Raw genomic sequence first — 281325 nt, forward strand, 5'->3', positions numbered from 1 at the left:
GAAATTCCAGGGTCCTGAGTGAGCTGTTGTCCGGGCTCCAGCATTTCTAGCAGTATCCAGGAAGTTAACTACAATAAACTCTTGTTGGTCCTGCTGAACGAACTCATAGCAGACACCCTGTAAATCAAAAACAGAAACATACGCGTCACAAATGGAATATTGATCCAAGGTGACAGTTTGATATATCAGTGAAATGTGTGATATTAACAACATTAGCGCTGGTGTGTACGGCAGCGAGCACAAAAAGACCCTGAAACTGAAGCAGCTAAATGTTTACATGTGTGTTTTCTTGTTCCTACACAGAAAATGTCTCGGGCATTTTATTGTGCACAGTTGTGTAGCTCTTACTGTGTGTAGGTTTTTGATGGCTGTTAATGTGTAACCAGTCCGTTGCTCTGTGTGAGCATCCGTGACCCGGAGCCACTGTGCCTCTCCTGTCACTGTAAAGAACTCAGTGTGAGTCTTCAGAGTGGCCGGAGGTGACCGTCTCTCTCTCTCTCTCTCTCTCTCTCTCTCTCTCTCTCTCTCTCTCTCTCTCTCTCTCTCTCTCTCTCTCTCTCTCTCTCTCTCTCTCTCTCTCTCTCTCTCTCTCTCTCTCTCTCTCTCTCTCTCTCTCTCTCTCTCTCTCTCTCTCTCTCTCTCTCTCTCTCTCTCTCTCTCTCTCTCTCTCTCTCTCTCTCTCTCTCTCTCTCTCTCGGCTGATGATGTGCATGTGTGAGTGGATCTAGTATTTTCATTTTCAGAGACTGTTTCCATCTGATCAGGAGGAAGAGGAGGAGGAGGAGGAGGAGGGGGAGGAGGAGGGGGAGGAGGAGGCAGCCTCTCCGGTTGTCTGTAGTCTGTGAAAATATAATTACATTACTCCTGCTCTCAATCTTCTCCACAGGGAACAAACACAGCCAAGACAGTTTTCTCTGGAGACGTTACTACACTAAAATATTTATGCTGCTGATCTTTTGCATCATGCAGCGTCATTCTACGGGAGATTGCGGAACTATGCGCCTGGAGAGGTATAGTTCGCCCCGGTGGAGGTTGGCTGCATGGATGTTATTGCAACATCCACTATCGGAAGGCTCAGAATCCACAGATGAGCTCTGAGCCCGACCATAAAAGAAACTGGGCCCTAAGATGTTTGAGACATACCTGTCTCAAACGTCCTGTTGACGCTAAGGTAATTGAACATGTGTCCGTAACAACCGCTGGTGGTCGCCAACATCCGTTTACTGGTGGTCTCATGTAAGATAAGCTAAGATAAGATGAGATGAGATGAGATGAGATGAGATGAGATGAGATGAGATGAGATGAGATGAGATGAGATGAGATGAGATGAGATGAGATGAGATGAGATGAGATGAGAGAGATGAGCCAACAATGGAGAAATTAGCAATATTACAGCAGCAAGAATTTAAAAAAGGCATAAGTGAGTAATAATAGGTAACATGCAATACTCAAGTGTAAGTATAATAATACTGAAGTGTAAGTATAATAATACTTAAGTGTAAGGAATTTAAAAAATATAGAAGAACCCTGGAATAAAAACTAATATATACAGTGAAAACAAAAGACAAATGTGTGCAGTGTTAAAATATGTACAGTGAATGGACACTAAATTAGATAGATAGATAGATAGATAGATAGATAGATAGATAGATAGATAGATAGATAGACAGATAGACAGATAGACAGATAGACAGATAGGTAGATAAATATGTACAGTGAATGGACACTAAATTAGATAGATAGATAGATAGATAGATAGATAGATAGATAGATAGATAGGTAGATAAATATGTACAGTGAATGGACACTAAATTAGATAGATAGATAGATAGATAGATAGATAGATAGATAGATAGATAGATAGATAGATAGATACTTTATTGATCCCGATGGAAATGTAGGGTACCTAACTATATTATATCAATAGCAATTATGTATCCGTTTTAAAATCAAATTGTTTTGGTCATCACATATATTAATCAAGCCATATTTTGTGTGAAAATGGTCAACACAGAAAATTACATAACTGCTGTGGGTGGAGGTGCTTTGGGAGCATCCATCCATCTGTTCCACTTACCTCCAGCAGGAGCCGCTGGTCCGCGCGTGAACCGGCTTTGAGCGCCCACAGTCGGCTTCTCATTAGTGGGAGACTGGGATGCTCCGCCGCTGCTGGAAATGCTTCAGGACCTGAAGGAGCCTGGGAGCCGCCTTTGTACCAGACACCAGCTCCGTCTCTGGAAGTTTATACCAGCAGGAACGTTTCTGGATCCGCTCTGCGAGGAGCCGGAGTGAAGAGCAAGTTGTTTTGAGCCGCTTCGGAGCCGGAGGTTGTTCGTCTTTGACGCTCACAAGTTAAGACAGCTAATGCTAACGCTAAGCTAATAATATTAGCCTCGCTCGCTAGGTAAATACGTTGCCCCTTTTCGGACTTTCCTGCCTCGGCGAACCACGCCGTCCACCTCGGACCCGCGCCGGCAGGAGACACTTTGCACTACATCTGATTCAGGTTCGACGGGGAGGCTCACTCCTCGGAGATGGGTGGATTTTGGTGGCGCTGTACATAAAGCTAAGTGGCTGTTAGCATACTAGCTAGCTGGCGGTTGCTACCGCCGCCGAGCCGGCCAGCCAGCAACTTCCACCGCGGAGTTTCGGCGAGCTAACCACGGCTTTATTGTCGCCGACGGGCCGCCTCTGTTGCTGGAAGCAGCCAGCCTGCACCCATGTTTGAAATGGAGACGCATATCTCGTGCCTTTTCCCAGAGATCCTGGCCATTATTTTCAGTTATCTGGACGTAAAAGACAAAGGGAGAGTAGCCCAAGTGTGCGCGGCCTGGAGGGACGCGTCCTACCACAAGTCGGTGTGGAGGGGGGTGGAAGCCAAGCTCCATCTGCGGCGGGCGAACCCGTCTCTGTTCCCCAGCCTGCAGACCAGGGGGATCAAGAAGGTCCAGATCCTCAGCCTGAGGAGAAGCCTGAGCTACGTGATTCAGGGGATGCCGCACATCGAAAGCCTTAACCTATGTGGATGCTTCAACCTCACAGACAACGGACTCGGACATGCCTTTGTGCAGGACATCCCGTCTCTGCGGGTGTTGAACCTCAGCCTCTGCAAACAGATCACAGACTCCAGCCTGGGCAGGATTGCCCAGTACCTCAAAAACCTGGAGGTGCTTGAACTCGGCGGCTGCAGCAACATCACAAACACCGGCCTGTTGCTCATCGCCTGGGGTTTGCACAGGCTCAAGAGTCTTAACCTGCGCAGCTGCAGGCATGTGTCCGATGTTGGCATCGGGCACCTGTCCGGCATGACCCGCAGTGCTGCAGAGGGCTGCCTGTCTCTGGAGAAGTTAACCTTGCAGGACTGCCAGAAGCTGACTGATCTGTCCCTCAAACACGTTTCTAAGGGCCTAAACAAACTCAAAGTGCTCAACCTCAGCTTCTGTGGAGGAATATCAGACGCTGGGATGATCCACCTGTCACACATGACCCACCTGTGCAGCCTGAACCTGCGCTCCTGCGATAACATCAGCGACACAGGGATCATGCATCTGGCCATGGGCTCCCTCCGGCTGTCTGGACTCGATGTTTCTTTCTGTGATAAGATCGGGGACCAGAGCCTGGCATACATTGCCCAGGGCTTGTACCAGCTCAAGTCCCTCTCTCTTTGCTCCTGCCACATCAGTGATGATGGCATCAACAGGATGGTGCGGCAGATGCACGAACTCAAAACTCTCAACATTGGACAGTGTGTGAGAATCACAGACAAAGGGTTGGAGTTGATAGCCGACCACCTGACCCAGTTGACAGGAATTGATCTGTACGGTTGTACTAAGATAACCAAGAGGGGTCTGGAGAGGATAACGCAGCTCCCGTGCCTTAAAGTGTTAAACCTGGGACTGTGGCAGATGACCGAGAGTGAGAGAGTGAGGTGAAAAGTAATCTAATTTAGTAATCATGTGTTTTCATTTTGCATAGCGCTCAGTTTCTTAATTTTGATTTCTAAACTGTGACTAAAAACAAGGAGAGGGACTCATTGATCACTGGAATATTGTTCACCTCTGCTGCAATATCCACCTTTACTCTGACTTTCTCAGATTTGTTCTCTCTCTCTCTCTTTCTCTCTGGAGGTGCATCGTATAATCTCAGCCGGTGTTCAGTTCTTACTATCTAGCTACCTCACCCATCTAACACAGGAGTGCCTACGATTGCTGAACACCAGAGTACATCGCTTATTTTTGTGACTCACCCACCAGTGGAGATTTTGATATTTCAGAAAAGTGTCATTTCAGAATATTAGGTAGATGTTAAACTCTTAACAGAAAGGCTGGAGAACCTTGGATTGAAGTTTTGATAGATTTTTTTTTTTGTCTGACGTATTTTTTTACTTGTAACCAGTATTTTTTTGTAATGAACGACTGTTGTTGACAAAATTGTACTTCAAATTGAAGTGGGTGGATCACTCCTGTTTGTCATTGTTTACGTATGTATAGTTGGCTATGTTTCGTATTCCTGAGGAAACAAGTATGTATCAGATGTTCCGCTATGCTTCTCTGTCTAAGGTTCATCAACACGACTCCAATAACGCATAGTAATTAACATGCTGCCAAGGCTTTATGCAATACCTTAAACTGATCACCAGTGGGTTTTCTCCTGAGGAGCTTCCAACGATAGTGTCAGAGTATTTGTTTAAAAAAAGCAGTAATTTAAGATTGTTTTATATTCATACAGTAGTGATATTTATGAATAAAGATGGCAAATACGTTTCAATCCTGTCGGTTATTTGAAATTGTTTCACCCCCCCCCCCCCCCCCCCCCCCCCACACACTATTTCATTCATGATGATAATGTTGTCAGAACAGGGTCTTTTGATTTCTTATGTTTAGTAGCTCAGAGAAAGCGACCACTAAATATAACCCGAGTGAACCATGTAAATGAGAGGAAGGTTATTAATTATTTCACAGGAGACATACAAATTATTAATACCTGGTATTTGACGAGCCTCTACAGCTGAGGGGAGGTCACACCTCACAATCATTTAACAAATTGACATCGCATCTTTGGTTAATGTCCGAATCGGTATTTTTAACAAGTGGTAACGTCACACAGTATTTATTAAATCCCAGTGGCACAAGTAAAACATCAAATAATACAAAGTGTGTTTCAGCAACAGTTCAAAGCCCCATTTGAGGAAATTTGTATCCTTCATAGCTTTACCAGAGAAAGACCTCAGCTCTCACATTACAATGCATGTTCTCAGTAAGTCTATGAGGACTCAAGGGCCTGTCTATAATACAGATGAATGCTTTTTGGTCTGTCACAGACACTTAGTAAATGCACCTTTATGATGTCAACAATCCTGCATTATTTGCTTAAAGGAAACAACCCACGTTTCATTTCAGTGACATGTTCACGACGAAACATCACAAAGTAGGCGTGACAACAAGCAGCGTTCACATTTTGAGAAGTGAGGACACGTTTTGACCAAAGGGTCCATTTAGTAGCAGTAAATACGTTTGTACCAAATTCATTTTATATTCATGTAGCATTATGATCTACAGTGTAGATTCTACACTGAACACAAATGAATGTAAGTATTTGATACTTGTTTGTTCACTGACTCGTTTCGGTCACGACGGATGCTTGTGACTGGGTTAACAAAAAAAATCTGACATTTCTTAGGGAGTTTAATAGATAAATATTGCAGAAGTGCAAGTCTGTGGCCATTTAATTTGGCATCTATTGCACTTCTGACCCGTCCTGCGAGTGGGATCCTTCACATGTGGCCCCCTGAGGTTTCTACCTTCTTTTTCCCCTGATAAATTGTCTTTTTTTTTGTAGTTTTTCCTTACTCTTGTTGAAGGTTAGGAACAGAGGTTGTCACACCTTGTTAAAACCCTTTGATACAATTTGTGATTTGTGAATATGGGCTATACAAATGCAATTTGATTGAATCAGGGCAGAGATTAATTTCCCCAATAACTAATGTTATATATGGAAGAACATGAATATTTTTTCAGGATAAACATGAGCTAGAAGACTTTGAAACCCAGAACTATTTAAGATGCATTCTATTGCCTTTGAATCACATTCTTAATAACAATTGTCACAATGAGAATTTGCCAAACAAACTCATTGGGTGAAATTTATAGTATAAGAAGCGGGATTATTTATATTTTGGTCAAAAAAAAACAAACAGACAAGACACCAAGGCTTATAATTTATTTATTTACATACATACAAAATCCAAGTAACTCACACACGTCTGTTTTGCTTTCTTTTAACAGTTTGATTCTTAACACAAACAGAAGGCAGTACATTTCTTATCCAAACGCCAATGAAAACAGATACCATGAGTTTGACTGAAGCCCCTTAATCGGCTCTGTGTTCCTCAATAAGGAGTAAAAAGAAGTGACGACACATTAAGGCAAGGGCAGCGACACACAGGCCATAGTGAGGAAAAGGAAAAAAACGGTTGAAACAAACGCCGCCATTCTTTCTCCGAACCCAGCGGTGGTCGGTACGAGGGTTGGTTAGGAGCCGAAAGAAATAAACCATCACTCGAAGAAGTTTTACAGACGAATGTACAAAAACAAGCATCCAACCCCTGGCCTCCAAAACAAGAGATGTGCTTTGTTTTCAGTGGGTGTCTGAATATCCAGACACCCAAATTGATCACCCACATAAAAGGGAGTTTGTTAGAAAACCTATTATTTTTTTTAGACGTATACTGACGCAGTGTTTTACCGTGTGTTCTGTAACATTATGTAACACCAGAAGATGGTTGGAGAAAACGAAAGACAACACTGTAAATCTCAGGATAATACATTTACATCTCATGTGGTGGGAATCTATATATATTTAAAAAAAAAAGATAACTAGAAATAAATGCAAAGAAACGTACTCTCCCATCACACAGTCACGGTTTGAAAAACGTTTGTAGTTCACACATTATTTTTGACACAACTTTTTTTGGACACTTCTTCCCTCAAGTTTCCGCTGAGGACGACACGAACTCGACTGTCGTCCTGTTCAGAGCAGCTCGCTCCTCAAGATTCTGTGCAAACATTCAATGCATATCCAGACAGTAAACATTTTTTATATATGTATTATTTTTTATATATATCTCTATAGAACATGACTTTCCGCAAGTTATGGCAGTACTGTCACACACACGCACACACACACACACACACATTTTGTCCTGGTGACAAAAATTAGACACAAAAGACAAACTGCACTGCTTGTAACTTCTGATTATTATTATTATTTTTTTTTTAAGAATACACAACACCCTCCACTTAATTACCTGTATTCAGTCACTGTACGTGTTAAATCTCACGTTATTTACAAACTGATCTAAAAAGTCAAAATCTGCTGAAAAGTGACTTTCATTTCTTGTAAATGTAGATGCACTTGGTAATTAAAAACCTCAGCCCTGAAGAATTCCAAACACGGATAATAAAAAGGAGGCGTCACTTGCATTTTGAAGTGATCAGACAAACACAAGAACAAAAGGGGCATCACCCGTTTCCTTTCGGGGAAACTGAAGATCAGGTGGGCTTTAAGTAAAAACTATGGGAACTTTGGATGCGACTGAATGATCAGTGGAACAGATGAAAACAAAGAAAATCCATACATCATGCCTTAGCACCAATATTACAGAGGAACAAATCTCCCTGCGTTAGGTCCAGTACTGATCTCTGTGCATGCTCCAAGGCCACTAAAACGTTCTCAAACGAAACATTGCATACCTCATAAACAACTGGACGCTGTGTGCAAAACCCATCAAAAAAAAAATATATATATATATATACACATCACCAACATTTAAAGCTTTATTCCCCCCCTCCCCCCCCCCTCTCTCTCTCTCTCTCTCTCTCTCGTCCATTGAAAACTGAAGTGTAACTCGGTTCCGATCTGTGATGTGTGTCAGGCCATCTTCGACACAGTCAAATGTACCTGCGACCTCGTCCTGACTGCATGGACAGATCCACAGCTCTGAGCTGAAGAAACATTTGGACAACAGCTGCGTTTATTTGGTTAAAAAAAAAAAGTGATGATCAGCCTCCAGCAGCTGTTTCTTAAACTAGTGACTGGGTTCCAACCTGATACTCGGGGAACACAGACCGAAATACAAAGCAAGCATCTACAAGGCTCCGTGATTTCCACACTGAGCTCGGCTCCTCTCTGATCCCCTCTAGATGTAGCAGCTCCCCAGATCTCCCAGGACATAATGTGCTTCCCTGCCCCATATGAGGAATAAATTCCATCCCCTTTTAAAGGTTTGTGAAAGGAATCCAAGCAGTAAAAGACTGAGACAGAAGTGGGTGAGGTAACTGTGCTTGATCTGGCGGTTCCTGCAGTGAATGGCGCCGTCGGGGGAGAGGAAGGTCGGCAGTGTGCTCCAAGACTTTGTGCAGAAAGTTTGCTCCTTTCATCTGAAATCCTCTCTCTCCCAACGCACCTGTCCCAGACTCACAGGTGTGCAATGATATTTTTGCAAGTATCCTACTGGCAAAAATCAAACATGGCGTGTTCACAAGTGGAAAAACGGGATGTGCTTAACTTCTGGAATGACGCTGTTGCCCGTCTGACATATGTTCGGCTGTCTAGGTTAGTTGTCCCACTATGAGCCCACCATCTGCCATGGTCATCATTAATTGATCAGACCTCAGATTGCAATGGGTAATACGAGTGGGTGACATGATATTTGCTCAAAGCGGCACATTTATCCACCATTTGATAAGACTGTGAACGTCCCTAATTTGATTTTTGCAGGCCTGACAGTACAGACACATGAGACAGGGAAGCACTCAGGGGTCATGGGAGTTTGTTCCAGGGTGGACAAAGGGAACAAAGAGTTAGAGCTCAGTGGGTTTGAGATAATGCCCCCCACCTCTTCCTTTCTTTCTACCAGGAGCCTCATTGTGTGGAGGTAGGGGCACCTGGGCTCAGCTACAGGCTTTACAAAGACCACGAGTCAGCCGGGATGGGTCCGAGGTCAGAGTTGTCAGCACGACTCCTCCAGAGCATTGACAACCTGCTCCAGGATGTCAGGGCAGTAGTCCGCGATCTGCTGGAGGACAGAGTTGGCGTACTCCTGCAGGTCCCCGCTCTCCTTCTCACACACCTCCAGCTCGTGCTCCAACTGGACAATAGAGAGCAAGAGTTAGTCCAATGAGAATCAGTGCATCTCAATACAACCAATCAGCAAAGTTCTGCATCCATCTAAATAATAATTCCACAAATCTGTCCGTCTGTATGTGGAATGCGTATCTTGAGATCCATTCCTCTTATTGGCGTCACACACTTATCGTGATTATTGTTGGGGGTCAAGGGAAGTGCAGTTCTGAATTTGGACATCAGATACATTCAATAATAATAATAAACAGGCGCTCTGTAGCAGCAGCGGCTAGGCCTTATCAACTTTGAACATGACATTCTCCAGTTCGAGGTTCTGCCTTAATGAGTCCAGCTTCACTGAACTATTAATAAACAGTTGGAACGTTTTTTGTGTAGTGGTGGTAGCAGAGCTTCAAGGTTCTATGGACTGAATTCTACAGCGGGTCTTTACCGACAGCAGCAAAAAGAGAAATCGCCAATAGAACGAGAGCGAGAGTTTCTCCACTACCTGTTGGACACTCATCTTCTGGAGCTCCTCCTCCCAGTCTTCGGGGTCGCCGTGGTGGTAGTGAGAGGGTGGCGTGAGCTGGCTGAGGATGCTGGGGTCCCGGTCGTGGCAGAGGTCTGTCAGGTGGGCGATGTAGAGCTTGAGCTTACTGCGGTTCTGGGACAGGGCTAGAAGAGGGGGTATCATCTGCAGGGGGGTGGGGAAGGAGGTGAAGAGGCGCGACAGGTAAAGATCAGTATCAAAGGATAGGGTTATCCTTTTGCTCTCATTTCAATGGTTGAACACACAATGACAGAACCAAGCACAAGACACAAGAAAGGTTTTTCATGAGACAAAAACAGAACATAGTCATCCACATGCATGCTCACAAACTCATCACCACCAACAACAATCAACCTCCCTGGGTACATTAACAAATGTGTGCTTGTTATTTATTTATATGTACGGCTCAAGATGGGGTCTTACAAAAAGGGGACTTACTCCCCCACTGATTATGTCGAGATTAAACCCATTATCCAACACAACACCTGTTTGTGTGAGTCAAAATTCATCACTATTCATTAGTGTCAGAGCAGTTACATGCAAAGCTAAGATGCTTTTGTTTGAGGCAAGCGAGCCAGGATCAAACTCATCTCCTCCTCTTAGCCCGTGCATGCAAAAAACACACAGCACTGATCCCACGAGCAACAAACAGAGAGTGTGAAGTCACAGGGGTGAGTGGTGAGAAATCACAGAGCAATGACGACAACGATCACCAACATTAAGAAGGAAGGACAAATGAATGGAAGACATGTAGACATGCCGCAACAGCAACGACGATGGAGGGTGTGACAGGTCTGGCTTTTCACACAAGCTCACCCTTTCTGAACAAAAATGCTGAGAGAGAGAGAGATAGAGGGGGAGGGCAAAAGGTCGGCTACGCCCAAATACCCTCCTCGTCATCCTGTTAGCCAGAGCGTAAGCCAATTGCAGCGTTAGAAAAGAACATTTGGTTAGTGTGTTTAAAAACCAGAAATGTAAAAAAAGGACAAAGGAAACATTTCATATCATAACAGTATTTCTCTTCAGAAGGCAGATTTCAGTTCAACCGGCTTGACAATACCCATGTTAAGCGCTAGAAATGTAAAAAAAAAAAAAAGAAGCATTTGTTGATGAATTTCGGACATGATCCGGCTAACTGGTGGTTCGGTAAGTTACCTGATCTGGAGAGGGCTTGTGGTTTGTGTGGTCAGGGACCGTCTTCAGATGGTCATCTTCATAGTTGTCTGCCATCAGCTTCATCCGGTTCTGAGTCTGTTAATTAAAAAAACAGTGAGGATTAAAAATATAGAATAGACTTCTTCTGACATGAAGACGAGAGGGAAGAAAGAGGATGGGGTGGGGGCATTTAAAGCTTTGTTATTTTAACAATTTTTTGACCCTGGTTTTGATGAATTTACAAAATTCACTACAAATATGCTCATAGTTGTAGTTGTCTTTTATTTACTTCATGAGGTTTATCTATGCTCAACATTAAGATACGGAAACAAACTGAGCCTCCTGTCCATACTCTGCGCTCATGTAAATCTGCATAACTTGTGAATGTAAAATGATAACTTTCGACAGATATTAGGAGGGAAACGTAAGGGGGATATCTAGGGAATTTCTGTAGAAAAAGTTCCCATTGGTACAGATAACCCTTGGGGATTTATGCAGAAGACATATTTAACTGGTATTTGACATGCAGGGGGCCAGGTGGTTACACAAACTATTGTCAGTAAAGTCACACTGGCAGCGAGAGTCAGTTCTCTCTTAAACTTCCTCTAGCAGGACACTAAATCCATGCACCCTGTCCTGAACTCATGAACATGTATCCCCTCCTCCATATTGACCTGCTGTTTGAGCTGTTGCACCAGTCTGTCCTTCTCCCGCTTCAGCAGGGCCACCTCGTCCTGCGTCTTCTTCTTCTTAGATGAGGATAACTCCAGGAGAGCGATGTTGGCGTCCTTTTCGCTGATAGCAGCCAACAGTGCCTCCTGCCTGTTGGGTGGAGGAGGAAACAATGTGGCATTTAACCACACAAGTAAATAGCCCAATTATCATTTATAATTCATTGCACACAATCATCGTGCCAGCTGGAGAAGGCCCGAATCGGATGACATTATACAAGATGACTGTAGCAATCAATAATATTCCAGTCTGCTCGTGTGTGTGTGTGTGTGTGTGTGAGTGTGTGTGTGTGTCTTACTTCATCTCGAGCACCTCCTCCAGGTGTTTCCGGCGCTCGGCTCGCAGGGTTGTGAGGTGTGACTCTTTCTCACACAGAGACTGCTGGGTGGAGGACAGTTTGGCTCTCATGGACTCCAGCTCCTGTTTCACCTTCTCCATGGCCCCCAGCAGCTCCTCCATCTAGGTACACACACACACACACACACACACAGACACAACAATTCAATCAGAAAAAGAGTAAGAACGGATTATCTAAATCCTTCAGTGAAAGCACAGGGCTTTTTACCTGAAGACTTTTTAAATGATTTTCCGGATAAACTGCTCTAATAAGATGCAGGGCGGAATTTGAGGGCTTAAATAGAAAGTCTGGAGATCAACTATAACACAGGTACTACAGCACTTCATTTATTTACCTGCTATTTACTTAAAATGTGTACACAATTTAATCTGCAGAGTGAATACTTCAATCATTCCAAATCGTCTAATTTAAATGGATATTTAATGTTTGAACAGATTAAGCATGTTTTTTATAAGCAAACAACGGGTAAACAAAATGGCTATTTTTTTTTACATGAGCTGGAAACATCAGCAACACTTTGTTAAGACATGCAGTCCAACAACATTCAAACTCGAAAGAACGACCCAACTTCACAAACATGTTCATGGCAGGGCTGTTGTATGGGACTGCATGAATTGTAGCGGTGTTTCTGCTGCTGTATCCACCCCATGTAAAGCAGTGTTGCTCACTGATAGAGGTCACACATACTGGGCTCATACCTTGGACCACTTAATTTGGGCGAGGTTCGACTCATGCATTGGTTTGAGTGAGTGCTTCTGAGGGGCGGTGTGTAGCAGAGAGAAAACAAGAGAAAACCACAAGCAAAGATAAAAGAACTGAGAAAGAAGGGGAGGCCAGAGGAGAGGAGGGAGGTGAAACAAGGGATGAGAAACACCACCATGACAGCAAAAGGTATGGAGGAAAGAATCTCAATATATCTGAAGGCGTTTGTTTTATCTCTATATAGATGTGTTTAGATATGCATGTACTGCAAGACGTGATCCTGTGGCTTGAATAATATTGCTCTGTCCTGATCCTGTGTGATTGGTGGGGGGGGGGGGGGATTCATGTACCTGTCTCTCCTGCAGCGACCTGGCAGACTCCTCCTGAGCAAGCACCATCTCTCGCTCAGCAGTAATCTGGACGCTCTCTCTCAGGGCCTCCTCCAGCTCCTCTATACGATCCGACTTCTGACGCAGAGTGTCCTTCGGTGCGGGAGAGCGAAAAGAGGTCACATTAAGGTTCGTCAGTGTGAGAGGAAATGCAAACCCTGCTGCAGGGTACGCACAGTCCCAACGAGCCACGCATTAAGCTTTACCTTCACATGCTGGGAGTTCTCGGACAGGTTGTCCTCCCTTTTTCGAGCCTCATCCATGAGTCGAGCGTTCCTGCTTTTCTCCACCTGCTCCTTGTGCTTCAGAGAGGCCACCTTCTTCGTCTGGTCCTGCTTCTGCCTATGGGTGCACGATGGGATAAACAGGAGGAGTTATGTACATGTCAGTCCATGGCTCCCCATGACAAATATATGCAAGTTTATAACGTGAAGGGGGTGGGGGGGGGAGGTGCAAATTAATCATGTTTTAAGAGATGTGACTTTGAAAAGCTATGGCAGTCACAATCGTAGCGATACAGACTTGCGTCGGCCAAATCTTTGACGGCCCTCAAAGAGTCAATCACAGATTTGTCTCAGGGTGGGAGACAGAGCAATAAGAAAGCGAGAAAGGAAAAGTGAGAATGAGCAGGGCTAATCAAAAAGACAGAGTTCAATATGTCAGAACAAGGCAGCACCACAGGCTGAGGGGAAGCGAGATGTGAGGAGGTGCAAATGGAGAGAAATGTGGGAAGAAGACAGTCAAAAGAAGTCAGGGGAGAGAACGAGCAGAACAAATACTAACCTGGAGGCCAAACTGGTGGGGTGAGAGATTTCCGGTGTAAAGACAGGAAAGCAGTTAAGAGAAAAACAAACTCAGACTCAGAGCAAATACGGTGGGAAAAGGAGAGGGGAGATCAGTAACAGGATCATTAAGGGTCTTGATGTAACAAGGTCACACAAAGACAACACTTCATGAAAGAGGGCTTCTCTATGTCGATTTCTGGAGCTGTAACTACCACTGTCAAAATATGGAAGTAGCCACTTCAGCTTTTAAAACTATACTACAAAAATTCCAAATGGCAATAAAATCCACCATTAGCAGTGCCAGGGGCAACAGTCTCCAGGACCGCATGAAGTCACTGAAGGGAAATTTGCTGCAATTAAGAGGGAGAGTGGTCACAAGTACTCGCTAACAGGGAGGAAATCACATGTCAGGGACCTCAGGGGCTGAACAAAACTAATACCACACGTAAAAGACTCGACCACTAAAAACGTCTATGACACAGACACAACATGTTACAGACAAGATTATTTCTGTGCCAACAAGCGTGACCCCTGTCTACTTCAAATCCATGTTTCCACCCACCTCTCCAGCTCATTGATCTTTTTATCTTTGTCATTCTTCTCATTCTCCATTTCCCGGAGGATCTCCAGCAAGCGGTCCACCTCAGCCTGTGCCTTCCCAGAATCCTCTTTGTGGCGAGCCACTTCCTGCTCCAGGTTCTTAATGCGCTCAGCGACCTCGGTGTTAGCCTCAGCCTCCAGGGCTGCGTTTTTAGCCTGACAAGAAGACGAGATGCTGGAAATCAGCTGTTGTTCTCTTTCAGGGTTAGTGGACAGAGGTGATTGATCTATTATCTTACTCTCTTGAGATGGTTCTCCAGTTTGAGGCACTCCTCCCTCTTCTGCTCCATTGTGATCTCCAGGCTCTTGAGTTTGGAATCCTTCTTCAGCCCAGAGGAGGCCAGGGATGATGCATGCTCCTTCAGGTCCAACAGTGAAGTCTTCACACAAACACAAATATAGCACAAGTTTAACGTTTCACAGATTTTCATCTATGGGACTAAGGAGGCTTGAAACACATCGTATCTGACATCCATGACTCATCATCCAACTGTTTTCTTGTTTAAGTGAGAGTTTGTTTTTTTGAATCCATTTCTCACCTCTCTGTCTGACAGGTCTCCCTGCAGTAAACTCAGTCGCTCCTTCAACTCTTTCAGTTCCTTCTTGTTAGAGTCAATCTCCTCTGTCTTCTCCCCATTGTCTCTGTCTCGCTGCTCCTTTAGACGCTCAATGATGCGTTCCTGGGTAACAAACACATGTTGTGTTCACAATTGCAATGCTACACATGAATACAAAGAAGTCTAATCTGCTAAGGCACCAGTCACGGGGGTTTGTGCAGACATCAATTCACCTTTTCTGCGAGAGACTCCTCCAGCGTGGTGAGAGCAGTGTCAGTGTTGGAAGTGTCTGCTTGCAAAGACTTAACTCTCTCCTTCAGGCTGCTCATCTGCTTCTCCTTGTCCCTCAGCTGCTCCTGCAGGTTCTCAATCTGCACAACAAACCATCAGTCAAAATAAACATCCCGACAGGAAACATACTGCGACATGATGGATGCATCTTTGTAGCCATTTCACACACGAGACTCAACAAAAAGATCTTTTAAATGAGTCTCAGTCCAAATCACCTTCTTCTGCAGCACATTCACTTTGCGCTCCTTAACCTCCAGCATGTCTTTGAGGTCATGGATTTCTCCGTTGAGTGTGCCCTTCTCTTCAGACATTTCTTGTATCTGCTTGCTCTTCTTATTCAGAGTTGTCTCTTTTTCTTCCAGGCGCAGACGCAAGGCATCCACCTGAACAGGAAACGGCAGACAAACTGTAACTGTGTCCAAATCTCAAGTTCAAAATAAAAGGCAGAAACACATTGTTACTTGTGCTTTTGTTTGAAGTATCATCAGTCATAAGTGGCACAAACTCATCCCTTACTGTACAAAGTACTACCTTTAAAGAGCACTTGCTATGTACCTATTCTTCTGGGCACTCAAAGCATTAAGACGTGTATATTTGCCGTACCTCTGTCTGTAAAATGGCAGCCCGCTGCTCCTTGGCAGTGAGAGACTCCTTGAGGACTTCAATGTGCTGCTTGCTATCTGAGAACTGGTTGGTGAGCGTCTCAAGCTTGGTCTGCAAACCAAGCAGCTCAGAGTCCTTCCTGGAGAGGTCCTGCTTCACCTGCTCCATCTGAAGGACAAAGAGAAGACATGTTTAGGTTTAGATGTGAGGTGAGATGGAATCACAGCAGTCCGTTCAAACTAAATATCCTGTTGTCTCCGACCTTGTTTTTCATGAACTTGGTGTGGCTGCGGTAAACTTCCATCTGCTTCATCTCCTCCTGACGCTCCTCGCAGCTCAGAAGTCCATTGGATTTCAGCATCAGCATCTCCTCCTCCATGTCCCGCAGGTTCCGATCCATTGCATTGATTTTTGCATCCTGGAGGTGGATGAAGAGGAGTCAACACACATGGCATGCACTTCTGTGACACACCACACCACACATCATCACACAGTCCCTCTGGTCAATATCCCCCACCTTCATGTCGATGACAGTCTGCAGAGCCTTCGTTTTGGTGGACTCGGGAGTTCCCTCATACCGACGGTGCAGCTCCTGTTGGGTCAAATGAGGTTGTATGTTGCTTGTATGTTTAAACGACAGTACAGATTTGCTTGTATGTTTAAACGACAGTACAGATGTGAGCTTTCAGATGCATGTACCCGTTACATCTCCCGTGTTTGCACTAGACATTACCTCTCTCAGCACCGTGACCTCTCTCTCTCTCTGGTCCAGTAAACTCTCGAGGTGATGCCGGTGCATCTCAGCGTCAGCCAGTCTCCTGGTCCGCTCCTGGTCCTCCTCTGATGCCTTGGCAGACTGACCTGACACAGGAAACACGACAAGCCTGGTAAACACGATGAAGTCTGTATTGGAAAAATTAACTAAGAATGGTTTAAAACCTATTTTGTAGTTGATGAGTAACCTTATGCATCCCTGTCTAATGACTTTATGACCTGAGCTGTAACTGTTTATGACATGACATGAGAACTGCCAGAGCCTTTTGCGACTTAATAACCCATCAAAGGAAGGTGTGGATGTCTTCTTATCAACTCAGGGAACACATGTGAATCAGCTGTTGTGTTTAGATTTCTCTCCTTCCCCCACCTTTGGAACCTGTCTGGATTGGCTCAGAGGGACAGCACTAAATCCTGCTATATAAGATGTGTGATTTGGACTGTTCTTCATCTTCACTCTGAGATCTTTAGGACTCTTGGTGTGTTGATCCTTTCTGCAGAAAGCCCCTTATTAAATACATGTTGATAACTTTGTTGTTTCCAGCCTCTTTTATTTCCAGATTTCTATAACAAGTCGCTAAAAAAGGCATTTCGGTAGTTGAAAATTAAGTCATTTTAAGTTGAGCATCATAAGTCACGTGATTAACTTACACAGACTGTTATTTCATATTTTGCAGGAAATTATAGCCATTTTCTAGGTTTCTTTTTTATAGTGTACCGCTTGTTCCACTTTGTCAACTGTGACATTTTGAATATTTTGTGCCCCTAAGACCATAACATGCAATTGCTCGGAGAGACAGCCCTCAAATGTTCTAACCCTTAGAACCACGGGCTGGGTTTGTAAAGCAAGCGTTGTGGTCAATTTGAAGAGAAGAGAAAAGAAAAGAAACCCATATCTGGCCAAAGGGGGAAATGGTTTGGATTGAGATGAGGGGGGAAAGGAAGCAGCAACAACACTTTGAAGCAGCAGCTTGGGACCAACATCTTTTGAGACCCAAAAATATTTGTGGAAGAGAAATCCAAACAAACTCTTATTTTTATAATTTTTCGAAGAATCTGAATCTATTTGCCTACAGAGGAGAACTTGTAAACCTGCTGCTGTGCTTCTCTCCTGAGGCTCAAAAATACCTTTGCTCTGCAGCATCTCCAGAAGCTTCTTGATGGATTCGTCTCGGGCCCCCAGGGTTTGCTTCTGTGTGTCAATCCTCAGCTCCATCTCCTCCAGGGTCTTTCTCAGGAGGAAGAGCTCTTTGGCCTGCCGCTCGTGCTCGGCCTGCAGCCGCCGGTAGTTCTCCTCTGTGGGTTCAGATGTCAGGGCCAGGTCCCGGCCGTGGCTGGAGGGGTCTTGTTGAAACAGCTGGTTCAGGTCCCTCTGGATCCTCAGCTCATCCTGGAGAGCCTGGACAGTCATCTGGAGATGCTAAACACAAATAAGAGACACGCGCCTTTGTAATCATTCATCCGTTTTACATTTTGTGCGCCAGCCTTTATTACAAAAATGATTGATGATTTAAATGGTACAGGGTGTGCACATGCCACTTATGGAACGGAAGATAATATTGTGTTACAGCCAGTTTAAAATCAGCCTCTAATCGTGACTGAAAATTTAGCAGTGTCCTGACAGATGCACCCCCAACAGTCAGCGACAGTGTTACCTTTCATGCCCAGACAAATAAAAGTGGTGAAACACTATCAGCCCAGTATAGTATTGCATTGTTTGTGGCATCTGACGCCACGGCCTCTTGGCAGTGCTGCCACGGGACAGTAACACAAGGCCGTGTTACACTCTGGTCTGAACCAGCTGTGACCGTTTTCAGATGACAGAACAAAGAGACAAGTCAGCGTCTTCGTTTCTCTCTCTCCCCCCCCCCCCCTTTGTCATTCGCTCCTTCTACCAGCACACACTATTCATCTACCTTGCCTGCTCTCACCCCGTCTCTTCCCTCCAACACTCTCACCTCCCTCCAACCCTCCCTTTCCGTCAACCTCTCCATCCCCTGACTAAGGCTGACTCACTGCTGTGACTGCTACGATCCACCATCAGAAACACACACACACAGTAAGAGGCATGCACAGACAAGCACGACAACACACACTCACAGACACCTTCTCCCCTCCCCTCCCATATTCTCGCTCTCTCTGCCTGAGGAGAGATAACAGTCGGGCGTTTGAAAGAGCACAAAGCATACGATATGTGATGCACTAACTAAAAAGTAAGTCACAGCTCGCGGTGACACAGTGCACACAAAACCAATCCCCTGCTATAAAAACCATCCACACCACAGGAAGGTTCCAATTAAAATGCTCAGTGGGTGACACATGCTTCCTTAGTCTGTATTCTCTTCATCGTACCATTATAATCTTATATCTGACGTCACCAATATGGTCTTTTGGTCGATAAATATAATTGGAAATTTCACAACATCCTATGATAAATGTGATTATTAGTTATTAGCAAGACAACGGATGACAATTAAGTGAGCATTTTATCTTTTTATTTTATTGGAAAAAGGAAGGTGATAGCACTATCAAACACTACTACCCCCTCACAGGAAATGGCAGAGAAAAATATTGTTTAGAAGAGATTTGGAAAAACGTATCAGTATATCAGTACAAAAAGCATAGAATGCTTCAAAACTACACATAGACATGAACCTGCAGCTGTAGGCAGAGCCAGCTGGGCCGATGTTCAATGAGGCCATGCAGTTTAACTGAGGCTATAATTAATCAGATGCCTTTCAGTGTGCATGTGTGTGTGTGTACGCGTGCATGTGCAAGTGCATGTTTTCCGCTGCATGTGTGCAAGCATGGGAGGTGGAGACTTGATACACGAAAGCAGGAATCTTTAAATTACAGCACCCACTAATTTGCCCTGTGTAGTCGGACATTACTGGGAATTAGTCCTCTGTGTGATTCTGTGACTCAGCAGGAGTTAAAACAGCACATTACACAGGTCGGCCCCCCCATTAGGAATCACAAAGACTATTTCCCCTCATTACTGAAACTTAATTTAGACGGCTCACACAACATACTATAGGCTTTAAAAATAGATCTTGTGATTATTTTGATTGTGCGCATACAGGGTCTAAATGTGTATGTAAGGTGACACAGGCTGATGGTGCTAGAATGTGTCTCAACACTTTCAGATCCAGAGCCAAGGATGAGAAGAATGGGAGAAAGTTGACACATAGATGACATGACAGAAAATACAAAGTGTTCAAAGGGCCTGTGTTTTTTCATTTGAAATCAGTAATTAAAAAGGCCAGTTAGATGAATGGCAACACGTATTTCAACTCTACAGGTTCAGAAGACTACTACATCATTTTGACAGGTAATGAAAGGATGGAATTTTTTACACATCTTTAAAAAAAAGATGGAATGAAAGAGGAACTTTAGAAAAGCCTATAATCTTATGAAAGCATTAAAAGCAGTCAACAACAAGTCACGCACACAGAGGGAGAACTTTCCTTCCATCTCAAGCCAGTTTGCCTGACATGCATTTACCTCAGTGTTTGTCATTTGTTTTTTAATGTAAAAAACAAATGTGCAAAAAGTATATGATAAACCACAAGAGTAGTTTAGGTTGAATATTCTTTACAAGGCCAAAATATAACCTCAAAAGTGCTATTTGCAAGTGCTGTGTTATAACTGACCACATTCCTTAGTTGATGCATTTCTTCTTTTTTTAAATCTTTAGTCTACTACATATTTACCTTCTTTTAAAATAAGTTTTAAATCTTGACATTTGTTATCCTGTTCACCAAATCCAGCAATTCATGAAACCTATAGAGAAGATAATGCAGCCATTAGACTAATGGCCTCTTTCATCTATTAAGCGTGAGCATATAGCTGCGTATAAGAGGATTAACAAGAGGTTCAGAAAATGCCTATAACCTATGCAGTGAGAGGAGAAAGAGGGAGAGCAACACACTTGCACTAAAGCTGACACACTGTGTGAAATCAATTTGCCACAAGCAGATTGATGACTCTGTTCCAAGTTGAGGCAATCTATTAAACAAACAAGAGGCGAACACTCACCTGTGCTTCATCTTGAATCACGCGGTACTGTTCCTTCCAGACGGTGATCTTAGAAACCTCGTCTTTCCTGAGCGCTCGCTCCTTCTTCAGCTCTGGGCTCCAGAAGGTCTTGATAGAATTCATAGAGGAACTGAGTTTGCTCTCCTTGACCTCGACGTCCCGCCGAAGCATCTCGTTCTCACGCAGAACCTGAGAGAGCGGGACAGAGGGTTAGCACGTGTACATACTGAGTGTGTGTCGGCTCAAACGTCCTTACTGGAGACATTTAGTGAATTACCTCTTTCAGTTGTGCCTGCAGGTCCAGTATGGTGTTGTCTCTGGCCTGCCTCAGAGAGTGGGGCACGGTGGAGGCCATGTGGTGGTCCCCAAAAGCTAGAGCATCCCCTGCCATCATGCTAACAGGCAACATAGAGTTGCCAGTCACTGAGGTGGAGATGTTGGGAGTGCTGGCAGCCACCACTCCACAGCTGTTGCCCCTTGACCCATACGTGACCCTCTGTCTCCCCATGGTCGTCATTGTCCCACCACTTTTTGGAATGTGCTCCCCGGTCATGCCGACCTCATTGTCACTCAGGTACATCGGCCCCGAGGTGGCGTACGCGGCGTTGAGGGACTGGATGTTCTCCATCGAGAGCGTCTTGCCTCCTGCCCCTCCAGGGCCCCCTCCACTGCCTCCGGTGCTGTTGGTGCGGCGGTGTCCCATCCGAGGGGAGCGGGGGAGGCGGGGAGAACGGCTCGACCCCTGATTACCGGTACCGCCTGCATCTCTTCCTGCACTATGGTTGGCCTCCCCTCTGCCGACAGAGCGGGCGCTGCTGTACATCTTCAGCGGAACGGGAGAACGGGGCTAAACGCTGAACTGTGACCACGAGCGTTTGTTATGATCTCACGGATTCTGTGGTGGAGACTGGAAACAAACGTGCGAGGACGTGGAGGTGACCCGGCTTCAACTGGAGATGGTCTCGACGAGGTTCATGATAAGACTGACTTCCCTCTTCCAATAGCAGCTGTCCAAGGCAACTGGATAAGACACCGATCTGCAAAGAAAACAACACAGTTGTCCCCATCACCTTTCACAGCGACAACAAAGCAGTCAATGTCAAACCTAAAAACCTTTCTCAAACACAGTGGTGTCATCGTGCAGTCTGGAGTTCACTGTGGGTCATGTGAGGCCTTGTCTCTCTCCACCACCAGCAAATGAGCGATATGACATTTCAGTCTCTGGTCCCAGTTTTTAATATCTAGCCTTAAACAACACAAATAGGATCTGTGCTTTTCTTTCATCGTCTTGACCGGGTTCCTTCCTGCTGTACAGACGGTTATGCAACTGTGTATAAGTCATGTCTAAGAACAATAATTCTTCTCAGATGGGATCCGTTAGCACAGACCGGACCAGATGTGCTTGGAGACACAGATGTGGAGTCTGAGGGGTTTTCCCCCCAATGGATCCAGTTGAATGCGTCGAGGCTGTTGCTCTACATGTTCACTTCAGGTGGCTTTGTGTTACGGACGTGTATGCGTCCGACAACATTTCCCACTATAGCCATTTAACTGGGCAGCCCTGCGTGGCCTTGCTAGCGGCTAACACACCGGCTAACGGTAAAACGCAGACATCCCCACCTTTAAACCCCCGTTATCCTCAAACCTCTGTCGTCTAAGCCTCACGCGGATGCAAACACATATTCTCTGGAGAACTCAATCCTCCATCAGAGTCATTTTTCTTCCTGCTGACGCGGTGGATTAAAAACTAGCCAGGGAGGCACAGGGGATCGACCTCGGTGGACATTGTAAGAGGGACTTGAAAAAGCCATTAAAACCACAGCTTGTGGAAATGAACGCAGACACACTCACAGCTACACAACCTGTGCATTAAATACAGGGTGAAGCTGTGGCACATTCGAGCCGATCTGAGGCGCGTTGCTCAATCCTGTCGACAGCCTCTGCTCTGGAGACACCCAGAATCCAACCAGGTCCATTTTCCTGCTCCTCTGCTCGGCGGCGGCTCGCGCTCAGCTCCCGGTTTTCAGGACCGGGAGTCGGCTTCGGGTCAGAGCCACAACATAACGGTTAGCTTGAGCTTTAGCGACATATGGAGGCTAGCCCGTCCAGTTGGATATGTGTGTGTGTGTGTGTGTGTGTGTGTGTGTGTGTGTGTGTGTGTGTGTGTTTCTCCCCCCCTCCTCCTCCTCTCCTCGCTAACACAACAGCCACTGGAGGAAGAAAAAAAACACTCCACGCACAACTACCTCTCCTGGTGTCGGGTGGAGCTCAGGCCGGTGCCGGCGGTGGGTCCTCGGTGAAGCGGGTGGAGGTCGGCTGCAGCAGCGGTCATGTTACGTTAATCGCGCCGTGGACGTGTATCAGATTTTACCATCTTCTCTCTCCAGCGGCTCAGCTCAGAGCCAGGACGCCTCGGTGACGTCAAGCCTGCTGCGCGCGCCCACGACAGCCCTCCTCGCCACGCGTGAATTTTAAACGCGCGGTCACGAGGCTGTGTGGTGTGGAGGGACAATAAGGGAGCGCGCCTGCGAGCATTTACTCACAAATACACAATTATATATATAATATTTTATTCGGGTTTTAATTTCCTCCCTTGAAAATAACTGTAAATTATTTTGAAATACTGGATACATTTGTCCCCAGCCGAGGAATACCACCCACTACCACCAGGTGGCATGACTTGCGTGTAGGAAAATTACCACCCACGAAATGGTTGACGCAAATAACACATAATGAGAAAAATACTATTTAAATAATTTTGATTTTAATATTTATTGCTTCTTTGAGTTCTCCAAACAGGAAAAAATAGCCCATACCTGTATTTGTTAAGGATTTCATTACGACAGATTATAATGTCCTTGCTTGTTTATTTGTAGTGTTAGGGTATCTCTAGATTCACAAAAATTCTGCTTTTGATCTATATCTTCTATAATTTATATAAAAGGTTTTCAGCCCAAACATATGTGATTAGATGTATATGGTCATATCATGTATTCCTCAAAAATTATTTTTAATTCAAATATGTTTCAGCATCAGAATCAGATTTATTGCAGAGTAGGTTTTTAAAATATAAGGATTTGCTTTGGTGCATAACAAAAGTTATTAAAGAAAATAGTTGGAAAACAAACTAAGAGGTAAGTATTGTAGTTCAAGGAGAAATACAAGGACAGAAACAAAGTGATAGTACAAGAGTGATTTCCATTTTCTTTTCAACATATCAGTATATAATGATAAAATAATGATATCTTATTCTATATTTATCTTATTTTGTTCTATGCTGGTCTATGCTATTTCCTTTTGTTCTTGTATTGCGCACTGTGTCTTCTCTTATTCTGCAGCGCTTTGGTTAACCTGGGTTGTTTTTAAATGTGCTATATAAATAGACTTGACTTGACAAATCGAACATTTGCAGTGACGCTGCAACCGTGAAAGAGAAATGTGAGTGATTCAGCTTCACCTGAGGTTCATTTCCACAAAAAGACACTGACTGGAAGTGTCTTATAATAAAAACAATAATAAATAAAAAAACACAGTAGGATATTTTCAACTTATATATTTATTTTTGTTAACAAACTAACTAAAATTATCAATTTGAATAAATAAATGAATGACAGGCAAAAACAGACAAAACAAGGACATATTGAATAACCAAATAATATGTTAATGTTAGGGTTGGTGATGTGATGGGCTCCTCTGGACCAGGTAGGGTTACTGATTCTCCCTCATCTGTTTTACAAGTTGATGGCCTGATCCAAGATAAAAGAGAACTGCTACCCTGAGCTGCTTGCTGCAGTTCCCTGTCCTTCTGCTCTTGGAGTCTCTCTTTTCTTGGCATTATGCTGCAAATTTTGTAAATGAGATAAATCAATGTTGTGCATAATTATCAAGAGTGACTTACATAATCTCCATAAAGCTGACAACACAGTACACACATTTTTTTTTTACTGATTTCTGACAGAGTGGAAGCATAAGCAGCATTACACTAGTAATATACCACAATTTACCTCTCCAGACTGTCATAATTTGATGTTCAACCAGCAATTATCAATTGATGACAGAGAGAGTAATTTTTATTCTTAAATATTGATGAATGAAGAAAAAATTGGGCTCCAGCAGAAGGGCACTTTTCTCATCCAGGGCTCAGGCAGTGCTTGAGCACCACTAGGGGTCTATCTGTGCACGTGCCGAATTTTAATAAATGTCTCATTATACTCATGCCACTGCACTTTACTTTATAAAATTTCTTTACAAACCACTACAGTCAACTGTATGTATTAGGTGCATTCTCAGCCTTTTTTATTTTAGCCTATTGCCTATTTTTTTATATATATATATATATATATATTTGTATTATCTTGTCTACCTCATTCTGACCTGCGTGCTGCTGTAATAACTGTGGATCAATAAAGTGTTATCTTCTCTTATCTTATAGCGGAAGTTCTATATTAAATGTTGTTGTTGTTGAATTCATTTAAGACTTAACTTTAAACCCCTGGAATAGGGCCATAAAAAAGCACTGATATCATGACTGTGTGTGCGCTGATGATGTCATCCCTCCGCGGCGCATGCGCTTTGAGGAAGAACCAGTTTCTTGGTTCAATATGTAGCAACAGCCCCGCTTGTTAGAGAACGAGCTCCCAAATCTCAACTCTGACATCCGCCGGCGAACGTGTCCCATCCCTGCGGGACGATTATACACATGTGTGTCTCCCCTTCATCTACACCGAGACGGATTCACGCTGTGCGGAGGATTTCATCGCCGCCGTCGGTCAGCTGTGTTGTGGATACGTTACGGAGGTAGGTCGCTGTCTGTCTGCCGACAGGTGTCGTGCCGAGGAGTGATCGTCTGCCAGAAAGTGATTACCGTCCGCGGGAGCCTGTTCAATTGTGTCTCCCTGTTTACCTGCGTCTACATGTGAATCTGGCTCATTACAAATACACAGGGGTTTTATTTATTTACGTGGCAGGTGTAGCAGCCGGATATGCCCAGCTGTTATAAAATATAATGTCACACTGCGTAATAACAGACAAATCAAGCGTTAGCGTTGTGATCCTTCAGACACATTTAATGGGGGGTAGCTGGGAGGTGGGCCTGGCTCGGTAGGCCATCGGTCAGACCCGCCTAGCTAACGTTAGCTCGCCGTGTAGCTCTGGCGCTATCTCTCGCTGCCTGGTTGCTTTCCAACCGGCGTCACACTGGGCCAACGCATCCGGTTGTTTCAGCTCGGCGTGTACTGCTGGGCCAGCCAGACACGGCGAGCTCAGAACGTGGCAGCGGCAGCTCGTGGAGGCACTTCCGGTGAAACTGCCACTGACTCGTTAAGGTAGTTGCTGCGATTTGTGGCAGTTAACTCTGCTGACACCCTGTTTGGGGCAACTACCGCTGAAACTTTAAACCTTTGTCTTAAATGATGATGGCGTGAAGCTTTTATTAATGAAGTTTTAACCAATTCATGTGCATGCGTTGTAAACTACAAAGTTTTTGTTTGAATATTAAAGGCTCTGCCGCTCTGTATCCCATTTTAAAATTCCATTACGTTTACCATATATCATTACAATAGACAATGCTATAACTTAATGCTTTAATTTAGTTATTATGATCTGCGGTTGCGCAAATTACTGAAATATTATTATTTACACATTTTGAATGTCTATCTGCCATCAAAAGTAGAAAAGGTTATATATTTCAAGTTGTATTTGGTAACCTCGGTGGGGGATGAACTTGAAATGACTGGTTAGCCAGGAAAGTAAAAATAACAGTTTGATTCAATATCCGTACTTTTCACTTTTTCTACCGGATAAACCTGCCTGAATCCATATTGCTGTCTATGGAGTCACTGTCAGTTAACTCAATTCATATAAATACTGAAGTCATTCAACTTGGTTAAAAAGTAGTAGGTCATTAGCTGTTGGTTGATAACAGCTTACCCTTTTTGCCATTTATCTAGGATATGCACTGATGCTTTTACACAATAGAAATCCATAACTCTTGAGTCCTTGGAGATTGCCTACGAGATCCCATCATCAGGTAAACATTGCTACATGAGCCGTGGCATTTTTATATACGCAGGCACAGTATCAGTCACACAGTTACTGATACGGGGGAATACAGTCTTTGAGTTCTTGCATATCCAAAGACACCAAGATCATGCATACGAGTCCAACCCTCCGAGAGCAAAGAAACTATATACTGGCTTATGACAGTTTATTAGATACACAGCTTTAGTTGCTCTCAGACAGTGTGGCAACAAAGGCCACTGCCTCCAAACAGACTGGTACCAAAAGCAGCTTCCTTCAAACAGCAGCTGCCTTTACATATTCGTGGCAGTTTTTACTGAAACAGGAAGTTCCTCTACGAGCTGCCGCTGCCACTGTCTGATCTTGCCCCTACTGACTCAAGGGGCGGAAGCTTGGACGTGACACGGTACACACGTCAGTACACCACAAACGCTCAATTTTAACTTTTTTAAAAACGTGTTAAACGTGATAACACACCGTGAAATAAACACACCTCGGATTTCTAAACACAGCCAGGGATGTGGTGTTGAAAAAACGTGACGTGGGAATCATTCATGGCTGGTTAAGGATTAGCTAACGACAGCTAACTCGCTGTGTGTGCTAGCTGTGGCCGTTAGCAGGCTAACAAAGAGCCATTGCTCCTCCTCGCTTTGTATGCTCGATGTTGCCGTATTAGATGGTCCCGGTGTCCCGTAGGAGACGGTGAGGAATGGGGTTCGTTCGGGGAAGAGGTGTGTGTGTGTGCTCAGATTAAAATATGAAGCTAGCGAATACGCGGTGTGTGTCCGTTTTTGTGTATCGACATGTTCTGGCCGCTAACGTCGCCTCGGTTTGGCTTTGACATTGTGGCTGCCTGCGCTGGAAATGGCTGCATCCGTGTCAGGCTATCGATGTGTAATAAGTAATAAGGTTGTCATTGCAGACCTTCTAACGATCCCGGTTACACGTGTCTTCTGCTGCTTCAGCTTAAATGCTGTGGTGGGCTTGTGCTGCTTTAACACGAAATGTACAGGAGCCGTTCAGATAATGGGACTTAATCTCAGTTAATCGTGTTCATTAACTTAATAAGTGTCTCTGAGAGTGTGATGTCGTCCTTGTTCCACAGACTGAGAACAAATCGGCTGTCATCTGTGCTCGGTTAGTTATTTCTGCGCTTGAACAAACGTGGGGCTGAGAGGGGTTACTGTGTCACTGCAAAGGGCTGCTAGATGCACTAAGTATTGGTCCCACCTAACTTCCTTTGGTGCTTACTTTAACACTTGATACAGATATAAAACATGTCATGCTTGATCATCAGTTTTCATGTTTTCTTTTAATCGATTTGGGCTCAGCAGGGAAATATTGTCCAGTGTGTAATGTGATTAAAGTTGAGGACCTGCAGTGGAGTCACGGTGACGGGAAACATGTGCCCTCACTGTGCATGACATGTCCTTCGGCAAGACACCAAATCTTATCAGAGAGGGAGTGTGTCACTAGATGGTGATGCTTCAGTGCAGCACACGATTAATGCTCATGTAGACAAGCAGTAGACTGAAGTATGGTCTGAGGCACTGGTTATATTGTTTGTGTCAGCTGTGCTTACGTGTAAAGCAGTGTTATTGAACTTGATGTATACTGTAAATTCTGCTCGCGAACACTCAGGCGGGTTTCTTACTAATCTTGTTGACACTTGACATAACGCTGGTTACTTCACAAAACACATCACTGAACTTTTGTTTTTCTCTGTTCTCTTGCAGTGAAACTCGACTGGAATATATGTCTGGAGTGTCCCGACATTCTGCCTTGGCTTGCAGTAGGACGTCCCTGTCGTAGGTCGTGCATTCGTTCCTCACCAGTGATCCCCTATGCTTGAGAGAACCTGGAGCCTGAGTCTGACAGGATGGATGGTGTGGACCTAAAGAGACTCGCAAATCAAGATCAGCCCTCTGTCTCTTGCTACGGTGTTCAATCCTTTTCTATCTACGAGAGAACACCTCCCATTCTACACCTCCAGTCTCTGTGCTTTATGTGTAAAGACTGATCAATAAAAAGACAGAAAGAGATAGAAGTTGGAAGACTTTCTATCTTGTGCCTTTTTTAAAGCAGAGATACATAAAGAAAATATACAAGGCTATATCACGGACATGGAAATATCCTTGTTTTAATTTTACAGTAGTTGTACCCCCTTACTCTTGGTGTGGGTGGTGGGATGTCGGAAAAGCCAGATGACAAAATGGTGAAGTTCCTGGCCCCCCCCCAGAAGAGTGGAGAAGGCCCCAGTTCTGATTCAATGATTAGTGACAGCCGCCAACCGTCAGAAGTGAGACGGCGGCATCACACCATGGAGCGTGATCGATGTAACCCTGAACACCGTTTCTTGCGTCGGAGTGTGATCAGTGATTCCAATGCTACAGCGTTGGCCCTCCCTTTACCCAGCAAGATCCCCATCCCTGCTCCCCAACGGGTTCATTTACGTGAATCCGTCCCTCAGCGGCAGCAGGCTGCTGCTGCTTATTTGCCCCGGACTGAAACAATCTTAGCTCAAAATGAAAAGTCTGATGATAGTGGCAGAGGAGTAGTGGAAGGAAAAGACATAGAAATAGCTAAGGTGGAAGTAGTGCCTTTAGAACAGGAGCCTGCCAATGTACAAGATGTCTGTGACGTAGAGGTGGTGGTAGTGTCCGACTCCATACCATGCTTGGAAAGAGATTTGCCAAGTCGAACAGAAACTGAAAGCACCACTGAAGTGAAGTTGCATCCTGGAGAAGGGGAGGAAGGAGAAGATAAGGACTCTGCTAAGGCACGGGCAGAGGCAGAGCAGAGAGAAGCTGAGAAAAAAGTGCAGGATGACATCGAAGAGGCAGAGTCAGTGGCAGTGGGAACATCTCCAGATGGGCGTTTCCTAAAGTTTGACATTGAACTTGGTCGTGGCTCCTTCAAGACCGTCTACAAGGGCTTGGACACTGAGACCACAGTGGAGGTGGCTTGGTGTGAGCTTCAGGTATGAAATTGGGATAACTAGTTCCTACTGTTGACCTTCACTTATTTCCATCACTCTCATATCAGTTTTTTTTTCACTCTAACTCTTTGCATGCATCTACAAATTAACAGCTATGAGGACTATGGTCAGTTACTCATGGTCTTTGATTGAGCCACCTTTGATGTTGCAGTCTCCTGAGAGTGTCCATGTTCAGGCCTGCTTTTACTAGGCCTGCTTTTACCAGGCCTGAACATGGTGGAGCGGAGCTAATGCAATTTTCCTCCACAATGTTACCTGAAATATAGCCTCTGTCATTTCCCTTCTGAGAAACATGTCAATCCTTTCCCATGTCTGCCGTTGTCTGCAAATTTAATTTTTTGGGTATAACTCAGTCAACAGCGGTCGTAAAGACTGCACATGAAGTAAAACATTTCGCCATTAAGATGCACTATCAAGGCTTGTATAATAAATGTTTATAACTCTGACCAATGAATAACCAACACAGGACAATACCCTTGAATAGATATCAAGGTAGATTTTTTTAATTGCACTGGTAGTTTTTAGAATTGAGTAATAATGATAATGATTTCCTGTATTCCGTTTCCACAGTAGCGAATTACTTTAAAGGCCCCTTTGAAATTAATTATTATAACTTTCCTCCACACATGCAGAATTATCTTAGCAATACATGATGCTGTTACTGCAAATTCTGGTCTGCAGAAAGGGGAGATTCATTATTTAGGTTAGGATGGAAATCTATCCAAAATGCAGTTAGAAGCTTAAAAATATCATTGTAATAATTATAGTCTGCAAACATTTCCAGGAACTGTTGTACAAAGTGTATCCGGTTATGTTTTATTCCACTTTGTAAACATGTCTCTATTGAACGACATATATTTATATCATAGGTTTTTCCTAAAAATGCTTGTCCAAAATTTTTGCAGATGTGCTGTCTGTTCTGCCAAAGCAGCTCCAGCTACATGGCCCATAGCAAAGTTTGACCTCATTCGCCAGATGAATGTTTGCTTTTACTGTCACGCTTTCCCCCTGTCATGAGAGACACAGGCCTCACACAGCAGCACATACAGCCACAGCTCATGCACACTGGGTTCAGAACAATGTGAAGATTGAAGGCACGTGCCCCTCCCCCCTCACACAGAGCGAATCACGCGCATGCGCAGTTTGTTTGGCTCCGACCGCTTGTCTGAATGTAAAATGGGTCACATTCCTGATAGAGGAATCTCCTGTGTGAAGCAGTGCAGGCTGGTCTGCCTGCTAAGGCCTGTTTCTTGGGTCAACCCCCCGACCTTCTATTTTTTCTTTAATCTTTTTGTTTCAAATTCCGACTACAACAATTAGTTAAGATTACACTGTAGGTCGTTTTTATTTGTTTTTCTTGTCTAAATGTAACAATCATTATATTCCTCTCTTTCCTTCTCTTTGATCTAAAAACAACTTATCGTCCTACTGCTGTAGCACACATGTGAAATTTGATATTCTGTTCCTTAACCGCAGTGATTGCTCCAATTTATCTTCTTTGTTAGCTCTTCGATTTCTTCTATGGCAAAGTGATATTTAGATGAGAGGTTCAGGTTAGTGTTAGGGCTACAGCTAAGGATAAGTAGACATCACTAGGCAAAAGACTTGAGTGATTCATAAGTTATTGTTTCTTGAGTCAATGATTTATTCATTTACTTGAGATTGGGGCTTGAATCAGTATGTGAGCAGACAGAAAACAATCTCTGTGATATCCTGTGAAATTGTCTGGACCAGTTTGAAAAGGCAAGCGGAAATCAAATTGTCCTCATCCATCTGTTTGTTCCCTCGGTTTGTAGAAAATGATCCCCCTCACTGCAGAACTCAGCTGGATCTTTGTCAGGTTCTACTTGTATTTAGGGTCCGATCCAGTGGAAAGGGGGGATTTACTGCAATTCTTAGAATGGAATGAGAACCAGCTTTGTTTAAGGCTTGTGGTCTGTTCTGAAATATGAACTTGTAACCTGACACTCTCGTTCCCCCTTCGTTCCTCTGTCAACTCAAGAGTTTCAGCACTGCAAATGGTTCAACTACACACACACTGGCTGAAATCCCCTAACATGTGGTCCTTAAAGCTGTCCCATGATCTCTCAACTGTTGTTACATTCCACATACATCCTGAGGGCAAGTCTCTAGAACATAATGTTAAAATACATACAGTATGTATTTGGGTTTTCTCCCTCAACTCTCAATTGTTCAGTGCCTCTTCAAACAAGCATGCAATTAGAACCATTTCTTCTTGGCTGCTTTTTGACATACATAAAAGTATTTTTTACTATTTTCATAAAAATGCCAATATTTTTCGACAAAGAAAATATATTCGGAGAGAGTTTGTAAGATTGCACCAATTCAGAATGGAGCGTGGGCTCATTCTGTAATACAATTCTTGCTTTGCTTCCCATTGATGCTAGATTCAGTGAGTAATCGGTCTTGCACCTTGTTTGTTCATTGGGAATTTGGTGTCAGCAAAAGCAGGACTCTACACTTGAATGTTGATAAAACCTGTCCAGCAAGTTTTCCCTTCTTTTCTCTTTAAATCTTCCTCAAACATTGCAAAAAATGTCCAGGCTAACACTTGCAGTCCCGTCCGGATGTAATGCAGTGTTGCTGCAGATCCCTACACTGGTGTTAAGTTTTACGTGTAGGTGATCAAGCAAATGTTTTTTTTCTTTGTACTTTTTAATTGATCACATTTATTTTTGGGACAAGGGATCATGTAGGAAAGGATTTTTCATAAACACGTATATCTGTTATACCTTATGTCACACCAAGGTTTTAAGTAGTTAGAGCTACTTCCCTCTGAAAGCAGAGAATTCCACTGATGGACGATCCAGTCAACTTTCCCTCAAGCCATGTTGCAACCACGGCTAAAAACGTTAGTGTTTTAAGTCTAAAGGAAATGCCCCTGGTTTAGTGTGAGGGACCATCTGTCCACAGTCTTCCAAGAATTTTTAGGCCTCCACCCTTTTTCACCCACCCATGAACCCACCCTTTTGTTTCGGATCTCACATTGCAGGCATGTCTACTCAATAAGTAGGTCACCACGGAGAGGAAGCTGAGGAATACATTAATGCGCCTCCCTTTTCTTACTCACTCATCCATCTTCGACCATGTCATCTTCCACTTATCTACATCTCCCTCCCAGGTATCCTTTGGTAGTTCTAGGAGCTGCCTGTCCAACTGGCTGATGGTATCTGCTGAGATTGACATGCTATATTTAAACAGTGGAATAGTGACTCATCTGTAATTATTCTTCATCATTGCTAGTCTTTAAGTTGAATGTACGAGTTTGAATTTTAGTTGTTTATTTCTGAGTTGTATATAAACAGAATTAGGAACAAATATCCTATTCAGTAAAGTGATTGCATATACATATGTTATCTGTTGAGTTATCCACAAGTGCAGGCTGTTTTCAGTTGGAGGAGCCTTGCCTATGAAAAAAAAATGTTAAGCCGATGATTCACACAAATCAACAAAGTCACACTCAGCGAAACGTGATTTAGTGGCTTTCATCAACAATGAGAATACTTTGACGATTCATGGTGTCTTGCTCGATGTAATTAAGCTCAGATGATGAGTCATGCAGGCAGACGTGAAATAGCTTGGATCCATTCTCTTGTCTTTTGCTGACAGTCACAGTGATCTCTGACCTCATTTCCATGTGTCAGAGTTTCTCTGTAAAACAAAACAGTTATTTCCAAACAGACCTCAGATCTCAAACAGTGTCTCCTAAAGGGCTGCATCGAGCCCTCAGTGTCAACCTCAGAGCAGGGACCTGACAGAGCCAGCCTTTGGCATGATCACGTGCCTTTTACACTCACTCTATTTTTAGTATTGTTTGGTTATTTATGATGGCCATTGCCTAGAAGCAGTATTTTCTGCTCTACTTTGGTCAAACTGTAGTTAACTGGCTTTAGGTGTTGGCTGGAAACCCTTAGGTCATAATATGTCCAGATAGTATTGGGGCTCAATGATTATTGTTAAAATAATACAATGATAGGTATAGCAGTATGTTTCTGATGGCAGGGTCGAATCCTTAAATAATGAATTGATTTCATAAGTTGTGTTCCACTGTTTTGCTTTATTGTAGAGGAAATTAACATGGGTAGAATAAAAAGTTTGAGTTATAATTGAAATGAACTAATTTGGATGATATTGTCACAGTCAGACGATGATGTTGTCTAAAAACAACATAATTTGGTCTAAGCAAACAGAAATGAAGCAAGTGTGTGTTTGCATATAGAGCAGGGAAGTATGATCAGATCACAAGTGATCCCTTGAGACACATGTGGAGACACATCCTACTGTCAGGTGTAACGTGATGAACTTTGAGCTCTCCACTTGTGATCAGATCCCTTGTGACACATGGTGATTAATACCACATCTGACTAGAGCCTCATTCACCGTTTAATTTTCCTCCCAGTGCAGCAAGTGATTTCACACTGAGGTTGGCTTACTGGTAGCTGATAGGCGAGGTCAATCTTGTCTAAACCTGAGAGCAAGGTGTTGCAAAAGTCTGTGTGTCATCATTTAAAATGGATAAAACGTTTTGTAGCCTTCATAATTTGTTTACATTTATATCTCTCAGTCAAAGAAAAAGCCTGCGTGGTGATGATTTTTGCCCGCTGTAACAGAATGACCCAGGTCATCCTCTGGGTGACGCATACCCAGATGATGACATTTTTTAACAAACACTCCGCAGTTAACCAATCAGAAAAAAGAGCATTTTGGGCAAAACACATCATTCCAAACTGAGGCTGAAAAGAGGCACAGCAGAATCCTACTCTCTCAACCGTACACTGGGTTTATATCATATCTTCTGTGCGAAATGGGTTAATGCTTTGACCTTGGTTGCTATGGCTGCCATTGGGGGGGAACTGGGCCAGCTGGATCCTTCCAGTGTCTGAACAGATATCCTTGATACAGGGAGTGAACTATTCTTTTTAGGGCCAAGTTGGAAGTGATCTGTGGAAACACTGTGTAACACTACCCCAACAACTAAAAAAGGAAGAATTACTTCAGTCATATAAAGCTGCTCTGGTTTAACTGCAGCTGCTGGTGCCTCTCCCTCAAAGGGGCGTGCAGAGTATGACCACACTACCAGGTGTAGAAAAATAAAGACACAGTCTGATTTTTGGTTTTACTAATGGTGATCATCATGGTGAGGTTTTGAGCGTCACAATCTATATTACGTCAATTATGGGAGATTCTAAGAGGAAGAGGGATAACCAAGCCACACCCATCTCGGCTGATGGGTTGACTCACCTGTCAGTCAAGAAAATCTGTACAAATCATTACTTTGCTATTACACTTAAGTAAATAGCCTAAAGTGACGACACACAGTATTTGTCAAAACGCATCGTAAGCAGGGATGTTAGTTATCCTATGAATGTGATAGGTCTGGATAGGTTACCTTTGGCCTTGCTGCTTAGGGCTCTTGGATGAGATAGGAACTGTCACCAGTGACAGTAAGCAGGTCACATGCTTCAGAGCTTTCAAGTCTTTCAAGTTACAGTTAATAGGGGGTGAGATGTCTATCTCATGATTTAAAGATTTTAAATTCCTGGAGAGATTTTACTTGTCCGGGGCCTCTTAAAAAATGCTCCACAGTTCTTACATTCTTTTAAGGATTGATGGCCCCATACTAAATAACGCCTACATATCTACAAGTGACATATTTCTCTGTTTTCTTCTTTTTTGTGTTGGTCACTTCAGCACAAATTATATACAGAATGTCATCATTCATAAGCCATATAAAGAAATGGAAAACAGTCTAGAGTTATTCTTAGATCTTTGACAAGTACAATCTGCTTCTTGTCTCTGTACAGAAAAACGTTGAAGCCGCCTGTTAAGTAGAGATCCTGAAATGTGCTTTAAGTCACAGCAGTGTGTTAGCATGTGACTTCACAAATCACTACAAATTCCTCTGTTTTTTATGCAGAGGTTAAGGTAGATGTGAGTTAAGCAAGTGAATTATAATATATCTGGTAATGCTGTTCTTACTGGTTTGCACTTGTAAAGGGAAGTATTGGCAGTGATTGTATGTGGAAATGCTTTCATTGATACAGCAGTTCAGTGTGTGTGTGGGGGGGTTGTGGTGCTACACACCCAAGGCCTGGAACTCTGTGACTGCTGCTGTGCATATTCTGCATGACTTTTTCACATGGGGCACAGAAAGACAAATGGGAGCCACTGCCCCACTAGATAAATACTCTAGAAAATAGGTCAGTTGATCCAAGTCCATGGAGCCTCCACTACTTGTCTGTCCTCTCTAAACCTCTGGTTTCTTGACATTCTTTGTGAATTAGTGTCATCTCCTTTGCTCCTAATTCTTTAAAGGTTTGTCATCAACTTTTCATTTTGTGTTTCCTGCCCTGTCTCAGACAAGATAAATATTCACCCTGAAACCTCCAGAACGCCTCCAGCAACGGCCACAGCACTCTCAAATATTTTTTTCATTGCGTGTTGTCACTCACTGGAAAGTTCGCAGTCTGGTGCTGACACACCCACAAAGTCAAACATGCATTCGCCACAGGGCTCCAATGGGCTGAATTCCCTGGACAGCCTGGTCTATTGCCAGGTCTCTGGGGTTTTCAAGGAAACTCTTTAGCTGTGGGGTTTCACACCCTAACTGTAACTCGCGCATGTTGGGTATACAGGCCATACCAGGAATTGCTCAGGAAACATGAGACTGGTTTTACACATTCCAGATTTTTGTGAAGACGCCAAACCTACAAAAGGCATTTCTGCCTTATCCATCTTTATTTTCTAGTCAATTTTAAATCCATCAGGGCATATTGCTATCAGGTTTATATACATTTCCCCACGATTAATTGACAAACGCTTAAGCTGCCACACATTTGTCGATTCGTATCATCCTTATCTTTATTCAGAATATAAGACCAGTTGAGCACAACATTTACTTCATACCAGTTACATATGTAATAATCATTAACATCTATCAATTTGGCTAAAGTGAACAATGCTAAACAGTCTTATTTACCAGAATTAATCAAACAAGAACGCTCCTAATAAATAATAAATTTACATGCGTTACACCAGGTGTTTTTCCAGATGTTTACCAATGACGTAATATAATATCTATTTATAATATCCTCTGATTATGGTGATTTATAATTTATTTCCCTCGCATTGCTTAAACCTACTTTAGAGGAGAGTGTGTTTGTTTTTTTTGTTGTTTATTTTTGACTTAGTCTGCACTGTACCAAATTTTTTTTTTTTTAAATACTCTGGCTCTTAACTTGTTTTGGTTTTCCTCCAATCCGGGACAAAGCTAGACACGCTCCTTTTGTTACATAGTCGTCTGCCAGAGAAAACAGAGACGCATCCCTGTGTCTCTCAACTGTGTATGTGCTTGAGTCATATGACCAAGTGCTGAAAGAAAACTTTGTGTTCTAATACCTTTTTTATTAACCTTTCAAATACATTTTTAACCCTTTAACCTGGAATGTCTTGATGACTGACTTATGATACATGATTGCATTCAGATGCTGCATAGGAAAAACATTCTTTGATGGCCATTAATACTGATAATCTTTATCATTTCAGATATTTGTACCTCATCTTTTCATAACTCTTAATAAACCCATACACATCTGTAAAAAGCATGGCCCTCTGAGTTGTGGGACATTTTCAAACGTCTCCTATTCTCCTTTTTGCCCCCTGCAGGATCGTAAGCTGTCGAAGACAGAGCGGCAGCGCTTCAAGGAGGAAGCGGGGATGTTAAAAGGACTGCAGCATCCCAACATTGTCCGTTTTTACGACTCGTGGGAGGGACCCTCCAAAGGCAGGAAGTGTATTGTTCTGGTCACGGAACTCATGACATCTGGCACACTCAAAACGTGAGTCTCCAACTGGGCTGAAATAAACCACAAATCAGGACTTGTATCATTTTGATAAAGCAGATTATTGATTATGATTTTTTTGTATTATCTCATGTTTTAGATTTAACAAAGTAGTAATGCATTGATACTAAAATATAGTAATAGTTGAATGATTATTTAATACAATGATTTTATTTTGAAGTCTCCAGGAAAGACTAGCCTAATTTGTTCTGTGTTACATTTGATAACATGATGATCCATTTTCTTGCAGATATCTGAAGCGTTTCAAAGTGATGAAAATTAAAGTGCTGCGGAGCTGGTGTAGACAAATCCTGAAGGGTCTTCACTTCCTCCATACTCGGACTCCCCCGATCATCCACAGGGACCTTAAGTGTGACAACATTTTCATCACAGGCCCAACAGGGTCTGTCAAGATTGGAGACCTGGGACTGGCCACCCTCAAGCGTTCATCCTTTGCCAAGAGTGTTATAGGTACGACCCCAAAGTCATTTTTATCTCCTTGTCTTTATCCTGCTTTGGGACAACACCTGTTCTGAGGTCATGATGTTCTGTTTGTATTGACAGTGATGGTGTTAGAAGAATATGTTTTCCATTGTCTTGTTTTCGGACGATGTGGTTAAAAAACAGACCACAGCGTTTCAGGTGTCTCTCAAACCACAGCTCAAATGGAGGCCAAATAATGTGGTAATCTTAGGCAGATAACCACAAGGCTTTCGCTCTTTGCACTCCAACAAGTTTGGTCACTGTACAGAATATTCTGTTCCATGTTTCTCCAAAAAAAGAGAGTTTCTTTTCCAGGCAACTACTGAATGTAAGTAGAGCCAAACATTTCTCATCCTGTTAAATATTAATACCAGTATTATAATGGTTGTCATGCCTTCTTGCAGGCTAACCTGGCCATGGCTGAAGGTATGGCCATTGCGTCTGTTGTAGACTGGTCTTTGTCCTGTGGTTTGGAAATATGTGGTCTGTTTACCGGTAACACTGATAATGTTTAACATCTCTTTCTATGGATTTGCCTCGACAGGTTTTTTGCCTCTAGTGTTTGTCTCTTACTGTCTTTTAAAATATTGCAGGACTGCAGAATGTTTTTGCTCCTTCTTTGTGTCCAGGGAGCTCTCCACATTTTCTCTCTGTCAGCCTCTTGCCTTTTTTTCCTTTATATTTTTATTTAATTTTTTTACCTTCACATTCTTGGGTATGTTTTTTAAAATGTAGGCTCTAGCCTCAGCTGTGCCCCATTCTGCTGTTTGGAATGAATAGGGTACTGCTGGTCATTGAGTAAGTATGAACTTAAATGGGCCTGGTAAGTCTGACAGTGTGCTGTAACATACATCAATATCAAAATCAATTACATTCAAATAATCAATCAGTTTTTCTGTGTAAGACCTGAGATTTAATGTAAAATAATTAATTAATAGAACAAGACTGATATGCATGAACACACTGCTCAACACAGTAACTAGCTATGGAACCTGCTTCTCTCAGCCTTAGCCCTAACGTTTGCTCCTGCAGGACAGGAAGAGACGGTAAGTCAGACTACCAAAGGTAGGTGTAATATAAGAGGCTATGTTGATTTGGTTGTAAGGTAAGGTCTTGACAAGTTATTTCCATAGCTGGTCATATTTTCCTACCCAGATCATTGGCATCCTTTTGAAATTTCACTATATATTGGCCTGGATATAAAATTCCTAATTTTAAAGCTAATCTTTGAATGTAAAGAACATTCATTTTGGCTAGCGAGTGTGTTCTGCATATCGGTAACCTCAGTCACATTATGTTGCACCGTGTTAAGGTCTTACACAGACAAACACGTGCCTTCTTCTCTACAGTCTAACTGAGCCCAGCTTCTCCCTCCTTTTTTGTTTTCTGTCTCTTTTTTTGCTTTCCTTCCCCTTTTTCTTTTTTTCTCTCTCTCTCTCTTCCAACTTTCACCTCACAGGTTCTACCCCCGAGATGTCAGCAGGCTGGTCACTCTCCTCAACCTCCTCTTCCTCAACCCCTCACGGGTTAGAGGAGCAGAGGGTCAATGGGTTGTGAGAACCCCAGTCAATCAGTAAGGGAGTTCGCGAGTTCTGAAAAGTTGTTCTGATTTAAGGTACCCCTGAGTTCATGGCGCCTGAGATGTATGAGGAGAAGTACGACGAGTCAGTGGATGTGTATGCCTTTGGAATGTGCATGCTGGAGATGGCCACCTCAGAGTACCCTTACTCAGAGTGCCAGAATGCTGCACAGATCTACCGCAGAGTTACCAGCGTAAGTCCTCTTTTCAACCATCCACATCACCCCTATGCCCCTTCCTTCACCTCTTCCTATGTGCCAAGAAGGCTAGTGTCCCATTCTGGAATTGTTTTATACTTCTCACTTCTTTACGCAGCTTATATTACATTCCTGTCCTCTAGTCTTGTATTTCAGCTCTTAACTTGATTGTATCCCTGTATCTCCTATATAACCTCCCCTTGCCCTTATTGAGTGACCTTCAAATTTAGAAAACCGTCAATAGAAAACATTTTACAAGCCACACAACAAGCCTCTCAGATTCACCTCATATTGTTTTAGTTTTTCTCTTCCTCTGCGGTGTGGTGTATGTTGGTTAATCATGTAGATATGAGGTGTGGATGATTGAACAAGTACAGCCCTGCTGTTTCTCTAAGGGCTAATGGTTCAGTATTGTCATCATTGCAGAAGGGGCAGTAGCTGTCATAGGAAAAGCAACATATTTTCAGTGTTGTTCATACAGGTTACCTTTGAAATGCATGGGTCACTGATATGATACATGCATATGATTCATACAGTTATGAGTCTCATAGATAAAAAAAAATGTTCAACCTGTTCCCAGGCTGTTATCTAGAAAGTATGTCAGTTTATCATTAACTGCTTAAGCACACTGAAGTCTTTGCCACGTGATTTAAAAGCGCATTTTCATTCCACCCAGAGCAAAGTAGTTATTTTGTTCTTTAATGAGCTGCTAGTAGCCCATACTGTAGCTCAGCAGACACACCGGCCTCACTTTAGAAGCAAACTGCTATTGTGTTGTTGGGCCTACATATAGTTAGGGAGACATCCTCTGTTTTTACAGTTGTACTCCTTGGGGATATAGGTTGTTCTTCCTATTTTCTTATTTCAGCGCAGCTGTGCAGTTCTCATCCATTCATCGTCGCCCTTCTTCCTGTAGAAACAGGCAGTTTCCTGTTGCTTATTGCCTCAATTCGTCATCTCTCATCAGCTGTCCTCTATCGACTCATGCCCTCCTTTTCCCATCGCTTGACATTCCACAATCTCTAAATGCCGGCAGACAGAATGCATAACATCCCTTTAACATTATTTGAATGGAGATTGTTTCTTGGGCGCAACCTTCACCAATTCATTCAGCAGAATAAATTCCTAAACAAATTTAAAGGATAAAGTTAGTATAAGGTGGTCATTATTTCAGATATTAACGACTTTTGTAATGCTAATGTTGAGTCTGAACTAAAAACGACAGCGAGATACGGGATGATTTCCAACATAAACAAAAAGGTCAAGTGAGAATGAAAACTATTCTCATTCTGGGTTCTGTGTTTCCCATAGGGGGTGAAGCCGGCCAGCTTCGACAAGGTGGCCATTCCTGAGGTGAAAGAGATCATCGAGGGATGTATTCGCCAGAACAAGGATGAGAGGTCTTTAACTCAACAAGACAACATTTTATAAGTTGAGCGCCGTCAAGGTCTCCAGAAAATCCTCTTAACTCACTGCCTGTCTCCTCTATATAGGTATTCAATCAAGGACCTTCTGAACCATGCGTTCTTCCAGGAGGACACAGGGCTGCGCGTGGAGTTGGCAGAAGAGGATGATGGAGAGATTGAGGCCATGAAGTTGTGGCTGAGAATTGAGGATGTAAAGAAACTCAAGGGAAAATATAAAGAAAACGAAGCTATTGAGTTTTCTTTTGACCTCGTCAAAGATGTCCCAGAAGATGTGGCTCAGGAAATGGTGAATTAAACTATAAAATCTTTAAAAAAACGCATTAACCCGTATAAACAATGCGCAACAAAAAAAAAGCTCAAGATTAGTTTTTGTTGTCATCAGCATCTTCTACTTTGTCTTTGCTTTGTAGGTTGAGTCTGGGTATGTGGCTGAAGGTGACCACAAGACCATTGCGAAGGCCATAAAGGACAGGGTGTCTCTAATCAATCGGAAGAGAGCACAGAGGCAGCAGGTGTGTCCATACTAGCCAAAGACTATCATATGTTATCATATCTGTCATAGATTGTGTGTAATTGTGCCATGATGTATTCGTGTGACTCGCCTTGTAATGGCCTCTTTGGAGATTTTAATACTTTTGGTGCCAACTGTGTTAAAGGTCAGAGAAAATCAAGAGAAGAGACGTCTTGAAGAGGAGCAGCAGAATCCGGTGCTGCCTGCACAGCAACCAGTCCAACTAACCAGCATGGAGGTGCCTCCCCCCCAGCCGGTGCCTCAGACTGTGTCTTTTATACCTCCACAACTAAACCAACACAATCCACAAATGTGTGCTCAACCTGCATCTCAGAACCTTCCCATTTCGAACTACAACACTACTCAATCAAACCAAATGACTGGCATGGGTCAAGTGATCCCTTTTGTGCCCCAGTCAACTGGGCAAGTCCAAGTTCATGGTCAGATCATGGCCACCATCCAGCCGGAGTCGGAGGAACCTGAAGCCGACCATCACAAACAGCTGCAGCACAGTGGAGGAGGTTTGTATCAAAGAAGATTTATGGTCAAATACACCTACAGCCAGATCAGTGCATTTAGAGTTTAATAACTTAACGTTCATGTGCTCCTCAGTTGGTCACATTGGAGACAGACTACCTAGTTCCACCATCATGCCTGAGGCCCAGCCTCAGCCTGGAATATCCTACAGCTCCACTCCCAGTCAGCACCCACAGCCCCCAGTGTCGGGCCTGCAGACACAAAATGAACAAATGCAACAGCAGCAGTTGTCACTGGTGAGTCATTATGAAAGTAGGACATGAAGATTATGTGTGTGTGTGCGTGTGTTAAGATGCATTTCCAGTCGTTGCTTATAGTTAAGTTTATATTTATAAAAAACATACAGACTGGTTTTCTGTGTTTTTGATTTAGCTTGTTTGGCCCCCTGTTCTTTGTTTTCCAAAGCCCGGTTATACAGTCAGCAGTCCTTGTCAACAGTATCAGTTGCGTGTGATTTGACCAAAATGAACATAATCCTCTCACCCCCGAAAACATGACCCAACGTAACTTGCAACTTTAACCTGTACATTGACACATGCTCCGTGTTTACTTTCTGGTGTTCAAGGTTCAACCCCAGATTCAAGGTGTCCAGGAAGTTGTTCCTCTCGCACCTACAAACCAGTCTGTTCCCGGGGGACCTCAACAGGTACATGTTGTCCTTTTTGTCTCTTAACAACCTTTAAAGAGCAACTTAACACCAACTGGCTTTTTCACTGCCCTCAAGTTAAAGTTCAAAGCTTGTGCCCTAAACAACACATCTAGCAGTAATGACAGTGTTACCTGAACAAACACCTAGCGCACTCTCCTATATCACTGCAGCGAATGTGAACTTCAACCAGTCTGTGTCAGCACAAAAATGATTGTCAGGTGGTGTTAAGTTAAACTTTAAAGCCAATAGCTTCTGGCAGCTGCATTAAAAGTAGATGAGTGTTCCAAGTCCTAGTTTTTCCCTTATTATTTTTCTTTGGATTCTCAACTTTCCTACTCTTACCCTGTGTTATGTTTTGTTTCTTATAGTATGGAGTGTACTACCAACCATCGCTCCCCCCTCAGGTAGATAAAATGTCCCATTTTCCTGCTGCCACACCCACAGACTTACGGACATCATGTCCTGGCTGCAGGGGGGGGGGGATAAACTCCATGTCCCTATTGTTCTGCTGGGCAGTCTTTGTGGTTTCAAGCTTTACCCTCATTGCCACTGTTATAATGTGTCTGTCTTATTCTTGTTTATACCACTCAATCTTTATCACTTCTATTCTTTTAGATTCCCAACCAGCAAGGGATGATCCCCCCATCATCTCAGTCATCTGCTCCACAACAGCAGCAGCAACAACAACTGCAGCAGCAGCAGCAGCAGCAACAACACCCAGAGAGCAGCTCTTCTCTTCAGAGCTCCACTCTACCACAGGCTCAGTCTGGAGGTCAACCGCTACAGGTGCCGCACACTCCTCTGCTTTTGAAACTTATTATGCATAAATCTTTTAACTTGTCTCTCCTTAATTCATCATTTGCTACCATATGAATTTCCTACTGTCCTTTTTTATTTTTTCTAAATCTTTTCTTCTCCTCCTTTTCTCGGACATTATTTCTGCGGCCATCCACTTTCTTCTTCCACTCTTGCGTCTGCATGCTACTCAATCCTTCATGACTTTTAGTCTTGGGCCAATGATCCAAGTACGCCCATCATGTCTCCTCCAATCAACGCTGAGCATCTATATTTCCTGTATCAGGCCTCATGCCTCTCTGTTTTGCAGGTAGTCTATAGAGCACAAAAATCACTTGTGTTTGTGTGGGTGTGTTTGGGTCAGGTGTATAGCATGTGTCACTTCCTGATACAGTTTCTCCTCCCTGTAGCATTTTCCTGGTTTCTCATTTGGCATATTTTGTATACATTTACATAAATTCAATAAATACAGTCATGTAAATTATATTATAGCACATTATAGAGCCTTAGTAAACACAATAGGAAGTTAAAGATTCCTTTTCCATCTTCTGCATTAACACCACCACAGACCAAAATGTCTACTAATTTATCAGAGCATTGCACAGTATTTGTCTTTATGATTCGGATTTGAGCAATGCCCCAGTTCATACAAGCTAGGTGCATGTAATAAATAAATTACATTTTATCACAGTTACAATTCAATGATAGTATTATAAAAAAAAAAATAAGGCAGGAGCTATAACCTGTGTCACTTATATTCAGATAACACAGCAGTGGAAATGAAATGAATTATTTACAAGCTACGGTTGCAGCCGTGTTCCAGGGCAAGAGCATGTTGAGTCAATCCAGCTAGTATGAACAATATCAGAATGGGATGAACACAGTATGTTGTGTCTGGTTATCGAGGGATAGCTCCTGTGGGAATTCAGCAACAAAACCGACTTGTTTTTGGGCCTAAACCTTCTTAATTTGTAATTGTGAAAAAATGAGAATAACAGAGTAAAAAGGAGAATTACAAGCCAATCAAATTCAAGAAATAAAAAGGAGTTCAAACTCCAGTCTGGGGTGAAAGTCATCCACCTCAACTTCATCTGTATGTACTTGGTGGCTCTTTACACTCTACTCTGACCTCATCCTAAAGTCTGTATGGCATAAAAAAACAGGCAGCACTTTGACACAAGTATCGCACCAATATTTTCTGTTCATGTTCTCTGCCTCACATTTACACTCTGAGGGCTGAATAATGGAGTCTGGAGCCCAATACAACTCATTTCACCAGGTGTAAAGGCTCCATCTGGTGGAGGAACTCGTTTAATCATTACATTTGCTTTCAGTAGTAGGTCAGCATTAATTATACAAATTAAATTGAATGAATGAGTAGTACCCTTATAAACGATCATTGGTTTACTGTTTTAAACCCCTTAAATGTTTTTAAAATATATGAATGCAATAATAAAGGATTTGAAATCTGATTTTAAGTCTTTTTGTTTCAGGCCTCTGTGAGTGTTCCTCGGTCAACATCAGGCGAGCTGCTAGCTGGATCTTCAGTTCTGATTCTACCATCTGTAGAAAGGTGAGGTCGTCTTTTTCATTTTTAATGGAGGTTTCATGAGCCCCACACAACCTGCCCGATCTGACTCTCATGGACTCATGTGTTTCACAGCTGCCTGTCGGATACAGCTTCTGGTCTTAGTGACGGCAACGACGGAAGTTCAGGAGGTCGCCATGAGGGCCGGTCACTGAAGCGTCACCAGAGACGATCCGTGCGCAGCCGCTCCCGCCATGAGAAGAGTGCAAAGGCCAAGCTGAACGTGCTCAGTGTAAGGAACTGAGCTGATCATGTCCTTCCATTTTTATAATCCAGCTCTCGGTCACTTATCATTTAAATGAATTCAAATGATTGTTTTGCAGATCTCTAATGTGGGTGACAGAGTTGCAGAGTGTCAGCTGGAAACCCACAACAGGAAGATGGTCACCTTCAAATTTGACCTTGATGGTGATAATCCAGAGGAGATCGCACAGATCATGGTAGTACTGGTTGATTGATCAATAAACGTTTATACAAATATTAACTGTCATTAACAGAATGACGATAATCTCATTCAATATATTTATATAGCTCTGCATGGCTACCACTCACAAAATCCTATTTAAATGACAGCTGATGATGACAATTCCCTGTGAAATGCACATTCAAATATTGTTCTTCCTCTTTAATATCAGCTGCCTCAACCATTGACCATAACAAACATGCAGCCATTCTGAGGATCACTCTCACAGTACATGTAATGGTAGTTGCTCATTTTTGTTTTCTGTTCCAGGTTGAGAGTGAGTTCATCTTGGAGTCTGAGCGGGAGTCTTTCATCGAGCAGGTCCGTGAGGTCATAGAAATGGCTGACGAGAATGGAGAAGGGATGAAGGAAGCTTTTCCCCAGGTAATTCTTAACTACACATCATCTTCTTCACCCTCCATGACAGTTTGGATCTGCGCTGTCTGAACCTATAGATCTTTGCCAACTACATGTTGTCTCTTTGCAGATGAGTGACCTCCAACAACAGCCTGCGCTGTCTGTTCCCATGCTGCCAGGTAAACGAACTGTATCCAAATATACAGTGTTTAATGTCCAGTTATTGATTTTCCTCCTGCCTCATATCTCACTTTTCTGTTTTGGCCCTCCCATCAGGTATTTCCCCCAGCACGATAGCGCAGGTAGTTCACTCAGCAGGACGGAGGTTCATCGTCAGCCCGGTGCCAGAGTCTCGTCTCAAAGAGCAGTTCTTTGGAGTTTCTTCTGCTAACACATCATTTGGAGACGAACCTAACTCTGGTGAGATTAAAGTTTTTATTCAGTTTGGAAATCAGATGTAGAAGATGTCTGTGTTCTATTATCGTATTTAATATTAGTGAGTGGTCAAGGATTAATATTGAAGCACATATACATCTTTATTGTTGGCTATTCTAAAAAAGGTTGCTCCTAAAATATTACATTGTAGAAAAAAGAATCGCCATGTTTATCATCTGGTTTTCATTATTTCACAACTGTTTGCACAAGCAGTCCCTGCTTATTTCTCTTCATTTGTAAGTATGCCTTTTATATAGTTTTCATATATAGTAATTACTCCCCTGTCTTTCCCTAGCTCCCCTTTTGGCACTGGGCCTTTCTCTGTCTGCTCCATCCGGGATCCTCCAGCAGGCCTTCAATAACATTAGGCAGTCTCGTTTAGAGAGGGGCAAAACGGTTGACACCCCTTCTTCTGAGCAAGAGCCAGCCACCATTCCGTCCACTGAGGCTGGTCTCGGCCCGAGTTCTACCAATATCCTGGCTCCTCCGGAAGCTGTAGCTTCCACCACCAGCACTACTTTCCCTCCTGTGTCTCCCCCATCTACTGTGACATCCTCACTGCCTCCCTCCACTGGGAGGGTTTCCCCTCAACCCATAACCACGCATACCCAATCTCCCGTTCCTGTGGCCAGTGATCCCAGTCCACCCCCTCAGTCTTCTAGTGAAACACCCTCCTCACAAGTCCCAGCACCAGCTCCCAACATCCCTCCCTCATCTTCTACCATTTCTCCTCCATCAGCACAGACCTCCGTCCCTGCAGTCCCTGGGCCTCAGACAAGTAGTAGTTATGTGTCTGTCTCTTCTGTTGCTGGAGTTCCATCTACCGGTACTAGTACCCCCCCTGCTTCAGAGCAGCAGCCTTTTAAGAATCCGGTCCAAGCACAGCCAGTTGAGGCAGAGGGGGCTGAGCTCCAGTCAAAGGCCGCCGGTGGAGATGACATCCAAGCTCTAGATAAGAAGCTCCGGTCCCTCTTTAAAGACCAGAGCGCCGCCTCAGCATCATTAGATCCTAGTCAGAACACGGGGACCTCCTCTCCTCCCACTGGGACTACTTCCCCTCCACCTGGAGCCGTCATGGTGCCTCCATCAAACCTTCCTCTCACTTCTGGGTTGCAAGGGGTTCTTGGCTCCATCACCACCCCAGGACAGAGTTTGACCCCGGGAGGACATTCCCATACCCCCCCAACAAAAGCCAGGGCACAGGTTAGTAAAACTGCTGCATCCTATAACGAATCCAACATGCAGTCTATAGCAATAATGAATGAATTAACTCTGCTCTTTGTTTGTATTTTTTTAGACTCTACCCACTGGTTTTGATCCAGCTGCTACACCTTCCTCTGACATCCTACCCCCGTTTCCTGGACCAAATCAGGTGAGATCTACATGATCCCTGCGAAACTCCCTGCCCCAGGGTTTTTAGAGCACACAGTTCCAAGTATACCATGTGCACTACTTATTGAACCACTTATCCTGTTCCTAATTTCCTATTTGGAATATCCACAGTCGCATCAACCTATGGGTAACTTGGATGCGCAGTTGAGGAGAGCTCTGAGCCCGGAGACAGTCCAGGAGGGTAACAGCGCACCGCTTCCAGCAGCAGGTTTCACTCTGGGACGATTCCAAGTAAGTTTGACGCAAAGATTCAGAAAAAATGTTGGTGAATTCTGACTTAAAGTTTGGGATAATTTGTAAAATAATTACCTCCCTCCGCTTTCTCAGGTATCCATTCCAGATCCCCATAGCGCTGTTTCCTCTTCCTCCCTCACACCGTCATCTACCACATCCTCCTCCTCCTCCACTTCTTCCTCTTCCTCCCCCTCAAGTCCAGAAAATACCCTCCACCGGTCATCCAGTCTGTGTAAAGTAGTTTCTGAAACTGATGGAGTTAGTGGAGCCTCATCCCTCTCTGCCGTTCAGGCCGGTCAGCCCACCACCATCGGACGCTTCCAAGTGTCCCCGAGCAGCAATGCCACATCCGGACCCAGCAACGGCTCTCAAGTGGGACGATTTTCAGTCACAGGTGTGTGCCAGGTTCACAGCACATTCATTAGACCTTACTAAAGAGACTGGTTTGATCAAGCAGCTTAAAACCCTCCTCACACTGGACTAATGTGTCACATAGGGTCCTACTATATCACACACTGACGAGTACCACACAAAACTGATGCTTCGCGGTTTTATCGGTTAAATCACAGCCATCATCGTAACTGAACTGATAAAAGGAAAGATGCTGAAAGTAGTTTTATCACAGCCGTGCGTTTTTCTTCTGCCTCCTTCATTATTTCTAAATATATTCTGTTGGCAGACCCTGCAGTAGGAATTATTAATGAGAGCTTTGATCGAATCTCGAAGTTTAGTGAACCAATCTATCTCCTCAGCTTAAAATGCATTTGGTTTTCCTCCTATCAGAAGATAGTCTTTGGATCAGTGTATTTGCAAGAAACACATTTTTTCTTAACCCCTCGCACACAGAACATAAATTTATGTCAATAGTACATTTCTATCCGTTCTGTGAGGCAGTGACCTCATGTGTTTTATTTCCCTCAGTGACTGCAGCGACAGGCTCCAGCCCATCACACGGCTCCAGCCGGCAGAACGGCCCCTCGTCTTCCACCTCTGACCCACATAACACACATTACAGTAGTGACAATGACGACTCGGAGACTGAGGACGATGCTTTGCAGAAGGAAATTGGCAATCTTAGAGAGAAGTATGTCACAAATTCATCCTATTTTACACTACTCTTATTATATGTTACTCCAGAGCTCTGAAGTATTCATGTTTTCTTTCTTTCATGTCCCGCTCACAGACATATGAGCGAGATTCAGGCCTTACAGTCGCGTCAGAAAGAGGAGATTGAGGCTCTGTTTACGCGAATGGGGAAAAATGCTCCTTCCTCTGTCTGCTCCCCTGCTGCGGCCATGGCGGGAGGTCGGCGTAGGCTGAAAAGCAAAACCTACAAATCCGGTCGCAGCAGTGGACAGCCCAGTCCCCTCCACTCAGGTGAGTTCACTGAACAGGCTGTTGTGTTTTTGTGATTCTCAAGACAAATTTAATATCAACTGTGGGGTCAATACCTAGGTTTGTGTTCTGTTTATGCTTTACCAAAGATCCAAGTTGTTCATGTGTTTATCTGAACCTCAGTCTGTGCTTTGGTTCCCCAGGATCCCCTCCAAAGCAAAGACCTCCCTCATCAGAGGTCTCCCAAATGACCACAGAGGCATCCCAAGCAGATGGGAGCTCGTCCATACAGCAGCTCCGATCCTCTCCGTCCATGCCCAGCCTCGGTAGCTACTCCGCAGGTTTGTGCAAAGAGTTAATCTCATCTCAGTGACTTGTTGAAATTATTTCCTAAATTAATTGTCTCATTCACATCTCACCTCTCTTCTCATTTGCCAGGATTGAGTGGGACCAGCTCCTTAAACGGTTCAGGCCACTGTCGGAACCATTCAGCTTCGATGACCCAGGGGACTGGAACCGCTCCTGCTTCCTCTCACACCCAGAAGGCTCAAGTCACCTTCACTCAAGACCTGCACCTACTGGTGGATAACTGGGTCAGCCTCTGCAAGAAAGGTCCTAAAGCTGGAGCACAGGCTGCACCGGGACAAGATGTAAGCCTTCACTCAAAATTATCCTTAGCATTTTATGATCACGTCTGATATTTATGTTTACCTCTTACTTTATATAATTATGCAGCGTTATGAGTAGTAAGATTTTGTTTTCCGTCTATAACAGATAATTCCCCCAGCCAACATGGGCCGAAAATTCTCAGCTCCAGGTTACCTCTGCCCATCGCTGCCCACGGCTTCTAACGCCACATCCACCACCACTACCCAGCTCCCAACCCCCGCCAATCACCCTGTCGCTATGGGGCCCCGCAAAGGCTCCCTGGGCCCAGCTGCTCCGGGGTTTGGATATCCCTCTCCCCAGTACAGTGCTCCCCAGTGGGCAGGACCCACAACCACGTGCCAGGTCGGCATGCTTAATCCTGCGCAGCCACTACCTACGACAGCCTCGGTGACCACAATGCAACAAGGCTACCACATGGGAACCACACCAGCACCCCAGAATCCAGTCAGCCATGGAGGGGCCAACCTTAGGCCGACGTAGCCCAGTCAGAGCCCCGGTCCAGGAGGAGACTGCAGGGCCACACGGGGCCGAGAGCCAGACAGTCGCTGATTGAGAACCACTAGCTCTCTTTGCTGGTCAGCTGGCTGTGCTTTTTTTTATTTTTATTTCTTTTATCATTTTGTGTTATGAGTCGACCTGTGTCCTCTCAGGCAGAACAAAAACCTGTTATCGGAGGGAGCGTGCAATACACACCCACAGCACATGAGTCCCACACTAAGCCTGCCATTAGCTGTGGAAATGAGCCGTGAGGAGTGAGGTGGTAGTGTCTGGTGATGTAACGACCCAGAGGCACAGCCGACAGCAGCCAAAGATGTCTTTCTGCGAGCAGAGGCTGTAACGTCGTGATTTCTTTATGAAGAGGAGGGATTCTGGTGGACATCCTAACTGGTCCTGTCTTCACTGAGGACAGTTTGCACCACAACACAACACACACACACACACACACACACCTGACTAAACATTGACCTGGTTGAGGGACTCGGGTGGTAGGTTATGTCGTCTCAGAGAGTGAGGGGCGAATGTGAGTGTACAGGAAGTGGAAGATACGAGTGGGACAGTTGGTTTTGTTCCAGTCGAAGCAGTAATGAGAAGCGAGGAGGAGAAGAAAGACATAGTACGTCAGGCTGGAGTGTAACGGAGAGGTTCGGAGTATGAACGCCTCCCAGATTAAGTAAACGCAATAATGGCAAAGACTAGATGAACTGTCCCTCGTAACTGTGGCCTTAATCCCCAAACACATGAAAACTTTGTACATAGATATTTCTTCACTGGGTTATGATTCCATGTTTAGCATATTTATGTCCCTGTGAGAGTCTTTGTGATTTGAGTTGTCTCTCATCAGATACATTTATTATACTGATTTATTCTTCAAGTCTGTCTGGTAGGCCAGTGGGTCTGCCACATGGAAAAGCGTTGTCCTGGTGTTGACCGCCACTCGAAGCTGAAGAGGTGATGCTGCTGTAGATCACAGACTGGGTAGTGGGTGTTTGCAGGGTGATACGTTATTTTTATTTACACAGGAATGAAACCTTTTTTCGAGAATCTTAAGTTGACACATAGAACCGCTTCATTTAGTGTTTAGCTCTGCGATACATCATGTAGAACGATACAGTTTTGGTTTTATTAATAGTAATATTTGTAAATTTCTGAGTAAGGGGTGGGGTGGGGGACTCAACCTCCCCGCTCCACCCAGGTGTTTACAAAGATCATGCACATCTCTAGATTAACAGGTCGTCACATTTAATATATTTAGCCGCCACCTCTCAAATCACAAGTGTCTGGGGTTCTCTTCCTGTTGTCTGTTTTTGTATGCGTTATTTAATAAATCCAGCAAATGTTCTTTATGGACCTGTATTCAGCCATCAGATGTTGATGTTTCACTGTAATTATTATTAAAGGTTGTTAAACAACACGTAGATAAAGGAATATAAAAAGTGCAATTGCAGGGTTGTTGTTATTGGTATTCTACTCGCCACGCAGGAGTAAATCCTGGGGTTTATTAAGCTCATCTATAACTGCCCTGCCCCCCCCCCCACCCTTTTCTATTTTATTGTATATACGTTCATGTGAGGAAAGTGCTTTCACGTAACGCTCGACCCACTCTACATGCACACGCACTCAAACCTGTAAACATGAGGGACACTTTAGTGCCTTGCATCCTCACTAATGACAAGTTCCAGATTCATTTAGTCCTGTTGTATCTGTGACTGTGCTGCAGAAAAACTTAACCTGTAAACACAACCCGACACACAACTCAAGAGGATGTAACACTCTGAAACGGTGGACCAGACACACACGCAGAACAAAGAGCACACTGACTAATGTGGAAACCAATTTTCTTTTCTCTCTCTACAGTTACATTTTGTGTTGGTTGTGTAATCAGCTGTGAATTTCTATTAGGCTCATGCGTACATGGTTTTTGGCCGGCATTTATTTCTGTGGATTTATCATAAAAACTGTTTTGTGGAAGCACTTGTTCAGGCAGCGAGTGAGTGCGCTGTACAAAGGCTCGGAAGTCTTCATGCTCTTTTCGTCTCCTCACCTCACGGTTGCCATGCTGTCATTGTGACTCCTTTGCCTGCTTGTAGATTGGATGAATAGTAAAACTTCTCTAGAGAAAAAATAAGTTACTGCAATGCAGAATATGCAATGTTTAAAGTTTTATAAGGGCCGAGGGGGTAATGGAAACATTTGCATGCTGATGAGGGTTGTTACTGACTTCAGTGTTTTTGATATTGGAATATTAGTGATCTTTTTATTATTATTTGCCTTCCTGAGAGTCATCACAAAGTGTTGACACCTTAAATTGCCATTCACCAATATCACAGACACATTATCAGACGATCCGCATATGAGTTCTGCATGCTGGCTTCACTGGTGTGTTCTCTTACATCTGGCCACTGTACAGCACAAGCTCACAACAAAGCTTTAGGTCCATATGCTACTATGTAACAGTCACAGAGCTCCATCAGTACTGTGTGAAGCTGCTGACACAGTGATGTTGGTCAAATTCTTATCTCTGGTCCCTCCCTACAGACGTCCCGTGATTCAGTGTCTGTTTTGTGTATGTTTTTCCACGTTGTACAAAATGTAAAAACAAATAAAAATATCAGTGAAAGCACTTGTCATGTTAATATTGCTGTCATTAAAATGTTCTAAACCAGAATGTTATGTAGTAATTTGTCACTGACTGAACATTTATCCAGGGTAAATTGGGTTGTCTTACTATCACCCTATAGTTTAAAATACTAAAATGATATCCAAAGAACCTGAAACATTTCTTTAACTTGAAATATTTGACTCGATCAGCAGCAGCTTATTAAAGTTTAGTATCTTTTGATCAGATATCTTCTAGCATTCCTCCAAATATTACAACTGACTGACCTCTATGGTATTTATTTATTTTTTAACAAACCTAGGTAACAGCAGCAAAATTGGCTTCATTTCGAACATTAAAATGAATATGAACACATTATATACGGCTTCATTCTATACAGTGCAGAGGACGTAAACTCTCAGGTGTCCAGCCTGCGTTTCTTTATGTGCTCTCCTTGTCTGTACGGACTGAAGCCTTCGCCTGTAAAGTGAAAACAGAAGAAATAAATGATGCTGCATTGAATTCATTTAACAGCTCATTTACAAAAAAGCGACTCTGCTCCCGAAGCTTCACCTGGTCTCCCCGGATACTGGTTCTGGTATTGAGGTGTGATCTGAGCCCGGTCTTGACCTCTGCCGTGCGACGGGCCCTCGACTGGTGGTCTGCCCAGGGATCTCTGCGGGGTCCTACTGCGGGTCTGCATCTGGTGATTCCCGGGCGTGCCGGGCCTGAGCCCATTGGACGGCGGCGCACCTGTGGGGACATCCAGCTCCTCGATCCCGTCCAGATTGAGGTCCCAGACTTCAGGGTCATCTGCAGGGGGACGGTAACAGCTGAACAAAGGCAGGTTTCCTCACGTCATAAACTTTCTAGGTAAATTGAGCCCTCTGGTGGTGAGATTCAAGAGTTGGACAAATAAATGAAAAAGTAAAAAGTCACAGATTCCAGCAATAAAAGCTCAAACTGTTTTAAAGACGGTTCACAGAAGAAATGTATTGTTTGAGAGAAAGAGAGAGAAAGATCTGTCCAGTATGAGGTAATCTGAGTTTGAGGCAGCAGTTTGCAACGATTAATTATTTACACGTGAAACCCTTACCTCCACTGGTTCCTCGACCAATGGGAACCTCCGCCTCCTCAGACTTGGCCCGGTCCTGGTTTTGATGCTGCATCTTTTCCTCCATCTCTTTCCTGAACTTCTGCTGCAGCTGCTGCTGTCGAAGCTTCCTCAGCTGTTTGGGGTCGGTGTGCATCTCGGCCCCATCAGCGTCCACCGGGTCCATGGGACGGCTGAGAGGAGGACAGGGAGAAGTTATATCAAATGTGACAGCTACAGAGGAGATGAGGAGGTGTAAAGTGGCATTAAAAGGTCAGTGTGGACATGGACCAACTGAAAAGTCAGAATACACATCAAAAAAATTGTCCTCAAAGATGGTTTCTTATCACACTGATTTATGCTCAAGTGTTATTTTGGTTTTAATTAATTATTTGATGCTATTAAAAACGGGTGAAACATAATGATCGATGGCTGAGTTCGAGGGAATTCCACAGTTTATAACCCTGATCACTACAAAACAGTCTCTGGCTCCACAAGCGCAGGATATTATCATCTAAATGAATCAATTGATTGTTCTTAATACAACATATGAACCCTTAAAACAAGAGCTGTTCACCTGGTGCTGAGGTTCTCACTCTTCATTTCAGGAGCGGAGCCTGGTTTAGGAGTATGAACATCTGAACAGCTCTGGTTCTGGTGGAGGATTCTGGGCTCCAGCGGCCCCCTGGCAGGACCGGGCGCAGGTACATGCTTTTCCTCTCGGACCAGACTCGAGACCCGGGCCTTCTCCGCTAAAGGTTCCCCCGGGGTGCGTTTGGTCTGTGCTGGGTCGAGAGGAGGAGGAGGCTGCGTGTGGAGGAGAAGTGAGAAGTGTCAGCTGCCACACATTTTCTGAATGATAATAAAAACGTTAAATGCTAAAAGTTGAAATGACTGTGTCTGACCTTTTTGGGGATCTTGTTTATGGCGAGGAGATATTCTTTATCCAGGATGCAGTTTCCGAGGGAATTACCAAAGCATCTCAACAGAAAAGCCAATATATTTTAGGTTTTAAAGAAAATCGAGATATATATATTCGAGTATGAAAATGAAAACGTCCTCAGTACCTCAGTGCTCTCTTCATGCCGTCAGTCACAGCTTCCTTTCTGGCTTTTTCCAGTGCCAGAGCTTTCGACTTCAGTCCCTCGCTGACTCCGTAGCCGACATCCTCGTGAAACGCCCCGTCCTACAGGAGAAGTGCACGTTACACACATAGGATGAGGGGGGGGGAGGATGGAGAACATTTCTGCTGAACTCCGTTTTGATGAGACGATCTGATCATGTAACTATTTTAGCTAGAATCACAATGAAGAAAAATGCGTGATCTCTCACCTTCAGCTGCACTTTGATAAACGCACTGACTCCAACATAGAACTTCCCGTTGATGAGGTCGATGAAGTCTGTAAAACACAAACAGATCCTGTTACCCTGGCCGTACGGCTGGTCTGATGGGAAACAGCATCCTTCAGAGAAGAGAAGCTCAGAGTCGTACCGACGTTCTGCTGAGAGATGGAGTGAGACCATCCGTTGTATCCAAACATTTCGTTGGCCAGGCCGATGACACGATGTCCTTCAACATAGCAGACCTGTTCAAACCAGAGCGACACAGAGTTAAAGCCAAGGGATCTAAAGCAACTGTTGGTTGTAAAGTTTTTATTCCTGCCTGATATTTTAATCAACCCATCTGTTGTGTTGCTACTTCGACACATTTCTAGAGTTCACATAAACTGTGTGAATTTGTTTCACCGCTGGAGCGAAACAGTCAAGACACTGACAGAAAGAAAAACAAAGACTTGCCTTCTGTCCTCCTCCAGCCACCCTGGTGCTGATGTACTCCGGACCCAGCCTCTGCCGCAGAGCGTTTTGCACCGCCTGGTACTCATCGGCCGTGTAGGTGCACTGTCAACACAGCACAGATAAGAGAGAAAACACACAAACGCCCACACATACACACACTACAGACTAAAATCTCAAAACTTTGTATTTACTCTGCTAAGGAGCTGACGTTTTTGTCCCCGTCCGTTGGAATATTTGCAAAATAACTATTAAATAAAACGATGGGACGTGGGCCAGGAAAGAACTCATTAACTTTAGGTGTGGATCCACAAGTTCTTTATTTGTCTTGGCCTAACCTTCACCTAATTTTGGGGCCAAAAGGCAAGTCCCAATAATGCAACTGTGTAAACACACACATGGAAAGAGAGCAAGATGGGTGTGAACGTGCACTATTTGTAATGTGTGTGTATGTTTGTGTTGAACAACTGAATCTGAACTTGTGTATCCATCAGGGATGTGTGATGAAAGATGTGAGGAGACGCTCTCTGCTGTGAATCTGCTGCTCGGTTGTGTGAGTGGGATCCAGACTTTAACAGCAGACCCCTCTGTGCTCATCCTGCTGTTAAACTGGGAAACACCACTGACTGGTTTCATCGTAGCTGAGCTTTGCCTTTTGTTATTGCATTCATGGTGCGCACCTGAGAGGAAGCATGAGTTTTAATTGAGTGGTGTGATGTGTCCCCGCCCCCCTGTGAGTCACCTACCTGTCCGAAACTCCTGGCTGCAGCGGGGCTCTTCTCCTTCTCCATGCTGCTGCCGGCTGCCGCATGGAAAACAGCACTGGTTAATACAGATAACTAACTAATAAGTAGATAACCAAATAACTAGATAACTAATTAACCAACCAGCTATACCGTTCCCGTTCAGCTTTAGCCTGTTCACTGGAAGCTAACCGGAAGTGAAGCTCCATTTAAGGTTTGCACATCAGACTAGCTTACCTTCACTCGCTAATAACAAATCACACGTGACTCAACAAGGCAGTAAATGAGCTTATATACAAATAGAAACGCAAACTCACGTGATAAGTATCTTTAGACGAAGGGTCAGCGATGAATAAATCCCCCGCAGTGTTTGTCTATTTGCTACATTTCAGCTAATATGAATTAAACTGGTTTAAACCACAGTCCATGAAGTAAACGCTTTTATGAACTTCCCGCTCTGGCTACGGGGGGCGGGGCATATGCTGCCTTCGCTGCCTTCAAATCCGTCGGAAATAATATAACGTTGTGTTGGGTTTTTGCAAAGATTAAAATCGGGATTTACAAGGATGGTTACAGACGGTGTGGGTCTTTATATTAAATGTTAGCTCCAGTTTTTTAGATGTGGATCCCCCCCCCGCATCACTTCCCCAGCGGTCTGCAGCCTCATCATTCTGCTGTTACCATAGAAACCATATTCGGTTACTATTATTTTTCAGTTCTGAGTAGTAAATGTTCACAGTGTGTATTTAACTAAAGATACTAGAGACACCGTTCACGTTCATTTACAATCATTTAATTAATATAATAAGAAAGATGTAGAAATCTAAAATTGGACTTTCACTGTGGAGTTTTTCCATTTGTTTTTATCCACACTGAGAAATTGTGCTGATAATTAAATGTATAATAATAATAATACATTGTATTCCACAGGGTCAAACTGGACAATTACAGTTAAGAAAACAAAACATCAAAGACACAGAGCAAAATGTTACACTTCACAATGTGAAAGTGAAAGAAATAAATAAACCATCCACTGTATAGGGTGTGTTAGTGGGAATCTCCTTGATCCAATGAGAGAGATTTACTGCACCAACAGATTAACTGTCACAACATATAAGTGTCATCATGTGTTTATTTACTAATGGTTATATTTGTGTAGCAACAACAACAACAAAAATTGAATTATTATATTTGGGGATTAACTGACAGTTTCCTCATGAATGATTTGTCTCCTACACATGCACACACACAATGTATCTTCTAGTAATTTGCACACAAGACTCAGTTATTTACATGAGGACCAGTGCAAATGGAGGATTACATTCAAAATGCCTACGACTGCACTGGCAGATGGCAAAGACACAACTGCATAGATTAGGGTCAATGAGTGCTATACTGACTCCTATTCTATTTACTGTATATAGTTGTGTTGGCCACAGCAACAAGGCACATCCATATGCCTAACGAACTGTAACTACTGCAGCTCCTGCCTCGTTTGCTCTCAACGAGCCTGTGTTTTTAATGCTGTTGGGTTAACAGTCTGTGTGTGTGTGTGTGTGTGTGTATGTGTGTGTCTCTATAGTTACGAGGGTCAATTTCCGGTTCAATACCATAGTTGTGAGGACATTTTGACATTGTGGGAACATTTAGGCTGGTCCTCACTAATCCAAAGGTCTTTTTTTAGGGTTAAGACTTGGTTTTAGGGTTAGAATCAAGTTTAGGTTAGGGTTAGGGTTCGAGTTACAATTAGGTTTACAATTAGGTAAGGGCTAGGCAATAACAATAGTTGTCTCTCTATAATGGTCCTCTGAACTATAGAGAGACAAGTGTGTGTGTGTGTGTGTGTGTTTATGTGTGTGTGTGTGTGTGTGTGTGTGTTTGTGTGTGTGTGTGTGTGTGTGTGTGTGTGTGTGTTAATGTCTCCTGCATGAGTGTGTGTTGGACTGAAAATTGTCCAGACACGTCCGCAGCTCGATAAACTCAATGCAATTATGTTCTCTTAGATCTCACTACCCCCCCCCCCCCCCCTTTTCCGTTTGGCAAACTGGTTGAACCAGGATGCGCGTCCAAGTGCGGTCCGCGTGCACGCGTCCAGGTTCGTTTTTGCATCTCGTCAAAACAAAGCGGGGGCGCGCCGGCACAGAGAGCGAGCAGAGCCGCGGTGCACGCTTCATGAATGAGCCCCTCTCCTCCAGCACCGCAGCCCGGACCCTCCATCCAGCCCCCCGCGCCCTGACTCCGATGCCCCGCGTGTGTGCGCAGTCCGGCGGGGAGCAGCGCAGCCGATGAGCCCGGACAGTGGTCGTCTCGCGCAGGACTACATGAGAACACGCACACCCCACCACCAGGAACAAGCCGACGGCAGAAGCAACGGTGAGTGCGGGCTGCGGTGGGCGGGCAGAGGCGCATGACACACGGGAACTTTGTGGCCGCCAACGAGCCAGGTTCTATCCAGAGGTGCGACCAGCGATCCGCGCGCGTGTTGACAAGACGGCCACGTTGTTTACTGTCACGCTCGTTTTATCCACGCAGGTGAAAAACGAGAGGAAAAGCTCCACGTACACACGACTCCCTGCACATTCCTCCCTAACGTGGACTGTTGACTGCGTGTCCGGCCCATCGATTCCCTGGGTTATGTCGAATAAACATGTGGATCGGCTGTAGCAGGGGGACAGGAAACAAATGGGGATTGATGGAAATGAAAAGAGGAATCGATGTGAGGGTGGTCGCCCTAAAACACAAGGAGGAGGAGGAGGGGTGAACAAAAGCAGAAATGCCCAGACTGGCGTGGCATGTATACAGTGTGTGTGTGTGTCTGTATTCTGTGTGTGTGTGTCTGTTTATGTCTGAGATTTCATGATAGTCTAATTGAACAGATCGGACACACCAGTCAGTCACTGATCTCTGGATCACACACAGAGAGGCAGGTTTGTGTTGTGTCTTTGTCTGATGACTGACAACAGCCCAGACTGTTGTTCTCCCCTCTGACCAGGGGATGGTGCTCCACCGTGTACAGTAGGTTTCCATGGGGAGACACCCAAATACACGGTAATACACAGAGAAAGAGAGCGAGAGAGAGAGAGAGAGAGAGTGAGAGAGAGAGATAAAGAGAGAGAGAGAGAGTAGTGTGGATACGTGGCTTTTACAAGAATAACAATCTGCGCCCACTCAGACTCTACATGCACACACATGCAGGTCCCTGTTTTCCCTGATGTAACGTGTGTGTGTGTGTGTACTTGTGCTTATATCGCTGTGAGGACATTTTGGCAGGTCCTCTCTTTTTCGAAGGGCTCTTTGAGGATTAATACTTGCTTTGGGGGTTGAGATGAGAATTTGGTTCAGGATCAGGGATTTAGTTTTGATGGTTAGATCAGGGTAGGGGGGGCGAGGGAATGTATTACACTAATGTTCTCACTAAGATAGGAGGTCAAGAAATTGTGTGTGTGCTTGTTTTTTGTTACCTCTAAAGGACCTTTTCCAGTATTAACATTGACTTTGTCAGGACCAGTAGACCTAACTGGGACCACAGCCTGGTCCTAATGAGGCATAATGTCAATTCTCAAGTTAATTCTAAGGTTAAGGATAAGACAGGAATCATAGTTAGGTTAAGTTTAGGGTTAGGCATGAATCTATCAGGGTTAAAGTTAGGGTGAATGTTTTGGTTAAGCTGTCCACAATGAGTAGACGTCTATCCAGTGTCCTAACAAGTATAGCTTTGCAAACTCGTGTGTGTGTGTGAGATTGTAGTAACTTTCGGAGCCTAGGTTGAGCTCCGATTGCAGAACACTCCTCCATAGTGTTGTAATAACGGTCAGTGACAGTCAGAGGAAGCCAAAAGCAGCCGACTCATTTCACCCTACAACTCCCTGTTTAGCTGCTCTGCCCCGTGACTGTGAGATTTACTGTAAATGTGTATCTTGTAGTGCTTTTATGTTCCTCTTTCATTCATTGACTCAGTTTTAAGGGCGGCAGCTGGATCTCAACTGTGTCAGAGCCTCAGACATTCGTCTCTGATGCCTCACACATCCATGAGAATAGCTGTTTGCCTCACGTCGCTGCTTCAACATAAACCCAAATAACCATTCCCCCATCATTTCCTCCCTGGTGCCCAGATGCTTGATGGACTCCGGCGGAGGCATGCCTCCAGGCCCTCCCCCCGACCCCTGTCCCTCAACTTCAGCACCTTCTCCGCCCCTCCCCCGAGTCCGGACATGGACAGCAGCAGCGAGCATCCAATCAGAAGGTAAGGCTCAGTTCCTGGGATAAACATTTCACAACATACAGCAGTATCCTGGCAATTGCATGAACTATTCATTAGCATTAAAAAAAGATCCCCTCGTCTCTGGTCCCAGAAGGTTTCATTAACCATCAGAGTTTCGCCTGCAGCATGTTGACCTAATGATAATGATCTGCTGGTGGGATGTTGGATTGACTCATTTCCTTATGTGTGTACATCTCATCAGTCTGTACACCTGCTTTCTGTGGGTTTTGGAACTTGTGGGTCTGGAATGTTTTTTTTTCTTTCTTTAACATGACTTGAAGTTGAGGACATTATATCTGTATGAAAGTGTGCACTTAAAATTCTGATCACACCTGTGCTCTAGAAGTGAATCACGATTTAGGAGAATTGCTTGACTCAGACGAATGGATGTGTCGCACACAGAGTTGATCCAGGATGGAAGGCGAAGGCCCAAATAAACAATGGCCAGCTTCAGATGCATCATGTCGCCATTTACAGCTCCAGAAAAAAATAGAGAATTTACGAGAAATGTTAACTGTAGTTTAAAGAACCGAAAACAAAGTTCATCTGTTTTTACACATCTATAAACATTTATTTGTAGTTCATTTTATTGTTTCATTTTTACAAATTCAAATGTGTATATAACAATAATATTGTGTGGCTTTATAGAGATTATGAGGCAGAATATTTTAGATTTAATGGATTAAACATACATGTAATAACATATGAATATGTTTTTTGATAAATGGATTTTGTGACCATTGGACAAAGCTATGCTAACAGTTTTCCCCGGTTTCCTGTGTTTATGATAAGCTAAGCTAACCAGCTCCTATCTCTAGCTTCATATTTACCACACAGACCGGAGAGTTGTATTAATCTGCTCGTCCACGTCTAAGTGAAATGTTGAAATAAACTTTTAACCCCTTAGTGAGTAGTTCAGACAACACTGACAGTGAATGTGACCCAGGGGGTAGAGAAAGGTTTTTTAACAAACTGTTCAAGAGAATAAAAAAGAGGAGGAAGTGGATACGGTCATCAAATAAAGATATTATCAGCATCCAGACTACAGTATCAGCCAGTCGCATGTATTGTTCCACTTTTTGCCTTCTTGTTCTGCAGCAGCTGTGTTGAAAAACCCTCTCCGCTGTGTTGTATTGTGTCGCTGCTTCCTATCCCTGTTTTTGTTGTTGCCAATGAACCGGATGACTTCCTCCTCCACATCCCCTCAACTGCTTCACCCTGCTTACCCTGCAGAACGTTTGGCATCTGTGGTTCTGCATAAATATTTGTTTGCATCAATGGCTGTATTGTACCGACAGGGAAGCAGTGAGGGAGGAAGAGAAGGCCTCCGACTGTGCATGTGCTCTTGTTATTCCTTGTCTTCTGAGATCTCGGTGCGGAGACAACGTGGCCCACCTCTGGGCTCGGCTCCACCCATCCTGCTCTTAACGTGCTGCCCCACTCCCGCGACGCATTATCCTGTCCTACTTCTCTCCTCCTCTGTCGCCGGCCACTCTTTGTCTTGTCATTGTGCTTTTTCTGTCTGTGTGCTCTCTCTCATTCTCTCTCTCTCTCCCTCTCTCTCTCTCCAAGACACACACTGCTCGTGCTCCCCCCCCCCCCCCTCCGCCTAACTCCTCCTTCTCCTCGTTCTCCTCCTCCTTCATCTCCGCATCAGTGCTTGTCAACCCAGCGCCTGACCTTCTTTCTCTCCTGTCCAGCACCTTGCGTACACATCCTCTCATCTCCTCCTTTATATCTCCCTCATGAGGACTCTGCACCGGCTGAAGTTGATGAGCTCCCCCAGCCTGAGCGAGCTGGGCAAGAGTGAGAAAAGTTCACCGGAGGACAGAGGGGAGAAGCAGAAGAGGGCAGGAGCCAACGCCACCTGGAACAGGTAGGACGAAATAAGATGCAGGAATGGCTGGTGTTTAGATACTCCGCGATCCAGACCGATTTAACGCGTCTGATGTTACAGCATCCACAACGCCGTCATCGCAGTCTTCCAGAAGAAAGGTCTGGCAGATAACGAACTCTACGTCCTCAACGAAAGTGTCCGGTGAGTTTAATCACAGAAATAGACGCATTCAAACACAGCACAGGGAAAACCTACCTTATTTTAGACTGTCGATGTCATTCTGTGCTATAATTAGTTTAATTACTGTGTGTCCTGTATATGCTGACTGAATGATTTCTTGTGAATGGGGTTGTTTTTTGCGTGTTTTGTGTGTGTGTGTGTGTGTGTGGGCCTGGAGAGTCATGTGGTCCAGCCAGATATCTCATTATCTTACCAGACCAGATCCCTCTCTCTTGTCACATCAGCCTCCGTTGTAGCTCAGTAACACATTTCCATGTACAGAAAAGCCACAAAAGGAATCATACAAACTACACAGCAGACTCTGGATTATAACGCAGGGAAACATGGGCTTTGGTAGATTGTTATTCGTTCTGTGGTTCAGTCGAGTAGTTATGAACAAATACACACACATTGTTACTGACAGCGATTGAACAGTTTCCATTATAAATGTTTATGTAATAATTGTTGGTTTTCTCAGGCATCTGCTGAAGACTGAGCTGGGGTCCTTCTTTACTGAATACCTTCAGGTAACGCACCTCTGATTGTAAATGAGAACTTTATTCAGATGCAATGAAACTCCCTGGTGAATTAAACAGAAGTATTAAGTATAGAGAGAACACTCGACAGTGACAGCACCTCTGATAATTACTGTTTTCCTTTCACAGAACCAGCTGCTGACAAAAGGCATGGTCATCCTCCGGGACAAGATAAGGTTCTACGAAGGTACGAGCGCTTTAATACGTCGTCTGAAAATATATTGTAGTGAACCAAGCCTAAATGAACTGTCTTTTTTGGCTCCTCGTTCAATCGCTGCAGGTCAGAAGTTACTCGACTCTCTGGCAGAGACGTGGGACTTCTTCTTCTGTGACGTCCTCTCCATGCTGCAGGCCATCTTTCATCCGGTGCAGGTACACAAACGTCTCCAGTCTCTGCTTGTTTAGGTTGTGTGTTTGCTGCCCAAAGGGTAAGTTTCAAACTGCTCTGGTGTTTTCCGTGTGCAGGGTAAGGAGCCCTCGGTCCGACAGCTGGCTCTGGTGCACTTCAGGAACACCATCGTCTTAAGTGTAAAGTTAGAGGACGCCCTGTCTCGACCCCGGGCCCGAGTTCCCCCCTCTGTTACACAGATGCTGCTTATTCTACAGGTACGGGCCTGTAGGCACCAACTTCACTGCTTCTCTCCTCTCTCACTGTTTGGATGTTTCTGTTTTTAATAAGGAAAATCCGCATTCAATGATAATGGTAATAATATGAGTAATACTAATACATTTTATTAATGTATCACGTTTTACCGAGACATTTCACATGGTCTTAAAAAAACTGAGAAACCAAGGACAAGCAAATTACTGAAAATGGAAATTACAAGTCAACAAGTCACTAACACGAGTGTGTGTGTGTGTGTGTGAGTCACTAACACAGACCATAATCATCTACTGTTTCAGCCCTTTGGTTAAAGGTGAAATATATAATCAGTGTCATCTTTAGTTGACGCTCAGCTCACTGTGTTTGTTTATAGGGGGTCCACGAGTCCCGTGGTGTGAATGAGGAATACCTGAGGCTGGAGTCTCTGGTCCAGAAGGTGGTCTCACCGTACCTGGGCACGCACGGTCTTTGCTCAGGGGACGGAGAAGAGGCCGACTGCTGTGTCCTTGGTGAGACAGTGTGGATTTAAACCCTAAAAGCAAAGTATTGAAGCGGTGAAACTTTTTTTTTAATCATCACTGTTCCTTCTTTCTCCTCTGGTCTGTCAGAGAAGCGTTTGTCGTGGGGCTGGCCCAAGCCCGCAGATCAACCGTCTAAAAACCCTGTGGTACGATCCAAGAGCTACAACATCCCTCTGCTGCTGACCCCGGTGGCTGAGTATGACCCAGATGCCAGCTCTGTTGGCAGTGGGGGAATTCGACGCCACTCGGCCTGTGAGATTATATCATGCTCGGAGGAACAAGGACTGGCCTACGCGGACATGGCCCCGGGATCCGAACTGTCAGGCGCCACCTCCAGCAGGCTGTGTGTGGGCTCTCACTTCAATGGTATGACAAAAGACAGAGACCTCTGTGTCCATCGTTATGTTGTTTGTTGTTTATGTAAAAACAATAACCCTGTCATTCACAGGTATTGTACAAGCAGGAGCCAGTGGCGTGGCCTTGCCTCTCCCGTCTCCCTCCATTCATCCCCTCCACTCCTCAGGAGCTCTCCACGGCACCGAGGCCACAACAACAATGACTGATCTTAGTAAGGGCGCATCCTCCTCGCCGCCCAGTGAATCATCCAGCCCCGAAACCATAATTGGACAAGTGCTCGACTCTGCAGACTCGGACTCAGATGGGATATTTATTGATTTCCCTTCTCACTCATCAGAAGCTATGGGGTACACTCGCGAAGGCAGGCAGAGCACCGTGTAGCTGTGGTCGCCTTTAGGAACACACGTGGTACATGCACCAATGACCTGGGACAAAGATCAAACGTACACTTCATCAAAGGGGCTCATTTCAAAGTGGTGTGTAACAACCTTGTAACTCTACAATGACTCTTTTTAAAACCATGAAAAACCCAACACAAGCTACATTAAAACTGCTGTGTCTGGCCCTAGTAGTAACTAATTTAGCCTTTTTATTTATTGAAATAGTTTTGGCTATTTTGGCTTTGTTGACAGGACAATCCAGGTATGAAATGAGGCGAGAGAGCCGGGGAGTCCGACAGCAAAGGGCCAAGTCAGACCCGAACCTGCATCCACTGCAGGACGACCTGAGCTGTCGAGTTTGTCCTTTTAAAAAAAAAAACTGAACCACTGTATGATTTTGACCTGTTAAGTAAATATAATATATAAAGATGTCAATATTTATTACATCTTCCATAGAAACCAATTGACTTTGACAAAGACCTCGTTGGTTTTGATCTTTTCATTGGTTTTGCTGACGAAAGCATAAAACTAAACTATAGATTATCCTCATGTCCTACAAATCTATAGAGGGGCACCTTATCCTTCAAATGGTCAAATTACAGTTTCTATTGAACTTGTTTATATGTGCCTTGCTTTACCACACACATAAACTCCCCTAGGGTTCAATGTTTTGCCCAAGGACACTTCAACACATGGACCGGAGGAGGATCGAACCACCAACCCTCTGATCAGTGGAATACCCACTCTACATCCTGAGGATAAAACCAGTAAAACCGAATCAAAGTGGGAGTTACAAGGTTTTTCACTCATCTTTTCTGCGGACGTGAATTTTACAGCTGCCGCTTAACTGGAGAATGTCTGGAACTTTTTTTCATCATGAGCTTGTTTTGGCAGCAACACAGTGATCGCGTCCCACTTTTGTACGACACCTTCTGAAAATGTTGAATTGTTTTTTTTTTATCGTCAGCCGCACTCAAAAAGGTCCAATGCAAAATTCTCTTCTTAGAAAATCAGTGTGACAGCATTTGCTTTTCTCTGTTAGCTGTGTGCAGCAGGAGTTTGAGGAATATGCCGATGTTTATTGTTTACAATGGACAAAGACATGAATATTTTGACTGAATGTTGTCTCACACACTGTATTTTGCACCACCACTACCCTGTAAATAAAAGTGCATCGTTGGTTTTTAGAACAGCTTATTAGTGTAAAGTGAGCGTTTACCTTGAATTCAGATTTTAATAAGGCATTTTTAACTGAATCTTTTTCAAACGATGTTTTACCTCAAGCATTTTGTACTTTACTTTTTTGACAATCTATGATGTCTACGGAGTTGTACTTTGTATTAATTTGTTATACTAGCCCAGTAAAAAAATAAATACATTTTAGTAATGTTTAACATGCGTCATCGCCCCTTATTGTAAATAACTGCCTTACTGGAAACAACATTTGTCCCGAGTGATGTTGTCATGTGTGTGTGAAAGGAGTATGATGCTGCACTGGTTGGTCTTCATGAAAAGAGGAGGCACTTAAGTTTTTTTACTTAGTGCTGCTCCGTTAAACCACCTAAAGTCAAAGCCACAGCCAGGCTTTTAAAAATATTGAGGTCATGAGTCTAGCGTCCCCCAATGGAAAGCCCTACCCCTCCTCATCTCTGGGTAGTTTGACCCAGCGTTGGGATTTGTCCTATTTGCCTCCACCAAGGATTTCATGTTATCATCTGTGCTTGTTTGTCTGTATGTTTGTCGCAATATACAAAGACAACTGGACTGATTACAACTAGTTAAGATCAAGGACCAAACGTTTTCTATCATGTAACTTTGGAAAGCAGACTGGATGACTATCACCTGAGCCACAGTCATAAAAACATCAACAATTACCACTACTTGCTTTTGTATTTATAATAATAATAATGTAACAATTATTGTTATTATGAACATTGTTAATATCCTCAATATTATTGTTGTTGTTGTTATTATTATCATTATTATTAACATTATCGTTATAGTTATCAATATTATTATCATGATCTCCACAGAGTTTGTAAACGAGCTCACAGATTTGGTTTTGCCGTAACCTTCCAAAAATGTAAGTAAAGATTTATAAGCGTGCTTTTATTTTGAAGACACCAAACGGATATGCCTCGGTAGCTGGAGCTAAAGCTAAACTGCTGTGTTCTCGTATCGTTTGTTTTTTTCCGGGGCTGACGCTGCTCTCTCCGTCGTAGAAGTAGTTCTTAAAACGTCGGCTGGAAGAGAACACGTTGACCGTCCTGGTGATCGAGGTGAGACTCTTTAATTTGTGTTTTTATCCGGTTTTCGTAGTTAGTTGAAGCTCGCTAGCTGCTAACAGATAGTAGCCTCAGTCCTGGACTAACGCTCAGTGAAGAACATAAACACTAGACGTGGTCTTGTAAGACCAGATGTGAGTCTTATCTTCTGTTCCTCATGTGATCCTCACGTCCATCAGTGTCATGCGTGTGTCTGTGTGTGTTTGTGTGTTTTCAGGTGTGTCACCTTGGCTGTGGTCCTCACTCCTCTCCTCAGTTTCTCTCGGTGGTGGGTGACACTGGCTCCCTGCCAGTCCTCTGCCGATGAAGATGTCCCTGGCCCAGCGGGTGCTCCTCTCCTGGATCTTTGCCCTCATCTTCCTCATCATGCTGGTCCTCAAGCTGGACGCCAAGATCCACTGGAACTGGTTCCTGATCTTCCTCCCCATCTGGACCTTTGACACCATCCTCATCCTCATGCTGATCGTGAAGATGGCAGGACGCTGCAAGCCAGACTTTGACCCCAGAGACGGCGAGCAGAGCCTGAAGAAGAGGCTGTGGTATCTGACGGCCCTGCTGCTGAAGCTGGCCTTCTGTCTGACACTGTGCTCCCACCTGGAGAGGCTGGCTGACATGTGGGTCAGCGTGGTGTGTGTCCCTCTGTGGGTGCTGCTGGGGGGGGCGCTGGTGGAGCTGGGACACAGTGTTTTCCACTACAGGAGGGACTGAATCAGAAGAGCCTACAATACTTGATTTTGAACATGACAGACTTTTTACTCTCAGGCTTCCCGAGCTATGGATGCACCAATCTGATCCGCTGGACTGGGATCAGAGCTGACGCAGACCTTATGAAGCGCATTGTGTATCAGGATGACATGACAGATCCACTTTAGATGCTGTCTATTGTCAATGTCATTATAACATGTGATGTTTCTGCCTCGAGCTCAGCAAGTTACAGCAGGTTCCAAACCCAAGAGGCTCCAAAGAGTTCTTCACACTGGTTCACAGGTTTTAAATCCGATAGGCGCAGAGCGGGGCGTTGGTTTGACGTTCACATGTGTGCACCAGTTCATTATGACACTAAATGTTGCTCTACAATTCACCTCTACACTTTTTTTGGGAAGAGGGCACACACACACTGTATGGACACACATACAGCATTGTCTGCTGTGTCCATGTTATACTAGTGCCACATTGACGGTATGAAATTACTCTCTGCACTAGCATGCACTGTGTACCACTGAACCATATATGTTGCTGTCTGTGGAGTCACTGTTGCATCTCTGTGTATTTCTGTAAAGCAGTTAGAAATCTCACAACTTCCAGATGTGATGAATCTGTCAGTACATCCCAGAATGTCCTTCTGCCACTGAAACAATTCAGTTTGAATGTAGTCCGGAACATTCTCTGGATATATGAATAAGTCCTTTGCACTGTGTGGATAAAGAATTGTAGTTTACATCCTTGTGAATGCAAAATATAATTCTGTAATACATATAATACAATTTCTGATGGCTATAGGGCCAGTGCTCATTAACTTTTGTAAAGCTTGAGTTTCAATTCATACATTCAGTTATATTGCGTTAATCTGGCTGGTTGAGGTGGGGGTTACAATAGGTACATCCAGTTCCATCTCTGTGCTGTTTAGCTGTGGTCAGCCTATTATTGGTGATACCTGAGCTTTTCTAATGAGATAATGGTCTATTCCAACATTACATGCTGATTTGATCATTTTAACATCCTCTCATTTAGAAGATTAGCACCTACTCTAGCATTTAACTCAAAGTTCCTATGAGGCTGATGGGAATTTCTATAGATATCCTAACATGTGATGAAGAAGTGGAGTGACAGAGCCATGTTTCCGAAACAGTTGTTGAAACCTGGAGGATGTGAAAGGCAGGAGAGACATTAACATCGACTACGTCCGTATTTTGAACCATTTATTGAGAGGTTCTGATCAGAGTATAAATCACACTACCAAGTCTTATCTTAGGAAATAAAATGTATTTACAACAAAATTTTCACATACATTGGTTTCAAATAAAAACAGACAGTAAATAATATAAATAAGTTCTATGGAAAATAAAACTTGTTTTACAAAAAATATATGCAATTTCTGTATACATTTTCTCACATAGGTGCTAATAACATCTATACTGTACAGTTTTGGTACATACAGTATCATTTACAGCCCTGTGTGAGTCAGAGTCCAGTCTGAAAACAACTACCTCCTCCGCTTTTGGAGTGTTGGAAACAACAAACTCCATCGTCTAAAGCAACAGGGCAGAGAGGGTTTCACTGGCGTTCTGTCTCAACCGGTGAACACACACGATTCCTACAGCAGGGAGTGAGACTGGTTGTTTTCAGATTGGCTAGTCCAGTACCTAAAATAGGTGCTTTAAGAGCGAAGCTAAGTAGTGCACAGGCACCGACACACGGGTCACATTACAATTTGTATAGAGCCTACATACATTCGCTAACAACGTGAAGTGAGCTACTTAGCTTACATTCTTAGGCACTGTTAAAATACTTGGGGGGGTGCATCCACGTTTCGCTACCGGAGAAATTTGGCCGTGTCAGCAAAGAAATGGAATGCACCTGCTCGTCTAATTAGAAATTAGAAAGACCAGTCCGTGTTTAAAGGAAGGATACAGTTGCAAATATTTTAACAAAGCCGCAGCATACGTTGCACAGTAAAAATAGAAGACCAGACACCGAGACATTCATAGTAAGAAGTCTTTCTCTGTTTGGGTCGTGTGTGTTTTCAGGGGATGTTTTAACAAGTGCTGCTGGGGTCGAGTGTCCTGTAGGGGCGTGGCAGGTTTCCCCTGCACTGAGTCCTTTACTCTGGCTCCTTTAGAGGGCACAAGTGTCCGACTGTCAGATCCAGGCTTAGAGGACGAGCCTCGAGAGTCACTGTGGTGGTGCGCCTTAGGCCGACTGTCTGTGAAGGAAAGGGCGAAAGTTTGGTGAGCGTCCATCGGCTTAAAGAGGTCAAAGGTGATGAGTGTTCGTGGTTTGTGTTCCGGAGGTTTCTTCCTCTCGTCTTTACTGCCGACGTCTTTATCCTTCTTTCCTTCTTTCTTAACCTGAATGTTCACAGGTTTGGGAGGGCCCGTCTTCCCGTCTTCTCTCCCCGACTTCGCCTGTGTACTCGACGTGTTGCTCTCCTTGCCCTCCCTGTGCCCGCTCTTCTCCTTCTTCCCGTGTGAAGACTTGTGTTTATGCGAGCAGGCGTCTCGAGGCTCCTCCCTGTCTGGCCTTGTGTGAGATGCCGCGTGTGCACCTCCCCTGTCTTTCTCGTGCTCCTTCTCTCTCCTGACATGGGCTTGCGTCTTCGTGTCCCACTCCTTGGCCCACTTCTCGTCTTTCTGAGCATGCAGGGAAGTTTGAGAGGCTTTGCTGCCCTCTCTTGTCCGCTCCTCATCCTCCTTTTTCCTCATCTGTGGCACAAGCTGTGTCGATGTGTTTCCCTCTCTTCCCGCCTCGGCCTTCACTTTCTCATGCTCTCTTATCCTCTCCCTCTCTCTATCCTTGTCTTTCGGCCTGTCCTTTTTATCCCTCTCCTTCTCTTTATTTCTATCCTTATCCTTCTTCTCCTTCTCTTTAGCCCTTTCCTTTTCATCTCTCTCCCGTTTTACTCTTTCCTTTTTGATCGGTGTGTTATTAGTGGTCGTTATATTATCTTTAGTTTTCTCTTTTAGACTTTGACCTGGCAGAGGCGTCTTTTGCTGCCTCTCTTCCTCCACATTGTTCTCCTTCCTAATTTGCTGTAGTGATTTTAAGGGTGTACTGTCCCCTCCACCCTCATGGCCTTTCTGTGGTGTCTGGCACGTGTCGGCACTACTATCTTCCCCTCCCTTCCCCCCCTCTTTCTCATCCTCGTCAGCTTTAGGGTCCATTAGTGTATGAGTGAGAACAGCTTCGTCTCTCTCCTTCTTTACAAAGTGAACAGACTGTGTTGTTGCCAGCTCCTTCATCTCGGTGCCGTTCTCTTTCTCTTCCTCCTTGAAAATCTGTCGTGGCATATGTGAGGGCGGCCTCTGCCCTCCTTCGATGACCTCTTGCTCCAGCTTGATTGCCGCCTTTACAGCAGGGTCACACTCCTTCTCTTCCACCTCTTCGTCCTCTTCGTCCTCATCCTCGTCTTCCTCGTCTTCCTCCTCCTTGATATGAAGCGTGATTTCCCTATGTGCACGCTTCTCTTCCTTCTTCACCTCTTCCTCCTTCTCTTCGTGTTGGTGATACTGTTTGAGTCGGATGTGCCAGGCCAAGCTGCAGACAGCAGACACTGTCTTGAACTGGTGGACGACTCCTCTGGGGATGAAGTAGATGTCATCGTGATAAAGTTGGATGCGGGCGTATCGGATCCCCTCTCTCCGGAGCTGGTTCAGCTTGGCGTCATCAATCCACTGTACACACTGTAGAGACAGGAAGACACGTCATTCAGTGATTCCACCATACAGGATCAACTGATGCACACTACAAGCTAACAGAATAACACTTGGGACTTCCTCTGATATAAATTGATTATCAAGAGACAATAGGGCATGACAGAAGTCAATGAAAAGCTCTAGTTTTTGTCTATTTTGCCCTAAAAGACGTAGCACTGTGATTTGACTCTTTACGAGAAAAAACTTTTACATAAACAGTGTTCACTTGTAAGTGAAGCTTTAAAAGAAGGTTTGACAAGCGTCTGCTTCTATCTGCTGCACATCACACTGACATGATTTATAAACCTGACCCACCTGAGACAGGGGGGGTTCATGGAGATCCAGCTGCAGCCTCATGACCACTTCTGGGAAATCTCCAGCGTGGAAACACACAACATCTTTGGTGATCCGGGAAGGGATGTCACTCCTGTGAGGCGAAAATTAGAGTTAAATCTGAACACAGTAAATAACTTTTCTCATAGATGTTGTTACATCACACCGTTATTAGTTTTTTAAACCATCACTAGATGCAAAGTACTTCTGCACTGTGTACTCACTCCTCTCCGCAGCGCACAGCCTTCAGCACTCCTACAGCAGCAGTCGTCTGTCTCTCAAACCCTTGACCGATGTGATCCGCGTGCGCTCTTGTACGATCCTCGAACAGCATCTCCCGGGGCTCACTGGCTCTGGGTAGATACTGCAGGTTCTTTATCTCGTTGGTGGACCTGAAAAACATTCATTAACAACTGTCAGGACGTGTTCATGGCACGTCTAAGTACCTGTACATTGCATGTGCAGGGACGAGACCAGGCAAAAATAGTTAAATGTGGCTTTGCTATTCAACTGTACGTGAAGCTCATTTTTCCACCTTCACAAATGGTAAACTGGTAAACATTTACAGACTGAGTATCTCCACACACCTTTTCCTTTTGAAGGGCGACTTCGGCATGTCTGCCAACGGGATCATCTGTTCCCCGGGTCGGACCCACATGATGGGGCCGTCGTCGCTCTCAGTGGGGCTCTGCAGCCGCAGACTGGAGAATGTTCCCCAGGGCAGAGTCCGCTGCAAAAACACAGGGTGAGAAACTTCCACTTTAATAATGACTAGCAGCCATACACAAGGAAAAGGAAAGACAGATGTTCGCACGTCCTCTAGCTGCGTGTACATTCACAAACATCACAAAAACACTGACCTCCAGGAAGGGAGATTCTTCTAACATGTTGATGAACTCTGGGAAGTAGTCTCCGACCTCCTCATCCACAGCTCCGACCAGACTGACCTGCCTCATGGCCCCGGCACGGTATGTTCCCTGGGAGTATGTCCGCTTCACCTGCAGCAGGGGAACACAGGAAACAGATCAGACTCTCACCCCCAGGCATAAATAGATTTTACTATAAATCTAACACTAAGAACACGTGTAGTCTACTGCCAGCTGAAAAAAGCTAATCTAAAACTATTTCTATGTTACTATGAACAAAACCATCAGAGTTACTCAATAAGAAAAAATATATGATAACGAGCACAAAATAACAAATAGGAGAGATTGTGTGATCTGTGTTAATGGCTTCACCACAGTGCAAATAGGTGAGATGTGAAACCAAAGAGGAAACAGGAGTTAGGTGTTTTCGACAATTACAGATAACGACATGTTTACTTCAATGAAACCGAGGTGTGAAAAAAAACAGTTGTTCACACACGAATGAGACTCTTACTCATGCAGAGTCATTCTCAAAACACTTTTTATAAGAATCTCCAGTCTAAAATTACATCATAGGTCAAATAACCACAAAAAGTCTGGAAGGAAGACACATTCTTACAGGCGAATTAAAGTTTGCCATTTAAAAATCAGTAACTTCCTAAGGATAGACCAGACCAACACTTTATCTTACCCTCTGCAGACACCATCCCTTTTGACTTAAAAGGTCATAAATATATACACAAGACTCCCTGCCTGCACAAACACCAGCATCTCAGACCGAAACAAATTTAGCTAGTTAGCGAGGAAAGAAATGTTTGCATAATTGTGCTGTGCAATGTGTCACTCATAAACTCCTAAAAATTAGGGCGTAGCCGGCGTCACAGGAGCCAGGTGTGTTTACAGTGTATGTGTCCACCCGGGTGTCACGTTTATATCACTGAACATCCAAGCTCTAAGCCACCTCGCCTGTTAATGAGAAGAGGGCCCTTGGTTTCCAACAGATGGAGTCACATATACTTACAGCCACACACAGTGCTCTACAATATCCTTACTATTGTTGGTTACATGCATAATGCATGATCTTTAATTTGGTGTGAAAAGGGGATTCATTCTCCAGAAGAAAAATTGCATAACTATGGATTAAACATTGTCCAGGACTGTTTTAAGACAAAGGAGCATTGATCAAGCGGCCATGTCACTAGTGTACTATGTCAAAAATTATGTCACTGAAAATTATTTAAAAAAGGTTAACAGGTTGCAAAAAGGTAAACAGCCATTGTGTGTGTGCCACAGCCTGGAGGAAAACACTCAGGCCCCATACAAATATGTTTTAGATTTTTAAAGCTTTTCCTTTTCTCTGTTTATTTCTGGTATCCACATTGCTCCAGAGTTTCTCTCAACCCAAAAAAGAGGATTTAGGAAACACTGCTGAGCCTATTTCAGTTTGAAAACTCCAGGATTACATTTTAGTCCGGATAGGTAGAAATGGAGACATAGACATCCACATTCAGTTTTTGATTGGGTCTCAATCAACCACGATTCAACAACGAGCAACATGGATAACAACTCACTTTCCGTCCAGGTCATAATATCTGTTCCTCCTCCGTAGCAGTTTTTCTGCATCTGACTGCAGAGTAAACTGCTTCCTGTCTGCACGGACACACGCATGCCCAGTGTATGTATAAGGTCATGTGATGTGCACTTTCACATGTGTTAGTATGGAGGGGAAAGGTTCCTGATCCGGAGCGAATAACATCTGGACAGAGACGAAGCCTCAGATAAAGCTATACTGTATGTTTGTATACATGTTGCACTGTATCCATCACTCCTGCATGTGAACTAAGTGCAAGTTTATGTACAAGTCTGTGATACACAGCACGTTTAAACACAGCCATGAATCAATCAGTCACTTCAGTCGAGGATCACTCAGCAGCGCTGCTTCACCATCATTGTTTGCTGGTGGAAAAAGACAAGTCCACCGTCCTTATAATCAAATGACGTTTAATACAAACTGGCGAAAATCAAGAAAATAAGCTGACAGCTGTATCGGGTTGGTCTTTGTACAGTAACAGGATCCAATGCATCATCTGCCTCATGTTGGTAGTGGAGGAAAATCCTGGTGCCAGACGAGCTGAAGCAGATCTGATTACAGAGCTCATGGAGTATCAGTGGGATCAAGAGAGAGACCTTGGACAAGTTTCAGGCTGAGATTCAGGTTTAGGACTGACAAAAGTAAGGATTATTTACAAAATCCTGACGTTTTACAATGGAAATTGAAGTTAACAAAGAGCTTTCTATGGTGAATCCAGTTTCTTACTCACATCTAACAGGATGCAGCCACTTGTAACAGATATTAAACGATGTCTGCTGTTTCTGAACAAACCTCCTGGTTATTCTTTAGCTATTCATGCCTCATTATTAGAGGTGATGTTAATGTATTTCTCTACACACGTGCAAATGGTTAACACTTTACAACTAATACGGAAACAAACTTTGAATCAAATATTAACTAGAATGGAACTCAGTGGAGCACATACCTCTCAGCACCCTCATGAAACCAGATTTTAATTCACTATATCGAGATTGTTATTTGGATTTAAATCGAATTGCTTTAACGTCCCTGACAAGATCCATTAACTATTCTCTGAGAAATCAAGCAAAATGTTAAAAAATGTCCTGTCTCGCTATGTTAAAGAAAGTAGGGGGGGGGGGGGGAATCCTGGATCTGCCCCCTGAGTTCTTCTTTGACCCATAACACATCCTTCCACTAAGCTTAATGGAAATCTGTCAAGTAGTTTTTGTAATCATGCTAACTGACAGACAAATAAACAAATGCATAGGAAGCAAATTCCTCTGTGAAGGATACTGCGGGGGGGGGGGATTTCTGACAACAATGACGAATTGGTCCTACAGACGTGAAAATGTAGGATGTATTTAGCCCTTAGTGGAAAAAAAGAAAACAGAAAACAAGGTGAGGTTTGAGTGTCAGAGCTGCAGGTGATCAAACTGTGGGGCGTGTGGAGTCAGAGGCGGCAGCATTTTGTATATAATTTTTACCCGCAAATATGAGATACAGCAAAAAGTGTAGAGTTACACCCAGAAAGGGATTTTTTTCTTTACAGAAAAACGTCTAAATATGTAAATTTGAGAAACAGGAAACGTCAAACCAAGACTACAACAGAACAGTCCCAAATGCAGACCCAGCTGTTGTGCCCTTTACAAAGCACAACACAACAGTTTAGAACTCATCCATAACTGAACAAACTTCAGCTCAACCTTCTGAGGCTGACGTGAAAGCACAACTCTAATGATCAATATAGAGAGTAGGAGATTTTCAAGGGACCAGCTACAAGTGACGACAGAAGACGCGACACACACACTTACAGCTCCAAACACAACATGGCCACTGAAACACGTTGAACACGGAGTTAGGGATGGATTGAAAAGCAGAGTGACAACATCTCCCCGACAACGAGAGGACCTGAAAGTGTTGAAGTGTTGTTTCAGTGTGTAACAGGTGAGTCTGAGCTGCTCATACCTCCTGAATACAATCCAATACTTCACAGACACAAAGTGCACATGTCAGCCCCTTCTCACACACACACTGAGCCCCCCTGCTCAACACAAAACAACCGTCTCACCTGAGAATGGAAGTTGAGCATGGTTGTCGTCTCTATGTCCTTCTTCCCGAGCACCTCCATCTTCACCGGAGCGTTGGGGAACTTGTAGGAGAAGTAGTCCAGGAAGTCTGGGAGGTAGGACGCCGCTCCGTGAATGATGCCCATCACGAACGAGGCCGCTTGGCCCTCGTCCTCGCTGAACGACAGGGTCACAAACTCCTGAGCGAAGCGCTGCATCTCGGCCGGGGACAGAGCGGCGAGCTGCTCGCTGTAGGCGTGCGCCACAGACGCTCCCCCGTTGGCCTGCTGCTCGACTTGGATCAGGTGACTGAACTCCAGACCGGACAGGCCCGGCGCCGGGGTGCAGTGGAGCGGCGAGTTGTAGCCAAGCCTGTCCCTGACCATGGTGGAGATGGAGGCGGAGGTAGCGGCAGGGTCCTGGTAGTGTTGTTGTGGAGGAGCGGTGGCGTGGAGGAGGCTGCTGCCGTCGCTGCTGCTGCTGTTGTTGTTCCCATTGATTCGACTGAGGAACTCAGGCAGACCCAGGGACACTCCTGAACAAACCGTCTGGCATGAGCGATGGTACATTTTGGGTCGGCTGTAGCGCTCCTTCCCCCGCTCCCCATCTTTGTGCTTCTTTTTCTTCTTCTTCTTGAGTTTCTTCAGCAGGAGGTCCTCCTCGGAACCAGCGTTGGGCTTCTCCTCAGGCTCTGTGAGAGAGAGAGAGAAATTGTTTACAATTCAGGTTCAACTTTTAAATCTTACAATATGTAGAGCTGTTTTCAGATATGAACTCTGGGAAATGTCTGGACAAGTTGTTCCCCGACTTTCTCCAGGGTTTTCTTTTCACATATAACAATGCAGCAGGAGATTCAGACACATTCACAACAAAAGGAAAATCTCCTGAGCTCTCGGGTGAGGGCTGGTGTCTGAGAGGAGCAGGAGTCAGGACGGTTTAAAACCCACTGAAGAGATCACGTGTGTCTGTTTACAGAACATAGTCACCAGCGTCGGCTCTTATCACCACAAGCTCTCAAACCGCGTTATCTCTCCAAGCTGCCATCTATCTATCTATCTACTATGGCACCTCTTTCTTGTGTAGGGATTGTTAAACATGCGTCTGTCGTCAAGCGGCCACTCGCTCAAAGCGAATCCTCTGGATAATCTCCTGCTGTATTCCCACATGGGCTCACTCGGACAATAGCCAGAAAAGAAAAAGCCTGACTTGGACATTTGCCTCGTCACACACACAGCTCCGTTGGAAAGTTTCAGGAGATTATCCGGAGTTCAGTGCACGTCTGCAAATAGCTCTGCTGAGATGAAGATTCAGAGCAACTTGTGGTTACATCAGAACTTCGAAAAACTTTGAGCACAAGTTAGGAAATGTATTCCACCAGGTTACATTTTAACAAGCTAAATGAATGTGTCTGGTGTTTCTGGTTTGCAGTTTAAATTCACTCACTCAAAAAATCCCATTTCATTTAAAATGCAAATTTAATGTTTGAATAAGATACTGAATCCTACTGCACTCATTTAATCTGTGTTGTGCTGATATAAAGAGACACTTTCATCCACTGCTCCCACTGTGCTGCTGTTTAGAAGAACCCTGTTCACTGTGTGTGTCCAACACAGCAAAGTGATTAAAGTAATCACACATAATTCAAAGTCATCCCGGAACAGTGAGGAATAACTTTGACTGCGAGTCGGTACCTTTCAGTGGAGAAGCCCCCTCTCCGTTCTCCCGGGTGATGTCCTGTGCAGGAGGCACTTTGTCATGTTTCCACTCTTTACTCTTCTTCGTGTCTCTGTCCTTCTCCTTCACTCGGTGATCTGCGGGGAGGCGGTGACACGAAACACTTTAACATCCATGCGGAGAAAACAATTCCACGTGTAGAAAACCTCCATCTGGGCCTAATAAACACTGGGGCCTGTGGCTCAGGGAATTATGTAATAATTCACTAAACGCTTTTAACGCAGTATTTGCTCACATGCGGGTGTTTAGCAGACGCCAGGCGGGCGGCGGCGCACCGCTCCGTGGTCACCTACCTCTCTGGAGCGATTTCACGTCGCCGTTCTCGGTCTTTGTATGGCAGCTAGCTGGGCTCAGTCGCTCCACACCCGCGGGGGAGCTCCGCTGCGCTTCGTCGCCCTTCTCCTTCTCCCTGTGCCGCTTCTCTTTCGCCTTCTTCACTTTCACGGGCACGGCGAGGAAGTTGCTGATTTTGAATATCTTCCGAGCGGGGGTCGCTGGCCCCACGGCGGCGGCGGAGTGGCTCGCCTTGGCCGGGCCGAAACTCCATTTCGCTGGGCTTCCACAACTCTGCTTCCCGTTGTGTTTTTCCCCTGCGCACACCTCTCCGTTCACTCTCCGGTGCTTCAGGCCCTTCTCCTCCACCCGGACCTTCTTTGGGGGCGGCGGGTAGATGTCGCTGGAAGACTGCGGTCGGCTCTCCGGCGGCCGCTTGGCTATCAGGGGTTTAGGGGAATTTGTTTTGCTGTTCGCTGCGAAATGCATGGAGTCCACGGACTCGGCCATCTTGGAAGTTTCTATTTTTTACGGTCAGACGTAAGTGGTGCGTGAGAGCCAGCCTGGGGGCGGAGCTTAGTGAGCTGCGTCAGACGCACGGGGGACGGAGAGTGGAGGAGGAGAGTGTTTACAGCGGAGTGACAACAACAAGCTGTGTGCAACTGGCTGTGCACACACTGACACACACTGCACGGCACAACACACAGACACACGCTGCACAACACACACTGACTGCACAACAACAAGCTGGGTACAACTGGCTGTGCTCACACTGCCTAACACACACTGCATAACAATAAGCTGTGTGCAACTGGCTGTACACACACTGCACAACACAATCCATAACAACAAGCTGTGTGCAGCTGGCTGTGCACACACTGCACAACACAACACACACTGCATAGCGACAAGCTGTGTGCAACTGGCTGTGCACGCACTGAGACACTGCACAACACACACTGACACACACTCACCGACTGACTGCACTGAACACAACACACTCACTGACTGACTGTTACACTGACTGAGTATAACTTAGACTGACTGAACCCAACTGAGAAACATCTGTGACTACAAGCAATGTAGTCACAGCTGTTGAGTGATTTATATTAGAACTTTTCAAAATGAGAACTTTGTCAACACTGGAGCTCAGTTGATGAGATGAAACACCTGCTATAAACAGTCAAATGTGTTTCAATTGAAAAACAGTATGACATTCTATAAAGTCACTTATTGATAGTCACCTTTTTTCTTATAGGACTCTTTCACACCTGAAAAATATGTTTGTATGTATGTTAATCTTAGTATTTACAAAAATTATCAGAAAATGGAAAATATTATTGATGCATAAGCATTTCATGTATTTAAATTATCTGCAGATGTTTTGTGAGAATATATCTGATTTCCAAATTTAACAATTTCCTGCTACTTGTTAAAGTAATATATTCATTAGTTGTAAATGGGTCGCCTGACTCTCCATCCTCAGATCTTTCCTACAATGTCACTAGATGGCAGTATAGCGATGGAAATGTATATTTTTTGTCCCACGGAGCCTGACAGCTGTGTTGACTGCACAACAAGTCATCATATCACCACTGTTATAAACATTATGTGATTAAAATTTCAAGGAAATCCTATGACAACACACTACTTAGTTACTTGGACGAGAATGAACATGTTATCGTGACAGAAAATTCAAACAAATCCTATAAGAATGTGGAAAGTCACATTTCTCTGTGACGTTCTGTCAAACCTCTCGGTCCTCGTCCATTTAACTGCTTCTCTGCTCCACAAATCTGCAGCCTCTGAAGTACAAGATGTAATGTGTACACGGTGTTCATCAGTGCTGACATTGGCTTATGCTAAAATGAGACTTGTTTATTTCGTTTGATCCAAATATTTTATTGGGCAAATGTTACACTGAGCACAGACACTAAAACAGTTGCTATAGAGAAGAGGACACAGCTCAGAGGACAACAAAGATTCTCTTGGTTCCCGGAACATCAGGCGGCCCAAAGTGAATAATCCTTTAGCTCTGGTGGAAAATACATTCACTCAAGTGCTGTAATCAAATAGAAAAATTGACGCTATGGCGCACCTTTTTTAAAACCACTTTATTATTCTCTTCCACTTGAGTTCAGGGGGAAATGTTGTGGTTTCTACTCACTCGTCACGTTTCTTAAACTAGTTTGTAGAGGATCCTAAATATAATGCATTTTTCAAAATTAATCTAACATTATAAAACAATTCAATCAAAACCAAACTTCTTATTCATCACTGCATCAGTATTAAATAATATAATAAAATAATTTATATCATACATATAATCAAAATAGTTTGGCCAAATTTGTGAAAAGGCTGAATATTTTGTTGAAGACTAAATTGCAGAATTGACACAAAGGGGATCAAACCGTCGTCATTCTGATAAGTGCTCGACCCGCTCTACCACATGAGCCTCAGTCACCGCAGTGTAATGAAGTAACTTTTACCCAATTCAATAATCTGAATACTTTCCTTCACCACATAGACCTTTAGTATAGTGAATAATGTAGTACCGTCTTCAGCCTGTAGTCTCCTCTTATAGTAAAGTTGGTAGAGACCAAAGGAAATGTCAACACACTGGGAGGTCCCATCTTTCTGTGCACCCACATCCACTCTTCACTTTGTATTATGCATGATTAGCCACAGCTGCTTATGCGGCACAGATCCAACCAGAAAGAACATCAGGACAGAAAACCAAATAACTTCACGGCAACTTTTAATTACCACATTTTATAATAACTGTAAAATTGTTTTGTCAATTGTAGAAAAATACCAGTTTATTTCTCCTGCATGACAGCTTCTCACAAACGTCCCCTTTCACCCCGGGGTTCCGTCCCTGTGGGCAAAAGGTGTCGGCGGTAGATAACCTGTTCCCACGTTACGCCTGCTTTTCAAATCCTTCATCGGGACAATGATTCTGATATATTCATTTCAAGCCACGTTTTAATGACGTCCAGGATTTTGGAGCAGATCAATTGACCTGACGTTATCTAGTTTTGGCGAGCTTCAGGAAATCCAGCCCAGATGTGAGGGACACTTAGTCGTTTCATTTTTAAGAATCACTATCGGTCAATCGACCAATGAAAAACTTTCTCACACATGGAGAAGGAATGTATCAGTTACAGCAGAATTAGGGAGCTGGCCATGGAGAACATGTGAATATGAATATGTGTGTGTGTGGGTCTGTAAGATAGACATAATAAAGATTAGGAGTGCTGCTATAATTTTAAACAGATACACACTGATCCACAGGATTAAAGCAGGTGTTGTATCATTTGATTTGCCCCAAAAAATATGTTTATTTGTTTTCAGAAGGCAAACAGTGAGTCAGCAGAAAGACATTCTCCAGGTAGGTTTGAAACCTTCAGGCGGGCAGATTGAGTGGGGTTTTACAAAAGGCTGGCGCTGGACCGTGACGACAGCCGCTGGGTTCACTCAGTTGGAAATGGGACACTTATGCACATAACAGACGTGAGTGACGACAGTGGCTCCTCTGCCCAAAGTGGATGGAGATGAAGCGTCCTGCCGGGAAGCGCATGCAGCAGAACTAGACTGATGGTCAGAAGTTTATTCTAGTCTGTGTGGAAATAAGCGCATTGTTTACACGTTCCAGGACAGAGAGCGGGCCAAGTCGGTACACTGGGGGAATTCAAAACACTGTATCCCAAGAGGGCACCATGGGGAGAAAAAAAAAACTGTTGTCCATAAATGGGTAAAGCCAGGAGAGAGGGTATTACAGGGAATAAAAGAGCTCCTGACTGTACTCTGCAGCTGAGTCACAGGATTTATTTAGATTGGCTAATATCAAATGAACAAACCCTGTTGCCCTTTATCATCCACAATTTAACCCTCTAATCCTTTTCATTCTTCAGGCAGAAGGTTAACTCGCTGAGGCTGAGCAGCGACCGTCTGAGATTTGGCTGCGCTGCTAAAGATGTGGCTCGATGATAGTTAATCAATATGGTTCAGTGTTCTGACATAGCGCTCTTGAGAGTGTAAACATTTCTCTCACACTATTTCCCAGTGTAAGTGTTGCAGTATTGAAGAGTCTGCAGAAGGTGAAAGGATTTTTGAGTCCTGGCTTTCACCCTGTCGTCAAATTTCAGATGAGCTCATGGCTGCATTAGCATGGAGGAAGGGTCAAACTTGAAATGTCAAAATAGAGGCTTGGATAGACTGCTACAATTATGTCTATTCATCAACTACAAGGGTTGACTGTAGTCCACCAGGCTCTAGTTGTAGTATATAAAAAAATGTAAAATCTAAAGTGAAAAACTGGACTGAAATTCAAAGAGTTGTTAAGCTCTTGTTTCTCCACCCTGAGCCTTTTCTCTGCCACTTTGACTCGTTTTTCATTTCATATGTGAAGTTTCCCACAGTCCTCTCACTAAACAACTGGTTTCCTTCGTCATTATTAAAAGACAGCTGAGGAGCCTCTCCAGCTTCGGGCAGTCGGAGCAAATGTCCAGTGAAACAGACAGAGACACGGGGGTCACGTTTCCCTAAAGGCAGACTTAATAGATCCTGTTGAAGAAGCTAAAAAATGAGTTTTATGAGGCCACATGACTTTTAACCACATAGATGTAATCACTTAATCTGTTGGTCTAAGTGAGCATTGGTGCCAAATTTGAAATGATAATTTTTAAACGTTCTTGAAATAATGTGTTCAAGAGGCAAATGTGTCTTCGACACAGGGACCATGACCTCTGACCTTCAAACTCGAATCGGGTCATCCTCGAGTCCGACGTCCCTATGGGTGTTCCTGATATTTCACATTCACGAGAACATGAGGTCGCTGTGACTTTGACCGATCACTTTTGACCTCAGTACTCTAATCAGTTCATCTGTGATTCCAAGTGACCTCTTGTACTAAATTTGAGGGAAATTCCCTCGAGGCACTCTTGAGCTATCATGTTCACAAGAAGAAGATAAATGGACGTACGGAGGGACAGACAACTCCAAAACATAATGCCTCTGGCCAATGGCTATGGCTAGGACAGAGGCATAGGACAATTGAAGTATAACTCATCTCTCATATCCCGTGGTGCGACTGACATCAACATCCTGGATATGATAATCCGAAGCCTCATCATATAAACTCCCCACTAAGCAGATGCTTCATTTGGTTTGATTTGTGAATATGCAGACTTCCAAGATTGGGGCTTTTAGCTTAGAATGACTAAGAAAAAAACCTTCATAGACCTTTACTGTCTGTACACAGTGAGTTTGGCTTCTACACCCACAGATTGCATCACTGATTCTCTCCACTTTCTACATGATTCAAGGATAAGCACTGTCTGAACAGAGTCAATAGTACATGAGAAACATCTCTCCCCTGGAACAACATGTAAATCAAACAGCCTTCACCCTTAAATCTGACTTTCCTGGTTTCTATTAACTCAGAAGCTGAAGTGAACCACACAGCTTACATTAAAATGAAATACAGTCTTACAAATCTGAGGAGCAAATTCTTGGCTCTGCATGGCCACTTTGTATTAAATGCATAGTTTGACCTGTCGCATCTGTCCTTCACATGTTTATAGACCACTGACAGGAAGCCAGAGGAGCGCCTGCCAAGGCAACTGTGGCACACATGCATATTCACGGCCATAATATACTTATCATTACATCATGAAGGGAGTATTTATTACAAATGGTCTTCATTAAATGATGTGATTAGAATGAGGATGAATTGAAATGTAACTTGAGTAACACTGAGAGCATATTCATCCATTGAGCTTTAACAGTCCCCTTATAGAACCAAGTTTAATTCTGATCCATTAATTAATCTTTGGGGGGAAAAACCCACGATGTCATAGAAATTGATAAAGAGTTCCTTGATGTGCACTCTAATTTTATGGGTTCTTTCCGGGCCAATGTCCCACCCTTGGAACAAATTCCAAGGAAATCTGCCCAATTGTTTTTCGTAACCCTCCTGACAATCAATCACATAAACAAACTGGAATGGCCATGAGCAGTGTGAATACATTTACCCAGGCCCCCTGAAATGCAATAAAGGTAATAACAGAAGGAGAATAAGACATATACTTTCCTAGGTTTTCACCATTGTGTTTTCTCATGATTGATTTAGCTGTTATGACCCCCCCCCCCCCCACACACACACACACACCGTGTGTCACCCTTCTCATCCATTCATCACTCTCACCTGTGTTCCTCTCGGGGCGTCTCACTTCTCGAGTCTCAGGGATTTGCGTTCCACTGAGCTCCATCCCTTCTGCCTCCCTCCTCTTCTCCCTCCCACCTCACCCCTCCTCTCACTGTCACTATGCCTCACAAACTGAGGTGGATCTTTTTTTATGCTCTCTCCCGCCTCTCCCTTTAGTCTTTACTCCCGGGACGTGATGAAGTTAACAGTGCTGTGGGTCTATGGGACCCTGCTGGCCCTGTCGAGCCTCTCCCGGACCACAGGGGCCTCTGGTGAAGGAGACCTCCTGGGAGATAGGGGATTTGCACCCTGCGCTGCAACTCTTGAGCTTGAGGGGCCATGCATACCGGGGCAGGAGGAGGACACATGCCCCTACCTCTTCACTCTGCCACCGCTGACTGTTCATCTGCCGAAGCAGCTCATAGAGCTGGAAGAGATCATGAAGGATCTGCAGAAGCTGAAGGACAATGTGGATCAACTGAGGAAGATGTGCGCTGATTGTACAGTAAGACAAACTGAGAGAGTGTGTGGAACGCAGAGAGAAGGAGAGCATGCAGCGACAAATGAAGGAACAGATAAACAGGAGGATGAGAGGAAGTGGGTGAATGACAAAAAACATTTAAGAGAGGAGTTTGGAACAGATGTGGTTCAAGTGGAAGTGATGAAGAAGGTAGATGGTGACACTGACTCAGAAGTAAGAACAGTTTTGGAAGAAAGAGGGAGAGAGAAATGGAAAGCAGAGGAAGAGAGAATTGAAGTGGACGTAAAAGAAAAGGAGAAAACAGAAACCTTATTAGAAGTGGCATTAAGAGATGGAAAAACTCAAACAGAGAGGGGAAAGGCAACGGACAAACTGGGGCAGCAAAAGGTGCCAACTCCTGGTGGAGAGGGAACAGTGGACATGACGAGAGAGAGAAATAAGGAGACGGAAAAAGGTACAGCGAAAGACAAAGAGGGTGATTTTAAGGAAGATCAAGGGGATAAGCTGCAGAGTGGGAAAGAAAGAAAGACGACCAGTGATAACAAACACAAGGAGAAAAGTGAAGAAAGTGACAAACACTTGAGGCGAGATGAAAGAAAGGAGACAGATAAAAAGACCCAAACTGAGGTAAACAGGGGCAGTGATGGAATAAAGATGTCTGAGGACCACGATGAGCATACAAATAAGGAGCGAGAGCAACGTTTGCAGGACAGGAAAAATAAAATGGAAAGGGGTCTAAGAGTGGAGCAAAATAAGGAGAAACCAAAACAGACTGAAACCTTTGGGCGCGCAGCAACACAGAGGACTATAAAAGAGGGGGAGGAGGAGGAGGAGGACGGGGAGATGGGCACAGAGATCAAACCCGAGGGAGAAGAAATGGTCGGGACTGTACAGAGAGATGAGGATTTAACGTCCAACAGAGCGAGCGAAAGGACAGACTTTGTGCCAGTGAGCCAGACTCCATTAGCTCCCATTCGTCCAACACATGACTTCGTGGACTCAAACAAAGCCACAACCTTGACGTCACCTCCTCCTGCTCCTCGTCTTCTGTCCAGTTCACGTTTGATACCAGACGACATTCAAGCAACGACGATAGCTGCTCACAGAATTACGACCCAAAGCACAGCCGGAGACGGGACCAGCATCTCTGAGCACCCACGCCCTGATGCAGAGGCAGATGTTGGGGCCACAAGTACGCCAACAACAACAACAACAATAAGCACACTGGGCGTCCCCGGACAACAGATAACCAGCAGCCCTACAAGGTTCACATCGACAACCAGTCCGAGACCTGGGGCAGCTTTCCAGGATCGATCTTTCTCAACTGTGGCAGCTACAATCACCTCAACTCTCCGTCAGAAATTATACACAACTGCAACTACAGGAGTGGAAGACAGCAGCCAGTGGACAGTAAAGAGGAACGCCAGCTCAAACACTAAGACTGGAGTGAAACCTCGGCCAGAGCCCGGTGAAAAGCATAAACCAGGAATTAAGCCTGAAGCCGACCGTAAGCTAAAAAATCCTAAGAATGTCCATAAACTTGATGGGACACCTTCACCCGGCGAAAGAATTAAGATCGACCAAAAGCAGAGGCCTTCGCTCCAAAAACCCACAGCCAGGCAGAAACCCAAGCCTGGCAAAGATCCTCAAAGAGTCCAAATTAAAAAACCAGACCAGGGAGCTCCACTCCAACATGTGAACAACAATCCAGGACCGAAACATGATCAGGATCTCACAACGGATAAAAACAAGTTAGATGTTCGAAAACCAAAATCTCATCTCAAGTCTGTACCTGCTGTCCAGAGACCTACATCCGATCAAAGACTTATTGTATCGATAAATGCAACTGGTTCTGACATTGATCCTTTGACTGAGCCACCAAACTCGAAACCGGAGAAAAAGCCAAATCGTCCTCTTAAAGCAGACAAACCTGAGCCAAAGCAGAAACCTGAGAAAAAGCCGAAAAGTCACGAAAAAGCTGAATCGGACTTCACCTCTAAATCAAACCAACATTTCACACCAGAATCTGAAAAAGCAGAAACAATTAAGCTCAAGGCCGCAGAACCTGAGCAAGAGTCTGTGACAGAACTAATGAGAAAATCTGATGAAGATCTGTCTCCTGAGTCTAAATCGAACCGAGACTCAACACCTGGACAAAACATTTCACAAGATCGTATCAAAATACCTTCTGATAAAAAGCCTAAACCCAGTAAGAAAACCCCTGTGATTAAACAAAACCCTAAACCTCACACCCTACCTAGACTTTACCCCAAACGTCCAGAACTTGGCAAAAAGACTAAACCCAGTGAGAAGCCTAAACTTGGCCAAGTACCTCAAAGAAATCAGAGGCCTAAAAAACCCGTATCCGGACCACTGCCTGATCTTAAACCAGAATCTGTACCTGATGAAATCCCTGCAACGAAATCCAACAAAACATCCAAACTAAGGCCACCCACCACACCCGGGCCCACACTGATGCCAGGAGCAACATCTGTTCAAAGGACAAAACCAGCAGTGCGACTAAAGTCGAGCCCAAAGACCAAAACAGATTCATATCCTCACATCAGTGCGACGACTGCGGATGGCATCCAAAATTCTCAAATTTACGTGCCACCTACATCTGGTGCTATAAAACCGACTGCTGAGGCGACTCATTCCCCGGCAGACACAGAGTTCAGCCACAGCACAAAAAAAAACATCACCCCGCGTCCATCGACCTCCGACAGCCGCGAGCCTGGACCCTCTCCTCTGCTTCACGCTCTCCTCCAAGGCTTCACCGTGAGTCCTGACAGCAGGGTTACGTCTGATCTGAGGCCACAAACAGCCGGACAGCCCTCATCGATCCCAATGACAACAAGACCAAACAAAATCAACCACAGGATCCTCCCGAGTGTTATCGCTAGCACCAGTCCAGGATCCACAAGGCCAAATCCGGATTCTAACGCCGGCTCCAGCTCACACACCACGGTACGTCACGATGTGGAGGATATGGCTCCCAGACAAAATCCCCATCGAGACATAATCACCCCTCCGGTCCCTTCCCCCCGAGCCCACACTACCTCCACACTTAGCCCTGACTACAGGTCAACCATCCCTGTCACCTCTGGCCCCGAGTCCCCGGCGGCTGAGTCGTCCACTCCGACTGCACGAGAGCTGCGGGTAAAAATCAACCAGGTGGCCGTTCTCCCCGGTATCGTGCGTCCAAAAGATCTTCCTGAGGACGACCAGGGAGGCAGCAGGTCGGGCCACAAACTGCCAACGTGGACATCATCGAAAGGCAAGAGATATATTAATTCAATCTGTCACAACACGTTTGTTCGATCTGTGTGCCGAACAGACATTGAAGCAAATAACCCAGGTTTGCAACACCATGAATAATATTGTAATCATGCTTTATTTATATTCGCTCACAAAAGTAATCAATACACTTTAACCTGAAATCTAAAAGGGAGAGGACATAAACAATTTCACAATGGTGAATGATGAAAACATTTTAAATTCCCATCTGGAATTTTATCTGCACCAATTTACGCATGTTCATAAAAATCAGGCCCCTAAAAAAAAGTTACAAAATAATTCATGGATCCGCCCTCTGATCCAGATCCACACAACAATGGAATAATTTCAGGTTCCGCCAAATTGCGCAACAATCTGTGAGCAGTTGTTTTTGTCATCTTCCAAACAGACAAACAAACTAACAAACAAATGCAGATGAAAACATAAACTCCTTTGCAGAGATAACAATATGATCTAAGAGAAATCTGCTGAGGAACTGTTGTAAGTTATTATTTCAACGCCTTATTATTGTCTCTCTTGTTAAAAAAGTAAATTCGTATGACAGGATTCAATCTAGAGTCCCATATGGCAAGTCCTAATGATCCTCATATAAAAGAAGACAGTATAACTATATGGTTTGTGAGATCATCTTTGTGCCATTCATCAAGTCTATTTGTCAAAGGAGGAATTTGCATATGTGTGCACAATGTGCGTGGTGATAAGGAACAAACCACAAGAATGCAGAGGCCACCGTGTTAATAACATCCTGCAGAGCAGCGTGGGGAACAGCCAGTGATGTGTTAGGCTTCAGATGAGTTCAGGCTTCATGCAGACCCAGGTGCAGATCAGGGGGATGATCACATCTGGTCCCCTCATTCTTACACACTTCACACATCAAAACATTGAACACTCAGTTTATGTGTTTGTTATTTTATCGCTGACACTTATTTTGAATTTATCTACTGTGGGCTGTAAGTAGAATATTCTAGGCAGGGGAAAGATTGCTTATTGTTTAGTAGTGAAAGAAAATGAGTTTAACAGAAAATGTGAAAAATCAATTAGGTTTAGAGGTAAATATATCAGCACTGGGTAACACCGAAAACAATGCAAATGATTGGATACAAATATTGATAAAGGTGAATTACCAAACAAAGTAAATTCTCACTATTTAAGAAAGTGAAGTGGGAAAAAATATCCACTGTGGGAGGCCTTATAACAGAAACCCTAAATGCTAAATTAAAATTTAGATTTGAGATAGTATGTCATTATTTTGAGACATTGAGTTATTATTTTTGAAATATTGACTCATTATTCAGAGGTGTAGTCATTACTGTGATGTATCTCACTATAATGACTTTCAGGAAATGTTGTAAAACACAGGGGCAGAGTTTCCATCCTTCAGAAACACTAAACTATGATGAAGTAGGTTCTGCTCTGACCTGTTGAACTCCGGTGACCTCAGCCAACATGTCTTCACCTGCCAGATACGAGCAGAGGCCTCAAAGCCAGAGGAAGGATTTGCTTTTGAAATGTTTTTAAAAGTTGTATTATTCTCTCTTCCTCCTGTGCAGTGAGGAGGGACTGCTCGGACCACCTGCTCAGAGGGCAGACCGGCGGCGGGGTGTACCTGGTGACCCCTGACATCCGCAGCCGAAGCTTCTCGGTCCTCTGCGACATGGAGCTGCAGGGCGGAGGATGGACCCTCCTGCAGCGGAGGCTCGACGGCAGCGTCAGCTTCAACCGCACATGGGCCGAGTACCGCTCCGGCTTCGGGCAGCTGCGCGGGGGGGAGTTCTGGCTGGGGAACACCATGATCCACCTGCTGACCCGGGACCGGGACATGGTGCTGCGGGTGGAGCTGGAGGACTTCTACGGGGTGAGGGAGCACGCGGAGTACGCGCAGTTCAGGGTGGCCAGCGAGAGGCTGCGCTACCGGCTGACGGTGGGAGGGTACTCCGGCACCGCGGGGGACGCGCTCCGCTTCAGCGGGAGCTACGACCACAACCAGCGGTCGTTCACCACCCCGGACCGGGACAATGACCGATACCCGTCCGGGAACTGCGGGGCCTACTACAGCTCCGGCTGGTGGTTTGACGCCTGCATGGCTGCCAACCTGAACGGGAGGTACTACGTGGGGACGTACCGGGGAGTCCGGGACGGGATCTTCTGGGGCACATGGCCCAACATATCCACAGAGCTGTACCCCGCCAGTGACAGGAGGTCCTTTAAAAGTGTCCGGATGATGATCAGACCCAAAGGCTTCACCCCATGACATACATATCATATATAATAATAACACTAATACAACTCATCACACTCTCCTCACTGTTAATGTGCACTATCAACACAACACTGCCGCCTGGTGGTGAATGAAACGAGGATGTATATATTTTAAAAGGTTATAATCACAAGTACAGTGTACAATCAAATGTAAAATAACTTGAGAGAGATTTGTTCAACGAAGAGAGAGAGAGAGAGGTCCTCTTATTTTTCTATGACGACTGTGTGAATCTGACGGGTATGAAGCCAAAGAGACTGATATTTTTATTATTACAAGACTGGAAGTCCAGTGGATGGTTGAATGAAGCTGTGTGACATGTTTTATAGTGAAGTTTGTTTTGTGACTATGAATAAAAAGAGATTACATTCATTACTCGCAATTAACTTGTGTGTGGTCTGGTGACTACATACAAAACCACCAGAATAACACGAAGATAACAGTATATCAACATGGATGGAAAAAAGATCACAGATTCGTGGGGACACTGTTTGTAAACAGCTCTGTAGACTTCCTGCTTAAAACGGTGTCAGCTTAAAGGGATAGTTCACCCAAAAAAATAAAATTCACTAGATATCTAGTCACCACTATGCTGATGGGGGGGGGGGGGGGGGGAGTAAATGGCGACTACCTCTTCAAACGTAAAGATGTTATTCACACACGGGTTTGTAGTCTAAATATCGGTTGTTATTCTCCTCTGGGCTCTTTAGGACATTAAGGCTAAAAGGCATTTTCGAGTCCAATCTGAATGTCTGGGTTTGCAGACACTTGGACACCACAGGAGCACTATGGTGGAATTTTATGTTTTTATTCTTTTGTTATTATGCATTTGAAGAAGCAGTCACCATTAAATTAAATTGTATTGGATTTGGCTGAAATGTTATTTACCCCTGAAACTCCAAAAGTGTTTTGTGGACTCAAACACTTCACCCATCACCTCCATCGGCAAAGTGGTGAGTAGATACTAGGGTGAACTAAAGAGTGAACTAACCCTTTAAATGACCATTGTTAGAAAAGCAATCACAGATTATTCAGGTCAGATATAAATGCTCGAAACTCTGCCTCCATTTCCCTAGAGCCCTTGCGTGAAAACGTCTCAGAAGAGTGGCTTAGAAATGCATCCTGATTGGACAAAACCAGAAGGGGGTGGAGCTGTGTTTACACAAGAATGTACATCCGGTCTGTCAAGTGAGAAGTGCGAGATTGATCCAGACCAGAAGTAAAGTAATTTGCCTTCAAAATAGAAGCAGCAAAAAAAAGGATAATCACAATCAGAAAGAGACTAAGAGAATTACAAAAAATAGTAATACAGAATTTAAACTCTTATATTAACAAGGGTTAATAATGATCTTACAGTTGGATCTGCTCATTATGTCTGTGTTTACATGACACTACTCCTAAATTAGATTTATATATTAACTTTATATTTACCCGAATCCCCTCACAGCAAACCCAAGGCCTGATTGTATTCCAGCTTAGACTCATGATTTTAGAAAATTACTTTTAACACTTCTTTAAATCTACTTTGTATGGTAAATATCAGCAGCTGGTGTTTATTCTTTTCTCCTTTTTTAACCCTTTCTTTATATTCTTATGTTTATATTATTCACGTATACCAGCTCTGAACATAACAAGCTGCTGGATAATTTGCTTGTTTGTTAAAATTGTAAATGTTGCTTTTATGCTGAAAAGCTCCAACAGGAAGTCTGGTCTGATTGTCCTCAGTGTGATGCTGGGACCATGTTGCCTGAATGGCTGCTCCCTGTGTGTTGACATTAACCTGTGACAGTGTAAAGTGTGGTTGAGTCTGTTCATCCCTCGGTGACCATGATGCCCTGGAGCTCAGCAGCTCAGCGGGGAGGTGTGGTGCTCCTCCGCCGCTGGTCCCTCACTCTCCCCCGCTGTCCTCTACACACCTCACGGTCCTTCTCCACCTCTGTCACCGCCGAGTGTTCCGCACACCAGGGGGCGCAGCAGCCTGTGAGGCGGTGGGATCTGACCGTCAGCCCTTTCGTCTCGGTGCGGGCTCGCCTCTCCTGCAGCATCTCCATCCTCCCGCTGGACCCGCACACCTTCCCGGAGGCCGACCGGGCCTTCGTCGCGGTACACGCGACGGACGGCGAGCAGGAGGTCGGTCTGGATCAGCTACACGTGCGGTACGATGACGGGAGCCGAGAGCTGCTCATCTCTGCAGAGAAGGTGGACAGCAGCGTGTCCATAGAGGTGGCTGCTCCCATTAAAAGCAGTGAGTGTGAGGTGATGGGTCAAGGGAGACACATATGAAACATGTCATCGATCATCCTTCAACGTGTGTGTGTGTGTGTGTGTGTGTGTGTGTGTGTGTGTGTGTGTGTGTGTGTGTGTGTGTGTGTGTGTGTGTGTGTGTGTGTGTGTGTGTGTGTGTGTGTGTGTGTGTGTGTGTGTGTGTGTGTGTGTGTGTGTGTGTGTGCTTGTGTGCTTGTGTCAGATCTGTTCATTACCACTGAAGGAAGAGGCAACGTGAGTGTGAGGAAAATGGAGTGTGACATCTGCCAGGTGCAAACAGAGAGAGGGAACTGTTTGCTGGAATCTGTCAAGGTGAGTGGTGGCATGAAACTTTAACTAATGATGATACATAGAAGAGGCCCTGATGTGGTGTAGCCCTCATTGTGGGTCTTAAAAGCTGATATCAGCAGTAATGAGACACTTTATGCCGCTTCCAAATTATTCATCTGTTCAAAAAAGATTATCGATGACATTTAGGGAAATGCATTGCTTCAAAAAAACAACATCCAAAACAATAACAGCATATGTCATATAAAAGTACAAGAAAACTCTGTGGGGGTCCCCCTCTTCAAACTTGACCACAAGGGCTGCAGTCCTTTAATAATAAGAGCTGTTGTTTTAAATGCCACATGCTCCCTCAACAGGAAATGAATCAATTAGAAGAAGGAAATTAAAAACACAACAGTATGTCAAACAAATCAGGACATTACTGCTCAGTCCAAATTACAGCATGAAAGGCAGCGCTTTTGACATTTGACAAAAAGGGATTTCAGGTCTTTTCAAATGTGTGTTAGAATCATTTTTTCAGTTTTGAGAAAATACACCACCTCCTAAATCCGGCTGGTGTGGAAAGGTGGAGCTGGGGATTCCCATTTCAACAATATCAATTGTAAGTGCTGGATGTTGTCATATCCTTAATAGCTGAAGGGATAGTAAGCGAGGGGGACGACACTCCAAACTAATCAGCTCTCAGGGGGGTAGGTCTTCAGAGAGACTTGTCCCGCCTGCTCGTCTCACTGCTGTGTGTTGTCTCTCAGAGTCATCAGGTGGAGGTGCAGTCCAGTGGAGGACATGTCACAGGTGTGGGCACCATCCACGGCAACGTGGACATCAGCACGCGAGGGGACAGTGTGAGTATGAGTGTGTTTTTCTTTGGTACTTCTTGAACTCGCACTCAGCTGACATTAGGGGGCAGCAGCAACCTGAACACACAATACATAACTGTCCAACTATGACTGCAGGCATGTGTGTCTGCATCTGTTTTGTGTGTGTGTGTGTGTGTGTGTTTGTGTCTCCATCCTACAATAGCTCATCCGATGGACATCAAACTTTCTAGGTGTATTACTGAGGACCTAAAGAAGAGTAGTGATGATTGTGAAGTTATTGAATAAGCAGTCCCTCGATTTTTCCTCCATTTATTTTAAACTTTAATCCATGTTTTTTTTTAATTAAGACACAACTCTCCGATAGTGTCACTCTCGACATCATGGAAGGTCTCGCTCCAGGACACCTCGCTCATCTGTCCTCATGTGTTTAGAAAGCTCTGAGCTTTAAGTCTAACTACATCACCTGCCTGTGGCCTCGTGCACTGATGGGTTGCATGTGTTCGCAGGCTGTGGATGTCAAGAAGCTCCAGGGCACCAGGATGAATGTGTCTACAGAACACGGGCCTCTGAAGGTCAAAGCCATCTACGCCGAGTCCAGCTGCATCTCCTCGTGCTCAGGCAGAGTACAGCTGGGCCACGTGCATGGTGAGCCAGTAAAGTCTATTGTGTGTTTTTCTGTTTTGACATTCTATTCATGAAATGTGTTCCCCAAAATCTATGAATACGCAGATCAAAGTAAAACACAGATTAAAACAAAACAAACAAACAAATAATTGGAGAAAGGGTCAATAACAGTCCATGGAAACAAGGTCCAGGAAGAACAAGAATGAACATATCAGTCCCAGATATTAAGAAACTGGGCCTGGGAGCTTGACTTCAAGGTATAAACAGGAAACAATGTGATTAAGCCCTTCTAATAGCAAGATGTCCACTTTCTTAGAATAACCCTTTAAGCTATGACCATACAAATCATCAGGGTTTGTTTTCATGTTGGGAGGAAGCGTCATTAAATAATTGGAGATATTTAGAATTTTTAAGATTTTAGATACTGAACTTAGCAAACACAAAAATACCTTACAAATATGTTTATCTATCACAGAGTCCTAAAAGTCTTATTTCCTTTAAATATGTGAAAATGTCACCTGGTCTGCAATAAAACAAATAATTTTTGGTGGGGGGAGCATTTTTTCAAAAACACTTTGACATGAGGAGGAGGAGGGGGAGGATCCTCTACAACTTCAGCTACAGCCATTTGCCACTTCTAATAATAATAATAATATTATTATGAAGAGTAATTTACATAGCCCCTTTTTAAAACAAATTTAAAGGTGTTTTACTAGGTGCAAACTGGGAAACAATTCAAAGCAATGCGAAGATCTCACAGCATTGGACAACATCAGAGCACAAATATTTGAATAAATATTAAGAAAAGAAAAGTAAAACACAATAAAAATGATTTAAACAGTTGGTAAGAACATAAAATATCCTGTAGCTGTTGTTGGTTACATGTGATATCTGGGAGCCCGGTGATCATTTGGCGCCGTGTGACACATCTGGGTTGTGTTAACTTGGTCGGTAAGGCAGGACTTTGGAACGCGAGGAATTCTGGGCTCTGACCCAACAGCGTCCTTTTAACTGCAATGTGCTCACAATTATCCATGTATTCTGTACTTGCTTGTTTTGGAGGTGGCTGTAAAACAGGGTTGGTTGTAAAAAATTCAAAAAAATAACCATTGCAGGAGGAGGTGACCTAATAAGAAAGACAGCTCCATGTCATGAGAAGAAGGATGAGCGTGTCATCCTCGTAGAATTTTAATCAGTTCCTGACACCGTTGAGCCTCACATCATAGAATCCATGGAAACAATTATCCCGTGAACTTCAATAATTCCGGTTTATGATACGTTGGAGCCAATGCTGTGTCTCTAATATCCTCAATCTTAACGTCTCTGTTTACCTACAGTAAACCTTAAATGATCCGACAGCTTGTTATTTGAGTTAATCCTGACCTTGTGCTGCCTTCGATTCAAAGGTGACGCCTCCGTGAAGAACGTGTCAGGAGATACAGTCATAGGTAAGCAGGCTGATCACTTTATGACTTGTGTATGTTTTCTATCAGTGGCTGCTGAAAAACAAAACACGTGAGGCTTGCTTTGCTTTTCGCAGATGGTTCAAATAGTTTCCTGGAAGTCTCCTCTCACAGCGGAGGCATTGATGTCTACGTGGGAGATGGCGGCAGTGCTGATCTCCACAGCGAGGAAGGTAAACACACGGTGTGAGGAGAATATTCATTTGATGAACCATAGGTATATCTTCGAGTTGTTTTCTCATCCTCCGTTGGTGCACAGGAGCCGTGTGTGTGCGCGTGCCATCCTCGCTGAAAGCCGGGGTGGAGCTCTGTGGAGCGGCGCTGGAAATCAGCCAGGATGTTATTCTGGATGGAGCAGAGAACAACACGGCTCAAGGCCAAACCACAGTTACTGGTAAAACATTACTTTTCATTGAATCAAGCTTTTATTGATTGTTCATGAAAGAGCGAGGATCTCTGCCAAAGCAAAAACAGGCTCCCTTAAATTCAAGCTGTACCAAATTGCACACACTCATAGATATCAGTCCTGTAAGTGTGTTTTCCATCAAGATTTGTACATTAATAATTAACAAAAATGGAGGAAAATACCACAAATTCAGGAAAATTATGAAGACCGGCAAAAAAACAAAACACAAACCGGATCTGAAAATTGAATGGGTTCTTTTATGGCCCTGGTTTCATCCGTTCACTAAGTTTCATGGAAATCTGTCCGATAGTTTTTACTTTATCCTGTTGAAAAAAAAAAAAACAGGGACAATAATCTAAACCTTGAACAAACACCTTTTTCTTTTCGTCACATCCTCCAAATCCTCTCTCAGGTTATCTGAATGGAGCGTCTCCAGTGGACCGGTGGGTGAAAGCTCGGGCTGACAGGGGATCTGTCACCCTGAAGACACAGAGCTGGTTTGAGTCGTTGAAGCTGGGGAGCTGAGTTGTGACTGACAGGATTTTTACTTTCCTGCACCGAAGCTTCACACTTTCAGACAGAGATCTTTACCTCACTGATGCATTCTACTCTCTGGCCAGGATATACTGTGCTGTCGATGAGGAAATGATGTCTATATAGTATTTAACAAATGTTCCTTATGGGTTAAAAATCACTGTACATACTGTATCATAATATACTGAGGGCGGGGGAGTAAACTGTGTAACTTACAACTGGTTTGTTCTGAATATTATTGATAAAATATGAACTTGACATTTTTTATAAGAAGTCTCAATTTGTGAAATTAGCATGAAATATCTTTAACTCTTTTACTCTTACACTGTCATATCTAATTAGTTACAAATCATTCCTGTTATTGAAAGAACTAAATGTTCATCTTAACAATGAATATTTATATCTTTAAACATATTTTCCACAATCCTCTTTGCATATCCCAAAAGAGCCTCAGGTGAGAGCCTGAATTGAACTGATGAACTGCACAGGATCTGAACTTTTTAACTATAACGAGCTTCATCTCAATGGAGCATCATCCACATCCCAGAATGAGTTTTCACATTAAACAAATCCACACTCTGTCAGACAGTAGAAATAAAGTATCAAAGCAATACAAGAAGGTTGTAAAATGAAAATTCGTCATTTAAATTTAATAAGCAGAAATAGACAAAACACTTGTAAAGAGAACGGAACAATAATGGGTTCACAGACATACGCTCGACAAAGATTACAAATTATAAAAAATGTTTAATGAGTGCCAACATTTTAACTGGTTTCAAGAGTCCAAATTTAAAGTGCTTCATATCTGGTTTAACAAATTAACAATGATAAAGCTTTGCCACAACAAAGTATAAAGCGACACAAATTATTAAATATTAACAAAAGTCATGTCTTTGCTGCTAAATAGGGCCGGCCACACTGTCCCTGCAGTGTCTACACCACACTGCATCCACACTCTGGATCATCTGTGATAAATCATTAGTTCTCAGAGGTTAACACCATCTAGTCATCTTCAGAATTGTGTCTACAGCTCAACTGTAGATTGTATCTGTGTCATCTAAAACTATGTTTCTTTTAACGAGATAAGAGTAAGAGCATTGTAAATTAAGTTTGTCAATCTTGAATCCAACATGGTTAGACGGACAAAGATCTATATTACCAGCTAAGGTTTACATTGAATATCAAGCTAAAATTATGCTTTTTTTAAACTTCTAGTTAGTTGTTACAATTGAGTCGTGGCAGATTTGTGATGGCTGGCTGAACAAAATATATGTGGAGCGCAAGAAATGCATGCGTACAAAATAATTTAGCTGTATAAGGAAAAGGGACCTGTGAGGTAAATAGTGAAACATAGAAAAGCCTACAAGGGCCAAAGCTACTGTGAAAGTATTTGTGTGGAAGCAAACTGTCATCTGCAGAATGAAACTCAAATCAGTACAGGACATTCCAATGTGAGGAGCTGATGAAGTGTTATGTGTCAAGGAAGCGACAGACGTAGTGTTTGAGATTGTCTCCACAAAGAAACGATAAACTCACAGAAAGGTGCAGCTGATATTTAATTATCTCTAATGTTGCTTTGTCGAAAAATGCATCTAGTACAAAAACATGATGTAGTGCTGCTGCTGTGATTTGATTGACTCTTTTTCTAAAGCACTAGTAGAGATCCGTTTAGATCCTCTCTGTACGCGCTAATCTCGTGATCACTGAGTGCTCCACCACTTCCCAGGTGTCTATAGTCTTGATGGGCTTCGTTACTTGAGGCCGAACCTTGCCCATGTTGTGTATAGGCTTGAATGGACAGTAGTCATTGCTGTGTTCCCAGTGCTTCACACGAGGCTGCAGCTTTATGGCGGCTGCCCTGAAGGAACACACACACACACACACAAACACACTGCTCATTAAACATCCTCATGCAGGACTTTGCGAAACTCTATTGGAGGTCTAGTTTGTGTCCTACCTGGAGATGTTGCTGCAGCAGGTCATCTTGATGGAGGACAGCGGGGGGCAGATCCTCTCTAGGAGTCGCTGCGTGCGATCTGTGAGAAGCACGCAGCCGCTCACATCCAGCTCTCGCAGGTACTGAGCTTCACCCGTCAGATACTGCATCGCCATATCGGTCATCTGAGGCAGGGCAGGGGAAACAGGAAAGCGTGGCATGAAATGACAAGGACACTGCAGAGGGAGGTCGATGCACACATTAAAACACTAACAGGTGCTGGACCAATGAGACAATGTGAGTAAAGAAAATTGAAGGGCAATATAACAAGGTGCCTTTGAACGCTTAAAGATCTCAGTTTACTCAAGATCCACGACTTATTCCATTGGAATTCATTGAAAATGTTCAAGGATCTGGATCTGTGTCCTGATCCAGCTCTGCACCAAACAAGTTCTTCCCTGTTCCAAACTACATCCTGCTACCAAGGTTTGTGATCATGCGTCCAGAAGATTTGTATTTCTTACGAACAAACAAAAAAAAAACAAAATGACAAGGGTGAAAAGAAACTCCTTGGCGAAGGAAATTTGAGATTCACCATGTTTCAAGCTGCTGTACATGCTTTTCATCTTTCTTCACATGACATGACACGGGGAAACACAATAGACATTTAAGGCTTCATAAGAGTGTGTTTGCATGTGTGTGTCTGTGTGTGTTTTCGTGTGTGTGTTTTTGTGTACCTTTGGACAGCCTGACATCCGCAGTGTGAACAAACTCCTGCAGTAGAATGAAAAGGCTCTAATGGCCAGGTCAGACAGAGCGACGCAGTGAGACACATCCACGTGTTCCAGGTCTTTCATGTTCTGACACAGGATCTGTTGTGAAATGAAAAGATGGGGAGATGTAAGATGAAGCCATGACGGTTCATGGGAAACTTCTCCAACTAGACTCTGATAAAATGTCACATCTACATGTTCACATCTGTTTGTAGGCAGAAACAGTAAGTGAAAGAAATAAGGACTTTTCTTAGAAATGACTAGACAACGGTGAGTACGTTTATTCCTGTCAACTGACAACATTACCAAACACCGGAGAACAAAGTGAACTAACTCATCAAACTTCGGAACTATTTTTAAAAATGCAAGGTGTTGAATCTCTAGCTGGATTTTTTACCTTGATGCCATTATCTGTGATTTTGACACACTCTGCGAGCACTAACGTCGTCAGGTTAATCTCCTCCATGGCAGCCAGCCCCTAAAAAACAACACACAAGCACCAGGTTACAGACTGTTCAACACACGGGTCCGTTATCTGCTCTGCAGGAATGTGCGACAGAAAGCGAGTGTGAGAGCAAACATCTAAATGATACCTGGTCCTGGATGTTGCACCCTCTGAGGTCAAGGGAGCGGATGGAGCTGCCTCTCAGCCACTCCAGGCTCGCGTCGGTCAGCTTCGCACAGTAACTCAAGTTGAGGTGGGAGAGTTTACACAAGCTGATCGATTGTACACACACACACACACACACAAACAGAAAACAGCTGCAGTGTGACACTAATAAACAGACCATTATGTGCATGTTTGTGTGTAGTTATTTTGTCTACCTGTCTGCGATCCTCATGACAGAGATGTCGGTGATGAGACTGCACTGACTGACATTCAGCTCCCGCAATTTGCCGGCTGACCAGCCTTCAGTCAAATGTTTGATCCCGGGATCACCCACCCTGAAACGCACATTACATCATGTACAGTATGACATCACCATCTTCGTGAGACACATCTTTGATGCTGTAGTGTCCCGGAGGGCAAGCATCAAAGCTAATGACGCAGACTGATTAAAAAATTACAGACATCATGGACGAGGCCTCACAAAACAACAGACAAACTAAAAGGCACCTTCAGTCACAGAATCATTTTAATGGGCTGTGTAAGGGAGGAATAAAGGGTATTTAAATTCATCTTCCTTCCCCCCAAGGAATAATTAAGTTATCTATTTATCAATCTATCTATTTATCAATCTATCTATTTATCAATCTATCAATTTATCAATCTATCAAACTATCCATCCATCCATCCATCCATCCATCCATCCATCTATCATTCCATCAATCTATCTATCTATCTATCTATTTATCAATCACCAATCCATCTATCTACTATCTATATCTATCTATCTATCCTACTGTATATCTATCACTGATCTATCTAAGCTGGGGTGAGATGTTTCAGCAGCTACAAACACACACTTGCTGCAAAGGGAGATGTCCAGGTACTGCAGTTTCTTCAGGGTGGCCATGAACTTGAGGCTGGTGTCGGTCATTCTAGAACATTTTGCGGCGTGGAGTCTGAGGAGGCCTTGCGAGCCTCTGCACAGAGCCTTCCAGCTGACGTCTGAGAGCTGGGAGTTCCCTAAAGACAGAACAACTCTATTCAGCTTGTGTCGTTTCATGTGTCTATGGAGGCTTCAGGCTCGAGGATGCAACATGACCTGACCCTCTGTACTGAAGCTCTTCAGCGTGGCTGCTTCGCTGATGGCTTTGAAGGCGATGTCAGAAAGATGAGGAGCATCCAGAAGAGAAATGGCAGAGAGATCGCGACATCTGGCCAGTAGTGCCTATAAGAGAAGAGGGAAGGGTCAAACTGGTCTCTGCTTCAGGGGGTTAAAGATGTGTGGACACACAATTATGCATGAGCTGACTGAGTAAATTATTTTCTATTTTATTCCTTATTTTTTCTCTCGCAGCCCTTACAGAAACCTGAGATTGTAAGAAATGCACAAACTCACCAGGATACAGTTATCAGACAGTGTGGGCATGTCATTGATCACAACCTCTCTGAGCGAAGGGCATCCCGCTGAAAGGTGCGTGAACCCGTTCACAGTGATCTGGGAGGAGAGAGGGGAAAATGTGTGTCTACGTTGGAATCTGAATCACTTTCCTGGATGTTGTTTTCCTCTGTCTCCACATTCTCTGGGCCCCATAAAGTGAAACCATACATCTGGAGCCAAACTAAACGAACGCACATTTCCAGGGAAGAGCGTGTTTTATGTTGCGGCGCATGTGTCTCATGTTATGGAGTGTGCACATCATGAGTGGGTGGGCCAGAGATGATTGTTTAAACCCAGCCCTCCGCTTAGTCACAGCTGCCTTTGACTTTGCTTCTCCTTCACTTTATCATCCATTCGCTAGAAGCACTGAACGAGTGCAAACAGTCAGCAGGGGGAGAGCCAGAAACGAGGGGAGACACGTGCGAGCAGAGAGCAGGGACTGGAGTTAACCAGGACAGACTCTGCATCTGCAGCTGAAGCTGTGACCATACACCAAACCAAGAGGTGAGCAGCAACTGACCTGAGTGCAGCCGGACAGGTTGAGGTGGAGGAGATTGTGGCAGCCCTTCCCAGTGGTCAGGTACAGAAATCCTTTGTCTGTGAATCTGGTGCAGTAAGCCAGACTCAGGTACTGAAGGTTGAGACAGTTCCTGTTCAAAACGGATTGTTAGATTCATTTCAAAGAGACAAATGACTTGTGTTCAAGCTTTTTGTAAATAACCGATGGTTTAATGTTGTGCTCAACGAAATGATACCATGGGACAATGTGAAATATGTTCAAAAACATTGTACGTGAATCTGCTACCCACGTGAGAGAGCGAGGGAGAGAGAGAGAGAGCTAATGACTGTTACTGTTGTTTCACTAATCTTTCGATGATGCAATCACACAGAATAGCCTGTTGTGTTGTAAAGTCCACATCTGTTCTTCTAAATCATTACACTGGCTGTACACACTCTGCTTTCAGACATGAAATAGGACCCAGCAGGCTGCTGGTGGTGGACAAACACAAATGGGGATAATTCGGGGGTCTATCGTGCCAGAGGCCAGGAAAAGATCACAGTGATACACAGCTGTTTACTAGAGCACGAGTCGAATCCCAAGACCTAACGTCTGATGGATTTACCACATCTGGAGTTTTACCTGGACAGCTCTCTGAGAGTGTTGTCTGTAACAAGTGTGCAGGAAAGGTTCAGGTAGAGCAGGCAGGGGCAGCCCTCCACAATATCCTGAACCATGGCATCCTGGTAAAGAGCACAGGGCCAAGTGTTACCAGCACAGCAAGACAATTTTTGTATGTAATCTTGTCTAAAATCAAACAACAAACAAACCAACAAACTGACTGGGGTGAAAACATAGCCTCCTTGGCCGAGGCGAAAATGTAATAAGATGCTGGAAAAATTTGACTCTAAACTCTAAATATGATAAATTATGATCATAAAGATGAGGACTGAGCAATCGTAGAACATGTTTAAAGGACAATATTTTTAATTTATCATTATCAATGCTATATCAATGTTGTTAGCAAACATACAGTAAAGTGTGAACAGTAATATTTGTGACCTAATTTTCTTATAGATTTAGGATTTTATCACCATGTAAACTTTTTAGTCTTAACAGTGTTTTACTTACTGTGACATTAAAACAGTCTGATACATTGAGCTCCTGGAGATTTTTGCATTCACCTTAGACAAAACAAGGTAAAGAGTAAAGAGCAGATAAACAGTTAATTCAAATGTGCTGTCCATTTCATTTGGAAATACATTTCATCTACTATGATGAAGGTTGTGATTTGATGATATATAGTGTGTCTTGGTTCAAAGCTGTATATACATTCCTGGACGGCTACGATCTCTTATGTAATGTGCAGCCTCTGTGCAGAGACGGCAGCAGCTTTGTTTCAACCATAACACTGCTTCTGTTTTCAAGACTTTGCAAACTTCTGCTTTGGCTCCAGCTCTTCTCATTGAAAAGACCAACCCTGCAGAGCTGAGGATGCATATGACCTCCAGTCTCCTCTTCGCCTCCCTGCTCCTCCTCCTGCTCCCGAGCATCGACATGAAAAGGTCGGGAAAGGGAAGAGGCCTCAAAGGAGCACGACACAAACTCACAGGCGGCCGGTATGGATTTAGACCTCAGTCTGATGTGTTCAGTCCATTTTTAACAGACTCTAATTATCATTTTGTGTGTTTGAACACTGTCAGGGTCAGAGGCAATGGGCGTCACAGCAGATCAGGCGCCCACAGGCTTCTGTCACGCAACTGCTCCGAGTCGGCAGAATCCGGAGACGTCTTTGTGGACTGTCAGGAACGAGGTCTGACCTCCGTTCCCAGCGCCCAAACCTGGTCCAAAGCACCCAAGCACCTCCTTCTAGCCAGCAACCGTATCAAGGTCCTACGTGAGGGGACCTTCTTTGGATATGAGAGATTAGCTACTCTGGACCTGCAGCAGAACCAGATATCTTCAATTGAGGATGGGGCCTTCCAGGGCCTGGAAAATCTTAAAACCCTGCTGCTGCAGCACAATCGTCTGGAAACGCTTAACGAGGAGGCCCTCATCCCCATGCCAAACATCCGCTACCTGCGTTTACACCATAATCCCTGGAATTGTCTGTGCTCGATGGACGGTCTTATAATCACCCTTCAGGTCCCAAGCAACCGTAATTTAGGAAACCATGCCAGGTGAATGTTTACGCCAATGGATGATGATACAGTGTGATCTACTGTTCGGATCCCAGAGGTCAAACAAGTCATCACTGAATCGCAGAATGACAAACTGCCTCCAAGTATCACATCTGATTGATTGATGACTCAACTGTATTTCCTCTGCTAGGTGTGCGGCGCCCGTCATGCTGAAAGACAGGAAGCTGAAGCAGATTGATCCTGAGTTACTCTGTAAGGCGCCGCCCGATGTCCCACAGGACGACACCACAGGCCCTTTGGTGCCGGTTCCATTCCGCAGCAAACCAGATACCACCACATCTTGCCACACCTACCACTTCCCCCAAATACGAATTGACTGCAAAAAGCGAGGCAAGTCTGTCATCATCATACATTTGTTCTAATATGGCTGATTAACTGTACCCCATATGTTTTGAGTTATGAAATTAAGACCGTTCCATATGGAGCAGAGGGGTTAAATCAAATTATTGTGTAAGCCAGAGAGTTTGTTTGCTCATGATGAAATATTACTGTTGACTGACTGGAATGAATAAACTTGAAATTCCCTGAAGGAGCTTACTGGCCAGACACGGAGTTGGCAGAAGGACACATCTGGTTTTGGCAGGTGTTTTTTATTCAATGTTATATTGCTCCCTTCCTCCACATCCTACTGATTCTACAGTATGTTAAAGATATTTGTCACCTTATGAACAACTAGGAAAGCACCAGCTGAACAAAGTTTGGCCACTATTTCAGAACAAGTCTGTTGCAAAACAGAAAGAGGCATTTCAAATTTAGCTAAGAATAGAGTAAATAATGTTTTACGGCTATTTGTCCCCCACTGGCAGGAGGCCTGGACATTAGTGTCAAACTCAGGTCGTGGATTGAGGCAGAGCACATTTCACAGCGTCTGTGTGAACTCACAGTGCAAAACTCAGAGCAGTCTTTGGTGTGACAGATCTGGATGGTAAAGTTTTATAGATATAATGAGTTCAGAAAGTAAATTCAGGGGCATGCGATTTCAGTTAAGTTATCTATTAGCAGACGTAAATAATGGAATGTATTTGAGGACCCCGTGTAACCCCTCCCTCTGTGTGTTCAGGTCTAACCGAGGTGCCGACAGGTATCGCCGAGGACGTTGTTCGTATTGATCTGTCAAACAATTTAATCCGTCATCTCAGAGCCAAAGACTTCCAAGCAGCGAGGAGCCTCAGATTCCTGAACCTCAGTAACAACAACATAGAGCACATCGACACAGGTAAAAACTTGTGTGTATTACATTATTGTTCCTGTAAATCTGTGAATCATTATCCCTGAATGTTGCAATATGTGTGTCAGTTTTTAACACCCTTTGATTAAAACATACACAATCAAAGCTGCATTTTATGACATGAGAGCTATGTTACACAACTGCAGCTGACTATTGTTCCCGATTTATTGTTTTTAGAAACATTCTGCTGCATTTGTGCAGATGGTTTTGAATAATGAGTAAAATATATCATAAAATGATTATTATACCCAAGTGATTCAGGTATAAACTGAACGTGAGCCTCTACAGTCGGATCTCAGTTTGATTGCCCCACTAACTTTTACTTTTCTTGACCAAACAGCTACACAGCAATAGGACTTCATGTTTTATGCTAAGTGAGAAACCAGCGGCTGCTTTGCCCATGCATCTCTGTCCTGTCTCTTTCGTAGGGTCCCTGTCTGGGCTGCTGCACCTCCATGAGCTGGACCTATCACACAACAGCCTCCATTTTATCAAGTACGGGGTTCTCGAAGACCTTTACTTCCTGTCAGAGCTAAAACTGGAAGAGAACCCTTGGGTGTGTGACTACAGGTGGGTTCTCCTGCTCAAATCTGTACAAATAAATTGGCCACAAACGCAAATCCTAATTAATAATCTGACTCTTTCTCAGCATCCACTACATGGTGTACTGGCTGCGTCTGCACCCAAGAGTGAGGCAATCTGGCCTCATCTGTCGCTCCCCTCCTGAACATACAGGGGAACGGGTGGAGGCCTATGTGAAATCCTACTACAAAGTGTGTCCAAAGGACAGACAGAGCAGCAGAACAGACCGAGAACAAACAGACCCTGCGCTGTGGAACACGCCAATGGAGGCGCAAGGAGAGCTGGAGGAGGAGGAGCTGGAGCCCAGCCACTTGAGGGTTCCGCAGAAATACACAATCTTCAGACTGTCCTGAAAATAAAACCTAAACTAAAAATTGTTTTTGTTTTCCCTTCCTATCGTTTCCTTTCAATATATTATAAAACAGTCTGTATCAGATGGAGAAACTATATTTTTCAGTGCTGCTTTTATGTGTCGTCAGTGTTGTGTAATCCAAATATAAGATTTGACAACTTATTCACTGTCTTGTAATTATTACTTGTAAATCATGATCTGCAATGCATACACAAGTGAAACCTGTTAAGATGTAGAAAACTCACTGATACACCTGAAGCTGTTCCATGTCAGTGACGTGCAGCCTCGCAGGTTCAGATAGATCACAAATGGTCGGTAGCTCTGGAGAACCTCTTTCATGGTGCTGTCGGTTATCCAGTGTTTCTCTACAGAGACGTTGATCTAACAGGGATGAAAATGAAGAGGCATTTGAACTCCTGTTATAATTATGATTTAAAACATTTCCCTTAATCAAATACAAGAATAAACCTCTGTACAGACCTGGCTCCACAGCGTGCTGGATTGGAGTACAGATTTCCATGCCCAACAAACCTCAGCGCAATTCAACCTGTCTCCCAGTTCTAGATATTGAAAGATCTAAAAAAAACAGAAAGATGACAATGCTGAAAAGTGTCAGATGAAAGAGGACAGACATAATTTCCTGTTGATGCAGCTAACACCTCCTCTGTGTCAGATTTTATGAGAAATATCCACAAATCAGTTGAATTAAACAGCTTCCACACTCTGATTGACTTTTGGTCCATAAGTTTTTAATTTCACGTAACCAGCCGTCGCTATTGGAAAAATCTGGCCGATATCAGGGGGACAGGACAGCAAGGCACCCAGATGTGGTGTTTTATTGCCACCTCTGGCACTGCCACTTTGCAAGGCACAGTGAGCAAGCAGCCCTTTTCTCTCGCTCCAAACATAGGCATGCTGGAGCACTATTTATTATGAGAGGTGTTGGACAGAAACTCCAGAGCGAACAAAGCCAAAAAACTGCTCTCGCATTTCCAGCCAATGAGAATCCAAAGCAAACAACACTAACAACATGTCAGTGTTGGAAGAGTGGGGAAGTTTTCAAAATATTTATAATCGAGATACTTCAACGATTACATAAGAAATCTACAAATATATTTCAATTAATATACATGAAACTATAACTCTGCAACAGATCTCGTCTTATGAACATGGTCGTCTCTGGGCTGAAAGGTGGTAGGGAAACCGCAACATAGTCAGTGGTGACTGACTTTAATCAGCTGGCCTCTCAGAGACTGGAAATATGTTTTTAGTGAAGTCCACTTTGAGTATTATGTAACAGGTTTGTATGATCTCATCAGCGACTGCTTTGAGAGCTGAGAAGTGAAGCAGCCACGCTTGAAAACCAAGGCCAGTGTCAGTGTGCGTGTGAACTTCATGAACACTGGGAGGTTTAAGATCTACTACCTTCAAAGAGAGGCTGTGAGGGAGCATGGAGAGTCGGTCACATTCTTCTCCAGTCTGGTTTTCTCTGTTGACGTTTTCGGAAAAAATCATATCCAACCTCTGCAAGAGGAATACAAAGACGATGAGGAATGTTTCTAGAAATCAACATTTCATATCAAATTCAGCACAAAAGTACCTTGAGGTATTCTTTGGTTCTCCTTGACTCCATTGCAACATTGTTCCATGCAGCTATGATGCGTCGAAGGCGACGGGCGTTTACGAGTCTCTCAAGTTTCTCAACAGCAGCTAGGTTGGAAGGAAAATAAACATCTCTTCAACAACACAAGTGTTGAATCTGTTATTTTTAGCCAAGGATAACTAAGTTAAATCGTAGCAATAAAATCATGATAACAAAATAGCATTCTAGCAAATCTTGAGACAAATTTGGCTTTTAACATTAGAGCCAAGTTTCAGAGGTTAATGGTGAATGTACAGAGGACAAAATGAGTCACAGGAGTGGGTGTTTACAGCGGGGGAGAAGTTATTGACAGGAAAGACTTTCAGTTTGGACACATTTCTTTACCACAGCGCTTGTTTTCTCTGGCGTTAAACACGAGAGTCACAGTATGCAAAAACAGTCAGTTCACATTAGTTCAGCTAACAGCCCTCATGAAAACTCTTTTTACTCAGACATACTTGGAGGTCACCTACCAGCCTTGGTCGTCTTGTGTAATTCTACCCATTTCAACCATTTGGTGAGTGTGGCCTGCTGGCATCTCCTCTCAGACTGCTTCATTCTCACGTCAATCTTCAGGGACACCACTGCGGTATCTCTCTTGCTCTGCACAGTGAAACTCTTCCACTTCCTGGCGACACAGGTCATCATTAATTCAGAGGACGGTTACGCAGCCGGGTTGTCTGAAGCCTGCAACTACTCAAGAGGACAGGAATCATTTACACTGAAATAACACTCATGGATTTATTTGAGTGATTATGTCAAATAAGTTCATGCTAAGGATTTTCTCAGCTGAAGCAGGATTGGACATTGAGACAGAGCCGAGCGTTCGACAGAACAGTGATGGGCCCGAGATGGAGAAGATTGAGGAGGTGAAAGGGAATCTGTGAAATAGAATATCCTCATGCACGCGCTCACTTGTTGACAATGATCCAGAGAAAATGTTCAACACTTTCATTCATGTGTGTCAAATTTCTGCCTGAAGCTCCACTTGAGTCACTCTCTCTTGAAACATTTCTAAGAGTGAAATTGTAATGGGTGAACATGTATATGTAAACAGAGGTTTAAACATCTAATTGTTCCATTTTTGAATTGCTATTCTATGTTTTAAACATTCATCTGGAGTTAACGTGCTGTTATCAGCTGCTGCAGCCACTCAGCAGGTAGTTCATGTGGGAGAAAAAGAGAGCGAGCAGGGCAGTGTGGATGAGAAGGTGCAGGACTTGTGTTGACTGAGCTGTGTTCAGACCTCACTTTAAGTTATGAGTGGACTGGATGAATAGGAATAATAAATAATTTATATATTCAAGATGAAGGCATAAAGAGGGACACAACGGGCTTTTTTAAACTACCTGTAATTTGTCAGATACATTTCTGGATTCATTTGAGAGATATTTAAGTCTCTGCTCCACTGCTCGTCTAATTGGTTTTCACACAGCACCACCTGCCTGCAATCACCTCGCAGCATTGTGTGTGAGCAGAGTGTGAATGTGTGAGTATCCTTCCCTGTCGCCTTCCTGCTGTCCAACTTTCTCTGGTGAGAGACAGATCGGAGCATGATCGACTGTTACCTGGTCTGGTAGTTTTTATATGATAGTCTGTTCCTGCTGCCATGGATCTTCTGTTTGGGTAAATACGACACAAGAGTGTGTCTTTGATTAAATTCGCTCCGTTCTAATTTTATTTAAATTTTCATGATGGTCTTTCAGGGTTTCTCGGATTTGCACTCTGTTTTTATGGGGTTGCATTTTTTTTCCTACACAGAAAGGTATGTTTCATTTATTATTTTTTTTTAATCTTTAGTCACAGCTATGTTCAACCTCATGAATTTAATGTTCCTTTATTTCCTGATAGGTTGGAATATTGCACATGGCTACTATGTCGATGAGAACCCACAAACCTCAAACCAGTTTCACTCTGGAGCTTTTCTAAGCACAGACTTGAAGGATCCAACACAGGTTACAGGGGACCGGAGCTTTTCTTCCCCTCAGAGAGAACCGGTTCATTTTGATGATACCAGCCTCGGGGAAAACATGGTGCAACACCAACCAGACGTGGGACAGGAGCAGGACGATTATTCTGCGGTTCCCTCTGCTTCTGCTGTGCAGAAATATGAAAGCGACCAACATCCTTTCGGTGTTTTATTGAAGCAGTACACACCCATGAAAAATGTGGAGGGCATCAGCTTCCCAACAATTAAAGATTTCCAACGGTTCATAGAGACGATGAAGAGCTCCTATTTAATACCAGGAAGGGACTCAAGAGGACATTTTCAAACTGCTCGAGAGACGATGAAAAATGAGTTGATTTCTGATGCCCAAAGGATTAAGGGAGAGTCTTCCACGTCTAATTCTGTGCAGGATGGATCTGCCCATGATGACCACAGTGAAAATGTAGTCTGGAATGAACCAGAGGCCAACGACCTGGTATCAATAAGCGAAAGCCTCTCTCTGTTTAATCCCGTAGACTCCATTGAAAGTGTCACTTCTCCCAGTGGTTACGACGACCACGACTCTGGCGCCAGCTCCGCTTTCTACCCGCAGCATGATTTGGGAGCCACAGAACAGGTTTCAAGTGATTATGGAAGTTTGGCAAATTATGGCATTTCTGGGGAAAACCCAGATATTTTCTCAAGTCCTGCTGATGATCAAAATGAAGTTCAGTCAACAAGCCACAACCTCCCTGAACAAAAGCTTTTATTAGGAAGGTCCCTTTCTTTCAGTAGCCATGTGACTGCATCACCTGTAACAGACATCCCATCTCGAGATCTCAGCTTCTATTCAAGTAAGAAATTAATTCTAAAACCTCTGTCCTCTGAGAAAACTATGCAACAACCAACATATCTTTCTCCCAGTGGAGACTCTTTAACTCGGTATCAAAAGAGTAGAGATTTCCAAACAGAGGAGCAGCCCAGAATGACTGAAGCTCCGCAGAAGCCTTTTGATTCCTATAGCAAAAGTGTACTTGTTAGAGCACCAAGAAAACAATTCTACTTGCCAGGTGTGTCCAAACACAAGGAAAGACCTGACAAATCAGCTGCTAAATATAGACCCACTGTTGGGAAGGAATCAAAAAATATGAACTCCGCTCCCATCATTCACCTGCCTGAATCTTCTGGTTCCAACTTTGACCTTTCACCTCAGAGGAGTAGCAGTTACGTGGGCGTCGAAGCAAGTGACTCTCAGGATCAAGTGTTTAGCAAAAAGCTGCCGCTCAGATCTCACCTGTTCAGTGTGGAACCTTTCAGCTCCCAACAGCCAAGCAGTCATGATGGCTATCTCCCAAACCAGAGAGTCCGTGTTTCCCGTCCATCCATCGGTGCGCAGGCACAACATGAGAAATCTGGCCTGTCCAGGCAGAATCGAGTGTCCGCCATTCAGGAACCAAAACTGATGAATGACTATGCTCCTATTCAACGTTCTCGTGGCTTAGATTCCACCCAGAGGGGGATCTCATCTCAGATTGATGATGTTCAGACCAGTTATCCAGCTAACTCTCCCCCCAACTCAAAACTAGAAGTATTTTCAAGATTATTTGGCAATGAAGTAATTTCCGAAAACTTTGAAGTCAGGAACACAAGTTCTGGAAGGTTTCCATCTGGTGATACACATAAAAAAAAACGCAACCCCCAAGGCATTTCTCTAAATGATGAATCTGTGGGTGATACCACAACTGACCCTCTGCATATCTTAACACAACCGACCAATGTACAGAAGCGTCTGGTCAATGTGAACAGAAAGCTCAGCACCACGGCCTCCCGCCCCTCTAAAACACTGTCCACATCCAAAGTGTCCGCTTCTACTCCCGTTGGTGTCTTTTGGAGAAAAAGTGGAAACACAAAAAGGCTTCCACCTCAAAGAGGCTCCAAAGCATCACCAAAACCCATAAACACATATGTTAAGCAGTCAAGAAACAGCTACGTAAGGAGCAAAGTATTTCTATCAAAATCCCGTTATTCACCATATCAGCACGCTGAAGACAAGACCATTAAAGACCAATGGAAATCTGACCCAGCACAAGAAAAAGCCCCGCTGTTTGATGGAGGTGGAGAAAAGTGGTGGAAGAATCAACTCTTTCAGTGAGAGAGGAAATGGTATGGAAAAACTTTTGAATATTTACATGTAAACATAACTGCTGTGCCTATAACTGGAATCATTTGATATAAATATGAAGCTGGAAATATTTGCCACATCTTGATCCTTAATAAAATCATAGATGTTGGTAAAGAGTCTACTTGAGTATGAAAATTGTGGCTTTGATTTTGTTTTTTTTCCTTTCTCTCAATTGTAGGTCCGATCCCTGATTGGCCGAGAGTAATTTGTGATTGTAAGAGTTCCTACTACGGACATTTGTTTATTTCTCAAAATCCCCAAAACTGAAGTGTGACATTTCGTTTTCTTTTGTTTCTCTTTCCATGCACACCAAGTTGATATTTCTGAGAAATTCCATGTAAGGGGAGTTTCATGGCCCTCTTCATCCCCTCAAAAAAAAAATCATAAGGCATGCTGGTTCTGAAGTCAGTACTGTAGGTGCGATATGACAACGAATATCGTGTAACTAAATAAAAGATATTGTTTCATATGATGCACTGTCAATATCACCACCTCCTGGGAACTAATTCTAATAATTTGGATAATACTTCCAAACAAATTGAATGTTTGCACAGAGGTTCTAAACAGAGGTATTCTGATTAATAACCTTATTTATTGGTACATAATTCCAAAATAATTTATTTGATAGTTATTATTCTATTAGATACATTTACAGTATGTGCTATATTATGATATGCATCTTTATCTGGATATGATGTGACCTATATCGGCATGAGATATTATTCACGTAGCACAGCAGGCCTACCTGAAGCAGGAGCTTGTTAGACTTTTCCTGTAGCAGCAGTATGCCTTCTCCAGCAGAATGAAGAACAACTAAGAATGAATACACAGCAGCAGTTATTATAAAAGTACTGAAACTGTCTCATTTGAATCCTAGTGATTTAATTTTTTTCCGAGATTCTACTTTCAGTGGCATGAATGCTACTAAACCGTACTATGTCGTCTTCTGGATCGATGGTGGCGCACATACTCCTGCGAGTCAGAGAGGGCGATGGTGTGCACCGGTTTGCATCCAGAAGAAACTTGTACCTTGACAAAACAAAGTCAAAAACAAATAATGATATAAACTAATATACTGAATTGAATGAATGAACTACGCCTTTAAATGGACTAAATGTGTTTTAGTAAAGGCTAAACTTAAATGGCTAAATAGCTGGAAAACTCCTATTCAAACTAGAATCTAAGTTGACAATAAGCATACATTAGATATTCTGCTTTCTAAAAATGTCTTGTATCTGTAGTTATTGGGCCTTTTAATAAGGATCCTCAAGAGTGTTCCTCCAAAAGTTAAGATGGAGAAGATACCAATCAACATTAAAGCTTTGATTATTCATAATTTGTACTTAAAGGTTCTCTTAAATCTGTTAATGTAAGAAATGCCCCAGTGGTGTGGCACCAGGGAACGTGAAGCAATTGTAAACACAATATGATTATTAACCAAATTTACTTTCTGCAATTTGTTTATGTACTTCATTCATAACCTTCCTCTCACCGAACAACATTTAAGTGTCAAGGGATTGTATGTGTGGAAAACTGTGGTTTCTTCCCTCCCTACATTAGTGTTGATGGGCCAACATGACTTTCTCTTGCAGCAGTAAAAGAAAAGTTGGGAAAGTGAGCCACCGTGTGCTTGTCTATAGAAGAGTCACTGAGGAAGGAGGTGCACCTACCAGTCTACATCCTGGACATGATCTGGTCCGTAGAGGGCCAGAAGAGTGTTCTTCAGAAACTCTATGGGATCACTGGGACATGACAGACCAGCAGCTGTCAGCAAGCTCTGTTGTCAAAGAATATTCTAATAAAGATAATGACCCATTGATCAAGAATAATGAAGATTCAAGTGGTTGTCAAAGAAACAGATGGTCCTCATGTGTATAAAGGACTGAGGAGCTGACCTCAGGGCTGTGGTTCTCTGTAATGTAACTGTCCACATTAGTTTCACTTAAAGGTTAATGGTGTAGAATTTAATGACATCTAGTGGTAAATGTGCATGTTGCAGCTGAATACCACTCACCTCTCCCTCCCCTTCCAAACATTAAGAGAACCTGTTGTCATTAAAAGTCAAATGGTAGAGGGGAGCCGCGCTCAATGGAAATATACAGTATTTAAATATAAAGAGCCCATTCTAGGATAAAGAAAACAATTCGTACAACTTAGAGGAAACACGCTAGTCAAAACATCACTGAGATTATTTGATATTCAAATATCTGCCAATAGATTCATACAGGACCTTTAAAATAACTTACCTTAGATAATTGTGGCAGAACTCGGCTCAGTTCTATCTCTTCCAGAACAGGCTGTGTGTTCGCCATCTTTAATCTGTTACACGTCTGTAAATTCAAAATATCACGTTATATTCAGTAAGGGCAAGCTCAAATCATGGCAGCGGTAAGTCGTAGAAACCGCCACCGATATGTACAGGTGCCTTTTATGCCCCACTTTTTATAGGCAGCTGTCTTTGTTGGCAGCTGTCACAGTTGCCACAAGGTTTTTTGGGCAGTTGTCACTGCCGCCACACTCTGAGAGCAAACAAGCTGTTTGTGATTCATACAATAAGACATATACTGGTTTATTAGATAGTTTGTTAGCTCTCGGATGGGTTGGACTCAAAATGTATCAAGAAAAGCTCCAAATCTGTCAGATCCAGATGCATGATCTTGGTGACTCTGAATATGCAATAACTCACAGACTGTATTCCCAGTATCAGTTACAGTGTGACTGTAACTCATTGAAAAGAAGGCAGGGTTTCAGGTTCAGTCATTAAGAATCACGTTCCTTTGACATCAAAGCCAAATCCTGCTACATTCGTGGCACATCTAAAAAATAAAGTTCAGGGGGCCGGAGGTTTGATTTGATTAATGAGTAATGAGTGGCCCTTACTCCTTGTGCTAGTTGATGGGAACAATATGTTATTTATTTGACCACTAAATATTAACAAGAAGGTTTTGCATGAATTTTCAGAATTATAGTAAATTAATGTAAGGCGTCAGAAGCCACGATTAGAAACTACTGCGTTATTCTCTAACAATAGGTTTTTAAATCATCCAGTATCTAAAATCCAAAAATATAAAGTAACTTTTAAGAAAGGCTGTCAAATATATGTAGTAAAGTAGAAAATACAATGGTTTTCTCTGAAATGTGTATCAAAAGCAGCATAGAATGACACAGATCCCCACTCATCCCCATGTGAATGCCGAAGTGTCCTTGGCAAGATACTGAATCCCTAAAATTTGCAGAACTTCAACCACCTATTAATTGCAGAATATATTCTATATTTAAATGAAATTAAAAAAAGATAATTGGAAACTAACACTACATTCTGATCTGATTTGCATATATCTGCAGGAAAAGACACAATATTAAATCAGATAAAGATATGTACAATAGCCTACATAAATTAAGATATGGAAATACCTGAATGTACAGATGGTAAGGCAGTGAAGTATCCACTGTCCACCGCGTTGCACATTGTTACAGTAATATCACTTCATTTTTAAATTCAGTTCAAGAAACTCAATAACTTATCAAAATTATGACACAATGCTTAAGAGAAGAAGAGAACATCTTTACCTTGTTCTCTCTGATCTTTAGGGACACCCAGTGTGGGTAGTGCTCCTCTCCATTATGTGCTGACTAGTCAAATCTTCCTCCATGGAGGCTGGATTTCTCTGGCTTTGTAATAAATGTTGTCTTATTTGTTCTATGTCGCTGTTACGAGTCTGACGTGTGGCCCAGGCACAGCTCATAAATGATCAGTAGACAAAAAAAAAAGAACAAACGTGGCATGGTCCCATCCAATCTTAATAAAGTTGAACCTAAAACTTTTTTTTTCAGATGAAAACCAATATATCTGGATATTAATATAGAATATATATATATAGGCCGCATTAAAAACACAGTCCACACGAGCACAGAGGAGAAGAGCATGAAACAGACGTTGCCAGGTAACAACAAAAGTTACGTTAAATGTTGGACAACAAATGACTTCGAACGTACAAAGTTAACACGGTTAAAGTTTGATTTTGATTTTAAAAAGTACTGACATGAATTTAAAAGATATTTCTACCTTATAAATTTATATCATAAACCTATAATAGATCTATCTGTTTTGTTCATACCCCTCATAACCAATAACTCCGCAAAAGTTTTGGTCGGCCAGCCTGAGCCGCCCGGAAAGAGACCCAAACATTGTTGACAACTGTAGCTGGTCAGCAAACTTCTCCAGCTCGCACCACGATGGAGCCGTGTACGTCACTTCACCTGGGTTAATAGCATTGTCCATTGGCAGTCACCAGTGTAAGCTAACTAATGACCCGGGTTAGTTAGCAAGCAAGGTCACAGACTCGACTCCTGACGCTTCTGAGCCTCTGTAGCTTGACGTCGGTTAGCTAGCAGGGCTCGGCTACAGTTAGCAGCCGCAGCAGCAGCAGCATGGGCGATGGCAGCATCACTCCCCGGTTCGGGAACATGAAGGCGCTGCTCGGGATCGTTGCAGGAGCCGGAGCTTCCTACGGGATTTACAAGCTCATCAGCGGAGGCAACATCAAGAGGAACAAGAAGAGCAGCACCAGTGACACCCCTGCTGTCAGGAGCGGTCAGCCCGGGGATGGTGCCCACCAGCCGGGCAGCTTGTTGGCTAAAGTGTCCGGACTGGATGTGGTCTGTCCCCGACCTGCGCATCCTGCATCAGGTACCTAATAATAATAATAGTAATATAATAAATGATAAAGTAACTTATGCTCACACCAACCAGCTTATATCTGAGCGTATTTTTGCTCCAAGTTCCCTGTGTCATGAGGTTAAATGGCTTCTTTTGCTCCCAAGGTGTTATCATCCATCAGTCCCCTGGAAACCTGGAGCCCCAGCACCTGCACATGCTGCTGTCATGTCTGCAGAGCACCAACAGTCCCTCTGACAGATGTCGGATTCTGCTCACGTTAGGAAATGCTGCTGCTTTCACTTTGAATCAGGTACAGTGTCAGAAGGCTTTCTGTAAAACCTTCTGCACGTCAACTTATGACTGATTTCTTTATTGTCAATAAAAGAGAATTGAGTTGTCTTAAAATTCATGTATCTTCATTCATTTTCTTCACTCTCTTTATCCCTGATCCTCCAGAACCAAATACGGGAATTTGAAGGGATTCCTATCATCGCCAGCTTCCTCTCAGATCCGGCTCCAGAGGTTCGAGTGCAGAGTCTGACTGCTTTAAATAATCTCTGTATGAACATCCAGAACCAGGAGCAAATCAAGGTTTGTTTCCATCCTGTACAGCAGATATCAAGCAGTCTAACTCTGAGTAGGGTGGCCTTGAGTTCATGTTCAATCTTGTACATTCATTACCATTTTCTGCGGGACAGACCTGTTTCACTCAAGATCTTTTCTCGTAGGTTTATGTGCCACAAGTGCTGGAGCTGATTGAGATGTCCCCGGTGAACTCTGACCTTCAGCTTGGCGCTCTCAGGCTGCTGACAAACCTGTCAGTCACAGACAAACACCAACACTTGCTAAAAGACTCGATTACACTGTTACTTTCTCTTCTTGTTGTGAGCAATGAAGCATTACAGGTAGGGAGATCATGATGTCCCATTCGTACGTCTCTGAGATATTAATAATATGGTAGTATATCGTTGTTGGTACATCCCCATAAGTGAAGTATTTTTTGTTTCAGGTTCAGGCTTCTAAAGTCCTTGTGAATGTGTCCTCTAATCCAGATATGATGGATGACATTGTTCAAGCTCAGGTAAAGACAAAGGAATGAAAATTAAGTCTTAATCCTTTCCACTGTTGTTTGCATGTCTGTGCTTAAAGTTCATCAAAACAAACAAATATTGCATAATTCAACATCATATTTGTTGTCAAACTGTTGTGGAACGGCTCCATATTTCATTATCCTAATGTGAATCTTGTTCTTGTTGTTTTGCCCCAAGGCTCCAGCGTCTGTTATGCTCCTGTTTGACGCACGAACCGCCCCTGCAGTGCTCCTGCGCCTGCTGACATTTGCGGGGAACTTAAAGTCCTGGAGGCCCTCGGCCCAGGTAGCAGATGAGCTGAGGCGGAAGCAGGACTGCCTGTTCCGAGTCATGTTGGATGAATCCTCCCAGCTCCACAGCAGGCTGGTCCAGCTGCTCTCACACCCCGATGGGGAGATCCAGGCCCACGTGGCTCGTATCCTGACGTAGACTTCTCTGTCTGCGCTCCTCATCCGTGCACTGCTTTTGCTTCCAAACACTTTGCCAAAGCCATCAACCTATCACCCTTAAAGTTGAATTATAAATTGGTTGACTTTAAGGGCCGGCTGTGTAGCTTCCTGCCGATACTCAGCTTCCACTCCCACACACATTACCTACAATCCCCAGATCAATATTATTACCACACAAAACTAAATTATCTGTTCAACATCACATGCCCCCTGTTTTCCTTCAGAGCTACAGAGTGCCCTTCCTTCTTAACACCACTGAGGGTAAATTTCTGAACCCAAAACTACTGCCAAAAGTTTTCTAGAGAATGTGTCTGTATGACCTGTGCAGCATGACCCAATACACCACCCCCTGTGGTTGAGAGAGACACTCGTTTCTTGTTGCACTCCTCAGCATGCCTTGGAAACACCAATGAATGGGTGTATTACAGCTCCAGTCCTTGTTAATCTATCGACTTGTTGGATTTCAATGCTATGCTCTTATTTCAAACGAAAGTAAGATCATTTGTCTGTTGATATCATTTGAAAAGCCAAAAGGAGCTTAGATCCCGAAAGTGGAGGTGGTCTCACATTCTCTGAGTCTATGACCAGAAGAAGGGTTCAGTGTATGAGGAAGGTTTGGAAGGTGAATCACTGCCTTCCCTGCGTTAGGAAAAGCTACCTGACGTGTTTATGGAGCTTGGTTAGAAGACCACCTGGGTAAACCTTGTACACCAACCACATCTGCCTGTTCTGGGTCACGACCGGTGTTATTGAATGTCTCAACTGGCCGACAACCACCTGCGAATCCTCCAGGGAGGAGCTGGAGGAAGTTCCCAGGGAAAAAGGATGTCTGGGCCGCGACCATTGTTTTACAGTTACCGCGAATACAAATGGAGGAGAGGTCCTCCTTGGATAAAAAGCAATAGTGGTAATAGCTGTGATTTCTGTTTGTGAAAAACGTTATGCATAAAATAACTAGCTCGTTGGATGACAGCAATGATTGAATTATAAATAAAAGCTATGTTGTGCTCTTGCTGCAATAAGACAGGTTTCAAGTGATAGATCCACATTTCTGGCTGCAGGACTGAAGCTGTGGACACATCTGCTCACTTGTATGTACACAAAGGAGGAAGGGTAATGGTTTATACCTCTGACTTGCATGAAAAGTGATGATTATCTCGGAATATGATTTTTTTTCAATGCAAGGATTTTATGGCATGAATCGATCCAGGTGTATAGAAATGCTGCACATTATTGATGTTTGGACACTGACTTTAATTTAACACAAATCTGAAATATCTCTCAGGCATATACTTCTACTAGAAAAGATATAGCAGGAAGAGGGTGGTTTCCTTTTGACCTAGATTATCATATTTATTTAATGAAGTTAAGACTGAATTTTACAGATGAAATGAGACGTGAATGTGTTTGAATGGTTGAATAAAAACCTTATGACCTACGATTGTGAATATCCATCTCCCTTATTTCTCATCAAATATATGAAACATTCATTAAATGCGTGGGAAACGGGGCTGAGCAGAGTTTTGGCTCGAGTTTGTCTTACATCTGAGAAACTGCAAGAATCAGAAGATTGAAGGTGCTAATGGTGGCCCAAATTAATTCAGTGGTATATGGGCCATATTTACCATTTACCACCTGGGTTACTTTAGGCTCAGATCCATTATGTTAGGGCCCAAAATGGCCAGAAGTGCTGCATCACTGCCTGAAGTGGACCAACATCTGGATGCTAAGAGAAGTACAACGCTGTGTGTGTTATTTCTACCTGCTTGTGTTTACATTTTTATATTTTAACGTTTTATTTAATCTATGATCTTCAATTAGCAAATTTGATATGTTAAAAAAATCACAGCCTGATGATGATGATGTGTTTAGGTCTTTGTCTCCCTCTCTCCACCCCTCTCTCTCTCTGTCTCTCTCTCTCTCACACACACACACTCACTCTGCCTCCTCCCCCTCTGAACAGACGAGGTGACCATCTCTGGATCATCCCGACCGGAGTCACACGGCGGATCAGTGCGCGCAGCCCGGCGGCCTCACCGCGCGCGGATCTGGACCAGAAGGACGAGGTGCCGGCGGAGCATCAGGGACCGCGCAGCATTTCGGATTAGCCGCATCAGCTATGAACATCATCCGCGGGCTTTGGCAGAAGTGAACCGGAGCTCTCACACCACCACACCGTCGAGGATGAGCGGGACTGCGGCGGCCACAGCGGCGGCTTCCTGCCGCTTCGCCCACTACTTTGTTGTGTGTGGAGTGGACGCGGACACGGGCCTGGAGCCGGACGATGGAGCAGGTAGAGGGTCCACACAAACACGAGAGAAACACATCCACAATGCAGAAAGCCACTATGTGTGTCATGTTTAACATTGGACTCATTGAAGGCCTATTTGTTCCATTTAAATGTGTTTTGATTGGACGCCACATCTTTTTTTCTTCCTTTCACAGGGTTGTTGACAACACAATATCTGCAAGTGGCCTGTGTAGAATTGACCAATAGCAATTTATTTTCTATTTTGCCATATTATATTTTGTTATATATTCCCATCAGAATTTGCTGGTATGATTTTTGCCAGGGTTTGTCTTTTGAAATAACATTTGGCTACAGTCTATAATTTTAGTTATGAAAATGACAAACCGTAAAATCAAACCACATCCAATAGAATAAATATTTTCTTGTGAATTTAAATGGAATTTAAAATGACTATTGCGCTGGGTTATCCAACAGTCTTGTTCCTTTGTGTCTCTGCTTGTGGGTGAAAAAAAAAACCCACATTGCACGTCTGTCCCCTGTGTTTTCATCATGTAAATCAAATCATTTCAGAATATAAACGGTATATAGCTTCGCTGCTTTTCTGCAAGTCATCCACTGCTACAGCTGCATGAGGAGGATATGGCAGAGAAAGGGATTGAGCAGAGAGCGGACAACAACATCGTCCTGTCTGCCTGATAAAGCCGGAGTGGACGGGTTCATGCGGTTCTTCATGGATGACACGGGGTTGTGTGTGCATGCATACTGATTACACGCTGCCCTGTGTGTATGTGAATAAGCGCTGATTGTCCCGGCCCCTCATCATCCTCCTGGTCAAGATGTTTGAAGGAAACAGGACTGCTGATGAATTAGGGGGTTGCTATGGCGATGGCAGCTGCAGTGATGCTGCCTCTTGATGGTTAATCTGTGGTGGAGAGGACGGCGGCGTTAGAAACAGAGACATCAGGTGTTGCTTGTGTCTTCTGGGCTGCTGACATTCAGCTCCTTGGTGTGTGGGGACGGTCACAGAGGAGACATGTCCCTACGTGTCCAGCTCTCTCTGTGTGTGTGTGTGTGCAAGTGTGTGTGTGAGGAGAGTGAGACAGAAGCGTGCAGGTGTGATGCCCTGGACGTCACCTCCAGGTTTGAGTTCTGAGGCTTAAAACAATAGTCACACCCTGATTTCCCCTTGTCTCCTTTGTGGCAGCAGTAGAGCATCTCCCTGGGGGGGGAAAGATGGAAACCAGACGTGCTCTGCCCCCCCCCCCCCCCTTTTCATTCAAATGGATGTTAGTCAGAGCAAGAAAAATGTCCAATGTAGGGTGAGCTCTGATGAGAGGCTCTGCTGCAGATTAGTTAGTGCTCTAACTAACCAGCGAGGACTTTGATAGCCGGCCCCCTGCGGTGAGTGACAGCACTGCTGGCCATTGTATATCTGAGCTCTGCCAATCTGCTTATGTAACAGCAGGTCATCTAAGACCCGCTGCAGCAGGGGGCTGTGCTGCTGTCCAGTGACCACCGTCCGTCTGTGAACGTGTGTCGGCCTTTGCATGAGCATAAGGTGGTCGAATAAGCTGCCAGCAAGAGAAGTTCGAGCCTGAGAGCAACATACAAATGTTTCTGTGAGGTCGTATCTTGTGTGTGTTTGTGTGTGTGTAGTGTAATTGGTGCACGCCTACATGGACACAATCTGCTCTTGTTGGCTTCTCAATAGATGCCACTGTGTTATTCTGCAGCCAAATCAAATTTCACATGACGTGGCCCGTTTGAGTGCTGAATGGCCGAGGCTTCAGCTTCCGTTCAGGCCACATGACTGTCACAGGGGGATGACATCAGCGGAGGGAGTAGAGAGAGAGTAGAGATTTTACATCATAACACACTCAGTAATACTCGTGCGGACGTATTTTAGTTTTAAGCCCTCAGCACATTATTTTATCCTTTATTTTAAGCAAACGAGCCCACTACCACCTCTGTGTCTCTGGCTAAGATTAGAATCCAAATTTGCTTATTGCCTGATTCACTTGAGACGGACACATCTGTAATGTAGAGACAGTAGATTTAAGCAGTTTGAGTTTAAAAGGAAGAACTTGCCGTCATTGTGATCTCTTTTCACATCTGTCCTCATCCACTCACGTAATGATGTGATGAATGGGACCGAGAGAGTAATTCTGATGGTGAGTGTGACAGATGCTCAATCCTCCCTGATGACGTGCCTCTGTTTTAGCAATGATGACCATTTGGGGCCATAAATCTTTGTGATGAACGTCTAAACCGTGGGATGAATATAAAACACGCTGTCGTGCTCCAAAAACATTGACAATATTTACGTTCTAGTAATAATAGGACGATGGTATTAGAGTGAGAGGGAAGAGTCGGTGGGAATTTAAGTACTGAAGATTAGAGCAGCAACAATCAGTTGAATTGAGTCAAAAAAAGAATAGGCAACAATTTGATCAATCATGCAATTGTTTTATCCACTTCATAAAAACAGATTTGGATTTTGGGGCTGATGCCTATTACGATAGTAGAGAGTAAACCGTTTCAGATACCGATATCTGTATTTTTTAAAACCCTCTTTACAAAGAAATGTTATTGAGGTCTGATATTTTACAGTTTAACCCTAAATGTCATAAATAACTATAAATGGAAAGAAAACATAAAAACATCCAAATATGTGGATAAAATATAGGTACAAATATCTTTTCTACAATGTCTATTGTGTCTAATAAAAGTTTTCATATCAGGGCTTATCGACAAACATCAACAGTAATACCAATATGTCTGTGAAAGGATCATTGCAGTTATGCCTGATAGACAAATCAAATCAGTCTATTATTATTTGAAATATTACTTTATGTTACAGTTTTCTCACAGTTCATATAAGAGATGATTAATATGATTTATATGAAAATAATAATTATAATACACGATGATGTAATGCGCTTTGAAACACTCCGTCTGATGTATCTTTTCTTGTGTGTGTGTGTTTGTGTGTTTGTGAGTGTGTGTAAACAGAGGGAGGAAGCCTGCTCATTACAGTATAAAAGAAACAGCCATTTAAGGCGTCATCCAAACACAAACAAACCTCCCTCCACCTCCTTCTCTTTCACAGATAAAATGAGAGAGGCTAGTTTCTCTGGGCTCTGAACGTACTATGGTGGGAGCTCGTGTCAGGAGGGGTGTGGGTTTTAACTGGATCAGCTGATGGAACCCGGGCTGACGTAAACCAGCTGACGTGCGGAATCTTCCAGGCTGCAGCGGATGTGGCTGCCATGGCAACTAGGTGTCCCTGTGCAAAGCTCCATTCTGTTCCAGTTTGTCTCCTCAGCAGAGAACATGGACTCCCCCCTTTCTCCACCGTGATCCATTCGGTCCAGTCCCCCACCTGCCAGGCTGAAATGCTTTAACTCAAAGTGGTGCTCCCTCCTCACTCCGCCTCCAGCGCGGCGTCCCGCTCGCCGGCTCCTCCGTGTCATCTCCTCTGTCAGTCGGCCTTTTCTTTGGGTTGTTTTTGTTCTCGGGGATGATGTCAGTCAAAGCTGAACAAACACTGCTGCTGAGCAAAGTCACGGAGGACACTTGAAACGTGGGGAACACAGCGAAGAGTGGCGTTCAAGGGCATCCCCACAGAAAGTGGATGAATAATGAAAGCCCCCCCCTTCACTTCTGTCAGTCCATTACACACACATTAGTTTATTTCCACGGCCTGCTCTCTCTTCAGCGGCTCCTCTCCGTCCACCCGGGCTCATGCAGACAGTCCTCTGAGTGTAAAGAGGAGACACTGGAGCCAGGCAGAGCAATGCATCAGCTGTGTGCAGTTCGAATGCAGGAATAGAGATTTCCTTACATGCTCTGCAAACCCGGTCCTTTTGTATAAATGTGGCTGTTGCATAGAAACCTCTCATCCTTTATCCTCAACCTGATAAAACTCCCCTTGTGTGAGAAAGCAGTGTATATACGTCATCGTGGTGTGAAGGATTCTCTTACTGCAGGCGGGCTTCTGCACCACTGTTCCCGTACTGTCTCTATGGAAATGAGCTGCGTTACATAATCACGCCCCCCCCCCCCTCACTGTAGAATGGCCTTTCCTGTTGACAGCGGATTATTTATTTTTTTCAGTGTCTTCCTGTCCGAGCTTTTGTCATGACTAAAAGCTGCTTTCAATTTTAGACGTCCTCTGTTCCGTCCTTCCCCCCCCCCTGTTGTTATGAACTGTGACTCAGCAGTGATGAAGGTCAAAGATCGCTGTGCACTGACGTGATGTGAAATGTCTGTGTTTCAGGTGAAAGCTTCGAGCAGAGTCCCATTAGACGATCCTTCAAGTCAAAGCTCCTGGTGCACTACCCTGAAAACACAGACAGGAACCCCTTCAGTAAAGAGGCCGTCAACATGGTGAGATTTAGTTTTGTGCATTAGTTACAGGAATCAGATACATCTTTAGATTTAGTCTTTGTTGTAACCTGGTCTCCAGAGACATTATAGTATTTCATATTTATTTATTAATAGCATCAGTCAAACCTTTGGTCCCAATAAACTGTTTTAATTTTAATTTTGTTGTTAACCTTGGATTAGATTCTAAATTGTCCTCGAGGATTTCAGAAACACCTGAAGTTTTAAGTCGTATAGATCATTGTCAACATTGAAGTGCCTCTTAATTCTATCCCTCTTTCCCCTCTTTCTCTTTCTTCAGCTGTGTATGCCGAGGGGCCTGTCCTTCCGCACTCAGACCGACAGACTCGATCCTCAGTTCCACTCATTTACGCTCTCCTCTGATGATGGCACACGTTCCTACGGCTTTGTCCACACGTTCTACGAGGAGGTGACCAGTCCTCAGATCATCACTGCCATGCACACCCTCAGTCAGATGCACCACGTGGAGCACCAGTCCACTTCATCGTCCTCCTCTCCCTCCTCCTCGGCTTCATCCGCCTCCTCGCCCTCCACCTCCAGCATGGACTCTCTTGTGAGCAGCCTGGACGAGTCAGACGCCGAGTCCCTGGCTGCGGTGTCTGGCTGCCTCGGCTGCGCAGGCTCCTTCGATCCAGCACGCGACACCCTGTACGTGTCCAAGGCCCTCTGCCTGCTGACGCCGCTCCCTTTCCTTCAAGCCTCACGACAGTTCCTGTCTCAGCTTCACCTGGCTGCGACGTCGCAAACAGCTCCACCTCTTCCTCTGGAGAGCTACATCCACAACATCCTGTACGAGGTGCCCCTGCCTCCACCTGGCAGGTCGCTGAGGTTCCATGGCGTGCATCGCCCCATCGTGTGCCAGCGGCCTGGGCCGGGGGAGCTGCCACTGGGGGAGTATCCTCTGGGAGAGGCCTTCTCCCTGCTGGGTGTTGACAATATGGTGCAACTGCTTACCTGTGCATTTCTGGAGACTCAAGTTCTGCTATGCTCTCAAGGTAAGAAACCAATGAATCGATTAGCTTTTTTAATTAGTTTAAAATAGATATTTGTATTATAAAGAATCAATTTAAGATGATGTGTGAGTATAATGAAGAGCATTCATAGGATATATCAATAGTAACATGTTCAACATAACATTTTAGTTAATAATTAATAGAAATGGTCCAGACAAGTTCAAAACATGGTACAAAACTGCAATCTAGATTGTCCACTGATTCATTCACACCAATTCGATGTGTTCCTCCCTGACTCGTGCCACATCCTGCCACCAAGTTTCGTGGAAAATCCGTTCAGGTGTTTTTGTTTAATGTTGCTTACAGATGTTACCTTGAGTGTGAATATCTGAGTCACTCTCCCTAATGCTTCATATTTCACTTTCTCTCTCCTTAGACTACCAGCGTTTGATGACGGTGGCAGAGGGCATCACCACTTTGCTTTTCCCGTTCCAGTGGCAGCACATCTACCTGCCCATCGTCTCTCCACCATTGCATCACCTCCTGGACGCCCCCATGCCGTTCCTGATCGGCATCCAGCGCAGAGATGGAGCTCAGCGCTCCTCCCTCCACCTCCCACACGAGGTACAGCTTCGGATGAGCAGCTCATTTTTATTTATTTATTTTACATCCGGAATCAGACATTTTAGTAAACATTCACATAAAAAAAAAAAATCTAGCAATGTTTTGTCAAACTGAAACTATCTTACACACATTTGCTGATCGCCTCTGTTCCGCTTGCTTGACAATTTGCCTTCGGCCTCGGTCTTGTGGAACAGAGACGCAACGTTTCCACAGAGCAGCCCCCCCCCCCCCTCCCCCCAACTTCAAACCCAATCCTACAACTGAGATCACTTTATGCTGCATGAATCTCTCACTGACGCCTCTTTGAAGTCGCTCTGCCCCAGAAAAGGAGGCAATAGGAAAGACAGCTCGCGGGGGGATGAAAGCAAAAAAAAGCAGGGCAGGAAATATCCAGAATAATGGGACTCGCTTCATAATTAATGAGAATTAGGGATCACCGCTTATTTCTTGAGTCGTGCAATTTGAAGGAAATGGGAAATGTTTTAATCATGCATGTGTGATCGGTTGGAATAAAATCAGAGCCGCAAGAAAAGCCCAGTTTCCCTGAGGTGATCTGAATACTTCAGTGGTTGATATGCTCACAAATTGATCTAATGCACAAAACAACTGGAAAAATGGATTGTATTTGTGTGAGTTCTGATCCCCGTGTTCTCCTTTGGCTCAAAGAGAGGATGAAAAGACGTTGAGGAGTGAAGACATTAACTGTCAGGCCGGAGGATGTCTGCCTCTGTCCACTCCTCCTGAGGCCGTAAACTGTCGACCTGAGGTCATTGCTGGAGGTCGAGTGGCTGCTGACTGCGCTGCTTACAGTAGCAGTTTTTAAAATGAGTTCCTATCCTTCACTTAAAGTTCTATCAGTCATTGCTCGGCAGCTACGCAGGCTGAGTTTTCACACAGGTCATTTTCTGGTGTAAAAGCCTGATGATAGCAGCGGTGATAGCGGTAATCTTTACCTAAGCCTTCACATGCTAATGTCCTGTGAGGGTTTATCACAGTGAATTGCTAAGAATCTAATAATGAAATATAAATCTTCATATCTCCTAATTGGATATCACAGCTCAGCCTTTCTATGTCTACAAGAGATGAATAAGAGTCTGTGCATCGTGAAAGTAGACTGTGTATAAAGATGGCGACTCAACTCCACTTGTTCCCATCATCCAGAAATTAAGCCAAAATATCCTGAATACAAATGCTGCCCTCTTGGGCATTTGGAGCCGGACTCTGCACAGTAGTGATTGTGGGATGGAGCTGCAGTATCGAGGTCCAGCCGATGAAACGCACTCTACAAATTGGGCGTCAGTCTCATGAGGTTTCAAATAACTCATTAAAACAAAACTTACTGGAAAGTAAGCATTTGAACAAACCTCTGTGTGATGAAAACAACCTAAAAGGACAGAAAGCATCTGTTCAAACAATATTTGAAGTGTATGTTGACAACGGCAATGTCCCATCATTAACATGGAGTTGGGGTTTATGACCTACACTGCAGCCAAGCACCAGGGGGCGATCAAGACACTTTGGCCTCACTTTTGAGGAGCTGCCATGTCATGTTAAACCTTTATTCTCTGATGGCTGAGCCTGTTGATTATAATTGTTTGTCTCCCGCTTCCTCACAGGCAAACCTGTGCATCGTCGACATAGACAACCACTGTGTCGAGGCCCCCGAGGACCTGCCCATGTTTCCAAACCAGGCCGAGCTCATCCAGGAGCTGAGCGAGGTCTTGCTGCGTTTTGGGCTCTCTCCCCAGGGAGGTGTGATCACAAACCCCCCCACCACCGCCGCCACCACCACCACCCCCGCCTCGCCACGTGTCAGCAGCCTGGTCCTGGAGGATCTGATGGAGGACAGAAGGAACGGGAACCTCGGCGGCGAGGAGCTGGCAGTGCTGGAGAGGCTGCAGGCTCTGGCAAGGAGGTGCGGAGGAGGGAAAATGTCCGACGGCGAGCAGACGCTGGGACACGTGTTCGAAGAGGAGGAGGAAGAGTTAAAGGCTGCGAAGCTGAACATTCAGCTGAGGGAGGTGTTTGCTGGACGGTTCTCTGCCATGTTCGGCAGGTACGACGAGTTCGTCATCCACAGCGCTCTGGATCTGGACTCGTGGCTGAGCAACCGAGAGGGCACGTTCAGCTTCGACAAGGTAAACTATTCTCCAATGATTTAAACGTATATCAAAATTGTTTTCTGTAAACTTTAGATTGTGATAAATAGATAATCAATGCTTTTCTTCACTCCTGGTTCATCATGTTTCAGGGCTCCTTCCTCTCGGTCCAGCCCACGACTCACCTGCGTTTCATGTCTCGGTTCCTGGAGACGTCCATGTTTTCTTCTTTCATCGATGGGAAAGTGATTTCTCGCTGGGCAGAAAGAGATCCACTGCAGCAGCTGTTTGACAACCGGCTGGAGAAAGAAGGACTGTACGACACAGACAAGGACTCGCACAACTGTCACTACAGGAAGTGCACCACGCTCATTGAGTCAGGTACAGTGAAGAATTACATGCATTGGGGCCAAAAAATGACATATTATGGAAATCCCCATAGCATATACCTTTTTATTATTGTCATTACAAATCAAATTAGACTTAGGGGAACATACTGGTTTGGCACCGACCACAGAATGAAATCACATCATCGTAATTTTCAAATTTCTTTCCACTGAAGTTAAAAGGAAAAGTGTTATCGCAATTGCAATATTTGTGTAATGTTATCTATCCAGTTGGCATATACAATATGAACACTGTATTCCTATACGCTTCAGCACAAGGACAAAATGCATAAAAACACGTCAAAGCTTTTTCAGGTCCAGTGTCACAGCTGATATTGTTGCTCTCTCACCAGGAAAGACTTAATCTGACTTGACACCCTCTCCACAGAGTCTCATGTGAATCTCAGTAATTACATGCAGTCGTTTTAAGAAGCCGTACGGTTTGACAACCTGCGACAGACCGAGAGAAACACTGGCTTGTTTCAGCAGTGTCTTTTCAGGCTTTAGCCGTGGATTTAAATCCCAACTGCTCATGTGAACTGTGATTGAAGTGGGTGCCAGATTTTTGCCGAGGGGAATCTGTAAATCTGTTACCATCTGTCCCTCTGTCCCTCTGTCTGGGGTTAAATGTCCACTATGCTGCTCAGCCTTTCTGCAACCACAGTTTCCACCACAGAGGTTTTCGCTTTAACTCTCCACAATGGGGAATCCTCCACCAGAACGTTTGCATTTGGAGATTATAATTGGTGGATAGAGCTCTCGAATGAAAAGGGAAATTAAACAATCTGATAAATAATTGAGACACAATAGGAGCAGGACAGAGTTTGACTTGAGGGGGTGGAATGTGGGGAGAATTAGAGAGGGGGTGAACTGAATAAAATGGCGGAGAGAACATTATATAAGAAAGGCAAAATGCTTTGTGTCCTCTTACCGATTTGTCTCTTATTCATCTCATTCTGTATCTTCCTGTGTTTTCTTCTAACAAAACAAGCTGAGTAGCAATTAACCAGCTTGAATACGTGTCTGTGTGTGTCTCTGCAGCTCAGGCCACTGAACGCAGACTGCTGAAGGCCGACCACACAGCCATCCATCCCCATCTGCTCGACATGAGGATCGGACAAGGTCGTCACCAGCCGGGCTATTTCCCCAAGCTGCAGGCCGATGTGCTCGTCCAGGGACAGAACACCAACAAGTGAGGTTTCCTGCCGTTAGTCAGTGAGAAACCATTTCAACCAGGGCTCATTCTACCTAAGACAGAGGGGTAGTTCTTGATCTTCAAACTCATTTGAAAATGTATATATATATTTACGCTTAAACCCATATATCTACACATTTTAGTTGAGGAGGAAAGTCACTGATTGTCATTCTGGATAAATGTGTGATGTTGTACGTTTTTCAATTTATAATCGCTATAAAAGTAATGTACAAACAGCTAAAATAATTAGCTAAATGTGATGGATGAATGGTTGAATGTTAAATGAAGATTCGGAAAAGTGATATATTTAGACAACACTAACGTACCAATATAGCAAATAGTTTTATACCCCAAGTAAATGTATAAATATGTGAGAGGTCCTGCACCTCAATTTCAACGAGGATTCATAAATGTGCAACGAGAGACCTGCAACTTTTTCTGTCTGTAATAGTCTAATGTAACATTCAGTTTAAAAAGATTTAAAAAGTCCACCAGAACCGCTGCATGTGACCAAACATGTGATACGAACACAGAACCTAATTTGCGAACACTTTTGTGAATTTAATTTTGTCGTGTTCGCTGGGTGCACAGGTGGTCCAGTCGCGTGACAGCATCCCGCAGGTCTGAACCCAAGAGATCGACGACAGCTGATCACACGGGAGTGGATAATGAACAGAGACAGGTGCTTCTCATCTTTCAACATTCAGACTCTTAAAGGCTTCAGGAAGGTCACCTCTGCTTCATGACCTTTTGGTTTGCTCAACAGAAGCACACGTTCATGAGGAAGAACCTCCGTCAGGCCAAGCTGCTCGACCCGTCGCCTCAAGCCGTCACTCAGACCCACCGAGAGTTTGTGGACGGGCTGCTGAGCGAGTGTCGTCTGAAGGTGAGCGCGCTCGTTCTGCTTGGAGAGGGAGAGGTGCTGCTGTCATCAATTTCTCAATTCAGTGCTCGTGGTTTGTGGCCATAAATCATTCTCTGGCTCTTTAGACCAAGCGGATGCTGATGGAGAGGATGGGGAAGGAGAGTGTGGATCTCGGTCAGGGAGAAGCCAACATCACGGGCCTGCAGGAGAACACACTCATCCACGGCCTGTGTGACCTGCTGGAGAGAACCTGGGGCCACGGCCTGCAGCTGAAACAGGTCAGACACTCACAGACGTGTGATTAAAGATGCCCTCAAAACACAGGCGCCCTACAGAAGCATCTGGAGCTGTGCGTCATCGTGCAAACACATCGACATCGAGCACATGTCAACACAAAGAGGTGACTGCATGAAGCGGTGGGATGTTGACAAGTGTGTTTCTCCTAAACAGGGGAAGTCTGCTCTCTGGTCCCATCTGCTGCACTACCAGGCCGCCCAGGGGAAGACAGAGACACCGGCTGAGTCTCCAGGTCAGACACTCACCCCGCTGTTATGGTTTTTCTCTTTTTAAATCACTGAGCTCAAACTTCACTGATCATCGGTGTTGTCCTCGCTGCCTGTTTAGGGTCCAACGGTTCGGAGCAGAGGACGTTTGATGAGGGCGCTCTGCTCCTGAGAGGATCCTTAACACAGGACATGAGGTAATGACAGCAAATGTACTGGGATGTTGGAACGAGCCTTGTATCTGTGTGGTGGAGGCTGGTAACGGCGTGATTCTGATCTCTGTTTGATGACATATGCAGATGGGAAAAAAGGCCTCAGGCTACAAATTATTTTCCACTTTCAAAGAACAAATATTAGATAGTCTTGCTGAGATCTAGATGAAAACAATGTATCCAATATCTTAGAATTCCAGAAATCTCTGCAACCATCGTTAGCAGAGGCAGCCCATTACAAACAGGCAGTTCTGTTCTGTTGGGGTCAGAGAGGTTATATGTGTCCAGATGAGGCTGTAACTTACCTTGATGATGATGAAACATTGAGGGGTCATTGTGACATCTGTTCCTCCTCCAGGTTTATCCAAACCATGAGTGAGGGGCTGTCCGAGGTGGGTCAGGCCCGGTCCTGGATCCATCTGGCTCTGGAGAAGAAAATGCTTTGCCAGCACCTTAAAGAGCTGCTCACGAACCAGAAGCTGCTCAGGTCAGAATTCATCCACCATTGACTCATTGGATTTTTTTTATTAAAGGCTGTGACTTTGACAGGGTTTCCTTTTCTTCCCTGACAGGCAGCTGTACAAACCTCATGCATTCCTGCTGTGCGAGGAGGAGAGGGAGCAGTTTCTGTTCCACCTGCTGTCTCTGAACACCGTGGACTACCTCTGTTTTACACGGGTCTTCACCTCCATCAGTGAGTCCTGTGAACTTTAGAGAGAATTTACTGGCTGGTTTATAGCTTTTAAAAAAACAATGAAAATTTGCCTTTGATTTTTACAACTTTCAAATAAAACCAGTATCGTACGAAGGGCTGGGTCATTTTAGTTGCGAAAGAACCGGCTGAATGATTTGGTTAACCTTTTCTCTCGGTGTCTCCAGGTATTCCATACCGCGTCGTTATTATACCCATGAAGAAGCTGAGCATCGCCATGGCAACAGTTAACCCCTGGGTGTGTGTGTCAGGAGAACTCGGTGATTCAGGAGTGAGACAGATCACGAAGAACACACAAGAGATTTATTTCCAGGTTTGTATTCACCCCTATATGTTAATATCTGCATGCACATGTAAAGCAACCCACACACACACACACACACACACATATACACCCATAGAGCTGATGTCCCTGTGGTCTGTGCTTTTCCTTGCAGTGTAAGAACCTGGGCAGGCTGAGCACGCTGGAGCTGGGACAGGAGAACTCGGGTTTGCTGGCCAAGTGTCTGATCGACTGTGTGATGGTGTACAATGAGATCACCGGACACACATACAAGTAAGACCTGATTCTAAATGAACCTTTGTGTCACATGCTGGATGTCCAGTGTCCAATAACATAATTACAGGAACCAAACTCCATTATGAGTTGACTATTGTTATTTTCAATTTTCACATTTAGTTCTATTTCCCTGATATGTATTAAGGTCTGTGGGCTGTAACTATGTTTTCTCTGTTCTTTGTGATACATATAGATCTACATCAGTAGACATTTTTTCCGACTTGTGTCTTTTGAGCCTTGTTGTGGATTATACAGTTTTAGGATTAGTGGATACTTCATTGTTGACTTTCAGACTTCCCAGAGATGAACAGGCAGCATATTATGTTGATCATTTTTGTGTACCATGTATTTTGTTCAGTATATGTGGATTGTCACTTTTTTTTTTACTGTCAAAGGGTTTAAAACACACATGTCACCTTAAAGCTTGTACAAGTTTCACATAGTCTAGGATTCTAAAATAACAATTACGTAGACATAAAAAAGGAATGCCACTCAGTAGAGCATTACCGCTGCCATGGGTCCTGTCTCATAACGTTAGAGCAAGTGATTAAAACATTCCTGAGTCCGCCCCTCCTGACCCGTGCCAGAATTGTACTCGGCTCAATCCATTTAGTAGTTCATGTGTAGCCTACTCTACCTAATGACGAGGAGGAAATAAATCTAATGATATAATTCACGTCTTGGAAAACGTTTTTCATAAATCTTAATTATATTTGATATTAAATAATTTATCAGCGATGTTCACTCAGGACACTCCACCAGCTGATGGGAACAGATGTCCCTCTCCTTCGCCGTGTACTTGCATAATAAATGGCTTTTAAAAAATGCTTTTGAATATAATGAAGCTCTGTGTCCTCTTTCCTTTCAGGTTCCCATGTGGCCGCTGGCTGGGGAAGGGCGTGGGTGACGGCAGCCTGGAGAGAGTCCTCATTGGTCAGCTGGTGTCACCTGGTGGGGAGGAGGACTCTGGAAGGTGGACAGGGACGCCTCCGGAGCTGGCCTCTCCTTCTCAGAGCGTACGGGCAGTGCTGGAATCGCTTGGCAGCCGAAGCAGTACGTGATGACAAAGAACACATTCTTTAGTACAATGGCTGACCTACTTGTTGGTTTATGCCCACCACAATAACACATTCTGCTGCTGTATCACCTTTCTATTGAGTCCCTGTTCCCTTCCGCTCGTGTTTGTCATCGCCCGTCCTCACGTTTCTGTTTGTGACATTTATCTTGTCAGGGATGCAGTCTGTTGAAGTGCAGGAGAACATGAGGGAGACTGCAAATAACCTCGTGAAGCACTTCCACAAACCTGAACAAGAGGTAAGTGACTGTGAAAGTGAGATCCCGCATTCGTGCAGCCTGTTGGTTCACTAATATACAACGAGGAGAGATGGTTAATGCAGAGAGGAGCATCTCTGCAGCGGCGTTCTGCCTCCTGTGTGTTATTTTGATCTCCACCACGGCTCATTATCCCAGCTCCTCCAGCCCGGGCCTCCTTTGTGCATCTGACTCTCTCTATGTCAGCAGCAAGTTGAAAGAGCCGAAGAGATTTGATGGATCGGTTCAGTAACAAGCCTCCAACTCAGTGCTCCAACATATTCAGTGTACAGGATATAATGCACAGGCTCTGTTCTGTTGACATGCCTGTGTAAATTAACGGGGGAGCTTTCTTATATATTAGACATTTTCTCTGCTCTGCTTCCCATCACTTGTATGAGATTTGCTGAAGTTGTAAGATGAGCCTCATCCTCACAGTTCCTCTGTTCTTGTGTCTTCTTTCCTCCCAGAGGGGAAACGTGACGGTCTTGTTATGTGGTGAGGGGGGGCTGGTGCTGTCCCTGGAGAATTTCCTCCTCCACGGACTCAAGTCCAACCGTCTCTTCCAGCGGAACGTGTTCGTGTGGGACTTTGTCGGTAGGTACAGTGAGTGCAAGTTCATCACGATCTTCCATAAATGTGATGTTTACGTCTCACAGATGTCAGACTCCTGTCTCCATCTAGTGGCAGTGAACACGAGCTTCACATATTCAATTACATGCAACAAAACATGATTGATGTTTTATTAACATCGGTGTTACAGCATCCATCTCCAGTGTTTTGTCTTAATTATCAGTATATTAATAAGTCATGCACTGATGTTCTGGTAAACTCTTCCCCACAGAGAAGGCCGTGGTTTCCTTGGAGAGCACTGATCAGATGGGTGATCTGCAGGGATCCACCTTCACGAGGGGTCCGCCGTGCGACTCACTGTGCCACTACGTCAATGCCATCAACGCTTCGCCCCGCAACATCGGAAAAGAGGGAAAGTTCCAGCTGTTCGTCTGCCTAGGAATCAGGTGAGTGTTTACCATATTACGAATGACAGTTTTAAAACTCAAGTGAGAGACTTGAAACACTAAACCTGCTTTCAGAAAAGCACCGGACTCTAAATATTCTCCTGAATTTTTCCGGAGCGCCTGTATCTGAGTGGGTTGCTCTGGAAATTCTCCTTTTTGCTGCCAGAGAATGTCCAACTGAGCCCATGTGAGAATACAGCAGGATTATTGCCACAGAATTTACTGGTGACGTTTCTAACACATGAGGGATGCAAACAAACAACAACATTAATACAAATATATCAGGATGAATAACGTAGAAGGAAGTGAAGAAGATGTCAACTTGGAAAGACAACGAGGTTTACGAACTATTGACGATAAGGACAGCCGGCCTTGTCAATGTGCTGTAAACAATAACACGTGATTCATGCTCTGGAATTTAGACATCATGTCTTGCTTCCTGTTTTCTTCACCAGTTCAAACCTGACTGCTGCAGGGATTGTCCTGTTATTGTGAGTGCGTCTGCGCCAGACAATCTCCTGAAAGTCAAATAAAATAAGCATATAGATTTATTTCTTAAAAAGGCATCCTGGTCTTTGACTTGCTAAGCTTTTCCTCCTGAGGCGATGAGGAAGTGGCCTGCAGCATAACTGCTTCACTGTCTTCTCTCCCTGACCTATTTACATGACAGAGTTCAGGGAGGGACAGTGTCCGCCTTCGTTCTCTAATGTTTGGAGAGAGGCAGAGGCACAAGTGAAAACCGGGGGATATGTTTTAAATGCAGGGAGCTTGTTAGTTCATAGTAATCCTGTTATCAAATCACATCAATTGCACATGTCAAAAAGTGTCTTAAAAAAATAAGACTTACTTTTAAAAACTATTCTTCTGAAGTGTCTTTCAGTTGGATGTTTTGTTTATTTTTTCCTGCATTAACTTGTTTAAATCTGTAATTGCACAATGTCTTTTCTTTTTTAATGTCTGTGAAGCAATTCTATATAGATAAATGTATCATGATGATGGTTATTATTTGTATCATTATTATTATTGGACCATGACCGGCCGTCTCCTCTCGACAGGGACCGGCTTCTCTCTCAGTGGCTCCCCCTGTTGGCAGAGTGTCCCCTGACAGCGCGGACGTACGAGGACAGTGCTCTGCTGAGGGACCGTGCAGCCGTACACTCCCTGTCTCGCATCCTACACACGCTCAATGACTTCGCCATCACCCTGGAGACGGCACTGGTCAAAGGAGTTGACCTCTGACCTTCAACGAAACGCATGGAGACTAACAGCCCCCCCCCCCCCCCCCCCCCCCACACTTCTGTGCAACGTACTGCAGGAATGCTGATGGGTTGAAACGTTCATCTTTCCATGGCTTTACGAGACTTTATCATGATTAAAAAGAAGGACCCTGGACCAGAGGAAGCTTCAGACGTATTGCCTTGTTCACTGTATTCGCTTCAGGAAACGTTCTGGTTTTTTCGCGCTGCGCTTTACACTGTGAAATTCCTGGAGGAGAAAATCCGAGTCATTAATCATCTCACATTTACAGTAGATATTCTCACAGCTCGCTCCGTTTACTGCACCTGACCCTTAGGACAACTATAACTCTCCTTCTACCGCCGTATTGCTTGCACTTGGAATTTAAACTTAACACATGCATGGCCAAATTCTGTTTCCTTGTTTGTTTTATGTCTTTAGTGTGTTGTGACCTGAAATATCAGGACTCAGGCCTTATTATAGAAAAACTATTTCTTGACGTGATTCATTGAATATCTTAGTAAATATAATAAAGAAAGCTAAAGCTCCTACAGTATAATATGTTATAATAGGTTGTATTATTATGCTCTTGTTATACTGTGAAAGGTCTGGCCTGATTCTCTTTGCTTACTTCTTTGGGGTCACAAACTGCAGAGTCGTGCTCATGAGATCCTCCCTTGCTGAAACACTGAAACCAAACTGGTGTCCCAGTTGTGTCCGTTCAAATAGTCTTTACCACTTTGTCCGATTTTTTTTCTCCTCTCTCATTGTAAATATTTTGCTTCATTAGACTTTTAATGGAACTGTGGCCATTTGTTCTCATGCTAAAACGAATCTGTGGCATCTTTCCTGTATAGAGGCATCTTGTTTGTGTCTGTGTAAAACAATAGATTCCTTTACTGATTATATGGATTAATAGTCGCGTTGTTTATTTCTGAACTGTTCGATTGTCTTTGCAAAAAAAAACAACCACTGACAATAAATAGAGCACAGGTTCTTAAAAAACAGCTAGGTATTATTTTGATGTTGCATTTAACAGTTTGAGAATTGTGAAAATGCTGTCTCCTGCACTCTCCTGCAAGCACTCTGTAACCCACAATGACCACGCCTTTATTATCATTGAAGTACAGATTAGAGAAAGCAATAATGAACTGTTATTTATGAAATGTGTTGTAAAAGATTAAAGTAAATATTGACATACCTGATATGTCTTGGTCCTGTTTTTTGTGCTATTTATCTCGAATCTGTGATGTGTGAACGGATATAGTAAAAAACGCTAATGTAGTAAAAGACTAAACAAAATAGACTTTATAGGCCACTCACTTCCTAGTTGTTTTTTTAACAGTTGATGTTAACAACAAATTACCAAATGTTGATCAAGTACTTAATACATATACACACAGGCAAACTGTGATCCGTGGACACAAAAAGGGAGACATAAATCCACCACACAGTATAATGCAATCCCATTCCATAACCAACTTTAGTGATGATTGGGACACTGAATTTTCATCGAGCATTTTTTGAAGACATGTAATTATGTAACTGAACGACATTTTGGTGTTTGTTTTTCACTTCCAAAGACTAAGAGGGTTTATTGCAGAGCCACAGAGATGATCGCATTAGAGTATGACTTCTCCCCATCTGCAATTAAAGGCTCAACAACAGTCATGTAGGAACTCAATAACAGCAGCAGGAGCAGAGAGGGAGAGACAATATTTAGATACTAAAGTTAAAGTACAACTACACCACAGGGAAAATACTACAGATAAAATAAAGGTCTGGCATTGAACCGTCAGTATAGATTAATGAGCGGATTCCTTATTTGACTAATGGATTGATTGTAAACTGATGAAAAACTCGCCCTGAACAACCAACAAACCAAAAAAATATATATAGTTGACATTTTTAAATGAAAATTTACATCAGCCAAATATTTGTCAATTCTGTACTTTTCAAATTGTAATAGCTGAAATAAAAGGAAGAGGGAAGTAGAAATAGCAAAGTAGAATTTAATATAATATGATATAATGCAAGAATAGAATAATATAGAATAAGTTACGTTATAATATAATGCTATGTGACATAATTTAATGTAAGGTAATGTTATAGAAGAGAATATATTATGTGATATTATATTATAATATATAAGATAGATAGATAGATATATAGATGGATACTTTATTAATCCCGTGGGAATTTCAGATCATCAAGTAGCTTGTACACTTAAATAATGTTATGTTAAGTGTTGTGATAATATAAAATAAATATAGTACACTATAAATATATATATATATTCGTTTTCGGGCACAGTAGTAAATGTACTTGGCTAAATCCCACCAATGGACGGACTCGTTCCAGCGGTGTCATCACACACTGTTATTTACGTGCAGCTACAGACAGTGTGGTTATGGAAGGGGGGGGGGGGCTCGCTGGTGGCCTGCGGGTCCTCCGCCGACCACTGGACGGAGACCCCATGTTCCAGCCTCACTGTATTCTCCACTAATCGGCTCCGCTGTCACGCAATAGAAAGCAACAAAGCGCATCTTCGTGCGAGGCGCCTCCTAAAGCCCTCTCCTCGTCCAGACGGGCCATCTGGCGCGGTGTAGTAAAACCACAGGCCCCGCCCCTCCGCCGACATTCTCCAATGCGCCATAGCAACCGGGGCCGAGCCCCCTGTTCCCGCGCAATGTTCCCATCCTTATAAGGGCAGCAGAATGCAGACGCACGCCCACGTCACACGTCGTTTATGTAAATGGCTTGATTGAAGAAAAGGAAAAGAGCGTCCTGCTCCGCTGTGAAATGGAGGTGTGGATACGGCGCATGCGCAGTGCGTCCACAACTCTCCAGTCCCGTCCACAGGCGCAGACATCAACAAGAGAGCGGGTTACTGGTGCGGCTTGATTTTCATAACAGTCCCATCGCGACCACACGGAGCTGCACTTTGACTCGGCCGGCCGCGACGCAGAACAAGGTAAAAGAATGACGCCATTTTGTTGTGAAAGTGTGCAGTTGTTGTGTCGCTTGTGGAGGAGGTTAAAGTCCCCGCGGAGCTTTCACATGTGTGTTGAAAACAAGCTTCCACTTGTCCGGGAACGATCGGTGTGTGTCCGGGGCCTGCTGCAGCGGCCAACCGGGCTCCCGGCCCCACGTGTGTCCACCTTACAATCGCGTAAAGTGAGCGCAGGAGATGCGGGAGAAACCGCAAAACATGCGTGAAACCGCGGCGGAATGGCCTTCGTGTGCACGCGTGAGGAGGAGCGGGGGCTGTTGTTGTTGTCGGTCGCTTCGGCGCGTTTGTGTTTAAAATCGCCGGCTGGATGTGGCCAACGTGTGTGTGTGTGGTAGTGCGGTGCTACCACACACACTTCATGTTGAATAAAGCGTGGTGGTGGTGCACGGTGCGTGTGCACAGCGGCTGCAGGCGGCTACACATCTTCACCGGCCAAATACACCAAGTTGCTCTCACGCCCACTCGGAGCGGAGATCCGTCTCAGCACGCGGGTCGCTGCTGTCAACAAAACAGAGAACACCAACTGTTTACTATCAACATCCGCTTCGTCAAACTCCACTCGGCTTAAAGATGTTTATTTAATGCGTTAGAAAGCGGTTTAAACTGCGACCCGCCGCTTTGAACTCGCTGCACATGTAGTTGGACTGTTGCAGCGACGCGGCTCCGGAATAACAAAGAGTAAAGATCAAAGTACACTATTCCCCGCGAACTACTTTCTCTCCTCGATCGCTTTAAAAGCCGTTTTTTTGGTACGCAAGAATCGTGTCGGTGTGAGTTTGTGAATGACCACGTGAAAGTTGGCGCAGGAAAAGTCGGCCATCGTCGAGCTGAGGGCTGCGATTATAAAATGGGTGCGCATGAAGCAGGTCGTGTGGAGAGCCATGCTTCCTAGCCGGAGTGGGCGGCGAAAACTGGCGACTCGCACTTCGATGGAGGCAAGTGCGGTGCTCGCTGCGTGCTTTGATCTCGTGGGGGGGAGCGGGCGCGCTGTTCGCGACACTCTGCGCCGCTTTCGAGAGCGATTTTTACACTTTCGATTCGAATGCTGCAGTTTTTTGCGGATAAATCGCATCACACCCCCTTCTCCACGCCACCTCCGCCTTTGAAGTGTGTTGCCATGTTGAGTTACGTCACGTACTGTATTCTGCTGCAGAGATCGTCGGCCGCTGACAGAGGACTCACACGAAGGCCCCACAAAAACATATTCTTGAAAATATGCACATTGTTGCTTTTATTAACAAACTCTTATTAAATGCATCTGTTGAAATTATTAACGTTTATTTACGTTCCCCTTTATCATCCTTGTGATCATATAAATGCTTTCTTTTATTATAGATTTACTGTCCTTTTATATTATATATTTTTTTATTTTACCCACCCCGAATAATGAACCTGTATGTTAACGATCCTCATTACTCTGAGGAACACTTAACCAGTCATACAGTGTCAGGAACAATCTAACGACAGTAACCCTGTACACTACCCATCCACCACAAACCCTAATTATTTATTTACTATACTGTTGCTCAATTCAGATTTACAAGTACACATAAATAATAAATATAAGCACATTATATATACTGTCCATCATACAAATGCACTACCGCATAAGATTCTGTGTATATATATATATATACACATATGCATCCTGTACATAGTGACCCACACTTGATCCTTCAACTTTGCACTCTGCACCTTCAACTACCCCATACGAGTAACCTGAATGTTATTGGTCATATTTCTTTGAACATTTTTCTCCTCTGATAATAATTACTATTTAAATGTTTACTCTCCACCCTTGCACATTTTGTTTTGAGTTGCACTACTCTCGTACACTTTCTCTATTGCACATAGTGGTCATGTTTTTTCTCGCTAGTTCTGGTAGTCTGTTGTTAATTGTCTATTTGTGTTAGTACACTGAATGCAGCTACACAAGATGCCCACTGTGTGCACTTGTGCATGGCAAATAAAGCCCATTCTGACTTTTCATTCTCTTTACATGGAGAGTTAGAGTTACAAAGTACAACCTTCGCTCAGTAGCAGAAATACTTCAACTTTAATAATGATTAACTGATATTTATCGCGATAATTATTGATTGATTGATTTTTTTTAAATCACTTCCTTTTTCGGCCATATTGCTCATGCTGTTTCATTCTCTTAGTTTAAATGTCAAGTTAAGCTTTTACCTGGTAGATTTAAAGCTTGGACATGTTAAACGTTTTCACTGTGGTATTCTATTCTAACCCAGTGTATTATTATTTCTTTAAATACTTGCACTTATGCCTTCCACCACCAGGAGCCTGTTTTTCTGCACTTCTCACCTTCTCCATCACCTTTCCGACCTTTTAAACAACAGTATTTGATAAACGCATGGGAGTGGGAGGTCTGTGGTTTCCCCTGCTCTCTGTCTACTCTCTGTGGCTCCGCACTGTCAGAAGACCCGGAGGACTGATGGCGAGAAAAAAAAAACAGTCTGGGGGGCGCGGCTCGCAGTTTGCCGCAGTTCAGGTCCACATGTGCTGTGCAGAATAAATCTTGCCTAGCAACTAAACCCTTATTCCGCTGCATAATCTGCGCATCTCGAGTGATTTTGTCTTATTCCTCGAACACATTCATCCCATTTCTCTTGCAGCGCAACATTGCATTTATATAATCTTGATTTCAACCACGATCATTATCCTCCGCAGCCTGGAGGCTCAGACTAAATGTTGTATTTTGAGTTTCCTTAAACGGGGCGTGCGTCCTGTGCGCAGCGCAGTGACATGATCTGTCTGACACGCTGTCTGACTGCTGACCTACTTCCCTCATGTGGGTCACAGCGGAGAGATGCTCCAACAAAACCGCTTTCCCTGGATGTTTTTAAATCTCCAAACCGTGACCAAAGCACTCCGTATTTACATTTTAATATTCATTCATTCACATGTGGCTAATCTGCACAATAAAACACCACGTCTGATCTGAGCCACGAGGCTGCTGCTGCTGCGGGAGCATGGTGCAGCTGACGCACGCGGATCAGAGTCCGGGGATGCTTGTGCTTCTTTAATTTATGTATTTGTCTGTTTTCTCCTCGCAGATGTTTGGCTTTCACAAGCCAAAAATGTATAGGAGTCTGGACGGCTGCTGCATCTGCCGTGCAAAGTCGTCCAGCTCTCGTTTCACGGACAGTAAGCGCTATGAGAAGGAGTTCAGGAGCTGCTTCGGGTAAGTGACACACCTAAGCACGTGGTCTGTAACGCATCTCATTGATAGAAAACCTTTCCCACTCATCATGTGTAATCCTCTCACAGGTTGAGTGAAACCAGATCTGGAGAAATCTGCAATGCCTGTGTGCTTCTGGTGAAACGATGGAAAAAGCTTCCAGTGGGAACCAAGAAGAACTGGAACCATGTGAGTGTGAATCTGTGAGCTGCTGCTGGGTCATGATAAAATATCAGAATCATTCAAGCTATGTTCGCAGTCATTGAACATCTCTCCTTCCCTGTGCACAGGTTGTGGACGCCAGGGGAGGTCCCAGTTTAAAAATAACCTCCAGGCCCAAGAAAATAAAGTCCATCTCTAAGAAAGCTCGGCCGAGTCAGATCAGCAGGCTGCAGAAAGAGCTTAAAAGAAACAGTGAGTTTGATTTTTTGTTTTTTTTTGTTTTAGTTGGCCATTTACTTTAATAGCAGTCACTCATCTCATCCTCAAAATGCCTTGTCATACACTCTACATGTCTAACAGCTAATAATCTGCTCACCAGATTCCGATGCTCACAGCACCACCTCCAGTGCCTCTCCGGCTCAGTCTCCCAGCTACAGCAACCTGTCGGACGACGGCTCTGACACTGAGCTCAGCCCGGGTTCCAGCCGCTCCCCGGTTTTCTCCTTCCTGGACCTCACCTACTGGAAGAGGTAATACACACTGTGAAGAAGTGGTATATCCTTGTTCTACAGACTCATTTAGGATTTAAAACAACACACCAGCTCTTTTTTTTACATTTTATGTTACATACATTGAGAAAATCAAGAAGCAATTTTTGTCAAGGAGACATTTTTGTGCATTTACTTCATATTCACATTGTGATAAGGACATTGCTAAAAGTCTCTTCACATATGTAGTCCACCCATACGACATGCATAGTTCCAATTTTATTTTTCAAGGTATCTCTATCCAATAGCACTATAGACATGACTTGTAGCTTTAGGAATGAAGAGGGAATATTACAATTTTTTTTTTTTTTTTTTATAAACATTGACTGAATGATGTCTATACAGCACACACAGGGTGTGCATCGCCTCACCAATATTTTTCATAGTTTATAGTTTGGTGACATCTTCCACCTAACCAGCGAGTCAAAGGCCTAAAACAACTGATGTCTGTCACATCAGTTGAATAGTTATTTAACAATGTCAAGCATCATTAAGAGTCACAGTGTTAATTCATTTTAATGAAGGGCTGTAGATGGAAGGGTTCTCCTGCTTCATTCACTCTATTGTATTGTGTTCTGTGTAGGCAAAAAGTTTGCTGTGGAATCATCTACAAGGGTCGCTTTGGCGAGGTGCTCATCGACCCACATTTGTTCAAGCCGTGCTGCCGCAAGAAACAGCGACAGCAGCAGCAACAGGAGGAGGAGGAAGACGAGGAGGAAGATGAGGAGGAGGACGAGGAAGAAGAGGTGGAGGTAGAGGAAGGCCAGGTGGGAGCGGATGTCGAAGGGGAAAAATCCCAGGCGGAAGAGGAAGTGAAGGAAATTCCGTGTGAGGAAAACGCCGAGCCAGCTCAGCAATGTGTTACCATGACAACCCCTCCAACCAGGGGCGTAGTGGTGGCGGCAGAGGCAGGGTGGTAATTCCAGCCCCCCCTTCCCTCCTCCCTCCCTTTGCACACATCTCTGAAGAAATCTCGGGGTTCTGTTTTTTTCTCTCGAGCACTCACAGAAAGAAGTTGCCTCAGATCGCCTTCAGTCACAAAGCAGCTGAAAATCCTTTGGTCTTCTCCATAATGGTTCTGGAGATTTGTTTATTATGTTTGAACTGTAACTTATGAACTGTCGTGTTTCCACCTTGTCTCTCTTTTTTCGTTTGTATTTAATATTCTTCCCATTCTGATGGCGGATCCTCATCCGTTGTGTTTTTGATATACATTCGATTGAAATGCTGGAGCTCTTGTTCGCTGGTACATCTAAAGATTTTATTCCAAAACGCAATAGATCCACCGGCTCAAAGAAAAGGGTGCTACTTGAAATTCATCACTCAACATTTCAAACATGCAACTGAAATCATTCTCATTGGGGATATTTTACAAGCCTGTTTAGATTTTCTCTATACTCAGAGTAGATGGCTCTTTCCTTTTGATGGTGGATATCTCGTTTTGGAATGAATGACACTTTACACTGATGGAGCGCAGACCTGTACAGTAGCCCTTGTGTTTGTCTCTATTCACATCCACTCCTATCAAAGCATTTGTGTTTGTAAACTGGATTAGCGTCTCTGTGTGCAAATACGTTCGTGGTCCCATTGAAACGAGGCCTATTCACAGCTTCAACAGCAAATACACCAGCCTTAATTATGTGTTACAGACAGTGCTAGTGTAAATTTTGGATTGGTATTAAGGAACAAAAAGGGACAGTAGCTATATTTATAGTGGCCTGAGCAACACATAGTGCATTTTGCATGAATGGCAAGCCACTCATCCAAAAGACCTAACGATCTGATGCATGAGTCTACGAAAATTGCATGGCCTTATATAAACTGTAAATCTTATTTTTTATTTTTTTGGATCCATTTCTCTGGAGTTTTAACTTATTTTTGTATGTAAAAAAAACTTAAAAAGAAAAATAGAAATCTCTTTGCATAATAATACTTCAAAATACGACAGCAAAACACATAATCGGTCTATAGTCATTCAGCAATATCAGCATCAGTGTTTTTCCTCATTCCTGGGTCAGTATACGGTAAAAGACTTTATACAAGCTAAAATTCTATGCCATTGCCTCTTATATACCACACGTGTTGTGATATATAGCCTAATATTACTTTATTTATCAAATGAAAGCCAAAGCACATTGAAATTCACCCAATGTCAAATCAATGCAGGTTTTCTATGGACACTTGTGCTTGTCCGAGGTCATTTATATGTATGTTTATGGTATTCTGAAAACCAACACTAATATGAAATTTCATACCTGTGATGTTGTAGTTGGGAGCAGAGGGTGTGTTCTGTACATAAGGGGTTGGGCGAGCCACGTGGCTCATATATGGGATTAGTTATTTATTTATTTCATATTTATTTGTATCACTGCGTCCCTGCTTAGAAGTGTAATACTATGAATTCTTCTCTTGTTTAGCTTTTGCGTAGCATGGTTTTTGTACATCAGAAATCGAATGTAATTCACACGCAGGCTCTGTTTAACGTTGCGTTGAATTACCGGTTGTCAATATTTGTGAAATGATGTCAAGTATTTATTTACTCATCGGTTGAGTTGCGTGCAACCTAACTTATTCTGTATCTTCATTTTGGATTTGTATCCTATAAGCAGAGAAATGATAGATTGCAGCCGAAATGTACTTCTCCCCTGTTTAGCCTGTAGCTTAAAAATGTTCAAGAACAGTAGGATATCTAACTGTAGACTTGCATGTACTGTTGCTATGCATTTACTTAGCTTACCAGTTAGACAAAGCAGTTTTGTATTTTTTATAAATCATGTACTTTTTTTACATGTCCCTTAATAAAACCAATTTTGTGATTTTTCTGGAAACATGAAATAACCGAAGTTACTTCTATGAGGTGGGAGGATAAACACGAGTTCAAATCAAAATCCAATCATGAATCCATGATTTGAAAGATTTACTTATTTTGAGAACATCTACTTTCAATATGGTAGTATTAATGTCTGACATAAAGTTATGTAACAAAGTTAAACATTTCAAAGATATTCCATATAAATGCTTCAACTCTGTGGGAAGCTTTAACACAGTTTTTTGGATGTTACCTATATATGAAAATAGCAAATTTCAAATGTTTGTAATTAGATTTACGTGGTTATCTCTAAATATCTATATTTGGACAATTTTACATAGTATATTTTATTTGGACCTATATTTAAAAAATTATTATCTACATACGAATTATATGTTTAGTTGTCTGTGTATGTCTATATATAATGAATAGATATTCTGGAATAAAGGGAATTAAAAGTTGTATTACGTGGTATAATACTTAATGCCATTTTAAATTCGAATGTTTTATATGTTTAACAAGAACACCGTTTTTATCTTTCGGTGTGACGTGACTACCGTATAGTTGTTGTTGTCGATAACAACGAATTTAATATTGTTAACCATGTGCATTTGTAATTTGCGCAGTTTTAAATAAAGAAAAGAAAAGGAACAAAAAAAAGAAAAAGCACCGGAAACGTTGGTCCTATGACCGGAAGTGCAGAAACGCGGATGTGCTTTGTTGTTGTTCCTACTCAGCTGTCAGCTGTTCTCTGCAGATGTAGATTTATAATAGCAGCAGAGAGAGGAAACAGTCGCTCACCAGAGGAAGAAGGTAACATCACCGCTGCTCTGCTTGTTACTTTAGTTCGGAAGCTAACGGGGATTATATCCGTGCTATCTATGACTCGTCCCGGCTGTTAATGAAGTGACTCATCGGTTCAAGCTGCTGTCATGAAAAGATCCGAGTCCCTGGAGAGAATGTGAAGTTTAATAACGTGTCTGTTAAAAACTGCAGTTCCTACAGTTAATGCAGACATCAGCACTGACATCCGCTACTAGTGACGCTGCACACGTGGTTTCATTCAGCTCTATACCACTCTCACAGGTCTGACTGCAGGTTTGTATTCCCAGGTGTTTTCCTCTGGATCGTCGTCATGGAGGAGCCCACAGCCTCCGGGGTGTTCTGCGGCCGGATGCTGAGCATGGTCAACTCCGAAGACGTCAATGCCATCATCCAGGCTCAGAGACACATGTGAGTGTTGGTGTCATCTGATGAGCATCACGTGTCACTCCTGCTTCCTTTTATCACTACATAGAAAATGTTGTGCTGGTGAGACCTCGTTCAGACCTGGTATTAACATCCATCCTGAGGGATTCAGTCACAAGTGGGCAGCTCTATGTACAGGTCTGAATGCACCTAAACGCATCTTCAGGGCTCCTTTAGGTCTGATCACCGCTATGTCAACACAAGTCCTTATAAACTTACTCACTAGTACTGAGTCACACACACACACACACAGCCATCGGAAACATTTGTAAACTCGGAACATGATTGGGTCTTTGCTAGAAATGATGTGATTATTTGTGATTGGATCGCTCCGGATGGACGGTATCACCAGGTCTGAACAGGGCCTCACACTGTATTTGACAGTGATGCTGCCCTGTCCCTTCCTCATCTCAAACTGGCCCCTGAAGATTCTTGTTGTTTTGCTGATTAATTGCGGGAAACAGGCTCGACCGCTTTGAGAAAACCAACGAAATGCTGATCAACTTCAACGGGCTGTCAAACGTGCGACTGCAGCAGATGAACGAGCGCTTCCTGCTCCACACACGAACGCTGGTGGAGATGAAGAAAGATCTGGACAGCGTCTTCAGACGGATCAGGTAAACACTGCCCCACCAGGGGGAAACAGAAACACACACACACACAAACACAATCGCTGATTATTTGTCTACTTTTCTTCCCCAGGACACTTAAAGGGAAGGTCGCTAAGCAGTACCCAGAAGCTTTCAGCAGTGAGTTCTCTTTTTCATTTGTCATGCCAACAATCAACTCCTCCGAATTCAGTTCAACCAAATTTCATGTCTGACATATCTAGATATCCACGAGTCACCGATTCCGGAGGACGACGATGACGAGTTTGACCCAGTTCCCCACAGTGTCCCCACAACGATCACCACGGCCACCTCGGAGCAGAGCACAGAGTCATGTGACACGAGTCCAGATGTGATCTCCCCCACTGTGAGCAGATGCTCAGAAGATCTCTCTCAAGAGCCGCCTGACACGCCCACCTCCGACGTCCCAGAGATGGCCGTCTTACAGGACGAAGGGCCTGACTCTGTACCTGCGGAATAGAGCGAACACTTTGAATGGATGTCCGGCACTTGAAGTTGAGCTTCAACCTTAAAGCGATCTTAGCAGGAAAGTCGTGTTGTATTTATGTTGGTCTTCATGATGATTGGTCACTTTTCCAGTCACACTTGATGTATTTGTTGGAAAGAGCTTCACAGCCTTGATCGTCGAGGTGGCTGTGAACTGTCTCTGAGGATGCTTGTCATGCTTGTTTGTTTTTTTGCCTACTCAGCACTGAAATAATGCACATTATACTTGAAGTTGTACAGTATGTCACTATGGATACACATGTCTTATTCACACAAGAGTAAAAGCCCTCACTCCTTATTTGTTCGGAAGCATTTTCTGTTTGAAGAGATGCGGTTCAAGTAACTTGAATGTGAACGTTTTCTCTGCATTATAGTTTGTGTGCAAGTACTTAATACTGTTGATGTGGTGATAATATTGGCACAGCATTATTAGTCTATGGACCTCTGTTACAACCAATGATTTCAGCAGAGTTTTATCTCCTGTTTCTCGCCCAAAAATTCTCCTCTTCCATCTCAGGGAGGTCGGATACTAGGTTCACTGTCAGTTATCTGTGTTTCTGATACAGAAAACCTTTTAAGGACCCTATAGATTTGCTCTTTGAGATGGAAACCACGTTTTATTTACACTCTGATTTCAACCGGAACGTGTTTGTGTTTGTGTTTTATATACTTAATCAGTGAAATATCTTTCTAGACAGTAAGTATAAATTAAATGAAAGTGAGAACAATTACTGGTGCTTGACAAATTTGTTTTACAGAGGTGAATAATATCTTTTGTAAACTGTGTCCTTCAGTTAAAAAAGATGTGATGTAACAACTGCTATTACAAACTGAACCTGTTAATGTTCCAACAGAAAATAAAACAAGGATGCAAAGTGATAGAAATTTAATTTAATGAAATTATGAGAGTGCATTTATGTTCCTCATTAGAAAGAAATAACTTGGTGTGCCTTGTGAGAATAACCCTGAGCAAAAGAAAAAATTATTATAAAATTACATAATTGAGTGCCACACTTGTCTGGGTGCTGAGGTAAAATACAGACGCTTAAATACCACAGATGTGACATAAATAGAAACATTTATTTGACTCAAAACTCTTTAGAAAGCAGAGAATAACTGTTTGGATAGGTTAACTCAAAAGTTTATTTCTTTATAGGTTAATCCTGTAGAGTAACCAAGTTTAACTACAAAAGGAAACGTTCTCCAGAGAACTCTGGATCCTGGACTCTATAACCAACCATCAAAATGTACGAAAGGGAATGAAATCATTGTAAATATGCTCAACAAAGTTTTTCTCCTGGTTACAAAAATCAAGCTGAAAGCCATGAATTGGCAATTCGTCTACAACCACCAGAGGGTGCTATGTCCGGATGGGAGCAGTTTTTCCAGACAACGAGGTCAAACGTCACAGTGACTTCCACGTCACATGACCGGATACTCCAGGTTCAGTGTTTTCTCCTGACCAAATATACTGTAAATATAAAGTCAACATGGATAATTATCGCATTTACAAACAATACAACCATGTTTCATTTAACCTCCGCCATGTTCTAGCCTGCTAAGCTAGCTGGTGCTAACGGTGAGCTCGGTTGTTGTAATGGTCAAACGTTCAATCTGAACTTTATCGATCTCAGCTCGTCCCGAACACCCAGAGTCTCAGAGGATCGCTGAGCTCCAGCTGCGACATGAGGAGACTCACGAAGAAGAAAACTCTGACTCTGGTCAAGGAGCTGGACGCTTTCCCCAAAGTCCCGGAGAGCTACGTGGAGTCCACAGCCAGCGGCGGGACAGGTACCGACACAACACAGACACTACAGACAGCCCACAGATACACAACACAGACACACTACAGACAGCTGACAGATACACAACACAGACACACTACAGATACACCACAACAGACCCAGACACCACAACATAGACACTACCGACACAACACAGACCATTGACACAACACAGACACACTACAGCAGACACACCACAACTGACACACTACTCAGACACTACAGACACACACAGACACAACACAGAGACACTACAGACACCACAGAGGCACCACTACAGAGACACTACCTACACACTATAGACACACTACATAACCCAGACATACAACAGACAAACAGCACAGACACAACACTGTCACACCACAACAGACACACGACAGACACACTACACAGACAAAAAGCAGATACACCACAACAGACCTCAGACACACAACCGGCACACTACACAGACACACAACTCAGACACATGACAAACTCACGACAGACAACATAACAACCCACAGACACAAAACAGCTTCACCACAACACATGGCAGATACACAGCAGGTGACAGACACAACTGTAGTGTCCATCGAGTGAGTGTAATGACCCCTGTGTGTGTGTGTGTGTGTGTGTGTGTGTGTGTGTGTGTGTGTTTGTGTTTGTGTGTGTGTCCTCTGCAGTGTCTCTGATCGCCTTCACCCTCATGGCTGTTCTTGCCATCCTGGAGTTCTTTGTGTACACAAGGACGTGGATGAGATACGAGTACGAGGTGGACAAAGACTTCAGCAGGTGAGACTCACACACATGGTTATTATTGTTATAATTACTATTGTTGTTGTATTTTATTATACAATTATTTGATTGGGCTGGGTGTTTACTGCAGTACAGTTCAACATCAGTACAGACGACTTCCTTCAAATTGATCCTTGCAGGACTGTTCATCTGTGTTAGTTTTAACTTGGTGTTCATGATAAACGATAAATGGACACGTCTGCATCTGCTCTTCATTTACAGTAAACTCCGGATCAATGTAGACATCACAGTTGCTATGAGATGTCAATGTAAGTACAAACATCTTCGGTTTGCTTGTCATTTCTTTCGTTTAGAAGAGAAAGTATGACTATGTGTTTTTATGCTTGTGTTTAGATATTGGTGCAGATGTCCTGGATCTGGCAGAAACCATGGTCGCATCTGATGGTTTAAAATATGAACCAGTGAGTTTGAGCTCCTTCATTTACTTCACTCAACAATATAGATGAGGAGACAAAGCGTTAAACTCCATTACGACTCTATTTAATCATTTTTATTCAATTCTTAAAGCTTCTTCATACGTGTCTCACAATTAATTTTCCCTTTCCAGGTCAACTATGAACTGTCTCCACAGCAGAAGATGTGGCACATGTAAGAATCAAACTATCCTGGACACTTTCTTTTATTTACTTATAGCAAGCAGTTGTCTTTAAGTGGCAGATAATCAAGTGTATGGTGCCTCTCAATAGAAGTAGAGCTGCAACTAATCATCAATTAATTTGCCAACTGTTGTATTGATTAGTAGCTTATAGTTTTTTCTATAAAACAAAAAATGTAAAAAGAAATGAACAATTCATTCAGCTCAATGTGATTTCTACAGATATTTTTTGAGTAGCTGAAGCCACAGTGTCACATTAGCCACATTACTGTAATTTTCAATTAATCTATTAATTATTGATAATTAAATGTTACAGCTCACATTAAGTGGCAACAGTAAATCTAAAGCACACCAAAGATATTTGCCACCACTATAAAGTAGTAAAGTCATGGTACCGTGTGGTTTCACCTGATTTGTACTGATTTAGAATTTGAAATGCTGATTCACCATTTGACTTCTCTCTCATTCGAAGTGAGCTCTGACTTTCTGTCTCCGTCAGGACTCTTCTGCACATCCAGGAGCGTCTGAGAGTCGAGCACGCTCTTCAGGACATCATCTTCAAGGCTGCGTTAAAAGGAGATCCTCCTGCTCCTGACCATAGGTACAAGCTCCTAAAATATACTCTTTTCCTTTTTAAAGTTGGAAATATAATTTCAATCATAAGGAAGTGTTCGACCTCACTTATAGCTTTAATAAATAATTCCCTCGTCGTTTTGTTTCTCTTTTTCCCCACAGGGACGACAGCATCACTTCCCTCACGGCCTGCAGGATACATGGACATATGTATGTTAACAAAGTGGCAGGAAACTTCCACATCACTGTTGGCAAGTAAGTGTCGCCCTGATGTTGAACACGCTCATAATGATGTGTTAATCACTTTGTTATTAGATATGGTACATTTATCCAGAAGATGAGAATTAAACCTGAACATGTTGTATCATTGTCCTCCACAGGTCCATCCCTCATCCCAGAGGACACGCTCATCTAGCTGCTCTCGTCAGCCATGACTGTGAGTTTTTTATTTTTAACAAAACATTGATGCCCTGCTTCTTTAATCACAGTACAAATTAAATGTTCTGTGACACATTAAATGTTGAAGATAACGGTTCTGACTCGTCATTGTGCCGCAGCTTATAACTTCTCTCACCGGATCGACCACCTGTCCTTTGGAGAAGCGATTCCTGGGATAATCAGCCCGTTGGACGGCACAGAGAAGATCTCTGCTGAGCGTACGTCGTTGGCGTCACAAACAAATCAATTATTGTTTTCATTTATGCTTTAGTGTGCTTTTTTATTGACGGTGCTGTGACAATTCTCTGTAGCAAACCACATGTTTCAGTACTTCATCACCATCGTGCCCACCAAGCTGAACACTTACCAGATTTCTGCTGAGACGCATCAGTACTCAGTCACAGAGCGGGTAGGTTTGAATTCAGCTCATGTTTGTGTATTTGTGTTGTGTGTTATCTTTCAGTGCATCAATATGTGTTTGTGTCCCTCTGCAGGAGCGAGCGATAAACCATGCTGCAGGCAGCCATGGAGTCTCAGGGATCTTTATGAAATATGATATCAGTTCTCTGATGGTCAGAGTCACCGAGCAGCACATGCCTTTCTGGCAGTTTCTCGTCAGACTCTGCGGCATCGTCGGAGGAATTTTCTCCACCACAGGTAGATAAACTGTCTTAACTACTATAGTGTTTCATCAAGTACCAGATGCATATGTACAAAACTAAACTGGAGCTTTATGATGATTGTGCTTGTACGTTTAGGCAACAGCCACACGTATATATGTTTTAGATTTAAAACATGTCCCTGTTGCTACATTTATATCTGCTGTTGTTATTGTTAGTTTGAAATGTTTTGTTGTAGTATGGACGTGCAGAAACAAATCAAAACAATCGACTGCAGGGAGGATAACCTGCTTCCTGTTTACACTGGTACCCACATGCCCAGTGTATGTGAATGGTCATGTGATGTGCGTTTTCAGATGCATTTAGTATGAAAGGGAACTATAATTATTATTATTATAATGGAGCTAAAACACTTTTTTGTTTTACAATGCTGCTTAAACACTTATACTCCCATATTCTGAGCAGCCATTGGCTTGAAATCGATTAATTCATCTACAATATGAAAATCCACTTACAGAAACTTACAGACTGAGAAAGATCAATAAAAGTGAAAATATAGGAACACACTCACAAACAGTCCCACATGGAGCTAACGAATTACTTTTTATACTCGTGTGAACTGAAAACAGAGGCAGCACATGTAACCACTGTTCCTCATGCGGTGAAGGAGTCACTGTAGAAGAAGAGTTCAGTTAATGAGAGCAGACATTCACTCTTACATAAACATAGTAAAGCATCTGGGAAAAAGCCATAAATCCTGCTGCATGTATTATTTATGGGTTTCTGTCAGATGCAGACTCAACATCGTCTTCTATATAAAAACCCACAGAGAGATCAAACCTGCTTTCACCTCATCTGAGCTCGTGAACGTCAGTGTCTGTGAACCGGGTCTTTGTCTCTCACAGGTATGCTCCACAGTATGATCGGCTGCCTGGTCGATGTCGTCTGCTGTCGTTTTCAGATGGGAATCTACAAACCTCTGACGGTAAACCAATCAGTGATCCTCGCTTTGAATTGAAACCTGTTGTGAAATTGAAGAGGGAAATCTAACTCTCTCTGTGTTTTTCATTATTAATCATCAGGAGGCTTCTCTGAATGAACAAGAAACCAGTGAAAGCTCAGTTCCTCCTCCTCCTCTGGATGATCTCTCACAACAATGAGACGACAACAACTCAGCTGCAGTCGGCTGACGACTCCCCAGCTGCACCTTAACCACTAAAACAGCACAGCCTGACTCATGTGGGTTTTTGGGCCGAGGCTGAGAATAGGGAGCAAAATACAAACCTGAAGAACAGGAATTGAGAAGATATACATCATTTTAACATAAAATGTGACTACACACATTCTCTGCATTGTTTATCCTGTAAATTTTGTTTAAATATCGGCAAACGCAGATAGCGATACGTCTGTAAAAGGCTCATATTGACCTGCTGATAAATTGATCGGGCTCCACCAATCAGCAGTGAGATGCTGGGAAAATGTTTACAAGTTGTTTTATTTTGAAATATGTGTTTCTTCTGAGAAATGTGTAAATAATTGTATCTTGTTTATTTCTATTGGATGGATGTGAGATTGTTATTGGTACCTCCTCTAATGTAATTTCCACTGGAAGCGTCCCTAGGACCAAACTACAGACATGATTTACATCATTATTACAGACAGTAGCTGGTGTTCAAACCCACACAGGAGTTTCTGCTGATTCTGACTTTGTCTGGGTTATATTTCCAGCTACACACTTGATTGACAGATGTGGTTTTAGCTTTTTTCAGATTTTTTTCCCCCCATGTTCTTTTGTGACATCAGAAACAGAAGTGAAGAAATTGTTCAGCCCCTTTAAGAACTGTGTGAAAGTCTTGAAGAATTTTGGGTTGTTCCACATTGTGCCTGTGTGTAAATGATTGTTGCAAACATGAGGCTGACTTGTTAAATAAAAGCCACTCTGATGTGGTTTCATTGTAAATAGTTACCTGTGTCTCTGGTATGTTCCCCCACGAGTGCTGCATCATGAATGATTAAATAATAAAAAGATCACCTTTGCCTAAGTTGACATTCTCAGGTTATCGCTCACCTGCCATCATATCATCAAACATTAGTGATAATGTAAAAATCTGGAAGTTAAAACTGATCTCTTGTCTCATATTCAAAGTTTGATCTTGGATATTCACATTTGAGAAGTGGAAACAGAATTTAACACTTTCCCCATTAATTGATTAATCTATCAATTTATTGTTTCAGTGGTTATGAAGTAAATCAACAGCCAGAGAAGAATATTTTACACCATGTCAAGAGTTTATTTGACAGTATTTCAGAATATCTTTCAGTAAACAAGTTTTTTTATTTTTTAGCAAAATGTAATATATCAGTACTGTCGCATTTCATAAAAATAGTTGTTCACGTCTTTGAAACTACAGTATCAATGATACAGTAAACCATATTTGTAGGAATACAGCTGTACAAGGTGAATAGTACACAATTAACACTACACAGTTATACTTGATCTCAATGGGGATTTATGAACGTGCCATCCTTCACGGGTTCAGATAAAGCATTTTTTTTGTTTTGTTTCTGTTTACAAAATCACTCACAGCAGGCAGGGGGGGGGGGGCGGGGGCTGGATGACATAATCTCTCACCTACATACACTGAACACCTTCCTACGGCCTCATGGCGGGTCCCATGCTAATCGCTAACCTGAACCACAGGTGTATTCAACCTGTCCAGTCAGCTCACCAACATCCAGAGGACTTTTTACCCAGAAGACACTGGGACGACTCTTTAGGCACAGGGTTCGTGCTCGAGTTCCAGATCCAAACGCAAACGTCTCGGATCTGTTGTCATTCGGTCCCACTTTTAACGATGCTTATAATTTCTTCTTTTTAAACTTATATTTCCTTCAGTACTAAAAAAACGGTGGTGATTGATTTTGAATGAGAGCAAACAAACAATATCAAAATTGAGATAAATGCAGGAGGATGGTGACTTGATCTGTGGTTTAATAGCAGCATGCCTTCGACTCGACGGATGTCTCAATAAATGTATGTTTCACGGAAAATCGCCGCTTCCTGCGTGTGTGTGTGTGTGGAACAGACAAATAAAGCTGTAATTAACACACAACAGAAACCACGGTCCACTTAGATAATAACCCTGTCTGGAATAACGTTCACGGCTCGACTCTCCCAGGTTTACTCTCCGAGAAGAGGGTGTAATGCTACAGGCTACATCGTTTCCCCTCTTTCGAAACCAGGGGGGGACGAGGGCAATCGTAGACTTTGATTCGCTATAAAGCTGAGAGTGCATCAAGATAACTGCAGATACTGCTCGGTGTTAAGTCCGAAGGAAACAGGCCCCACAACTCAACGGGCTGCTGATATGTGTGTGCGTGGTCACTAACATCTGTTTTGCATTCGGTTCCCAGAACAAAACAAATCCCTACAGCTCTGCATTAGTTTGAGTAAGGCACTCCGCCCCACCTCGTAACCATCGGCCTCCTCCTGCCCGCACCGATGCCCCTCTCCCACAGTGATGTGGTGCACTTAGCACAGTAAAAGGCATAGAAATGGGAATTATAGACGGGACAGTTTTTTTTCTCTTTCCTGTTGAGCATCAAATGAAGACGGCACAGCTTCGAAATTCTGCACAATGACTGCATGGTTGACTTGTGATCTGGTTGTGTACATCACTCAGAACAGTATGATGAGTTCTTACTAAGCCAACTGGCGTCAGTCACCCAGAAGTTGAGTTTAATGAAAAAAAAGAAAGAATGTCTCACACGAGAAGCGACTGTTCGGCTCCACAGAGGATGTCCTCCCGATGTTCTACCTCTAGAAGACATGTGTTAGGACATGGTGGTTTACATCCATGCACATGACCACTGCCTCCCTCAGCAGTTTGGTGACTGTCACAGTCTTTGATATGTAGTCATAGCAGGGCCGCGGAAATATTGATCCTAAAATACTGTCCTGTGTTTTTTTGTTTTTTCTAACTACAACACTGCCTTGAAAAACACAGACAGGTTCGTTTTGAAGTTAACCAAATGTACATATTTATCACATCTTTACATTTACAGTATATGATATATAGGTAGGCGTGTGAGATCTTAACATATGTCGGGTTAACCACATGGGTCAGTGCCATGTCCTCCAGGAGTTTCAGTGTCACTTCCTCCCTCTGACACATTTGTCGTCTCATTTCTTGCCACTGCACAGAGAAAATGGAGCACAAGTAAACCTCTTGGATGCACATATGTCTCTCCCCGGAGACCAACCTTTTTCCATAGGGGGTTATGGTGCACTAACCGATGTGAGCCAGATTCCGTTGAGCGGTAAAAGTCTGTTAACTCAGACATCATCTCTCCGTCTGGGATCAAAGCATAAACTCTGGCAGCCGAGGGTCTAAAATGTCTTCATATCGAGTCCATCAGGGTTTATACTCTATGTCACAATAGCTGTGAACATTTGTCTGTTTTTTAAGGTGGCGGGTGTAATAATCATCTGGTAAGAACAAAACAAAGTATGATTTCAGAAGTAAATGGAGAAGAAAACCGAACAGAACGAGGGAGTGAGGGAGATTTACACTTGTTCTCAGATATCTGATGGTGAACTGAATGAGGAGCCAGACAGTGTGATCCAGTTCAAACCAGCTAGATCCTTTCTACCTGCTTACAGTGGAGGTCCAGGACCTCAGGGTGCCAGGCAGTTTATCAGACCCGGGAATGTTCCAGGGTCCGGGGGAGGCAGCTGCACTCCTCGCAGGAGGATCCTCCACAGTTTTCGAGGGGCAGCAGAGCCCACTGTGACCACCGGCCCTCTCCTCCTCTCTGAGGTACAGACCTCGAGACACCGGCCTCTCCTGGAGGTTGACATGTCCATCTCCACTTGCCAGAGAGGCTCCGTTTGAATTCACACTCACATATGCGTCCCAGGGCCAGACAGTGCTCATGGCCTGTGTGTGCAGGCCCTTTCTCTCACAGCAGGGGGAGCACGTCTCCTTCGGCCTCTCTCGTCTTTCGACGGACCTCCCCAGGACAGCTTTAGGAGGCAATGCCCGAGGCTGTCTGTCAACCAGTCCACCGTCCACCTCTCCAGACCCCTGAGGGGCTCCCTGCCCCCTGATGATGCCCCTCTGCTGGGTGGACCTGCCACCTGTAGCCCCTCTAATGGAGCAGTGGTCTGTCAGCTGTGGAGCTTTCTCTGCCATGCAAACTGTGGCCTCTAGGAGGAGTTGATGGGGGGAGTCTGGGGCTGAGGCTGGATGGGATGAGAGCAATGGAATCGGGTGGGGCTCGAGGGTCACTTCCTGCAGGGCAGAGTGGGCTGTAGAAAGGGAATCCCAGGGGTTGGTAGAGTCTGCTGGGCAGGGAACAGAACACAGTCAGCTGCACTGAGATGAAAAAGAGGAATACGACCAGCATGCACGTGCATAGAGAGAGAAAAGAGAGAGGAGAGGAGGAGAAAGAAAGAAAGATGTACAAAATAACACAGTGACACAACACATCCTGAGAAACCTGAGAAACCTGCATGCATTACATTACATTTAGCTGCAAACACCTGACCACGTGATTTGTTACACCCAATGCAAAGACTATATCTACACAGACAGTCGTGTGGGACTAGAGTTCATTAACATATTTATAATCATGTGACAGCCTTATCCTCACTGCTCTCTTCAGGAAGATGCAATTTCAACTGGAGAGGGTCACTTCTTATAATATTGCTTGTCTACGACAGCACAAACAACACATACACACATACTTCTGCTGTTTTCTCATGCGTCCACTCATGCACACATGAATGCATGCCTCGAGTAAATCCACCGAGCACACACATTAGACAGTATGGAGAGGGAGACGTGCAGTTTTTCACAAACCGTGTCTTTAGAGTGGCCCATTAGGAAGAAATAGGGGGAGCTTAGTGTGTCACCTTTCATGCACATGGAGAGGTTGGGAGGTACCATTCCTGAGGGAAGGCAAGTAAAAGTCTATACCAATCATTAGACTTAAAGCAGAGGGGCTAGAGAGCAGGTTGTTATTCTACCGTTTGATCCAACATAAAGAGAAGTTTAAATTCAGATGACGGAATAGAAGAGGAGTAGAAATGCAGACCGATATTAATACATGTTGTTAATATTTAGCATTTGCAAGAAAAAAGCAGTTCTGGTTAAAAACAGTGATCAGTTCAGGGACTAGCGACAAAGGCAGAGAAGAAAGGTTTGGACATTCGGAGACGTCTGTTTGTGTCTGGGGGGGGACTCACCATAATCTGGCACCTGTCCCGTGCCTCTCTTTAACAGCAGCCTGACCCGCCGGCCTCCCGCCTTGATGAGTTCAATGGCTCGGGCATGAGTCATGTCTCGAGTGCTGTCCCCGTTAATCTCTATGATCTGATCCCCCACCTGAAGGACACACACACAGAGGGCACGGCCAGAGTCTGTCAAACTGTGCTCGTCCAAAAGATGTTGTTTTTATATTGTTGTTTTTATGTTCAGTGCACCAACAAACGACACCAAGGCAGTTTCCTGTATGTGCAATCATACTTGGCAAATAAAAATAATTCTGATTCTGATTCTGAGATGACTGAACAACACAACCACCGGAGCAACCGGGAAATACACTTAGACAGAAGTTACAGAGGGTGAGCGGAGGGTTACTCTGTCACCTGGTTCACATGCACTTATTCTCTTCCTTCTCTAGCATGTTAGTCACAAGGGAGAGAAGTACAGACAGTAAAAATGAATATCTGAATTACCATCGGAAACAGTGAAGCAGAGCAGAGGAACAACAGAAGTATTTTCAAAAGGTAAAAATACTTATTGAGATTGAATACTTAGTGTTATACTTTTACAACAACTTTAAATCTACTTAAATATAACACAAGGACATGTGTGATTTTATTTTTGTCAGACGTCAAGATTTACAAACTTAGACGCATTGTCATGTGAGTGACTGGATTATTACACTTCATATCTTCATATCAAACCAACATTAATCATCTCCCAAAGAGCATTTAAACTTTATAAATGTCTGGTCTCATCTTCATCTCCTCACCCTCATCCTTCCATTACGTATGGCAGGACCGTCTTCAGCAAGGCGCAACACAAACAGGTCCATCTTGTACTCTCTGCCTCCGCGGATACTGAAGCCGAAACCTTTGGCACATTTCTCCAGCTCCACTGTGAAGTAATCGTAGTCCTGCAGAACAAAATGTACAGTGCATGCAACAACACCTAGAGCAAATAACAGCATATGACCATGGAGAAAAGAAGGATCTCAGGCACGCTCCCCGCTGTGTGTGTGTGTACTGCTTAAAACAAGGTCAGCTTAAAGGGATAGTTCACCCAAAAGTGGAAATTCACTCATTATCTACTCACCCCTAGGCCGATGGAGGGGTGGATGAAGTGTTTTGTGGACTCAAACATTTCACCCATCCCTCCATCGGCATAGTGGTGATTAGATAATGAGTGAATTTTCAGTTTTCAGTGAACTATCCATTGAAGCAGACGGTTGTTGGCGAAGCTGTACCTGGGGTCTGAAGTCAGCAGGGAGCCCCAGGGGGAACTGTGCTGCGGCGGGATGTGGTCTAAAGTCCAGCAGACCAGGCGGGTGTCGGTAGTCCAGGGTGGGAGGCTGTCGATAATCGGTAACCGGTGGGTGGCGGTAATCTACCGGAGGTTGCCTGTAATCAGTGAACGGAGGATGGCGGAAGTCAGGTTTGACATCCTGTCTGGCTTTTACCTCTGACCTGTGAGGGTAAAAACAGAGCTAAATGAGAGGAAAGGTTTGTGAAACACACAGGACCTGAAGTTCCCACCGAACTCAACCTCACATCCCCAGGATATCTCATAGACATGTACACGCTAACAGTTCAGCTTGCCATGAGAGGGAAGAGGGCATAAGGATCAGTGAGTGTGTGCAGGTGATGAGGCTCATCAGCAGGAGGATGGAAATATCACTCTGTGTTTTGAGACTTTTATCAAGGTCCCACTTGTAAAACGAGCACAAATCCAGAGCGCTGGGAGTGCTGCTCTCAGTGTCTTGATCTGACTCACATGCACTCACACTTTCAGAGTTTTGACACGGCACTGGGCCTGATCGCTGGGTTCCTGCATTATAGAAGAGATACCTTCAGTAAATTATTCACTGACACTGTAAGAGCTAAGTGGCGTTACGCAACAAAGTTGAAACCAGCCTGAAACTGAGAGTTGGACAAAAGACAGCTCGCTCTCATCTCTACACACCGTTGGATGTCGGTCACCTTTAAAACCTCCTTCAAGACACACAAACTGTTTAGCAAATCTCACCAAACGCTCCTGCTGGATGCAGACAACAGCATCCGTCTTACCTGCCGTCGTGGAGGTAGAGCTGTGGAGGGAGGCCGGAGGGCTGGCTGACCGGGCTCTGCTGGGATCCAGCTGGTGCGGGCTGGGAGGCTGCGGGCGCGGGAGGGCCCGTCGCTGCCTGACTTGTCTGAGTGAGTGTCTGGCCGGACTGGACAGGTGCCTGACCTGGCTGCGTGGCCGTCTGGCCCGGCTGGGGAGCTGTTTGGCTGGGCTGGAGGCTTCCTTGGCTTGGCAGGGCTACAGGGCTGGGCTGGGTCTGAGGGCTGTGTTTCTGGGTCATTGGGCTCTGCTTCTCTGAGCCGGGGCCAGAATGAGAACCTGTGAGGGAAAGAGAGTCAGACAAGAGTTCATCCTCGGTGGAACATATCAGCCTCTGAAGGTGGAGAGATGTAGACAAATTTGAAAGAGATGCTCAGGAATTTTAGTTTTGTAGCAATATATTTGATAAAATGAGTGAGTTACCTGCTGAATAAAGCTTGTTATAAAATACGCAATCAGAACATTTTATAGTTTCTCAATGTCATTAGTCAAGGTTGAAAAAATGGTTGCTCTTGCTGAACATTAGAGTTTGCTTTGGCTTTTTTTCACATCCGAATAGTTCACATAAAGTTTCACCTTGGCCAAACGAAATAAAATATATCCTGTTCACTGAATTCAGTGAGTTTTCATCTTCAAGCTCAAAGACAAACCTAAACAAGTAGCCACTAAAAACTCCCATTGACAATCCCTCAGACACTCACCCTCCTCTGGAATGATGTGCAGCGTGACCGTTAGCCCAGCGTCTTTGATGAGCTTGACGATATCTGCGTGAGGCATGCTGATGATGGACTGTCCGTTCACAGCCAGGATCCGGTCGCCCACCTTCAGCTTCCCGCATCGGTCTGCCGGGCTGCCCTCGATGATTCGTCCTATTTTATGAGGCACAGCTGGAGACAGACAGAAACGAGGGGAAGGATAGATGTGGAAACAGTGGAGTCAGTTTATACAGAGTAAGTTTTAAAGCAACAGTTTTTCTACAGATATAAATATGTTTAATGAAGCTCTATCACTAACCTTTATATTTTATCTTAATATCTTTTATTGCCTAGAATATCTACAGAAAACTGAAAATTATTATCAATATTCTTTGAGTTGTAGATAGATGTTCCTGTCACGTGTGTATTACTACAAATCGACTCAAGAATCCCACAATCTGTTTAAAGACAGCAGCTCTACTTAGTGTAACCACACAAAGACGCATTTAACACTAGTAACACTTACTTTGCTTTGAATTAAGATCAATAAGAGACTAAATAAATAGACCTTGGCTACTGCAAGTTCTCTATCTATTGGCTCGGATAAGAAACACCGCTCGAGTTAATAAATTGGTAGGGGACCTGGAGCCCACTGGTTATTAGTAAAGCAGACACAATGAATATTAGACTTGTACTCCTGTTTTACTCGGAGTAGAAAAAAACAATCTGATCTCCTATAAGTGCTTTTAATAAATGTTTAATATTTAACGGTTTTCTCACATATAAGACCGACAGAGACATCATGTCACTCCCTCAGGATCGTTGGTCATTAGGATTTGCGTAGATTTACAAATCTTTAGCTTTAGGCAACTCACTGATGACAGCGGCGTTCTCCGGTCTGTTCAGGGAGCTGATGATGACGAAGCCGAAGCCCTCGTTCTCCTTGCGGTGAATAACCACATCACTGGTTTGCAGCCCGGATCCCTCTGGAGGAGAGGTGGCAGCGGGGGCAACGATGGCTGGAGGGCCCGAGGCCGAGGCGGCGTCGCTGCGTGGGGAGCTGTGTTGGGTCGACACTGAGCCGGGGCTGCGGCCGTTCACAGGACACAGTTCACCTGGAGGAGAGGAAGTGAGGGCAGTGCTACTGTAAAACACAATCAGTTCACTCACAGAGGCTATTTATTCCTTTTCAAAAGCAGCTCAAGATGTAGCCACCGGAGGAATTCCAGGTCCGCACACTTCTGCACCTGCAGCTGGGATTCTCTGTAGAGGTCTAAGTGTGCATGTCTGCCCCATGCCATCACTGTTGTATTACACTTAACGACCCAAACCACAGAGGCAGCTACTCTGCTCCCAGTGAACAAAGGATAGACGTGTGATCTACTTCTGCAGAAAATGTGTGTGGGTGAGAAGAACACGCAGATCCCACACACAGATTGTCAGCATGTGTGTCCTGTCCAAGTCGTCTCTTTTCCCCCCGATGCCAGTGAAATGTGCAGCATGTTCTCCAGGCTTAGTAAAGTGTGACAAAAAAAACAAAAAAAAGAACAAACAAAATAAACAGATCAAACTTGTGCTCACCAGGCATTTGCACTCTCCTCCTCACAGTCAAGCTGACTTGACCGTTGCGAGCAGCCGCGTGCATCAGGTCTATCACGTATTTGTGCGGTTTCCCAGCAACCACGTTTTTATCCACAGAGATGAGCTCGTCCCCGGGTTGAAGCCGCCCATCGCGCTCAGCGGGCGTGTTCTCTATGATGGCGCCGATAACAATCTGTTCAAAAAGAAAATCAATATTAGCAGCATAGAGGACGGCGAGGGGGACGAGTCAGAGACGCAGGGAAATCACCCGATCGCTTCTTTATCGAGCTTCTTAGAGTCGTTTTGGATGAGTGGAACTTTTTTTTTTCCACTTTCCAAATATTGTGCCGCCATATTCTCTATGTATCACAGTTTGCATGCTGGTGGACACTTGCACACGTTGGCAAGGCGTTACTTCAGTATGGGAGGTACTGAGCAGTTAGAGGGTGGGTGTGTGTGTGTGTGTGTGTGTGTGTGTGTGTGTGTGTTTGGATGGATGTCATGTCTGTTGCGTGAGCTGTAACTGGATGAATAGTGTGAGATGAGGTTAAGTGCAGGTTGGTGTGTATGAGGTCAAAAATGTGTGTGGTCCAGCCCGTCCCATACGAGCCTTGTCACGGGCGTCCGGACTCACAGCCTGCACGGCCTCGTCTCCCCCCAGGATACGGAAGCCGAACCCGGTCTTCTCCCTCAGCAGGTGCACCTCCACCTCCTCATACTCTGGACCTGGCACGCAGAGAGGCAGACATATACATTTAATTTCATCCTCTACTATGTGTGTGACGCGACAGAACGCTCCCTCTACCATTAACTGAAGGGTCTATACTCACGCCGGCTCTCGTAGATGGCTCTCGACTTCTCATAAAGGTCATAAGGGTCAGGTTTGCTGAGGTCGAAGCCTTCGGTTGAATCAGGCACAGAGGTGCGGTGCTGCGGCTGGTTCGGGAACGAAGTGCCAGGCGGCAAGAGCTGACCGGACAAGCTCGCCTGTGGGCTGCCATGTGGGTCCCACTGGTCTGTCAACTGCAGGAACGAGAGATGTTTATTTGAAGGTATGGGATCCCATGTTAACCGTGCACCAACATGCCTGTTCTCCAGTTCATGGAGGTGAACAGAAGAACCCTAATCCCCATCGATCCAACACAGGTTACTTTTGGTTAAAATGTGACACTTCAAGAACAAGACATGAAAATGAGAGTTGGAATCTGACGCCACCTCCCACTTGAACAACGGAATACTGCGTTCTAATGGACCAGTCTAATCTGTGTAGTATTGGATTCGTTTGGGGCGGCTGTGCATGATGGAGCATGTGTTACTTCTTGAATCAGCTGTAGATTGATCAACATACACTGAATGATCTGTTTTTCAAGCTTTTCATACGACTAAAGCAGCCTAGGACGTGACTGGAAGTTGCAATGAGGTAAAACAGCTTTCTAAGTCGATATAATAATGAATTTACATCCCTTTTAACAATTTAAACTCACTCTTACATACAGAGGGCTTTACAGTCAAGCTCCTGCATTTTGTGGCTGATCTACTTCACCCTCCTCACTCATCAGCGTGCTCTCCTAGGTCCACTAAGCTAATTCACTTGTTCCCGCCCACACACTTTAAGACTCATGGTGCTGGAGCTTTTGACGCTGTAGAACCTAAACTGTGGAAGATTTTGCCACGAAGGTCTGACCATTATCTGGATTCTGTAAAAAAACAGAAAAAGACCCATCTGTTGAAACAGGCGTCCGGGGAATCTGTTTGTAATTAAACTTTATTTACTCACTGAGATGAGATGAGATTCTTCATGTCGGAATATTCAGACTAATATCATGAATGATTGCTGATGGTACGAGTTGTAACAGCTGCAGTGTGAGTGTGAATCTGAGGAGCTTTTTCCCATCTGGCTGGATCTGATGTGATCGAACCAATGAGCTCAGGTCAGGAGAGACTGGTTCATTTTACAATAAAGCAGAAGACAAATGCCTCCGAGGCAACAACAACGATCCTATAAACTGCTTTTTCACTTCTTGGCTTCAAAAAACGAATCACACACGGACAAACCCACACGAGCAAACACACAGTGGACATACAGCGAGTACGCAGACGCACATTTGGTTCAATCACTGTACCTGTTTGGACGCCTTCCATGGAGAGATGTGGCCTGAGGGAGGAAGAAAGAAAACACAGATGAAAGAGAGCAAACGCCAACGATCCGTCAGTTCCTTATCAAACACCAAAATACAGACAATAAGAATTATACAAACAACAACATGTGTAATGGAAGCTTCAGTTTGTGAAAAGGTTTCTGCGAATGCGAGTGTTAAAATACTCAGTTTCACATTCGTCTGTTTTGACTTTGTTTGTGTAACTTTTCCTGAACGGGTTTTGGTCGTTGCGTTTGTTTTCAACATAATTACATCATTAGCTGCAGGCAAAAACAAGGACCCCCCCCTCCCCCGAGCATGCACCCACACACGCACACACACACTTATCTCTGTAGGTCATATTTTATCTGCATGTAGAAAGCAGAGAGCACTATGCAACAATCTCATCAGCACGGCTCCCCTGTGATTCCACTGAATCAAAGACATTCACTACATTTATGCTGCTGAGACCCAGTTAGACGTGAAGGGGGAAACATGCGAAGGCGGCCTCGTGTGTAAACATTAAGTCTGAATCTCTACACATGTGGATAGAAACACATACAGACATTCATCATGCACAGAAGACTCCCGCTGCACCGCTGATGAATCCTTTAACAGATTGGACGCTTGTAAATTATCCTTGGGGGGAATCCAGATATATAAAATTTGGTTTATGAGATTTGTGAGGAATGGATTCAATAAATCTATGGAAGTCTCTCAAACAACATCTGCCTGCTCTTTTAGATGTGGAAGATTGGCACTTGGCAACGGCCCAGAAATCAGCGAGCCACGGGAGATTTGAGAAAGATGACATGTGACACATCACTTCCAGTCCATGAGAAGATAAAATGAAAAGTAAATTCATCTCTGCCAGTCCCTACGCCGCTTAACTTTTTGTTTTTTCACACTTTTTAACCTTAGACCTCCACTCAATTAATTACAACTACCGGGTAATTATAATCAAAAGCAGAGAGAAATAAATCTCCTCCTGTCTGTTACTGCCAGAAAGGTTTGAGGAGAGCTGTCTGTGGTGCTGAAACGATTGAGCACCGTGGCAGCAGCAGAGGGAGCGCTCAGAGGGAAGTTGGGAGTAATAACCGGATTCTGCAGGGAATACAGGCCTTCAGGGACACTGCTAAGGAATTCTAATAACTCATTCTCATGAAACATTCCTTAATGACACACTGGAATGAGTGCTAGCTACCAGGCAATTGTCCACTCATACTTAAGAGGAGCGTCATCCTTATGGATGCATTACAGCTTAATTTAAATGGTAATCCAGTTCATTGACATATGTGCCGGATGTGTAGTGCACTCGTATGCACGCTGATGAATTACAAATGAATGACTGGTAGACAGGTTTCACGTGGCGTCTCTCTCTCTCTCTCTCTCTCTCTCTCTCTCTCTATCTTTCTCTCTCTCTCTTCTCAGTGGTCAGATAGTCTGGCAGGCCGCAGTCACAGACTAGCCTGCTGAGTTCTGGAAGGCCTTCAGATCCGCCTGATTGGCTCGTGCAGCCAGACAACCTTTTCTTTGTTGCCATGATCTGCATCCTTATTGGTTGAGCAAAATGTCTCCAGCCTGTGGTTGGCTCGACTTCAAATTGGGATGTCGGGAAGGAGCTGTGAACACGACCAGAGCTCAGTGGAACTCTGGCAGAGAGCCCACGCTACAGCGGAGCAGTCAGACGCAGAGACAAACACACACACACACACACACATAGTCACACATTCAGCAGAACACCTTGTCTGTAACATAAAGGACCAATGCTCCCAGTCACATATCTGCAGTCATGTGTGCTCCCTGAATTCCAATGAATGCAGGATTTCTGTGCTCTGCAAAGATATCCTGCATCTGCAAACACAAACAGGCCTACTCCTTCCTGATATTTTGCATATATGAGTCAGAGAAGGGGCCTTATCCTCTTTCCCCCTACAAGGAGGAGAAAGACACACACACAGAGCCAGAGAGGTTCCTGGTGGGTCAGGCCGATAGGCCCTGTGGGACCTCTGTCTTGATTTGTTTGACAGCTAGCACTGATTTCAGCTTCCTATTTAAATGGCGTATCTGACAGGGAAACATGTGTGTGTCTTTGCAAAGGTTAACCACCAGGTGGCAGATGTTTGCTCTGCACGGACATAAGATTAACTGCTGCTCACTGCCAACACACACAAACATGCCCACATGCACAGGCACGCACAATGTATTATTTTTATATTCCTGCAGCAAACACTTGAGTCATTTGTGCTGCTTATCAGACTCAGTTTTAACGTAATAAGGTGATTGAATAATTCACTGAACAACATGCACAACACAATCAATTCACTCGCATAAAGCAGCACTTTGCCAGTTCATCTCCAATACATGTTGATCATGCTGTGTCGGGTGGAGACAACAGGACTGGCATAAAATCAGAAAAACAACCAGCAGCACTGGCATCAGATGTTCTGATGTACCAACATCACTGTTGTCTCCATTGTTTTTCACATCTGCATTGCAATAATTAACACTGTCACACTTCAATTAATTCAACCTGAGATGCACATGAGACTGATGGCCTTCATTCCTAATTAACTATAACTCATAAATGGAAAAGCTGATCTATAATTCTTTTCATCTCAGAAATGAAAAGAATTTTCAAAGGAACTCTCCTGGAAAACTAAAAAGTGAAAATGACAGCATGAGAATGAAAAGTTGAACAAAGAGCTTCTGGGCGGCTCGTGGACAGCAAAAGGTGAAACTGTGAACTTTGTCTTTTTAAAAGGCCAAACAAGAGACAGTGTTAGACTCTCTGGACTCACATCTTAAATCACCGCAGGACAAGCTCTCTGTGTGTGTGTGTGTGTGTGTATGTGTGTGTGTAGGTGTTTGTCAGATGCCCATGGGCTCAGCAGTTCACGCAGCCTATAGGTAATTATCAAGTCATATTTCACCCTGTGCCCAGATCACGTTTCAGAGCGAGACACACAAATATAAAACTTTCACGTGTGTGCAATTTAACTTCCTTGCAGGTGGCCAAGCTAGCAGCAAATAGTCAAAGTGGGGAAATGGCCACACTCCATGGCGCTCTGGCAATATTACAAGAACCCTGCACTTAAAACTTTCCCACTGTGAAATCTTCTCTCATTCCCCATTTCAGGTAAAAACACCATTTTGATTTATATTCTCAGACCAAGGGTATGTGGTCTTTTGCCTCATTCACTTCAAGAGGAAAGTAAAAAGCTGAACGTGTGCAGGAGAAAATTGCAGGTGGTGAGGAGCAGCTTGTGTCAGTGCAGCGGCTTGTTACAGAGATTGGACATGAGGCATTATGGAAAAACTCTAGACCTGAATTTTTCCCTTTTTTCGAAATACACAAAGAGCTTAAACTGAGAGCAATCAAAAATATATTTTTCAGGTTTAAGTTGAAACAGTGGTACCATGTGAGAATGTTCCAGAGGAATCAAAGATATTAATGAATCATTTAAATGTACATTTGGAGCTTTTTGGCAGCAACTGTGCGTGATCCAGTATCTCATCATAACTGACCATTTGTACTCAGAAAACTGTAAAAATGCTTTTTTTTTTATAATCAAAGCTTCATCTTTTCAGAATTCAGATATCAGTTGGTACATGAAGAACAGCATCCTGCCAACCAGCTCAGTTTGCCAGGGAGACACTCTCATTTGTTTTGAACAGGAGTGGCTCCAGTGGGAATGTTACTGCTTTCCCCACAGCACTGGTGATGTTGCCTGTCATCCCAGAGCTCCACTGCCTCTTACATGTTCAGCTGCTTTATGATAAAACACTTCCCCATATTCAAGCTTCAATAGAAAAGATAAATGACATGTTGGGGATAACGCTGCACGGGAGAAAACATGGTGTCTCACACACAACAGTCACTAAGACATCTGCTTTGCATTCTTTGTGTATTCTCTGCATGAGTCAGCACATATGAAATACATTAAATAACACAATGTTTTCAAATTCAAGTAGTAATAGGCTGTTTGCTGCTTTAATGATCCAATTTTCCCTAAGGTAAAAATTTAGGTTTAATATTGGTCTGTACAACAATCCAGAATTAATAAACTTTTTAGTAAATCACTATTGTTTTCTCAAGACTTAGTATAAGTTATGCAGTTTTTCCTCGGGCTAAATTCTTCATCTACCGTCAAAACTGTTAAATATTCCAAAAATAAAATGTCACCTGGAGACTTGAATAAAATTACATGAAAGTGTTCAAAAATAGAACAGGTTTCAAAATGATCATTATCAGAATCTCTCTGACAGTCGATTTCAATCCGAAGTCAGATTATATTTAGCTGGACAGTCGCTCTGCACTGGACCCCTTCTTTATGTTTGCAACTAATATTTTGGTCTTGCAAAAGGTGCAGAAAAGCCACATGCACTTTGACATTAATCGTACTATAATTATTTTCACCACAGCTAATGACAAATATAGATCAAGGAGTGTCAGCAGGTACTAAATGGGATCTAACGTGTTTGTGTGAACATTTTTATTCTGGGCCTCCACTACAGTAGATTTGCATTAGTCACACCTCAATAAAAAGTCCTTATTTATGTCAAACTGCCTGTGACACAACTCGTCATTGAGGCGTCTGACTGAAACAACATCAGCTCCGGCCTCCTCAAAAGTCCACTTTCTTCTGACTCAGAGCCACACAAGTTTATCAGTGAGCATGAGGTGCTCCTCATCATCCAACAGTAAAACTAAGTAGCTAGTAGCTAATAAACTGGATGTAACTGAATGGAAATGGCTAAATCCATCAGTACATGTTCAAGCCTGATGTGGAACATGAGAGTGGACAGGATGAACATCCACTGCAACACAGATTATATTATGACTTTACATTCTGACCATGTGACTGAGAAGTGGCGCTAGTTTGTAAATGTGGGAACAACGTGCAGAATATCTGGAAATATAGAAGCCCATTCTATTGCTGAACAGTGAACCTGCACTGTTGGTTATTTGTATGCCAGAGTATATTAAAGCCAATAAAACTACTTGACTGTTTTGGAAAAATGAGTTGTGTTCGGAAATATATGAATCTGTGCGAGTCACATATAGAAAGAAAACATTGGAACCAAGCCTTCAATCTGAAATCTGAACTTTTGATTCTGCACTTCGTCAACATTTAAAATAAATGTTTAAAAAAATATAGAATGATAAACGGAAAAGAGTGAAGTGGTACTGGAAGTGTATAAAATAACAACCAAGGAGACAAACAAAGAGAAAAGAAAGAAGGGAACAGTTCCTCTCTCTCACCTGTTCCTCTCTGTATGAGGAGCGTTGCCTCGGCTCCCACAGGACACTCTTTCAGCATCTCCACCACTCGCCCGTGTCCGGCTGAGGCCACCGGCTGCTGGTTCACCTCCAGGATCAGGTCTCCCTCTATCAGCCCCGACGCTGCCTGGGAGCCCGGGTCCAGCACCTGCAGCACAGGAGCATGACGTGTCAACCCACAGTCAACTTCATCTGCTCTGATCTAATCTGTGCTGAGAGATATTAATGAATCACTTTCATTCGGCAAACCAGTTATCTATGGTTGGTTCATAAAGCCGTTTTATTTTAAATGATATCAACTGGTTCAAAAATCAATCAAGAAACTTTATACTGATTAAAGGTTTATAGGACCAATCATTCATTCAAGATACTTTAAAGTGCAATTACTTAACTCCCGTAAGCAGAGTTTTTATTTGTTTAAAGAATAATAAGTCTTGAATGTCGAATATAAAGCAATTACGTGTTAAGACAGATGTAGCTACATAAGTTTTTATGTAGCTACATAAGTAAATAAGACAGGGATGAGAAATAGCATCTGGGACAATGAAGCTTATCTGTTCTTCTCTGCCTGGACTACACAGGTTAGGAGTTCTTATTCTATGCACTACTGGTCGAATATACGAACACTTTCCCCAGGTTAATGTCTCAGTGTTTCTGCAATGAACGCACATAAATTATAAAGACTAAAAAGATCATGGATCTTCATTACGCAGCCAAACATGACTCGTGGTGTTCTGCCTACAATAGATAAATCAATATATATGGAAAAATAAACAGTCAAAGTTCAACCTTCAACGGTTGCAGTGGTTCAATGCATGTTTTGCACTTGCAAGTCGCTTTCTTTCCCCTTTTGTTCACTTTATCCCAAGTCAGCTTATTTATATTTACTTGCAGTGCACTATTGTCTATAGGATATACAAACAGTTTGTTCCAACACTGACTTTGTACAGGCAGAGTTTTGGAGCCATCAGAGTCGGGGACACCTGTAGGCATTGTTTGCATCAACTTACAAGGATTCATTTGCTTCCATTGCTGCAGAAAAATGTGAATTTACCAATTTCTCAATAGTGCTTCTTCTTCAGTAAAGTCTTCATTCATCAAAATGGCAGTAGCAAGCAAATCCAACACAAGCGGAACAGATTTTCATATTATCTCCGTCTCTTTCTTCTGAGTTGCATTGGCTGATTAAATTTGCCTTGACCTGCTGTTTTAACTTTAGCCACAAGTTGAATGTATAACTCAACTCAACTACTGAGATGAGCTGACGACTCAGACTCCCCTGCTCACATCCTGAGACACAGACAATGAAATACAATTCAATTCAAACACTTCTAAAGCCTCTTATTTCTGCTCTAATCAGAGTCTACTCAGTGAAAGAACCGTCCCTGGTACGTCACCTGTTTCACTCGTTGACCAGTGGAACTGTCAGCAATAGTGAACCCAAATCCTTCCGCTCCTTTCACCATAGTAACCGTCAGTAGCTCTGCCCCTTGTGCAGTTGCCCCGGCAACCCCTGCAGTTCCCGAGGAGGCCATGGACACGTTGTCTTCGTGAGGCGTGAGCGCCGAGGCTGAGCCGGGCGTGGTGGGCGGCAGGGAGGAGCCGTCTAGATGCGTGTCCCCGGGGTGATGCCCAGCCTGGGCCAGAGCCTGCGGAGGCAGCTGGGAGCTCAGGGACAGGTACTCCAGGTACGGGTCGTAGCTGCCGCGGCCGTTCACCACCAGGGGGCGGTGCTCCAGGCCAATGGGTGTCAGGGAGGCGCTCGCGGCTGCATTGGGGTCCTCGGGGTCGAAAGGCAGAGGATATCCTCGACAGAGCACAAGGGTCACACTCTGACCAATCGGCACCGACTGAAACAGTTTGACCACGTCGGCGTGCGTGGTGCCGAGCACACAGATGTCATTAATGTAGACGATGACGTCACCTGAGGAGGAACGAGAGCAAGGACAAAGTCAAACTACGTGACACAGACCACATCATCTGCTCTCAGTGGTCCATGTGCGTAAACATTCTGTGCCCTGCAAAAAATACAACTTGTCACTTCCTGTTGCCATAAATGTCATATCTCTGAGGGCAGCAGCACGGAGGAAACACACTGTCCCTCTCCGGGATCACACAGGAATATAATAACCGTTCACTGCCACTGCAGGCGATCTGCAAGTGTAGGTGTGAGACAGAGAGGTGAGGCGAGACGGGGTCAGCGTCTCTGTGACTGGGACAACCATCTGGTGCACACAGCCATCAACAGAGACCCTCTTATCATTAACAGCTCAAATATGTGCATGGAGCTGCACAGTCACAACGCATTAGGATGATGCTTTTTTTTAAAGATCTGGCGGTGAGAAGGTTTCTGATCTTTGTGTGTATGAAAAGTTTGATTCGTCAGGTCCCACCCGCGCTGTCTGGCAGTCTAAAGCCATCACTTCACCGAATCGTACATTTCTATTCACTTCCACTGGTTCCCCGTTGACATTTTTGCTGCAAACCAATCACAGCGAGGTGAAAGAACTTCACAAATGCGACGCCAGATACTCTGTCATCTCTGCTGTACTTTGACTGTGCGGAAAGTTATGGATTTCTGCTTTAAAGTCACAGCCCCATGACAAATGCAGCTGCCTCAAATCCTCTATTTCACAGTTTTGGGAGGCACACTCTTTCGCACATGCAGATACGCACACACTCCACAGGGGCACGTGCACACAGACAAACACACACCCTGACATGTCACACGCACAATCCTACACAATCCCTGAGAGCAATGCCGCACAGCTCAAACGGGCCAGCTAATCTCAGCCAGCGAGTGCCCGTATGTGGCGGTGTGACTACGCCTGTGTGTGAGTGGGAATGTGCGTAACACGAATGTCACAGGGCAGAGAGGAGCAAGAGAGAGAGAGAGAGAGAGAGAGAGAGAGAGAGAGAGAGAGAGAGAGAGAGAGAGAGAGAGAGAGAGAAATCAGAACAGAGACAGAGAGAGGGGCTGACAGACCAGGATAGAGGGATGAAGAGAGAAAAACTAAAGAGGTAGAAAGAGAAGGGAGATGAAAATATACTGAGGCGGGAAGCAGGGGGAAGTGTCAGATGACGTGGTTAGATAAGAAAGCATAATAAAGGGTGAGCCAGATAGACAAAGAGAGATGGAGATAAAATGGAAAGAGATGGACTCCAGATAAAGAAGAGAAACGAATAGACAAGGGAAGAGACATAAAAGCTCAGGATTCCCATTTTTGAAATTAGCTCTAAATTAGCAGTGTAGAAACCAGTCGTGCCAGACAAAGGGCCAAGTGGTTCACACTCACAGAGGAACAGGTAAAAAGCCTCATCCCGCAAATCCTCCTAACTTATGAGACTCCAACTTACTGTGACTTAACTGTACAAATATACGTTAAACATGGGGCAGTTTAGTGGCGCTGCTGTACCGCTGTATGTGTTTTCATCATTCTGTGACCGACGGTGCAGCTGCAGTGTCACAGCAAAAGCAGAAATGATTCTCCTAATGAAGCAGCTGCTGTGTGGCGACAGCCTGGAATCAGTCAGGGCCCAACAAATGAGCTCCTCTCATTCTCTTTAACAGAAGCAGAGTGTTGTGGTGCACTGACAGAGGGCAGAGAGTGCGCTGAGAGGAAACTGGAGTCCTTGTCTGGGACACACGGTGCTACAGGCACAAACATAGGGCATCCCAAATATGCCACCGAGGGCCAATGATGTCCCCTTTCAAGAGGAGTAGATGTTTGCGGGGAAACTGAAACCTCTACCGCTCGGTTTTTCATTTGCATCGTGAGTATCGCTGCAATTTTGTTAACATTGATGACATCAAATCTTTTCAGGGGATTTAAACAACTCCGCGTGCGCTGTATCTTTAAAAGCTTCAAAATGGTGAACAACGATTGAAGAGAAAACTATTGCAACAAAAACATCAGCTGTAAGAAGAGGCTTAGAAGTTTTATTATAAAAAGGTTTTTCATGTGCCTTATTTTTTGGACTGTTGTTTGTCCATCCACATGTGTCCGTCCCTTGGATCGGTGCAGGTTGAAGAGGAGGAGAAGCTGATCTGTGCTTAATTTGGACGAAAACAGCCCAAAAAACTCTGCAGGACCTCAAGACAACAGAATTTCACCCACTGGTTTAGGATTCTGTTTCTGCTGTTGTTGTTTAACGTAAGTCTGAAGTGAAGCTGAGGCAGTGAACTACATCTGGCATTACTTGTATCACCTGCAAGGAAACAGCTTAAAACACATGAGAGGGCTTAATATCTCCTAATGGACAATAAACACGCTCCAAACGAATGACCTGAGGAGGAATTTGATAATGAATGATGATAATGAATTTTTTAACTGAAATCGATAAGTCACTAAATCCCTGAAGACAATATATCAAAGATACAAACATAATGTTATATTGTGTGTGACGTCTCCGAGGCTACAACCATAAAACCTACTAACGCACTCATGCTTAGGATAAGAAATATCTAACTGTTGAAGCCAGAACTTCACAAAAACACACAATGCACTGGACTGTGTTGTCCTCAGCTGGCATTTAGGTCAGAAATCACCTCACACACAAATAAAAACCTGCTTGAATTGAGTCTTTTCATTAGATCTGCTTTGGCAGTTAATTCTTTTTGGGGAAATTATTATCAGAACTTAAGATCTTAAATTATATCTCAAGCAGTTGCAGAAATTCTGCAGAGATAATCAGAAGTACCTGTGTCCATCTTTCCATCCTGAGCGGCAGGTCCATCTGGTATCACACTCTTCACCTGCAGGAACTCGTCCGGCTCGTCGCCTCCGATGATCGTGAAGCCAAATCCCATGTTGCTCTTCTGCAGGCCGGTGGACAGGAAGGTGCCCTTCAGTTGAGTCGGGTCTCTTGTAAATAACGGCTTCTCTGTGAGGAGAGAGGATTGTGAAATTGTGATATTTTTCGTTTCCTCGACATTGTGAGAACTACGTACATCAACATTTGGTTTGTTAAATTATTTTTTTAGGGATTTTTTTCCCCGGTGCTGAATTAATTAACTGCACATTTCATCTGAATGTGACAACACCAATAAGACCACATGTCTTTAAATCCCTGCTGGGCTGAGTCATTTGAAATGCAGTTTTCCCTCATATGAAGCAGTACATGATGCACTGGTCTAGGACGACCTCATATCTGGATCAGCCCACTCGGGGCCCGAGGGCGAGCATGTTCTCTGTCCCCCGCACTGCCAGCCATCTCCATTCGACCCTGTACATTGTAACATTGTGCATCTGCCCCATCAAATACGTATGAAACTCCAAATCCTCTGACATATTTGGGGAAAATAAGAAAAACTGCACAATGCTCGACATAAAAAAAATCTGTTAAGACAAAGGAACAAACAATTTAAACATCTTTCAGCACATGAGTTTTCAAGGGTCCTTTGTGCCCTGGAGACCATGTGCCGTGCATGCCCTTTATGCAGTCCTGGCATTTTCATATTTGTGCAACTGAGTGAGTATGTCAGCATGTTTTTATTACTGCACATATTGTTAAAGTGCTTCACGTGTACCTCTGTATATAGTGGGCAAAGGTAGAGCGGACAGTCCCTGGCTCTGCATCTGTTGCTGCTGCTCCAGGCGTCTCTTTGCTTCGAGGACTGGGTTCTCGAACTGAGTCCTTCGATTGATGTGACTGAAAATATAGTGAATCATTACAAATAATGGAGGGCCTTTCGATTTCAGTAACTTAAACCCAAAAGTTAAAGTGCTCATTCAGAATTGTTTTACCTTCAGTGTGACTAAATAACCTCATACACTTGTGTGTTTGCTCGACTCAGCCATGAATCATCTGTTAGGTTTATTGCACGTGTTCGGGGGGGAAAGATTCATCAATGCTTTGAGTCAGGTGCCCTCATGTTATTTCCAGCTCACGGGAGCCAGAGCAGAAGAAGATAAAAAACTGAAATCACTATTTCTCTTTGTTGAATGTGAATGAAATTACTTGGTTATATTCCTTTTACCACTGAAAGTCAAAAGTCAAGCTCACCAAGTTGAATTGAGAGCAATAAAAAGCAACTGGCCTTTGACACATGAGTTTCTATTGGCTGTAAGATCTTTTGTTCTTTTTATATTAATAATTTTTGCTAAAGAGATTTTTAGCTGCAGCCAAATGTTGCAAGGGAATAAGTCTTCATTTCTTATTACAGTTAACCTAGCTTTATTAAAAACTGTGAAGTACCTCAAAGTAAAAGCAACATATTAAATACTTTTGATTAATCCTCAAGATTTTATCTGCAGCCCTTTCACGACAGTTCTTATAGACGAAATGTTTCGTCAAAGTTCAGGCAAACGAGCTGAAGGACATGAAAAAGAAGTGAGACTTTATCCATTTATAATTAATAACCAGATGTTGTAAACCGTGGAAATGCATTTCCTGTTTGACTACAGAGTTAACCAAGTCAACAGGGAGACTTACTCTACATAGTAGCTGCCATAGATGGGGTCATCTATCTTCTCCCAGCCATAGGGCAGCTCTGAGACGCAGGGGGAAACAAGAGGAGGGAAATTAAGTCACTTTATGCTGAGAGCAGAAGAAGGGGGAATGTAGACACTAAATTGAACCACTGAGGGGAGACGACATGAATCTCAGGGCTCACAGCTAGACGCTCCCAAAGTGCTACTTTAACAGAGAGACAACACTTCGATCTGCAGCGGTGGCTTCTTCATGAAGACAAGAATCACAACAGAGACATCAATATAAAGCTGCGGGAGGGAAAAAAGAACATTTAAATCGTCTGGCACATCACATCCTTCCCTCTCTTACTTTTTCTTTCATTCTCTTCCCTTTGTCGTGTGCACAAATCCTTCAGGGCCAAAATACTTTCACTAAGCTACTTCATGTTTGTCTCCTCTTCCTTTCACCCACCCACTCATTTTCATCTTGGAAGTCTTCCTCTGCTGTCATGTCACTCGTCTCCCCCCCTCGCCCTTTTGGCTCTCTCACCTCATCCAACCTTTTGCTGATTTATCACTCCTTTTCCCCATCGTAGAAAGAACTGGGTCAAGGCAGCGCTAATATTCACAGGAAACAAAACCCTGTTCTTCTCTTTTACTTCTTCTTACTTCCCACTGACGCTCCCTCTGCAAACTCCAGGATATTTTGGGTTTTTCGGCTTTATTATTCCTACTTCACTGAGGCATAATCAATACACAGAGGAGATTGATCCAACACTATACGGCCGAGGTAACACACAAATACACACACACCCACAGTAGCAGTCGATCTTCCGGCGCTGCTCCCCTCCCTCTCAGACTTATTAGAAGCACAGCACGTCTGATTAGGATTCATCAGTGAACACCACTGAAAGGTTGATCTTCCTCCTTCACATTAATTCATCCGCATGTCTTGTTTAATAAGAGTATGAGTCTAATTCATGACTATATCTGTAAGTGGGCATTCTCCAGTGGGAAATAAAAGCAAACCTGATATACACTAACGGTGAGTCATCAGGGACCTGGCATGAACTTATTACCAAAACACACACATGCACGTATATATACACAGAAAGAAGCACAAAAGCTGACAGCCCTGCTGCTAGAGGAGCTGGAGATGAATAAATAAAAAGCTAGACAGAGATGGGATGGAGTGTGTGTGTAGCCGGGAGTTGGATTAGTATGGAAAGGTGTGTGGTGGTGGCAGCTGCAGGGAGTTTAGTTCGCTGCTCACTGGATCATTAGCTTGCACAAGACAGTAGCTACTCATGTCTGCCACTGGAAACACAATGTAACAAATCAACATGAAAACGTTTTGTGTTTAAATCAAACTGGGCCTGGTTCGCAACCTTGTTTCCTGTGGTTTGATGTGAAGGTTCAAATTCATATCAGCAATATGATTTGGATATCGCTGTGAATACATTTCTACATGGATTCATGGCCCCAATGCTCATCATCGATTTTAGATTATATTCAAGTAAAGTCTGTTTGTGTCTGAACACTATTTCATATTTAAAAAAAACTTTGGCTGCTTTTATGAGATAAAAAGTGGGTTTTAGTAAGAAAATTTATGTTAACAAACTGTTTTGTGTCCTGTTCAATTTGGGTATTAATTATAGGAAAATTGACGAATCCTGCCAAGTTTTCTCTGAATGATGTTTTTATCGTTCACTTGTTAGGAAGGAAATATGCTGAACGGTGCATTTGACAGATTTAATTTATGCACGTTCAGTTTCTGTGCAGTGACTAACTCCGGATAGTTGCTTTCAAATTAAAAGCCCATAAAGAAAACCATTATCAAAATTATTTCTCCAAGCAAAGTGTTGTATTGGCAAAAAGACAGAAAAATTATAAATAATAAAGAGCTCAAACACAACCCAAACCTCTCAAGTCTTTTAAGGAATCAGAGAGGCCGACACACACACACACACACACACACACAAATCTCCAGCTCTATTATTTTTACAATGATTTTGTCGGTGTGATGCTGATGCTGTGGCATCGTCCCCTCATGCTGTAATGTAATTATGAACAGATTTGTTATCTTGATATTAATAACCCATGTTTTAAAGCGTGCCTCGTGTGTGAGTGTGTGTCCTGGCTTGCTGAGCCTGCTGAGTGTGCAGCTCAAGGTGAAAAGGTTGAATGCCGCAATTATCTTTTGTCTGCTTTACCGTTTGCTCAAAGTGTCTGCACTGGGCCGCCATTACCTTAAATAACCCTGCTCCTCCCCGGGGTGGAAAAAGTCTGATGGTTTCACACTTCTAACCACCTTAAATTCCCTCCCATCTCGTCCACGAGCCGCCTTAAATGTCTGACTAACTCAAGCACGAGTCGCTTGCCCTCCCCCTAAAGTGAGAGGGAGACAGTTTCCATGGAAACCACGAGTGGTCTTTTTTGCTCGCCCCGAGCTGAGGGCTCTGTTTTGTCTCTATTTCCTGCCATTAAAATAAAGAGAGACACGGAGAGAGAGGGAGTATGCGTGTGTGTTTTATGCCTCCATATGAGTCTATATTTGCAGTGTGTGTGTGTGTGTGTGCGTGTGTATAGAATGAGCACCGAGGGACTTGTTTGTGTTCTTGTTTAAAGGTTTGTGTATTTGCGCCTCTCTTGATATAAAGTGTAATTGTGGTTGCTGTGCATTAGATGACTCATCTTCCCACACAAACAAAGTTTCTCCCAACAACAGGCATCCACACATTGAACTCAGAGGCGAGGTCGAAACCTCCATGACTGGACACAGAATGGTCAATGTGCAGTATTGAGAAGGTTTGATTATAATTAGCATATTCCTTATGTCATGGCATCATATGTGTATTCTGCCTGGTGTTGGATAGTTTCAGCCCTGTATCTGTTTGTTTCTTTCCTACTCTCTGTGCTCACATGTACAGGAAGTTAATAAAGAGGAATTCCACATACAGCTGGTTTCATTTACATGTTACTTACATACATGTTACATGCAGAACAGTGAGTGAAACGTTCCCAATAAGATGACATGTTAACCAGACGTCACTCTTTTAAACATTTGGTTTGAACTAGAATCATTGTGCCTGATCGCAGAATAATAAGTGACGAAGAAATGTATTCTGCTCAGATGTTTAATGAAAGATTGATGAATTTCATATCGGTGTTAACCGATGTGAATAAAATAATGAAGACGATGAGCCTAAAGTTACTTGAATAAATGAGTCTATTACAACATAGATCTGTCGAAAGAGAAGATTCTTGGTCTAAGAATCATGAAGCACAAAAGAAACACCTCAGTACTCAACCATATGAGAGGGAGCAGATTAACAAGTCTGGTTCACTACAATTCAGAACATTGTTGTTCCTAGGAATGGAGACTGATGGAGACTGACCTCTCAACTTTGTTCAGGCATAAAATATGATACACACACTATTTTAAGTATCAAAATATATATATGTATATGTATGGTAGCAAATTCCCTGATTATAAAAGGCAGATATGAGCAGATTTAAATATTATGCGTGTAAGCTTTCCAGTCGTAAATCGTGTTTGCATATAATTATTCAGGTGTTTGTGTAAGAAATCTAAGAAAGTTGTGTATGTATAAGATTTTCATTTGAATGCGTGTGAGGTTTTCAGTAAAGTTTGTGAATGAGTTGGATGTCCTGCGTATATATGTGTAAATAATGTTTCTGATTGCTCCTCATAGAGGGAGCCGGAAAATGTGATCACAGGGGACAGAGAGACGGTCTCGATCAGGACATGTCTGAGTGGAAGAACAGGGACCAAAGTCAGAGGTAATATTTTGGCGTCATTATCCGACAGATCTTTGACTCTACTCAAACGCAAACCATCTCTATCTCCGCTCGTCTCTTTCTTGCTGATTTTAAAGCAGAAGCTCCAGCAGGGCCTCGCTCTGTTCATCATCACCACCTCCTGCCTCTAAACGAGCATGAGCAGCATATTTTCATCAACAGCACGGAGATTACTTTGAAAGCAGCAAAGGGATTGAGTGCGTTTCAAAGGCAGGACTGAAACCAACACTTGCCGGGATTTGAAGCTTGTCCTGCTCTGTTCTCGCCTCCTCTGAGGAGATATGGGCTTGTGTTACGTAACAAAAGCCTTGCCTGACAAAAAGACGGCAAGCGAACCGGATCTGTGGTGACATGTCTTTGAACTCTCTGAGTCAGCTTCACAACGCAGATACAACTGTAAAGGAAATTTACTCTCGAGAATTTACATACAAACAAAACACGTTTTACATATTCCCTGTGATTAAACAAACAAAGTTTGTTCCATGCAAATGCAAAAATCCATTAGCAGGCTAATGCGTTTTGTTTATGCACACAAATGCATTGGAAAAAATACATATATAATTCTTTAGAAACAAATACAGCATCTTTTGTTGAGGATTGTTTCACATATGTCCTGAGTTATTTGCCCTCCACAGCAGCAGGTGGTGCTATGAGGCTATTGTGAACGTGAGACTGATGGCTGACTGAGCTTAGTCTCTGACAGCTGTGCACAAAGCTGTTTTTACAAAAAATGAAATTTGCATTTAAATTCTCACTTAGTACAAGACAAGCAAGCAAGAAGTCTAACCTTCAGGAAACAGGCAGTAGCCTACAGTTCTTCACTTAGAGCAACATGGAGATCATTAAAGGAAAAATAAAGAGCAGCTTGCTGGATTGAATGAATGTAAAAGCTTCAGTCATCCAAAAGGCTGCTGCGCCAGCTGTACTGGAAAAAAATGTAAAAATGTTTCATTTGCTGGCAACTAAACCTGTTTTTCTTGGGGCCAGAAACACAAAGGTGCTGTGAGAAGATGTGATGTGTCACCCAAGACCTTCACAAATGCCTTCGATTCAAATTCCTCTGCCAGTGATCACTCAAGCATCATCTTCCTTTAAACCCCTGCATTCCCAAAGATAGAAACATGCGCAGAGCAAAAACGAGAAAGCCCAGATAGACTGCACAGGATCTAAACAGCAGACGAATGTAAGAGAATGAAGACAATGAGGAGAATGAGGAGAAAGAAAAAGAAGAACCAATGAAGGGGCGTGCATTTAATTTAAATACATAAACGTGGCTCAGATATCTATCTCATTCTTCTCTGAGAGGAAGAGATCGCCCGGTTCAGATGCAGTCACTGACATATCCTAAAGGAAAACTTGGATCGCGTCGATAGAGACTTGAAGTTCAACCTGCCAGGTAGGGCTAAATATAAGCCCCATGCTTTTGGCTGTTGGTGACCTTCTATCAAAATACTTTTTATAAAGAGCAGAAGTGAAACTGGGGCTGTTAGAGGGTTATGAAAAAGATGGTATTTTGTGGAGACATTAATTTCCCCCAGCGGATGAATCACATCATCTCTGGTGACACCCTTACTCTTCCTCCAGCGCCACCACATGTTTGACAGTTTAGTGTTTTAGTAAAATGTCTTGACCACTATTGGATGGATTTCATCTATTGCTAACTTCATGGTCAAAGAGTGATTTTACTTGACATTTGGTTTAAGACCAAATTAACAGCAGCCTCGACTGTATTTTGTTTTAGCATACAAACAGGTTGAATGATGATGTTAACATGGAGGGCTGGGGAATGTGGCAAATCAACAGGACAAATGTCACATTACTTCGAGTTCGAAGAGCGATTGTAGCTCCTGAGTGAAGGTTGTTGTTTTAAAACTCTTCTTCATGGGCAGAGAAACACTCGCTACACAGCAACACATATAAAAAATCTGAGGTCAAACATTCAAACCCATCATGTGTTATACCTCCTCAGCATGCGTGTACAATGAATAAGAAATAAATTGATATATGTCGAAAATAATATACCTGCCTTAAATAAGCACGTTAGCATGTCATTATTAGCATATTAGCAGGCTGATGGTCAAATTAATAAATTCTAATATTGTGTGCATAGCATGTAGATATTTATTTTGTATGGTTAGTGAACCCGAACCCAAACAGAGCCTGAAGCAACAGCAAGTTGTTGCACTGATACACAAAATAAGTCATCACAGAGCAGCACAGCTGATGGAAAACTGGCTTCTGAAGATCCCTGACTGGGGTGAAAACTGATCTTTGCTCTGCCAAAATTAAGCTGAAATACTTTGGAGAAGGGTTTGTGACAAGACAGCAGTAGTGTGTGTGTGTGTGTGTGTGTGTGTGTGTGTGTGTGTGTGTGTGTATGTGTAGAGAGAGAGAGAGAGAGAGAGAGAGAGAGAGAGAGAGAGAGAGAGAGTGAAACCAGTTTGTGCAGAGCTGAGTGGTATTATTGGAATTCCTGTCACACTGCAGCCCTTTACTGGAGAGACGGAGGGAGAGAGAAAAAAGAGGGGAGGAAAATTGAAGAGAGGGAGATTGAAAGGGGTAGTTGACAGAGACGTGAGGTAGAGGAGTGCAGAGGGGAGAAAGGAGGAGGGAGAAAATTGAAGAGATGGAGACCAGAGGAGAGCCACATAACCTATTAATTCAGATCTTGCTCTGGTGAATCACATCACAACCTGATTTGCCGACTGAGGGCGGCGACAGAATAAGGGACGTATGATCAACCTCACTGTAATAATCTGATCCCACTGAGCCGACACAGGAGCTCTCTTAATCATGTGACTGACATCAGCGCTCGACTCTCGTTGATCAAATTCATGTTCTTGTTTATTTGGCATCTGAAATAAAAAATGTTTGGACACTTAAGATTTTCATTCAAGTAAATTTGCTTCCCTTGTTTTAAACCTTGAAAAACAAAACCACTGACATTCAATGGTCTTTGGTCAACAAATTCTTTGAAAAGACTGAAAAACAATGACGTGATCTGACTAATTTGTCGTGTTTGTGAAGCTAGAGTATGATCTACTTCCTTTCTCTGTGTCATAGACCACATTCGGCATCTAAAAACACATAAATGAGTCACTGAATTCCACGAAGAACCATCCTGCTGCTGCAAATCACAACAGCAATCATCTGGGACCCTGTTAGAGCCCCGATGATAAATCTGAAGAGCCATGAATTGATGAACAGGTTAGAAAATAATAAAAAACTATTTCTGCTGCACAAAAAACCTTATTTTTCAGACTACTTTTATAGATTTACCTCTCGAGGCCTCTAAAATCAGTCAAGTTAAACAATTCTTGGAAAAGAAAATCACTCTTATGAACAGGCAGAATTTGATGAGGCTTTCTCATCGTCTTTTGAAAAGGTCTCGTTGTACCTGAATTAACGGCAGCTTAAAGTAGTAAATAAACTTTGTACTCCTGTTTTCGTAGCGGTTGGAAAGTTTCTAGATTTCCTTTTATTTTAATTACAAAGCTCTATATTCTTGATTCGTTTCAATACGAATTTTCAGTTGGACAAATGGGCTCAAAGCTGAACGCAACAAACAGGAGAGGAATGAGAAAGTAAAAACAAACACATTGTTGGTTGTTTCACAGGATCTGTTGGCAATGAGACAAATCTAATGCAACTGTTATTTTTAAACACAATGAGTTCTGCAGCACATGTTAGTGTACTTTTAGTTGAGTGTGATGTCATAAAGAATGTGCTCATTAGATGAAAAAGAGACAGAGACAGTGAATATTGACTGTTACCTCAATGCATTCCTCTCAGCATATGAAGCAAGACCTATCAATATTAATGAAAAACTAGAAACCTGCAAAGCTAAAACGTATGTATCACGTCTATTCTTTCTCTATTTCATAACCGGTCCTCCTCCCTAACCCTGTGGTGAACAGTGCGACAGGCGGCAGACTAACAAACACCTCAAACAACAGTATTTTTGTGCCCTTTTTCTCAAGTAGAGAACACATTGTGGAGCAGCAAGTCAGCAGCAGACAACACAAGAACTCAAACAGCAGGAAACGCAGATACGGCACATACCCACAAATGTTGAAAAAAGACGAGCTCGGCTCAGATGAACACGCACCGACGCTCAGAAGACAAGAGAGCAAACATGCAAACGGGTCGTTCAGACTCACCGTCTTCCCTGCATTCTTCTGGTGGCTTCGCTTTCTTAGCGAGCCGAGGATCAAGCCATGATGTTGTTTTGGTGTTGTGACTGAAGGAGGGGAAGAAGAAAGGGACGTGTACATGAACGAGGTAATAAAGGGAGAGGGGGGGGCAAACGAAGGTCACACAGAGAGTGACGGTGAGGGTAAGAGAAAGAGATGAGAGCAAAGCACCACTCTTGACCGAGCATGTGCGTGTGTGCAGGGGTAAAGAGAAACAAGGGAATCTCCAAGGTAAACTTAAATGGTCATTAATCCACTAATTAGCCCTCAGCCACTAATTAGTAAGGGTGAGAGGAGAGGGCAATAGTTGGCAGGGTTGTGCATGTGTGTGTGTGTGTGTGTGTGTGTGTGTGTGATTAGCAATATTGAGTTACATCAATATTCAATAGAACTACAAAGTTCACACAACCAGCCATATGTAAAACGTTGCACATTTTGGGAGGTGCATCACATTTTTTCCCCCTTTATTATTATTTTTAGAAAGGTTCCTTATCACGTTATAAATAAAGACTTTACCTCATGCTGCAGACATGAAGGAACATGCTGTTTCTTAGGGGTAAAAAACAATAGATTTATATAACTCTATTTTCTCTTACTCAATGAAGTAGACCTCCCCCTTCTCAGTGTAGGCCATCTCCCAGTTGTCAGGCAGAGGACCGAGCTCTTCCTCATCGGCATCTGGGACTTTGATGGGGGATTTGGAAGGAGATTTTGGAGCCTCTTCATCTTCTTCTTCTTCTTCCTCTTCTTCGGTGGGGGGCTCAGCGGAGGCGGGGGCCTGGCTGGAGACCTCAACAGCAACCTCCCCAGAGGCATCTGTGCTCTTGTCCTCGTGTTCACTGGACTCTGGATTGCGCACACGCACGCAAACGCAGTCACACACACACAGAGTTATTCTCAAATTCACTCTGTACACACATGCAGACCTGGATGCACACGACACACGCCATGCATGATGAGTCAGAGCCGAGCCACTGCAGAGCTATGAACCCCCAGGAGGGAGAGAGCGAGAAAGAGGAGAGCGAGAGGGGAGCGATGGGGTCTGAGGACAATGAGCATGAGGAGAAAACAACATGGAGATGTCAGAAATGGAGAAACAGGGAAAGACATTGACTTCAGGGGTCAGGGACTGAGTCAGAAACACAGGGAAAGTTTCTTCTTTTTGAGTGAGCAGAAGAGCTGTTGGCATGTAAGTCAGAGGATGGGGAGCATATGATGAAAGAGAGTGGAGCTCATGAAAGGGCAATATGTGCCTATAATATCTGCTGTCTTAAAGGGAATGTAAGATGGAGGGGCATCAGTGCTTTTTTCACAATACTTAATCGATTTCTGGGTCTATATCTCTCTCTAGACTTGTTAAAATTTGTTGCAGAATCTCACTGGACACTTTAGGTAGAGTCAGGAGGTCATTTTTATCCAGGCACTGTTTGAAATGCGAGAGGAAGCTCTTTTCCAGTGTTTCCAAATCAATCCTTTTTTTCCTGTGACCAGCTAAAATGTCTTGATTTTAATCTTTCATGCATCAAATTACAGATAATTATATCTAGTTGATCTTGTTGAAATTAATGTGGGGTTGGTCACTAAACAATGTAAATTATAATGGCAATGTAATTTTCTGCAATTTTAGCAATAAAACAAAACTCCAAATTGTGCTGATATAGTGCTTATGCATTGTGCAAGCAGTTCAAAGGTATAACACATAATTGATCCACCTCAGATTTGTAAAATGCGGAGGAGTTTAAAACCGCAAGCTTCACTCAGGACCCCAAATTGGTGTTTAAGTTTAGAAGAAATAAAAATTTGACATTTATCGTGATAACTATCCATTTACCCAGATTTTAAATCTTTTTTTATCATGTTTGGCTATATTGTCTAGCTCTAAGTGAAATTAGCACAACACACAGCTGTCAGAGAATGGGGGGGGGAGGATATAACAAGACTAGAAAGAGAGACAGGGGTAAGGAGATGAAAGAGGAGAGGGCAGAAGTGACATGACCACAGAGGCAGGGGAAGAATCCAGGGAGTTGATAAGGAAGAGGATGGTAGAGGAGCGGAGGACTGTGGAGGAGAGTTGTGGTATTTATAGAAACAAGGACAAAGGCCAGTGGCAGGAGAGCAAAGACAGCAGGAGAGACAGAAATGAGAGGACATAGAGACGATAGCTGGAGCTACAATGAGACTATGGACAGCGATCGGGGTGGAGGTGTTAAGGTGTCTTTATACATTCTGTTACATAAGCTTATTAAGAACCTTTGTCCTTCTCACTTATGACTGTTAATGTCTGTAATGACCAGTCAGGGTACAGTTTGTTGTCAGATCTGCACCGGCTAAATGATACACTCTGCAGATATGAAACAGGACTGATGGCTAAAACAGACTGTTGATTTATCCTGAAGGGACAATAAAAATATGAAAGTGAGAGTTGCTATTACAACTGGCTTGTTTCTCTGGTTTAACTCAATCATACCAGTGAGACTGTCATAAATAACTCAGGGGGCAGTCAAAGCCTTCACACCAGATTGTCTCCGCGCCAAAATATGATATAATAAAATGCCTTCATGGTCAGGGCCCTTGTGAAACTCAGTTCAAATTTAATTTGAGTCAGTAGCAGATGGAAAATGTGCAATAAAGGCATCAAAACAGGAAATTGTTTCTTTCTCTCTCTCTCTCAGGCGACAGTACCTGGTGTGATGGCCACCCCATTGCCATTGACTATCGGGCTCTCCTCTTCCTCCTCCTCGGGCGGCTCCAGGCTGGCGCGTTGCTCCATGTTGCTGACTGACTGGTTCCTCTTCCTCTTGCCCTGGGCGCTGGGCCGGGCTCCGGGCAGCAGGGCCTCACTCACATTCAGAGGAGGGGCTGCAGGGGACGGCTCGGCTGGAGGTTTTGGTGTGCCGTAGAAGTTATCTGAGGGCAGAGAGGCACGGCAGGGTTTGTGTCAGTGGCCATATGTGTGACTACCTCAGGTGATATAACGCACCGTCTGTTAAACAGAGCAGAGGTCCACCGCTTGAGGGCAACACGCGGTTTGAACAGATGATTTTAAAATGTAAGATAGAACACAGCAGGAACTGTATTTCACTTCAAACTTGGGACTTTTAATAAATCTGAAAAATGTTGTGGATTTGCATGCTGGCTGATGTCTGAAAAATGAATTAGCATTAGCTGTGGCTAACAGTTGAGGTCTTAGGACAGATCTGCCTGCCAGAAAAAAAAAATCTGAGGAGCTGAACTCACATTACAATCCAGACTCTCTTTTTTACATCATGAGCAACCTATATTTAAGATGCCAGATACTAATGCTTAGTATACTAAAATGACTTATTCTCATTTCATATTGAAATATTTTCCATTTTCCAGTCTCCCCCTACTTGAACAGACGTGGAAATAAGAGTCAACACATTACACAGTGAATTTCTTTAAAAGAAATAGATAAAAAGAAAACATATAACACAGCGAGGGAGTAAAGAACTCCAGCTGCCTCATGGAAATCAATGCGTGTGTTTCATCATCCGTCCTAAATGTCCTTCTTTTATAAGGAGGAGCCACCTCTCTGACTCTGTGTTCCAGCCCTGAAAAGGAGACGCTGCAGGTTTCTTCAAGTTCATTTCAATCTCTGCTGTATGTCCTTCCAGTCCTCACCTTAGAGCTCACAGTTTTCTAAAATACAACACTTTTAAATATGATAAAAACTGTAAACCTGTGACACCCACAAGGTAAAAGTAAATTGACTGCATTTCTATAGAGCTATAGAGCTTCTTCTACCTCACATCATTCACAAAGACACCTCGACATGACCTGAAAAACACACACAGCCGAAACCCAAGGTAGTGACTATTCATTCAGAAATGTATTATCTTGCTGCATATCCTCAGCTACCGTTCACAAGGCAACAGAAAATGTATTCTACAGAGGACATACCAACGTATGGTTCAACCTTTTTTCAGTCTGCTTCAGGTTTCAGTTTTTTTGTAAAGTGCAGTAGTTTGCCATGTTTGGTCCAATATTACATATTAACACTTTCTCCTCATGTAGATTGTTTGTCTGTGCAACCTTGGAAGAAGATCTCTGTGTTTAACCACCTGTTGTTAAATAAGTATTTTGGACATGATATGGTTATGGTGTTAACCGTGTTATTATAATAGATCCACATTGAGTTACAGTAAAATAGCCTAAATTTCATTGGTACATTTCCGGTTGACTTAGATTAACTGACTCATGAGGTCACTGGCTCTCAAAGCCCAAACCAGCTGCCTGTTTATCTTAATGAGGATGACTCTTCCTAAACTCCATCTGTTGCTGTGGACAGACATGGGACAGTATGTTTAGAGGGAGATTATTTTACAGCTAGCTGGAGGAATACAATATTAGTTAGAGGTGGAGTTTCAATAATAGCCAATTGCTTTTGCTCAACAGGAGGAGTTTTCTGTCTCCTGAGAGAAAATAAAATACTTGGTGCAGAGTCCTAAAATGCAGGACCCCAAAAATAAATACAGAAATGCCTCCAAGGGCAAGCAATGTCCCTGTTTAAGCTAAGTTAATGATTTGGAGGTTGAGAAAAACCCTGCAGTGTGCTTCCTCTGCCTAATGATGCACACAAACCCACTTTAACATAATGAAAGCTTCTCAGTCAGGCTACAACTACAGTGTCTTAGAAAAAGACATGTCTCCATTAATATGTGTGTTATCTATAGTTTTGTTTTAATAAAGTGTTTAAGTGTTTAAAATTGTTTTTAATTGTTTTTCAGTAGTTGACAATTTCCCAGTCTTTTGATACGACTCTGGAGCCATCTTGACTGCACCCACTGCAATGATGCTAAGGAAAATTAAGAAAAGTTAATAACAGCACCACATATAAGTATACCACTCTCTGTTTGACACCGACTGACAGCGAAACTTCGGAAATGTCATTGCTTTCTACAAGTTCAGATTTTCTGCTGCGCTAAATATACATTTTTTACTCTGCATATTTGCTCTAAAACCATAATATAGCCATGCTTTTATTTGAAATTTAAATAAGACCCTCACTGTCGGGGAAATATTTCGTGATTAAATATCAAGAGTGAGTGAGAGGCAGTGATGTCTTATTTTATAATCCTTCCAAATGGAGAGGAGTGGGTGTTTCACAAGAGGAAACGGGGGACAGGGGCGATGGGAGGAGACCAACAGCAAGAGGGAAGGAGGCAGCGCTGAAGGACAATGGAGGGATCAGCAGCACAGAGACCACAGACATCAGTCTACTTCCATCGCAGCAGGAGACGGATAGATTTTAAGGAAGGCTCAACTGCAGCCACCACTTCCTCAAGAAGCGCAGTCACCCTGCTGCCCACCAAACAGAACTGTCACGTCCTGACAAAATAGAAATGTTCCCACACAGGCACATATGAACAGTTGTGACCTATGGTTGTGACTCATCGAAAACCTGAGTGATACACAAAACATGCACACGTGTACACTACAACTACCTTGAAGAGTTTCCTGATGAAGCTTCATGTCTGATTTCCTTCAATGCCCTTTTCCGATCCTTTTCCGTTCTTATCTCTAGTCTCTCATTTCTTCCTCTCTACTCTCTCGTTTTTTCTAAGGTGAATTTCAAAAGGAGTTACTGCACCGACAACGCAGCCACCCAGAAAGTGACAGCTTCCCCCAGTGGGAATAAGTAAGCTCTGTGAAACATTCACCGTAAACACGCAAGACACACAATTAGAAAATGAACGTATAAAAAAGGAACACACACACATACATGCACATGTTCCTGTATCCCCCTAGACACACACACACACACACACACACACACACACACACACTTACAGTAATTTGTGTGTGAGTGCGTTCAGCTGCACAAGCTCACAAAATTTGCTACTGGGCAAATGAACCAGCAAATCCCCCATGTGTAGATGTATCCCTGACACCGTAGCAAAGCAGATGCAGACTTAACATGACTCGGAAATGGCATTCATCCAGCTCCCACGTGCACACACATGCACACACACACACACACACACACAATCACAAATTTAAGAATTCAGTCTGCCTTTGAGGAAGCTGTCGTACGTGAATCCCTGCAGGAGACTCATTTTGTTTACCTAAGCTGTGTGTAGGAACATCACCTGACACACCTGTTCCATCAAAGATATCCACATTCAAGACACCAGATTCATTTAAAAAAAAATCAAATGCCTCCAACGTCACCTGTTCCCAATAGCACACAATGTTTCCTGCCCAGTGGCCACAGCGCTCCCACAGCTCACCTTCATAGGTTCCACTCTCTAGCAGGGCTCCACTTTGCTCCAGTTCCATAAAACGCTCCACACTCACGAAGTTGTAGTCCACCCCCGGCACCTCCCCCTCCTTAGGCTGCCTGGTGGTACCTGCAAAATGAGAGAGAGGGGGGGGGGGGGGGGGGTTGGGAGAGAGGAAGAGAGAGAGAGAGGTCATCAGAGCCAAACAGGGCACTTGAGAAGAAAAGGCAGGAAGGCAGATAAAGAGCCCAGAAAAAGGACTGAACAGAAAAAGACGGCATATTTGAGGCTACAAAGTGTACGAGAGGAAGTGGGAGGGGAAAGGAAATGGAACAGAAGAGGCTGAGTGAAGAGTCATCGCTTGCGATCGCCAAATCCATTCACACAATTGAGTGTGAGTGACAGTGTGAGACGGAGGGAGACAGCTATAGAGGAGAAGGGGAAGCATGCTCAAACAGCGAGCCGCCATCATTCAGTCCCTCTACGAGCCAATCCGGTGCCGCTTTAGTCACGAGTGAGTCGATATGACACTTTAACCAACTATAACTCAAACCTCCGTGCCGACCGGGTTATTGTGGAAAACAAGAGGAAAGCAGAGGCGCCACATTACCATGCAGCAATTACAGCCTCCCTACATCAACGCTCTGGAGATCTCCATCAGCACTGCAGCGTCGAGGCTCGGCTCTGTGATTGCAGCGATGGGAGCGTCGAGTTTAATGAGGTGCCGTGTTTGTGTCTCTGCCAGGTGGATTTTCATCCCAGGTTCAGTCAGGGCCGCCGGTGTCGATCCCCGCTCTACATTGATCTTGCCTGAAAATAGTCTCTGGCCCAGTGCTCTTCCCAGAACTCGGGCCCCACCTGGTGAAATCTAAGTCAGATTAATGCAGACAGAGCGGCGCAGGTGCCAGAACTTCAGATCTGGATGAAGTGTAAGATTTGTTCTCCAATGGTCAAGTAGTACAAAAAGGGGATGAGCAGTTCTGACAAGGATATGACGAGTCAAAAAACAAGTTCCCCTCAAATTCTGCATTTAAATTCCATATATTCTGTAGAGTTTTCTGACCATGTTTGACACCTAAGTACAAATTGTTAGATGTGTTTCATGTTAACTGCAGACTTATACTATTATGACAAAAGGAGAACTGTCAAGGGGAATTCAGTATATACAAGAGTATATAATTTTCTCAGGAATAAAATAGCATCATAATTGGAGTGTGAGCTGTAAGAGTGGTTGACGTGTGGACACACACACACACACACACACACACACACACACACACACACACACACACACACACACAGGTTAGTCATCCTATGAAGAGCTGAACTTCCAACTCCTCTCCAGAGTGTGATATCTTAATCATTAGATCTGTATTGATTGTCTGTCACCACTTCGCTCCTGCAGTGCATCCACTGAACTTTCTCTACTGTATTTACTTCACCCGTGGGAGAAGAGATGAGAGCTGAGCAACACACAAAGAGCGAGGAAGTGACATCGCACCATCCAGCACCTATAGGCCATCTATAAGGCTGCTCAGCACTGCCATACTGTGTACAGAGGGGTGTTTGTCTGCACTTTATCTCTGCCTGTCCCCTGACATGTGTGTTCAGCCAGGTGTTTGTCTTTGTGGCTTTAAAAGGCGATAAAGTGCCCACTGCCAACAGTAATCTCATCACGGAGCTGATCACAGCTCAGTGGGACACTGTGAATCCTCCACACTGCAGGTATGAGTGTGTGTGTGTTTTTTTTAAGTGTGTTCCACTGGTGTTTGTTGTACTCTGATCCAAACTCTAAACCAGTTGAATACATTAGGAGCAGTTGTAACGTTTACATAGCGGGGCTGTTTTTTCTTTTGCAATGATCCGATGCATTACAGATACATATGAAGTAACAATTAGTCTGACACGATTCACCACATGTGATGCAGTGTGAGCCAACAAGTGTTGATTATTGCACAATGCGATTCAATGTGACAAAATACAAATAACCTTCTAGATCTTACGCAGCTCAAAATATGTTTCATTATTCCATCATTTGTTTCTCTTGTACAGGAAGTCAGTGAACCAATTAACCAGTGCTTTTTATGGTTTTACAACCTCCCACATTTGACAGTTAAACAACGTACGGATCCTCAGCGCTAACGATGAGGCACATGGTGCAATGCGCCGTAACTACCGTCAATTGACAGATGTGCCGTGCTTTCGACAGGTAAGCTAACTCAGCAGCCAGCAGAAGTCACCGGTTCTATAGCAGAGTTGTCAAACTGTCCTGTGTCACTCAAAACTTCTGATTCGTGACATTTCAGTGAAACGTGCAGCTCTTCCTCCTCCGAGACAATCTCTTCGACTCGCATGAGACAGATTTGATGAATATTTGCCTCTGACAGCTGCGGCGATGAGAGACCATCCTTCATCTAAAGCCATAGATAAAGCATTGAGTGGAACAAGTACCAGTCCCTGCTTGCAAATATCAATTAGCTATTATATAAATGCAGCTTAGAAATATAGATGCATAAAGGGAAAAAGAGCTAGAAAGTAAGCAAGACTTAGAACCATCTCAGTTATAACATAATGCAGGTAGTATTAATATATTAATACAAACAAACAATGTCAAACCTCAGTAAGTAGTTTACCCCTGTATGACTAACCTAATTAGTTTCTTCAAATAAGTAGCTTAAAGTCAATCAATATTTATTTTACATAGCTGTAGGTTGTTAGTCATTTTGTCTGGCTCCTGTATAATGTAATATAAAATAAAAGAGTTGCCAATAGGAATCATTTTGACCATTTTAGGACGTATTGATTTTATTCCCTGGTATTTTATGAGGCTGCAGTTTATGTGCTTATGCACTGGATTGCATTATATCACAACAAAAAATATCTTCCCCACCCCCATTAGTTGACTCATCATCCCTCCTCTGACTCAGACTGTACAAAGATTTAACAAGGCATGTGCTCAAGAAAGACACTGAAAGGATATTTGATCGTGTTGACCACCCAGTGCTCAAAGACAATGTCTAAACAACGGCCTGTGTCAAGAAGCTTTACAGACCAGTACAATGAGACACACTCCATCAACTACATCGCACGGGAAACTTAAAAACAAATCATCTTGAAGGGGACCGTCCATTGTGTGCAGATCTACTCTGAATACCACAGCAACCCAGCCAGCCAGACGGGGCCAGTCGCCTTCCACTGGGTACAGCTATTGATCTGTAAGATCAGAGTGAAATTATTCTGCTGCCCACACCAGAGTAGGCAGAGCCTGTTGGAATACTGATGACGTGCCGATGGCCTTCTCCCACCGCTTCCTTCACTGGACACACCAGTCGAGCAGCGAGGGAGAGAGAGAGAGAGAGAGAGAGAGAGCGAGCGTCTTGGATCTGAGCTGAGAATATGGATCGATTATCTGGCCTTGAGATAGGAAGAGAGTCTGAATGTTCCTCTTTCCTTCCTTCCTTTTCACACATTTCTACTCAGAGCCATTTAACACATTACTTGTTTTTCTTCCCTGCTCTCTGCTCTTCCTCTTCCCTCAAGCAACACAACTTAATAACTGTGAAGTCGACCTTGTTATTAAAACACCGTTCCCAGAAAAATCCATTCTCTGTTCCTGCTGCCCCTGATGCTGCCTTTGTCTATCTTCATGCTATCTTTAACCATACACCAACTCCCTTTTTATTCCTTTTTCTTATCCTTGAAAACTCCGGTAGGAACCAAAACTGATTCTAAAAAGAAATTCTATCTATAATTGATGAAGCCTCGTGGAAGAAGGCTGAAATGTCTCCAGCTCAGTTCAGGGGTCATTTTTCTTTATACTTTTCGGTACATAGCCACAAAAGCTCAGATACAGAGCTTTAATAAATGAGCTGAACAAACCAGGACAAGCTGCAGGTGCTGAAATGAAGAAGTAGCAGCAGACTGCGAGCGGAGGCAGTGACTTTTCCTCTGAGCCAAAACCAAGGCTGATGTCGATTATTGATTGAACGTCGTGCTCTCGCTAACAAAGGATAAAGTCGGCTGTGAACCGAAATGGTCTTTGCATTACAATCGCCCTGTGTAGCCAAACCTCTCAGAGGTGACGCTGCGAGTATGGGTATGAGCGCCACAGAGATTTATGGCTTAAATGACTTAAAGCTATAATAGCATAGTAAAGCTTCAGAGCTGCCACTTTAGGGGGTGAAGAGCTTCTCCAGCTCGAACCAATGGCGGCCAAGCGCCACAGAATATTTTAACATTAGTGGAAGTGCAGGAGAGAGAGAGAGAGAGAGTGAGAGAGAGAAAAGAGAGATTACGTAGAAACATAACAAGGAAAGTCCATTTGGCACTAAAGCCAAAATAGCTTAGATACTGAAATAACTCAGACGATAAGAGGACAAATACCTTTGCTGAATAATAGAGTGGCAGAAGAGTGGCAAGGAGAAAAAACAAACAGTAAAAGAGAGAGAGAGCGAGCGAGAGAGAGAGAGAGAGAGAGAGAGAGAGAGAGAGAGAGAGAGAGAAGGAGTGATTGGTTAGCCTCGCTGTGCATCCACTGCAGCTTGCAACAGAGCTGGATACCGGGCACGTGTACGCATACACATGTTTGTGTAATGAGACAGGGAATCACCAAGAGGGAGCAGCGGAGCGGGGGGGGGGACTCTGAGCTAAAAATAGCCTATCGATGGACTGATTATCATAATAAAGGATGGGGGAAGGTGGTCAATTACAATCTCAGTTTGAGTTTGTGTAGGAACGCTGTGATGGGGGGGGGGGGGGGGGGGGGGTGCTTTTAGGTATGATTGTGTCCTCCAAAGTTCGGAGACAAATTGCTGGAGCAAGAAAAAACTCCTGCAGCTTTTGCAACCGAGCGGTAACTGGACAGAGCAACACACCTAGACTGGACACACATGGTCCCACCTGAGCCTCCAGCTCTTCATCACACTGGCACAGACATGCGTCGTGTTTGTCTCTCCAACCCGTCGTGGTTTCAGCACATCATCCTTCAGAGCCATCAGGCTGCTGTGGGAGTTGGAGGGATTTGTTACCGGGAGCCAGGTAACACCAAATCCAACGGTAACTAAAACATAATCTGCAAAAGGTGAACAGGCGTGATGCTCCTTCACATTAATCCACCCGGGGATTATTGTGAGAGTGTGAAAGAGAGGATTCAAACATGCAGGTACCGGGGCGTTAGCTCACCTCTCCTCTGAGCTCAATGCATCTCCAACCTCACCTGATAGTGCTGCATGAGTCTAATGCCAACCCTTTCATTTAAATTGAAACATGTTGCTCATGTTACAATCCCAAAGGTTCTAACTATTTTCCATATTTTCTAAAAACTGTGTGTAAAACGATGCATTTGAAAAAATTGTTTACCCATGAAAAATCGATCCATGTGGGAATATAAAGGCAACATTGGATTTTGAGATAGAGCCCTGCAACCACACTAAATGAAAAAATACAGAGATGCTGTCCTTAAAAAAACTTAACGTGTTTACCCAGAATCCTTTTCAGCAAGCACGGCAACACGGCAGCATGAGCGCACGGAGGATTGTGAAGCCTGTTGTTTCCAGCACAATACCCACATGTCGTACACTGCCGCTTTCTTATTCACTTACTGTCTCCTTCTCGCATCTGTCTATCCGTCCATCTGTCTTACTCTCTTGTCTTCTCGAATTGCCTTCCAACATTAGTCCTTCTCTTTCGCTCACTCCACTCATTTCCAATTTACCTCATCGCCTCTTCCATCCATTTGTTTGCCTACCGGTAGCCTCTGTATCCCCATTACTCTCTCTGTCTTTTTCTAATCCGCTCCCTCTTCCCCTCGTTATCCTGCTCTTTCCTTTTGTCTCTCCGTCAAGCTCTGTCTCTCGCTTTGGTCTCATCCACTGTCACTGTTCTCACCCCCCCCCCCCCCCCCCCCCCCTCGACTTTTCCTTCTTCCCCGGCTGGCAGATGTGACGTGTGACAGCAGGTCTATAGGAGAGGTTTGATTGAGCACGCACACACACACACACACACAAAGACACACATCCTTATTTACACTACAAAGCCGACGCAACATAGCAACAGTCTGACAGGAGCGTCTGCTGCCACGACAACACGTCAGTGCCTGGCAACACAGCTTTTGCCATGGCAACAAGCCGCAACATCTACATTTGCTTTTCTACAGAAACAATATTTATGTCACATATGTGACACGGTGCCATTGTGCACACACAGCCGTTTTTGCTTGTTGCATTCACTGAGGTGCTCAGCTCAAGCCTCTCGGCTCTGCTGAGCTGCAGGTCTGTGTCTCGCACTTCATCAATCAATTACCGTCACAGCCGGGCCGCTGAGAGCTCACACCTGGTTACCTGAGAGTCATTCAGCTGGTGTGTTTAAGCGGCCGGGCTAAACTCAGGACAGCAGCCGCCAGTTGGGGGGACTGAGGGACCTGGACGTCGGCCTCTCCGGGGTGAATCCCTGGTTGGGGCTGGAAGGAGCTCTGCCCCCACAGATTCAGTCTATTAGCAGTCGGCAGTGAAATAGTGTGTGTGGGACGGAGGAGAGATTGGACTACTCGCTCGGTTACAGACACATCCAGTGGGATAGTTAAAAGACAGATTGCGGCGGTACGGTGGTTGGCAACAATGCATCACAGCAGGAGGTTTTTGGATTATATGGGTTAATCCGGTTAATCTGGATTCTGCTAATTGGCTCTCGCTACCATCCCCTGCAACCCTCAAGGATAGTGGATGAGTGGATGTTGTACCTGCCTACAAAAGTAGTTACAACAAGAACCAATAATAAGCTTTAAAAGCTAATAGAGCTGAGGTGACATCTGGTCAATGTTTATATACAAAGCTTGTATCTAGTTGTTGTATAGCCTGTGAAATGCAAGGGTCAATTAATTGATATTTGATTGGTTTAGTTCGGAAGCTTCATACAAGAGGACAGCCAGGATCTGTCCAAAGAAAACTAAATCTGCCCTGGAGACATTGGCAGGTAGATTTTCTCCCGTTTTTCCTTATGATTCCTGACCAGAGCTCCATATTTACTGTTGTATATTTACATTTTTACTGTAAGAGTGGAATTAATCTTCTCATCTGACTCCAGATAAGAAGGGAAATTATGGTATTTCCCCAAAACGTCAAACTGTTTCCTTGGCATCTATCAATCATCAGCCTATCACAGGTACAGAATGAATCCTGTCTGTTACCCTGAGCACCAGAGACAAGTAGTCATTACTCATTCTTTAATCAAGTGCTTGATTGATGAGGCGATAGACAGGGAAATAATCAGTGACAGTTCTAAAAATCAGTTGGAATAATTTCAGTCATTTATCAACAAAACATTTTGAGCGTATTATCTTGTCTGTGCAGGAGGGGTTTTGAAAATAGGGGGGAAAAGTATCGACAAAAAACAATGGGAATTTCTATTGCCATTGGAAATAATCATTTCACTCCGACTTTGTTTAAATTGAAATTATGTTTTTGTTAATTATTTTACTCTGTAAGACATTGTTATTGCACAGCTGTCTGGGTGGAGACAGTAGCATGCACCTGAGAATTTGAGATTATCTTTTTTAATGAAAAGAGGATTTTTGTAGAAATCTGCAAAGTAATGAACTGAGCTCGGACAAATGCAATCTGGTGTCAGCCTGAAAAATGTTATGTGGTAAAAAAAATTTTAAACTCTACCAGACTACACTTAAATTGAACTCTATTGAAAAGGCCCATCTCACTATTTCTGTTGAATATATCTTCTATATTAACAGTGAGGTCGGCATGGCATATCTGTATATGTATTCATTTATGTTTGGACATTTTGGACACACCACTCAAAATTCAAATGGATTTCTGTGTACATGAGCTTGTCATGACAACCTGCTTTTGTAAAGACGGACCTTTCAACGGCCCGAGCAAAGGAAAGAAAACTAAAGAAAGAAGGAAATGTTAATTTTCGTCAAAAAAGGACCTGTACCTTTTCAAGAGATATTCCTCATAAGATGATCTGTCAGGTTCGCTAGCAGCTGCAAAGACATCTGTGTGTCCCAGTGAATGGCGTCTGGTGGAGCTGGTGTCTGGGTGACATTGAAAAATTACACTTGTTCTGAGGTGTTTCCTCTGGTGATGTAAATCAGCCCTGATAGGCTGAAAAGCACCTTTATTAGTCTGCAGGGCTGACTGACACAAGACGACAAGGCGCCTCTTGATGATTCACACGCACTGTGCTGGTACCCGGTGTGTGCGATGGTATGCACTGCAGTGTGTGTTTATGTGTTTGTGGAGGGGTTAAGGCTGACCGGAGCAACTAGTCAAAGCTCACTGAGGTGTCTGTGCTGTGTTATGTGCAGTGAGCGCAGACACCTCAGTGAGCTTGGAGACGATGGATGAGGAGGGTGAGGTGATGAAGAGGTAAAACTACAGACAGTAGCACAAGTATTGTAAGCATCACAAAAAACTCATTAAGTGATTTGCTGCTGAGTGAGAGGATTGAGCTGAGCAGCGCAAAAGAGACAGCACCTGTCCAGAGCTTAGAACGTCGAGCACTTTGCAAACATCACCAATTCATTAAGCATGTTTAATATTAGCTATTTTCATTTAATAACATTCACATCATTCCCTCACAGCTTCTTTCATCTTTGGAACAACCTTAATCCAGTGTGCCACTCAAACTGCAGGGAGCACAGAACCACATCAAAGCGTGTCAGCCAGCCCTTTAACAAGAGCAAGCCAGCAGGCAAATCACCCCGTTAAGGAGAAGGTCCCTAGGGGATAAGGTCTCTCACACACACACACACACACACAAACACACACACACACACACACACACACACACACACACACACACACAGATGCAAGGACACACAACCACGACAAAGAGGGGTCTGTTACATTCCCGTTATTATGTTATTATCAGTTCAAACTATTAAATCTTAAGACACAAACAGAATAATCAATGGATGTAAATCCATACATTGTTCATGTGCGCACACACACACACAGTCTATAAAACTCAATCTACCACTGAAACAGACACAAGAAATTAATTTTATCTTTATCGCCTCTTCAAACTTCACTATTACCACGATGACAAACATCCTGAAATAACCATCATCACTCGTCTTCCTCACCGTTTGCCTTATCACCATTAGACACAGAACCAAATTAGAGTTAAGACTCCCTCACATTCACGTGTGCACCTCTCAAGAAGATTACTCACTTTGCAAACTCTCAACAGAATTCATACTAAAATCAATGTGTTCCAACAAAACGCCCCAAAACTCAACCTATATTTTGGTTCAATTTCAGAACAAAATTTTGGCTGCAACAATCACATATTTTTCTTCAGCCAAACAAATGGAAAAAATAGATCAGATGGAGGTGGGAGAGTTTGGTGACTACACGCTGGGACAGATTCCTCAAAGCATCACAGAGGAACAGACTCAAGGTTCCTATCAAGAAGCAGTTTTTGTCCCTTTGTATTTATGGTGCCACAAAATGATCCAAAAACAGTGACAAAGTAAGAATTACACAATAACAATGGTAAAACTAATTAAATGTGTTTTAAACTTATAATAAAATAATCAGGCATGTCAGCAATGGAGGCAGTGTTTTGAAGCGTGTAGTGTGTGGTAGGTGCAGAGAGCAGAAAGTCCACAAATGCTCAGATCAGTCCTTTCCCTTCTGCTCATTGGTTCCTGAACCAGGAAGCTAAACAAGTCATTTGAGCAGCAGGTAGAGATGGAAACATGTCACAATAGTAAATTATTTATAAAAAAACCTGGTTTGTACAATATCAATAGCATAATGAATTTACCATGATTAAAAACTGTTATAAAATAACATTATAAAAGTTTGAAACAGCGTATCTTGGTAAAAAGATGACGTGATGTTTACCAACAAATACACTCACTACTTAAATGTTTTAACTATTAAATTAAATAAAACTCATTATTTGAAGTAAAGTCCAGTCACCAGCAGCACCAACACCCTCCAAACTTATTCGCTTCATATCTTAACAAATAAAATTCCAGTGAAACGTTTGAAATACAAAGCACAATGAAGCTATAAAGACAACCTGTCATTTGCAGATTGACCAGTCACAGCGGATCTAGATGAAAATCTTCTCGGGTGTTAAGGGACTTTATTTCTTTTCACTATCAATAAAAAATGGGAAATAATTTTGTGGAAGACTGACCCAACAGGAAATTGAGTTATAAACTACACATCGAGAAGGAAGAGAGATTGGCTGCTAGAAAAAGATTACATACACACACACACACAGAGTGATGCTGGCTGGGAAAAAAACTAAATGGAATATACATGAGCCTTTAAACTATTTATTATATCAATATATTTTTTGTACTGAATGTGTTTTCCATTTGCACTGTCATATACTGAGTGTGCGCTGCTCTTTATGTAATGCAAAGATGGTTGAACAATACAGTAGTCTTTTAAACATAAAACGTGATTTACCATATGTCCATACATTTCAGTAAGTAACACTACCTGTGGAGGTTTATGTTTTGTTGAGAATAAAGCTTGCTACATGCTTGATACTTATATGTTTACATTATTCAAGTCTTTTTTTAGGTGCAGAGAGCAGTATAAAGTATTTTTTCCAGGAAAGTGTTTGATACAAAGGCATAAATCCTGTATACACTGGAGTTTACATTAACATGTCCTGCACGCGACAGGATTAAGGTTTCAACTTCCATATAATTCCTCACGTACATCTTCTTCATCAGTATCAGCAGGGGCCATCAGCCCGATCGCCATCACCAGCCTCAACATCCTGGCCTTGTTCCTCCACAGCTTTTTTATCTTCTCCTCCTCTGAAGTCTCCAGTGGAGGATTCCCTGCCAGAGGCTGCGAAGCTGCGGGACAGCATGCGTCCAGAGTCGCGGATGTGAAGTGACAGAAGCGGCATGTACACTATTTATAGTGTACATCTGAGTAGAGAAACGTGCTGCTCACTGTTGAAGCTATTTATAGAGCCTTTTACTGAGGCCTCTGAGTAGAATGGAGAAGAGGAGATGGTTCTCTGGGGAATGACTTACGAGGCTCCCTCACATCTTCTTCTACCCCCATTCAGTGCACGTCCGTCCTTGGACTCACGCGCCTCTGCTCAGCTCATCCCTCCATCCTCTTCCCATCCTCTCACGTTGACTCTCGGCTTCTCAATTTTGCTCCTCTGTCCGCTCTCTTCTTCCCTCCACACCTCTCCCCTGCTGATCTCCTCCTCCTTACCACCTCTCTTCCTCCATTTTCCCCCACCTTCTTTGAAAGGCTCTTTGCTCATGTCCGCGTTCATCATCTCCCCTCTCTGTTTTCTATACCCGCTCCTCTCCGTTTCTCCCATATATTTTCCTGATGTCCTCACTTCTTCGGCCTCGTTTTACTGCCGTACACTCATTTCAAACAGCCCCTCACACTATGCAGACAGTAAACCACCTACAACTCTTCTCCAGGTTCCTCAACAGCAAGTGCTCCTGCAGAGGCTCAGACTCATTTTCTGAAGTGGTCAAGTGATCCGTGTAAATGAATTGAAACAGTGCCACACGTTTCTACTGAGAAGTATATTAGACTATCAGAAACAACTGCATCCAACGTTTCAATCTGAAAACTGAGATTGATCGCCCATTTCCCCCCAAGTTCTCACTTCCTCCGCCTTTTAGTTTTCCTCTGCTCGACATTTTGTGAAACCACTGATCAACTCTTGCACAAGCTCTTATTTATATCAACCTGTGAGTGAGTGTTGCTCCCTTATATAGTGAAAGTATGTGTCTATATGAATGTTCTTTAGGTGGAAGTCGTGTTAGCATTTGGCCTGTGTATGTGTTGAAGTGTGAACGCATGTGGAAAACAAACCGGCAAACAAGTAAACACACAGATTAAACACAGCCGAGAGCCTGCAGGCAACGATGTGAAAAAGGTTATTACTATCAGGCGTAAAATTATCACATTGAATTCACTACATTTTTGGGGGGGAGAATAGCAAGACCTTGAGCCGAATGATGTAACAGGATGCAGGAGTTGATGTCAGCATGTGAGCCTTCTAGCTGTATGAACACACACTCTCACACACCTCCTCCCACGTCCTTCAGTGTGACAGCATGTTGTGATGCAGAGTGGCGTCTGCTTGTCAAGCTGACAGACTCGCACTGACAGCACGGTCAGACCGCTGCAGACACGGGAGGAAAAAACACTAATTTTATACCGCTCCGAGCCACAACAACAAACTGCCTGCCAGGCACGAGCAGCGCGGCGCTCAGGACCATCGTCCATGATCTCTAACTGTCTGATGCTGTGTCACTCTTAAGGTTGAGCCAACGCCGGCTCCTGTGCATCTGCAAATGTATATGAAACATCCTCGTGTGCAGATGACCCGCTGACCCAAGACGAATTAAAGCAGGTCAGTGAAATTCTGTAATATCAAAAAATGTATTTAAATAAATTCAAATATTCAGCCTATGATTCAAAGCTGCAATGCAGGGGGTCTGTGAGTTAGAATTTCTCTAATCAGTCATTCCACTGCATCAGCTTTGTTAAGTGATAGCCAGTTAATTATGGGGATGTCATTACCACTCACACATCACACAGAATAACCATCTTTCTGTTCTCACAAAAGGGCTGGAAGTGATTTAAAAGATGGCGAAGAAACTATGGTTCCTGCTTCCAAAAGGGGCCTGAGCCGTCCTTCGGCCTCGACAGGGCTGAAGTGTGCGAGGACCTGCAGTGTTGAACCCCAGCCAGTCCCCATCACCTCAGCTGTCACCCTGTCAGTCCACTTTCGCTGCACTATTACACAGCCAACAGGCTGAGAGAGGTAGAAAAGGAGAGGGAAGCAGGGTGGGCTATCTGGAGGTAAAACTGAGAGGCAGAGAGAATTTGACAGAGGGAGGCGGTGACCAAAAGCAATCAGAGAGGGAAAGAAGGAGGGAGATGCAGGGGGAACATGAGGGAGAGCAAAGCATGAAAGCAAAGAGATAAAGGGGAGGGAGGGAGGGCGGGAGGGAGGGGAAGAGAGGAAAAAGAGGGAGAGAGAGGCTCAGGGACTGTGCAGCTGTGGAAGTGAATTAAACAATCACTTCTGTGTCAGCAGCTCAACACACCGTCAGAGGTCTTCCAGTAGAGTCGAAGTGCTCGGCCGACGCAAAAACTATCAATGACGTCAGGAGGTGGCTCGGTTTTCTAATGATTCTGTATCCGAATCTGTCTGTTGACAAACAAACAAACGGCCGGCTCGTTTACCTTTACCCAGACAACACAGCCGAGGTTATTAGACAGGATCCTGAAACGTCAAATCAGAGAGCACTGATCCACATGCTGCATGAAAGTAGTCACATCTGTAGTCTGCAGAGTCGAGCATCACAGTGGCTCCAGTCTCCAGAGAAGCGTTTTCACGAGCCGCTCTGTGTATTGACAGCAGGCGGAGCTGCCGGGGACGACGTCCCCTCCATGTTAATCGCAGCAATGACATCGTTCATCGGCATCATGACAACAGGTTAATTGATCGCACAACACACAATCCACATCTACATGCAACAGACAGGAATGACGTGTCTGTTGGAGGCTTTGTGTGTCCAGCTTGTCCAGTTACTCACATACAGACAAAAACAACCTTCTTCCTAATGTCCGATAGACTAACCTGGGGTTATCGTTGTGCACCAATCAAAACCCGCTATCTGTTTTAATGGTTAACAATGCTGATCGGTGTGTATCTGCGTGTGTGTTGTGCATGTCGAGCGTGTGCTGAAGGGGGGGAGGGCGTCACGGCAACGCAAGCCTCGAGACAAGAGGGTGGTTGCCGTGGAAACCTCAGGCTGAGAGCTCGGCAGCCGGACGATGGAGGGAGAAGAAGGAGCGATAGACGGAGAAAGAGCATGTGTGATGAAGACATACGAGAGCAATGTCCCCAGGGTGAGGAGGAAAAAAACGAATACAGAAAAAGAGAAGGAAAATAGAGGAGGGAGGGGAAAGCGATATCTTTAAAAAAAAAAAAGAGATAAAGACAATGAAAAACTACACACACACACAGAGACAGAGGGAGAGGAGGAAAAGATAGGACAGGCATGAAGGAGGGATGGAGACCAGAAGGAAGGGGAGAGCAGAAACAGAACCATGGTGCACTCACAGGGAACGGTGCGGAGGTAGAGGTTGTCTCTGATGATCTGCTGGTGGTCGTGGTCCACTGAGCCCTTGGAGAAGCGCAGGTTGAGGTAGTGCCGCAAATCCTTGTCAACCACTCCCCCTGGACACAATGACAGGAAGAGAGATGTTACAGCTTGCTCTCATTGCGTTGGAAGGATCTCCAAACATATCACCGGTATTATTGGATCAAGATCTTGAGCACTGTTCATTCGTAGATAATTAATGATGCCTGTATTGGAACCAACCAGAAGATGCACTCAAACCCACAGAGCTTATAATTGTAGTGTCTCACAACGAAATAGCCATTCAGAAGGAATCAAGATTTCCTTCATCCTACCCTCAATATTTTTCTCAACACGTGCAAACTTTGTCTAGCTTCAACAAACCTGATACAGAATGAATTATATTAGAAACCAGCAGGTGTTGAAGGCTAAACCTGAAGATGATTTTGCAAAAAATCTTAAGGAATAACAGGTGAAAATGAATGTACAGAAAAAAATGTATTCTGTGTTTCAATATGATGTTAAAATGGTTTAAACACGTTGAAAGCTCTCACTGATTTTCACACCAAAGTCAAACAGCAACAGTGATTATACACACTGACATTAATACACACACACACACACACACACACACACACACTCTCACACACACACACACACATACACGCACATATCATGGTAATTGTGTAAACCTTGGGGCTAAATGTGCGGTGTCAGCAGGTTGGGTGACAAAGGGCTACAGAGGACAGAAGCTCACACCACTTCGTCTCTGCCGCTCGGTCTCTGTGGCTGTAGAAGATGTCTACCTTCTCGTTTGAGTCATTTACCTGAAACACGAGTGTGAGAAACTTAAGTGCAGGCAGAAGCCAAAGAAACAGCGGGCCAACGTATCTGTGCTGCACACACACACTGTAGGATAATGGCCATGAATAGTTTCTCCTCCCTTCATTCCAAATCAAAGAAGCGAAGGAGGATGAGAGGAGGAGGAGAAGTTGTTCTCCACACAACGCTCAGTTTGCAAGACTATCACATCCGACAGCGGGGGGGGGAATGAGAATGAGGTTATAAGCCATGCATTTACAAATGATAAACATGTCTTCGAAACTCATGCATACTCTATGTGACCTCCTGCCAAACTAATTTGACAGTGATGGGCCTACACATAGAGATGAATGCAGCGGTGACTTGTCAAAGGAAACATTCAGCATACACAGTGAGAGAGAAGATTCTTTACATCCACTCTCACTGCACCGGCTGTGAGAATACATGCATGTATGACTGTGTCTGACTGTTGACTGTGGCTCTGTAATAATTCATCTTTTTGGAATAACATCTTATGTAAAACTGACACCATTTTAGCGAAGGCTGTGAATTGCTTCACAGAGGAGAGGAGAGGAGAGGAGAGGAGAGGAGAGGAGAGGAGAGGAGAGGAGAGGAGAGGAGAGGAGAGGAGAGGAGAGGAGAGGAGAGGAGAGGAGGAGAGGGACATAAAACAAAGGAAGATAGGGAGAGATCTTGATTAGGAATATTAGGACTGCCGCAGTTTTCAGAGGGCTAAACATCAGACATTTGACATGCACAGACACCAACACGCATATATGTGCATGCACACCAACACACACACAAAGACATGGACAGAGGGATGAGATGGAGATGGAGAGACAGACACCGTCAAGAGGAAAGCAGTGCACCTCATCAGCAGCTACCACAGATGTTGAGAAAAGCCGTCCTCTCTCCACAGGTATACATCCACAGACAGCCTGTCCTCTCAGGCGTCCTCTAGCCTTGCAAACAACCGCTGCACATCTTCCGCCGCCTTGGTGAAACCTCCCTGTCGTTCCCTCCTGCCTCCGCTTCTCAGCCGCTGCTCCAGCACAGGCAGCACACGGCCACAGCCAATTTTAATCCCAGAGAGGAGGATGAGGGGGAAGGGAGATGGTGAGAGACGCAGAGAGATGGAGAGAGACGACGACCATCGGGAGAAAAGAGAGGAGGAGGAGGAGGAGATGTGCCAGTGGGATGCCGGGCTACATCAACCTGCATGTGGCTCGGCGAGGCAGCTTCCACAGTCTTGCAGCAGCCCCTATCTGCTGCTGCAGTTATTGCACTGGAGATTGTGTGTGTGTGTGTTTTTGTGTCTGTGCAATTTGTATGTGTGTTTGACTGAGATTGAGAGAGAGAAACATGCAGTGCACAGGAAATAAATATTCATGTGTGTGAAAGCCTTTGTAGATGTGTGTCTGTCTTTCTGTGTGTGTGTGTGTGTGAATTCACCCAGATGCTCCCTGTCATTCCTCAAATACTCGGTGTGTCGCCCACCAGATGCTCTCCCTGTTTGACCTTGTGTGAACGTCACCAACTAGAGAGAAAATACTGAGAAACGCAGAGGCAGCAGATGTCACACTGAGGTTACACACTCGTACGCACACGTGGGCCTGATGAGCTCACAGCTGCAGATGCCAGTGACGATGCCTTGAGCGCCGTCTTGGGCAGGGTTCGGTCTAAATACACGGCATAAACAAACACCAACTCACGATATGAGCACTTAGCTAAAGGGCTCAATTGAGTGTGAAGGAGGATATAGCTAAATATATCTAAAAGGAGCTTTATTGGTGTAATGGTCCAATTGAGCAAATTTAGCGTGCTCAGAGTCAAACCCGACTCTGTAAACATCACAGTCAGCTTATTTTGTGACTGGCTGCTCCGGCAGATCAGGAACAACAATTTGGAAGAAGACAGTTTTATAGATTTTTCCCAAAAATTGTGGTTAGACCAAGGGGAAAACTATGACAGCCGCGATCCGTCACAAACTCATCAAGGCAAACAGCAATCATGGCAGCGACTGCTCAGCGGTGCATTGCATATGAAGACAGGTCCATGCAGGTCACATAGTCTCCTGCCCATCAACCGGTCCAATCGTGTAGTGACATTTCAACAAGGTGGCCCATTGAAGCTGTCAGCACCCCATTCCGTCCTGCAGCTCACTACCTGCAGTAACTGTCTCCTCCGGCAGCCGCCACCTTATTAATCAACACACCACGAATGCACAGCGGCTCTCTGTGGACGTGTCCTCTGAATTTATACGTTCAATATCTTGCAGGATGTGTTTCCTCTGTTACTGCTGGAGAACGTAAGTCTTCAAAATGTAAAAACAACTATGCAGTGAAAGGTTCTGCGCGATGAGAGGGAGCATTAAGACACACCCGGTTAGTATGTTTAACCTTGTAAAGCTTTTCGTTTCCAGATAGAGGCAAACACGACATGCCTTTGTTGCTTAGCAACACAAAAAAAAGCTGATTTGTTTACACAGCTGTTGATTTACCAAACAAACCAGCACTGTACTGGGAGCAACACCGGTTATTTGTTTCTCAGTATATCAATAATCCTAAACATCTAATTTCAATGATTTGATGGAATCCACTAGGGAGATAGTCTACGATAAAGTGCACTTCAAATATCAATAAACTCATCATAGAAAAATTCATACAAATCTAAATCAATAACAAATCATCTAACGATTGGGCCATTTATACAGTAGACTGTTTGTAAAGAGGGACTGACTCATGATTGGTTGAGTGCAGGTATTAGAAGGACATTGGAACCACGGCTCCATCCCATCCTGAGCTGCACAGACTCCAAATGATGGCACAGGCAGTGTTCGTTATGTTTTTTGCTTAATCATGGGGAATGAGGAAGTGGAGATCTGTCGTCCTTCTTTATAAACAGTCTATGGTTTATGCTCTCAGTTGATGAGATACAGGAGAGCTGGAAGACTGGGGAGAGAAAAAGGAAAAACATGACATGCAATTGGACGGCATGGAATAGAGAGAAATTGACGTTTACGTGACATGCATCACTGCCCCTATGATCTGTGAGCGGAGTGTTAATTGTTATTTTTGCTCTACAGAACAATGTTGAACAGAAAGGAAGGAGATATATTAATACAAGACTTATAAACAAAAGACATTTCAAATGAGAGCACAGCGGAAAATATATAAACCAGTCCATCCTAAACAATAGATATTACTGCAGTTTTACAATTTATAATCTGTGAGCAGGTCTAATTGGTCAGCTAGTATTTTTGTTTATGACAAACACTATGAAGGTATAATTTGAGACACCCAATAGTGAATAAATCTAAAGCATAGTTTGACATGTAACAGACGTCTGTATAAACAAGCTGCTGTTCTCCCACTTAATGGTGTAAATACCACAAAAGCCAGACCCAGAGCCCACAGGCTTGTTCTGGTATTTACAACACTTCAGTAAAGAGCCTGCAGTTGACTTCAATTATCACTGTGAACAAGAAGAAGCAGATTTGACATCAACTCAATCACTGTTGCTGCTGATGTGGTTTATTGACTCTCTCTGAGCAGCTAGACCAACAGAGCTTCCACTCTCACAGAGGACTTTGATTTTCTCCTCATTAAACAGGGAGAAATTTGGGATTAACGTCTCTTTCAAATGTATTTTACACCATACAAACGTTTTCTGTGACACATTGACCACATAATAGAGGGAAATCCCTTCAGCTCGTACCTTATTTTGAATATTAGAGACGACAACAACTTGATTTGCTTAATTTTTATGTTTATATTTGCGGCTGTATCGACGAATGGGTCATAAATCAGTATCACTTCAGCTCGGTGGGCAGTTTTTAATCAAAATGAATCTGACCTGCACAAATGGACATAGTGTGGGAACTCCCATTGACCAAACCTAAACCGAAATATAAAAATGTAATATACATTTTAATTCAAGACTACATCCATACTAATGGCTTTATAAAAGGAGGATCAAAGTTCTTCCAAATTTTTTTGTTTCCTTGTTTAAATGATAAAAACTTTAACATGGTGTTGTTCAACTTTCCATCTTTCCCGGCACATTTATCTGGGGGAACATTACGGCACAGGAGGATTAAAGCTGTGAGACAGCAGGCCTGATAATGATACAACTCTTCTCCAGGAGGTTAATCCTGCCCTCAACACCCTCAGCAGGTCAAGATCACACTCCACGTCTAACCTGAGGCTGAGGTAACCAGCACGCACATTACAAGCTCAGACAAAGACTGGGAAGTCAGATATTCAACACAGCGACACAGAGCTCAAGCTAATTCCATTTCTCTTTTCCTACTGTTACTGTTACTTGTTGAATTCCACTGGCAGACACGATGTTGAATTGGACCAATCACGATATATATACAATATTTGGGCTGCAGGCTGAATAAGTCCGACAATTGTTTCAGATGTTTGACTTGATCTGCTGTTTTCTCATATTGTTATATTCTTATTATCGCTAATCATTGCTTGTTTACATTTTATAGTGTTATTGTTTCAAATTTTAATTATGATAAAGTGAAAACTGTCCCGCATCAACCAAAGTTAGCAGCAGCCTCCCAGAGGCAGAATACTCACAACACAACCAAAAGCAGGAACCCGGCTGGATTATATTTTAGCTCCTTTTCCAACATCTGGCTTCAATAACTTTGATAATGGTACAAATTGAACAAGAAGTTAGCTTCGTCTCATTTTGTGTCCCTGTTAAACACTTTTGTCATCTGTCAAATCAAGTCAGATTCATTTAAATAGCACATTTAAAACAACAGGTGTTGAGCCAAAGTGTGTTACAAACATGGCAAAGGAAAAACAACACACTTATGAATAAAAAGAAGGCTTTTGAAAACTTGGAACTTGCACAATTTTTCTGTTTATCATGTGTATTTGCAATGTTCTGTAGTTCGTATTGCTGCATGTTCTTGCAGCAGATGTGTTTTCAAAGGGATGAAGATGTTTTTTAAGGTGGTTTGTGTTTTCTTGATTTTGGTTGTTGAGCTCTCAGGGCCACTATACGATGTGGACTTCAGAAATTGGGGGGAAATGGTTTATGTTCATGGTTTATCTGTTTAACTTGCTAATAACTTGTCTGTAATTTAATCTGGAGCTCGCTTGAGGGAGGAGCAGTTAGGTGTAGAGACCAACTGGAGCCATTCTGCTGGATTGGGGAGGCATAATTAGGTCAGACAGGCCCCTCTCTTCCAGGAGGCCGAGAGTGAAGGGAAGCAAATTGATTTTTTAAATCTCTCTCCTCACAAAGTTTTACCGTTCTACTCTTGAGTGCAAACAACCTTGTAGTCATGCTTTAGGGACAGATGCCTGCATGCAAACTCTGACTCATACTGCACATGAACAAACACACACACGACGCCAAGTGTTAACAGATACATGCAAAACAAAACCTCATAATTACAGAGGAGAACAGTGAGACATAAACCTAGAGCAGAGTCAAGTCAAAGTGGAGGGACGTTGCAGCAATTCTCCAAATCTGACCTCAGTTTAATTTCACGATTTTCTTTTTGAGGTGAGGTCGACCAAATGTTTCCACACTGATGTAATAACTCCATCGTGATTGGTCCAAGAGAGTTATGTATAACATGCAATTGAATAAAAACATGAACCAGCACAAGGAGAAGACCACGGCGAAGGGGAAAAGGGAGCCACAAACAGTTCCTTCGTCCTGTACCCAGAAACAAGATGGTGGACATTTGTCTCACAGGTCTCAGAGAGTTTCAGGATCCTTACACCCCTGCACTCAAAACTTTCAAGTTCAAAAACACACCTCCGATGTAACTTTTCTGCACACGATTCTTTGTCTTCTGTTGTTGACACACACACACACACACACACACACACATAAACAATCCCTCCTATCCTCTTGCTAAAGCACAGATACACTAGATATGCACCACAAAAAAACACAACAGATCGAATTTCAGCGACACAAACACACCCCTGTGCTCAGCAAACCGAGGGGCTGTCTGGCCGGTTAAAGGCTAAGATCTGAGCTGCTGGTCGGGGGTGTCAGGGGAGCGCTGAGGTGAAGTGCTGCTGTACCCCAGTGGTTGTCATGGAGAACAAAACTCGCAGTTTCTGATCGATAGCTTTTCCCAACACTCCCACAAGAGGTCACACAGGCCACGGAGAAGTACCAAACTGCAGGGCGAGAGTCTCACACACAGGCCTACAGTAAATAGAGGAAGATTTCTGTCTCTCTCATTCAAATTCTGCTCAACTGTGCATCACACACATTGTTCCCCCGTGGTCATCTCCAGCAAATACCACCAGAGCCTACCACTGAACAAACACACACACATTCACACACACACAGACTATCTTCATCCATTTTATAAAACTCCAACCTCAGTTCATGTTTTATATTACTGCTATTCTCACTGTGTATACATAAATCCCCTGAGGGAGGATGAAGAGTGAATCTAAAAATAAATATAACATTTTCACAGCAGGAGCATGTTTGCATCAAGTTTATGTGTTTATCTGCCATGACAAGACAAAATGTCTGCTCATTAACATGGGGACGATTAAAGCAACAGAGGTCTGATAACAAACTGATATGATGCTGTCATGATCAACGTAAAAAAAAACAAGATTTATTCAAGAAGTAAGAGGAAAAAAAAGGAATAAAGGAATTTCCAGCTGAAAAATTAATGTGTGTAAAAAGAAAGATGGAGGTCTTGTTATTATTATTATTATTATAATTATTTTTTTTTTTTTTATGTTTTTGCATAAAATGAGAGAAAACAACTGTCTGCTGTTTTGTTTGTTTGTTTGTGTGCCTGGCTCCTGCAGACTTGACATTAAGATGCTAACAACATAAACAGGTTAACTTAGTGTAGAAAGATAAAGTCAAAAACCCAACAAACACTTCACACACACCTTGCTGTCACTTCCAATGGAGATGAAGTCATATTTACATTCTTCAAATCAACCTTAATCACCGTAATTCTCCGTTAACTCACGTTTAAACTTATGTTTACAGTTTATAGTATATTTAGTATCTCTTTCTGGCTTGAAAAATACCTTCTGGCATGAAACATTTCTATCTTATTTTTACTGAATTTCTTCAGACCAGTTTCTCTGCAACACTTTTCAACTATTCTGCATTTCCTACTATGCTTTTTGGACTTCACTATATTTCTATAATTTTGTTATTCTTTACCCAATTTCCTGTCTGTTTCTCCTTTGACCCGGCTGATATTTTAGTTTCACACTTTCTTTCTCTCAGCATCTTCCTCCACCTCTCCAGCCTTCCAGGTAAGACCAGCTTTGTCTGCACACTCTGTTCTTGTCTCGCAGTCCCAATTAGATACAGAGGGCCGGTGTGTGTGTGTGAGAGTGAGAGAGAGAGAGAGAGAGAGAGAGAGAGAGAGAGCGGAGTGTTTGCACTCTGCAAAGGTAGTGAGTTTCTACACATGAAGACCATTTAGATGGGGATGAAGTATCTGCTTCCAGTACTCCTAATTGCATTATTACAACAGGCGGCAGGGCCCATTATTAATAGTAAACGACAGACACTCTCTTCTAAAGGTCTTAATATTGATTCCTCAGACTCTTCTTAATGATGATGTTCCTCCATGTCTTCCTCTGCAGAACTGTGATCAAGGCCAGACACACATTTACAACCTCTGAGTCCCTGTAAAGAGAAACAAGCCCACACTACAAATGAGACGTCAGGATTAAAGGAGGGAGGTTATAGGAATTGCCAGTCCTGATATTCCTCATACTGTCCTCCTCCCACAGCGGGTAAACGAATCCCACACCTCCCCTCACCTCAAGTCAGCGCTGATGAGATAAACACAAATGTACACGGGGTGTGTTTGCGTGCATGCAGCGGCTCCTGCTTCAACCGTGGCTTTCTGGAGATGTTTGTCACTCTTGATTGCACTCTCCAGCTCGAGCTCCTCACACTCTATCAGGAAAAACAAGCAGGACGTCGCCTAATGAGAAGCAACAGACTAGAGACTTAAAGAGGCGGAGAGGAAGGTGTTTGTGGGTTGAAACACTTTGTCCGCAGAAGGAATATAAGCAATGATTTAACCCTAACACAATGATTGGGGAGAATATATTGTTGATTCTTCACAATCATATATATACCATATATATATATATATATACCATATATATACCATGGTGCCTCAGAGGGAAAAGAGAGTAATAAGAAACTCATTGGCTCTGGGGGTGCAGCGGTCGATAACCAGAGGGGTTCAAACCAGCAGGGGTTCGTTCAATACCAAAAAATTAATAACTATGACTGTGGCTGAGAGAGGGCCGCCCTCTGAGCATCGTAATGATTCTCCTCTCCAATGCTTCATTTGGCTGTTATGGTCTGATAGTCTAATAAAGTCTGTCTGTAGTGATTAAAGGGACCTTCATGGTGCTAAATCCAAAGCAAAATGAATTGAATTCAGCTCGACTGTACTGACCTGACTGCTCCTTTCTTTTCTCTATTCAAAATGTTAGGGGGAACTATATATGAAAAGGGATATTATATATGTCAGCTGGAGAACTACTTAGAAGTGCTTCATGAAGAGGACCTTTTCCTCTGACTCTCCAACAACACAGTGCCTGTTGCATTATGGATGTCTCCATATATAAATCGCTTCAGATATTATTATTATGACCAGAAAAGGTCACGAGCAGAAATTGGAGCACTTAATATGATCTTGATAGTGTACTTTACCATAATGGTTTGTTCAACTGTATTACACTGTAGTACTTTGTCGCGGCTAATACAGTGAGTCAGCTCCAGAAAGAAAATACACAGTAGATACGATACGTAAACTTTTCATCACAAATGGTCAAACTTTGCCACAGTTACCATGGTGATGCAATTTGGTGAAAACATTTGTCTTATTGTCAACAAGTCAACACTCTCCATTTGACACCAGTTTTAATGGTCACGGACCAGTTCAGATTTCTACACAGCAGCAACTGTTAGATTAAATAAGTAAACAGCTTCATCTAAAGTTCAAACTTTAGGTGCTCTTACAGACACTGGCTGATTAGAAAGCTACTGTCCTCTACTGGTGGGAAGAATCACTACAGTGACGGAATGATGCTTAAAGCAAACACATCATCTGAAAAGGAAGCGGCTTTCTTCTGCAGTATGATAACTTCACGAGTGTAATTCAGATTCAAACACCGAACCACCTATGATGAGGTAAATTCTGTTGGAATCATTATGTCTTCATTTTGAAAACAAAGGTCGATATAAGACATCATCACTTTACATGTGGATGTATGAAAAATGCTTTAATTCAATTTCTTGACAATTCCCTCATGTTTTGTACTTTCAGTTTATACAATACTGTGTGTATGGGATCACTCTAATTCGTGCTATTTAGCTGAGAATTATGTCTGGTAGCAAGCGACCAGCAGCTCCTGTCCACAGATGACTGGTTCATAAACCCATTTTAAACAGAGATCTTGTTATATGGCCTTACAGCATCAGCATCCTGTCCCATCAAACCACCTCTCCGGTGATGTCTAAAACTCCCACTGTAACGTAGTGACTACTTTGTCACCCCATGCTCGACTGACAGGTATCTACTGGTGACACATTGGGCACACATGAGGTTCGTTCATATCCTGAGCCTGCAGTGATGGTTTTCAAGAAAATCATGTAAGCCATTTCTTTCTTTTTTTTATTCTGAGTCACTAGCAGCCACTGCTCCTGACGCCAGGTCTTATAATCCTCATCAGTCAGATCGGAATCCCACAGTGAAGCTATCAGATTAGCGCTGCTGGCTAATCTACGCTGTGTCAATGAGTGAAACCCATGCGCTTCCTTCTGTGCAGCTGCTGTGCCTGACTGAATAAGATATGATTCTGTGAAAGTGTGTGTGTGTGTGGGGGGGGGGGTTGTTGTTTCAGCAGCGACCTCCGTATCACATTCAGAGAGATAGAAACATGCAGGGAATATTATGGAGCTTGTGTATGTGTGTGTGTGTGTGTGTGTGTGTGTGTGTGTGTGTGTGTGTGTGTGTGTGTGTTTGTGTGTGTGTGTGTGCCAGCAGACTGAACAGGCATTCAAGGCCACACACTGAACTGAATGACTTTCACTGGTTGTCGTGATGCGACAGATGTCCAGGCTGCCTCTACCTCTGGATGTGAGAGATGGTGGAATCCTTCGGTGTCCTCACTGAACCCCCGACTCCATCAGAGTGAAAAGACTCCGCAGTAGTACATTTCGATTTTGAAAACCCTTCGGAGACCTTGTCACAAGACTGAACCAATTCTGTGATGTTTAGAATAACAAGCAGGTCATGACACAGGGACAAAAACTGCATGTTTCTTAAACAAAGCAGAAAGAAAATAAATGAGTCTGTGTTAGTTACCTTAAACTATGGGTGCTCCACCAAGTGGGTGGAGGAGAAAATACAAATAAACATGAGAAAAAATGTATAATGAGAAATGTTATCTTCTCGCCAAAAAAAAGGATAATTCCAGTGCTGACAAAACTGTGCTTTTCATATTTGTTGGCTCAGCGCTGACTTATATGATTATGAATATACGTCGAGCAGTGCTGAAAGGTAGTTTCCAAAAGCAATTAGCCAAATGAATATAAAAGGATTTGATTAATAAGAAAAATAACTTATGAATGTTTTATTCTCAGTCAGACAAACTCCTGTACCTACTTGTGTAGAGGATACATTCTCTCATACATCATATCCTCACTGATCAGATATTCCATTGTCGGTGCTGATATTTTGGAAAACCACTTAGAATCCTGATCTTTTTACCCAGCGCTGTTATTAGGCCAAAGTGTCCACTTCAATCACATCCTGATCACAAAAGGGCATTGAGACGAATCCCAGCACCACAGCCTGAACAGCCAACTGCGTCTGACACTTCACGTGATTATGACCGATGAATGATGACGTTTTTTTAAATACTGGCTGACTGGACCTGGTCACATGGAAAATGGGTGGAAATGTGGTGAGAATTATAAGTAACATTAAGAAAAGACATGCCGATATCGAGCCTCGACCAATCGTGAGCTGTCAATCATGACATGTCACCGAATTATCATAGCATCAAGGAACTAATTACAACCAAACGTAAAACCTTTGGAAAACTGTTGAACAAACAGTGTGAGAACAACTAACTAAAATAAGATATACCATCTGAACAAAAAAAATTTTTTGTTTGGTTCATCTCAAATCCACCCACATGAAAGAGTTGATGACACGTACTGCAGCCATCCACCAGAGGGCGATCCAGATCATTTGGCTTCCCTTTTTAGGAGCCGTCATGTCATCCATCTTTATGAAGTCTATGGTCCACACCAGCACAGGCCTGAGCTGGTCTAATCAGAAAACTTGACACAGAGTGGACTGAGGCTTTAAGTAAAACTGCTTTGACAAAACCTCCTGTCAGTCGTGTCTTACAAACACAAACACATCTTCTAAACACATTTCACAAAAACATGAGGCCACACTGTCCCAGATCGTCTCATGCAGAGTGTCCATGCTGAGGAGAATTACATTGACCTAATTCACGTAACCAGTGGACCAGTTTAGATATTTGGTCATTGGAAGGCTGAGCTGGAGTTTGATCCTCTGAGCAGAGCTGCAGCAGCTTCTGGCCTCAATAAAATCACCCTCTGACAGAACTCATCTCTTGGTGAGTTATTAATACCAACGGAGCAACATGTCAGGCCTTGATTCTTCAAGCTTGTCATCAACAAAGCGACGAGAGGGCAGAAGGAGGTTTCCTCCGCTCCATCTGTCCCTCCATACTGTGCTCACATTAGGAGAACTGGCAGGAATCGTACAGGCAAGTCAGAAAAGTTCTTTCACCTCTCTCACTGAAAATAATGCGTCAGTACTCCTGACTTGTGCACTGGACACCACTCTCACCAGCTCCCTCCAAGCCGTATCTCACACCATTGTGCCAGCAATCACACAAATTAAACTAGAGCGGCACTCAGTAGAGCTCATACCTCCGCCAAGGCCCAGCAGTCCCATTAAATTCAATCAAGCTGCTCCAAGTTTCATACACTCAGAGATATCAGTTCCCTAAATATGCCTGATTGATTTTTTTCCTCAAGATCCATGAATTATTCCCTGGGAAAATGTTGAAAATCACCTCAGCTCACAATGTTAAAGAAAGAGAAAAAGACTAGTGGACCCGGTCCAGAGCCACAATGACATTAAATGGGCACTTCCTTGGCCGACACCACATCCTTCCATTAAATTCTGTAATAATCTATCGAGTAGTTTTTGCTTAATCTTGTTTACAAGCAAACCATCAAACGGACGGGGGGAAAGCATAACTTCCTTTGGCAGAGGGATTAAACATGTTACAGCTCCAGAAGGAGAGGGGGCATCGATAATATCCTTTTGAAAAAGAGACATTCAGTCCCTTTCATCTTTGGGTTTGAATTCATATTTTGATACTAAACCATTTTGTGGTTATAGATGAAAATTCCCCCTAAAAATAAGATTTCTAAATTAACTGGGTCGTAAATGTGGCCCCATTGCCATTGAAACTTCCAAATGTGCTGAATGAGAATGGAAAACTGTCAGCAACTTGGAGAACTGTGCATCAAATGGACTGTCAGAGAGTTAGAGTTATGGAGAGAAGTTTATATTTCGTATCAACTATAGGGAAACATACTGTACAGGAAAACTGCTGAGTTCCTGTTCCCAGTAATGGTGGGGGGGCCCTGACCTGGCCTGTATAAGCTGCTGCACAGTGTGACGGAGGCTGGTTGTGCTCCACTTAGATGTTAAAGGGCATTTTAACATTTTTAAACTCATGTTGCTTTCCCTCAGTAAGGACCACATATTGTTCTCATAAAGCCGGGTGACAGGTCCTGGGGTCTTCCTCCCCCACAATCCTCCCTGAGAGGTAAAAAACACAATTTGTAATGTAGAAAATCGAATTTAACAAAAGGCAATATCAGCAGCGATGTGTTTGTGGTTCTAAACTGTATTTCTCCTCCAGAGCTGATACATCCTGGTGGAGGATATAGCGTTTCTCCTGTTTATTGTTATGTGATCCAGCACAATGTTTCTAGATTGAACCTTAATTTGAACGGACGGGAAAAATAAAACCCTAAAAATAGCTGACATTAATATTATTTATATCACTGCATTTGCTCCACAGCTATTTATGACAAAGTAAATTCATGCTAATTAAGGCGACTTAAAACTAACATTTCTTTGTCTCCCAAAGTGTGTCTTCTCACACCCTTTACCATAATCGAAAAAACTCCACCTCCCTTTTCACATCTCTTACCCGTCACACACACAAACACACACACACACACACTCACACACACACATGCATGCTTACACTCACACACACACATTCACACTTCTGTCCTCTCCATACTGTGCTGACACCTCTAGGCTCGCTTTTATAAACCTGCCACGCCGAGCCGAGCAGCTGTTTGTGTTTGCACCTCGCTCCTGCTTGATGCTGCTGAGGAGATGAACACGGATGCGAGATGAGAGATGCTTAGCACTTGAAATATGTACAGAGCCAAAACCAGCATTCAAAATAAAATCTACAGCAATATGTTCTTGTAAATTACAAACGCATTTGGAAGAATTCTTATAATTTAAGTTGAAAAACAATCATTTGAATGGCATGATTGAAAGGCACTAACAACATTATGATGGCCATAAGGCCTGTATTGCAGCGATATTTATATAATTTTATAACTGTTTCTCAATCTGTGTGCTTAACCAGATTTGTAAGTGTGTAAAAGAATGTGCTGAGATTCAAAGGCACCTGCAAATGAGATTTCTAGATGTGTAGACAAATCTATAAATGGGTGCATAGATCTGAATAAAACATAGGGTATTAAAACCAATGAGTGTATGTGCTCAGTTACATTTCACACGATGAAAGGACCTGTAGCGCCTTCCAGAGGGCAGCAGTGTGAAAAGATGGTGACCTGGGTGCAATGAAGATGTTTGTGGCGGAAACAACAGGTACCGTAAGTGGAATGAGTCGATCACTAGTTTTATGAATTAGGTGATTTTTAACTGTGAGTCTCCAAATTTTCTAAAATTTCCTCTGTGAAAAAAAGAGTTTGACAGCTCCAGAAAATATGTGAGCGCCTGACAGTAGATGTTGCAGAGTTTAACTTACATATTACTCCTTCCTTCTGGCTGCTGTCCACTGTACAACCAGTAATCCTCCCCCACCACTCACTCAGGCACATACAGTAATATATGTGCAACATCTCTTTGTAACAATGGAGTTTTCACACCATTGCCCAGAGACTGTGTGCAATATTATTCATGTAAACAATGTGCGATATTGCACGTTGTGTAAATACTCACATTATTCACTTGATATCTACTCTCGCCTTTATCCTGCTGCTGCAGCTACGATGCAAATTCCCCCCCCCCCCTGTGGGATTTATAAAGTTCATCTTATCTTATATAACAGTCGTTTTTCTATTCTGTAGTGAAGATGGGTAACCTGCCATTAGTTGAGATAAGGTTTCACCATGACAGAGAAGTGAGACACTTGAAACAGTCAGATCCCCCCCCCCACGTATTCGTATTGAAATGAAATGGAAGGAATGTTTCTCAAATTCAATGAGATACTTTTATCTTATTTAACAAGAGACGTCAATACGTCACAAGCTTTTCACTTTATTAACTTATTTGCAGTTTTATATTTCTTACCTTTCTTACGTTTATAATGGGGGTCTATGGGAACAGTTAGGGTGAGAATCTCCGGCTAGCTGCCTAAGAGAGAATGAAGTGGACCAGCCCAGGGGAGTGTGCTAAAATTTTGAATTTTTCTAAAGTGGATTCTCAGTGATTTTTTGTAGAACACATGTGCAAATTAAATTTGTGTGCGTGAATCTTTTGTATTTTTTTGGGGGTTTAAAAATTCACCCTTTTTACATGCAACAGATGTGCTAAACAACTGCAGGCTGTGAATTAATTTGGAAACATCATTTTACAAGCTTGAAATATTAACACGCATTATTTATGTAGTTTCTTATTTTTATTCAAGACCGTGGTCTTTCATTTCACTGTTTCTCCATGTCACATTCGGATGTTGTAAAGCTTCCCCTCAAAACCCTGCCTCTCTGAAATAGTAACTGCTCACATGCATATTTGCTCCGCTCCTATGTGTAGAAGAGAGAACTGTAGTGAGAGTAAAGGTCAGGGTCAGAACAGAGACGGGCCGTGACCTCGCTCTGGAGGCCCGTCAGGCCTCTCTGTCACTGCCCTAGTCCCCCCGGGACGGATGAGGGGGTTTCTACATCCTACCTGACTGAAAATAGCTTGTTAAAACGAGTAGGTCTGAGCATGTTCGCATGGGCAGTCAGACATGCCTGTGCACCCAGACAGGACATCCATCTCTGCTTTGTCTGCGCGGGGCCTCTGAGCCGAGCGACTGGACCGCTCCTAGACGATTTCTCAGCGGGCTGCCGGTGTGTCTGCGTCTGTCTGGAAGCGCACTCCCATAGACACACTCCTTTCTCCAATGGATGGTATTCAAATAGTAATATGACAGCCAACAGAGAGAAACCGAGGGGGTGAGAAGAAAATATATACATACAGAAGGGGACAACAAGCTGTACAGACTCAAACAGCAGCGTGTCAAGGGCATTTTGACTGGAGAACAGGCTGAGCTGGGGTAGTTAAATAAACAGACTCATGTATAAATGGATAAGAGAGGGAGGAAGAGAATTGAACTGTGAGATACATGCACATTAGCATTTAGCCCCTCACACATCACAAGACTCGTCCTCTGTCAGCAGCTCCGACTCAATAATCAATCACATTAACACAACCCACGAAAACACTGAGCTGGATGGGCGAAGGCAAATCCGAAATAACAAGTCCGAAAATAACAAAAACGCTTTGATTCTGTTGCTTCACTGATGTCCCAGAAACACTGTAATGTTCATTTCATGGCTCAGGATCCAGCCCCCCCCCCCTCCTTCTTTCAGCCACTTATTGGGACTTAAACTGAGCCTCGGAGGGTGTGAGGCTGATAAACATCTCCTCCGCTGCTCCTTCAATCCAATGTTCTAGTCTCACATAGAGCCTGTCTGCTTTTACACTGGCTGACAGAAGCAGGTCACTCAGTCAACAGTGTTGCCATGAATCCACTGCTACGCTCAACAACATTACAACAAGCCCACAGCTCCAGAGGCCACAACAATTATACAACACACGATCAGAGCATCGGCCGACAGCGACAAAACCCTCAGAGGCTTATCAAACCGTGACTTTGTGTGTGTGTGTGTGTGTGTGTGTGTCTGTCCTTTAGTTTTATATTTCAAAACTTTGATTTTCAACCTTTTATGTTGTTTCTATTAATGTTATTGTAATTTTATCCAATTTATCAGTTTAATGTTTATGTATTTTATTATATGTCCAATGTTTATCTTTCCACTTTCCGCATAGTTTTGTGGTTACAACTTCCATCATGTTTTTTTTAGATAAAATTTCGTTTGGTTGTGTGTGTCGGTGGGTGTGTGTGTGTGTCTGTGTGTGTGTTTGTGTGTGTGTGTGTCTTTCTAAAGTTCTTAGAGCCAATTTTGGTTCAAAGCCATCATTGCGCAGGATAAACTCAAGCGGGCTATTTGAGGATTAAGATTCATTGTTAAAGGGCTAGTTCACCGAAAAATGACTATTCTACCACTATGATGGAGTGGTGGGTGAAGTGTTGAGTCCACAAAACATTGAAGTGTCCGCAAGGGCACGTGAGGGGTTCACGTTCTCATTGCTATGTCCTCTAGCATCGCTACTTCCGGTAGGGAACTTTTAGGCTAAAAACAGAGTAAATGACGTCGTATCATGTCGAATATTTTATGTCGGGACTTGCAGACACTAGGAAGACACCACAGGAGCAGTAAGTTGTGGGGAACAAGGGGTCACTTTGGCTGGAACACTGTTAACCTCCAAAAGGGTTGTGTGGACTCAAACATGTCACCCACCGCTCCATCAACATAGTGCTGAAGGAATTTTAGTTTTTTGGTGAACTATCCCTTTAAGGTTAGGGAAAAGGTTTTAGTAGAATCACAAACCTGTGTGTGTGTGTGTGTGTGTGTGTTTGTGTGTGTGTGTGTGTGTGTGTGCGTGTGCGTGTGTGTGCGTGTGTGTGTGTGTTAAATCCACACATGCTGACTACAGTATGGATCGATATGAAAGCACGACCAACAGTAATCAGGCTCCACGACACGATATTTCCATCCGTGCGTAATTATACCGTAATAACACGTGTACAGCACAGCAAAAGTCTAGACTGTCAGCCGACACACGCACAGTGTCTGTGTGTGTGTCTTTGTGTGTGTGTGTGTGTGTGTCTGTCTGCAGCTCAGACTCTACGCTACAGCAGCGGAGAGAAAAAACATCTGATCCACGGCGCAGGCCTGTTTTTGGTGAGACGAGGAGCTCGAACCAAAACAAGGAGAGAACCGCAGGCTGTGGCATCGCGCCCGGGCGGACACACCCCCTCCAGGCAGTGGCATCGAACCAGTGGCACTGTGGTAAACAAACGGCGGCGGCGGTCTAATCATTATCGTCAGGGATCCTGGTGGACTGGACCCGTCATTACGGCTCGTTATTACAACCCAGCAGCAGCAGCACCACACGGGCCTACACACAGCTCTGCGCTTTGTTCCACCAGAACACACGACTTGTGCCTTTACTGACAGACGAGTGCACGGATGACATCTTGATCACACCAGCCCCACACACACACACTCACACACACACAGACACACTCACAGTTACACACACTCACTCCTCCCCGCCTCCCTCGTGCGCTCCCGGTCCCCCTCCTGGTCTCACCTTGTTTGACACACTTGAAGCGGACCGGGTCCTTGCAGTGCTTGATCACCGCCGTCACGTCCCGGGTGGTGAGCCCGGCCACCGGCATGTCGTTGACCTCCAGCAGCAGCTCGTCCTGGGCCAGCTTGCCGCTCTGGATCTGCCCCTTCCCCTGCTTCACCTCGCCGAAGTGGGGGAACTGGCCGATTTCCGCGCCCCCCTTCAGCTCGAACCCCAGCTCCCCGTCCTTCCCCCGCGTCACCACCGCTTCGTGGACTTTGTTGGTCCAGTGGTTCTTCTTCTTGAGGCTCTTCGACATGGTTAGGGCGAGTTGATCTCCACGGGCTAGCCCATACAAACGCCTCCTACCATTTCATCTCGTCCCAGCCTTTGTTGGCGACCGACCGGCTGCAGCTTCACGGCGCCCGTGGCTCCATCACCATCGGCGGCGCACGCCAGGCGCAGAGTCCGCTCGGCGAGCCGCGCGGTCGGACGGACGGAGGGCTGCGGTACGGCGCGGCGGCGGCGGGCGGGCGGGTGGAATGATTATTACTCTGTCAGACACACAGACGCAGGAGACAGATACTGGCGGATGACCCGGATGTGAAGCCTGAAGGAGGGGAGAGATGAATGGTTCTGGTTCGGCGTTAAAGGATGGAGAGGAGGGGAAATAACAGGAGGCGCTTCACTCCCACTACACTGCCAGGGGCGCTTCCTCAGGCTGACTGTGATCACACACACACACACACACATACGCGCAATGGCATGTACGATCAGGCTGGGAGGGACCTCGGTTTACACTGTATATAAACTGAACCTGTATATGATCTTCTGCTGCAAACATGTTGGAGAAATGAAATAGCTTTGCTTGACTTTGTAACCACATGGCCCCAGTTTGTGGTTATTACTGTAAATTATTGACACGATTGTTTAATAACACTCCATGAGCCACTTAAAGCACATGAACTGCAATGGTATAATGGCCTGAAGGCAACACCAGTGTCCAGGAGACATCTTGTAGAATTTATAACCAACTATAATTATTCCAGCTTGTATTGTGATTACAAGCTGCACCCTACTAATTGTGAGTTTAAGAATAATAAATCAGCTTTATATGTCACTTCCATTATACACTTACAGCACACATGAGAGTGAAATGTCATACTACAAACTTATGAAGAAATATTAAGACACAATATACGTGTAACATAAAAAAAGAAAGAATATATCAGCATTCATCGAAGGAGAACTTTATCAAATATGTCACAAAACAATATATCTGTTTAATAGTTTATGTTGGGGATATGTCTTGGTTTTGTAGGTTTAGACTAAACGTCTTGGATAAGGTTGGGAGGAGGGGCTCTCAATCCACTATCTCACTTTAAAATTTTGACAAAGAACAAATGGACAGCAGGGAGAGATAGTTTCCTCGGGTTGTTGTGTGAACAGATATAAAAATGTTTAGGGCAACATGAGCAAGTCCTGGGTTCAACTCCCCACTGAGACAGTCCACTGCATGTGTTTCCAACCCATTTCTGTCAATCTTCACCATCTCTATTGAATACTAACACAAAGTGCCCCAAAGAAGTACTTCAACAATATGACCTCTTGAAGTTGGTCACTGTTACATAATTGCCCTGATGACATAAATCCAAATCCAACAGGGAATGACAAATCCCTTTGTCGTCATGACTTTTTCATGAGTGCATGGCTTTCCAAAGTGGGTGAAGTAAAGTTTCATTCAATATTAAACAGAAAAGTCACGAGCCGCTCTTCTCGATCCACTGTGGATGACGGTCCCTCTAACTGCCACTCGCAGTGTGTGTGTGTGGTTGTGTGTATTTTCAGGACATGCAATGTGTTTTTGTAATGTGAGTACCCTCCCTACAAAACAACATTACTGTACACATCCCCTTGTGCATTTGCAACCAGTAAATAATCCATGAAAAGCACTGGACTCACTTTGACTGTCACTTTACTTTACTTCAGTGTCTTGGCATGTAGGTCACATGTATTCTGGTCACAGCGAGTGCTCTTGACATCTTTTCTAAGCCGATGATGATGCAAACTAGATGATTTATCAAAGACTAACCACCACAGTGGAGAAACAGCACTGACATAATCCAGAAAACTGCCTGGATTAGGAGATAATATACTCAGAGGGGGAATTAATCTGTGCTTTGCCTTATATGTGCCTCTGCTGGTGGATGTGAGAACTGCAAAAGGCCTGTAGTCTGCACCAAAATACACTGTATAGTTCAGAGATTTGGAAACACACGTTATAGTAAATTCATAGTCCAGCAGAATCTGAGTCAAAGTCCCAACTGCTGTGTGATTTAAAACAGGATTATAATCTGGCACCTTGAGGTTCTTTGTAGTATTTCTTTCTCCACAGGACTAATTGTTCCTCATGAGCTCATCTATCTATATCTGGATCAGAGTATTTCACTATTTTGGACTTAGCTTTGTGAATAGAAGTCCAGCAGAAGAACAAAGAAGAAAAGCCATCAGCTGTCGAAAGCTTTGAGCTGGAGCGGCTAAATTTGGAGTCACTTCAAGCAACTCAATGCCGTTTTAAGATTTTCTCCTGACAAGGACCTGAAGTAGATCAGCAGCTCACAGTAGAGTGTCTGGGCGGCCAGTCACACATGGATGGTTTCAGTGGGAGCTGAGTTTACATGAGCTCATAACAGGGCTGTGATGACATCCACTGGTCTGAGGTGCAGTGAATACTACTGCAGATATTTTCTGAACGAACATTCAGCATTTGCAAAAATCTCAGCATTTAAGTGATTCTATAAGAGGCCCAAGCAAAGAGGATATTATCTTTGTTATCACCCTGCATGCTGGCACAGCCGTAGGGAGAGTATTGTTATCACCCCTGTGTGTGTGTGTGTTTGTGTGTGTGTATGTGTGTACGTAATAACTCAACAATTACATGGACCGTTATCTCAAGATATAATTAACTTTGTTGCTGATTTGAAAGTGACATTGACATTGATCAGAAAATGATTCCCCATCATATGATATAATGTGATAAGTGACATCATGAGGAAGTCACGCATAAGTCAAAAAATGACGTCATGTATTGTTAAAAAAGTGCATTTTCCGAGGGGTCCTGCATTCTATTGAAATATAAACATAACTTATAGCTTATATAGATCAAAACATCACGTTTGATCAAATTATAATGACATCATGTCAGAAAGTAACAAAATAAGGCCATAGTGGAGTAATATAATAACGTCTGCCACTTATAACATTAGACACTTTTCATATGCCATAGATGATTCATCATTATGACATGGCATCGTTACACTATAGAAAGTGAATTGCCCCTCCTATTCTTGTTTTTACTCTCTCACTGCCCGCTGTGTGTTTGAGCAGCTGCAACTTCACAGGATCTTTCCCTTTCTGTCGGAGTATTATTGATCCACATAGAACCGTTATATTATCTGTGATCGTAAACATCAGAAACATCCATAGAGGCTGCCTCGGCGTGTTAAGTGGGGGAGGGAGACGGGGGGAAAAAGGATATTATTTCACATCATCACTGTAGACATAAAATAATGAGCTTCCTAAAGCACTCTGCCAACAACAGAAGGCAAAAATACAATAACACCATGCAGCCTGCACACTCAGAGGGGGATTTTCAATAGAACTCATATGGATTTAGCTTAGTGCTTCTCTCTCTGACTCTTTGCTCTCTGCATTTGCTGTTGGGGAAGAAATGCATACTAAGTTGTTTTTATTGCTCGGCAAAGACGGGGGGAGAGGGGGGGGGGTCACCTTCACGCAGACATTCATACGCTCTCAACAGGGTGAACAGACTCCTCCCGTCTTTATCATCATTATTTAATCCACGGACGCGCCCGGGCGTAAAAACAGAGAACAGACTCCAGACGAACACATCCAATATCACCTGCTGCCTTTGGACATAATATTTGAAAGACATTTTAGATAACACGGCCATGTCAGAAGTGGGCTGGATTGTTTCAAATAAGCACCAGAATAAGTTAACTAGACTGAATGGTACAAGGGAATTGGCGTCTGAAATCACGTTGGCTTGTTCTCCGAGCTCATATTGAGATTTAATTATGCAGGGGAACTTGTGATGTATTACACGTGTAGGAAGTCCAGACAAACCAAACCACACAGGGACCTTCACTAGAGCCACAGAGACAATGCAGGTGATATGTTGTTATCACAGACATATTGGTATGGGCTGCAGGTCAGTCCATAGAATAACAAGAGAGTGCAGTAATGATATGTTGGAGGTAATGTGGACTTATTTTTCAACCATAATATGTCCTGCTCCATAGATTTCTTTGAAAAGATATTTAAAGCTGCTCCAATCGGTATTTTGATATTGACTATAATTGATATTTTATGATATAGTATAATAGTATACTATATCAAATGAAAAGTGGAAAGGCACAAAGGCCGAACCATCCAAAAATATTTTCTAGTTCTTGCAGCAGAAATATACAAGAAAGCAGGACTGCTCTGATAATCCCAACTATTTATTCGTCATAACATTTTTGTTAAGAAACCTGAAAACCCTGGATCTGCTCGTTAATTTGCATTTGGACTAAAAATTAAAGACTAATAACTAGCGCCAATTTAATTTTGTATGTCAGTTTAATTTAGCTGTTTACCCCTGACAGTTCACTATTTAACATCTACTTATTCAGGTATTTATCTTATCTAACTACTCACAAGACAGGGAATATCAAATTTCTCAAAATGTTGAACTGTATTCAAAATTAAACTTATAAACCAACCATATAGGCAAACACATCGTTCGATTTTTTTTACTTAAAAACATCAATGCTGCCTTTCAAAATCCAGTCTCACTGGTAAATAATCCATGTCTACATGATTATCAGATAAAACTCTCATTGCTTATAAATTCTCTCTCTTCCAGTCTTCTCAGATGTGAACATTTTTCAGTGATGTACCACTTGACTGCAGAAACATGAGCTGGTTATAACACATCCTGTCGGTTCTTCAGATTTGATCTGAGGTTTGGAATGGGTCCTTTTTGCCTGGACTCTGTGGTCAGCTCCAGTCTGCAGTGACGTTCTGTTTGATCGCCTTCATTAGCATCATCCTCCTCTTCTCTTTCCTCAACCACATACCTTGGATTTGAAGAAGCTTCCACGTCCTCTGATCTCCCTGGGAGGGCTTTGGAGATTAGATCAATGAGTCTGCAGATAGCTTTTGAAATCACACAATGACTCCCAAAAATAGTGTCCTCTAAGCTAATGCCTAATCGTTGTTCTTGAGCAGTGATGGCTCAGCTTAGTCTGTGAGGCAGGAGTCAGCCTGAGCACTGCTGTGACCAATTTTCAGGATGAGTGTGGCCTTCATTTCAGTGTTTATGATATCTAAACAAATTAGAGAACGAGTTGTGTTCTGATATCATATCAATATCTCTAAACTATATTCATTTTAACGGTTTGTTGGCTGTTGAGTAATGGAGGAGACTCTGGGCCACAGGTCTGTTTCAAATCACCTCAACCTGATGGAAAATTACTTTTTGATTCTGGTCGGAGATTAATTAGTCCTAATCTCAGGGCATTTCAAGTGTACATTTCAAATAAAGGCTGATACATCTTTGTCAGACACAATCTCTGTTAATTATATTAAAAGTGGTGAATAGATTTTTCCTCAGTCGTCTCATTTATGACCATCAAGCAACCATCACTTACATAATGTGTCCACTAGGTGGAACTATTTGCTGTTGTAACGCAAAGGCCGCTGCCATTATATTTTACATCACTAATGTTAAAAGTCAATCATGATCCAAGATTGAGTGTAAAAACGATGTAATGTGGAAATTTGAAACTTGCAGGACAGATACCCTGAAAATCTAAAGAGCATTAATTATGAAAGTAGCAACCAGATTGTAAATTTACATTAATTAATTCATAGCTTTGGCTTGAATTTGTGTTTTTTTGGTCTCCATATCAATCTTTAACGTTCATCTCCATCAGTCAAGATTAAGATTAAGATGCATTTATTTGTCCCAAGCACATGCACAGACATGCAAAGGCACACTCATACAGGTAGGGAAATTTAACATCTGCTTTTGACCCATCTGGTGCAGGACACACAGAGCAGTGAGCGACCATATACGGTGCTCGGGTAGCAGATGTTGGGGGAGTAAGGTGCCTTGCTCAGGGGCACTAGACAGGGTAGAGAGACTCTTGGATTTTTGGACAGATCAATCTAGGTTCGTCTTTTGTTGTTTCTCCATGGAGTCGAACCAGAGACGAACCAGAGACCTTCTCTGCCCATAGTCCAAGTTTCTGCCACTAGACCACCGCCTCTCCTTTTTCACCTTTCACAAACTTTCACCTGTTAAGTCAAATATTTACACACACAAAGAGACAAGAGAAAAGGGTGTTGCATAAGTTGCCATGGTTTCACCACAGCCCCTCTTTTATTAGCAAAATCATGGATATTAGTCCACTAATGTCCCCATCCAATGGAAACAGAGGGCTGGGGGGGGGGCTCTGGGGGGGGGGGGGGGGGTTATGTAACGCGAATACACCACAGCTCATAGTCATAAACAGAGCACTTGTACCCAGCCACCTGTCTGTCCGTCCGTCTATGCACTAAACTCTACATACATATGGTCCTACTGTCTGCTACAAGGCCGCCATTGGCATCCTCTTTTCAAAGCTTCTCTTTACGTCGTGATTCAATCAGGAATGTTTAAGTTTGTGGCGGCGCACCAACAACGTGCGCTCGTTAATTAGATTGAGTAGCTTCTATTTGGCCAGTTAGAAAAATAAAAAAACTTTGAAAGAGGATGACAAGTAGAGGAAAAAAGTCCCTTTGTTTTATATTGTGCACTCACTGAAACACGCAACCACTCAGTCACACAGGCTTTGGGCCTCAATCAAGAAAAGAAAAAAGCTCCCGCTCGCAGCACACACGCAATCTCCACACATCCAGAGAGATTTACACACTTTGCTCACAGTATGTCAGAGTCAGAGTGAATTGGTCTACAGAGTGACTTGGTCTTGCTTGGTTTTTACAAGGATGAAAAAAAGATGATGCAACAATGAAGTATCACAAAAAATGGATAATATGGACTCCAGGGGGCTTGCAAAGGGTTGAATGGTAACGTCTACAGAAATCTAAATTCAAGTCAACAAAAATAAAACACTTCAACTAAGGCATGCAAGGCACAAGCGCCTGGAAATAAAGAAGACAAAAAGTGTTCATTTGTGGACCAAAAAAAAAGTGAAGGCCCCCCTTTTTATATAAAAATTAAAAATAATGATAAGGTCAAACAAGCACATTTTAAAAACTGTGAAAAATCCCCAGACATAGACAGTTGTACAAATATTTTACACAGAACATTTTTTCTACACACCGTCTTCAAAACTTTTAGAGATGAACATAAGTTAATAAGAGGTTAAAAGTGACATTCTCCGCAGGGTCCACAAAAGGTCCCTCCAGTTTGACTCCTCTTGAATAAAGTCACTTGGTAAGTCGGCCACCAGGCTGCCTGGACAACAACAAAGAGAACGATACAACGTGATTAGAGGAGAAGAATGTGACAGACCACCTTCATCCAGCTCGTCCCCTGCAGCAGCAGACTTACCTTTAGAAAAGGCCACAGTCCTTCAGGTTGTTCTTGATGATGACGTCAGTGACGGCATCAAACACAAACTGCACGTTCTTGGTGTCTGTGGCGCAGGTGAAGTGAGTGTAGATCTCCTTTGTGTCCTTCCTCTTGTTCAGGTCCTCAAACTGGCACTGGATGTAAGCTGCTGCCTCCTCGTATGTGTTAGATCCTAGAGGAGGAGGCACAAAAAGGATACAGTTAGAGTACATAAAGAAAACTATCTTTTTACCATAAAACAAAATAAATACAATTGCAGAGTAGAACACTCCAGATTTGATTATATAAATGTCTTTATATGCACTTAAGTACATCTGTGCAATCTAATGCATTCCAATACAACTGTCCTTATTAAATGTATTTATCAGATAATATCAGGCAGTGAGATTGTTATTAATGGTAGCTCCTGATGCATTGGATAATATTATATTCTGCCCCCTTAAGTATGACAAATGTGAAGGATAAAGAATTATCAGTAAAATAAAGTCCAGACTTTGTAGAAGGTTCACTTGGCAAAGATAAGCCTGATTACTTCACTATATTGGATGTTCTCAGAATCCGAGAAGATATTCTACATCATTAGTTACTGGTTTCATAGTGATGCAGTTTTTTCTGGTGAATTTCTCATTTCTAAATAGGTTGTAATTTATTCTATCAATTAAATATATGTGAGTATGGTTCTATTGGTGAACCTGACAATGATGCATTGCTTAAACATGAAGCAGCCCACACAGTTGAGGAGCAGAGCAGGGAGGAGTTTTGTGTCAGCTGTAGAGACTGCCACACCTTTGAGTGGCCACAAGAGGCAGACAAACTATGTTAAAAAAAAAAAAATATATATATATATATATATATATATATATATATAACCATGTTCTGGGCCTTCAGATAAGGAACTAAAAACCAAACAGCTAGAAAAACTAAGTTTTAACATCGCAGGTGATTTTATCACATAACTCATTAATATGCTGCTTTAAAACCTCTTCAACATGATCTAAAAATCATCTTGTTTTGCAATCGTTAGCACTTTCATGGACCTTGAGTTGAGACTGATGACATTTGAGATTTATAGACCTTTGGACTTACATGTAAACTATTCTGCAACTTAAAAATAGCATATATATATATATAGGGCACCTTAAAGGATAACGTATTCACATGTATAACACAGTCGAGCAGCACACAGGTAACCCTGTATATGTTTTTTTCTCTCACCTGCATATTCTGGGTAGCAGATTGTGAGAGGACTCTTTTTGATCTTCTCCTCAAACAGGTCTTTCTTGTTGAGGAAGAGGATGATGGAGGTGTCTGTGAACCACTTGTTGTTGCAGATGGAGTCGAACAGCTTCATGCTCTCGTGCATTCGGTTCTGAATGGGAAAATGTTAAAAAAGTGAATAAAGAGGAGGAGATGAATAACGGGGTTTGTTGAGCTTAGACAGGTTTTTACCATCTCCTCGTCCTCGGCCAGCACCAGGTCATAGTCACTCAGGGCCACACAGAAGATGATGGCGGTGACTCCCTCGAAACAATGGATCCACTTCTTCCTCTCTGATCTCTGACCGCCTACATCAAACATTCTGCAGCGGGAACACGGAACCACAGTGTTACATCACTGCAGCACATCAACAACACATTTTCACTTTGAAGCATCTCAAATCTGACACTCTATTCATTGGACAATAATTGTATATTTCTCTGTAGAAACATTTTATATCCTCAGGTGGATCATGGAAATTTGACTGGGACATAATGCTACCGCTCTGGTCTTGGTTTGATTCCGGCAGTGGGAAAGTTTCTTCCCTGGCATACAAGATATCCTAATCATCTGACTGTACACTATTTATGAACCTTTTATTTCTCTTAATTCATTCAGACTTTGTGCTCATGATAGATTTCAGTTAGGGAGACATTATAATAAGATATTACGATATTATGGATGTGGTACGGGTCAGAGTAGAACCCATTCAATTTTGGTATGATTCAGAGTAGTGGGCAGATGCAGGAATTTCTAAATTACTCTCTTTGACATCTATGAGTGGATAAGATCTGGTGCAGCTTCAGAGTTTACCAGGACTGTTGGACCTTGGCAGAGGTATGCTCTCTACTGATCCTAGTTGGTAGAGCTATAACCATATGTACTTGTTGCCTTTTGTTTGTCTGTCATCAGGGTTACTCAAAATCTACTGAGCCCATTCCTGTGAAATTTTGAGAGCAGGTTCTTCTTTGGATCACAGGGCATGATCCATAGAAGAACCCTCGGAGTGGATCTGCGTAAAAAAAAAGGGATCCAGGCCCCACTTTCTTTAACATGGTGAGATAGGGTGTTAGCCTTGGCAGAGGTATGAACTCTCAGAACGCCCTTTTAGTTTTCTGTGGTTTTCTCTTACAAATCAGCAGCTAGTGATGTAGTTTCAGCAGTTTCTGACACAGCTAAGTTTGTAATCTATACATTGACTTAAAACAATTTGAGCTGTGTCATTCCCACTCAGGATCGTTGCCATTTTTGTCACTATTTTTCATGAAGGTACATAGATAGCAGTGGAAAAAGATGAAACCCAATTTTAACACTCTATAAAGCTCTAATTGGGCCGTACTTTTTCAAGGGGTACATACAGCTTCCACAGAAAACAACCCTGAACCCATTTGACTCAGTGAACGGATCACGCATGGTGGTTGTACTCACTTGAAGTGCAGGTCCTTGAAAGTGAAGTGCGTTTCTACAATACCAGTAGTTTTGACTCTGGTCCGCAACACATCCTGTTGGGTGGGTACATAAGAACCGTGGGATATCCTGTCCAGGTCATTCAGGTAGCTTAGAAAAAAAAAAAAAGTAAAGTGACAAGAAAATAAAGATTTACACCAGGTACAGACATAGAGGTTTGCAGACTAAGACTGATGCGTGGGAGTTATTCTGTCAGGTCCATATTAGATCCAGTGTCAATGCGTGCAACTCACTATGCTGCAGAGTCGTTGAGCTGGTACTCTCGGGAGCGGCTGAAACAGGCCTGAACTCCTCCGTCCTTCCACAGCCGCTGGATGACCCCAGCCAGCTCGCCTGTCATGAAGCCTTCTTCTGCTGAACCCGCCAGGACGAACAGCTGCCGTGCATCATCCTGAGGAAACAAAGCCAAGAGGACAAAGACAAAAGTCCAACTTAAATCACAATCCACATCTTTAACGCCAACAAGGATGGTTTGTGTAGTTTAAGTAACCAGTTATACATTTTACATTCTGTTAAAACTCTAACGATAATGAATTTTTACATTGAATTCATTGTCAAAACTAACAGCATCATGGTATCACAGAAAAAATAGATTCCAGTGTGTTTAATAAAGTCCCAACTAAGTGAATTAAAAAAGTAATTTCTCATAAAAAGAAACAACAAAAAAAAATACTTCACACTAAAATATCTCTGGTAATTAAAAACAGACGTCTTTAAGAATAAACAAAGATAAATTAACATGAGTTTGTCTCTGTCCCGGTCATCCCTTTGCATGAAATTAAAAGCGACAGTGCCTTCAGCAGATCAGGGGCCAAATATCGATTTCTATAAAGCAGAAAATCAGGAGAAAAGCTCTGGGTGTAATATTGGTCACGATGAAAGAGCCAGGCCAGTCACGCTGAGGCAATGACTAAGCCTCTTGTTATTCCAGGAAATATCTTGAAAAGGAAACAGGAGTGTCTTTAGTAAGAAGAAGAAATAAAACACTCAGCAGTTTGCACTGTGTAAATTTGCAGCTAATGGTAATAACACGCTACACTTGTGCAAAACCCCAAACTAATTTACCAAGTCTCCAAAAAACAAGGCAAACAAAGCAATTCACGATATGGCAATATAGCGTGACGTCGTAATGCAGATGCTACTGTATCGATACAGCATCAAATGCTTTGACGGCCGTCTTGAAAAGGAAACTTATAGCACCGCTGAATGCCCAGATGTGCAGCTGCGCTCATGTTCAAGCAACAGACTCAGCACTTACGAGGGAAATAAAAACACCGTATCTGGAGATCTTGGGAAGAGATGCGTGAGCGACAGATCCTTTCTGTGCATTGCTTTTTTTTTTATTGGGATTATAATGATAATTATTTTATGTTACTTTTAAAATCTTTTTATGACCAGAATTTTAAGTATTTTGAGTGGTGCAATCCCTAAGGCTTCGCCTTTTCTGTTATATGGAATAATAAAGAACAACTGTGGAGTCAATTCTGTGCAGGACATGGTCATTATTCAAAAGCAACGTGTATCGGGATGCGTATCGTATCGTGGTCTCTGTTTCGTGATAAGTATCATATTGTGAGGTTGTAGGCAATACCTCGCCCTAATGTACATAGAAGTTAAAAGTAAAGTTAATGTCTGTATAGACTTAAGGTCATACAGACAATACTCATGTCAGTAAACCTTGTGATATTAAAACCCTATCAGTTCTGTGTGACCTGCTGCAGATGAGCGTGAAAAAGAAAACTGTCCAGTGAGGCAGACTGACCTATGAGCAAGTAGCTGTATGCCCTTACAGCACTGAGGTTTACATTAGCGCTGAAGTTCAACCTGTAATATGCTAAGAAGAGCTTAAATGCCAGCTTTGTTTCCCCTTGCACTCACCGCTCTAGCGGAATCAGAGAAGTCGATCTTGAGGCGTCCCATTGCTCTGATGATGGCGATAATGGACTGGATGGTGTTGCTGTAGACCACAGCCTTGTACTGCTTACACTCCTCCTCAGAGTAACCTGCTTCGTGGATAATCCTGGAATACAAACACACAAGGTTAGGCAGGAAGCTCCAGGTAGCAAAGAAACGTTGATTAACCAAAGATTATTATGACAACAGGCTGCTATCGGCTGAGAATGGCAAACTGTTGAGCCAGCATATTTCAGAGGATGGAACCAAATTGTTGCTATATACTGTCACCTACAAAAAGAGAACTAAAATTACAGTTATGCAACATAAACAAACTTTTTACTTGGTAAAGTGAGTCATTAGCTCTGTGTGAACTCTAGGACTTTCAGTACAACTCAAACACGGAACATTTATGTTGTTCATCCACACTTACTTCATCTGTTTAACAATTGTGCTTTTCCCAGACTCTCCAGCTCCTGAAACAGAAAAGATGGGGCAAAATATTCAATATATTTCCATTAAATATTAACACACGTTAAACTTTAAATCATACTTAATAAATGAATGAGCATCATGTCACTTTGAGTATGAATTGCAGATAAGTATGCCTCTCCTGTCATTTATTTTGATGTGACAAACACGTACAGACTTAAACATTGATGGAAACAGATGTAAATATCATTTGGTCCAAAAGTTCAGTTTTATTACTCCGCTTCCCATTAAGTGACAGGGGACTGACCTGAGAAGGAAATAATTAAAACCAGGTCACGTTATCACACATCCATGTGTTTTTGAAGATGATCTTTATTGGCTTACATAAACTGTCATTTTAAGCTGCATTGGCGTTGCTGTTAAATTTACAGTGAAAATGCTTTCCCTTTAAAACAGAAAATGTCAAACCAAACCAATCTGTATTCTTAGTCACTCTAAAGCCCTGCAGGGGAAAAAAAAAAAAAACACCCAAACTCTAAATGGATATTTCATATCATCTTTGACACCTCCAAATTATATCTATTTGAACCCGTAGCATATTAGTTGCTACACTGTGACATAATGCAGTGAAGAAGTGTCTACGGGTCTGTGGGCCAGGTCACAGTGCAATTGGATTAATCAACTGGATCCTCTCAGCAATGAGATTATACCAAGCTTAACCAACCCTGGGTTAGGATCTCACGCTGCTTCAGACTGATTGGCTGGATGCAACTGTCAGAAGCATCTAATATGGACCATTTGATGTATGTGCCATCCGATCACAGGGCTAAATGGAGAAGCATGTCAGCCTCCCATCAATCTATACTTCCATCAGCTATGCCTCTTATCCTCTGAGGGTTGCAGGGGGCAGGAACCAATTCCAGGTGACATTGGACAGGTTGCCAGTCTATCACACAGCCTTCAAAGGCTTCCTACAGCTCCCTATGAGATCCTGGACTGTTTTCAGCTGAGCACACAGCATTTTAATTACCGCTCCACTGCAGGGACTCGCTGTTCCCCAGTGAGCAAAACTGTTCATCAATTCACCGTCCCATATGATAAACAGCCACCCAGCGCAGGCACAGAGCTAATATTACAGCAAACATCACAACACACTTAGGTTTAATTCCCAAACACACATGCAAGGCTCACTGAGCGGCTAAAATTGAAGTACCCAATGGCTGCTAAGTAAAATGGTTGAAGTTAGTCACTGAGCTATAATATTTGATGTGGCTACACAGACTGAATCAGGGAACATGCATACCTCTCAGGCTGCATGAGATGCAGGTATCTCACTCAGCAGATAATTAAAGCTATGCCAGCATCAAGCAGGCCATTTTCTCTGCTATTGTATCATGAACGTGACGCTGCAAAAAAACAAAGAGAACTCTTTATGATTTTCAAACATGACCTACATCTGAGGCAGTCCTCCCACTCTAAAAATCCATTTAAGGAGCATGTCATTTTCCGATAACTGCATTAACACAAACACCCCCGCTGGGATGCCCGACAGAGCAGTAAACTGCAAAAAGCACGGAGGGGAAGGCAGCCTTTCTATCTTGCTCAGAAACACACACACGGTGGAAAGATATTCAGAGATACAAATGTGGAAGTGAGCCGCACTTATGCGTTCAAAGATATATAGAAATAAACCCATCACATTATAAATCCACAAAACAATTCCACCTGTCTACTGCAGGTGCTTGTGGGATTCATGGCAGGGGAAAGAAGCAAAACCATGAAAATTCAAATCAGGTCAATCTCAAATGACGCACACACACACAAGCACCGAGGGCTGCGGCTGTGCAGCTGTACAGCGTCTGTGGTGAAGTCACATGTCGGAAAATAAGTCATGCCACAGACACAACCCTGTTTCTTATGAGCTTCAGTAAAACATGCTTGATAGTGTTGCATCCTCCGAACAGCTTGTTGACTACATGGCCCGGGCAGATGTCCAGTTATATGGACTCGTCGTCTCTGTTGTGTGTGTGTGTAGTTACCGCAGATGACTACTGCTGTCAGCCGGGCTGAATAGGTTGCTATGCAACCTCATGGTCGACTTTTGACTGAGACAGGCAGCAGTGGTTATCAGCGCCCAGCAAGAGGAAGAACTGAAAGAGGTGTGGCAGCCGTCTTTAAGACCATTACACACATGAAGCAGCGAGATGAAATTCAGGTGCAGGGATGTAAACCTGGACATCACCTGGAAGATTGTACAAATACACGTTACCGCCCAGCTGGTCGTGTGTCCGTGCTGTACAGGGAAAGGCTCGCTCCCCACATTCAAATGACCACACTGATGTTTTCCCTTTGCAGACGCCACAGCAGCTCAACACAACGTGGATCACGCACAGTACAAAACCATCACAAAACAGATGTCAACACATTAGATCTAGAATGTGATCATTTAAGATATTGTGTGAATCTCATGAGACACTGCAGATAGTATTAATTGTTCAATTCTTTCCTCCAGGTCCTGATGAAAATCATCACATTAACTGTTAAATTTCATCACGAAAGACAACATCGTGTGTATGTGTGTGTTGAGGATGAGGATTAATAAAAAAACATATGATCGGTTCTAGAGACATTAGCGTGTTCCGTCCAGTTAGCCAGATTTCTGCCCTTTTTTTTTTTGGGCGAACCGGCCTAAACAACGCCTGGTGTTTGTTGTATGTGATTAAATGGAGGTTTAACACGAAGACGGCTCACGACCTGAATGTGAATCACAGCCGTGAAGACGAGGGACCAGGGCCGCGGCAGCACTGCGGCCATTTCAGACTTGTTGAGGAATAAAAATCTCATTCACAAGTTCGAACCCCTCTGCGAGCTAACTAATCCGAGGCTAGCGTTGGGGCGCTAACCTAGCTACAGCAGCTAGCCGCTTAGCCAAATTAGCTCACTGATTTAACGGCTAGTCGCTGTCGGGATTAGAACTAATCTCGAGCTGAACTGATAACTGGCTGATTGTCGGAGCTGCTTTTAATTTGTGGAGGTTAACAATTAAATTATAAAGACACGAACTCCAGAGGCCAACTTTTTTTCTTCTTCTCTTTTCTTTCTACGTCTTCACATGAAGCCGAGATCGAGTCTGAACTCCTGCGCACGTTCCGTCAACTTATTCAACCGTGAAACTTTACAGATGGCGGAGACGTGCTTAGATACGTGTTGGGTTAAAAAGAAGAAGAAGGAATAACCAGGGGAGGAAGGTGGAGGGTTCGATCCCCAGCCAACCGACCCGCAGCCCCGCTCCTCCCTTTCGTGTTCCTCTCACCGAGCAGCAGCAGCTTCACCTCCCGAGCCGCCTTCTCGCCGTCGTCCCGCAGGTTCCTGTCGATCATCTTGCTCCTCTCCTGCGCCACCTTGTCGTCCGTGCTCAGCGTACATCCCATCTTCTTCTGCCCTGGCCTCCGAATAAATAAAATCTGTTTTTCAAAAAATAAAAGAGCGGAACTCACGACTACGACGCAACTTGAAACTAGGGGCGCAGCGACATGCAGAGGCTACCGAGCTAGCATCCAGTGAGGAGGAGGAGGAGGAGGTGGAGAAGAAGAAGGAAGGAGGAGGAGGAGGCGGTCTGTCTCTGCTGCTCCGCGGATTCGAACACGCCCTTGTCTGTCTCACGCTCCGGTGTCACAAACCAAGACGTGTGAAATGTTCGTTATCCACAAAGTGCGGCTCTTTGGGCGGCGGGCTCTGCTCTGTGTGTCCGGGGAGAAGCAGCAGGAGGAGGCCGATGCTCTGAGTCTGAAAATGTTCGCTTCCTGTTCTTCTTTCAACGAAACCCCCCCGGGACTGCGCATGCGCCGCAGAGCAACAAGCTTCTTTCAAATCTTCAATCTTCGAGCGAGTCGGACCTGTGCGATGTCAGGGCCGTGCACAGACCTTCAGAGGGCCCGCTGTTTAAGTTACAAAGGGGCCCATGGAGTAAAACACATTTATTTTAGCATAACACGTTGAAGCATTGAAACCCTTAAACAAATTGGAATTTAACCAAAATCATAACCAAGTCATACTTTAGGGCTGCTGCACACACACGCTACTATTTGTGTCGGAGCCCCCCTCTTGTTGTGTATACTTGTGTAGCTAAGATTAAAAACAACAAAAGGTTTCCAACTCAACTCCTGCTTACGCTGCAAAATGTATCAGCCTTTTCCGCCTTCTCAGCCATGACAACATCCATAGAACTTCCCCTGTTTTGGTCATTAGCTGCCAAAAAGAACACATGCAAGTGTGGTAAGATCACAACATCCATGTTTTTCTTCTGAATTAACAGTTCAGAAGGTGACAGAATGCACATGAAAGGTTTTTACCAACAACAACGATAAAAAAAAGAAGAGGAAGAAGGATGACTCAAGTTCCTGTGAAATCTCAAGTCTCAGGAATCTCCTCTGTGAAGTCATATCCTATAAACAGGAAGTGTGTGGTCTGACATTCTGGTGTAGTCATGTAGTTTATGCATTTGGAGAATTTTAATATTAAACATCAGTTAAATCTGCTATTGGTTTCCTACATTTTTAAGAGAGATTACGAGTTGAAAATACTCTAGTGTGCACCAGGCCCTAGGAAGCTACACACTGAGCTCTGGAGATTCTCCACCAAAACACTGATGCACTAATGCAGTGTCAAAGAAAGTTAATTTTTTTTTTCAAAATATCTATTGTATCCTTATTCTTGGGTATAAGGGACATTGGGTTTCCAGTTTCCACTTCCTTTTTTTCCCTTGTGGCACAATAAACTAGTGTTCAGACATTCAGGAGACAATTCATGCAAATCAGATGATTGTGTGTGTTTTATGAGTGTATGAAACACATGAGTGGGCGAGAGACGTCACACCTCATCCATGTCATCCCTGCTGATTTGCATCGCCAGCTTCTGTCATGAGCTGAAAACGCAGTGCATACAAAGAAACTACTAAATTCTGGGATCTGCCCCTGATCCAGATCTGAACTGAATGTAAAGGGATCTTCCTCGGGATCATGCCTCACTCCTCACCCAACAAACAAACACACACAGGCAGAAACATAACCTCCTCGGTGGAGCTAACCAGGAGATCCTATCAGCAACTGACTGAGGATCTAAACAAAAAATGCACTGATGGCTGCAAAGTATGGAGGCTATAAACACATCCTGCTTGAAAACGTCATTCAGGTGCCTTGCTCAGGGGCACTAGACAGGGTAGGGAGACCCTTTGATTTTTGGACAGATCAATCCAGGTTCGTCTTTTTGTTGTTTCTCCATGGAGTCGGACCAGAGACGAACCAGAGACCTTTTCTGCCCATAGTCCAAGTTTCTGCCACTAGACCACCGCCTCTCCAAATGGCAGCTAAGGGGAAGTGTGGAAGTCGAGACACGATCTGAAAGTCAGGAAAACTTTCAGATAAAACCGCACATCTGCTGGAGAAAAAGGGGAAGTAAAACCTCCATGTGACTGAAAAGGTTCCACACGAGGGTTTGACTGACACAGAAGCATATGTGCGGCACTCACATGTGCAGGAAAACCTGGAGGAACCGATACCTGTGACCGCATATCAAAAGTCTGAGGTACATATGTAAGGATAAGCCAGAGTTGCTTTGGAAACTAGTGCTGTGGACTGGTGTTACTACGATGGCCAAAAGTGGGTTTGGATCCTTGCACCCTGAAAACTGTAAAGGATAAAGGGAAGAATGGAATTAATGAAATGTCACCAAATTCTGAATGCAAAGTCAAGCACTTAGTCAAGACGTAAATAATTGGGGGGCTGCACTTAGGGGTACGAGGGCCGTCCGAAGCCGCCTGCGACTGCCCTAGCCTTGGGGGGGGGGGGGTCTCAGAGAGATGGAAAAGAGACTCTCAACAGAACAGTGATCCAGAGCAAACCTTGAAATCCACCATGAGCTACTTCAAGGATATCTGTGAAATGCTACCAAGACCAAAAATATATGGACTCACACGTGACCTTTCAGGGTCATGGTATCTAATGTCTGTTTTCTGCAGACGCATTAACCGAATGTCTTTACTCCTAGAAAAAAAAAAAACAGGTTTGGCTTGGTCAGGGGACCCCAAACATTTTTCATACAACTTGTCAACTATGTAAAAAGTTTATCCTGATTCAAATTAAATATTTGTGAAAACTGTGAAATTATGAAAATCAAGGCTATGTATCTGATAATTGAACGTTCTTAATATAATATATTGATTTTATAAAATGATGAATGTATTTATAAGCATTTCAACTTTCATAGTTTTTGTATACATTTTGATTTAATATATCAACATTTTGAATTCATAGTTCAAAATATTGATTTTGATATTATATTAGAGTTACCATGTCATAAAGTGACGAAAATTATTGTTTTTAATTCAACAGTAAAGATTTTCGATCATTGTGAATTATAAAAAATATTGTATTTTTTATTCTGCCTAACTTTTGTCCTGTGTCTCCTTATTCTGGTGTAAATGGGACGTTGGGTTCACCGTTTACACTTTTTTTCCCCTGACACAATAAACTAGTGTTCAGACATTCAGGCGACAATCCAAACAAATCAGCTGTAAATAGATTGCAGTACTATTTGTCTTTTATGAGAGTAGGAAACGCAGGAGTGGCAGAAAGAGAGCGGGAGACAGGCATCGAACTTTATCTGTGTCGTCACTGCTGATTTGCATCGCAGGCTTCTGTCATGAGCTGAAAACCTTCAGTAATATGTTTGCATGAGCAGCTCATACAATGAAACTACTCAGACAGGGACACATTCAGTACTGATGTGTTGCTTAATAATGATGAATCTACATTTTGGACTTATTTTCTTTCTCTTATTCTGCCTCTTCTCAAAGTATTTACGGAAAACGTCTTGTTTAAATCGTAAATTCTTCAAATACTCAAGTTCAAAGTTAAAAAAGAGCTTCACACTCACCATCAGTTTCAAAGGAAAGATATGCAATGGATGGGAAATGAATGGGCAATGTATGGAAGCCTTTGCATCAGCATTAACTCTTAAAGAGATTTAAACTCTACTGGGCACAAAGATCATTTGGTTGGACGGTGGAGCCCTGTGGACACGATGCAAAGATAAGCTGCGGCTCACAAATGAGGGTCACACCCTGTGGTCAGGCTTTCTCCACGACCACATCCAGGAATTCAAATGACCGGCGGATGATTGTGTGATTCAACCTCATTAACTTTGAGGGGACCAGATATGTACAGCCTTAGATGAACGGAGCATGAATATATTGTTTACAAATGTTGTGTCATGAGAGGTTCAGATGAAAAAGATGCATATGGATTGAGTCTTATTTCACGAGTTATATCATTAATTTGAAATGAATCTATCGACCCACGTGCTGTAAATAAGGTGAAGGATATCAATTCAAATCTGTCTTTGCCTCTGTTGTGCCACACGTAATGATTAGACTCAGTTGACCTGACATAATGTTCACGGTGTTATTATTGGGATGGGAGAGGATTTAAAAAGTGGTCAGAATTCATCTCCTCACTTTGCATAACATTTGCAGATGTCCCCTGCAGAATGGAAACTACCGCCATATTTATTTTTCCTGTTGACTTTGAGTGAACATGGAAAGTTTTTTTTTTCTCGATGCACAATGAGAAGAACAGGCAGTCTGGACAAACAGTTCAAAAACCCTTCATCATTGAACGATACAGGATGCATCCAGTCAGGGTTCTGAAAGGTGTGATGGTTTCTTTGTGTTGTTTTTTCTTCTGACAGGGGAGACATGTGCGTAATATTGTGTTGCTATGCCACAGCACCCCAAGCAACAGGAAATGTTCTGACTCCTTCAAGTGACAGAGCCTCATGAGTGCGAGTGAGAGTTGAATGGTGAAATGACGGAGCAGCCTGTCAGCACCCTGATGCTCATTACGTTCCACAGAGATCGTGGCCTGCAAGTGGGACCCATTAGTGTGTGTGTGTGTGTGTGTGTGTGTGTGTGTGTGTGTGTGTGTGTGTGTGTGTGTGTGTGTGCGTGTGCGTGTGCGTGTAAATTATATTCAGCCGTTGATATAACTGCACATATACCTGAAAAACATATACTTTCTACTCAGCCTTAACTATATTACACCTCATTCTCCTCCAATCAAAAATATTTAAAGGGTCGATACCCCCTGAATAACTGCAAGACTGAGACCAGTGCATCTGTCTGGTTGTGGCGACACCAGGCTCCGGTCATATCATCATCTGCTCGGTGTCAAAGCCATCAACCAGGAGACAGTGGCTGGTCGGAGGAGGATTAAAAAGCTCATTCACTAACAACCCAGGTCATTAAAAAACACCCTCAAGTGGAGACAGTCCCTCCCTCGTCCTCGTCTTTACCTCTTATTAATTAAGCCACATAGTTATGTCACATGATAACAACACAGCCATCTCCATGAGAACTGAGCGAAGGCCACCAGCTCATGAAAAAAGACAGACAGCTTGTAAGAATGATCTGAGTTATGATGTCGTATGACAGTGCAGATCACACGTTATCCACACGTTTAATCATCCGACGCTGGAGTTATTATCAGGAGATGGTTTAATTCAGTCATAAATCCTGGAACTATATATTCATCTTCAATTCATTCGGTGAGTGACGGGTTTGTAAAACACTGCAGGCATCGTCAGGTCATTTTTGGTTTTAAGTTCTGTATACGGTGATTTTGAATTATTGTCTGTTATTGCAGTACAGCAGTGATCCACATGAGGCTGAGTTCATGAAGAGAGAAGTTTTACAGTTGTCCCCCAGATGGCAGCAGAGCCACGAAACACCCCATCAGGACAAGACAGAGACATGAGATCGGTGGCTGACAAATGGACATTTAATTTGACCTTTAAACACAATAATACGACACCTTCCAGGTTCCAGCTGTGTTTGAACAGACCAAAGATTCCCAAAGTGTTTTCTTAACAGGTCCATATGAGTTGGTGTCAGTGGATCTTGTGAAAGATATTCTTTTGCAGAGCCCCTTAAACAGATTGAACAACTTTTGTTTTGGTTATTTCTGTTTTTATCCGTCTGCCTACAGAAGAAAGACTTGTTCTATACCTAAGCATAAAAGCAAACATTGTTAGGAAAAGGTTTCAAAATATATATCTCTTGACTTTCCTCATGACAAGGTGCTTGCCAAAATCTTTCTAGAGTTTAAAGACTTGAGTGCTTTAGCTTTAATGTGGGAGTATTCCAACTGTAGGTCTAGGGAGACCAGGATTCCTTAATGTAATACATTGTTTTCTGATGTAAGAATAATTCTTGTTTTTGTCATGTTTAGAAGAATCTTCGACAGATATGTGTAACCATCAAAATGTCTCATCACAGGTTATTTATTTTGGTGAATATATTCACGTATATGCTCTGGAACTTTAAAGATTAATTTAGTAGAGTTTAGAGACATCTAGTGGTGAAGCTGCATGTCACAGCTGAACACCCTTCTCCTCAGCCTCCCCTCCCGAACATGAAAGAGAACCTGCTGCAGCCTTCAGTTGTCATAAAAACTCAAAAGGTGCAGAGGACCTGGTCCCGATGTAAATATAAAGTATTTAAATATAAATGGCCCATTCTATGGTAAAGAAAACAACAATTAGTACAATTAAGATGAAACACACAAGTGAAAACCTTACTGGGATTGTCTTTTATTCAATTTGTACCAATAGATCCCTTTCACCTAAGTCTTACACACTGGACCTTAAATGTTTTAATGTTAATGCAGGCTACATGCTAGCTAATTCACCTGGAGGTAATATCAGTTTCAGCAGTTAAACAGATTCCAGGCTATCAATCCCAAATAGACACGATAATGAATTATAATCTGTCTTTGATGAACGGAGAGTTTATGCGGTCCCACTTTGCTCCTGGTCCTGACGAGAGTTACACTAAAGTTTCAGTAATGTATGCATATGAGCACATGTTGTATCATTATGCACAGAGAGAAATAAATCAAGGATTGTGAGAAAAGCTAAATTTGTGCTGTGCGACTTTCGAAGTTTTCTCTCTCCCTCGGTCACACTTGTTCTGACCTCCTGGCTTTGTTAATAAACTGAATGCACCAGTACATTTCAGAAAATGTGAGGCTGCCATTGTGTGTGGCCCTTCTCCATTCAAACTGCAGCTCAGGGGCCCGAGCAGATGACCTCATTTCCTGCAGCCCAGGGGCCTTTTCTTCATATAGTGAAGAGGAGAGAGCTTCATTGAGAGCTGTTTTTATTTATTTATTCCTTGTGCACATAGAATTGCTGATAAAACCAACTCTGGAGTAAGTATGTTACCGTCCCTGTGATGACACTAGGAGATGTATTTAGTTTTCTTAAGATTTATGGTGTGAGAATATTGTTCTTATAAAGGTGATACATTTGTGACTATATTTACAAAGTAATGATCAAGGAGATGATTTGTGTGAATGGGCAGTGTCTGTGTGTGTGTGTGTGTGTGTGTGTGTGTGTGTGTGTGTGTGTGTATGTGTGTGTGTGTGTGTGTTTTTGCGTGTGTGTGTGTGTGTGTGTGTGTGTGTGTGTATGACTGATGGCTTATAACTGAGATTATATACATCACATGCCTTGAAGCTGGTCGCCTTTATGGTTTCGCTTTTCAATTCCAAACACTTTCATGAATGTATAAAGGACCCTCTCTGATTGGGGGTCAGCTTTCGAGAAACCCTGCTGGAAACCCGCACAGTTAATGTATTTGATGGAACTGAGACCTTTAACCAGCCCATTCGCATATGGCAGGGGGCCAGCAAGGGAAACACACAACTATACGACCCCCATGAATTAAACAGTCAGTGTTGAGTTTTGAAACCATACAAGAAACTGCCTGGAGGAAGCAGCGTAAAGAACATTTCTCTAGTTCCATTTTGTCATTTCACTGAATCATGAAAATCCCCATAAAACGTGTATGTTACAAGTGGTCTCAGTACTTCACAACAACAGTACAAAAGTAAGTGTTTCTGTGAAAAATATACAGATTAGCGCAAACTTATTGACATTTTTGGACAATAAATGACAAGTTGGGATTGTGCGACTATTTTCTGGTGGCTTGTGGTTATTTTCCGTTTCCAGCGTGGTCTCAAGTCTTTTCTTTTGTGGTAATTTTATCTAATTTGGTCATATATTGTACGTTTACATAATTCCCAGTTGTTGGGTTACATGAAGAGATTTCCAGTCAGAGACGTGTTTGTCCTGAAAAGCAGAAGATGTAACAAACTCTAAGCTTCGTATTTATTGTTGGGACATGACAGTGAATTCATTGGATTCGTGGCCTCTTCTCAGCAGGAAAGCAAATGGGTGTGTTTCCCAAACTATTTAACATTCACATGGTCATTGACTATTACACCATTAAAATAGGTAACTTTAGTGATACATGCATATAGCCCAGAGAGTCCTGGAAATTCAAGGAGCTTGCAGGAGACAGGAAACCAAAGACGCACACTGGTCGTGGAGACAGAGAGCCTCATATTGATTTGTGCTCATGACAAATGGTGAACCGGCGAAAGTGCAGCTCATAGGCACACACCAATAGGGTTTTCTACATAACCATATTGACTTAAGAAAATAGCCAAATAAAGTTTTCTGTTCCACAAAATCATCTCACAGATCAATATTGATGTGATATGCGGAAACTCTGAGTACATCATATCTTCACAATCACATTTACTGTCACTTCCATAATATACACTCAGCACAGATTGGAGCAAAATAGAGTTCTGCACAGATCAGCCAATTTAAAAGACACAATCATTTTCTCATGAAGTACATTTCCTTGCCCAGCACAGGTCTGTTCGTTTGATGACATACTTCTCTTTACATTTGCAGTATTGTTTTGTGGGAAAGGTCCGTTATTCTCCGGGATAATTCCATCAAAGTAAGGTCATCCACCAACTGGGGCAGCCTGCGTCACCGGTTTGGTTAAAAGGTCACAACCGCGGAGGCTTAAAGGTTAAAGTCCCGCAGCAATGAAAAAAAGCAGTGTCCTCCTGTTTTTAATAGTGCTCTAGTATTTGATTTCACTATGCAGCCACTCAAACCTTTTCCACACGATCGCCCACAGCTTTACAGTGCATGAGAACATGATGTGTTTTAATTGGGGGGCGGGGGGTGTCGAGTTTAGTGCTCTCCATGGTTCTGAAACACACGTCTCTGTCTAGTTCTCTACGTCCCTTGTTTATACAAATGTTTGGCCCTAGCTCAAGAGATTTTTATACCGATAGACCTCATAACCCCTCCCTACTCTCAGTCTGTCTGGTAAACACACACACACACACACAGACACACAAACACACACACACACTCACACCGATTCTTGTCAGAGGAGGAGCGACATCAACGTCAGGTTACTTTCTGCTCCACTCTCTGCTTCAGTGTGTCGACAGAAGTGACAGGAACATGGACAAAACCAACACAGCTCGACAGCGTCGTTCCCCACAGACGAGGTAAAACGACGTTTCCCTCTGGATTTCTACCAAACTGCTGCAGGTGAGAAAAATCCTCCAAAGTTAACCTGACTCTCAAGAGATTTCAATTCCAAATCTCGATACAAATTATAAAATTGTATTGACCAACTCTATAGGTGAGCAAATATATGTTTTACCAGATATGTAGGTTGGAAAGTGAATTTGCTACATTTTGAATCTCAAACAAATCCCATGTGTATCCATATAATCTTTCTGCTACTGTAAATTAAAAAAGTCAAATAATGATAATCTTTGGAAATAATCTACACTCATTGCAAAACTGGGGTCATTGTCACACAAAAAAGGAGGATTACAGGAATATAATGTGATAAATCAATTTAGTGACTTTCTGTTTGTTGTACAGTAGAAATGGCTTTGTATTATTCCCCCGAGTTTGCTGCAGAAAGGTTTTATCTTCATTTCTGTTCAAAGCTGAAAGGTTTCAGCCCCTGTGCAGCAGCAGATCCTGACTCTGGATTCCAGAGTCTCCCTGCTCCCGAGGAATCCCCCCCTGCCCACACTGTGTTAGCGTTTAAAAAGTAAATTAGATTTCAAACAGACGGCTCCTCCCTGAAAACTGTGGAGGCCTACGAGAAGAAATGAAGTTAGGTTTGTTAATCTTTGCTCATTAACTCTCTCCCACTCACGTCCCCTGAGATGGACTTCTTCTGCTGGCACTATAGTTTCCCTTTTTTCACTTGATAATTTTCATCTTTTCCCTCCTGTCTGAGATATCTCCTCTGTAGTTCCACATTTCAGTTATATTTTATTTTATGGTCTATTTTCCATTTATTATTCAAGCTTTTCTACTTCCCCTGCAGTACGTTCAGTGTTTTTTTGTTTCTCTGTTACACTGCTGTGTGAGGCCAGAGCTCGGGTTGATGTGAAATTTCCCACTCCTCTTGGAATCACAGGGAACCCACTTACAGTAACCAGGGCAACAATATCAGGACATTTGCTGCAAAATACTGCCATGAAAAAGCAAATTCCAATCCGTCGAATGTTGCTTTTATAAATCAAATACCGTCGAACAATGGCTCAGACTTAGTGTATGTGCTTTATGGTAATTTCTATCTTTGTACCTTTACATAATTTGCAGTTGTTGGTTGAAGTCACGTCAGTGCAAACATCTCAAATGAAGAGATTTCCAGCCACAGACGTGTTTGTCCTGAAAAGACCGAGCAAATAATAAAATACATTTACGAGATCAAATCCTTTCGCAATGACACAATGAAAAAAGTCATCACTTTGATCCTTGTGGTCGTTAAATCCGTATTCTGATGAAACTGTGAAATGTCGGCTCTCATATATGTGTTTCCACAGCTGCTCTCTGTCCCTGCAAACAAGCCCCAAAGAGAGCAGAGAGTTTTTAAAGCTGAGCTCCTGCTGCCAGAAGAGAACTGCAGCACGAGCAGCGTATTACCGGTACAGCTAATACACAGGCGGCATCTGTTGGATCTAATTACTCTGCCTCTGTGCCTGTCAAAGAAATGCTGCTGGCCCCTGTGACTCTCTCCAGTCGCTCTGAACAACAGCAAGGGAGGTCCAGGTCCTGTTAGTGTGAGCTGAGGGGAGAGGTGGAGGTGGGCTCGGGAGCAGGTAGTGATCCCCTGATATCTCTCTACAGCCATTACATAACATATAAACATCTTTACACAGGCTTATTAGACAGTAAGTTACAGAATGTGCAGGGGCGTTTCTAGGGATTTTGGGTCCCGGGCAAAAGACACCTATACATCAAATCAAATTAACCTCCCAGTCGCTGAGGGGGGGCCATTAATCATCGGGACCCCAAGAAAGTGTTCTGCAACTTTACTTGGCAAATTATTGATTACATTATTGATATTAACCTCACTGTATAGACAGCCTCTTAAAAACACATTTAACAAATAGGACTTCAAAGCAGCATCGTCATATAGGAGGGATTTACTTAAATGTTGTATTCAAATAGAGTTGTAACGTACTGGTACCTCCTCTTTAGTATTTATATTTTACGTTGCCTATACAAATGTTGCAACATTTTTTATTAAACATTTATCTAACTGCTGCTTATACCAAATACTTGACATATCAGATGCAGTAGAGCAGGACACAATTCCACACTACCTAGTTCCTACATTACCCACAATGCCACTTGAAAGTTAACAGCTCTGACCGAGGGGGAGTCTTGTGCTAGCTTGAACCGTTAGCACCAAGTACAGGCTACCGAGGCCACGTGACCTCACCTTTCTCTTTTCCTGCTGTACCAACGTTAGCATTAACTGCAGGTTTTTACTAATCTAGCAGAAGTTGTGAGTTCAGTAAACTTCCTTCCTTCACTTGACGCTAACCCTTGTGTTGCGCTACATGGCTGTGCCCTGGTCAGGCGTTCCCTGCTCAATTTTTACTTCCTGCTAATGAGTCACTGCACTAGCGTCTATTCTGCCCTGAGGAGGCAGCGCTGCTCAGACATGACATATTACAACCTCACGTCTCATAAACATAATGACGACTGAGGCTCTTCCCAAACAGCCATTACCCCCACCCACTCTCAGCAGCAAACCGCTTTTGGCAGTTTACAGCACCTTACAAGGATGATGTTCTTTTATAAATACAAAATTCATTGACAGAAAAAGTACTATTGGCCTAGTTCTTCACCCATTTACATAACTTTTTTAACAATAATATTTCTACCTTTTCTGATTCCCTAGATTTACCCTGTATTAACCATCACTGCTACATGGCCCATTCATAGCGCCACCTTTTGAATCGACTCGATCTGGTCATGTGAACAGATTGTTGTCCAATTCACTTAATAAATGCATGTGCACTTTAAATTATAATTCCGATTTCTTACATTTGCCACAATATTAAGTCATCCAATTTCACCGTAAGCGCAAAACGTCCTCATGACCCAAACACATATGAACCACGAGCTGTCAAGGTCGGGTCATGCACACGCTCGAGCTCTATCTCATTTGTGACACAGAAGCCCCAGAATGGTTCCATGATGATAGTGATACTGGTAGAGATGCTGTAATGAAGTTTGGTCTATCTGTAAAAGCAGGAAGGAAACATCTCAGGTACAGTGCGCTGTTATCATGCAGTCTAATGGAGTCACTTACAGGGTATCAGCCGTGTGTAACAACCCTCGTGGTCTCATCTAAGTGTCTTTACATTGATTTTCTGATCAGAATTCATCAGTTAATCACATTGGTTATGCTGTGTACATTTTCCTTTTTAACATAATGCTAACTGGAATGATACTTTGCCTTAATTGTGGTGTTTTGCAGTCAGTTTGACTGACTGGAGCCATTTTAAAAACACAACCCATTACGAATACAAAAGGACATTTGCATGTGATACATTGTTTAGCAGATGCTTTTATCCAAAGCACCTAACTGCGACATAGGGGCAGGATTGTTAGCGTGGGTGGCCCCAGAGGAAATCTGTCAGAACTCACAGAGCAGGTCGATCACAAAGCACAAATTATTCTGCACATAACAATTTATTTAGACATCGAGAATTTGTCCTGGTTTGACACTAAAACAGTGGTTTCAGAGACAAACACAAATAAACACATGCAAGACACACATGAACATTCAGTAGCTTTCCAAATGAAAATCTAAATGTGCAACTCTTGGCAGCACCTTTTTCATATCCAGGAGCAGAGAGGTTTTTAGGAAATGACTTGTGTTTATGCGTGCAGGACCAAAACAACAACTTGACATTTTTGAATTGGCTCTCAGGAACAAATGAGATACTCTCAAAGGGCATTAAGTGACTTTAGAGGCCAAATGGAAAATGAAATCAGTTGAGGTATAGGTGGCCCTGTCTGGTCAGATTGGATCAGAGTTAAGGCTTTCAGGTCCATTAATAATAAAAAAAGGGACGTTTCTGACCTTATATAAGTCGGTTGGAAATTTTTTTAAATACAGTTTATACAAGAAGCATCATATCTAAAATGAAATGACACTCTTGTAGCTGATTTGCAGATATATAAGACAACACCCACTCTGCGGATTGACAGTTAAACTCTAAACCAGCCTCAGCTTGTTGTTCCTGATATGAGTGTGTGCTGTTCATATTTAAACACCTGTTCATCCTTCACACCTGAGCCAAGCTGCAAGCTCAAAACCACGCCATCACCTGCCGGCTGTGTACACGCTCAGTTACGCATGATTTAGCATCTGGGACTGAGTGGCTGGATAAAACCACACACTGGCACAAAGTCAGAAGTATCAAAAATAGTTGTATAGAAGCTCATTCTTTCATTGTGTTTCTCAGTACCAGGTGTCGTACAGATGTGACCCGCGCCTGAAGCATCTGTGAGAAGGACAACCAACAGGAAACAAAATGGAGACCGTGAATTCATCCCACGTCAGCAACATCAGCAGCTTCGATAACAGCAGCCTCTTCTCTGGGAGTCAGTACACGGCTGTGGAGATAGTGCTCATCGTCCTGGTGGCCGGAACTCTGAGTCTGATCACCGTCATTGGAAACATCCTGGTCATGCTCTCCATAAAGGTTTGACTTTTCTCATTTTGATCATTCGTGATTAACGAGTGTGTATCTGCAGCATCTGTCTCTGAACACCTGAAAAAGCATAGACAGATTAGGAGATATGACTTTCAGTGTGTGCACCCCTTCGAAGAGTTGTAATCTAATAGAAAAGAGAAAACATAATTTACGTTTTACAAAAAAAGATAAACATCTGACCGCCGCCTCCTTATTGTTTCTCTGAAGGTAAACAGGAACCTGCAGACCGTCAACAACTACTTCCTGTTCAGCCTGGCCTGTGCAGACCTCATTATCGGTGTCTGCTCCATGAACCTCTACACCGTCTACATTGTGATTGGCTACTGGCCTTTAGGAGCTGTGGTCTGCGACCTGTGGCTGGCTGTTGATTACGTCGTCAGCAACGCCTCGGTCATGAACCTGCTCATCATTAGCTTTGACCGTTACTTCTGTGTCACCAAACCGCTCAGCTACCCGGCACACCGCAGCACAAAGATGGCGGGCCTGATGATCGCCGCTGCCTGGGTGCTTTCCTTCATCCTCTGGGCTCCGGCCATCTTGTTCTGGCAGTTCATCGTGGGGGGGAGAACCGTGCTGCCTGGTGAGTGCTACATCCAGTTCTTCTCCAACCCGGCGGTTACCTTCGGGACGGCCATAGCAGCTTTTTACCTGCCAGTGGCCATCATGATCTACCTATACTGGCGCATCTCCAAGGCCAGCCGCAGCCGAGTGAGGAGGAACAGCAGGAAGACCTCGGGGACCAGTTTGGGGGAAGGCCACTCTCAAAGCCCGGTGGACACATGTGAGACCCAGAGCAACTGCGTGGAGACAAGGGAGCCTCAGGAGGAGGCTGGAGGTGGGAAGGAGAAAGAAATGTTGAAGCAGCAGAACGGAGGTGGTGCCTCTAAGAAAGAGACGAGTGACCAGACGGACTCTGAAGGCGTCCAAGCTTCTACATCTAAAGATATGGTTGCTATACCTGTGCCAGCACAGACAGGATCAAACGGTGGGAAAAAGACAAATCAAACTCCATCCCCGCAGAACTCAGGGGTGGACAGGCAAAGTCTGGTCACAAGGACACTGGTTAAGGTAAATGATTGTTTGCTAAAACCACAAAACGTTTACAATACAAGTTTGTAAAACTACATAAAATAAAGTTTTTCTTCTTTTAATCAAATTTTCCAGGTAACAAAGCAGAGCGCTGTGGCAAAGTGGAAGAGGAAGGGCATTTCATCCAGGGAGAAAAAGGTGACTCGCACCATCATGGCCATCCTGGTCGCATTTGTTGTCACGTGGACACCGTACAACGTGATGGTCCTGATCAACACCTTCTGCACCATCTGCATCCCAAACTCACTGTGGACCATCGGCTACTGGCTCTGCTACATAAACAGCACCATCAACCCAGCCTGCTACGCCCTCTGCAACGCCACCTTCAAAAATACATTCAAGCACCTGCTTCTGTGCCAGTACAAGAAAATACGTGGAGCACGATGAGCGTTAAAACACGGACTCACGTGTGTGATGGAGTCAATATGTGATTGTGAGATGACACCAATATTGGAGAGAGCACGCTGCTGAAATACGGAGTAGGTGTGTTCTCACTGTTCACTTGAAAATCAAAATCATACTTAAAATTCTAATGACTTGTTTGACAGGATCCCTCCAACACGAGCTTGAGCAGTATGTTGTTTGATATGCAACCTGTTTTTACCTCAGCATTAAAAGTGTAGTTAATGTGATACAAGTGTAAGTCTACTGTAAAAGGAAGAAACATAGAAATATGAAAAATACACTGTGTTGATGACATGTTGTTGCAAAAAGTGACACTGAGCTGTGATACTGAAAAAAACCTGCTTGACCCAAGACGAGAGAAAGTGTGTGTGTGTGTGGGGGGGGTGTGTGTGTGTGCGTGTGTGTGTGTGTTCGTGCATGTCTCCTCTTTAAATAAATGTACCAAGTCATATTATGCTCATGACATCTGTAATTAATCCATGTTGTAGTGAAATGAGCCTAAATGTGAGATTTGTCCAGATAATTCCTTCTGTCTTGAAATGTTATATGTTTTGTTTCCTGTAAATAAAAGACGTCATGATAAAACATTTAATAAAGCATCCGTTTTTTTGTCATAAACTTTATATAATGTGCTCTGGATTAAACATATTGGTGGGAAGAATAAATGCTCAGGGCCTGATTGAGGTTTCATTACTTTACACGACAGCAGAGTTTGGTTGTAAAAGAACCTGATGACTTTTGAATAAGAACACATATTAAAGAGACGGCCATATTAGCATGTTTTTCTGTTAGCAGCAGGTACTATAAAGTAGGATGAGGTTAGTGATGTCATTTCAGGTTTAAACCTGGGATTTAAAAGTTTTCAGGTTTCAGATGGTGGTTGACTTCTTCACCATGGCAACTCGTGTTCTGCACCTGATCTGCTCCCAAGGTTAAATTCAGATGCTCGGATCAAAGCAGCCCAAAGACCAATCAGATTGCTAGGAAACTCTCATACAGGATCCTGACAGGGACACAATAGCTTCAATAAAGTGAAGGATATCTAAATTGAATTGCTGACAAGCAATCATGCAAAATCCTGTAAAGTTCTAAAATCAACAAAGGGTCCTATAGTGAAAATCTCTCCAGCCACCCAGGGAGATAGGTTTATACCCGTCGTCTTTTAACACCACAGACTGAAATTCCTTCACTGATTGGAAACGAGAATTTGGCTAGAGAGAGAGAGAGAGAACAGGACAGGACACAGTGTCCCTCTCCCACTGCTCCACCCTCTGGACTGGGTGTCAGAAAACCTCCTGCTTCCCATCAGACACAGAAACAGAACAAAGGGAAGTAAACTGAATTCCTCCCACAGTCTGACCACAGACACAAGAATGGACAGAAGGTTTCTCTGTCTCAACTGTGGGAAAACACCTCTGAGTGGAAGTTTTGCGCCCTCTACTGGAAAAAAAGAGCATGTTCCTGTTGACACTTCCAAACCTGAGGGCTCACTGGTGGAGATCTGAACACTTTTAACCATGTGCTGTTTGCACTGGTGCCACATTTATTAAATATTTGTGACGATGAATAGAATAGAAAACATTCCAGCACAAAAATCAAATTAATCAAAAAAAACAACAAATGCAGGTTCTATAAGGGCAGCCGACACAGTTGGTACAAAGTTATCTTTCTTTTACCCACAACTGCAACACAGTAGAGAAACAATGACTGGTGGCCACCTATCACCATATTGTGTAAACATGTATTGAGATCAGGTACATCTGGATCACTATCAAGATCCAAACCAAATGTCAGAAGTCTACAGAAGTATGATTGTTTTTTAACCAAGATCTCTGCGTTATTTATTGCCAACTTTCAACATGTTAAACTTCAACATTCAATCCTAATAAACACAAGAAGTCTCTTTGAGTAGATGTGGTTTATTTCTGCATATTTGCCATTTTGTCTGACACACTTGTCTTTTATCATCAGACTCATCAAGCAGGTGGCCTGTGACCACAAGGCCACTATTGATGCTGGAGTTTAATGTAAACACGTGTGTGTTTGTTTATGCTGTAACCCTTTGCTTGTTGTGTGTCTTTGTTATCAGATGTTATCAAAGACAACGGAAAAACAAGGAGCGTCTCCTTGGTTCTGAATATATTGAGTATTTTTTATTTGCATAAACTGGAGACACCCTCAACACCAGAGACTGTACGAGGGCCCTCGTCCACGTCTACATCGATCCCACTTCAGTCGCACTCAGGAATCACATTCTTGCATTTCCAGGCAACATAATGATCCATGTCAAAAAGCCCTGCTCACTTCAGTGTTTACCGTGTACACACTGCATCCATGACTAATTATCTACTTTACATTTAGTCAAAGTAACCCAAGAACTGCTGCTGTTTGGAGTCAAAACACCACATGCATGTGGGCAGCATACGGCTGAGCTATGACCTGCTTTACTGTCACAATCATACGAGCAGGACTCTCACTGCAACACTGGCAGCCAGAGGAGACATGGCAGAGGAACAGGACCACACAGGACCCCCCTCAGAGGACCTGCATCTAACTCAGGATTATCCTGAACTAAGAGCTGGACTGAATGGAGAGATGGAAGACGGGGGTGCTCCTGGCTCCACAGATCAGGCAGGGAAATGTGGCCCCAACCTGCTGCAGATGCTGAAGGCGGCAGAGAGCAGGAGGTCTCCACAGGGTCAGGACAGAGACGGAGATGAGGCCTCTGGGGCGGGAGAGCTGGTTACTGAAGCTCTGAAGACTGACATGGTGAGCAGGGACACTGATAAACTTCATGAGTCTGACCCCACAGGCAGCGTGGATCTGCATATGCTCAGACTGTTAATGATTTGAGCTGCTATGGAAAGGCCCCCGCCAATGTTTGACACAAAGACACAGATTTTCACATCAAACTCTGGTTGCAGATCTGGAGGAGTACAGCTGTACATGTAGAAAAAAAGTTGTATGATGCTTTTTTTAATATTTTAACTGGGGTTATGTGAAATTTTATACTGATAATGAACTCTTTGAGTCTGACTATTGGAATGTAATGGCACAGTAATCGGGCAGTCTTTAAAACAGGTACAGACATGGTGGAACAGCGGTGCAAAAGGTTGCCAGTTCGAAGCCCAGCTCATTTGGGTTTTTCCTGTGTGAAGTTAACATGTTCTTCCCATGTCAGCGTAGGTTTTCTCTTGGTGCTTCCTCCCACAGTCCATAGATTGATAGAGACTGGAGGTTAATCTGTGTGAATCGTTGTTTGCCAGCCCTTTTCTGACTCTGTGGTTCTCATACCATATTTGGACAAGAGGGCGGAGGTGGAGAGGTGGGTCTGAACCGGGCATGTCCCTTTAAGAGTAACACTGCAGAGCTGCTGGATCATTTAGCAAAGAGAAAACAGCAAATAATATTGTCTGATTTATAAGCAGAAACCGAAGATGATTGACTGTTCGACTGACTGTTCGACTGTAAGGCTTCTGTTTTGTTTCCACTTTCCTGTTTCTTCTAACATGGAGCTGCCTTCTCCTTTCTGTCTCATTCACAAAGTGAATGTATGGCCATACATGTGCTGCCTATATAGCCTGAGAGCAGAGTGCACTTTACTGAGCATATATCCACATTCATCCGTTCACTGAACTCTCTCATCCTTTGCCTCACAAAGACTCCATTCACTTCCCCGCCCTTGTCTCTGTCCTCTCTCCACCTGTCACCTGGGCCTGTGGGGCACGGGCGTGGCATAGAGCGTCACTCTGTGTTACTGTGTAATCAGTTCAACGGCATCAGCTCGCAGCACTGAAGGGTTTTCAGAGGGTCAGTGTGGGAGCCGCCTGCCAGCATGAAGAAAGTGTACAGTCTAGTGAACATAACTAAAGCCAAGGACCAGGATGCAGTGCAGCCCATCTGTATCAAGGTAGCACTGCTTTGATTTTAGAGGAACTTTCAAAAGAAAAGGTAATTGGAGTATTATTTTGAAGGGCAGCAAGTCTGACATTCAGGTACAGGCTGTGTTAGTGGAAATACTTGTATATAAAAACCAAAAAACTGCCCTTTATGTTTGTTTTTTTAGACTACTACAACCTTGAGTTTTCTTGTTATAGAGAAGCAGAGTAATGTGGAAAACGAAAGGGAACAGCCTCAGTCTTTATTTGTGCTTGAAACAGTAAATCAATGGACAATTGATCTCTGAAGAATCTGTTTTCACAACCACAAAATAATTACAGTTTTTTTCATTCACTTATACTTCTGTGAGTTTTCTTGTAATAGAAAAGCAGAACAATGCGGGAGAGGAAAGTTAAAAGCCCGTAATTATTATTAAGTCTGTTTTCACAACCACAAAATAATGATTGTCTTTTCATTGTACTTTCACAGTAGCCAGCCTTGAATTCAAACTGTCAGTTCTGTGACCTTTAAGTTAACTTTGACTCTGCTCCAAGTCACAGCTTAATGACTTTTTGTGTTAAACATTAAGCGGCTGCTTGAGTAAGAGCCTGCTTCTGTAAGTGTGTATTCAAGTGATCATTACTCAAAAGTTGTTTTAACAGTCTTTCTAAAATATTGTTGAATATAGATTAAATCAACCTGAAACAATTGTCACCCAACCTCAGTGAAGCAGGTTGGGATTCAAGGGGGGAGGTGATTTTTTCCGGTCTTTGTAACTTGATGACCTCAGCTTGAGCTCTCTGTGTCACCTTGAGTGACCTCTGGGATCTAATGACAGAAAGTCAGAGGGAAGCAGAAAGCTGCGCCACAGAAATCCTCCTTTCAGACGTCCACAGGTCTCAGGTTTAATTGTTGCTAACGAGGACTTGAAGGCTCAGTTTGAGATCTGTAATGAACGTCACATGAATGAATAAGAGTTGGCTGCAAGAAATATTTCTGAAATACCTGGAAATATCAGTAATTTGGGCTGATGGGATGAACCTCCAATAATTGACTTGATACTGTCTTCGAGTTTTAATTCAGCGTCACCTCTTTATCATTACAATGTTTCCAGGTCACTTAATCTTAGCTTCACACATTTGCAACGCTAAATCAAAGGAACATATTTAGTTACTCTAACATCTTAAATAGATGCTAATCAGAATACAGCCACATTATAAAATCAATAGATTATAGTTTAAATGTCTACAAATATAAAAAAAAGTGGGTAGTTGTGTAGTTAGCTATTCTGTTTAGCAATAGCAGGTTGACCAAACAAACAAATTGTCGAGACCAATCTTTAAACAAACTTGCAAGATGTGTACCTTCTTAACTTTTAACATCTTATCTCCTAAATGTCTTGGAATGTATAAACAATAATTTGAGAACTACAGCCTATTGTAGTGCGAGTAACCTCCTCGCAATGTGCAGCATCACAGATTTATAGAATTCTCTCTTCACCCATTTAAAGCTGTAGAAAAAATAGGCGAGGTATTAAACAGCCTTTTCTGATGTTTGAGGATTAGTTGCTCGGCAACTTCAGTGTTTTAACTGCAACGTAATGCTGTGGAAAATGAAAAGGGTCTAGATAAAATGGAGTCATCATCCTTTATGCTTGATTAAACATCATAATCAGGGTCAGTCCAGGGTCAGAAGTTAATACCACATTCATCACACTATTACATGCAATGATAATAAAAGAAAATGTGGAACTAATCCAAAGTATTTCAAATGTACCAGGAGTTATCTAACAGAAACCTTACATAAAATGGCAGGTATTCAGTAATCTGTATTTAAATACATTTTAAAAGTACCATCCTCCCAACTCTGATCACTACTCATTAGACCCCGTTGAAGTTTATTCCAGTAATTTAACATTACTCTCACATAAAGTTGGGGCACTTGACCAAAATGGTTAAAAACTGTGCAGCTAAGACATTGGCTGACTTTTAAACTCAAACTGGATCCTACGTTTCCCAGAATGCAATTCAACAGCATCTTTCATTCGACCCAGTTCCCACATCTTTCCAACCACATGGCCAGTTTGTAAACTTGTCTCAGAGCTGATGCCACAACAACCCTGATGTTCTCACCATGATTCCTCCAGAGCCACACACCAGTCTTCACCAGCAGGTTTCTCCTCCCTGTACCTCATCTCATCTTTACATGTTAAAGTGGTGGAGGATCCCTTTAACTAAATGACTCCCCTCATCCATGAGTATGTGTGTAGGAGTATAGTTCTATATACAGTAAATCTTCGAACACCTCATGCACACGTGTACTTTTGGTGGGTGGGGTCAGTGTGGGGGTGTGTCTGGGGGGGGGGGGGGTGCATGCCATGCCCCCCTCATTGGAGCCAGACAGCTCAGGCTCAGGCAGCAGAGTTGGACTTGGCAGCCAGGGAGCCAACATGGCCAAGTGGGATCCGTGTGGCAGCAGCGCAGCCTTCACACATCCACACTGGACGGTGAGACAGCAACACGCTCAGCGAGGAGTCGGGACACGAGGAGGAGGTTCACGAGAATAAGTGGGGTTAATAGAAAAGCTGCTGTGATGTGAGGGGCTTCTGTGCAAGTGTGTCTGCATCATTGTGTTGTGACCTGCAGTGGAACATCAGCTGATGGCCTCTTCCTCATCCTGTTTGTTCTGTGTGTTTGTGTCTCTCTTTTTTATGCGTCTCCACAGCAAATACAGTTCAGTGACCAGGAGGAGGATTTCAACAAGCGTCCAACCAAGACAGGTCATCGCTCTCTGTCTCACTCCATCTCAAAGTCGTCTACAGACAGCCACAACTCAGGTATGGAAACATGCAGACACACCCACACACTCACACACACACACACACCCTCACACACACTTAATTCTAATCACATGTCTTTGATACATAAACTGAGCTGGTTCTGATCCAAGCAGCACGAGAACCACTGGCCTTGAGGATTAGACTCCCTGCTTTCTCCCTCAGCTAAATCTTAATTAAAAGGAAAGGTCCTCTGAAGAATGACGTCTCTTTAATTTGGTGCTAATCGGCTCAGTGAGCCTTTTTCAAACATGTCAGTCACTGCCAGGGTTTGTGCAAAAGGCTCATTTCCAAAAGGCTCAAAGGAAAGACTCACCTGGTTGGAGTCTGATACCAAACAGGTCATCGAAACAACACAAACAGAATCAATTACAAGCTTTCCAACAAGCTGCATTGCTACAAACTTGTGCATCAGCTGATGATTTTTGTGCACAATGTCTAATTTCTGTGGTGCAGTGTGCAGCGACAGCTCCGAGGATGAGTCAACTCCCAAAGGCAAAGTTCAGAAGACTTCCAAAGGCTTTTCAGACTTCTGCATCAAAAACATCAAGCAGGCTGAGTCTGGACGCAGAGAGATAGAGATCGCACAACAAGGTGAAAACACACAATCCCCCTATTTATGTGAGAAAGATAATTAAAATGTCATAAATACAAAACTATTTATCATTTTATAAGACGGTTCAAGATGTCTGTGCTGACTGTGTCTGTGGCATTTAGAAATGCCAGCACTGATGGTCCTGAGGAAAAGAGCAGGTGGAGAGAAACCTCTGGCCGGAGCCAAGGTTGTGGGCTGCACACACATCACGGCACAGACGGCGGTCAGTGCAACACACACACACACAGACACACACACACAAACACATTGTATTTACTGCTTATACATGGTCAGCGTAAATGCCTTTTGTCGGTCACAAGACTTTGTAGGCCCTGCTTTCAAAGGTGCTATTTAAATTAAACCAGTATGATTATTATTATGATTATTTTATCATAATTTACAGGAGTACAGGAGGACTAGTAGAAGTTGAACATATGAGCCGGTGTCTTACAGGTGCTGATTGAGACTCTGAGTGCGTTGGGGGCTCAGTGTCGCTGGGCGGCCTGTAACATCTTCTCCACTCACAACGCTACTGCTGCTGCTCTGGCTGAAGGAGGTACAAACAGATGTTTACCTGCTGCTACTCTGTTTTCTTCTCTTTCTCTTTTCCTTCTCATCACAACTCTCTTTGCCTCTTGTTAACCTCTCAGGCACCTCCGTGTTTGCGTGGAGAGGAGAGTCAGAGGACGACTTCTGGTGGTGTATTGACCAATGTGTCGTTGCAGAGACCTGGCAGCCAAACATGGTACTGTGAGTGGGAAGGGCACCAAACAGAAACTGTGCAGCTCTTTGACACAGTTCACTTATTACATTTTTTTTAACAAAAAAAGTGTTCATTCCCTTTATGGCTTTGCAAAAATAAATATTTTCAAATCACTACAAAGCAAACCTATCGATTTGAAATATACTTATTCAGTTTTGTGTTTAACAGCTACAAAGACTGGGCAGTTGCAGAGTTTATCCGTCTTTGTCCTTGTCAGATTCTGGACGATGGAGGCGACTTGACCCACTGGATCTATAAGAAGTACCCGAGTCTGTTCAAGAAGGTCAAAGGCATTGTGGAGGAAAGTGTTACTGGAGTTTATCGGTGAGTTTCCCAAAATGTTCCGGTCTTTTCCCGCACGTAATTCTCCAGCTCACACGTGTGTCTGCAATTGTCTCAGGTTGTACCAGCTGTCCAAGGCCGGCAGACTGTGCATCCCGGCCATCAATGTGAACGACTCAGTGACCAAGCAGAAGTTTGACAACCTGTACTGCTGCAAGGAGTCCATACTGGACGGGTGAGGACTCATGTTGTGATGCTTCACTGGTACAAACACTGGGGCAGGGATCTGACTGGTGAACTCTTCCCTCAGGTTGAAGAGAACCACTGACGTCATGTTTGGAGGAAAGCAGGTGGTGGTGTGTGGATACGGTGAGGTCAGTACAACTGCTTCAGGGTAACTCCAGTCTTTAGGAAAAAAAGAGAAATTATTTATTTTAAATTTGAGCACCTATCTCTTCTTTCTTCTTCTCTCTCCTCGTAGGTTGGTAAAGGCTGCTGCGCCGCCCTCAGGGCACTGGGTGCTGTCCTATACGTCACAGAGGTGGATCCCATCTGTGCCCTTCAGGCCTGGTATGAGTGGAGGAAGCTTTTATCAGCACAGATGTGAAGTGTTTCCCTCTGTCGCACACTGTAGCCAAACATCTGGAAATCTGCTAAATAAAACCCATTCTCTAATCCCCCCCCCCCTCAGCATGGACGGCTTCAGAGTGATTAAACTGAGTGAGGTGGTCAGACAGGTGGACGTGATCATCACCTGCACCGGTGACTTCTACAAACAGTACTCTTAACGAGAATATCAATAGAATACATCACATTAAATTCTATTTTCAAGAGGCTTTATTTAATCTATACTTCTCTGCAGGGAACAAGAAAGTGGTGGGGAGGGAACATCTGGACAGAATGAAGAACGGCTGCATCGTCTGCAACATGGGTCACTCCAACACTGAGATAGATGTGGTGAGAACACTGATTGAGTGGGATCCTGTGTGTGTTTTATATGTGTGTGTAGATTTTTATATGTTGACATGGTCGTGTGTGTGTGTGTGAAACCTTCCTCTCCCAGGTGAGTTTACAGGCTGCGGATCTGAGGTGGGAGCGTGTGAGGCCTCAGGTGGACCACGTGATCTGGCCAGATGGGAAGAGAATTGTCCTGCTGGCTGAGGTGATGATACTGTTACTGCTGTAATTATCACACAACTCTACTGAGGGAATAATACACAGAACCACATTTACTGTGAAATATATACATCCTGAAGGGGCTCAAGACGCTGCTCTAATTAACTGGCTCTCCTGTTTATTATACAGCTAAAATAGATCTCAACTACATTGGGTACTCCATAGTCTGTGAATTCCATAGTCTTTTTAGGTCTTCTTTATCAAAACTTTATTTTAAAGTATTAGTACTGCAGGGGCCTTCTTGACAACTGTGTGAAAATTGTGTCTGACCCTCACATGGTGTTTCCCATATCACTGCCCTCTGTCATTGAAGGGCTCTGTGCTGATGAGTCGAGCAGCAAGAACAGATTTCCCTGAACATTTTTACCTCTGCTATGTTTTTATCTGCTTGTTTGTTTGTCTGATAGGATTATTCTTAATCTACTGGACAGATCAGGTCTTGTGTGATCTGACCAACATCTGGAAAACAAACAGGATCTTTTTTTTGTTTCATTAACATGACTCTGAATGCCCCTCTTGATAAAGTTTATCTTTCTTCAATACACAATCTGTGAGGTTATGATCGATGGGTTCTGTCACATTCTGTTATTTTCAGTTTTGAATCATTCCTCTCAGGGCCGTTTGCTGAATCTGAGCTGCTCCACTGTGCCGTCCTTTGTCCTCTCCATCACTGCTACAACTCAGGTACGATAAAACAGCTTCTTTATGGATTAACTTAATAAATGAACACAGGGATCTCTTCACTCTTCTCCACGTGAGTCAGAAGTCACCAGGGACTTTGTTTCAGGCGCTGGCTCTCATAGAGCTGTACAACGCTCCAGAGGGACGATACAAACAGGACGTCTACCTGATGCCCAAGAAGATCGGCAAGTCCTCTGCTCGTACACTGAAACACACACCGCTACAGTGCTCCTGGTGTATTCAGGCAGAAGGTGGAGTGGACTTAAACATCATGAAGTGTATCCTTATGTGATTTTCAGATGAGTACGTGGCCAGTCTTCACCTGCCGACATTTGAGGCTCACCTCACAGAGCTGAATGAGGATCAGGCCAAGTACCTGGGCATCAGCAAGCAAGGACCCTTCAAACCAAACTACTACAGGTGAGGACGTGAACACTCAAAAAATGCACACGTTGGCTTTTTTGTATTTGATAAGAATAATATTTATATACATGTTTAAACAGGTATTAACTTGTGAAGCTGAAGGACAAGCTCTTCAGTCAAGCTCTTGTGGATTTTCATGTTACTCCAAGTCCTGTTGGAAGAGCACTGGCGCCCCCTCCTGTCTGACGTTCGCTTTCACGATGACGTCACTTGTTTTTATGTGGTGAATGTGTGGTTGCATCTGTTTTGTGTTAACTGCTCCTAGTTAGACAGTAAATCCAGAATACAGTTAACAAAATGCAAAGAGAAACACGAAGAGCTGAATTTTTTATTATCTTCACCTCGAATCGTAGATAATGACACTCATTGACTGGAGCAGGATCAGTAACATATATTTAACCAACACAGCTTATTACTGAGAAAAGAACACATAAACACACTAACACACTATAAAATAGTATTAACCCTAACCCTAGTAATAGTTTAATGATCACATGCCCTAGGATTTTTAGTTTTGCTCTTTTAAAGCCTCTCTTTGTGTTTCTGTCTCATAATTCTAATAAATCAATAAAGTAAATTGTGTTTCAGAAAATGTTTAAATGTGTAACAGTCTATACAGTATTTTTCTTTGTTTGGTCTCAAGTTCAAACCTTTTAAATATTATGGAAGCCCAATTCCACCACTGTGATGAAAACAATAAAGATCCTGTGGGCCATTTTACGGACAAAACTTAATTATGACAATCTTATTATTATCAAAAACGTATCTAATTTATTTTAAAAACTGTAATCTCTTTATATTTATTAATGATACATGATCTGATGCCTGTTGTCCACAGTGTGGCCATGCACTGAGCATCTCTCCTGTATATGACACACTTAAAGTGGTTGTATTGAACTTAATTGTATGTGTTTGTAAACAAAGCAAGTCACATTAATCTCAATCAAAAGGATACAGAATGCAAAGAGCAGAGTGTCAGGTGACTTTTAAAATACATATTGAGAAGGTTTTTCATTGTAATGATTTACAGGATTTAAATAATGTCATGACAGAAGCAGAAATGTGCTTCTATAAAATACAGATTGTTTTAGTCAAACTCTAAATAATGATAAATGGCTCGGTGGTCCAGCAATTATGGGAGACTGTTTTGCCCGCCAGGGGGCGTAGGAGCATTCATTTATTTGATCGATAATAACAATGGTCATAATTTCAATGCTACTTTCCTTATATGAGCATCTAACACACTTACATGTTTACGCACACACACACACACACACACACACACACACACAGACACCCCCCCCCCCCACACACACACACACATTCATATTTCTTGGAGACCTTAACCTTACTTGTCTAACCTAAACCTAAACTTGACCTCAACTTAACTTCATCCTAAACTTAAACATGTCTTCAACATTAAATGCAATGGTTTATGTTACTGGGGTTAAGAAAATTCAAGACAAGTCTCCATGATGTGACGAGGTCAACACACATCACAGCAGTGTTGTGCAAGCTCACAACTCTCATGAACTAGTTCAAAGTTCAGTTCATTTTTTTCAGGGGGAAAAAAACAAAAAAACTGCGCACATTCTACGCAGAAGCCCATTGCGCAGATCCTGCGCAGCTTTTTTTTTTTTTTTTTTTTTTTTTTTCTTTTTTAATTAAACTTTTTCCTGTTTTTATATTTAATTAATTTAAATTAACATAGTGTAAGATATTTTGCAATCAATAGGAGAAGTCCTGCCAATATTAAGAGTTCAACATATTGCCAGCTTGAAAATGGGAAAGAGTGGGATTCGAACATAGGTCCCTCTGTTAAGAGACGAGCGCTTTACCAACTTGGCCACTTCGGCTAATGGTTTACACTTTGAACTAAGCGCAAGAAGTAGATGAGCAAATTATCGTGTGTTACAGTGTCATTTTATGCTGCTTTTGATAAACACTTCAGAGAAAATATTTTCTACTTTACTACATATATTTGACAGCCTTACTGTTACTTTTATATTTTTGGCTTTTAGATACTGGATGAAACCTATTGTTAGAGAAAAGCCCAGAGGGGGGGGATATTTTTTGAGAGAAGATTCGAGATTCATTCACTATACGGCTCAACAGATCTCTGATCCATGAAGCTTCCTTCTACCAAGTTGTGTGGTTCGGAGCCGAGACACTGGCATGAGAAGAAAACACTTGGAATACGTTGCTTGTTTGGTCTGCATATGTGTGCCATGAGTGATGGGTAATGTAGTGCGAAGTCTAGTTAGTTGGTTTCGGTTAGGCTAAATGGCGGACATTTTACGGGCACTGAGCAACGACATGGTGAAAGCATTCGATTTAGACAGCGTCTCTCCTGAGGAGAAAGTATTGAAATGTCCCGAGGGTCAGTGAACAGGAAGGAGTGTGGCACCTGACAGTTCTAGGCCAATGGCTGTAGGGTTTTGTGGGATGCCAGGCTCTCATTGGCTGATGAGTTGGCGTATCAAGGGTGATTGAGGAAGGGGAGTGAAGAACACAGTGGTGGATGATAGGAGTGTCGGAGTTACGAACAAGAAGTGTGTCGTGTTCGCTGGACTTTAATAAAGTTACACATAAAGAGAGGTTTCCTGTTGTCTATACGCGAGGACGCTACAATATGAACGTGTTCACCGTTCAAATTCATTATTTGTCATTGAGTTGCGTTCAGTTCATCGTTCACATAAAGGTGGACGCGTTTGTTCATGCACAACACTGCATCACAGTTACTGTATCTGTGGTGAATGAAAAGGGTCTGCGTTTGAGGTGCCGTGCATTTAAACATAGACATATCACGCTAAATAAATAAATGTCCAGACTGAGCTTTTCTGTAAGAAATATGACTTTAATGGCCAAAAACAGATTCCAGTTATTAATTCTGTAAAACAGACAAACTGAATGAAAATGAACTTAACAACATGCTGCATCTCCATAGAGTGCACATACAAAACATTATATATCATATCATAGTAAGATTTACCATATGAATATAGTATAGATATTATCTAAACTAGTATTTATCACATCAGTATTGTAGTGATAATTAGAAACAACAGATGATCAAGATGTAGATTGATGGAGAATCGGCAGAATCTCATTGATTATTGTTCCTCTCGGCTGTCAAATCTGTTTAAATATCTTAACATGTAATTCAACAATTAAAAGTAATCGTTAGTTTGATAGGTATCATAGTCAGCTCTTTCTGATCCAGACAGTAGCTTCACTCACAGAAAAAGCTGTGGACATTGAGGGGGGGGGATCCTGCCAGACGCTACGTAATAAACTGCTCGTATGAGAATCATTATCTGCTTTCCTCGATGGCTGCACCCTGTCTGTGATCATGAAGAACTAAAAATACCCCCCCCTGTTCCTGGATTACTGTAATCCAGCGCCTCCTTGTGTGTGTGTCTGTGTGTGTCTGCGTGTGTATGTGTGTGTAATGGCTGAAGGTCCTCACTAAACTGTACAATGTGTTTGGTGGGAAATCAGACTTCCTCTTCCTCTCTCTGATAATTAAACCATATACTTCACTATTTATCCTCAAACGCTTCATGTTTCACCAAAGTGACAATAAATAAATCTGGTAAAGAATAAATCGTGTGCCTGCACCCAACTCTGGCTCAGTCTCTCTGTCTTTCAGGTCACTTTACATCACTTCTGCAATTCACCTCCTTCCTGTTGTACTATAATCCTATGAATTGAAAAACGCACCATGCAGTTGATACGTGTTTGAAATATCTTTATTGTAACAGACGAAGCAGCACAAGAACACACACTTACTGCAGAGGAACAGTTGACACCCTGATAAACAGCCATTAGTGTAAGAGATTAATGAGGGGATCCATTAACTTCCACACCCGATCTAATCTAACGACACCCCTCATTCTCTTGTATTACCACCGGTCAGAGGGGGGTTGTGTGTGTGTGTCTGTGTGTATGTGTGCCCTTGCCTCCTCCCTGTTCAGGGATTCTCCCTAAAGAGCTTTGATGCCGTCTCTGCATCACTACAAGGTCTAATCACCCGCACCAGCTGTCAGTGTGTCGGCCTCCCTCCTTCCTCTCTGTGCGTCCACTGGCACCACTTAACCTCACATCCTCTGCAAGCGGCCATAATGGACTCTCATCACACTCGTATTGAAACACGATCAATGCACATCAGCTGCTGACGGCTCAGACGGCCCCAACCCAGACTAACGCCTCAGAGACACAATGAAACGTTTGGTCCTCGTTTGATTGTTGGGTACTTTTGTTTAAACTGCAGACGATTTGTGGTTTTATTCTAAATTGTGTAGATTTCCTCTTTCTGGATTGGCCTTCCTCTCGTCTTCCTCATGACCCTCTGCTGCTCTCAAACTAAATACACTCGTAATAATCTTGTTGCAGTTCCCAAATGTTAAAGGATATTCTGTACCTGTTTTAATCCAGCTATAACACACAAAGAAGCAACACCGAGGAGGTTATGTGTCATTGCTGTTTGTCTATCCTTTAGGGGATTATCAAAAATCTACTGAGGGTGGAGTACGAGTCAATGAAGAACCCATTGACTTTAGGTGTGGATTCAAGAGGGGTGGATGCAGGTTTTTCTTTACTTTCTTTAATATTGCTTTACAGGGCATTTTAAAAAAAACAAATTGATCCATCTTGATTGAATGTCAGGGGACTATTGGGCCTTGGTGGAGGTTCAAGCTTTACGAAGAGACATTATATTTATTAAATCAATATTTAATTCCAAGATAGAACGTTAGAAGTTTGCATTGCATCCAAAGACAAATCATAAATGTCTTTGTGCTTTATTTTATACAAATGTACTGTCATTTGATCTGTAAGAGAAATTTACCTTCCAGAAATTAAAAACAGCAACCGGATTTTAAAAGCACTGTTTCAGTTTAGCCCAAAGTTAACCCTAACCCTAACCCCACTTTTTCATACATTTTCTACAATCTAACCTTATAATATATTTGATCTACCTAATATTCCAAGGCTAATATGAGGGACATATTCTCCACCGAATAGTTATGTTTCCATCTTCATTGGGTTGTTTTTTTAATCTGCTATTCAGCCAGATAAACAAAAAACTACTTGATTAATTAACAAAATACAAAACATAATGCGTTATATCGGTCAGGAAAGAACCTATCACATTTTGCCATGGATCCAGATCTGGGGGCGGATCCAGGATTATGCTTTAACCAATTTAATGGAGAATAATTTTAAGATATTGCTGAAGCTAATCAGACATCGTTAGGGGACTGATATTTATGAGTGTGTAATTTAGCGTAGATCCAAACAATAAATCTGGATCTAGTGAAAGTGGTTTCATAAGGGGACCCATGGACTTTGGAAGAGTAAGAACTCTAGTTTTGACGTGATTTAGGCCTAAAACAGTCAAATTCAATAATTTTTACTCCATGAATGATAAGAACTAGAATTAAGAAACTATGTTTAATTTGTGTTGAATTTAAAATTCTCAGAAACAACAGCTTAGACCCTCTGTGACTGAGCGGGATCCTGTTGCACCTTGAGCTGAGCTGCCGCCGCTGACACCAACTCTGAGGATTTACAACCTAAGGCTGGTTCCACAGCCAAACACATGAACACCATTGATTTATTGATCAGGGCAGACGATAGTCAGGTCAGTGCTTAATGGCCTGCGTATTGATTTATGGGTTTGGGCCCGCTAGTCAAAGGTCTCTCCTGGTCCATACCTTTAGTGTTTGAGGTCTAAGATTACACTCAGGGTTTGATGTCATGATCAGCTAAGTGTGGCCGGGAGAACCCTGAGGGACGCCATATATCTGAGGGAGGCAGGACAAAGAGAAGCTGTAATGTCCTGATGTTTGTCTAACAAACAGAATCACTGGACTTATGCTTATCTTTATCTGTGGTCCACACCCCCGACCTGCCACCAAGACGCCTCTGGACACGGAATCGAATCATCCTCCTCCTGAGATGAGTCCTGGGACGATGGCTCTCGGTCAGTTGTTGGCAAGTCTAGAACCACCTGATCCTTCCAGCCCACCAGAGTGAGTTCTACCATTGCCAAACACTGTGGGAGAGTCAATGCCACCAGATCTGTGTGATGACTGAGGATCAGGTTACATGGGACAGCGTTTCAGAGATAGGGCACAAGCGGAGGGGCCTCCATCGCAACCGTTGAAATCTGAGATGCACGGCGCAATCGATCGGATCCATCGTTCATCCTTCCCTCCCTCTCCAGTCTAGGTGTTTCTCTCAAACAGAAAAAGAAGCCAGGATGTTTATGAACAGCTGAGAGTCTGTCTCGTCCGATATTGGCACTACACATGATTGCTCAAAGTACGAGAAACAAAGCAAAAATGTGCTAGTGCCAAAATGGGCAAAGAAGATGGGAAGCGTCTCTCAAGGTGGTTACGAGCAGATCGGTCTGTTGCGTCAACGTTTTTTGAAATTTAAAGCTGAATCTGGAAGTGGACAAGATGGATCTGTCTCTACTCTGTTTATGGCCCTATGGTAATTCACTGATTGTGTGCTGTGACAGTGAATTCTACCAGTGCCATACACAGAACAGGAGGAGATATGATTCACAGCTGTATCAGAACCTGAACATCTTCACTGCTCTTCTTGTCTTGTCTGTCCAGTGGAAATGAGCAGATAGAATCATAATCATAATCACCTGCCATCTGCTGCCGGCTCGTACCAGCCTGTGGTTGCACCTTTCCAAAAATTACCATTGGAATGTTGTTCTGGTTTTAGTCTTTTTTGGTAATTTTCTGGCCTCTGTGTGAGCCAGACCCTGATCCTGATCCTGGTGGAGGAGCTGCTCTGCCACTCAGATTGATTCTGGCTGTAGGGAATGATGCGCTAAGTGATTTTTGAGATGCTCCAAATGGGTCCCAATGCGGGGCTCATCTTCCCGTTTCCGGGAGAGATCAATAGAGTAAAAAGCTGGAGACAGACAGAGAGAGAGGGAGAAAAGGAGAGAGAGAGAGAGAGAGAGAGAGGGAGTAGTGTATAAACAGAAATCAGAAGAAAACTATTTCTAGGACTGAGTTGCATGTTATTTGTTTCTCCTCAGTCTTCTCATGATTAGTTGGGGATTAATGTCGGATAGATAAATAAAATACATTCAACAGAATCCGTTGCAGTTATATTCCAGGCTCTAGTGGAGGATAAACACCTTCTGTAGTCGCCTTCGTGGAATAAAGTCCTCAGATCTTTACATTATGTATTTTTTTTTAACCCCGTAGTGACACGTACCGATTATAATAAGATATGGATGGTAGCCTGATTAAGTTAGTTATGGAACACACATGCATTCATGAAGCTTTACCTAAACATGCAGCAATCTTCTTACCTTGGAGCAGATCCTACATCCTCACTGTTCACAACACCACTTAACTTAGAAAAGGACAAAAAGACAGTTGAGCCTCCACACGCATCCAGCAGCAGAACATCTTCACAACCACACAGTCACTCAACTGAATCACAGATGAGAAGTGCGAGGCTCTTTCATCCGGATGAACTGCGCGCACTTTTTAGTATTTTAAACTTCTTCTTCTTCCTCGTCTTCGTTGTCCCGCTGCTGCTCCAGTCAGAGTCGCTTTAATCTCCACATCTCCGTCCCGCCCGGCTCCCTGCTTGTTTGGACTGCATGTCAGGGGATTTGCTAGTGGACAGGTAATTAGTTGGTAAGCGGGTTAACCCAGTGGCAGAGTAGTAATCCACGCCGCCCTCCTCCCTCTCCTTCTGCCGCCTCTAAACGGAGCCGGCCTGCAGCGCGTTTCCTCTGCGCCTTTTACGCACAGGAGGACGCACTGCGGTGGCGATTGCCAGAGAGACTGGGAAACCGGTTTGCTGCTCATATCAGTTTGGAATTATTCAAAAACAAGTCAAGATTATGATTAAACAAAATTAATCGTTAAAGTAAATCCTGTTTTACACAAACCCTAAAAAACAGCAGATTGTAACAGAAAAAAAAAACAAACGATTATCACTTTCAAATCCTCCACAACATCCAATACAACCCTTTTGAACAGACATACCAGCATCCACCGGGTGTGGCATCTCTCTGCGGCCAGGCTGGTCGCTGCTCTCTCTCCCTCCGTCCCTCCCTCCCTCTCTTCCTTCCCCTCCTCCTCTCTCATCCCTTCATGGGACTGAGGAGTTTCTCTGAGTCCATGGCCTCCTCGGCCCCTCGTTTTATACGCGCACCCAGAGGTTCGTGCAGGGCTCATTTACCTGCTGTCGGTGATTATTAGCCAGATTGCAGGTGGAAAAAGAGGCATCATCCTTTCAGCTGACGTGAAGCCGTCATGGTGCCACAGGACAGGTTTGGGTTACGGCTCTTTTCAAAGTTGACGCTGAAATCCACCCGGTCACCCTTTGTCCTCTCCATACATTATGAAGGAGGTGCAGCCGGCCAGCAGCCTGCTGCTGCTGCTGCTCGACTTACTGTGACACAGGACTTTATTTATTCAAATATAACCTTCTGATATCAATGATTTATAAGTCAGGAAACTCATCCTCACTCGTTTCTATTAGCTATTGGTGGCTTACAGTTGTTCAACCTCTTAATAAGCAGCTCCACTCTGACTCTGTTACAAGTTTATCATCTAAACAACACTTTCAACTATTTACCAGCTAGTTTCTGAATTTCATCCTGATACCAAATATCTATACAATCGTTTTTATCACACTGTTAAATGAATGACTGTATCTCCTAGCTGCTGCAGACATGGACGCTTCATGAACAAATGGGGCCTTGGGCACCCTGCCGTGCACCCCCTGCCGAGGAAAACCTTCTTCTGGAAAGAAATATTCAGATTTTTTGTTTCCTTGTTATGACGTCTCTTTGTAGTTCTGTCAGTGTCTCTGGTCATTTTTTTGTTCCTTATGTTACATTTTTGGTCTTTCTTTAAAAAATATATTTTAATGCGGATTTCCCTTGTTCACCTTCTTGTCAAAACTAAAAAAACAGATTAGGAAAATGATATATAATTTAATATTATTCTCATAAAGGAGCTGGTCCTCCACAGGCACGAGCATAACGAACCTGACGCCAACTGATTAAACTGATGTTGAAACAGGAAACCTGATCAGAAAGAGGCTCGATGGCCACACACCTATGAATATTTCATGAGATCATTATTGTCTGCCTGTGTCTGTCAAAGAGCATCATACTCCAGCATCTCATGTGCCGGTGCTTTTTATTTATTCATCATGATTGTTTTTTAAATGTGTCCAATCCATTGCTGTCATGAAAAGTCCACTTAAAAAAAACAAATAGTTTCTAGGTTTCAAACCAACTCCAGTAATTTATTTCTTTGAATATTTTACAATGTGAAGAAAAAATACTATGGAGGTGAGCACCCACCTTTGTCCACACTTCATTCAAAATGATGATATGTATAGCAGCATTTTTATTTATTATGACTGCTGTTCCATCTTTTTTTATATTTTTCATGTCATTAATAACAGGTATCCCACCAGCAATGGCCCTGCTCTATATAAGTGTACCAGTGTAACATTGAGGCAGCATGTACAACACCAGGAACCTGAAGCTGAAGCAGCTAAATGGAATCAATTCTTTAATTTATTTATTTTCACTCCTTTGCTTTTCCTACTGACATGTCAAAATGTCTAGATCGGCAGAATAATAATGTACTTTAAAAATGTTATTATAGATGTGGGTCATTAAATTCTTACTAACGTGATTTAATAAGTTAGTTTATGTTTTATTTTTATTTATTTAAAAGGTGAAGATGTTTTAAATAGGGCAAAACAGAAATTAATGTTTGTACCTTTGTGTCTGAAAGACAGAGCTGCCATCTAGTGGCCAGAGAGACAAATGTAACAATCATGACTAACTTCATTTTGTATGTGACTTGTCCCACAACATCCGAGCAAATAAAATTAAACTAGTATATGAATATTTTTTAAAGAAGATTTTTAAAATACAAAAAAATTAAAGGCAAAAACAGTCATTTTCTTAACACAGCTCTTGAGATGTTCTGACACCGCCTCATAAACAGAAAAGTAACATCGACAGTTCAGGTTTATTTTTTTCTTGTTTTATTTCTTTCTCCAAGTTACAAGGGAAGCACATTTATTAATTTTTTGCCTTTAAAAAAAAGGGGGGATGTCTTGACTTGTGTCTTGGACATCGGGCTTAAAAGACAAAAATAAAAACATTCAAAGAAATTATAGGCATCAGATATATGTCTCATTAATAAAAATACATAATACACTGATGAATCCAGATGATGACAAACAAGGCTGGACAGTGGATTGTTCTTGTGACAACTGACTGTGTATCATGTCGTCCTACGACTTACACCAACATATATTTGGTTACCGAGGCTAATTCCAGCCAGTTTAACTATTTAACAAATACATTTTAATGCCATGTCGAAAACTGTGACATGCTGGTTTTAGTAACCTATCTTATTCTCAAATGAAGGTAAATCCTCTTGCAAGACACCGTGGAAGAGATCCTGATATCATTTAAAAAGAAAATAAAGGGATTATTATTATTATTATTAATTCAAGTTTGACTATAATCCTATTTTTCTCCAAAGAGAAAGAAATAGCCCATTTTGATGGTGATGAAGTAAGATACTAACTTACAGATGTTTTTCTTACAGATACAACAAAGTCTACAAACAGGTCTGAGGTGCATTGAGTGCACGCTGCAAACACATATCAGGATTGGAGCCTGCAAAACACACAGGCCAGTGCACCACCAGGAAATTCAACAGTAAACTGTCACTTCTCTGTTAGCACCTCCTCCGCACAACTGCTGACAGACACATGAACCTTTCGGGGTTAAATCAGGACCAAAGCAAAGAATCTGAAGAAGAACAAACCTGTGCTCTGAGTTTGAACTCATCGGAGATGGCCATGCAGGAGTTTGACACTTCGAAAACACTATTAATTTCACCATAAACACTTTATTTTCAATCCAGCCTGAGGAGGAATTCCTATGTGTTCTGCTTTTTTCGGGGAGAAATATATATATAAAAAAATTAGGGCTTGAAGATTAATTATAATTTTGTCCCGGCATCTTGGAAAACAACAGGCCATCAAACAGCACGACAAAAGGAAATGAGACAGCGTTGAGTGGTTGAAACAAAGAGCACTTCTGTCTCACAACGTAAATCTTCTTCCATGGACAGATTTGCATAAGAAAGGGGGTGCAGGGGTGCAACACGTCTTTGGAGGATTTGATTCAACAAAGAGTCCCACAGACAAAGATGTATTAATTCTCCTCATCTTTACAGGACAAAGTCTTCAAACTAGTGGGTAACATTAAGTATTAAACCATACATTATGATAGAATTCACCACCCGCAAAAAAACCTAACTATCCCTACGCAAGTCAAACACCTATTATAGTTCAACACAAGCAATAGGCAAATTTTAAGAAGTTCAACAATTCCACAAGGATCTGGGTAATCCCCCCGACAAACCCCGCCCGGCTCACAACAGACGCAGGACTCCTCTTCATTTCTACAGCGTTACAGCTCCACAAAGCCCTACACAAACTTCACTTCTGTGTCATGCCACAATATACAAAGATACTCAGAGAATGACAAACACTTTCCTAAAACGGAGAGAAGGAGGAGGAGGAAGAAGAGGAGCAGGAGGAGGAGGGGAAGGGTGTTGGAAACAAGAGGGATCAGGATCGTGAACCTTGTCCTCCACTTCTCTTGAGAAATCAGTGGTCAGTGTGACAGGGGTTATCAAAACGCCTTGATTCTTCCTGGATCACATGCACATACACACACCCGCTGGCGTTTTCTGGTTGATGCATCAGTTGTTTGACGGTGTGTGTGATGTGTCAGGAGAGAGGGCAGTCGTGTCAGAGAGGGCGTCTGCAGCCACACCGTCCTGTGGCCCTCTGGTCCTCAGCTCCTCGAGGGTGATGATTGTATGGGAAGCTCCTCTGGGCTGTAGCGGCGAAAAATGAAAGGGGAAGGTGGGGGGCGATTCCATGCTCTTCTGAGTCTTGGGCCTGACTAGAAATAATGGATCGTGATCTTGCAGACGTCTGTGAGCGAGTTGAATGAAATGTTGACTAAAAACTACACAAAAAGAAAAAAGAGAGCGTGTTACAACAGAAAAGCTGATGAGCTGCAGGTTGTGGATCTAAAGAGGAAACCCAGTGTAAACAGTCTAGTTGTGTTTCGATGACAGTCCTGCTCCCCGTGCTGGTCTCACTGCTCAGTGCGAACTCCGCCAAGCAGTGTCAAAGCCCCTGACTGAAGCCGCTGAGGATGATGGGATTGAATGACGAGCTCCTCTCTGATCTGTCGGTGTGAAGGAGGGGGCCAGCGGTCGTGAACTCCTAAGTAAGGGTTAATATTCAGCGATATTATACTGCAAATCCTCGTGTAGCAATAAAAATCGTTTGTGTTGTTGTAAAAAATTGTCTTAAATATGAATATAGTACTGAGTTTTTCTGCTCTTTAGGAAATAATAGTCTGTTGTGAGGTGAAGTGGGGCAGGATCTTCCTCCCCTTCACTACAACTCCATGTCCTGAGCCTCGTCCTCCGAAAAGTCTGACATGGAGCTCTCGGAGGAAGAGTTGCCCTCTCTCTCCTCCTGCTCCTTTAGAGCCTCCTCGGTGGCGTACTTCTGGATGTACTCTGAAAGAGAAACACGACGAGGTAGAGACATGCCTGACCATGGGATGTTCACAGTAACTTAGCAACAACAGAGCGGCTTCTTATACTTTCACAGAGTGTCAGGTGATTTCAGGTAGACCTCAACAGATTACAATTGTGTCAAACATATCACTCTGTGGTTGATTTCCTTTCAGCTTGAATTGCTACAGTGCCTCCTTGCAAATTCAAAGCTGCATTCTAGGACTGCAAGAAATCTAAAATGAATATTTGAATGAAAAACAGTACCACTGAACACTGTATTATTTTTACTTCAACAGTATTTTGACTTTTTAATAATTCGAAACTTATGTGCTACCTTTAATCTTGTGTTTATAATCCTCTGGCCGGTGCAGGTACATGGCGGCCGCATCTCCGTTCAGAGGATCGATGGGGTTGGGGTAGGCAAGCAGCTGAGGGAGGAACGACTCGAAGATGTTGGTGAGGTCTGGTGGATGTGGGGAGAAAGATTAGTCAGTACACAACAAATAAAATAAAGCCACACAAGTTACAACAAGCTGGACTTGCTTTCATTATGTAACCGATTCATCCTCTTGTATTTACAGCTACATCTTCATCCACTAAAACAAACATTGGAAAAAACTATTCTGACACATTATGGTTGTGGTTTGAAATATTAAAGGAGACAAAGGAAGCTGATGTTCAGGTTCATATTTCTATTTAGGTTGTTACTTGAACCTGTCTGATTAAGCCTGCTGTGATTGGTCAACAGCTTCCAGCTCATGTCAGAAATGTCCGACTCCGCTCTCACTTTGCCAGTTT

The 281325-nt window shown here is 43.3% G+C and overlaps 22 protein-coding genes and 1 long non-coding RNA gene across 40 annotated transcripts in view; 16 read left to right on the forward strand and 7 right to left on the reverse strand.

Annotated features, from left to right (window-relative positions):
* The first annotated feature begins 2127 nt into the window (after positions 1 to 2127).
* On the forward strand, positions 2128 to 4767 carry LOC133955761 (F-box/LRR-repeat protein 14-like). The gene has a single exon (XM_062390774.1). It carries the CDS (start codon positions 2721 to 2723, stop codon positions 3930 to 3932), a length of 1212 nt encoding a protein of 403 aa, XP_062246758.1. The 5' UTR covers positions 2128 to 2720; the 3' UTR covers positions 3933 to 4767.
* Positions 4768 to 7849: 3082 nt separating this feature from the next.
* On the reverse strand, positions 7850 to 23077 carry LOC133955114 (ELKS/Rab6-interacting/CAST family member 1-like). 3 transcript variants are annotated; one of them, XM_062389785.1, is made up of 21 exons: positions 22904 to 23077; positions 20935 to 21694; positions 20658 to 20846; positions 17748 to 18039; positions 16579 to 16706; positions 16363 to 16437; positions 16108 to 16263; positions 15846 to 16013; positions 15458 to 15625; positions 15185 to 15322; positions 14934 to 15074; positions 14634 to 14774; positions 14357 to 14550; positions 13793 to 13804; positions 13216 to 13351; positions 12971 to 13102; positions 11859 to 12019; positions 11503 to 11650; positions 10829 to 10924; positions 9632 to 9817; positions 7850 to 9148 (listed from the first exon to the last, which is right to left on the reverse strand). In XM_062389785.1, exons 2-21 carry the CDS (start codon positions 21478 to 21480, stop codon positions 9011 to 9013), a joined length of 3345 nt encoding a protein of 1114 aa, XP_062245769.1. In that variant the 5' UTR covers positions 21481 to 21694; positions 22904 to 23077; the 3' UTR covers positions 7850 to 9010. The 3 variants fall into 3 exon arrangements, 2 of the variants coding, with proteins under 2 accessions (XP_062245769.1, XP_062245770.1); XR_009920846.1 differs by lacking the exon at positions 7850 to 9148 and adding an exon at positions 10490 to 10574 and having other exon boundaries at positions 9686 to 9817; XM_062389786.1 differs by lacking the exon at positions 13793 to 13804.
* Positions 23078 to 25257: 2180 nt separating this feature from the next.
* On the forward strand, positions 25258 to 53352 carry LOC133954954 (serine/threonine-protein kinase WNK1-like). 4 transcript variants are annotated; one of them, XM_062389555.1, is made up of 28 exons: positions 25258 to 25454; positions 28412 to 29655; positions 37360 to 37532; positions 37786 to 38006; positions 39634 to 39791; positions 41106 to 41194; positions 41288 to 41507; positions 41632 to 41733; positions 41878 to 42253; positions 42345 to 42505; positions 42835 to 42915; positions 43287 to 43322; positions 43534 to 43704; positions 45207 to 45286; positions 45377 to 45533; positions 45625 to 45741; positions 46035 to 46148; positions 46252 to 46300; positions 46398 to 46541; positions 46852 to 47759; positions 47854 to 47928; positions 48060 to 48179; positions 48276 to 48576; positions 49104 to 49266; positions 49366 to 49559; positions 49721 to 49858; positions 49956 to 50167; positions 50292 to 53352. In XM_062389555.1, the coding sequence occupies exons 2-28, from the start codon at positions 28864 to 28866 to the stop codon at positions 50664 to 50666; spliced, it is 5727 nt and encodes a 1908-aa protein (XP_062245539.1). In that variant the 5' UTR covers positions 25258 to 25454; positions 28412 to 28863; the 3' UTR covers positions 50667 to 53352. The 4 variants fall into 4 exon arrangements, with proteins under 4 accessions (XP_062245539.1, XP_062245542.1, XP_062245541.1 ...); XM_062389557.1 differs by lacking the exon at positions 25258 to 25454 and adding an exon at positions 27090 to 27406; XM_062389556.1 differs by lacking the exon at positions 25258 to 25454 and adding an exon at positions 27090 to 27377.
* Positions 53353 to 53566: 214 nt separating this feature from the next.
* Positions 53567 to 57342, reverse strand: rad52 (RAD52 homolog, DNA repair protein). Its single transcript, XM_062389599.1, has 11 exons — positions 57231 to 57342; positions 56917 to 56972; positions 56174 to 56275; positions 55869 to 55962; positions 55709 to 55776; positions 55444 to 55562; positions 55282 to 55357; positions 54954 to 55183; positions 54365 to 54570; positions 53857 to 54096; positions 53567 to 53763 (listed from the first exon to the last, which is right to left on the reverse strand). The coding sequence occupies exons 2-11, from the start codon at positions 56959 to 56961 to the stop codon at positions 53702 to 53704; spliced, it is 1242 nt and encodes a 413-aa protein (XP_062245583.1). The 5' UTR covers positions 56962 to 56972; positions 57231 to 57342; the 3' UTR covers positions 53567 to 53701.
* Positions 57343 to 59031: 1689 nt separating this feature from the next.
* prr5a (proline rich 5a (renal)) lies at positions 59032 to 65801 on the forward strand. 2 transcript variants are annotated; one of them, XM_062389587.1, is made up of 11 exons: positions 59034 to 59286; positions 61026 to 61156; positions 62925 to 63050; positions 63132 to 63212; positions 63709 to 63757; positions 63896 to 63953; positions 64047 to 64138; positions 64232 to 64372; positions 64744 to 64879; positions 64979 to 65257; positions 65340 to 65801. In XM_062389587.1, the coding sequence occupies exons 2-11, from the start codon at positions 61026 to 61028 to the stop codon at positions 65627 to 65629; spliced, it is 1383 nt and encodes a 460-aa protein (XP_062245571.1). In that variant the 5' UTR covers positions 59034 to 59286; the 3' UTR covers positions 65630 to 65801. The 2 variants fall into 2 exon arrangements, with proteins under 2 accessions (XP_062245570.1, XP_062245571.1); XM_062389586.1 differs by having other exon boundaries at positions 59032 to 59286; positions 63896 to 64138.
* Positions 65802 to 67766: 1965 nt separating this feature from the next.
* tmem60 (transmembrane protein 60) lies at positions 67767 to 69429 on the forward strand. The gene is made up of 2 exons (XM_062389611.1): positions 67767 to 67907; positions 68131 to 69429. Exon 2 carries the CDS (start codon positions 68217 to 68219, stop codon positions 68619 to 68621), a length of 405 nt encoding a protein of 134 aa, XP_062245595.1. The 5' UTR covers positions 67767 to 67907; positions 68131 to 68216; the 3' UTR covers positions 68622 to 69429.
* Positions 69430 to 69819: 390 nt separating this feature from the next.
* Positions 69820 to 79677, reverse strand: LOC133954957 (lysine-specific demethylase RSBN1L-like). The gene is made up of 8 exons (XM_062389563.1): positions 79191 to 79677; positions 78855 to 78974; positions 77166 to 77854; positions 73519 to 73656; positions 73246 to 73388; positions 72883 to 73050; positions 72641 to 72752; positions 69820 to 72313 (listed from the first exon to the last, which is right to left on the reverse strand). Exons 1-8 carry the CDS (start codon positions 79657 to 79659, stop codon positions 70616 to 70618), a joined length of 3537 nt encoding a protein of 1178 aa, XP_062245547.1. The 5' UTR covers positions 79660 to 79677; the 3' UTR covers positions 69820 to 70615.
* Positions 79678 to 85574: 5897 nt separating this feature from the next.
* LOC133955045 (titin-like) lies at positions 85575 to 91785 on the forward strand. The gene is made up of 2 exons (XM_062389686.1): positions 85575 to 89136; positions 90707 to 91785. The coding sequence occupies exons 1-2, from the start codon at positions 85575 to 85577 to the stop codon at positions 91405 to 91407; spliced, it is 4263 nt and encodes a 1420-aa protein (XP_062245670.1). The 3' UTR covers positions 91408 to 91785.
* A 1349-nt stretch (positions 91786 to 93134) lies between these two features.
* On the forward strand, positions 93135 to 98069 carry fam185a (family with sequence similarity 185 member A). The gene is made up of 8 exons (XM_062389600.1): positions 93135 to 93658; positions 93881 to 93990; positions 94716 to 94808; positions 95291 to 95429; positions 96815 to 96856; positions 96949 to 97044; positions 97131 to 97265; positions 97690 to 98069. The coding sequence occupies exons 1-8, from the start codon at positions 93241 to 93243 to the stop codon at positions 97800 to 97802; spliced, it is 1146 nt and encodes a 381-aa protein (XP_062245584.1). The 5' UTR covers positions 93135 to 93240; the 3' UTR covers positions 97803 to 98069.
* Positions 98070 to 98432: 363 nt separating this feature from the next.
* On the reverse strand, positions 98433 to 116901 carry fbxl13 (F-box and leucine-rich repeat protein 13). 2 transcript variants are annotated; one of them, XM_062389574.1, is made up of 22 exons: positions 116752 to 116901; positions 115428 to 115511; positions 114852 to 114958; positions 114117 to 114210; positions 113927 to 113994; positions 109546 to 109700; positions 109031 to 109140; positions 108856 to 108954; positions 107911 to 108006; positions 107676 to 107811; positions 104199 to 104251; positions 103710 to 103810; positions 103089 to 103218; positions 102527 to 102625; positions 102235 to 102355; positions 101988 to 102150; positions 101346 to 101465; positions 101114 to 101237; positions 100918 to 100998; positions 100485 to 100619; positions 99769 to 99932; positions 98433 to 99664 (listed from the first exon to the last, which is right to left on the reverse strand). In XM_062389574.1, exons 2-22 carry the CDS (start codon positions 115491 to 115493, stop codon positions 99616 to 99618), a joined length of 2271 nt encoding a protein of 756 aa, XP_062245558.1. In that variant the 5' UTR covers positions 115494 to 115511; positions 116752 to 116901; the 3' UTR covers positions 98433 to 99615. The 2 variants fall into 2 exon arrangements, with proteins under 2 accessions (XP_062245558.1, XP_062245557.1); XM_062389573.1 differs by having other exon boundaries at positions 98433 to 99669.
* Positions 102905 to 107592, forward strand: LOC133954970 (leucine-rich repeat-containing protein 17-like). Of its 4 annotated transcripts, XM_062389591.1 has the most exons (7): positions 102906 to 103072; positions 104524 to 104686; positions 104771 to 105247; positions 105399 to 105598; positions 106329 to 106484; positions 106925 to 107066; positions 107146 to 107592. In XM_062389591.1, the coding sequence occupies exons 2-7, from the start codon at positions 104562 to 104564 to the stop codon at positions 107429 to 107431; spliced, it is 1386 nt and encodes a 461-aa protein (XP_062245575.1). In that variant the 5' UTR covers positions 102906 to 103072; positions 104524 to 104561; the 3' UTR covers positions 107432 to 107592. The 4 variants fall into 4 exon arrangements, with proteins under 4 accessions (XP_062245573.1, XP_062245574.1, XP_062245572.1 ...); XM_062389589.1 differs by having other exon boundaries at positions 102905 to 103148; positions 104524 to 105247; XM_062389590.1 differs by having other exon boundaries at positions 102905 to 103072; positions 104496 to 105247.
* LOC133954989 (uncharacterized) lies at positions 110523 to 111412 on the forward strand. Its single transcript, XR_009920840.1, has 3 exons — positions 110523 to 110698; positions 110779 to 110837; positions 110924 to 111412. It is a non-coding gene; the product is annotated as an uncharacterized LOC133954989 (long non-coding RNA).
* LOC133954974 (uncharacterized) lies at positions 111461 to 115193 on the forward strand. 3 transcript variants are annotated; one of them, XM_062389596.1, is made up of 3 exons: positions 111461 to 113162; positions 113360 to 113395; positions 114774 to 115193. In XM_062389596.1, the coding sequence occupies exon 1, from the start codon at positions 111895 to 111897 to the stop codon at positions 113149 to 113151; it is 1257 nt and encodes a 418-aa protein (XP_062245580.1). In that variant the 5' UTR covers positions 111461 to 111894; the 3' UTR covers positions 113152 to 113162; positions 113360 to 113395; positions 114774 to 115193. The 3 variants fall into 3 exon arrangements, with proteins under 3 accessions (XP_062245580.1, XP_062245581.1, XP_062245579.1); XM_062389597.1 differs by lacking the exon at positions 113360 to 113395 and having other exon boundaries at positions 114774 to 115192; XM_062389595.1 differs by lacking the exon at positions 114774 to 115193 and having other exon boundaries at positions 113360 to 113643.
* Positions 116902 to 117331: 430 nt separating the features above from the next.
* On the forward strand, positions 117332 to 120819 carry armc10 (armadillo repeat containing 10). The gene is made up of 6 exons (XM_062389604.1): positions 117332 to 117871; positions 118006 to 118151; positions 118298 to 118432; positions 118570 to 118746; positions 118851 to 118922; positions 119110 to 120819. Exons 1-6 carry the CDS (start codon positions 117613 to 117615, stop codon positions 119359 to 119361), a joined length of 1041 nt encoding a protein of 346 aa, XP_062245588.1. The 5' UTR covers positions 117332 to 117612; the 3' UTR covers positions 119362 to 120819.
* Positions 120820 to 121434: 615 nt separating this feature from the next.
* Positions 121435 to 138911, forward strand: LOC133954956 (DENN domain-containing protein 5B-like). The gene is made up of 21 exons (XM_062389562.1): positions 121435 to 121674; positions 125912 to 126021; positions 126320 to 127034; positions 127429 to 127616; positions 129233 to 129754; positions 129868 to 130096; positions 131143 to 131293; positions 131888 to 131978; positions 132063 to 132182; positions 132287 to 132439; positions 132612 to 132690; positions 132786 to 132861; positions 133235 to 133363; positions 133449 to 133570; positions 133756 to 133901; positions 134026 to 134144; positions 135016 to 135200; positions 135379 to 135461; positions 135929 to 136055; positions 136303 to 136477; positions 137533 to 138911. Exons 1-21 carry the CDS (start codon positions 121566 to 121568, stop codon positions 137714 to 137716), a joined length of 3813 nt encoding a protein of 1270 aa, XP_062245546.1. The 5' UTR covers positions 121435 to 121565; the 3' UTR covers positions 137717 to 138911.
* A 1549-nt stretch (positions 138912 to 140460) lies between these two features.
* Positions 140461 to 147463, forward strand: sinhcaf (SIN3-HDAC complex associated factor). The gene is made up of 6 exons (XM_062389606.1): positions 140461 to 140687; positions 143801 to 143928; positions 144015 to 144114; positions 144216 to 144339; positions 144467 to 144617; positions 145219 to 147463. The coding sequence occupies exons 2-6, from the start codon at positions 143801 to 143803 to the stop codon at positions 145553 to 145555; spliced, it is 840 nt and encodes a 279-aa protein (XP_062245590.1). The 5' UTR covers positions 140461 to 140687; the 3' UTR covers positions 145556 to 147463.
* Positions 147464 to 148133: 670 nt separating this feature from the next.
* On the forward strand, positions 148134 to 150105 carry kxd1 (KxDL motif containing 1). The gene is made up of 5 exons (XM_062389607.1): positions 148134 to 148257; positions 148557 to 148677; positions 149157 to 149309; positions 149395 to 149441; positions 149525 to 150105. The coding sequence occupies exons 1-5, from the start codon at positions 148155 to 148157 to the stop codon at positions 149779 to 149781; spliced, it is 681 nt and encodes a 226-aa protein (XP_062245591.1). The 5' UTR covers positions 148134 to 148154; the 3' UTR covers positions 149782 to 150105.
* Positions 150106 to 151234: 1129 nt separating this feature from the next.
* ergic2 (ERGIC and golgi 2) lies at positions 151235 to 156572 on the forward strand. The gene is made up of 14 exons (XM_062389601.1): positions 151235 to 151280; positions 151442 to 151598; positions 152254 to 152362; positions 152588 to 152634; positions 152720 to 152787; positions 152934 to 152974; positions 153481 to 153582; positions 153717 to 153809; positions 153935 to 153990; positions 154112 to 154210; positions 154304 to 154401; positions 154487 to 154649; positions 155518 to 155597; positions 155695 to 156572. Exons 2-14 carry the CDS (start codon positions 151493 to 151495, stop codon positions 155770 to 155772), a joined length of 1140 nt encoding a protein of 379 aa, XP_062245585.1. The 5' UTR covers positions 151235 to 151280; positions 151442 to 151492; the 3' UTR covers positions 155773 to 156572.
* A 318-nt stretch (positions 156573 to 156890) lies between these two features.
* Positions 156891 to 226613, reverse strand: LOC133954955 (membrane-associated guanylate kinase, WW and PDZ domain-containing protein 2-like). Of its 3 annotated transcripts, XM_062389561.1 has the most exons (23): positions 226115 to 226613; positions 207459 to 207575; positions 193362 to 193481; positions 189793 to 190017; positions 187707 to 187956; positions 187078 to 187157; positions 179118 to 179175; positions 178213 to 178334; positions 177384 to 177566; positions 174080 to 174606; positions 172665 to 172830; positions 167384 to 167415; positions 166091 to 166283; positions 165895 to 165986; positions 165261 to 165453; positions 164555 to 164794; positions 163686 to 163871; positions 162948 to 163263; positions 162128 to 162347; positions 161654 to 161797; positions 160863 to 161001; positions 160477 to 160565; positions 159758 to 159956 (listed from the first exon to the last, which is right to left on the reverse strand). In XM_062389561.1, the coding sequence occupies exons 1-23, from the start codon at positions 226410 to 226412 to the stop codon at positions 159900 to 159902; spliced, it is 4047 nt and encodes a 1348-aa protein (XP_062245545.1). In that variant the 5' UTR covers positions 226413 to 226613; the 3' UTR covers positions 159758 to 159899. The 3 variants fall into 3 exon arrangements, with proteins under 3 accessions (XP_062245544.1, XP_062245543.1, XP_062245545.1); XM_062389560.1 differs by lacking the exon at positions 160477 to 160565 and having other exon boundaries at positions 156891 to 159956; XM_062389559.1 differs by lacking the exon at positions 160477 to 160565 and having other exon boundaries at positions 156891 to 159959.
* Positions 226614 to 232500: 5887 nt separating this feature from the next.
* Positions 232501 to 242574, reverse strand: LOC133954979 (guanine nucleotide-binding protein G(i) subunit alpha-1). The gene is made up of 9 exons (XM_062389602.1): positions 242098 to 242574; positions 238786 to 238828; positions 238338 to 238479; positions 236693 to 236850; positions 236421 to 236549; positions 235185 to 235314; positions 234951 to 235104; positions 233715 to 233907; positions 232501 to 233618 (listed from the first exon to the last, which is right to left on the reverse strand). Exons 1-8 carry the CDS (start codon positions 242213 to 242215, stop codon positions 233717 to 233719), a joined length of 1065 nt encoding a protein of 354 aa, XP_062245586.1. The 5' UTR covers positions 242216 to 242574; the 3' UTR covers positions 232501 to 233618; positions 233715 to 233716.
* An 8574-nt stretch (positions 242575 to 251148) lies between these two features.
* On the forward strand, positions 251149 to 257807 carry LOC133954972 (muscarinic acetylcholine receptor M2-like). The gene is made up of 4 exons (XM_062389592.1): positions 251149 to 251221; positions 255509 to 255748; positions 255968 to 256828; positions 256925 to 257807. The coding sequence occupies exons 2-4, from the start codon at positions 255578 to 255580 to the stop codon at positions 257234 to 257236; spliced, it is 1344 nt and encodes a 447-aa protein (XP_062245576.1). The 5' UTR covers positions 251149 to 251221; positions 255509 to 255577; the 3' UTR covers positions 257237 to 257807.
* A 1938-nt stretch (positions 257808 to 259745) lies between these two features.
* LOC133954966 (putative adenosylhomocysteinase 3) lies at positions 259746 to 268507 on the forward strand. Of its 4 annotated transcripts, none has more exons than XM_062389579.1 (17): positions 259746 to 260023; positions 263858 to 263969; positions 264426 to 264563; positions 264687 to 264787; positions 265018 to 265120; positions 265215 to 265309; positions 265545 to 265651; positions 265728 to 265844; positions 265920 to 265983; positions 266091 to 266179; positions 266301 to 266371; positions 266472 to 266566; positions 266673 to 266771; positions 267401 to 267469; positions 267573 to 267651; positions 267766 to 267886; positions 267970 to 268507. In XM_062389579.1, the coding sequence occupies exons 1-17, from the start codon at positions 259757 to 259759 to the stop codon at positions 267974 to 267976; spliced, it is 1734 nt and encodes a 577-aa protein (XP_062245563.1). In that variant the 5' UTR covers positions 259746 to 259756; the 3' UTR covers positions 267977 to 268507. The 4 variants fall into 4 exon arrangements, with proteins under 4 accessions (XP_062245563.1, XP_062245564.1, XP_062245566.1 ...); XM_062389582.1 differs by lacking the exon at positions 259746 to 260023 and adding an exon at positions 261059 to 261164 and having other exon boundaries at positions 267970 to 268503; XM_062389583.1 differs by lacking the exon at positions 259746 to 260023 and adding an exon at positions 261135 to 261205 and having other exon boundaries at positions 267970 to 268499.
* A 9421-nt stretch (positions 268508 to 277928) lies between these two features.
* The window catches only part of LOC133954985 (ubiquitin-conjugating enzyme E2 H-like), an 8117-nt gene continuing 4720 nt past the window's right edge, over positions 277929 to 281325 (reverse strand). Inside the window, exons 6-7 of the mRNA XM_062389609.1 lie at positions 280862 to 280990; positions 277929 to 280527 (exon numbers count right to left, since the gene is read on the reverse strand). Of these exons, the coding sequence (XP_062245593.1) occupies positions 280403 to 280527; positions 280862 to 280990 (254 nt within the window). The 3' untranslated portion in view covers positions 277929 to 280402. The remainder of the gene's footprint in view (positions 280528 to 280861; positions 280991 to 281325) is intronic.

This window comes from Platichthys flesus, chromosome 6 (assembly GCF_949316205.1).
Source record: "Platichthys flesus chromosome 6, fPlaFle2.1, whole genome shotgun sequence".
Classification (NCBI taxonomy): Eukaryota; Metazoa; Chordata; class Actinopteri; order Pleuronectiformes; family Pleuronectidae; genus Platichthys; species Platichthys flesus.

Bases quoted from the DNA above. Each gene is read 5' to 3' on its own strand.
- LOC133954966 (XM_062389579.1), top strand. From the start codon at position 259,757: ATGGCAGAGGAACAGGACCACACAGGACCCCCCTCAGAGGACCTGCAT. The intron at 264,564-264,686 runs GTGAAAACACAC...TGTGGCATTTAG, and splicing joins GATAGAGATCGCACAACAAG to AAATGCCAGCACTGATGGTC. The intron at 266,772-267,400 runs GTGATGATACTG...CATTCCTCTCAG, and splicing joins GAATTGTCCTGCTGGCTGAG to GGCCGTTTGCTGAATCTGAG.
- LOC133954970 (XM_062389589.1), top strand. From the start codon at position 104,562: ATGCATATGACCTCCAGTCTCCTCTTCGCCTCCCTGCTCCTCCTCCTG. The intron at 106,485-106,924 runs GTAAAAACTTGT...TCTCTTTCGTAG, and splicing joins CATAGAGCACATCGACACAG to GGTCCCTGTCTGGGCTGCTG. The intron at 107,067-107,145 runs GTGGGTTCTCCT...ACTCTTTCTCAG, and splicing joins CCTTGGGTGTGTGACTACAG to CATCCACTACATGGTGTACT.
- fam185a (XM_062389600.1), top strand. From the start codon at position 93,241: ATGATGCCCTGGAGCTCAGCAGCTCAGCGGGGAGGTGTGGTGCTCCTC. The intron at 93,991-94,715 runs GTGAGTGGTGGC...GTTGTCTCTCAG, and splicing joins GTTTGCTGGAATCTGTCAAG to AGTCATCAGGTGGAGGTGCA. The intron at 97,266-97,689 runs GTAAAACATTAC...ATCCTCTCTCAG, and splicing joins AGGCCAAACCACAGTTACTG to GTTATCTGAATGGAGCGTCT.
- armc10 (XM_062389604.1), top strand. From the start codon at position 117,613: ATGGGCGATGGCAGCATCACTCCCCGGTTCGGGAACATGAAGGCGCTG. The intron at 117,872-118,005 runs GTACCTAATAAT...TTTGCTCCCAAG, and splicing joins ACCTGCGCATCCTGCATCAG to GTGTTATCATCCATCAGTCC. The intron at 118,433-118,569 runs GTTTGTTTCCAT...CTTTTCTCGTAG, and splicing joins AGAACCAGGAGCAAATCAAG to GTTTATGTGCCACAAGTGCT.
- prr5a (XM_062389586.1), top strand. From the start codon at position 61,026: ATGCTTGATGGACTCCGGCGGAGGCATGCCTCCAGGCCCTCCCCCCGA. The intron at 64,139-64,231 runs GTACACAAACGT...TTCCGTGTGCAG, and splicing joins CCATCTTTCATCCGGTGCAG to GGTAAGGAGCCCTCGGTCCG. The intron at 65,258-65,339 runs GTATGACAAAAG...TGTCATTCACAG, and splicing joins TGTGGGCTCTCACTTCAATG to GTATTGTACAAGCAGGAGCC.
- LOC133955114 (XM_062389785.1), bottom strand. From the start codon at position 21,480: ATGTACAGCAGCGCCCGCTCTGTCGGCAGAGGGGAGGCCAACCATAGT. The intron at 13,103-13,215 runs GTAAAGCTTAAT...CCCGCACCGAAG, and splicing joins AGAACTCCCAGCATGTGAAG to GACACTCTGCGTCAGAAGTC. The intron at 11,651-11,858 runs GTAAGACACACA...TCCACCCAACAG, and splicing joins GAGGAGGTGCTCGAGATGAA to GCAGGAGGCACTGTTGGCTG.
- LOC133954955 (XM_062389559.1), bottom strand. From the start codon at position 226,412: ATGTCGAAGAGCCTCAAGAAGAAGAACCACTGGACCAACAAAGTCCAC. The intron at 164,795-165,260 runs GTGAGCACAAGT...CCTCTCCTCCAG, and splicing joins GAGGAGAGTGCAAATGCCTG to GTGAACTGTGTCCTGTGAAC. The intron at 163,872-164,554 runs GTGAGTTGCCTA...GTCTGTCTCCAG, and splicing joins GGAGAACGCCGCTGTCATCA to CTGTGCCTCATAAAATAGGA.
- LOC133954974 (XM_062389596.1), top strand. From the start codon at position 111,895: ATGCAACAACCAACATATCTTTCTCCCAGTGGAGACTCTTTAACTCGG.
- LOC133955045 (XM_062389686.1), top strand. From the start codon at position 85,575: ATGAAGTTAACAGTGCTGTGGGTCTATGGGACCCTGCTGGCCCTGTCG. The intron at 89,137-90,706 runs GCAAGAGATATA...CCTCCTGTGCAG, and splicing joins AACGTGGACATCATCGAAAG to TGAGGAGGGACTGCTCGGAC.
- sinhcaf (XM_062389606.1), top strand. From the start codon at position 143,801: ATGTTTGGCTTTCACAAGCCAAAAATGTATAGGAGTCTGGACGGCTGC. The intron at 144,115-144,215 runs GTGAGTGTGAAT...CCCTGTGCACAG, and splicing joins CCAAGAAGAACTGGAACCAT to GTTGTGGACGCCAGGGGAGG. The intron at 144,340-144,466 runs GTGAGTTTGATT...TCTGCTCACCAG, and splicing joins GAAAGAGCTTAAAAGAAACA to ATTCCGATGCTCACAGCACC.
- LOC133954972 (XM_062389592.1), top strand. From the start codon at position 255,578: ATGGAGACCGTGAATTCATCCCACGTCAGCAACATCAGCAGCTTCGAT. The intron at 255,749-255,967 runs GTTTGACTTTTC...GTTTCTCTGAAG, and splicing joins TGGTCATGCTCTCCATAAAG to GTAAACAGGAACCTGCAGAC. The intron at 256,829-256,924 runs GTAAATGATTGT...CAAATTTTCCAG, and splicing joins TCACAAGGACACTGGTTAAG to GTAACAAAGCAGAGCGCTGT.
- LOC133954956 (XM_062389562.1), top strand. From the start codon at position 121,566: ATGAGCGGGACTGCGGCGGCCACAGCGGCGGCTTCCTGCCGCTTCGCC. The intron at 121,675-125,911 runs GTAGAGGGTCCA...TCTGTGTTTCAG, and splicing joins GGAGCCGGACGATGGAGCAG to GTGAAAGCTTCGAGCAGAGT. The intron at 133,571-133,755 runs GTGAGTCCTGTG...CGGTGTCTCCAG, and splicing joins ACGGGTCTTCACCTCCATCA to GTATTCCATACCGCGTCGTT.
- LOC133954979 (XM_062389602.1), bottom strand. From the start codon at position 242,215: ATGGGATGTACGCTGAGCACGGACGACAAGGTGGCGCAGGAGAGGAGC. The intron at 238,829-242,097 runs GTGAGAGGAACA...TTTCTGTTTCAG, and splicing joins GGTGAAGCTGCTGCTGCTCG to GAGCTGGAGAGTCTGGGAAA. The intron at 236,851-238,337 runs GTGAGTGCAAGG...TTGTTTCCTCAG, and splicing joins TCTCTGATTCCGCTAGAGCG to GATGATGCACGGCAGCTGTT.
- ergic2 (XM_062389601.1), top strand. From the start codon at position 151,493: ATGAGGAGACTCACGAAGAAGAAAACTCTGACTCTGGTCAAGGAGCTG. The intron at 152,975-153,480 runs GTAAGAATCAAA...TGTCTCCGTCAG, and splicing joins CAGCAGAAGATGTGGCACAT to GACTCTTCTGCACATCCAGG. The intron at 154,650-155,517 runs GTAGATAAACTG...TGTCTCTCACAG, and splicing joins AGGAATTTTCTCCACCACAG to GTATGCTCCACAGTATGATC.
- tmem60 (XM_062389611.1), top strand. From the start codon at position 68,217: ATGAAGATGTCCCTGGCCCAGCGGGTGCTCCTCTCCTGGATCTTTGCC.
- LOC133954957 (XM_062389563.1), bottom strand. From the start codon at position 79,659: ATGCATTTCGCAGCGAACAGCAAAACAAATTCCCCTAAACCCCTGATA. The intron at 77,855-78,854 runs GTACCGACTCGC...TCTCTCTCACAG, and splicing joins GGGGGCTTCTCCACTGAAAG to AGCCTGAGGAGAAGCCCAAC. The intron at 72,314-72,640 runs GTGGGTCAGGTT...CTGTCTCTACAG, and splicing joins ATGAACCCCCCCTGTCTCAG to TGTGTACAGTGGATTGATGA.
- fbxl13 (XM_062389573.1), bottom strand. From the start codon at position 115,493: ATGGCGAACACACAGCCTGTTCTGGAAGAGATAGAACTGAGCCGAGTT. The intron at 108,955-109,030 runs GTACTTTTGTGC...TTCCTCTTGCAG, and splicing joins GAACCAAAGAATACCTCAAG to AGGTTGGATATGATTTTTTC. The intron at 101,238-101,345 runs GTAGACAAAATA...ACAATCGATCAG, and splicing joins GTCATGAGGATCGCAGACAG to CTTGTGTAAACTCTCCCACC.
- rad52 (XM_062389599.1), bottom strand. From the start codon at position 56,961: ATGGAGAAGGAGAAGAGCCCCGCTGCAGCCAGGAGTTTCGGACAG. The intron at 55,963-56,173 runs GCAAGTCTTTGT...TGGTTTGAACAG, and splicing joins TGGCTGGAGGAGGACAGAAG to GTCTGCTATGTTGAAGGACA. The intron at 54,097-54,364 runs GTAAATAATTAA...GTCCCCCTGCAG, and splicing joins TGGAGGTAAGGGTTTCACGT to ATGACCCTGAAGTCTGGGAC.
- kxd1 (XM_062389607.1), top strand. From the start codon at position 148,155: ATGTGCTTTGTTGTTGTTCCTACTCAGCTGTCAGCTGTTCTCTGCAGA. The intron at 149,310-149,394 runs GTAAACACTGCC...TTTCTTCCCCAG, and splicing joins AGCGTCTTCAGACGGATCAG to GACACTTAAAGGGAAGGTCG. The intron at 149,442-149,524 runs GTGAGTTCTCTT...TGACATATCTAG, and splicing joins GTACCCAGAAGCTTTCAGCA to ATATCCACGAGTCACCGATT.
- LOC133955761 (XM_062390774.1), top strand. From the start codon at position 2,721: ATGTTTGAAATGGAGACGCATATCTCGTGCCTTTTCCCAGAGATCCTG.
- LOC133954954 (XM_062389555.1), top strand. From the start codon at position 28,864: ATGTCGGAAAAGCCAGATGACAAAATGGTGAAGTTCCTGGCCCCCCCC. The intron at 41,508-41,631 runs GTGAATTAAACT...TTTGCTTTGTAG, and splicing joins AAGATGTGGCTCAGGAAATG to GTTGAGTCTGGGTATGTGGC. The intron at 47,929-48,059 runs GTGAGATCTACA...GAATATCCACAG, and splicing joins CGTTTCCTGGACCAAATCAG to TCGCATCAACCTATGGGTAA.